This window comes from Ranitomeya variabilis, chromosome 5 (genome assembly GCF_051348905.1).
Source record: "Ranitomeya variabilis isolate aRanVar5 chromosome 5, aRanVar5.hap1, whole genome shotgun sequence".
In the NCBI taxonomy this organism is placed as follows: domain Eukaryota; kingdom Metazoa; phylum Chordata; class Amphibia; order Anura; family Dendrobatidae; genus Ranitomeya; species Ranitomeya variabilis.
The window spans coordinates 313,149,708-313,438,065 of NC_135236.1; the positions used below are offsets into that span (position 1 = coordinate 313,149,708).

General features: G+C 43.5%; 1 protein-coding gene across 1 annotated transcript; it reads right to left on the reverse strand.

Moving 5' to 3' along the window:
- Positions 1 to 24,721: 24,721 nt before the first annotated feature.
- CCDC3 (coiled-coil domain containing 3) lies at positions 24,722 to 181,945 on the reverse strand. Its single transcript, XM_077264593.1, has 3 exons — positions 181,441 to 181,945; positions 173,519 to 173,684; positions 24,722 to 27,326 (listed from the first exon to the last, which is right to left on the reverse strand). The coding sequence occupies exons 1-3, from the start codon at positions 181,818 to 181,820 to the stop codon at positions 27,051 to 27,053; spliced, it is 822 nt and encodes a 273-aa protein (XP_077120708.1). The 5' UTR covers positions 181,821 to 181,945; the 3' UTR covers positions 24,722 to 27,050.
- Between the last annotated feature and the right edge of the window lie 106,413 nt (positions 181,946 to 288,358).

The following is a 288,358-nucleotide window of genomic DNA, read 5'->3' on the forward strand; positions in this document are numbered from 1 at the left end:
CTGTTTTGGCCATTAGGGTGCCCCTTCCCAACTTCTTGAGCCACCTGATTGCCTCGTCAAAGGAGGTACAGTACATAGTACTGTACTTGGTTCCGCGTCGATGTTGTCGTTTACTGACCTGCCCCTTGGATATGACAAATGGTGGATTAGTCTGAATGTATTGGGTTCATTTTTTGGCACAACTCCCAACGGGGGTACCACTACGTCTTCTAAGGAAAGTGTTCTGAATGGACCCGCCGCCATTCTACCTAAAGATATTTCTTTTTTTTGTCAAGACGTCTGGGTGTTGGTAGAGTGAGTTTAGATTTTTACTCCAGCCTTTCTTAACTTTAGAAGGGCATGACATGCCTATATCTGTGTCTCCTCCTCCTTTTACTCCTCCACCTCTTTTCTTTTCACCTATGTGTGGTTGTGACTTTTCCATGTGTTTGTTGTGTCTTCTGAGCAGTTTGTCAGCTTTTGGACACCTTTTAAGGTGTTTTCTATGTGTTTTCCATGTGTTTGTATGTGTTTGTGTTTGCCTGCCATTGGTTTCAATGGGGTTCGACGGTGTTCGAACCAAACCCGTACACTAGGGAGGTGGCTCATCTCTATTAGGCACATCAGGGGCTCTCCAAATGAGACATGACATTCACTATTGATTCCAGAAAATTTTCAGAACAAATTGCATGGTCCATTTTCTTCTGTTACCCACGAAAATATGAAAAATTGAGAACAAAAGCAACATTTTTGTGGAAAAAAGTAAAACGTTCATTTAGTCCCTCCATGTTGCTTTAATTCCTGCAAAGCACTTAAAGGATTAGTAAACTTCTTACATATGTTTTTTAGGACTATCAGGGATGCAGTTTTTAAAATAGTATCACTTTTCGGTATTTTCTGTCACGTAGGCCCCTCAAAGTCACTTCAAATGTGATGTGGTTTCTAAAATAATAGGTTTTGCAATTTTTTTTGAAAAAATAAATTTTTTTAACCCTCTTAACTTCCTAATGAAAAAAATTATGTTTAAAAATGATGCTGATGTAAAATATACATGTAGTAAATGTTATTAATTACATATTTTGTGTGGTATTGTTCAAGGGAATAAAAATTCAAAGTTTGAAAATAGCTACATTTTCACATTTCTTGTGAAATTTACAACAAGAATTTTTTGAAATGTGGAGATTCCAAGTTGGGTCTCCATCTGGTGGGTTACCTGTGTAATTAGGGCTCCCAGACAGGCAGACCTGCACTTACTTTCAGTCAACTAACTGTGTTATTTTCCTTACATTTTTCTACAAATAGTACTGTATGAAACTGATGTTTGTGTCAACTGAGTGTGGCTGGAAAAGAAAAAAAATTGGAGGTGTATGAGGTATAAGGGCTCCCAGTTAAGAAGGCTTACATTGCTCCCTTAACCACCAGGTCCTAATTGAAACTTCAATTCAAAGCGGCAAATGTTGGCCCAGACACCTATGCATGGCCCATGTCTAACTACTGCTGTGCCATTTGCAAATTTCTACTGTGGGTCAATTGATGCCACGTTTCATGGTGTCTGCCCCTAATTTTAGCTGTTTGAGAAGCTTTTTGTCACGCCTTAAAGGTTTTGCTTATACGTTTGGTATGGCCTCCCTTTGAATCTAATGGCGTTCGAGTACGTTCGTCGAACCATTCGGTGATCATGTTCGGCGAACATCTAAACGTTCGGCGAATTGAATCGAATCAAACCTTGAAAGGTTTGCTTATCTCTATTTATCATCTGAGTTAGATAATCACTTGCAACAAAGTCAAGGCACCCTGCTTGTGCTTCCTCTAAAGAGACAATGGGTCTTGGATGCGCTGTGTACTATCCAGCTAGCATATGTATTTCTGCCCATGAACGAACGGTCTTCCTAAAGAAGAACCTTTGAGAACCTGACTCAATAATTGTGATCTGCCAATACTGGTCCAAGAGAGTCTGGTGGACTTCTCTGAAGATTATGAGCAAAGGGATATTGGAAGCTTCTACGATTTCCTCACTTAGTAGACAGCCGATGTTGTATGCACTCGTACTGACTTCAAATAACTGCATGGAGACTGATGGCATTCTTCTAACTAGTTTGTATGATAAGACTCTTATATAATCAGAGACGTTGCTGTACTGGACGCATCTAAGGATTAGGTGTCCTCTCTATCTCCTACTGCCCAAGATATTCTGGACTTCTTGAAGGATGAGCTTTATATGGGCTTTTAAAACTTGATATCATAGGGGAATCACTCACACAGAAATTTAGGGCAGTATAGAGAATGTAATTTATGGGTGTGGACCCAATTCTCAGATGGGATCTTTATCCTCTCCAAGATCAGTAAAATTCCCTTTGAGCCACTAAAACCTGTTGACATAAAACATCTCTCTCTCAAGGTCTGTTTCCAGATAGCCATCGGCTAAAGTGGGTTACTGTAATACAGATCTCAGCTTTTGCTGACACCTATCTGACTTCCTACAGTATGTTCTATGGTGAACAAGAGCAGTACTTAATCCTGTGGTGCTTGTTTTCTTCAATATAAATTACCAGTATTTTACTCACATCCTTCTTCTGATAACAAGAAGAGATTTCACAGCAGTGCCTTAAAGATCAATATAAATCTATGGAAAGCTTGCTCTGTCTGCAACAAACTTTCCTACATCCATGATATTTTCATTACTAACAAACTTTTCTGTCTCGCCATCACTGAAACCTGGCTCACCCCCCTCTGACAGCCTCTCCTGCTGCACTTTTGTATGGTGGATTCCACCTTTCCCACACTCCCCACCCCAGCAGCAAGCATGGTGGAGGAGTTGGTTTTCTCCTGTCAGAAAACTGCTCCTTCACCCACATCCCAATGCCACCCTTTGTTACCATCCCTTCCTTTGAGGTGTACTCTGTGCACATCTACTCCCCCTCCAAGCTCCAACTGGCTGTCATTTACCGCCTTCAGGGACAGCCACCACCTTCTTCAACCATTACACCACCTGGCTACTTCATTTCCTTTCTGATGACATTCCCACTATCATCTTGGGTGACTTCAACATCCCCATTGACACTTCCCTCTCAGCTATCACTAAACTTCTATCTCTCACTTCCTCCTTCAGCCTCAATCCATGGTATTCTGCAGCCACTCACAAAGATAGCCACGCACTGGACCTCATCTTCACCCACCTCTGCTCCCTATCTAACCTCTCTAACTCACTTCTCCCTTTCTGACCACAACCTGCTTACATTCTCTTCCCTCTCCACTCCTTGTCCATAATCCCCACTCCACAAACCTGCACACCCTCACAGAAATCTTAAACACCTCGATCTACACTCACTGTCTGAATCCCTTCTCCCTTTTACAGACATAAGTTCCTTACACAATGCGGATGCCGCTGACGCTTTATATAACACCACAATAGCTGCAGCTCCTGAATCACTCGCCCCTCTCACACATATCAAAGCGCGCAAAATCAACAAATAGCCCTGGCACACCAGCCTGACCAAAGAACTGAGATGGGCTACCAGGGTTGCTGAGTGGAGATGGAAAACATCACGCTCCAGCGAGGACTTCATCTCATTCAAACAGTCCCTCACTACTTTCAAGGCAACACTCGCTGCAGCAAAACATACTTCTCATCTCTAATATCCTCCATGTCTCATAACCCTAAACAGTTATTCAACACTTTCAATTCTCTCCTCCATCCCCCAGCACCCCCTCCCTCTCCAATCATCTCGGCCAAAGACTTTGCCTCATTTTTCAAGCAGAAGATTGATAACATCAGAGACAGTTTTGGTCGACAACCCCCAGAGCCCTTCCTCCTAAGTGCTCAGCCCTCCTCCAAAACCAACTTCTCCACCATTACAGAAGATCTACTCTCAAGAACACATCTCACCACATGTGCACTTGACCCGATCCCAACCCACTTCATCCCAAACCTCACCAGTCTTCATCCCAACTGTCACCCATCTTTTCAACCTATCACTAAGAACTGGTGTTTTCCCCTCAAGCTTTAAACATGCCTCAATCACATCTATCCTCCAAAAGCCCTCTCTTGACCCATCCTCTGTATCTAGCTATCGCCCCATATCACTCCTACCTTATCCCTCAAACCTAATGGAACAACATGTCCATCTTGAACTGTCCTCCCACCTCTCTTCCTGCTCCCTCTTCAACCACTTACAATCTGGCGGCTGGCTGCATCACTCCACTGAAAGTGCCGTAACTAAAGTCACCAATGACCTATTAACCGCCAAAGCCAAGAGACACTACTCTGTCCTCCTCCTCCTCCTGGACCTGTCCTCTGCCTTTGACACAGTGGACCATTCCCTATTATTACAGACCCTCTCTTCTCTTGGAATCACTGACTTGGCCCTATCTTGCATCTCGTCATACCTAACAGACCGGACATTCAATATCTCCCACTCACACACCACCTCCTCACCTCACCCCCTATCTGCCGGAGTCCCACAAGGTTCAGTCCTAGGGCCCCTGCTCTTCTCAATTTACACCTTCTGCCTGGGACAGCTCATAGAATCTCACAACTTTCAGTATTACCTCTATGCTGATGACACACAGATCTAGATCTCTGGACCAGATATCACCTCCCTACTAACCAGAGTCCCACAGTGTCTGTCTTCTATTTCATCCTTCTTCTCTGCTAGATTTCTAAAACTTAAAATGGACAAAACAGAATTCATCATCATTCCCCCATCTCACTCGACCCCCCCCAACGGACCTATCCATTAAAGTAAATGGCTGCTCACTCTCCCCAGTCCCACAAACTTGCCGCCTCGGGGTAATCTTTAACACTGATCTCTCCTTCAAACCACATATCCTGCTGACTTCAACTCAAAACTACAGTTAGGTCCATATATATTTGGACAGAGACAACATTATTCTAATTTTGGTTCTAGACATTACCACAATAAATTTTAAACAAAACGATTCAGATGCAGTTGAAGTTCAGACTTTCAGCTTTCATTTGAGGGTATCCACATTAAAATTGGATGAAGGGTTTAGGAGTTTCAGCTCCTTAATATGTGCCACCCTGTTTTTAAAGGGACCAAAAGTAATTGGACAGATTAAATAATTGTAAATAAAATGTTCATTTCTAGTACTTGGTTGAAAATCCTTTGTTGGCAATGACTGCCTGAAGTCTTGAACTCATGGACATCACCAGACGCTGTGTTTCCTCCTTTTTGATGCTCTGCCAGGCCTTCACTGCAGTGGTTTTCAGTTGCTGTTTGTTTATGGGCCTTTCTGTCTGAAGTTTAGTCTATAACAAGTGAAATGCATGCTCAATGGGGTTCAGATCAGGTGACTGACTTGGCCATTCAAGAATATTCCACTTCTTTGCTTTAATAAACTCCTGAGTTGCTTTGGCTTTATGTTTTGGGTCATTGTCCATCTGTAGTATGAAACGACAACCAACCAGTTTGGCTGCATTTGGCTGGATCTGAGCACACAGTATGGCTCTGAATACCTCAGAATTCATTCGGCTGCTTCTGTCCTGTGTCACATCATCAATAAGCACTAGTGACCCAGTGCCACTGGCAGCCATGCATGCCCAAGCCATCACATTGCCTCTGCAGTGTTTTACAGATGATGTGGTATGCTTTGGATCATGAGCTGTACCACGCCTTCGCCATACTTTTCTCTTTCCATCATTCTGGTAGAGGTTGATCTTGGTTTCATCTGTCCAAAGAATGTTCTTCCAGAACTGTGCTGGCTTTTTTAGATGTTTTTTAGCAAAGTCCAGTATAGCCTTTTTATTCTTGATGCTTATGAGTGGCTTGCACCGTGCAGTGAACCCTCTGTATTTACTTTCATGCAGTCTTCTCTTTATGGTAGATTTGGATATTGATACGCCGACCTCCTGGAGAGTGCTGTTCACTTGGTTGGCTGTTGTGAAGAGGTTTCTCTTCACCATGGAGATTATTCTGCGATCATCCACCGCTGTTGTCTTCCGTGGGCACCCAGGTCTTTTTGCATTCATGAGTTCACCAGTGTTTTCTTTCTTTCTCAGTATGTACCAAACTGTAGATTTTGCCACTTCTAATATTGTAGCAATTTTTCAGATGTTTTTTTTTCTGTTTTCGCAGCTTAAGGATGGCTTGTTTCACCTGCATGGAGAGCTCCTTTGACCGCATGTTTACTTCACAGCAAAACCTTCCAAATGCAAGCACCACACCTCAAATCAACTCCAGGCCTTTTATCTGCTTAATTCAGAATGACATAATGAAGGGATTGCCCACAACTGTCCATGAAATAGCCTTGGAGTCAATTGTCCAATTACTTTTGGTCCCTTTAAAAACAGGGTGGCACATGTTAAGGAGCGGAAGCTCCTAAACCCTTCATCCAATTTTAATGTGGATACCCTCAAATGAAAGCTGAAAGTCTGAACTTTAACTGCATCTGAATTGTTTTGTTTAAAATTCATTGTGGTAATGTCTATAACCAAAATTAGAAAAAGGTTGTCTCTGTCCAAATATATATGGACCTAACTGTATTTCCCGGATCCGTACATTCCTCAACCAAGAATCTGCAAAAACCCTAGCCCATGCCCTAATCATCTCCCTCCATGACTATTGCAACCTCCTGCTCTGTGGCCTCCCCTCTAACACTCTCGCACCACTCCAATCTATTCTAAACTCTGCTGCCCGACTAATCCATCTGTCCTTCCGCTATTCCCCAGCCTCTCCCCTCTGTCAATCCCTGCACTGGCTCCCTATTACCCAAAGACTCCAGTTCAAAACCCTAACCATGGCATTCAAAGCCATCCACAACCTGTGTCCTCCATACATCTGTGACCTTGTCTCCTGGTACCTACCTGCACGCAACCTCCTATCCTCACAAGATCTCCTTCTCTACTCCCCTCTTAGCTCCTCTTCCTACAATCACATACAAACAAAAAAACTATAGGAGAGAAGAAGCGCACATAGGGTCTTATCCGACAATTTCAGAATCTGTTATTCAGAAAACTGCTCACCTGGTGCCCCTTTGATAGGGCATATAAACGTCAACTGCCGCAGATCCACGGGTCAAGGATTGACCATATCAGGATAATAAGAATAATTTTATTTATATAGCGCCAACATATTCCGCAGCGCTTTACAAATTATAGAGGGGACTTGTACAGACAATAGACATTACAGCATAACAGAAATCACAGTTCAAAATAGATACCAAGAGGAATGAGGGCCCTGCTCGCAAGCTTACAACTATGAGGAAAAGGGGAGACACGAGAGGTGGATGGTAACAATTGCTTTAGTTATTCGGACCAGCCATAGTGTAAGGCTCGGGTGTTCATGTAAAGCGGCTTGAACCAGTTAACTGCCTAAGTATGTTGCAGTACAGACACAGAGGGCTATTAACTGTATAAAGTGTATGAGAACATGATGCGAGGAACCTGATTATGGTTTAAGTTTTTTTTGTTTTTGAATGGGCCACACAGGGATAGTTAGGTTAATGCGTTGAGGTGGTAGGCCAATCTGAACAAATGAGTTTTTAGGGCACGCTTAAAACAGTGGGGATTGGGGATTAATCGTATTAACCTGGGTAGTGCATTCTAAAGAATCAGCGCAGCACGTGTAAAGTCTTGGAGATGGGAGTGGGAGGTTCTGATTATTGAGGATGCTAACCTGAGGTCATTAGCGGAGCGGAGGGCTGAGACTGAGACCAGAGAGGAGATGTAGGGTGGTGCTGAGCCATGGAGTGCTTTGTGGATGAGGGTAGTAGTTTTGTACTGGATTCTGGAGTGGATGGGTAGCCAGTGTAATGACTGGCACAAGGTAGAGGCATCGGTGTAACGGTTGGTGAGGAATATGATCCTGGCAGCAGCATTCAGGACAGATTGGAGCGGGGAGAGTTTGTTAAGAGGGAGGCCGATTAGCAGAGAGTTACAATAGTCCAGACGAGAATGAATAAGTGAAACCGTAAGAGTTTTTGCAGAGTCGAAAGTAAGAAAAGGGCGAATTCTAGAAATGTTTTTGAGATGCAGATAAGAAGAGTGAGCCAGTGATGGGATGTGGGGGGTGAATGAAAGCTCAGAATCAAGTATGACCCCAAGGCAGCGGGCATGTTGCTTTGGAGTAATGGTTGAACCGCACACGGAGATGGCATTGTCAGGCAAAGGTAGGTTAGTAGAGGGAGAAAACACGAGGAGTTCAGTTTTTGACAGGTTCAGTTTCAGATAGAGGGAGGACATGATGTTATAGACAGTGGTAAGACAATCACAGTTTTTTTTCTAGAAAGGCAGGTGTGATATCAGGAGAAGAAGTGTATAATTGGGTGTTGTCAGCATAGAGATGGTACTGGAAACCAAATCTACTGATTGTTTGTCCAATAGGGGCAGTATACAAAGAGAAGAGGAGGGGGCCTAAGACTGATCCTTGAGGAACCCCAACAGTAAGGGGAAGGTGAGAGGAGGAGGAACCAGCAAAAGATACAGTGAAGGATCGGTCAGAGAGATAGGAGGAGAACCAGGAGAGAACGGTGTCCTTGAGGCCGATGGAGCAGAGCATAGTGAGGAGGAGCTGATGATCCACAGTGTCGAATGCTGCAGAGAGATCCAAGAGAATTAGCATGGAGTAGTGACCATTAGATTTAGCTGTTAGTAGGTCATTAAAGACTTTAGTGAGGGCAGTTTCAGTAGAGTGTAAAGAGCGGAAACCAGATTGAAGAGGGTCGAGAAGAGAGTTATCTGAGAGATAGCGGGTAAGACGGGAGTGGACCAGGCACTCGAGGAGTTTAGAGATGAAGGGAAGATTAGAGACAGGTCTATAATTAGCGGCACAGTTTTGATCGAGGGATGTTTTTTTAAGTAATGGATGTATGATGGCATGCTTAAATGAGGATGGAAAAATACCGGAAGTGAGAGAAAGGTTGAATATTTTTGTTAGGTGAGAGGTGACAGCTGGGGAAAGGGACTGGAGGAGATGTGACGGAATGGGGTCACTGGTGCAAGTGGTTGGGCTAGAAGATGCAAGGAGCCTGACTACTTCTTCTGTAACTGGTTCAAAGTCAGAGAGTGTACTAGATGCAGTGGGGGAGGGAGGACAGTGCATGGTATGAAGGGATTGGGAGATAATTTCCTATCGAGTGTGGTCAATTTTTTCTTTGAAGTAATTGGCCAGATCATCAGCGTGGAGATCCGTGGTTGGGGCCTGCACTCTTGGGTTGAGTAGGGACTAGAAAGTGTCAAAGAGACATTTAGGGTTATTGGACAGCAAGGCGATGAGGATGTTGAAATAGGTTTGTTTGGAGAGGTGAAGGGCAGCGTTGTATGTTTTTAGCATGAACTTATAATGGATGAAATCTTCGGGTAGATTAGATTTTCTCCACAGATGTTCGGCGCACCTGGAGCACCGCTGCAGGAAACGTGTTTGCAGCGTGTGCCACGGTTGTCGCCATCTGTTCCGAGTTGTTCTATGTATAGGAGGTGCAGCTTCATCCAGGGCACTTTGCAGGGTTTAATTGTAATGCTTCAGAGCAGAATAAGGACATGAGATGGAGGAGATTGGGGCCAATGAGGACTGCAAGTATCAGGATCAATATAAAGGATTTTTGTGGATATTGTCTTCAATGCTGAACAATTGGAAATCCGGATGTATTGATTAAAAGGAATGGTGGTTTTATTCAACGCATTTCGAAGCCTGTATATGACTTCTTCCTCATGAAATACCACACACATCATATACAGGCTTCAAAACGCGTTGAATAAAACCACCATTCCCTTTCATCAATACGTCCGGATTTCCATTTGTACAGTAGGGTGGACAATATCCACAAAAATCCTTCATATGGTTCACAATCACATACAAGAATTCTCCCGCACATCACCCCTACTCTCTACTTCAACATATCAGACTCTCGCCTACTGTGGAAACCTTCAAAAAGTACTTGAAGAATTACCTCTTCCAACAAGCCTACAACCTGCAGTAACCACCGATCCACCAAACCACTGCACAACCAGCTCTGCCCTCGCCTATTGTATCCTCACCCATCCCTTGTAGATTGTGAGCCCTCGCGGGCAGGGTTCTCTCTCCTTCTGTACCAGTTGTGACTTGCATTGTTTAAGATTACTGTACTTGTTTTTATTATGTATACCCCGTTCATACATGCAAAGCACCATGGAATAAATGGCGCTATAATAATAAATAGTAATAATAATAATATATCACACCATTGAAGTCGGAATAACTTTTTCATCTTTTGAAAAAATAAGGGTCAAAATTCAAGCTTCTTTATCCAGAGTGATAACTTAAAACTATGCCCAATTGCTTTGAGCAAGCGGGTCTACAGGTACTACAGGCTATTAGAGCTCATTCAACCAGAGTCATGTCTGTTTCATGGGCAGAGCAGAACTGCATACCAGATGAGAAAATCTGTAAAACAGCCTCTAGAAGCTCCTCTCACATTTTGTGAAGCATATCAGAGGTTCTGGAAATTAGCTTTTAGAACAATGACCCATTGTAAATGGTTACTTACTGAATCCCATTTGTGGTACAGCTGCTGGACAACAAGGAAAGTGTAACTTCTTACTGAACTTCTCTTTCCTTTAGTCCAAAGCAGCAGCACCATTATTACTAACGATAACTGCATTTGGTCAGGAAGTCACTATCCACAGGGCCGGACTTAGCCCAAAAGGCGCCCTGTGCGAGACTGCAGGACGGCGCCCCCCCCCCCTCCAAACTTTGAAAGAAAACAATAACTCTTTAATATTCACAACAACATGTTTACTTAGAAAACTTGTGTTTCCCTGCAAAACACTTGAAGAAACACTAATATTGCAATAACGGGAATTATAAAGTGCTTTAAAGCGGACCAAAAGGAAAAAATGACGCTTGGTCCAAAGCCATATGGGCTGACAGCCAATCAGAGTGCAGAGCGGCGGCCTGCAAGGCCAAACACCGCCACACCATGACCAGATGACATATTACCACCACAGTGATCGAATAATATCAAATACAAGGAACGAATACCACAACATCATGACCAGACCACATATTACCACCACATAGTGACTGAATACTACAATACTGATCAATAATAAAAAAACCCACAATACTATCACCATAAGTGCCATTATACACAGGAGATCTGTACTTAGTATGCAGCGTCTGTGTATAGGTAATACAGTGATCACCGGTGACATACACAGGACCTCAGTATATAGTATACAGTGTATAGTGTCAGTGTATAGGTAACACACTGACTCACCAGTGACATCTCTAGGTGAAGTCCTTCATCTTTCATCCCGCACAGACCGCCATCACTTCATCCAGCCAGGACTCGTCTCTGCAGGAAATAACACAGTTATCTCGAGTTCCACTTGCAGAACACATTACTTAATTTTCCCAACTTCTACATTACACCACATGAAGAAGGCGACATAGTGTCACTCTACACAGTAATAGGACCGCCCCTCCATTTAAAACAGTATACTCAAAAAATAAAATAAATACATCACTGCAGTAATAATATCCCTTAATTAACCCCTATGGTAATAATATTCGCCATCCTGGCCCCCGTGTGTCTCATTCCTGGCGTCAGCCATATATTCTCCCATCCTGCCCTAATGAGTATCTATCCTGCCCCATATGATCTTCCCATCCTGCCCCATCTGTCTCCATCGTATCCATCCTGCCCCATCTGTCTCCAATCCTGCCTCCAGTGTCTCCAGTCATGACGCCATGTCTGTCATCCTGCCCCGTGTCTCCATTCTGCCCCTGTGTCAAGCATTCTGCCCGTGTCCAGCATTCTGCACCAGTGTCCAGCATTCTGCACCAGTGTCCAGCATTCTGCACCAGTGTCCAGCTTTCTGCCCCTGTGTCCAGCTTTCTGCCCCCTGTGTCCAGCTTTCTGCCCCAGTGTCCAGCTTTCTGCCCCAGTGTCCAGCTTTCTGCCCCAGTGTCCAGCTTTCTGCCCCAGTGTCCAGCGTTCTGCCCCCGTGTCCAGCGTTCTGCCCCCGTGTCCAGCGTTCTGCCCGTGTCCAGCGTTCTGCCCCAGTGTCCAGCGTTCTGCCCCAGTGTCCAGCGTTCTGCCCCCGTGTCCAGCGTTCTGCCCCCGTGTCCAGCGTTCTGCCCCAGTGTCCAGCGTTCTGCCCCAGTGTCCAGCGTTCTGCCCCTGTGTCCAGCGTTCAGCGTTCTGCCCCTGTGTCCAGCGTTCTGCCCCCGTGTCCAGCGTTCTGCCCCAGTGTCCAGCGTTCTGCATCAGTGTCCAGCGTTCTGCTCCAATGTCCAGCGTTCTGCCCCCGTGTCCAGCTTTCTGCCCCAGTGTCCAGCTTTCTTCCCCAGTGTCCAGCTTTCTGCCCCAGTGTCCAGCTTTCTGCCCCAGTGTCCAGCTTTCTGCCCCAGTGTCCAGCTTTCTGCCCCAGTGTCCAGCGTTCTGCCCCCGTGTCCAGCGTTCTGCCCCCGTGTCCAGCGTTCTGCCCCAGTGTCCAGCGTTCTGCCCCAGTGTCCAGCGTTCTGCCCCAGTGTCCAGCGTTCTGCCCCAGTGTCCAGCGTTCTGCCCCAGTGTCCAGCGTTCTGCCCCAGTGTCCAGCGCTCTGCCCCAGTGTCCAGCGTTCTGCCCCAGTGTCCAGCGTTCTGCCCCAGTGTCCAGCGCTCTGCCCCCCCTGTGTCCAGCTTTCTGCCCCGTCTCCAGCTTTCTGCCCCAGTGTCCAGCTTTCTGCCCCAGTGTCCAGCTTTCTGCCCCAGTGTCCAGCGTTCTGCCTCCCTGTGTCCAGCTTTCTGCCCTGCCCCCCCCTCCCGATCGCCGCTCTCAATAATAATTAAAAAAAAAAAACAAGTTCTTCTTACCTGACCGCGATCCTGCTCTATCTGCTTATCGGTGGGGGCGGCCATCTTCCTGAGGCCGCGCGTGCGCAGGTGGAGTGCTCTGCTGCCCGGGGCTTCAGGAAAATGGCCGCGGGATGCCGCGCATGCGCAGATGGAGATCGCGGCGGCCATTTTTCTGAAGCCGAGAAGCGAACAGCCAGGTAAATTCTGCGCCGCCGGCGACCCGCCCCCCCGCATTGTGCCGCCCCCCGCATTGTGCTGCCCCCTTCCTACGCCACTGCCAGGGGGGGCCCGATGACCGGGGGCGTGGTAACCGGAACGCTGGCAGATGGAAATTTTAGAAAACGGCTGCCCCGTACCGGGTCGTACCGGCTGAATCCCACCCCTGATTTTGATGTAATGTGACATTAATCTGCTGAGCTCAATAAATGCGCCCCTTGTATGCTAACGAGCCTTGGCGCCCTGTGCGGCCGCACAGGTCGCACAGGGCAAAGGCCGGCCCTGACTATCCATATAACTTTTAACATTTCAAGCAAGGAGGCATTTGGTCCACAGTCCTTCTAATAGACGTGGCATCATCAGCAGACCTTATGTCATGTTTTTCTGCTTAGTACACATGAGGATGTTCAGTAGTATGTGTTGAGTCCTTCTCAGTCCCTGGCTTACTAGAGGTAGGGATCCGAGTGAAATGACACGCAGCACAAAAGGTTGTGTGATCATATACAGGGGAAGCCCAGGAGCACGTCTGACTCACTGGGCTCTACCCCCTCCTTTTTATAGCAAAAAGTTAAACATTTTACAGACATGCGCACAAGCGCTCATATTTCACATCCTTTTACAAAAACAGTCTATACTAGAGATAAGGTACAGCTTCTAGTATGTAGGTAAAAGGTTACACTATCAAGAAGGAATGCGTCCATAAAAGGAAATGTCAACTTTGCTTAAGTTTCCTGAAATAAGCCAGATGTCTCAGGAGAAAGACACAATGGATTCTTTCAGTCTGATCTCCACAATTCCCCCCTTTGACATATTCTTTTTTATTACCACAGGGCCAAAGACAAAGCCTTTATTTTTGGTATTACACATGCACACACTTATATTATTAATAAGAGAATCAAATCTAGTATTAATTCTTCCGTTTAACTCTCGCAACCTTTTCTTTGTTTTGCAATAAGTTTGTTCATTCTTTTTTTCTTTATACGGCAGTATACTTCAAGCTTGACTGATGTAGGTGTTGTCAACAGGACTTGGAAGAGTCCGTCAAACCTTGGTTCTAGAGCCTTTCTGGTGTGTCTTTTTACATAGACTTGATCACCTGGTTCCAACTTGTGACTTCCTTCAATGTTGTCAGGATCTGGAAGGGAAGCAAAAACTTGTGCATGCACCTTAGTTAATTGTTTCTGAAGATTTTGCACATAAGAAGTCAATGACTCAATATTTAACACAAGTTGCTGTGGAAAATAACATCCTAAATTGGCAGTCCTACCAAACAAAATTTCATATGGAGACAGTTTAGTCTTACCCCTTGGGGTATTGCATATTGAGTAAAGGGCCAGTGGAAGGCATTCTGTCCAAGGCTTTCCTGTTTCAGCCATGGCTTTCTGTATTTTTAATTTTAAAGTTCCATTCATGCGTTCCACCTTACCAGAACTTTGAGGATGGTACGGAGTGTGTAACTGACTTTCAACACCCAACATTTTCAGTACATTTTGAAATATTTCTCCAGTGAAATGAGTACCCCTATCTGACTCGATCACTTCAGGGAGACCGTAACGGGGTATCAGTTCGGCAACTAGCTTTACAGCAGTGTTTTTAGCTGAAGCCTTCCGAACTGGATAGGCCTCTGGCCACCCCGAGAACATGTCCACACATACCAACACATACTCATACCCATTACTTTTTGGCAGCTGGATAAAGTCTATTTGTAATCGCTGAAACGGATAGAGAGGTCGGACGTGGTGCTTCATAGGGGTCTTTGTTGTCTGTCCGGGATTATGTGCCAGGCATATAGCGCATGCAGCACAATAGTCTCTTGCATAGTTGCCAAAACCTGGAGCCAACCAGACTTGCTTTGCCAGTAGTGTCATTGCATTTGCAGACACATGAGTAGGGTGGTGCAGTCCACCAACTACAATCGGGTACCAGGCTCTAGGTAGACATATTAGTCCATCTTTCTTCCAAATTCCTGCTTGTTCTTCTGCCCCTTCCTTTTTCCATCTATCCCTCTCCTCTTCTCCTGCATCTTCCTGTGCTTGTCTCAGTCTATCTTCAGTATTTTCTGTGAGGTTTACAGTATGAACCTGTCGTAAGGGTTTGACTGCCGCTGCTTTGGCTGCTTTATCAGCCCTATCATTTCCCCTAGATTCCCTAGTGTCGAGTCTCACATGTGCAGCTACCTTAATTACTGCTACTTCTTTTGTTTCTTGTGCAGCCTCTAAGATCTGTTTGATCAAAGAAGCATGTTTTACAGGTTGTCCTGATGCTGTCATGTAACCTCTAGCTCTCCAGATTACTCCAAAATCAAACACAATACCATGTGCATACCTAGAATCAGTGTATATATTAGCTGTCTGATTCTCAGCTATTTTTAGCGCTTCAATCAATGCTGTTAGTTCTGCTTCTTGTGCAGACTGTTTCGGTGGAAGTGGTTCTGCTTTGAGAGTTTCAGATTCTGACACAACTGCATACCCTGTATGAAAGTTACCTGTGTCATCTGCAAACCTACTACCGTCTATAAACAGCTCTAAATCTGGATTTTGAAGTGGTGTTTCGGATACATTGGGTAAGCCTGCTGTTTCTTGTAAAATGAGCTCTGTACAATCATGTGTGTCTGTAGGGAAAAAATTTGCGTGTGGATCAGTGTCCTTATTCCCCCCTTCAGACTCGAGAGGTAGCAGTGTTGCTAAATTAAGAGTCTGAAGCCTTGCAAATGTGATAGTAGAGGGGAGCAGCAAAGAACACTGTAGCCGCAAATGTCTGGCCATGGAAATGTGTTTTGGTTGGACCTGGTTTAATATCCCATAAACATCATGCGTAGTTTGAACTGTGAGTGGATACTCTAGGACAATTTCTGATGCTTTGTCCAACAATAGTGAGACAGCAACAACCACACGTACACAGGTTGGCGCTGCCCTGGCTACGGGATCTAACCTTGCTGAAAGATATGCAATTGGTCTTTGTTTCCCTGCATGCTTCTGGGTAAGAACTCCTGTAGCATGGGAATCAACTTCTGCAGCCATAAGCTGAAATGGTTTTGTGTAGTCTGGTAGCCCTAACGCTGGAGCTGAAACAAGGGCATCTTTTAATTGTTGGAACGAAATCTGACCTTCTTTTGTCAACAAATAAGGTTCACTTTTTACACAGTCATACAGTGGTTGCATTAGTTGACTGGCATGTATAATCCATTGTCTACAATGAGACACTATTCCTAAAAATGCTCGTAGCTGTTTATGATTTCTAGGCTCATTCATCTGTCTTATTGCTTCAGTTCTTTGAGGTGTAAGATGCTTTTTACCTTGAGAAATGCAATGACCTAGAAAGACCACTTTGATCTGACACACTTGTAGCTTTTGTCTATTCACTTTACACCCTTCTTTTTCTAGAAAACATAGTAAACTCACAGTGGACCTTTCTGCAGTTTCTAGATCTGGGCAGCAAAGTAGTATGTCATCCACATACTGCAAAATTACTACCTGTGGTTCGGGTTCAAACCTCTGGAGGACTGTTTGTAGGGCATTTGAATAAAGAGTAGGGGAGTGTATCATTCCCTGTGGAAGGCGTGTCCACGCCAACTGTTTGCCCTTAAATGTAAATGCAAACAAATGCCAACTATCTTGGTGTAAAGGAACCGAGAAAAATGCATTTGAAAGATCTATTACAGTAAACACTTGAGAACTGGCTGGTATCTGTGATAGTAACGTATGAGGATTGGGTACAACTGGGGTGATTGGATCTAGAACTTTGTTTATTTCTCTTAGATCATGTACCATACGATATTTGGGCATAGAACCCTTATCAAGAGTTCTCTTCTTGACTGGATACAGAGGAGTGTTAGCAGGTGATTGTATCTCTACCAAAACTCCTTTCTCTCTATATCCCTCTATCTGTTTTGTAATTGCTAATTCCTGCTGGGCACTCACAGGGTATTGTCTGAGCTGTGGGAGAACAGTTCCTGGTTGCACAGATAATTTTACAGGAGAGATATGCAATAATCCCACATCAGTGTCACCCTGTGCCCACAGTGTTTCTGGGATCATTGAGAGATCTAGATCTGTGGTGTACTCTTTTTCTTCAGTATAATCCTCAAAAGCCTGAATTCTAACATATTGTTCTAATGTTTCTGCATCATCAGGGATAGTCAGCATAACTGTGCCATCTTCCCTAAAATTGATGTTAGCTTCTAATTTCTTTAGGACATCAGTTCCTAACAGACATGTTGGGGCACCTCTGGCATACAAAAATCTGCATGCAAAACATTTAGGTCCTAATGAGACCTCTAGGGGCACAGTATATGGCAGTGTTCGAATTACCCCATCATAACCCTCAGCAAAAGTTGTTTGTTCTGAAATATCTTCCGGATTCGGAAGAAAATCTTGATTCAAAATTGAGGAAGTTGCACCTGTATCTATCAAAAATGGAATCTCTCTCCCCCCCACATTCACCTGTATCATAGGTCTTCTAGCTGGTAGGGAAGTTTGTAACACATCGAGTCAATCTGAATCTGGTATGGGACCATCTACGATGGTAGATTTCTGCTGGTTGTCCATTTGGGGAGGGTTATTTCTGGGAACAAATTTGCCTGACTTTATATCTGCCAACTTCTTCCTGCACTCTCTTTGGAAATGACCTGGCTTTTTACAGTAGTGGCAAGGAAAATTGTGTCTCACTCTTCCTCCTGTATTAGCTTGTGCTATTCTAACAGGCTTACGATTCTCTCTCATATCCATGGCTATTCCTAAACATCGTTGTTTCACAATATTTGGTTGTTCAATTGTTCTCCAATCTGGAGTAGAGGATTTAAATTTTTCTCTGATTTTCGGATCTAGCCCCTCTATTAATTGTTTTGTAAAAAGTCTCCTTACTGAAGCATCAGTCAAATCCAATCCTTCATCCCTAAAGCTATTTTCTAGTTCTTGACTATATTCTTCAATACTTTGCCCAAATTTCTGCATAATCACACCTGTAGACCCCCTTTCCCTCTGTTTTCCTCTCATGAAAATTATTAATGCCTCTGTGAACTGGGTACCTGATGCTTCTGTCTGTAAGGCACCCCCTTCTGCCACTGGTCTATTGGGCTGTAGGTGTGTCAATAATTCCTGAAAAAGTCCGGGGGACATTTTCATTCTACATAATTCTTCCCCGTCCGCCCAGACCCCAGCATGAGTCTGCATGATTTGTTGTATATACTGCGCAAACCTTATGGGGTATTGAGTGGGATCCGGTGCATTATGCAAGAGTGACATACCCTCAGCAGGGGACCAAGGAAAGTATTGTCTGGTCTGATGATATCTGGTGTTCATTACTCCTCCTTCACCAGCTTCTCTAAAAGGTCTTGGTACTACCCTAACAGGGGCAAGTACAGCGCCATATCTAGGTGTACCACAGGCTAGGCAATCATTTCTCCAATCTGGATTTTGTTGTCCACAGTGTGAACATTCCCATCCTCCTACCCCACCAAGATTGGGATACAAGGCTGGAAATTGTTTTCCTCCTTCTGCTCTTCCAGATGGTACAAATGATTGGGCTTTTGGATCTAGGTAAGGTGGCGGGATTATGTCACAACTTTTTCCCTTCCCCATGATCCATTTGGAAGTGTCTGGATCGTACTTCCAATTCTCCTCTTTAGCTGTTTTTGAGACCTCTATCATACAGTGTATGATTTCTTCCCACCCATTGTCTTTGATAATTCCACCTCGTTCTTTACTCAGTTTTTCCCATTCTGTACTGAACATAAGTGCTTCTGAAATTCCCAATTTTTCTCTTACCCTTCTAATCTGCCTTCTGACTGTCTTTCCACATCTTTCCTGTATGATATCTGCTGCTTCCACTTGTCCTAAGACGGTTTTTGTCTGTTTATTTCCCATTTTTCTTTTTCAATATTAGCTATTTCTACCCCAGGTGACGTTTGGACAATCACTTACTCTATGGTGATGTCTCGTTGCCTTCTCTCCTAGGGAGCTAAAATATTGAAAGGCTTGTCTGCTCCATTTCTTCTAATATGCAGGACGTACTTAAGTGCTATTATGCATGCAAACAGACCCAGCAACACCATACAGATCACAAAACTTTCTGTGTCAGTTAGCATACTTGTCCCAGGCTCATGAAACCGCGTCCTGGGCTCATTCTATCAAACCTTATCCAGAAATGAAGGAGGTTAAGCACTTAATAAGAATCAAGCATGGGCGGAGGTCTCCCAGAAGGACGCAACCACATGACCCAGTTAGGCTGACTTCCGTGTATAAGGCTTATACCCCAACTATTTCGGCTTATTTTTCTACGCACTTTTGCTCTTCTTTCACAACATACCACAACCTTCACACTGTTCACACACTGCCAGGGACAGGACTCATAAATCTATACAATATGGTAACCCGAGTTTTATAGGTATCTACTCACTATTAGACTAACCCAGCGTGACACGGCTCATAGAGATCTTTCGGATAATACAGGGCAGATAAAAGAGAACTAATAATGTCTCTTACCTGGCCAGGTTTTTCAGTTCATTTGCCGTCCATTATCCCAGATCTCCGTTGTCCGTATCCACAGGTAAATCTCGAGCAAATACTCTCACCTCAGGTCCCTGTTCGGGCGCCAAAGTAATGTTGAGTCCTTCTCAGTCCCTGGCTTACTAGAGGTAGGGATCCGAGTGAAATGACACGCAGCACAAAAGGTTGTGTGATCATATACAGGGGAAGCCCAGGAGCACGTCTGACTCACTGGGCTCTACCCCCTCCTTTTTATAGCAAAAAGTTAAACATTTTACAGACATGCGCACAAGCGCTCATATTTCACATCCTTTTACAAAAACAGTCTATACTAGAGATAAGGTACAGCTTCTAGTATGTAGGTAAAAGGTTACACTATCAAGAAGGAATGCGTCCATAAAAGGAAATGTCAACTTTGCTTAAGTTTCCTGAAATAAGCCAGATGTCTCAGGAGAAAGACACAATGGATTCTTTCAGTCTGATCTCCACATATGGCTATATAGGCTGATAATTCATGTGACTAATTGTTATCACCTGTTATCACCTGCTTCTGAATGATCAACAGTTCAGTCCAGCGGTATGGTTATTCTGATGGACCAAGTAGTGCTTTACCTCTACAGTGCAGACATAGAAGCTGGCCAGATCAAGTGATCCAGCCAGCTTCAGCGCAGTGCTTGCAAGTTCTATACCAAGGAGCTTGTTTACTGTATCCTGTGCACTTTGTCTAGGAGACTAGCCACTGCTGATACACTGCGGAAATGGCTGGTATCCTAAGCAACCACCAGTAAACAATAATGGTTTTAAGAATTGAGAGAATTTTTAATAAGTATATTGCTAATGTGCTTCTTTTTGCAAGAACTTTGCAAAGTTACCAATTTATGAAGCTGACTTTTCATTTCATCTGATATTTTGCACTGGAAATTCATTAAATGATTACACTGTCATGTAGTAGCTGTAAAACAAATTGCAATCCTGTAGTGTAACTTTGTAATGAAGAACAGTGCAGTTTAGCTGTGCTCTGGAACATGCCTAGAGTAGAGCTTCTACTGTGATAGATAATATCACAGAGCCTCATTCATTGCAGTGTAAAGTTCATACCAGTAAGCGTCAGTGTGCGGGTGTGCGGCAAGATGGGGTTGTGTGTCAATGAGGAGAAATATACTGCAGGAGTGAACTGAAAGGAACAATGAACTGCAAGATGGGGTCCTGTAAAGATGAAGGTATACTGCAGGATGGAAAACCAGAAAAACGTACTATCCTTAAAACGATATTTTATTATTAAATTGTCTAAAATCCCTATATATAAGACTCAAATGTATGCAATCAACATCAGCCAACTGGGTTGGGTAAGCTAGAAAAATAGGGAGAAAATAGCAGATAAGCCTGACACAGTCCCTGTAGGTGGCCCTAAAGTGTCTTAAACCTACCAGCGGAGGTTGGCACCCTAGATTTCGATATGGCGCCCCCGCTCACCGTCGACTGTCCCTTCTCACCCTAATAGGGTCCTACTTGCTACCCACACCCAGGTACCCACAGACATACACACACAAATTGACCAATAGGTCACACTAACCAAAAAACGTGAAAAAGTGAAAAAAGAAAAAAGTGAACGAAAAATTCTAAAAACACTGCAGACATAGCTGCATAAATGCACTAAATAGCATGTACCCCACAGTTACCTCAAAAAAAATTTTTTTTTTTTTTTTGAAAAAATAAATAGTGCAGAGCTATGGGGTACAGCAGGGCACAGTTGGAGTGTGCTCAGTTAAATATTCGGAGGTCATGAGTAGTGAAGCCTCTAATAGATGTGACAATAGGTCACTGTCTTTGTTAGTGATTGATGACCCAAAAATCATAGACAGACCAATAAAGCTAATGTACAGAGTGGATCCCTAGGCAAGATAGCACCCCTCCGAAAAGGTTAGCAGATATATGAGTACACTCAATGGATGTAAGTATGTTGTTGGGTGATATAGATATTACACCCTAAGTTGTCCAAAAATAAACAGAACAAGATATTCAACAAAAACCAAAAAACAAAATAAACCCAAATGAAAAAATTATCTGCCTTATAGGGTATCACATATAGTATTTCTTATTTAGTTTGAGGGCTAATGCACATCAGTATACAGAAAGGACTGAGAACCATCCCTCATTACTCTCTCTATATTAGATAATCTGGTAAACTTTTATTGCTATGAGCAGCATATTAGTCTGCACTCTAGATGCCATCCGAGTTCCGCATCTTATACCATAGAAAAAATCAGCAAAAATATTAAACAAAATCAGAAAAAAGGAAGAAACACAAAACAAATTGGTATCACATATAGTGTCTCTCAATTGCGTTAAACTAGTGCATCTACAAGCCCAAAATATCTGAGGCCAATCCCTTATAGGGTATCACATATAGTATTTCTCATTTGGTTTAAGGGCTAATGCACATCAGAGTACAGAAACAGCTGAGAGCCATCCCTCATTACCCTCTCTATAATGGATAATCTGATACACTTTTATTGCTGTCAGTAGCACATTAGTCTGCACTCTAGATGCCATACGAGTTCCGCATCTCATACCAAAGAAAAAATTAGCAAAATATTAAACAAAAATCAGAAGAAAGAAAGAAACACAAAATAAATTGGTATCACATAAAGTGTCTCTCAATAGCGTTAGATTAGTGCATCTATAAGCCCAAAATGTCTGAGGCCAATCCCTCATTGCTGTCCTATAAGCAAGTACTATACTTGGTCTGTCTTGACAGAGAAACATAAAGAAAAAAACTTATCTGAGTAGGTGACATATTCAGTCCCATCTCGCCATCCCTACGCGTTTCACCCCTTCCCAGTTTAGGGGCTCATCAGGGGATAAATTCGGGTATAGCAGCAATGGCTTCAGAAGTCTAGCAGCAATGGCTAATCCACGTGTCTAGCCATTGCTGCTAGACTTCTGAAGCCATTGCTGCTATACCCGAATTTATAATGCTAATTTTTTCTTTGGTATGAGATGCGGAACTCGTATGGCATCTAGAGTGCAGACTAATGTGCTACTGACAGCAATAAAAGTGTATCAGATTATCCATTATAGAGAGGGTAATGAGGGATGGCTCTCAGCTGTTTCTGTACTCTGATGTGCATTAGCCCTTAAACCAAATGAGAAATACTATATGTGATACCCTATAAGGGATTGGCCTCAGATATTTTGGGCTTGTAGATGCACTAGTTTAACGCAATTGAGAGACACTATATGTGATACCAATTTGTTTTGTGTTTCTTCCTTTTTTCTGATTTTGTTTAATATTTTTGCTGATTTTTTCTATGGTATAAGATGCGGAACTCGGATGGCATCTAGAGTGCAGACTAATATGCTGCTCATAGCAATAAAAGTTTACCAGATTATCTAATATAGAGAGAGTAATGAGGGATGGTTCTCAGTCCTTTCTGTATACTGATGTGCATTAGCCCTCAAACTAAATAAGAAATACTATATGTGATACCCTATAAGGCAGATAATTTTTTCATTTGGGTTTATTTTGTTTTTTGGTTTTTGTTGAATATCTTGTTCTGTTTATTTTTGGACAACTTAGGGTGTAATATCTATATCACCCAACAACATACTTACATCCATTGAGTGTACTCATATATCTGCTAACCTTTTCGGAGGGGTGCTATCTTGCCTAGGGATCCACTCTGTACATTAGCTTTATTGGTCTGTCTATGATTTTTGGGTCATCAATCACTAACAAAGACAGTGACCTATTGTCACATCTATTAGAGGCTTCACTACTCATGACCTCCGAATATTTAACTGAGCACACTCCAACTGTGCCCTGCTGTACCCCATAGCTCTGCACTATTTATTTAAAAAAAAAAAAAAAAAAATTTTGAGGTAACTGTGGGGTACATGCTATTTAGTGCATTTATGCAGCTATGTCTGCAGTGTTTTTAGAATTTTTCGTTCACTTTTTTCTTTTTTCACTTTTTCACGTTTTTTGGTTAGTGTGACCTACTGGTCAATTTGTGTGTGTATGTCTGTGGGTACCTGGGTGTGGGTAGCAAGTAGGACCCTACTAGGGTAAGAAGGGACAGTCGACGGTGAGCGGGGGCGCCATATCGAAATCTAGGGTGCCAACCTCCGCTGGTAGGTTTAAGACACTTTAGGGCCACCTACAGGGACTGTGTCAGGCTTATCTGCTATTTTCTCCCTATTTTTCTAGCTTACTCAACCCAGTTGGCTGATGTTGATTGCATACATTTGAGTCTTATATATAGGGATTTTAGACAATTTAATAATAAAATATCGTTTTAAGGATAGTACGTTTTTCTGGTTTTTCAATTTAATATATCCTTTCAATATTCTAGTCGGTTTTCTATATACTGCAGGATGGGCCTGTATACAGGGGCTGAAAGAAGAGATATACTGCAGGAGGAGCTGAAAAGAATTATGTGCTGCAGCCTGGGGCTCAGTATAGATGGACTGAGAGGATATACTGCAGGATGGGGCTCTGTATAGGAGGTTTGTGATTAGATGAGTTGTGTTTCCTGCCTGTTACTGAGAGACCAGTGATGTGAACTGCAAATGCCACTCTATTGATGCATATGCAAGAGATTTGTCTTATGCCATATGCATCAATAGAACATTTGCAATATCACAGCACTGATCAGTCAGCAATAGGCAACAAATACAGCTCTACACTACTAATGAGGAGTATGGCAGGGGAGTTAAACTCTGCTAGAACCAACTGAGGATGCAAAATCACACAGGTTGCTATACTAGCATATATGGCAGGAGATAAAATCGACCAGGAAGGGTACTGCATAGTAGCAGAGGGTGCACAGAAGCATGAAACCAATTCTGCACTTAAATTTGAATGATGATCTCTCGGAGAGAGGCTAGCCAGGTGCACACAAGAGAAGAGTCTGCAACACCGAGAAGCAAGTGCTGCTGGGAAATGTAGTTTTAGCAGGTAAGAATAGGACCTCCCAATCTGCTATGTGTGCACAGACAGATAGAAATGGAAAAAGAAGTAAAGTTGCGAGAAAGAATAATTGTCTTAAACTTAGTTTGAATATTAACAATAAGTTTGCTTTACTGGGCTTTTTGCAAAAAAATAATGTTATTCTGGGCATAACCCCTTAAAAAAATAAGATAATTTATTATTTCCCCTCTAAATATGATTCCAGCTGTTGCAAATGTCACTAAAATAATGAAACAACTTTCTGATAGGTGCAAGGCAGTAACTGTACTAAGGAAATGAAATTTAGTAATATATTTTCTACAATGTCATAAAATATGTTTATTGGTACAAAATACACAAATTACCATTTTTTTTAACATGTAATGATTTTAAATGAATATGAAGCACTAGAAACATGTTCTCCAGGTTAAGTATCTAAAATTAAAAAGTAACTGTTTAAGCATGATAAACTGGAGCTGCCCAGCAACTCACACAAAGGTTGATGTTTATTATAAAATCAGGGCATTCTTTAGAATCTAGAAGCTACATTATATTAATGTACTTTATATAAAATGGCAGGGGGCATAGGACGGGTGATCAATTCTCTCATTTGGCTGTTTCTATATCTCTATATATTGAACAAAAGACTCAAGGACTCCATAGCAGTGATTGGTGGGAGTCCCAAGCAAAGGGATCCACAACGACCTAACGCATCATCTCTCATGTGGAAAGTTAAAATAGGTTTTTAGCAAGAAAGCCCATTCAAGTACTGACATCAGTGAACAATTACTGACATCAAGTATCCATATTCTACTTTATTCTCATGAGGCATTTCAGAAGCTTGTACTATTATTGTTCTCTAAGGCTGGTTTCACATTAGCGTTTGGCTGGGCTGCGGATGGCTGCGTACTTCCTCCCTTCAGCTCCGCCTACTCCGCATGCATCCTGCATACCTATCTTTAACATTGGTTATGCAGGGACATGTGTTGTATGCAAAATGTTGTGTTTCCGTGCGGTCACCGGACACGTCAAAACGCTGCATGTGGACGCATCCCCATACAACGCATGTCCCTGCGTACCCAATGTTAGATAGGTAAGCAGGATGCATGTGGAGCGCCCCCCACGTTAAGGGCAATGAGGTACTCGGTACCGGGTCCTTCGCGGTTCTGGGGATGTCACGGTGGCCTGACCCGGTCCGTGGCCCTTCTGAGGGGCGTCCAATTAAAGGTGTAGTTTGTCTAGTGTTTGTGACGCCACCTGTGGTACTCGGTCAGGGTGACCGACGCTGCTTAGGGGTCCGCTGGGGTGATGGAATGGCAGCTAGATGGTATACCTTCCCACAGGTGAAGTATGTCCCCAGAGCTTCCCAGATGTGTAGGTGGTGATGGTGGGTGATGTAAGGCGCAGTGAATAACGAGGACACAAAGGTTGCAGTCTCTTTACCTTTTACTGAAGACTTCAGCATCCACAGTCCAGAGTACAAATCACAGGGCAGGCAGAGTCCGGCCAGTCTGAAGGCAAATCCAGAGTTCTCTTATCCAGGTGGAAATCAGTAGCCTTCCTACTAGCGCCTGTGTGCTGAGCACCATGGGATAGTCCTCACAACCTTTGTAGATGTTCTAGATGTTATTTCTTCCTCTCTGTCCCCCAGATGGTATGGATAGGACAAACCCGTATGACTGATGGCCTGAGGCTTGTTTATAGGGACCCTAGAGATGCCCCGACCCCCACAATTTGCCACTGTGTCTTCTTAGGTTTTAAGGTCGGGCAGCCAACTTGGAATTGACTGTCCTGCTGGTCTTTGAAGTAATGCGTAGAGTCAATTACTCCCTCGGTATTCCGGCCACCAGCTACGCGCCTCAGAAGGAGGCTGCCTGTCTCGGGGCAGAACTCCTCCCGGTGTTTTCTCCTTGTGCTGTGACTTCGTTTCTCACTCCCTGCAACACAATTCCTTTCTTGTCCGTTCTTAGGATGCTGCCGCACGTGGGACAGGCACAGCTCCGTGTCTTTCTGTCTCGTGCTAGGCCTCGGTCAGGATCCCACCCCTGACAGGGACCCTCTGTCTGCAGCTCAGATGTTCCTCCTCTCCCCCTGTCTGCCTGACAGGTCTTGCCTGGGCCGAGCCCAGTCAGCTTCTCCCTAACTTTCTATCCAGCCCACCAGTTTTACCCTTATGTGAGGAGTGTCCTAATAGATAGAGACAAGGCTCCCCCTGGTGGACCGGAGTGTGAAGTGTGGTGTCTGTTTTGTGATACCGGGAAAGATGAACTCCTTTAGTACCATCAGATGTAATATCACTCCCCCTGGTGGAAGAGCGACATTACTGCAACAACCTGGACTCTGGGGTGCTGCACATGCGGAGTAGGCGGAGCTTAAGGGAGGAAGGGAGGAAGTACGCAGACATCCACAGCCCCGCCAAATGCTAATGTAAAACCAGCCTAAGCCATTAGAACACTATTCATACATAATCCCCTAGGTGCCCAGTAATCAGGGTTATTGGAATGCAGCCAAATGCCTGGAAATAATCTAATGTAAATTATGCCCAAAAAGGTTACAGAATGTTCCAGGCACAAATTCTATTTACAAGATAAATCTGGCCTAAAGCTCAAGTCCTACAAATATTTTGTAGCCTCCATATGGGGTTCATACTTTCAGATACATTGAGTGGGAATTCTTTTGCTTCAACGAATTTACATGCGTATTTTGTCCTGTAATTGTTGACAGTTGTGCGTTCAGTTTTCGATTCATCATTTCCATATTCTTGCTATTCTTTTTTGCCTGCCGTAAAGACTTCTTGATTTTTTTCATGCGATCTTTTAACTGTTTGTTGCGAGCCTCAAGTGATGCTACTTTCTGCTGAAGTTTCTTCACCCTGTCCTCTTCTTCAAACAATGCACTCTGAATAGATGAGCACATAAGCTATGGACAAAAAAGATGGACAAATGTTATACAACTAGTCAATGCATTGAAGGCATCATGCCCATTGGGCCACTTTCACATGTTCAGTATTTGGTCAGTATATTACATCAGTATTCGTAAGACAAAAGCAAGAGTGGAACAATCAGAGGGAAAGTATCAGGGGCGTAACTACCGCGGTCGCAGCGGTCGCAGTTGCGACGGGGCCCAGACTACTTAGGGGCCCCATGGACAGTAGTGAAGCCGGAGAATGAAATAACCCATGATTGCACCATTTGTGAGTGACCCGCAGCAGGGAGCCGTCACCGCTCTCTAATTATACTTACCTACTCCCGGTGCGGTCCCTGGAAGTCCCTGCTTCTTCCAGCGCTGCAGATTCTTCCTGCACTGAGCGGTCACATGGTCCCGCTCATTACAGAAATGAATATGCGGCTCCACCTCCCATAGAGGTGGAGCCTCATATTCATTTCTGTAATGAACGGGTCATGTGACCGCTCAATACAGGAAGAAGATGCAGAGGTGGAAAAAGCAGGGACGCAGCGCCAGGAGCAGCCTGCAGGACAGGTGACTGGTGGTGACTGGTGAGTATACAGTGCTGCGCAGCGCTGAGCGATATTTACCTCTCCTCGTTCCGGTGCGGCTCTGTCATCAGCGTCCTCTGGCAGTGACGTTCAAGGTCAGAGGGCGCGGTGACGTAGTCAGTGCGCGCCCTCTGCTGAACGTCAGTGCCGAAGACGGAGCCGCACGAGGAGCAGCCAGGTAAATATTGATAGTGCCCGGGGTCCTGAGCGAAGAGAGAGGTGAGGTGAGTATGTGATTTTTTTTTTTTTTTATGGCAGCAAAAGCATAAGGGGCAAGTGGCTATACGGAGCATCTTATGGGGCCATAACACTTGTGCAGCACTATAAAGGGGCAGTGACTGTACAGAGCATCTTATGGGGCCATAACTCTTGTGCAGCACTATAAGGGGCAGTGACTGTGCGGAGCATCTTGTGGGGCCATAACTCTTGTGCAGCACTATAAGGGGCAGTGGCTGTGCGGAGCATCTTATGGGGCCATAACTCTTGTGCAGCACTATAAGGGGCAGTGACTGTGCGGAGCATCTTATGGGGCCATAACTCTTGTGCAGCACTATAAGGGGCAGTGGCTGTGCGGAGCATCTTATGGGGCCATAACTCTTGTGCAGCACTATAAGGGGCAGTGGCTGTGCGGAGCATCTTATGGGGCCATAACTCTTGTGCAGCACTATAAGGGGCAGTGGCTGTGCGGAGCATCTTATGGGGCCATAACTCTTGTGCAGCACTATAAGGGGCAGTGGCTGTGCGGAGCATCTTATGGGGCCATAACTCTTGTGCAGCACTATAAGGGGCAGTCGGCAGTGGCTGTGCGGAGCATCTTATGGGGCCATAACTCTTGTGCAGCACTATAAGGGGCAGTCGGCAGTGGCTGTGCGGAGCATCTTATGGGGCCATAACTCTTGTGCAGCACTATAAGGGGCAGTCGGCAGTGGCTGTGCGGAGCATCTTATGGGGCCATAACTCTTGTGCAGCACTATAAGGGGCAGTCGGCAGTGGCTGTGCGGAGCATCTTATGGGGCCATAACTCTTGTGCAGCACTATAAGGGGCAGTCGGCAGTGGCTGTGCGGAGCATCTTATGGGGCCATAACTCTTGTGCAGCACTATAAGGGGCAGTGGCTGTGCGGAGCATCTTATGGGGCCATAACTCTTGTGCAGCACTTAAGGGGCAGTCGGCAGTGGCTGTGCGGAGCATCTTATGGGGCCATAACTCTTGTGCAGCACTATAAGGGGCAGTGGCTGTGCGGAGCATCTTATGGGGCCATAACTCTTGTGCAGCACTATAAGGGGCAGTGGCTGTGCGGAGCATCTTATGGGGCCATAACTCTTGTGCAGCACTATAAGGGGCAGTCGGCAGTGGCTGTGCGGAGCATCTTATGGGGCCATAACTCTTGTGCAGCACTATAAGGGGCAGTGGCTGTGCGGAGCATCTTATGGGGCCATAACTCTTGTGCAGCACTATAAGGGGCAGTCGGCAGTGGCTGTGCGGAGCATCTTATGGGGCCATAACTCTTGTGCAGCACTATAAGGGGCAGTGGCTGTGCGGAGCATCTTATGGGGCCATAATGCTTGTGCAGCACTATATAGGGCAAATATCTCTATGGAGCATCTTATGGGGCCATTATTAACCTTTATGCAGGATTATATGGGGCTCCTGATTCAATATGGATATTCAAAAACACTTAACCTACTGATGTCTCAATTAAATGTATGCAGGACTCTGCTGTACTGATTGTCATGGTGCTGAATGAGGGGAAGTTTGTGTGGGGTCAGGAGGGGTTTATAGTGTGGATGTAGCAGAGCCGTGTGTGTACAAGGTGTACAGAGCGGAGCCGTGTATGTGTGTAGTGGAGCAATGTGTACGAGGTGTACGGAGCAGAGTCTGGTGTGTACGAGGTGTACAAAGCTGAGCCGAGTGTGAAAGAGGTGAGCGGAGTCGTGTATGTATGGGGTGTATGGAGTGGTGCTGCGTGTTTACGAGGTGTATGGAGCGGAGACGCTTGTGTACGAGGTGTGCAGAGCCGCATGTGTACGGGGTGGACGGAGTGGAGCCGTGTGTGTATGGAGTGTACGAAGCGGAGCCGCGTGTGTATGGAGCGGAGCTGTGTGTGTGAGGTGTACGGAGTGGATCCGTGTGTGTATGAGGTGTACGGAGCAGATCCGCGGGTGTAAGGAGCGAAGCCGCGTGTGTACGGAGCGGAGCTGTGAGTGAGGTGTACGGAGTGGATCCGCGTGTGTATGGGGTGTACGGAGCAGATCCGCGGGTGTAAGGAGCAGAGCCGCGTGTGTACAAGGTGTACGGGGTTCACGGAGCGAAGCCGCGTGTGTACGGGCTGTAAATTTCCGAGTCGGGAAGAATGGAACACGGCTGTGGGCAGAGCCCAGCATGTGCACTGTGGGGGAGTATTGGGTGCACTCGCCAGTGTCAGAATGTGCAGTGCGTATGCTCCGGAGCCGACCAGTACACCCAATACACCCCCACACTGCACAGGTCCGGAAATGACGCACTGCAGCGTCACACCAGGAAGAAACAGCACACAGATTTCTAACGCCGGGAGTGCGCTTGGAATTAGAGCGAGGGAGGACATGAACGCCCAGAGTCTGCACTTCCGAAGACATCACCATAATTAGTACAGGGACTTGTAAGTTATAAAATCATTTTTCTCAGCGATTACAGGGCAGTATTAGGTCAGACTATACAACAAAGCAACAAAACTATAGTGTGCGAAATGGATAGGGAAAATGTGAATTTCGGTGGGAAATATTTTGGCACGGGGGGGCCCCATTTGAAAGTTCGCACCGGGGCCCCTCACTTTGTAGTTACGCCACTGGAAAGTATTATAGCAACACGTCACAACTTCTGTATTTATCACCCACTCCTGCCTTTGGCTTACAAATACTGATATAAAATACTGACCAAATACTGAACGTGAGAATGTGGCTTTATGGAAACACTCAGTGTTTCGCTATATAGCTCTACAATACAAGAATGTATCAACAATATACAGGTGCATCTCACAAAATTAGAATATCATCAAAAAGTTAATTTATTTCAGTTCTTCGATACAAAAAGTGAAACTCATATTAGTGTCATTACAAAAGTAGAGTGATATATTTCAAGTGTTTATTTCTGTTAATGTTGATGATTATTGAGTTTTCATTGGCTGTAAGCAAAAGTCATTATCTCAGTAAATTAGAATACTTTAAAACATCAGCTTGAAAAAATTATTTTAACATCCGAAATGTTGGCCTACTAAAATGTATGTTCAGTAAATGCACTCAATACTTGGTCGGGGCTCCTTTTGCATCAATTACTGCCTCAAGGCGTCATGGCATGGAGGTGATCAGTCTGTAGCACTGCTGAGGTGTTATGGACGCCCAGGTTGCTTTGATAGCAGCCTTCAACTTGCCTGCATTGTTGGGTCTGGTATCTCTCATCTTCCTTTTGACAATACCCCATAGATTCTCTAGGGGTTAAGGTCAAAATGGCCAATCAAGCACAGTGATACTGTTGTTTTTAAACAAGATATTGATACTTTTGGCAGTGTGGAGAGGTGCCAAGTCCTGCTGGAGAATGACATGTCCATCTCCAAAAAGCTTGTTAGCAGAGGGAAGAATGAAGTGCTCTAAAATTTCCTGGTAGACAGCTGCCCTGACTTCGGTCTTGATAAAACATAGTGGACCTACACCAGTAGATGACTGTAATAATTATAGGGGATAATTCAGGAGACTCTTTGCATGGAACAAGACAACAGGACACAGTTTTATAAGTGGTAAAGTCTATATTCTCACACGGTGATTCAAACAGGTGCAGAGAGAAACTCAAGTCCACAACACTTGGTGCAAATAATAAACGCAGCTTTGCAGTCAATAGGAAACTTCAGAGGTAGATGCAAACAAACAGAAAGTCTATGAAGCACAGTTATTCTTGAGGAAACTTGACACGAATAGATCCTTGACTTAGTCCAGACACAGATAGATAAGCTTATAAGGCAGTTCAAATCATATCTTAGCTCAACCAGGGAGGCCTGGTTGATAGTCTCAGGTTTTGCAGAGCAGCACAGCTTACATGTCCAGCAAATGCAGATGGAAGTAACACGAGCAGCAGATGAAGGAGGATTACTGAACACTGGTGTATGCAGCAGGAACTCAGAGCAGAGTGGCAGGATCTCCAACATAGGTTCACAGGAGCAGGTACAGGTGCAAGGCCAGGGAGTAATCAGGAGCTGGATGCAAAGCAGAATAATCTAGCACAGACTGAAGGCTGGGGTGGAGTTTTATAGCAGGAAGACAAGTGCACATGAGACCAAAGACGCCATGTTGGAAAAGGGCAGTAATGCACAAAAGGTAAAAAATGTTCAGAGTCCTGACAATGACATGGCTCCCCAAACCATCACTGATTGTGGATACTTCATACTAGACCTTGGAAATTAAGAGTCCGATGGAAGAGTGGAGAGACAGACAATCCAAGCTGCTTGAGGTCTTGTGTAACGTTTCCACAGTCAGTGATGGTTTGGGGAGCTATATCATCTGCTGGTGTAGGTCCACTGTGTTTTATCAAAACCAAAGTCAGCGCGGCCATCTACCAGGAAATTTTAGAGCACTTCAGGCTTCCCTTCGCTGACAAGCTTTTTGGAGATGGAAATTTCATTCTTCAGCAGGACCTGGCACCTGCTCACACTGCCAAAAGTACCAATGCCTGGTTTAAAAATAACAGTATCACTGTGCTTGATTGGCCAGGAAACTCATCAGACCTTAACCCCATAGAGAATCTATGGAGTATTGTCAAGAGGAAGATGAGAGACACCAGACTCAACAATGCAGACGAGCTGAAGGCTGCTACAGACTGATCGCCTCCATGCCACGGCGCATTAATGCAATAATTGATGCAAAAGGAGCCCAGACCAAGTATTGAGTGCATTTACTGAACATACATTTCAGTAGGCCAACATTTCGGATGTGAAAATCATTTTTTCAAGCTGGTGTTATAAAGTGAAAATGACTTTGGGGTTTTCATTAGCTGTAAGCTATATTCATAAACATTAACAGAAATAAACACTTGAAATACATCACTCTGTTTGCAATGACTATCTAATATATGAGTTCCACTTTTTGTAATGAAGAATTGAAATAAATTAACTTTTTGATGATATTCTTATTTTGTGAGATGCACTTGTATATCCACTTCTATAACAAATTCTTTAATGGGAAACATTTGCATGAATTTATAAAGACAGAAAATATAACTATAACCTATGTATAAATTACAAAAATATGAACGTCCAGTAGGGCCCCATATACTCCCATTAATGCCATATAACTCAAAGCTGTAATACGTGCATTAGCTCTAAGCATCAAAACAAAATGATCAAAAGATCTACAAGCCAACAGAGAAAATGTAAAATGCTAATTTGTGCTTGTGCAAGAGAAGCTAAATATTCCACAGTTGCACTAAATACCTGAACAATTATCGAAAACTATGTTTGCTATTTCAGGAAGAATTCGCTGTCTGCCATTTATGGTGGCTTTTTCTAGCAGCAGCACGCAACAATGTAAACTTAATGGTTACCCAGGAGGGGGTATAATGACTTAAAGATTTTAAGAGCAAGATATTTTAAATTACACACAAATTTCTTAAGGAAGACTAAATTAAGCCTCTTTATTAAGGGTTCAATGAACTCCCCATCTAAGGAATGACAGTAAAATGTATGTCTTTTCCACTGATTTTTGACCAAATATGGGTCTCCGTTCATCCTGTTGGCAGAGAATAGCAGCCACAAAAATTAGAAGGCAAAAATGTAAAAAAAAAAAGTCTAACACTAGTAAATGTTATCAATAAGCATATTCTGCAATGAGAAAAATAATTATACCCTTTGAATAGATTATTTTTATTCTTTTGGATATTAGCATATATGTGCTGTTATTGATATAGTGATGGAATCCATTAAGATTACCCAGATATTTCTAAGAAATCTCAAGAGCAGCTTTTATCACAATGTAGTTTTAGTATGGTTGTGTACAAATCATTTCACAGGGTTATAAGGCACATATTTAAGGATATTTGTAGGGTATTTTAAACAATGTACTGAAATAAACTAAGATTTTACTGAAAAGTATGTTTAATTGCCAAAATGGCTTCTGAATATTGTGTTCTTCCTGTTTTAGGATAAATGCAAGATGACTTCACCCTTTACCCTTCCAAGAAACTGTATAAAGCATACAAACATTTTTTTTTATTTTTTAAAAAGGGGAAACCTTTAAGACTCATTTCCATCATTTTATGTTTAATCTCTTTTATTAAAGTATTAAAATAGTACAACATATCACAAATACAAACATACATATAGACTAAAGTAGTTACAAAACTTCTCCAAAATAGTACGTGTTTTTTACTTCACGCAAATATGGTATCATCACAGAATCATATTTATTAGTTATTGCTGTATATGTTCCTTGCTCAACTCTTCTATTCTTTCTTAGCATCTCGTATTGTGCACCACCTGTTGCCCCATTTCGATAATTATTTCGCTAAGCGGAAGTCTATTTCCAATTGCTATATTTATCCATAGAATCCGCCCAATATATCATTTATCCCTGACAGCAGCTATGGTTGCTTATGGTATAACGTCAGACTTAAAGGAAAGATAAGAAGAAAAGAGGAAAAAGAAAGGAAAAATGAGAAGGGGAAAGGAAGGATCATGCCTCCGCAGCCCTCTGAAACCAGCCCAGGAAAGCCAAGGAGAAACCTCACTGCCGGGAAAGTACCTCCCATTTCTCCATGAGAGCCCCGAAACTCCCAGAGTCCCTAAATAAAATCCAGGGTTGCCATGTCCGCAAGTACCTAGAGTTATCACCCAAAGCCTGTGCAAACAATTCCTCCATATGGTGGATATGTGAGAATTCTGTTAACCATTCAATCATGGACGGAATTTTCGTTGTACGCCAATGTCTAGGTATAACCATGCGGGCTGCCGTCAAGCAAAACCTCAGGAGACTACTTTTTTGTTTGGCTATTGGTCCCGGTAGCATGGACAAGATGGCCATGTGCGGAGTAAGATTTATATCCTCTCCTGATATTTTATTGTAAGTCGAGAATACTTCTCCCCAGAAACTCTTTATCCCTGGACACTGCCACCAAATATGGAACAAAGTTCCTCTTGCGTTCCCACAGCGCCAGCACCCATCCGCCACCGAGGGGAATATGGCATGCAACCTCACAGGATATTGGTACCATCTAGTAAGAATTTTGAAATTCTTCTCTTGGGCATGGCTGGCCGGAGACATCCCATGAGCGCAGCGGTATGCCGATGTGATTTCCCTCTCAGTAAATGTGCATCCCATTTCCGCCTCCCACGCTCTAATATATCCCGGGATAACTGTTGAAGTCTCCTCGTTTAGTAATTTGTACACAAGAGAAATCTGATGCGATGGGGGTGTCTGCTGGGCGAATATCCTCTCAAACTGTGTCAGAGAAGGTGGTGGTACTTCTCCACCAGAAATTCGTCTGACAAATGATTTTAATTGTTCATACTCTAACCAAGATAGTGTACGAGTAGGACATTCGTCTTGTAGCTCGTTGAGAGAGGAAAGACCCTTCTGCGATATTATTTGATATATTCTTTGATTGGATTCCACCCTCCATCCCAAAAACCTCTCGCAGTGAAGGCCTGGTGGAAAATCAGGATTAGCGAATATAGGAGACAATGGGACAGTTGTGCTCATTAATTTTTTCTTATATTTTAGCATGTCCCAACTCTTAAGGATCTCGCCAGCCATCATATCCCGACAACCCTCCCCTATTTTCTCTTTATTTCTGGTCACTATCCACGGTAAATTCCGCAATGGAACTAGGTACCCCTCCTGTTCCAGTCCAACCCATTGTTTGGTCTCCCGTCTATAATGCCAATCAAAAAGATGGATCAATTGTGAGGCCTGGTGGTATGTCTTTAAGTCTGGAAGTCCCGCCCCCCCTTGTGATTTAGGTCTCGTCAATGTTCTGTAACTCAGCCTAGATCTGTTCTGACGCCATATAAAATGTATTAGAGCTGATTTAATAGTCTTAAAAAAACTTCGAGGTGGTGTGATCGGTACCGTCTGGAACACATAAAGGAACCGGGGAAGCACATCCATCTTGAATGTGTTTATGCGGCCAAACCACGAAATCATTTTTTGATCATACTTTTTTAGATCCCTTATAGTTTTATTCAGTAGGGTTTCGTAGTTTAGTGTGTATAGTTTATTTAGATCTGAGGGGACCTGTATGCCCAAGTATTTAATGGCACCAGCCTGCCATGTAAATGGGAAATTCTCCTTTGCCCTATCCACATCTTCCGATGGCAAAGTAATATTAAGTGCCTCAGTTTTGGTGTAGTTTATCTTAAAATTACTGACCTCTCCGTACTTTTTGAATTCAGACATTAATGCAGGTATAGTGATATGAGGTTGGGAGATGTATAGAAGAAGGTCATCTGCATACAATGAAGTTTTATAATGCTTCTGGCCTATCTTGATACCCCATACACTAGGGTTATTTCTTACTGCTACCGCTAAATGTTCCATTGCCACCGTGTACAACAAGGGCGAAAGAGGACACCCCTGTCTTGTTCCATTATGAATCCTAAAGGGGTCCGAGAGCCATCCATTAATTTTAATTGTAGCTGACGGGTTCGTGTATAGGGCCGCAATTTTGTATAAGAATCTGTCCCCCAGCCCTATCTGTCGGAGAGCTGATTGAAGGAAGCTCCACCTCACTCGGTCAAACGCCTTTTCGGCGTCCACCGATATCAGTCCCAGGTGCTTCCGGTAGGTCCTGGCATGAGCGATCAAAGATATAGTCTTCAACACTCCATCACGTGCCTCTCTTCCCTGAACGAAACCCACTTGGTCTGAATGTATGATATATGGTAATAGGGGTGCAAGTCTGTTGGCCAGGATCTTCGTGAATAATTTCATGTCTATATTGATCAGAGAAATTGGTCTATAGTTAGAGACCACTGTTGGATCTTTTCCCGATTTTGGCAATACTGTGATATAGGCCGCCAGAGATTGATGCGTAAACCCTGAGGACTCAGAAATGGAGTTATAAGTCCTTGTCATGTGTGGTGTTAACTGTTCTCTGAAGAGTTTATAAAAGTGGGGGGAAAACCCATCAGGGCCAGGGCTCTTCCCGTTTGGAGTATTTTTTATGGCCTCATCCACCTCTTGTGTCGATATGTCTGCCTCTAGCTCATCTGTTATCTCTGTGGAAAGTCTAGGAAGTGGCGTGTCTGCTACATATTTATCTATTTTAGCCTGTATGTCCCCGGCGTGATTAGCCGAGTGCATACCCTCCAAGTTATATAGCTTCTGATAGTATTCTCGTATTGTTTCTAGAATCTCCCCTGGGTCGTGAGTCTCCGTTCCCGTACGTTTCTGAATTTTTGGAATGTAAGTCGTCTGAGTCCTAGGATGTAATAATCGAGCTAGGGGGCGGTCGCATTTATTGGCCTTATGATAAAGGAGACTTTTAAAATTATTTCTGAATTTCAGCGATTGCTCATTTAATAAATTTCTAAGGGTCTCCCTATGTTTAATTAATTCCCCTAGTATTACCGGTGACATAGTATTTTTATGTTTTTGCTCCAATACATATATAGTATCCATTAATTCTTTTGTTTTTTCCAATCTCTGTTTTTTAAGACGGGATCCGTGTTTTACCAGGATTCCACGAAGCATGCATTTTAGGGTCTCCCATTTCACCGGGGTCGAGGTGTCATCGTTTGCGTGATCTGACCAAAACTGTTCTATTGTCTTTTTTATGTCTGTCGTGCAATTCAAGTCTTTCAACAAATTGTCATTCAATCTCCAAGTCCAGGGACGGTCCACTACATCTGGTGGGGAAATGTCTAAGAACACCGGGGCATGATCCGACCATAAGAAGCTACCAATGGACGGTCGGGGGCGCCAGGATAGGGCATGATGGCTGACAAGAAAAAAGTCAATTCGGCTATAGGAATCATGAGAACTGGAATAGTACGTATAATCTCTACCTCCAGGATTATGTGCTCTCCAAATGTCCACCAGCTGCATCCCATGGATAGATTGTTTCAAAAGGGACAATTGCCTATTGATTCCTCTCACATTTCGTGTTGAGGTATCCATTCGTGGGTCAAGGGTGAGATTGAAGTCCCCACCTATCACCATCACCCCCTCAGCAAATTCCGCTACTCTCCTTAGGAAACCCCGGCCAGCCCTGGCCTGATTTTTGTTTGGGGCATACCACCCCGCAATAGTGTAGAGGGTTGTATGAATCCTAACTTTTAATAGTAGGTACCTGCCTTCTGGATCCGCATATGTGTCCTCAACTGTGTGCTGGAGGGACTTGTGGATTGCAATAGACACCCCCCTCGAACGACTTTCGGGGCAAGCGCTATGGAACCAAGTCGTGAAGTATCGGTCCTTGATAGTAGGGATATTGTTTTTTTTAAAATGAATCTCCTGAAGTATAAGTATTTGTACCTTAAGCTTATGCATTCCATATAGGATTTGTGACCTTTTCTGGGGCGTGTTAAATCCCCTGGTATTCAGGGATCCCATAGTGATCTTTGGGTGCATTGTTGTCTGAGTCGTGCCTTCTCCCTCCCTACTGAGAGGGCCGCGGGGGCTAAAGTAGATCTAATTTATCAAAGAAATAGAGATAGTGAATAGAAAAGGTAGATAATTAGACACGTATTCAGTTAATTGCGAAATCAGGGTCAATATCTATCGAAACGTAGTACGTCTTTGAAGCCTGAAGTGGTGTGCTCTACGTAAGATGCCTTCTTATACCCTAAAATATGTGGTGGAGAAATGTGTTAACCGCCAATGCCGTTCAACGGGTTATGGCTTCTCCGTAGGGTCGTAAGCTATGTGCGATATGGAGTGAGACTCCCTCCTCCGACACAACCATCAGTAACCTCTCCTCAACTGAGGGGAATAAATGTTAACTTTAAATTGACTTAACCGGAACCTGTCATATAGCGAGGTAGGGCCAGAGTATGGTTTACAGTCTTTGTTCTAATGCCATTCACATCTCCCAATTCTCCCTCATGCCCCAAATGAAAGCTACGCCAGACTTAAAAATAATGCAGGGGTGCAGGATATCAACGACGATTCAATGAGTTGTTATAAAATACTATCTACATACTATAATATAAACCAAAAACCAACCATCTTCCACGACAGTCGTGAACTTATCATCCGCTTGGACTACCACAGTGGGGCAGAACAATGGCACAATATGTAGCACCCCTAGTGGGGGAGGAAAAGAAAAAAAAAAAAAAACTCCAAGAGAGGGGGGGAGAAGGGAAAAGGGGGAAGGGTGGAGAAAGAAAGGGGGGGAGGGAAGAAGGGAAAAGGGGGAAAGAGGAGGGGGGAAGGGGAGGAGGAAGGGGAAAAGGGAGGGAAGGGGAAAAAGGGAAGGGGGCATCGTTCTCTTGATTCCCATTAAATTCCTGTGGAAAGCGTCTGCCTTCTTTTTCTATGCGCTGTCTATCTTGAAGTCCTTGCGGAATCAATAACGGTCGTTGCTATGCAAGATATTCCACTCCATGGCACCAATCAAATGTTAGTGAACTGGAGTGTGGACATCCATCTGTGCTCCTGATCCTCATGAAAATGAAACCATATATATCCCACAAACCCTTTCCCCCACCCAAACAGGCAGTCATGGAACCCATTCTGTCATGATCCTAACTTCATGGTTCTCTCCCTTCTTCGTTACCTCTGGGATCACGCCCTTCTCTATCCATTCTTCTGCCTGCTCTCCTCTGCCTTTGAGGGAAAAATTGCCTGGGAGGGTCTGCTCCTCTGTACTGTAATGGCAGAGAAGGCCATTCTGTGATTTCCACCCTTGGGATGTTAAGCGCCGCCGAAAAAGCAGGGATGCCGTTCGGATGACTCAGCAGGTGAACCCTGCCTTCTTTTTGGACACGTAGGCGGAACGGAAACCCCCAAGTGTATGATATATCATGCTGGCGTAAAACGTCTAGTAACGGGCGGAGAGCTTTCCTCCTCTGCAGAGTCCACTGAGATAGATCAGGCAATAGCTGGATTCTGGTATCTTTGTATTTTATGGTGTTCTCTATTCTTGCCTTGGACATCACTTCATCCTTTATTTGGTATCTATGCACCCGGCATATCACATCACGTGGAGGAGCCTGGTTTTGAGGTCTTGGACCCAACGCCCTATGAGCCCGGTCTAGTTCAAGGGGTGACTCCTGTGGACGCTGCAGAACAGAGTTAAATACTTGCTGCAGTGCGCCTCTTATGTCTTTGGGTGCCACTGTTTCTGGTAATCCTCGAACCCTAATATTGTTCCGCCTTCCCCTATTTTCGGCATCATCAAGCATATCTGCCAGCATTTGAGTATGATAGGATTGTTCTGCAAGCGTCTCATCCTGAGCATCTAATCTGGCCGTCAGAGCCGCGATAGCTTGGTCATGTACATTAACCCTTTCATTGCACTGTTGTATCTCATCCCTCAGGGTTGATAATTCTGCCTTATACGATGTCTCTAGGCGGATCACATATTGTTCCATGTCCTGTCTGGTGGGCATATCACGTAGTCTAGCATTCAACAAACCCATATCGAGTCCTGGGATCAATTGTGTGTTATATCCAAAGCCCTGTGAGTTATATGCAGGATAGCAGAGAGAGGGCATTATCTGTGGGGCCTGAGTTTGTGTGAGGCAACCCTCCTGAACTGGTTGGCCTCCCCCTACAACCACAACATCAGGGGCTATAACGTGCCTGGAGGATTCAGAGCTGCTTCTGGGGTAGGGGGACGCAGGGCTCTGAGATGGACCTTCATTGTAATCCATTTCACAATCTTCTTCTTCTGTCCTATGCACTTCCCCATCGTCCTGTGTCTCTCCTGTCATTGCCAGCGCTGACCCCTGCTCTCCTCCCTCTCCTCCCTCCTGTGGCCCCCTCCCCTCCCCAGCTCCATCTTGAAGCACTGCTGGTAATGATTTATGTCCTCCCTCACATTTCCCAGTGCCAGAAGCAGCATCTCCACTGTGTCTCACCTCCTGTGTCACTGACCCGTCGGAGCTGCTTCCCGCCCCTGCTTCTGCTGTGTCAGCGTCTGTTACAGCGTCTGCTGTCTCCTTCTCATCCACTGTCACCATGTTTCTTAGGCCTTCTCCTCTGTCTGGACCGACCAGGAATTTTGTTATCTGTTGAGCTGCGGGCTCCTCTGCCACCGAGGGGGTTCCCCCGTATCCCTTCTTCTTTTTGGGACCCATGGTAGTGCTGTTGGGATCCGGAATCGTGCTCTGATATGGTATTTAGTCGGTTTTATGGAGGGAGCTCCTCTGCCTGCTTCCTCACTCCACCGCTGTCATGCCACGCCCCCCATTTCCATCATTTTAATGATAACTCCATAGAATATAATAAGTAAATGTGGACCAACAACATGGGGCTCAGTAATTACTCTATTGAATGACAAAACTGGTGTTCTGAGATTGAAATCATGGGGAATATCTGCATGGAGTTTGTATGTTCTGAACACATGTGCATGTATTGAAAGTCCTGTAAGACTTTTTTAAGACTAAAAGACCTTTTACAAAATTCCAAAACCAAAGAAATGAGCCAAAGCATAAGTTGGTATACACCTAATATGTAAGAGCATATTCAACCATGGACATTTAACAGACAAAACCCAACAAAAAAACAACTAAATGAGCATATAACCCTTACCTTGTGTCAGCTAACCTCAATATGAATAGGGGCAGAGCAGGACAGGGTCTGACTGTTCAACCACCTGTCCATGTTGCAGTGGGATGGCTTTTAAGCTTTTTCATCTATATAGCTTCCCATGGACAGGTGGCTGAACAGTTGGGTCCCTGTCCTGCTCTACCTGATGCAGGAATATGAAATGAGCTTAAATTGGGAAACCTTGGATGAAACTATATTGTCTACAGGCTAGGGAGAACAAGATCTCCGTTTCCTTTCTGTGGGGTAGCTTTGGCTATCATCACACTGGACATGGTGGATTCTGAGTGTCACTACTGTGGTGGTGAGGAGGCACTGAATGTGGCTCGTGGCCATCTCTCAGAGTTGAGTGTGGCTCTCAAAGTAAAAACGGTTGGGGACTGCTGCTATAGGGTCTTTACTCATTTGGTTTTTTTCTTTGTCTTTATCTTTTATAAAATTGGTTCCAGGATATGTTTGAGAAGGGGACAAGATCTGATATGAGCAATGGCATTTTTTGTACAACATTACAGGTTATGTGCTTGCTACATAAGCAACAGGAAGCAAATGTATTATAAAAATGCTATCACTAACAAACATTCCCAGACTACCCTTAGTTTATGAATGGGAAAAAAATTATTGGTTTCGGTAGATAGGAAGTGTGATGAACCCGCACCTCGCCACCTCGCATGACGTCACTATTATGTCAGACGGATCACGTAATGCGATCTCCCCACTTTTACCAACGTGACATTTTTCACCACCTGGGGCCATGAAAGGTCAGACTGGTACAATTTTACACAGACACCCCTTGTCCACATGGGCTCAGGGAGGTATGGGGAGTGTAAGAATGTGGCCTACGCAGTCACTAATGTGGCACCACACTCACTCACAACCCTGACAGGCTGAGAGGCCCCTTTCCCTTGCACCAGTGAAACAGAGAGCTGCCAGCCCAGTAGGGCTGCCACCAATTCCTTAATAGATATAAGCCTAGTCCATTAACGGGATTATTTCAGGAAAGAAACCAGCCCCTGCAGCATGGAAAGTTAAACTGAGAAATGGATGTGTGGATTTGTGGATCGAGATAAAACAGCAGCCCAAGGTTAAATTATATATTTAATTGCCTTAAGGGCACACTAGACAATACACTACATACATAATGGGTGTACATATACATTGGTCAGATATGCAAATTCAATAGTGGTAGGACAAAATAAATAAACAGATGGATCATGTTCAATCATGTGTGTGCTGGATCTAGGGGGAATGGGCTACTAGCTGGCTCCTAGGTCCTTTAAAGCACGTTACTCAATGTGACCCCCATTTCAAAGTGGACCGCAAGCATAACAGAGAGAGAGACCACATGACCTTACACTAGCCTTTATCCCCTTTGGGGCACTCCCCTCCGGCCCTCTGGGCTAAACCCAAATTCCCTCCCCTTGCCTCTAGCAGCTAAATACTTCAACACCTAAGATGAGTCATAACTCTTTAAGGAATGGTCTTAGGGAGGCAGTTTTGGCACCATGGGATCCAGCTGGGCCCCTGCTACACATTCAGACTAAACACATCTTTGCTATCTACACTGTGTGCAGAATTATTAGGCAGTTGTATTTTGATCACATGATACTTTTTATACATGTTGTCCTACTCCAAGCTGTTCAGACTTGAGAGCCAACTACCAATTAAGTAAATCAGGTGATGTGCATCTCTGTAATGAGGAGGGGTGTTGTCTAATGACATCAAAACTCTGAAAAGTCCAAAATTGAAAGATGTCTTGCAGAGGGATGCAGCAGTCCTGAAATTGCCAAACTTTTGAAGCGTGATAACGGAAAACAATCAAGCGTTTCATGGCAAATAGCCAACAGGGTCTCAAGAAGCGTGTTGGGCAAAAAAAGTGCAAAATAACTGCCCATGAATTGAGGAAAATCAAGCGTGAAGCTGCCAAGATGCCATTTGCCACCAGTTTTGCCATATTTCAGAGCTGCAACGTTACTGGAGTAACAAAAAGCACAAGGTGTGCGATACTCAGGGACATGGCCAAGGTAAGGAAGGCTGAAAAACGACCACCTTTGAACAAGAAATATAAGATAAAACGTCAAGACTGGGCCAAGAAATATCTTAAGACTGACTTTTCAAAGGTTTTATGGACTGATGAAATGAGAGTGACTCTTGATGGGCCAGATGGATGGGCCAGAGGCTGGATCAGTAAAGGGCAGAGAGCTTCACTCCGACTCAGAAGCCAGCAAGGTGGAGGTGGGGTACTGGTATGGGCTGGTATCATCAAAGATGAACTTGTGGGACCTTTTCGGGTTGAGGATGGAGTGAAGCTCAACTCCCAGACCTACTGTCAGTTTCTGGAAGACAACTTCTTCAAGCAGTGGTACAGGAAAAAGTTGGTATCATTCAAGAAAAACATGAATTTCATTCAGGACAATGCCTCCAACTACTCCACAGCGTGGCTGGCCAGTAAAGGTCTCAAAAAAGAAAAAATAATGACATGGCCCCCTTGTTCACCTGATCTGAACCCCATAGAGAACCTGTGGTCCCTCATAAAATGTGAGATCTACAGGGAGGGAAAACAGTACACCTCTTGGAACAGTGTCTGGGAAGCTGTGGTGGCTGCTGCATGCAATGTTGATCGTAAACAGATCGAGCAACTGACAGAATCTATGGATGGAAGGCTGCTGAGTGTCACCATAAAGAATGGTGGCTATATTGGTCACTAATTTTTGGGGTTATGTTTTTGCATGTCAGAAATGTTTATTTCTAAATTTTGTGCAGTGATATTGGTTTACCTTGTGAAAATAAACAAGTGAGATGGGAATATATTTGGTTTTTAAGTTGCCTAATAATTCTGCACAGTAATAGTTACCTGCACAAACAGATATCCTCCTAAGATAGCCAAATCTAAAAAAAAAACCACTCCAACTTCCAAAAATATTAAGCTTTGATATTTGAGTCTTTTGGGTTGATTGAGAACATAGTTGTTGATCAATATTAAAAATAATCCTCTAAAATACAACTTGCCTAATAATTCTGCACACAGTGTAGTTCCTACTGGCCATTCTACGCACCTCCCCTTGCTGGGATGTTAGAATGGATAGAGACCTTGGGAGGTGTTCGGTCCGTTCCAGAGATCTCGAAAATGTACACGATGTATGACTAGGACGTATAGAATGTCCATATCTCCTTATTGAATTATGCTTTGAGAATGTTCTTTGACAGCTTCAGCAAGACTCTATATTGCAAGCAAGCTTTTGTCCTGCTCTGAGCTAGCTGACTTAAGGGGTGAGATCTGTCACTGCCTTTGAAGGCTTGACCTCTCTACCCCGCTGAGCTAGGTGCCAGCTTTCTCCTTGAGGCTTTGAGAATTTTGGACTTCCTGCTGAGTCCCTGCTAGACAAAGGAAAGAGGGTTTTATAATCCCAGGCAAAATATGATACAAATGATGGACATGCTGCCCAGACTATGAGTAGCATGAATCAGAGTTGGGATTGCGTTATTGAAGTCATAATTGTATTACTCTGAAAATGGGTAGAAAGTATTAAAAGGGATGATGTCATGTGATTCATTTTGCTTGAACCATGGTGTTACGATATGGATGTAGCACTGCTGGAATCCAGTGTCTGGAGGTGCATGAGAAAAGAACAGCAATTATAAGTCCTTGGAGATAGCAAAGGAGTTGTAGGAAACAATCCAGGGATAAGTGTGAACAGCCTGGGTAAGATAGTTCAGGAGCTGGAGACTGGATCTAGACTCTCAGCTAGATACAATACTCAAGCAATGAGTGAGAGATCCAATAAAAAGGCCCAAATATGAAACAAGATGGATTCCACAGGTTCAGCATCTATCATATTAGTAAAGTTTAATTGCAGAACATAACAGCAGCCTCCAGTGGTAAGGAGTGGAATTGCAGCACAATTATCAAGGTGAACAATAGCAGGCACTAATGGTTCAAACTGCATTAGAACAACAGGAATCCTTACACAAGGGTAGCATGAGTTTGATTATGTTATTGCAGCCATGTACAGTGGGGGAAATAAGTATTTGATCCCTTGTTGATTTTGTAAGTTTGCCCATTGACAAAGACATGAACAGTCTATAATTTTAAGGGTAGGTTAATTTTAATGCTGAGAGATAGATTATCAAAAATAGAATCCAGAAAATTACATTATATAAATTATATAAATTTATTTGCATTTTGCAGTGAGAAATAAGTATTCAGTCCCTCTGACAAACAAGACTTAATACTTGGTGGCAAAACCCTTGTTGGTAAGCACAGCAGTCAGTCTTTTTTTTGCAGTTGATGATGAGATGAGATTTGTGTACATGTCAAGAGGAATTTTGGTCCACTCATCCTTGCAGATCATCTGTAAATCATTAAGATTTTGAGGCTGTCGCTTGGCAACTCGGAGCTTCAACTCCCTCCATAAGTTTTCTAGCCAGATCTAGAGACTGGCTAGGCCACTCCATGACCTTAATGTTCTTCTTTTTGAGCCACTCCATTGTTGCCTTGGTTGAATGTTTTGGGTCATTGTCTTGCTGGAAGACCCAGCCACAACCCATTTCTAATGTTCTGGCAGAGGGAAGGAGGTTGTCACTCAGGATTTTACAGTACATGGCTTCATCCATTCTCCCATTGATGTGGTGAAGTAGTCTGTGCCCTTAGCAAAGAAACACCAGCAAAACATAATGTTTCCACCTCCATGCTTGACAGTGGGGACGGTGTTCTTTTGGTCATAGGCAGCATTTCTCTTCCTCCAAACACGGCGAGTTGAGTTAATTCCAAAGACCTCAATTTTTGTCTCATTTGACCACAGCTCCTTTTCACAGAATTATTCAGGTGTTCATTGGCAAACTTCAGATGGGCCTGCACATGTGCCTTCTTGAGCAGGGGGACCTTGCGGGCACTGCAGGATTTAAAACCTTTACGACGTAATGTGTTACCAATGGTTTTCTTGGTGACTGTGATCCCAGCTGCCTTGAGATCATTAACAAGTTCCCCCTGTGTAGTTTTAGGCTGATCTCTCACCTGCCTCATAATCTAGGATACCCCCACGAGGTGAGATTTTGCATGGTGCCCCAGACCGATATCGATTGACAGTCATTTTGTACTTCTTCCATTTTTTTACTATTGCAACAGTTGACTCCTTCTCACCCAGCGTCTTACTTATGGTTTTGTAGCCCATTCCAGCTCTGTGAAGGTCTATGCTATTGTCCCTGACATCCTTATAAAGCTCTTTGGGCTTGCCCATGTTGTAGAGGTTAGAGTCTGACTGATTAATTGAGTCCGTGGACAGGAGCCTTTTATAAAGGTGACTATGTAAGACAGCTGTTTTTAATGCAGGTAACAAGTTGATTAGGAGCGTCTAACTGATCTGTATGAGCCAGAACTCTTAATGGTTGGTAGGGGATCAAATACTTCTTTCTCATTGCAAAATGCAAATAAATTTATATAATTTATACAATGTGATTTTCTGGATTTTATTTTTGATATTCTATTTCTCAATGTTAAAATTAACCTATCCTTAAAATTATAGACTGTTCATATCTTTGTCAGTGGGCAAACTTACAAAATTAGCAAGGGATCAAATACTTATTTCCCCCACTGCATGTATTACTCTGAAATGCTGTGGTGTTTTAGAGAAAATATCTTTTTATATCAGCCAGGGATTATGTAACTTGGATTACTAGTTTGAGGCAAATTACCAGCGGATTCTCCTCGCCCGGATCCCCTTGACTGACAGGTCTCTCCCTCTGCATGTGCTCTATAATACATCATCTTTCAAAAAGGCTGTGATAATCCAGACTGGAATGTCAAAGGTCTGGGTGTCAATAACATGGCTAGATAACAGAGGGGAATTTACCATCCTGGCATTTCATTCACCATTTTATTCTAAGCATAAGCTTGAAGTATGCAAACGCCAAATTTATTAGGAGGTAAATGCTGCTTAAAGGGGTTGTCCAGCCTTAGAGTACAAGTCTGCAGTCACTCCAGTTTGTATACTGTGAGGATTCTCTGGTGTCGGGAGCAGTTGGTCATGCGAGCTCAAGTGTGCTATATGCGCAATTCTGGCCACATATAGACTAGATGTATCTGGCCTTGCTCAGTACACTTGCATTGAGAAAGGCTGTGCACATCTAATCAGAGTGTGACCACATGACACTGTGCATTGCGCACACTGTAAGAATTCACAAAACTGCAATTACATACAGTGGGGAAAAGAAGTATTTGGTCAGCCACCAATTGTGCAAGTTCTCTCACTTAAAAAAGATGAGAGAGGCCTGTAACTGACATCATAGGTAGACCACAACTATGAGAGTCAAACTGGGAAAACAAATCCAGAAAATCACCTTGTCTGATTTGGCAAGATTTATTTAGCAAATTATGGTGGAAAATAAGTATTTGGTCATTACCAAAAGTTCATCTTAATATTTTGTTATATATCCTTTGTTGGCAACGACAGAGGTCAAACGTTTTCTGCAAGTCTTCACAAGGTTGGCACACACTGTTGGTGGTATGTTGGCCATTCCTTCATGCAGATCTCCTCTAGAGCAGTGATCTTTTGGGCCTGTCGCTGGGCAACACGGACTTTCAATTGCCTCCAAAATTTTTCTATGGGGTTGAGATACGGAGACTGGCTAAGCCACTCCAGGACCTTCATATGCTTCTTATGATTACACTCCTTCGTTGCCCTGGCGGTGTGCTTGGGATTATTATCTTGCTGAAAGACCCATCCATGTTTCATCTTCAATGCCCTTGCTGATGAAAGGAGGTTTGCACTCAAAATCTCACAATACATGGCACCATTCATTCTTTTTCTTTCATGTACACGGATCAGTCGCCATGGTCCCTTTGCAGAGAAACAGCCCCAAAGCATGATGTTGCCACCCCCATGCTTCACAGTAGGTATGGTGTTCTTTGGATGCAACTCAGCATTCTGTCTCCTCCAAACACGACAAATTTTGTTTCTACCAAACAGTTCTACTTTGGTTTCATCAGACCATATGACATTCTCCCAATACTCTTCTGGATAATCCAAATGCTCTCTAGCAAACTTCAGATGGGCCCGGACATGTACTGGCTTAAGTAGGGGGTCACGCCTGGTACTGCAGGATCTGAGTCCCTGGCGGTGTAATGTGTTACTGATGGTAGCCTTTGTTACGAAGGTCCCAGCTCTATGCAGGTCATTCACTAGGTCCCCAGTGTGGTTCTGGGCTTTTTGCTCACCGTTCTTGTGATCATTTTGACCCCACGGGGTGAGATCTTGCGTGAAGCCCCAGATCAATTGAGATTATCAGTGGTCTTGTACGTCTTCCATTTTCTTATTATTGCTCCCACAGTTGATTTCATCACACCAAGCTGCTTGCCTATTGCAGATTCAGTCTTCCCAGTCTGGTGCAGGGCTACAATTTTGTTTCTGGTGTCCTTCGACAGCTCTTTGGTCTTCACCATAGTGGAGTTTGCAGTGTGACTATTTGAGGTTGTGGACAGGTGTCTTTTACACTGATAAAAAGTACAAAGTGGTGCCATTACTACAGGTAATGAGTGGAGGACAGAGGTACCTCTTAAAGAAGAAGTTACAGGTCTGTGAGACCCAGAAATCTTGCAAGTTTTTAGTTGACCAAATACTTATTTTCCACCATAATTTGCAAAATAAATCTTGCCAAATCAGACAAGGTGATTTTAGGGATTTGTTTTCTCATTTTGACTCTCATAGTTGTGGTCTACCTATGATGTCAGTTACAGGCCTCTCTCATCTGTTTAAGTGGGAGAACTTGCACAATTGGTGGCTGACTAAATACTTTTTTTCCCCCACTGTAGAGTAACTGCAGATTTGTATCCTAAGGCCAGACAACTCATTTAATAAATCTGGCTTATCATACAAACGTACACACACAAAATTACATTAAAGTCACATAGTTGTGTTTTGCAAAACACCTTAGTTACCATCTCCTATTTAACATATTAAAGGTACCGTATTTGTCAGCGTATAAGACGACTGGGCGTATAAGACGAACCCCAACTTTTCGGGGGTCATCCTATACACCGGGTGTCGTCTTATACAGGGTGTGCAGGGAGCGGTCCCGGATGGTTCCCAGGGACTGGAGGAGAGGAGACTCTCCTTCAGGCCCTGGGATCCATATTCATGTAAAAAAAGAATAAAAATAAAAAATATGGATATACTTACCTTCCGACGGCCCCCGGAGTTCTCCTGGCTCTCCGCGATGCATGCGGCGGCTTCCGTTCCCAAGGATACATTGCGCGCTGCGAAGGACCTTTCTGATGTCAGACAAGCATTGATAGCTGAACTGGCTTACAGCCACATCCAAGTGTTATAGTAGAGTAGCAACTCACTCAGGATAATAGATAAAGCCCTAGCCACAAACTAGAAGATGGCATCTCAGACATATGATGCCTTAAAGGCTGTCGAGCACTTCACGTTCCTCCTAAAGAATCGTAGGGCAGAGCAAAGTGTGAAGTACCTACAAAAGGGAAAGTGTGCTGAAAAAGGAAAGAGATCCCAGAATGAGTAAAATAAACAACGAAATACAAAATAAAGTATAAAGTATGTACTGTTAGATAATATTCAGTCTACTTCCTGATAAGAAACAGAAGATAGGTGCAGAGTACAGAACATAAACAGTAAAGAGATAAACCCTAGCCCGGAATTTCACAGACTACCTTTAAACTACAATAGAATTACTGAACATCCAAAGAGACTAATACCAACAGGAGAATGCGAGCAGGGGACAGGATATAAATATAAAGCTGCACCCAAAAGGTGATAGGGCAGACAAATGAAAACACATGTGTAATGCTAAACAGACTGCAGCCAGAATAGCAGAACCTAAACACCCTAAAGTACCTGGGCTGCACTCTAGGAGATTGAGGCAGTCTGAACGACATGCTGGTGAAGTGACTCGTCAGTCAGCTTAATGGAGAGATAGAGCAGACTGCTGCTGAGACCTGTTAGACTATGTGCACACGTTGCGGATTGTATGTTTTTGCCGTGTTTTTTTTTGCGGCAAAAACGCTGCGAAAACGCATACACAACACAACCCATTGAATTCAGTGGGATTCCACAATGCTGTGCTAATGCTGCTTATTTCTCCGTGGCAGAATTGCATCATGCTAATTCTTTGTGCGGAATCGCGGCGATTCCACACACATAGGAATGCATTGATCCACTTACTTCCCGCATGGGGCTATGCCCACCATGTGCAAAGTAAGCGGATCATGTGCGGATGGCACCCAGGGTGGAGGAAATGAGACTCTCCTCCAAACGCTAAAAAAAGAATTAAAATAAAAAATAGTTATATACTCACCTTCTGGCGGCCCCCGAATCCAGCCAAGGTGTTAGCCATGCTCCTGGCAGCTCCCGTTACCAGTGATGCCTTGGGACAATGACCTGTGATGATGTAGCGGTCTCGCATGATGCTACATCATCTGCGGTCATTGTCGCAAGTCATCGCTGGGAACGGGAGTTGCCGGGAGCATCACGAGGATCGGGAAGGCTGTGGGGCCTGCCGGAAGGTAAGAATATCATGATTTTTTATTTTATTATTTTTAACATTATATCTTTTTACTATTGATGCTGCATAGGCAGCATCAATAACAAAAAGTTGGTCACACTTGTCAAACACTATGTTTGACAAGTGTGACCAACCTGTCAATCATTTTTCCAAGCGATGCTGCAGATCGCTTGGGAAACGCTAGCATTCTGCAAGCTAACTACGCTTGCAAAATGCTAGTGTTTAGCGGGAATATGCATGCCAATTCCGCATGCGTATTTCCAGCGGCAGGGAGTTGCGGAATTACCGCGGTAATTTCTGTGGCAATTCTGCAACGTTTGCACATAGGCTTACAGCGAATACCACAATAGACTTAGTGTTTAAGGAACGCAGGGAACAACTATCACATGTACTTTGACATACTGCGTACCATTAAAAATGGTATATTAGTTAGATAACTTTGTGATTCAAAACTGTTGTGAAACAAAAATACTGTTTATATGCCTAGAATAATTACCCCCAGTATTGTGAATAGTGATGAGCGAGTGTGCCCGTTACTCGAGTTTTCTGAGCATGCTCGGGTGTTTTCCTAGTATCTTGGGCATGCTTGTAGATTATGTTTGTGTCCCCGCAGCTGCATGATTTGAGACACAAACATAATCTACGAGCATCGGGATCTGTGGAAGCGCATGTAGCGCGAAACAGCTGTCATCCCTGCACACCATGATCTCCCTGTCCGTGTCCATGTCCTAATAAAGACTTTTTATAGCATCGGGAATGGTGAGTGCTGATCACTTTTTTTCTCTTGCTTTTACATAATCTACGAGCACGCCCAAGATACTCGGAGAACACCCGAGCATGCTCGGAAATCTCGAGTAACGAGCACACTCGCTCATCACTAATTGTGAACTAGTTTAACACTTCTTGTAAAATCACTAAACCTTTAGTAATGTTAATTCTGTTTACCTAAATTGTTTGTAATAAATGAAGAAATAATCCATTGGTTCAAGTTACCACCAAGTCTTCATCTTTTGTACCGTTGCATCCGCGTACCTGTTTACAGTTGCTACATAAACTGAGAAAATTGTATTGGTGAAACTTCTGTTATTTTCCTAAAATTTTTATACTGTAAATAGATGGCTAATGCCTGGATACTAACATGTATTTTTAATTGCCTAGAAAGGGAGAATGCCTCCACTCTATTTTACTGCTGAAGTCTTCAAGTGGTTTAGTGGCTTCTGCCAGAAGCTGCTTGTAGAGGAAGGTCAAGAAGAAGCTTCTGGTGAGGTTTAGTTAGTTATTCTATCAAGGGGCAGCGAAGGCTCGCCTAGATGTCATACTGTTAACCCCTTCACCCCCAAGGGTGGTTTGCACGTTAATGACCGGGCCAATTTTTACAATTCTGACCACTGTCCCTTTATGAGGTTATAACTCTGGAACGCTTCAACGGATCCTGGCGATTCTGACACAGTTTTCTCGTGACATGTTGTACTTCATGATAGTAGTAAATTTCTTCGATATAACGTTTATTTGTGAAAAAAATGGAAATTTTGCGAAAATTTTGAAAATTTCGCACTTTTCCAACTTTGAATTTTTATGCCCTTAAATCACAGAGATATGTCACACAAAATACTTAATAGGTAACATTTCCCACATGTCTACTTTACATCAGCACAATTTAGGAACCAAAATTTTTTTTGTTAGGGAGTTATAAGGGTTAAAAGTTGACCAGCAATTTCTCATTTTTACAACACCATTTTTTTTTAGGGACCACATCTCATTTGAAGTCATTTTGAGGGGTCTATATGACAGAAAATACCCAAGTGTGACACCATTCTAAAAACTGCACCCCTCACAGTGCTCAAAACCACATTCAAGAAGTTTATTAACCCTTCAGGTGTTTCACAGGAATTTTTGGAATGTTTAAATAAAAATGAACATTTAACTTTTTTTTACACAAAATTTATTTCAGCTCCAATTTGTTTTATTTTACCAAGGGTAACAGGAGAAAATGGACCCCAAAAGTTGTTGTACAATTTGTGCTGAGTACGCTGATACCCCATATGTGGGGGTAAACCACTGTTTGGGCGCACCGCAGAGCTCGGAAGGGAAGGAGCGCCATTTGACTTTTCAATGCAAAATTGACTGGAATTGAGATGGAACGCCATGTTGCGTTTGGAGAGCCCCCGATGTGCCTAAACATTGAAACCCCCCACAAATGACACCATTTTGGAAAGTAGACCCCCTAAGGAACTCATCTAGATGTGTGGTGAGCACTTTGACCCAACAAGTGCTTCACAGAAGTTTATAATGCAGAGCCGTAAAAATAAAAAATCATATTTTTTCACAAAAATTATCTTTTCGCCCCTAATTTTTTATTTTCCCAAGGGTAAGAGAAGAAATTGGACCACAAAAGTTGTTGTGCAATTTGTCCTGAGTACGCCGATACCCCATATGTGGGGGTAAACCACTGTTTGGGTGCATAGCAGAGCTCGGAAGGGAAGGAGCGCCATTTGACTTTTCAATGCAAAATTGACTGGAATTAAGATGGGACGCCATGTTGCGTTTGGAGAGCCCCTGATGTGCCTAAACATTGAAACCCCCCACAAGTGACACCATTTTGGAAAGTAGCCCCCTTAAGGAACTTATCTAGATGTGTGGTGAGCACTTTGACCCAACAAGTGCTTCACAGAAGTTTATAATGCAGAGCCGTAAAAATAAAAAATCATATTTTTTCACAAAAATTATCTTTTTGCCCCCAATTTTTTATTTTCCCAAGGGTAAGAGAAGAAATTAGACCACAAAAGTTGTTGTGCAATTTGTCCTGAGTACGCCGATACCGCATATGTGGGGGTAAATGACTGTTTGGGCGCATGGCAGAGCTCGGAAGGGAAGGAGCGCCATTTGACTTTTCAATGCAAAATTGACTGGAATTAAGATGGGATGCCATGTTGCGTTTGGAGAGCCCCTGATGTGCCTAAACATTGAAACCCCCCACAAGTGACAACATTTTGGAAAGTAGACCCCTTAAGGAACTTATCTAGATGTGTGGTGAGCACTTTGACCCAACAAGTGCTTCATAGAAGTTTATAATGCAGAGCCGTAAAAATAAAAAATCATATTTTTTCACAAAAATTATCTTTTTGCCCCCAATTTTTTATTTTCCCAAGGGTAAGAGAAGAAATTAGACCACAAAAGTTGTTGTGCAATTTGTCCTGAGTACGCCGATACCCCATATGTGGGGGTAAACGACTGTTTGGGCGCATGGCAGAGCTCGCAAGGGAAGGAGCGCCATTTGACTTTTCAATGCAAAATTGACTGGAATTAAGATGGGACGCCATGTCGCGTTTGGAGAGCCCCTGATGTGCCTAAACATTAAACCCCCCCACAAGTGACACCATTTTGGAAAGTAGACCCCCTAAGGAACTTATCTAGATGTGTTTTGAGAGCTTTGATCCCCCAAGTGTTTCACTACAGTTTATAACGCAGGGCCGTGAAAATAAAAATTCTTTTTTTTTTCACAAAAATGATTTTTAGCCCCCAGTTTTGTATTTTCACAAGGGTATCAGGATAAATTGGACCCCAAACATTGTTGTCCAATTTGTCCTGAGTACGCTGATACCCCATATGTGGGGGGGAACCACTGTTTGGGCGCATGGCAGAGCTCGGGAGGGAAGGAGTGCCATTTGGAATGCAGACTTAGATGGATTGGTTTGCAGGCGTCATGTTGCATTTGCAGAGCCCCTGATGTACCCAAACAGTAGAAACCCCCCAAGTGACCCCATATTGGAAACTAGACCTCCCAAGGAACTTATCTAGATGTGTTGTGAGAACTTTGAACCCCCAAGTGTTTCACTACAGTTTATAACGCAGAGCCGTGAAAATAAAAAACATTTTTTTCCACAAAAATGATTTTTTTAGCCCCCAGTTTTGTATTTTCCCAAGGGTAACAGGAGAAATTGGACCCCAAACGTTGTTGTCCAATGTGTCCTGAGTATGCTGATACCCCATATGTGGGAGGGAACCACTGTTTGGGCGCATGGCAGAGTTCGGAAGGGAAGGAGCGCCATTTGGAATGCAGACTTAGATGGATTGGTCTGCAGGCATCACGTTGCATTTGCAGAGCCCCTGATGTACGCAAACAGCAGAAACCCCCAAAAGTGACCCATATTGGAAACTAGACCTCCCAAGGAACTTATCTAGATGTGTTGTGAGAACTTTTAACCCCCAAGTGTTTCACTACAGTTTACAACGCAGAGCCGTGAAAACAAAAAATCTTTTTTTTTCCCCACAAAAATGATTTTTAGCCCCCCAAATTTATATTTTCCCAAGGGTAACAAGAGAACTTGGACCCCAAAAGCTGTTGTGCAATTTGTCCCGAGTACGCTGATGCCCCATATGTTGGGGTAAACCCCTGTTTGGGCGCACAGGAAAGCTCGGAAGGGAAGGAGCACTGTTTTACTTTTTCAATGCAGAATTGGCTGGAATTGAGATCGAACGCCATATCGCGTTTGGAGCGCCCCTGATGTGCCTAAACAGTGGAAACTCCCCAATTCTAACTGAAACCCTAATCCAAACACACCCCTAGCCCTAATCCCAATGGTAACCCTAACCACACCCCTAACCCTGACACACCCCTAACTCTAATCCCAACCCTAATCCCAACTGTAAATGTAATCCAAACTCTAACCCCAACTTTAGCCCCAACCCTAACCCTATCTTTAGCCCCAACCCTAACCCTAACTTTAGCTCCAACCCTAGCCCCAACCCTAACCCTAGCCCTAACCCTAGCCCTAACCCTAACCCTAACCCTAGCCCTAAGCCTAGCCCTAACCCTAACAGGAAAATGGAAATACATTTTTTTAATTTTATTATTTTTCCCTAACTAAGGGGGTCATGAAGGGGGGTTTGATTTACTTTTATAGCATTTTTTATATCGGATTTTTATGATTGGCAGCCGTCACACACTAAAAGACGCTTTTTATAGCAAAAAAGTTTTTGCGTCTCCACATTTTGAGACCTATAATTTTTCCATATTTTGGTCCACAGAGTCATGTGCGGTCTTGTTTTTTGCGGGACGAGTTGATGTTTTTAATGGTAACATTTTCAGACACGTGACAGTTTTTGATCGCTTTTTATTCCGATTTTTGTGAGGCAGAATGACAAAAAAACAGCTATTCATTAATTTCTTTTGGGGGAGGCGTTTATACCATTCCACATTTGGTAAAATTGATAAAGCATTTTATGTTTTGGCGCTTTTATACGATAAAAACTATTTTATAGAATAAATAATTATTTTGGCATCGCTTTATTCTGAGGACTATAACTTTTTTACTTTTTCTTTGATGATGCTGTATGGCGGCTTGTTTTTTGCGGGACAAGATGACGTTTTCAGTGGTACCATGGTTATTTATATCCATCTTTTTGATCGCGTGTTATTCTACTTTTTGTTTGGTGGTATGATAATAAAGCGTTGTTTTTTGCCTCGTTTTTTTTTTCCCCCCTACGGTGTTCACTGAAGGGGTTAGTGATATAGTTTTATAGGTGGGGTCGTTACGGACGCGGCGATACTAAATATGTGTATTTTTATTGTTTGTTTTTTTTATTTAGATAAAGAAATGTATTTATGGGAATAATATACACTCACCGGCCACTTTATTAGGTACACCTGTCCAACTTCTTGTTAACACTTAATTTCTAATCAGCCAATCACATGGCGGCAACTCAGTGCATTTAGGCATGTAGACATGGTCAAGACAATCTCCTGCAGTTCAAACCGAGCATCAGTATGGGGAAGAAAGGTGATTTGAGTGCCTTTGAACGTGGCATGGTTGTTGGTGCCAGAAGGGCTGGTCTGAGTATTTCAGAAACTGCTGATCTACTGGGATTTTCACGCACAACCATCTCTAGGGTTTACAGAGAATGGTCTGAAAAAGAAAAAAAATCCAGTGAGCGGCAGTTCTGTGGGCGGAAATGCCTTGTTGATGCCAGAGGTCAGAGGAGAATGGGCAGACTGGTTCAAGCTGATAGAAAGGCAACAGTGACTCAAATCGCCACCCGTTACAACCAAGGTAGGCCTAAGAGCATCTCTGAACGCACAGTGCGTCGAACTTTGAGGCAGATGGGCTACAGCAGCAGAAGACCACACCGGGCACCACTCCTTTCAGCTAAGAACAGGAAACTGAGGCTACAATTTGTACAAGCTCATCGAAATTGGACAGTAGAAGATTGGAAAAACGTTGCTTGGTCTGATGAGTCTCGATTTCTGCTGTGACATTCGGATGGTAGGGTCAGAATTTGGCGTAAACAACATGAAAGCATGGATCCATCCTGCCTTGTATGGAGCATCTTTGGGATGTGCAGCCGACAAATCTGCGGCAACTGTGTGATGCCATCATGTCAATATGGACCAAAATCTCTGAGGAATGCTTCCAGCACCTTGTTGAATCTATGCCACGAAGAATTGAGGCAGTTCTGAAGGCAAAAGGGGGTCCAACCCGTTACTAGCATGGTGTACCTAATAAAGTGGCCGGTGAGTGTATATATATTTTTTTTTTTCTTTATTTAGGAATTTGTTTTTTAATTTTTTTTTACACATGTGGAAATTTTTTTTTTTTAACTTTTTTATTTTGTCCCGGGGGGGACATCACAGATCGGTGATCTGACAGTTTGCATAGCACTCTGTCAGATCACCGATCTGACTTAGAGCACTGCAGGCTTACCAGTGCCTGCTCTGAGCAGGCACTCGGTAAGCCACCTCCCTCCCTGCAGGACCCGGATGCTGCGGCCATCTTGGATCCGGGCACCTGCAGCGAGAAAGGAGGTAGGAGACCCTCGGAGCAACGCGATCACATCGCATTGCTCCGGGGGTCTCAGGGAAGCCCGCAGGGAGCCCCCTCCCTGCGCGATGCTTCCCTGTACCGCCGGTACACCGCGATCATGTTTGATCGCGGTGTGCTGGGGGTTAATGTGCCGGGGGCGGTCCGTGACTGCTCCTGGCACATAGTGCCGGATGTCAGCTGCGATAGTCAGCTGACACCCGGCCGCGATCGGCCTCGCTCCCCCCGTGAGCGCCGCCGATCGCGCTGGACGTACTATCCCGTCGGTGGTCATACGGGCCCGCCCCACCTCGACGGGATAGTACGTCCAATGTCAGAAAGGGGTTAAGAAACGCTCATGTGCGCAGTTCCAAAAACAACAAAAGCACAAGGCAATACTTAAAATTGCATACACCACTAAGCACATTAAAAATTTAATGGAAAAGTAGCTATAAACACGTGATTTATCCAATTATTTCTGCTGTGTAAGGCTACTTATGCCAACACAAACAAAAATATTAATTCTTTGTGCAAGCTAAAAAAAATAAAATATAATGGCTGTATGACTATATGCAGTTTATTGAGGTCCAATTATACTATACAGGGTGGGCCAGGTATATGGATACACCTAAATAAAATGGGAATGGTTGGTGATATCAACTTCCTGTTTGTGGCACATGGGAGGGGAAAACTTTTCAAGATGGGTGGTGACCACGGTGACCATTTTGAAGTCAGCCATTTTGGATCCAACTTTATTTTTTCCAATGGGAAGAGGGTCATGTGACACATCAAACATTGAAAATTTTACAAAAAAACAATGGTGTGCTTGGTTTTAACGTAACTTTATCCTTTCATGAGTTATTTACAAGTTTCTCTTTGTTTACAGCCATTGACATGTCACAGAGGTTAACACGTGAGGAGCAGATAGAAATTGTGTTGATGTCTGGTGAACGCAGTACCTGGTTCATTCCAGCAGATTTCAATGCAAGACACCCTACGCAAGAAAACTGTCACCATTTCCATTTTATTTAGGTGTATCCATATAAATGGCCCACTCAAATAAGTTTGCCTCGAGTCATCACTGAACATAATGTTCTGTGTAAACTGAGGGTACTGTTCCAATTTTTGTTTTGCCCATTCTGCAAATTCAGCACGCTGGTCTGGGTCATCCTAGTTGAGATGCCTCAGCAGCTGGATTTTGTAAGGGTGCCATTTGTGAGTAGCTAATATCCACTGACGGGATGTTCGACTGATGCCAGATCGGCGAGTTATCAATATAAAAAATAATTAATCCAATTGGTAAATAAAAAAAAAAAATCAAAACGCCAGAATTACGTTTTTTTGGTCGCTGCAACATTGCAATAAAATGCAATAACGGGTAATCAAAAGATTGTATCTACACCAAAATGGTATCAATAAATACGTCAGCTCAGCACACAAAAAATTAGCCCTCACCTGGCTCCAGATCCTGAAAAATGGAGACCCTACGGGTCTCGGAAAATGGCAACTTTTTTTTTTTTTTTTACAAACTTTAGATTTTTTTTCACTACTTCGATAAAAAAAACCTAGACATGTTTAGTGTCTATGAACTCATAGTGACCTGGAGAATCATAATGGCGGGTCAGTTTTGGCATTAAGTGAACCTAGTAAAAACGCCAAACAAAAAACGTGTGGGATTGCACTTTTTTGCAATTTCACTACACTACTACCGTTTTCTATTACACGACATGGTAAAACCAATGGTGTTGTGCAAAAGTACAACTCGTCCTGCAAAAAAACAAGCCCTCAAATGGCCATTTTGACCAAAAAATTAAAAGTTATGGCTCTGAGAAGAAGGGGAGCAAAAAATGAAAATGCAAACCCAAAATTCCCCTGGTTGTTAAGGAGTTAAAGAAACTTAAAAAAAAAAATCATAAAGGTACATATTTTCTATGTCATACAGTTAAGTCTTATGCATGAAGAACCCAAAATTGTTTCCCCAAGCTGAAATGGTGGTCACAATTGTTATAACAAACTGCATACATCAACAGAACAAGTGAATACACATAAGAAAATCAATAACATATATGACAACAGCAAAGGAGGCAGCGCTTCTTGGGAACATCCTGATCTTCCTGAGTTACTGTAAGTCAGTGATAAAACTAAGGGTATGTGCACATCAAGTTTAATAGATGCCAGTGTACCTTTTGCTATAGGAAGACGCTTTAGAAAAACGTTGGCAGTATTTCTTCTGAAGCAATGAGAAGTGACTTTTTATTTGTTAACTGTATGCAAAGTAGTGAGCAGCTTCCAAACAGAAGCATCTAGAAGAATGGACCGGTCACTTCTTTTAGCTTCTTCACAACTTCAAATCCTGGAGTGGCTAAAGATGCTGAAAAAGACTGAACATATGCACAGCAAGTTGTTCTTTTTAACGTTTATCGAGCACTTTTTCAGGTGGGCCCAGGTGGAAACCGCCTGAAAAAGATGTTGTTTGCAAATACCATAAACTGATCATGTATTTAAATGTATGTATGTACAGAGAATTGCGAAAGTATTCGGCTCACTGGAACTTTGCAACCTGTTCCCACACACTGGAACACAATTGTGAAGTTGAACGAAGTTTATTGGTTATTTTAAATTTTTGTGGAAATTCAAAAACTGAAAAGTGGGGCATACAATATTATACAGCCCCTTTAACTTAATACTTTGTTGCGCCACCTTTTGCTGCGATTACAGCTGCAAGTCGCTTGGGGTATGTCTCTATCAGTTTTGAACATCGAGAGCCTGAAATTCTTGCCCATTCTTCCTTGGCAAACAGCTCGAGCTCAGTGAGGTTTGATGGAGATCGTTTGTGAACAGCAGTTTTCAGCTCTTTCCACAGATTCTCGATTGGATTGAGCTCTGGACTTTGACTTGGCCATTCTAACACCTGGAAACGTTTATTTGTGAACCATTCCATTGTAGATTTTGCTTTATGTTTGGGATCATTGTCTTGTTGGAAGACAAATCTCCGTCCCAGTCTCAGGTCTTTTGAGGAGTCAAACAGGTTTTCTTCAAGAATGGTCCTGTATTTGGCTCCATCTTCCCATCAATTTTAACCATTTTCCCTGTCCCTGGTGAAGAAAAGCAGGCCCAAACCATGATGCTGCCACCACCATGTTTGACAGTGGGGATGGTGTGTTCAGGGTGATGAGCTGTGTTGCCTTTACGACAAACATATCGTTTGGCATTGTTGCCAAAAAGTTCGATTTTGGTTTCATCTGACCAGAGCACCTTCTTCCACGTTTGGTGTCTCTCCCAGGTGGCTTGTTACAAACTTTAAACGACACTTTTTATGGATATCTTTGAGAAATGGCTTTCTTCTTGACACTCTTCCATAAAGGCAAGGCACTGTATGCACGTCATATGCATCTGACACTGGCAAAAGGAAGGAGAAGCAATAGGGGAGGTATAAGATTGTCTCAAAGAGCACAGAATAGCCTAGAGAGAAAACATGCCTTTAGATAAACTATTAGGGAGGAAAATGTCAAAATATTTGCTGCACTTCATCGAATACACTAGAATATACAGCGACCAAGGAGGAGTTACAATTTTTTGTTTTTAATTTGTAACCAAATTCTGTAACCTAATTGTAGCCATGTTGGACTTCAAAGTTTAATGAACGATTAAAATAGCATAGCCTACACGTGGTGAAAGTGATTCTAAACACCATGCTTGTCTTAGCTACCTCCTGCTTGACTTCATCAGATGTTTGCAGCATCCAGTCACCTCACCACAACTGAGGAATGAGAATGGAGCATTTCTACAAGAAATCAGTGCAGAGTTTCTGACACGTTGTACAAGCTGAAACACCAATAAGAATGTGCGCTCTACCAGTCCCCACATTCCTATCTGCCCACAAAATGCCACTGAGATGCACTTTAACCCTAAGATAGACTGCATAAGACAAAAAACATCTATGGATTCAGGGTACTGTAATAGGAATATAAATATATGTAGATGTGTACAAAATAGTAAATGGTGCATTATATTCATTGAAACTTACTACATTGTGCTGGGACTTTGCTCTGAAGACTATGATGGTGTTAGAAAAAAATATAGTATTAATGACAAAATCATATGGGCAAGTACATGAAATATTTGCCTATAAATATTGGTACTTAAATGTACTTAACTATTGTGGGTCAAAACCTAAAAAAAACAGGGTGGCAGCGACCCCCACAACAGTGAAATATGCAGACAGACAGCTGAGAGGAGTGTGCCTCATTGACAAGCAGGCATTTTTACAGGCCAGCTGCAGGTCTCTTCTAGCCTGGCTGCTCCTTGCTGTCATGTATCCATCAATTTCACAGAGATTTTTCAAACTGAAGAACAAAGTGTTTCTGGAGGAAGATAGTCTACTAACAAACTGGGATATAATTTTTAAAGGACCCCCTATCTTGGTTCCAACTGCAACATGGGTTGGTTTAAATGGACTGCCAGCATATAAAAAAAATGTGCTAAAAGCAAGGACTGTCCTAAAATAAAAATAACTTAAACCCACTAGCAAATTTCTCACCACTCAAGCACCACCATCACAGGGGTTCCCATGGGCATTTCATTAGTCTCGAATGATTATGTGGAGGACAGAATTAACATGTGCGTTTAGCATTTTTTTTTTATTTTAGGATATTCTCAGCTTTTTGTATATTTTCGCTGTATCCCAGACATGCCTTTTAAGAGATTGGACTAAATTAACAAGATTTCTCTAACTTTTCTCAGTGACAATGTATTATACTTTTTTACCACTGTAAGTTTTATGCACATCTTCATAATATCTCAAGATATTGATTTAGCTTTAGCAATCACTTCCGATGGACTATTGGTAGCTTTACTAACAAACTTAAAGGGAATTTGTCACTAGGTTTTTGCCACCTAATCTGTAACCAAGTCATGGCCCTCATAGTTTTATTAACAGCTCCTCAGAGTGTCCATCCTGCTGCTGAGCTCTCACACTGATCAGTAGAATCTGCAGCTGTCAGGCTGGGTGGGCAGAGACTGAATACACTTGCCCAGTAAGTGATACATAGCTGGAATCAGGGTCTCTGAACCTATATCATACTGCTCTAAGATGTTGTAATAAAAACCTGGTAAGAGATTCCCTTTAAACCAAATCTGTTATCAGATTTCAGAATACAAACTGCATACATAATTTTATCGATCTCTTAGATTATTATAGTGAATATATCACATCTATGTCACAACGGCTGGATAATACGGACAATACGATGATAATTTTCAAGCTATAGAATGAAATAGCTCACAAGTCCAAGCGTATTGAGTCTCTGCTCATTCAGCCTGACTGAGAGCTGCAGCTTGTACTGATCAGTGTGAGTTCTCAGTAGCTGGAGGGAAAACGAGGAGCTGTTAATAAAGCTAGGTGGGCGGAAATTGAGTTATCTTCATAAGAGTAATAGTCCAATAATGTGGTACAGGGCCGCCATCAGGGCATTACAGCCGTGACTGGCGTATGGGGCCCGGTGGGCAGAGGGGCCCGCATCGGGCCCCGTCTCATCTGCCCATCGGGCCCCTACCGGCAGCCGCAGGCTGAACCGGGCCCTTAGCTGCGGCCGGCGCTGCAGCGCTATTGAAGTGCGGGCCCGAGCCCGCACGTCAATAGTTAACAGCCGCCAGCCAATCTGAGGCTGGCAGCTGACGTCAGCCGCAGCGTGCATGTCGCCGGCGTCTGACTTCATTGTCAGTCGCCGGCGAGTGCACGCTGCAGCTGCGTGCAGAGAGCAGGAGCGCGGGACGGGAGGTAAGTAGAACTTTTTTTTTTTTTTTAATTGAGAGCGGCGATCCGGGGGGGGGCCCAGGGCAGAGCGCTGGACACAGGAGGGGGCAGAGCGCTGGACACAGGAGGGGGCAGAGCGCTGGACACAGGAGGGGGCAGAGCGCTGGACACAGGAGGGGGCAGAACGCTGGACACAGGGGGGGCAGAGCGCTGGACACAGGAGGGGGCAGAACGCTGGACACAGGGGGGGCAGAGCGCTGGACACAGGAGGGGGCAGAACGCTGGACACAGGGGGGGCAGAGCGCTGGACACAGGAGGGGGCAGAACGCTGGACACAGGGGGGGCAGAGCGCTGGACACAGGGGGGGGCAGAACGCTGGGCACGGGGGGGCAGAAAGCTGGGCACGGGGGGGCAGAAAGCTGGGCACGGGGGGGCAGAAAGCTGGGCACGGGGGGGCAGAGAGCTGGGCACAGGGGGGGCAGAGCGCTGGACACAGGGGGGGGCAGAACGCTGGGCACGGGGGGGCAGAAAGCTGGGCACGGGGGGCAGAAAGCTGGGCACAGGGGCAGAAAGCTGGACACGGGCAGAAAGCTGGACACGGGCAGAAAGCTGGACACGGGCAGAAAGCTGGGCACAGGGGGGGCAGAAAGCTGGGCAGAAAGCTGGGCACAGGGGGGCAGAAAGCTGGACACAGGGGCAGAAAGCTGGACACAGGGGCAGAAAGCTGGGCACAGGGGGGCAGAAAGCTGGACACAGGGGCAGAAAGCTGGACACGGGCAGAAAGCTGGACACAGGGGCAGAAAGCTGGACACAGGGGCAGAAAGCTGGACACAGGGGGGCAGAAAGCTGGACACAGGGGGGCAGAAAGGAGAAACGGGGCATGATTGGAGACACGGGGCAGGATGACAGACACTGGGGCATGACTGGAGACACTGGGGCAGGAATGGAAACAGATGGGGCAGAATTGAGAAATGGGGGCCTGATTGGAGACGGGGCAGAATGGTGATACGGGCATGATTGGAGACACTGGAGGCAGGATTGGAGACAGATGGGGCAGGATCATGGGGCAGGATGGATACGATGGAGACAGATGGGGCAGGATGGATACTCATTAGGGCAGGATGGGAGAACATATGGCTGACCCCAGTAATGAGACACACGGGGCCAGGATGGCGAATATTATTACCATAGGGGCTAATTAAGGGATATTATTACTGCAGTGATGTATTTATTTTATTTTTTGAGTACACTGTTTTAAATGGAGGGGCGGTCCTATTACTGTGTAGATTGACACTATGTTGCCTTCTTCATGTGGTGTAATGTAGAAGTTGGGAAAATTAAGTAATGTGTTCTGCAAGTGGAACTCGAGATAACTGTTATTTCCTGCAGAAACGAGTCCTGGCTGCATGAAGTGATGGTGGTCTGTGCGGGATGAAAGATGAAGGACTTCACCTAGAGACGTCACTGGTGAGTCAGTGTTACCTATACACTGACACTATACACTGTACACTATATACAGAGGTCCTGTGTATAATATCACCAGTGATCACTGGATTACCTATAGACTATATACAGAGCTCCTGTGTATAATGTCACTGGTGATCACTGTATTACCTGTACACAGACACTGCATACTAAGTACAGATCTCCTGTGTATAATGGCACTGATGGTGATAGTATTGTGTTTTTTTTTATTATTGATCAGTATTGTAGTATTCAGTCACTATGTGGTGGTAATATGTGGTCTGGTCATGATGTTGTGGTATTTGTTCCTTGTATTTGATATTATTCGATCACTGTGGTGGTAATATGTCATCTGGTCATGGTGTGGCGGTATTTGTGCCTTGTAGATAGTATTATAGGTCACTGTGGTGATAATATGGTGTCTGGTCATGGTGCTGTGGTATTTGTTCCTTGTATGTGGTATTATAGGTCATTTTAAAAATTGAAAAATAAAAATATACCTAAGGGTACCGTCACACAGTACCATTTACATCGCTACGACGGCACGATTCGTGACGTCGCAGCGATCGTATGATTATCGCTCCAGCGTCGTAGACTGCGGTCACACGTTGCAATCACGGCGCTGGAGCGATGCCGAAGTCCCCGGGTAACCAGGGTAAACATCGGGTAACTAAGCGCAGGGCCGCGCTTAGTAACCCGATGTTTACCGTGGTTACCAGCGTAAAAGTAAAAAAAAACAAACCGTACATGCTCACCATCTGATGCCCGTCAGGTCCCTTGCCGTCTGCTTTCTGCTCTGACTGTCTGCCGGCCGGAAAGTGAGAGCAGATCACAGCGGTGACGTCGCCGCTGCACTCTGCTCTCACTGTACGGCCGGATTCAGTCAGAGCGGGAAGCAGACGCCAAGGCACCTGACGGACATCAGATGGTGAGTATGTACGGTTTTTTTTTTTTTACTTTTACGCTGGTAACCACGGTAAACATCGGGTTACTAAGCGCGGCCCTGCGCTTAGTTACCCGATGTTTACCCTGGTTACCAGCGTACGCATCGCTGGATCGCTGTCACACACAACGATCCAGCGATGTCAGCGGGTGATCAAGCGACGAAAGAAAGTTTGAAACGATGTGCTACGACGTACGATTCTCAGCAGGGTGCCTGATCGCAGTAGCGTGTCAGACACTGCGAGATCGTAACGATATCGCTACAACGTCACGAATCGTGCCGTCGTAGCGATAAAAATGCCACTGTGTGACGGTACCCTAAATTGTACTGCATATTTTAACAAATATTTAATAGGTTACAGTAGAGTAGGGCCCGGCCAAAAGTGTCTACCTTGTCATTTTGGTGGCTTAAAAAAATCTATTGGCCAAAACAAAAGCTGCCGGCTACATGTGTGATCTGGTGATGGGAACTGTCAATGTGTGATAGGTGGGAAGTGGAGATTTTCCAAGAGAGAGCGGTGGGACTGTGGACAGTTTGAGGGGTGGAGCGTGGAGGCGGGGCTGGGGTGGAGCCTGGGCGGAGTCTCAAGGGGGCCCCGGAAATTTTGCCAGTATGGGGCCCCGAAATTTCAAGTGGCAGCCCTGATGTGGTATCAACAAAATGTATAAAATCATGAAGAATCATGTAGAAAAATAGAGAGATGTTCTAGCAGGATTCAGAACTAAATCTAGAACGGAAGTGAATTGTTAGTGTCACACAAGATTAACTGTCAATCTCATGTGATACTCACACCTAAGGGTCTCATCAGGGTATAGATAATGCTCCAGTAAACTAAAAATATATAGTGAGCAACAGTTCTATTGGTGAGGTCAGCTGAGAATGGCCAGGAAGGAGACAACTTGATGACCTGCATTCAAATATTGGTATGTAGAAGACCATCCCTAAAACAACCAGGCAATGCCTCGAGCAGCAGTAAACCAACCAAACCATTGCAGAGCCTGCCTGGTCTTATAAATATGGATTTCCACTGCACAACTGCAGAGAATTCAAGTTGCTCAAAGGGCAAAGGGTGTAGGATGGTCTTGGTGCAAGAAAAGTGATCAAGCTATGGAATGTGGTTAAAAACTATAAATCTTCCAGACTGCTCACAATTCATAAAAAATAACCCTGAGCAAATATGACAGGAAATAATTGTGTGCACAAATGACTGTAAGGATAGATAGCTACAGTTCAGAAGAGTCACACCATATAAGTCTCAAACATTTTTCAAAGAATATTTTACTATGCATTCAATAAACAATGTACACTACTATTCATATGGATAACGGACTAAAAAAAGATGATTACATAAAAATACAGAGCTAAAAGGCCATGACTCAGTTGCATGCTAGACTATTGGAAAATGACTGTATTTACAAAATTACTCGAAAAATTTCCCTAACAACAATCGTCAAGGAATAGTTTGAAGATCTCCATGTACAGAAAGGTCCAGAAATATTTGGCCAGTGACTGAGTCTTCGTGATTTGGGCTCTGCATGCCGCTATTTGGGGTTTAAAACAAAACAACTGAGATGCAATTGAAGTGTAGACTTTCATGTTTAATTAAAGGGGTTAAACAAAAATGTCTTGTGAAAAGTTTAGGAATTGCAATCATTTTTCTACAAAGCCTCCTCATTTCAGGGGTTCAAAAGTGACTGGACAAATTCACTTTACTATAAATAAAATGTTCATTTTTAATACTTTGTAGGGAATCCTTTGCAGGCAATGACTGATTGAAGTCTGGAAGCCATAGATGTCGCCAAACTCTGGGTTTCCTCCTTTGTCATGCTTTTCCAATCCTTTACTCTAGATTACTTCAGTTGTTGCTTGTTTGTGGGTCTTTCTGCCAATGTTTTGTCTTAAGCATGTGAAATGCATGCTCGATGGGGGTGAGATTGGATGATTGCCATTGCAGAATATTCCACTTCATTGCCTCAAAGAAAACTCCTGGCTTGCTTTTGCAGTATGTTTTGGGTCATTGTCCATCCTTACTATGAAGCATTGTCCAATCAACCTTGCTGCATGTAGTTGAATTTAATTATATAGTATAGCTCTGTACTCTTCAGAATCCATCCGGCTGCTTTTGTCTTTAGTTGTCAATAAACACTAGTAACACAGTGCCATTGGAAGCCATGCTTGTCCATGCTATCACACTGCCTCCACCATGTTTTACAGATGATGTGGTATGCTTACGATCATGAGCTGTTCCAAGCCTTCTCCATACATTCTTTTTCCAATTATTCAGGTACAGGTTGAACTTCGTTTTATCTGTCCAAAGAATGCTTTTACAGAAGTAGGCTTGCTTCTTTAGATTTTTTTTGGCAAAGTCTAATCTGGCCTTTCTATTTTTAAAACTGATTCATACAGTAGTTTACAACTTGTGATGAACCCTCTGTATTTGCTCTCTTGATGTCTTCTCTTTATGGTAGACTTGAATACTGAAACATCTACTTTCTGGAGAATGTCATTCAATTGGGTGGATGTTGTGAAAGGGTTTTTCTTCACCATGGAAAGGATTCTGTGATCATATAACAGTATTCACCGCGCTGAGTAAAAAAGACTATATAATGTGATGTAAATATCCAAAAGTAAGGTATACTCACTATTGTAGTAGAGATAGTTGGAAAATATTCATAGAGCCATAAGAGGATGAAATATCCGATGGTAGAAGCTAGTGAGATGATATGATAATTAGTACCTGGTATCAGTACAATTATAGTGACATGCAGACTGGTTCTGAATAGTAGATAATTACTTACTCCAATAAACAGATGAAAAAGTACCAAAACTAGACCAAAAAAGGATAAGTGCTGGTATGCGTGAGTATTTTGTAAGACGACTGGGGTTTTAGAGGCACTTGCCTATGGGCCCAAAGGTAAAAAAAATACTGGAAATAAAAATTATGATAAAGAGATCACAGTGTATTGAAATGATGGATAGGAGTACCAATTGTATAATGGCACTTATTGGGTTAAACCGCTGTTTGTGGGTGGGACCTAGGGACCTAGGTCCTGCAAGTCATCTAGAGATGGCCTTTAACTGTAGTCTGCCCAGTACTGCTTGTATAAGTGGTGATACAGCGTTTTGCTGATAGGAAGAGCAACTGGAAGCAGTTAATAAATGTAAATTGTTACCGTCAGGGGACTTGCATTGGCGTCTGTAGTAGTCGTGTGCCTGAGGTATACTTAATGGAGTGTAAATGTTGGTGGCAAAGCGGCTGTCTGGTGAGAGCAGATGCCTGACGTTGCTAGCAGGTGCTGATCTCTGCTGTAGATCGGTTCCCAGCGGGGAAAGCAGAAAGCGTGCCCCGGCCGGAAGCAGACGCTGAGGATGCGGTGGAATAGGGAGGCAGGACTACTGTGACGTCACTGGGAAGGGACGGGTGCGCAAATGGACAGTTTTCCTACGGGTTTCAAGGGGTAACTCCCCTCTTCATCAGGGTTATGTCCATTGCAACTAGTGCCTCCCTTATATGTGGGTCTATCTGCAGAGAATAGCACCTGAATTAAATTCCAAAGAAAAAAACAATAACCTTTTTGTTGGGTGTACATTCAATGATTGTCTGCTTGATTGAGCCAAAATGTCTTACTCCAGTCATGTGTGTGAAGAAGAAAAAAAAATCCAGGCCCCTAAAATAGATCATATGAGTATGATTGATAATAAAATTAAAAAATAACCTTTATTAAGATAGATAAAATTAAAAACTATAAAAAACTGGAAGTGTAGTGCAAATAGGGTTAGATTCATCGTGAGGGTGCATGTAATAGTACCCTCACGATATTGGGGATGACCCCAATAGTTTAATAGAGTGCATAAAGGGAAATAAAAACATTATTTAAAATATCAGATAAATAGATGTATGAATAATTGCACCATTAGTAGAGGAATTCCTGATACATGGAATAAAGATTAAAATATGAAGTGGATTATCAATTAAAATGTATTCTGTGATCATGCTCCACTGTTGTCTTCCATGGATGTCCAGGCCTTTTTGAGTTCCCTAGCTCTCAAGTGCGGTATGTTTTGCAGAATGTATCAAACTGTTGATTTGGCCCCTCCTAACATTTCTGCTATCTCTGTGATAAAGTTTTTCTTTTATTTCATCCTAATGATGCTCTATTTCTCTTCCATTGAGAGATCTTTTGACCACATGTTGTGGGTTCACAGCAACAGTTTCCAAATGCCACCCCTGCAATCAGCTTCAGACCTTTTACCGGCTTAATTGATGATAGATTAATGAGAGAATAGCCCATGCTTCCCATTAACCCATTTCTGACATTAGACGTACTATCCCGTCGAGGTGGTATGGGCCCGTATGACCACCGACGGGATAGTACGTCTAACGCGATCAGCCGCGCTCATGTGGGGAGAGCGGCTGATCGTGGCTGGGTGTCAGCTGACTATCACAGCTGACATCCGGCACTATGTGCCAGGAGCAATCACAGACCGCTCCTGGCACATTAACCCCCGGAACACTGCAATTATACATGATCACAGCGTTCCGGCAGCATAGGGAAGCATCGCGCAGGGAGGGGGCTCCCTGCATGCTTCCCTGAGAAAGCAATGCAATGTGATCGCGTTGCTCCGAGCATCTCCTCCGTCCTCCTCCCTGCAGGATCCAAGATGGCCACGGGGCTCCTTCCGGGTCCTGCAGGGAGGTGGCTTGCAAGCGCCTGCTCAGAGCAGGCGCCAGCAAGCCTCCTGCAGGGCCTGTCTGATCGCTGATCTGATACAATGCATTGCAAAATGTCAGATCAGCGATCTGACACTATACTGTGATGTTCCACACTGGCACGAAGCAAAAAGTAAAAAAAAAAATATTTACATGTGTTAAAAAAAATAAAAATCCTAAATAAATTTAAAAAAATATTTTCCAATAAATACATTTCTTTATTTCTTTATGTAAATAATAAAAAAAACAATAAAAGTACACATATTGAGTATCGCCGCATCCGTAACGACCCGACCTATAAAACTATCCCACTAGTTAACCCCTTCAGTGAACATCATAAAAAAAGGCAAAAAACAATGCTTTATTATACCGCCGAACAAAAAGTGGAATAACACGTGATCAAAAAGACGGATATAAATAAACATTGTACTGTCGAAAACATCATCTTGTCCCCCAAAAACGAGCCACCATACAGCGTCATCAGCGAAAAAATAAAAAAGTTATAGTCCTCAGAATAAAGCGATGCAAAAATAATAATTTTTTCTATAAAATAGTTTTTAACTAATATATATACACGCACAAGGCGTGTATAGGTTCGTGCTGGAAAAATAAGAGGGGAAGAGATGTAAAGACTTATATGGGCTCAGGTAGAGGACAAAAATGTTCAGTTACTCCAGACACAGAACTGTTGAATAATATAATAAAAGCTCACCCGCCTTATGAAGATAGCATAGGACGCCTGGTAGTCCTGAAAGGTGGTGGTAGATGTCCGTCCGGAAGATTCTTTCGTAGAGATGAATCCAGTGAGAAGAAGTCCAATAGTAAAAAGAAACTGATGGCTGCCCCGGCCGGTAGCAGCCAATATTCACCTGATGGCAGAAAGAGAGCGGGGTCCAGCTGTGCCGGCGCCGCGTGTGATCCGAGTGGTGCGTGCGGCTAAGCTGCAGGACCTGTGTGATGTGACGCTCACGTGACCGCCGCTACTGCCCGGTGATAAGTGTACGGAGTGCGGTAAGGACCTCTATCCTACGCGTTTCGGAGACGCCTGTCTCCTTCTTCAGGATCCCTGAAGAAGGAGACAGGCGTCTCCGAAACGCATAGGATAGAGGTCCTTACCGCACTCCGTACACTTATCACCGGGCAGTAGCGGCGGTCACGTGAGCGTCACGTCACACAGGTCCTGCAGCTTAGCCGCACACACCGCTCGGATCACACGCGGCGCCGGCACAGCTGGACCCCGCTCTCTTTCTGCCATCAGGTGAATATTGGCTGCTACCGGCCGGGGCAGCCATCAGTTTCTTTTTACTATTGGACTTCTTCTCACTGGATTCATCTCTACGAAAGAATCTTCCGGACGGACATCTACCACCACCTTTCAGGACTACCAGGCGTCCTATGCTATCTTCATAAGGCGGGCGAGCTTTTATTATATTATTCAACAGTTCTGTGTCTGGAGTAACTGAACATTTTTGTCCTCTACCTGAGCCCATATAAGTCTTTACATCTCTTCCCCTCTTATTTTTCCAGCGCGAACCTATACACGCCTTGTGCGTGTATACACTCACCGGCCACTTTATTAGGTACACCTGTCCAACTTCTTGTTAACACTTAATTTCTAATCAGCCAATCACATGGCGGCAACTCAGTGCATTTAGGCATGTAGACATGGTCAAGACAATCTCCTGCAGTTCAAACCGAGCATCAGTATGGGGAAGAAAGGTGATTTGAGTGCCTTTGAATGTGGCATGGTTGTTGGTGCCAGAAGGGCTGGTCTGAGTATTTCAGAAACTGCTGATCTACTGGGATTTTCACGCACAACCATCTCTAGGGTTTACAGAGAATGGTCCGAAAAAGAAAAAAAATCCAGTGAGCGGCAGTTCTGTGGGCGGAAATGCCTTGTTGATGCCAGAGGTCAGAGGAGAATGGGCAGACTGGTTCGAGCTGATAGAAAGGCAACAGTGACTCAAATCGCCACCCGTTACAACCAAGGTAGGCCTAAGAGCATCTCTGAACGCACAGTGCGTCGAACTTTGAGGCAGATGGGCTACAGCAGCAGAAGACCACACCGGGTACCACTCCTTTCAGCTAAGAACAGGAAACTGAGGCTACAATTTGTACAAGCTCATCGAAATTGGACAGTAGAAGATTGGAAAAACGTTGCTTGGTCTGATGAGTCTCGATTTCTGCTGCGACATTCGGATGGTAGGGTCAGAATTTGGCGTAAACAACATGAAAGCATGGATCCATCCTGCCTTGTATGGAGCATCTTTGGGATGTGCAGCCAACAAATCTGCGGCAACTGTGTGATGCCATCATGTCAATATGGACCAAAATCTCTGAGGAATGCTTCCAGCACCTTGTTGAATCTATGCCACGAAGAATTGAGGCAGTTCTGAAGGCAAAAGGGGGTCCAACCCGTTACTAGCATGGTGTACCTAATAAAGTGGCCGGTGAGTGTATATATTAGTTATAAACCTATTTTTACAATTTCATTTTGTGGGGAATTGTTGGTTTCGCTGCAGGATACCTTATACTGTTATACTTGGCGTCACTTTTTCTATATATATAAAATAGTTTTTATTTTATAAAAGCGCCAAAACATAAAAAAAGATATAAATGAGGTATCGCTGTAATCGTACTGACCCGAAGAATAAAACTGCTTTATCAATTTTACCAAACATGGAACGGTATAAACGCCCCCCCAAAAGAAATTCACAAATTGCTGGCTTTTGTTCATTCTGGCTAACAAAAATCAGAATAAAAAGCAATCAAAAAATGTCATGTGCCCGAAAGTGATATCAATAAAAACGTCAACTCGTCCCACAAAAAACAAGACCTCACATGACTCTGTGGACCAAAATATGGAAAAATTATAGCTCTCGGAAGGTAGTAACGCAAAAAATATTTTTTGCAATAAAAAGCGTCTTTTAGTGTGTGACAGCTGCCAATCATAAAAACCTGACATAAAAATCCGCTATAAATAGTAAATCAAACCCCCCATTATCACCGCCTTAGTTAGGGAAAAATAATAAAATAAAAAAAATGTATTCATTTCCATTTTTCCATTAGGGTTAGGGTTGGGGCTAAAGTTAGGGTTGGGGCTAAAGTTAGGGTTAGGATTGGGACTAAAGTTAGGTTTGGGGTTAGGGTTTGGATTAAATTTACGGTTGGGTTAGGGGTGTGTCAGGGTTAGGGTTATGGTTAGGGTTGGGATTAGGGTTAGGGGTGTGTTCGGGTTAGGGGTGTGGTTATGGTTGGGATTAGGCTTAGGGGTGTGTTGGAGTTAGGGTTGGAGTTAGAATTGGGAGGTTTCCACTGTTCAGGCACACCAGGGGCTCTGCAAACGCAACATGACATCCGATCTCAATCCATACAATTCTGCGTTGAAAAAGTAAAACGGTGCTCCTTCCCTTCCAAGCTCTGCCGTGCGCCCAAACAGTAGTTTACCCCCACATATGGGGTATCAGCGTACTCGGGACAAATTGGACAATAACTTTTGGGGTCCAATTTCTCCTGTTACCCATGGGAAAATACAAAACTGGGGGCTAAAAAATCATTTTTGGGGAAAAAAATGATTTTTTATTTTCACGGCTCTGCGTTATAAACTTTAGTGAAACACTTGGGGGTTCAAAGTGATCACCACAATCTAGTTAAGTTTCTTGGGGGGTCTAGTTTCCAATATGGGGTCATTTGTGGGGGGTTTCTACTGTTTAGGTATATCAGGGGCTCTGCAAACGCAACGTGTTGCCCACAGACCATTCCATCAAAGACTGCATTCCAATATGCAACTTCTTCCCTTCCGAGCTCTGCCATGCGCCCAAACAGTAGTTTTCTCCCACATATGGGGTATCAGCGTACTCAGGATAAATTGGACCCCAAAAGTTGTTGTCCAATTTGTCCTGTTACCCTTGGGAAAATAAAAAATGGGGGTGAAAAATTATTTTTGTGATAAAAATAAGATTTTTTATTTTTACTGCTCTATATCATAAACTTCTTTGAAGCACTTGGGGTTCAAAGTACTCACCACACATCTAGATAAGTTCCTTAGGGGGTCTACTTTCCAAAATGGTGTCACTTTTGGGGGGATTCCACTGTTTAGGCACATCAGGGGCTCTCCAAACGTGGCATGGTGTCCTATCTCAATTCCAGCTAATTTTGCATTGAAAAGTCAAAAGGTGCTCATTCCCTTCCGAGCTCTGCCATGCGCCCATACAGTGGTTTACCCCCACATATGGGGTATCAGCGTACTCAGGACAAATTGTACAACAACTTTTGGGGTCCAATTTCTCCTGTTACCCTTGGTAAAATAAAACAAATTGGATCAGTATTAAATTGTTTGTGAAAAAAAGTTAGATGTTCATTTTTTTTTTAAACATTCCAAAAATTCCTGTGAAACACCTGAAGGGTTAATAAACTTCTTAAATGTGGTTTTGAGTGCCTTGAGGGGTGCAGTTTTTAGAATGGTGTCACACTTGGGTATTTTCTATCATATAGACCCCTGAAAGTGACTTCAAATGTGATGTGGTCCCTGAAAAAAATGGTGTTGGAAAAATGAGAAACTGCTGGTCAACTTTTAACCCTTATAACTCCCTAACAAAAAAAAACTTTGGTTCCAAAATTATGCTGATGTAAAGTAGACATGTGGGAAATGTTACTTATTAAGTTTTTTTGTGTGACATATCTCTGTGATTTAAGGGCATGAAAATTCAAAGTTGGAAAATTGCGAAATTTTCAACATTTTCACCAAATTTCTGTTTTTTTTCACAAATAAACTCAAGTAATGTCAAGGAAATTTTACCACTAACATGAAGTACAATATGTCACGAGAAAACAATGTCAGAAGCACCAAGATCCGTTGAAGCGTTCCAGAGTTATAATCTCATAAAGGGACAGTGGTCAGAAATGTAAAAATTGGCCCGGTCATTAACATGCAAACCACCTTTGGGGGTAAAGGGGTAAAATAGCTTTTGAGAAAACTGTCCAATTACTTTTGGTGCCTGTAAATAGAGGCAGCTACATATTAAATAGTTAGCGTTTCTCCTTATGGAGAGTGACATACCAGCTGGCTTGTCAAGGTAAGGAGGCTTATTCGCTGTGCAATGCTCCTCTGGGAAATTAAATATGCAAATTGCCTCTTCCGAGAAAAAGAGGACTTAACTCTATAGCGCCACCTGTTGGAAGTAGCGATCCTACAAGTCATATTGCACAACTCGTTAAAGGGTTGATTGTGACTTGTAGGATCGCTACTTCCAACAGGTGGCGCTATAGAGTTAAGTCCTCTTTTTCTCGGAAGAGGCAATTTGCATATTAAATAGTTGTAATTCCTAAGTCACTATTCCACTTAGGATGTGAATATGCTTAAATCAAAGCTGAAAGTCTGCATATTGATTACACTGGTCTACAAAAAAAAAAAAAACATTTCTGGCATGGACTTTAACCCCTTCCCGACATGTGACGGTATAGTACGTCACATGTCGGGACCCCCGCTTTGATGTGCGCTCCGGCGGTGAGCGCACATCAAAGTCGCGACATGTCAGCTGTTTTTTACAGCTGACATGTGCGCGCAATAGCGGCGGGTGAAATCGCGATCACCCGCCGCTATTAACTAGTTAAATGCCGCTGTCAAGCGCAGACAGCGGCATTTAACTACCGCATCCGGCCGTGCGGCCGGATATGAGCGCATCGCCGACCCCCGTCACATGATCGGGGGTCGGCGATGTGTCAGGAAGGTAACCATAGAGGTCCTTGAGACCTCTATGGTTACTGATTGCCGGTGGCTGTGAGCGCCACCCTGTGGTCGGCGCTCACAGCACACCTGCAAATCTGCTGTGTAGCAGCGATCTTATGATCACTGCTGCATAGCAGAGCCGATCGCGTTGTGCCTGCTTCTAGCCTCCCATGGAGGCTATTGAAGCATGGCAAAAGTAAAAAAAAAAAGTTTTTAAAAATGTGAAAAAAATAAAAAAAATATAAAAGTTTAAATCACCCCCCTTTCGCCCCAATCAAAATAAATCAATAAAAAAAAAACCCAACCTACACATATTTGGTATCGCCGCGTTCAGAATCGCCCGATCTATCAATAAAAAAAAAGCATTAACCTGATCGCTAAATGGCGTAATGAGAAAAAAATTCGAAACGCCAGATTTACGTTTTTTTGGTCGCCACGACATTGCATTAAAATGCAATAACGGGCGATCAAAAGAACGTATCTACACCAAAATGCTATCATTAAAAACGCCAGCTCGGCACGCAAAAAATAAGCCCTCACCTGACCCCAGATCACGAAAAATGGAGACGCTACGAGTATCGGAAAATGGCGCAATTTTGTTTTGTTTTGTTTTTTGCAAAGTTTGGAATTTTTTTTCACCACTTAGGTGAAAAATAACCTAGTCATGTTAGGTGTCTATAAACTCGTAGTGACCTGGAGAATCATAATGGCAGGTCAGTTTTAGCATTTAGTGAACCTAGCAAAATAGGCAAGCAAAAAACAAGTGTGGGATTGCACTTTTTTTGCAATTTCACTGCACTTGGAATTTTTTTCCCGTTTTCTAGTACACGACATGCTAAAACCAATGATGTCGTTCAAAAGTACAACTCGTCCCGCAAAAAATAAGCCCTCACATGGCCAAATTGACGGAAAAATAAAAAAGTTATGGCTCTGGGAAGGAGGGTAGCGAAAAACGAAAATGGAAAAACGGAAAAAGCTCCGGGGGTGAAGGGGTTAAGAACAGTTTTAGACTAATTTGATCTTATAATTTCTCTATCACATCATGTTTTTGCGCTATAGGTATATAGCCCATTTTCATGAATTCCATGATAAATATAAGTAGTGTATGAAAAGTGCCGGTTTATACGGTTCACTAAGGTAAATTTAGTTTTCATTTAGTCTCCCAATAAATGTGAGAATATCTTTGTTTTCTTTGAACATGCATAATTCCAATTTGTTATGATAAGAAAATAAACAAACAGTTTTCAACGTACACAACAGTCGTGTGCAGGTACTGTTTTATTTATTGAAATTTTCAATGAATTTTGATATTTATTGTTTTTATCCCGGTGTTTTTCTGTTTTATCTTTGTGAATCAATACCTAAGGGGTGCGTGTGTGTGTGTGTGTGTGTGGGGGGGGGGGGGGGGAACAGAAATTCAATGAACAACTCAGGTAGCTAACAACATTTATCTTGTATTTCTCTGCAGGATGTTTTGCTGATCTAACAATGGCCTCTACATCTCGCAGAAGACAGTGCTTAAATGATCCAAATATTTTTGTTACATCTGTGGAATCTTTACTGTGAAGACTCAGAGGCGCAACATTACTGACTTTGTTAAGAGGGTGTATTTTGTGTACTTCAAAGTAAAACTTGGAGACCAAGACAGGCATTGGGCTCCTCACAAATTGTGCAAAACCTGTGTTGAGAGCTTGAGATCATGGTCTCTAGGAAAGAATGCTAAACTTCAGTTTGGAGTTCCTATGGTTTGGAGAGAACCAAGCAATCATTTAGAAGACTGCTATTTCTGCCTTGTCGATGTAAAAGGTTTCAATAAGAAAAACAAGCAATATTTGCAATACCCGAGTATCCCTTCAGCTATTCAACCAGTTGCCCATAGTGAAGACATACCTGTTCTAAAATTTACTGTGCTTCCAGAACACGTTGACACAGAACTCTCCTCACATTGTTATACTGATAAAGAAGACAGTCCAGATATTTTTCAGCCATGTGATGAAGATTGTGACAAACCAATTCTGTTTACTCAGTCTGCTTTGAATGATCTGGTTAGAGATCTTTATCTACCAAAAGAGTCTGCTGAACTATTGGCTTCAAGACAACAAGAGAATCGAATGTTGAAACCTGGTACAAGTGTCTCATTCTATCGTAACAGGGAAGCAGAACTGCATAAGTACTTCCATTCAGATGGCCAGCTTGTCTATTGTACTGATGTTGAAGGGCTACTTCTCTTTATGGGACTTCCAGCATATGATTCAAGGGATTGGAGGCTTTTTATTGATAGTTCCAAAACAAGTTTAAAATGTGTTCTGTTACACAATGGAAATAAGTATGGCTCTGTACCAATAGGTCATTCTGTAAAACTTAAAGAAAAATATGAAAACATCAAGATTGTTCTAGAGAGGTTACAATATAATGTTCATGGGTGGTTAATTTGTGTTGATTTGAAAATGGTTAACTTTCTTTTGGGTCTGCAAGGAGGGTACACAAAACACCCTTGTTTTCTGTGCTACTGGGACAGTAGAGCTACAGCAGAGCATTGGGTGAAAACTGAATGGCCTCAGCGACAGAGTTTGGCATCTGGCGATAAGAATGTCATCCATGATCCTCTAGTGGATAGGAAGAACATTGTCTTTCCTCCCTTACACATAAAACTTGGATTGATGAAGCAGTTTGTCAAAACTCTCAATCACAGTGGAGAATGCTTTAACTATATGGGTATGTGCACATGCTACGGATTTTGCTGCGGAACCGCAGCGTTTCCGCAGCTGCGGGTCCGCAGCAGTTTCCCATGAGTTTACAGTACAATGTAAACCTATGGGAAACTAAATCCGCAGTGCACATGCTGAGGAAAAAAACGTGCGGAAACGCGGCGGTTTATATTCCGCAACATGTCAATTCTTTGTGCTGATTCCGCTGCGGGTTTACACCTGCTCCAATAGAAATCTGCAGGTGAAAACCCGCAGAGGAAACCGCAATAGAAATCGCGATAAATCCGCAGTAAAAACCGCAGCGGTTTTGCACTGCGGATTGATCAAATCCGCTGCGGAAAATTCTGCAATGGAATCCGCAGCGTTTGCACAAGCCCTAAATGTTCAACTTTTCCTGGTCTTAGTGAAGAGAAGAAAAAGGCTGGAATATTTGATGGACCTCAAATAAGAACACTTCTGAGAGGCGCAAATTTTATCACATCAATGAATGAGACAGAAGAAAGAGCTTGGAATGTATTTTGTAATGTGGTGCAGAATTTTCTAGGGAATAAGAAAGCAGACAACTATGAATAGATTGTGGAAGAGCTACTAATGAGTCTGCAAAATCTTGGATGTAGAATGAGTATCAAGATTCACTATTTACAAAGCCATTTGGACTTTTTTCCAGAGAACCTCGAGGATGTGAGCGAGGAACAAGGGGAGCGTTTTCATCAGGACATTAAAACAATGGAAGAACGGTATCAAGGCCGGTGGGACTCACATATGATGGCTGACTATTGCTGGAGCTTGATGAGAGACAACCCAGAAGCTGTACATCACAGATCAGCCAAGAAAAGAAAGTTCAAATAACTGCCATTTGCCATTCATCTGTGTGCCATATATATGTGTTTTTATATTTTGTAGTTTAATTCTGTAAGTATATTTGATTTGTTGTACATAGACTTTGTAATCTTTGTTATTCCTTGATTAAAGATATACAAAATGTAGTACCGAAAATCATGTGTTTTTATCATAAAACATTAGATAGGAGTAACTTTCATCAAAAATTGAAAATATCTCGAAATCCTGATGTGATAGCCAAAAATGGAGTTCATATTCGTAATCAGCAGCCAAAATTGACTTCAAATATGTTTTAAAACCTTTTGCCAGAAAAATTGCGTTGACCAGTGTTATATAATTGTATTTTGAATATGTTTTGGTAAACAGCTGTCTTTAACCTATATGCGACTTTGGGTTTTTCCATTTTTGAATTTCTGTTTTTTTGCTCTCCCTCTTCCTGGAGCCATAACTTTTTCATTTATTTTTATTTTTTATTCTGTCAAGATGGCCATGTAAGGGCTTTTTTGTTGCGGGACGAGTTGTGGTTTTTGCAAAATAATGTACTGGAAAACGGGAGTTTTTTGTTTTGCTTTTTCACTATGTTCACTAAATGCTAAAACTGACCTACCATTATGATTCTCCGGATCATTACGAGTTTGTAGCTACCAAACGTATCTAGGTTCTTTTTTATTTAGGTGCCGAAAAAAAATCCAAAGTTTCTACAAAAAAGTCACCATTTTCCAAGACCCGTAGTGTCTCCATTTTTGGTAATCTGAGGTTGGGTGAGGGCTTATTTTTTTGTGTGCCAAGCTGAAGTTTTTACTGCTACCATATTGATACAGATATGATCTTTTGGGCTCAGGTATTAAATTTTAACATAATGTTTTGGCGACCAAAAAAATGCAATTCTGGCATTTTTACTTTTTTTCTCTTTGCGCCGTTTACAGAATGGATAAATTCTTTTTATGTAATGATAGATCGGGACATTTATGAGCTCTTTATAAGACTGGCCTCACCACTGATTGGCAACTTCCTGTGTACCCTGTGAATGGGCAGATAGCTGCCAATCAGTGGTGTGGGCGGGGTTATACAGAGCTCAGGATTTAGATATCTGCAGCAGGTAAAACAGTGATTTTAACAAAACTACAGAAAACAGCCCAGTAAATGACACATCGCAGGAAACAGGGTCTCTGCTCGTACATCATGTCATCTTAGATGGGATAGCAAAAATCTCATGACGGATTCCCTATTGCCAGTCACAAATGCATTTTGTAACATCTATTAAATGCCTCCTTGTCTCAGTTATTCATTTCTAAACTTTCCAGAGGAAGGGACCTCTGTGCTTCGAAAGCATACAAATATAATATTTTTAGTTAGGCAATAAATATATCACACTGAGAATACTTTTGTCTTCTTTCACATAAAGGTATTTACATAGATTTGTGGGCTAACACCATACCAGAACATAAAACACAGAGCAAAAAGAAAAAAAACTGCTCCTAAAAGTACAGTGACAAAAAAAAAGTAGTTTTTTTTTTTTTTTAAGTGTAATTACTGGTTCTTGTGGTGCCATTTTCCTATTGATGAATTGAAAGACCATGACGTTGTCATCGTGTAAGACCTTAATTTTAACCAAAATGCTTTGGAATATAGGTATGGTCATTTAATGAAAGAAAACCGACTGCCAAAAGTTTTGCATTTATGTATTTACTGATCACAACATAGAGAGCAATTCATAGCTTTCAATGCCATAACTTAGTATTTTGTAGCGTAAACTCTTGCTTTAATTACTGCACCACACCAACGGGGCATTGAAGCCACTAGGATATCCCAGACATCCTGGGGGATCTTGTTCCATTCCATTTGCAAATCTGCAAACAATTCATCTTTATTGCTGTGGGTACGGGCCCCAACTCATCACCCTAACTCATCCCAAAGGTTCTATATAGGGTTTAAATCAGGTGATTGGCTTGGCCATTGCAACAGGCAAACATTTTCCTTTGCTAATTTTTTACAAAATTGGACGTGCTTAGGATCATTGTCTTGCTGGAATTTTCAGACGCTGCCTACTTTGGTTTTAACATATGGCAGCATTACATTCTCCAGTATATCCTTGTACATGGTAGCAGTCATATCTCCATCAATAACTATGCAGAGGGCCAATTGCAAATGCAGAAAAGCAGCCCCAGACCATGACATTGCCACCACTATGTTTCACTGTAGGTGTTTGGTACCTTACATAATTATGTTTTCCGATTTGGCGGTATATAGTGCTTGCCATCACTACCAAACAGATTGAACTTTGATTCATCCGACCACAACACTTTAGACTAATCTGATTTTTTCCATTGGCTGGGTTCTTTGGCAAACTCAAGTCAGACCTTCAGGTTCTTTGCAGAGATGAAAGGCTTCTTGGCTGAAACTCGTGTATTCAACCCTACTGCTCTTAGCCGTCACCCCACAGTTTGGTGACTCACTTTGATCCCATAGTCTTTGTTCATTTCATGCAAAATCTCTACAGCAATTTTATGGACATCAGATACTGACTTTTTCTGAATAATGTGATCAAATTTGGAGGAAGTTTTCCGAGATAGTCCACTTCTAGATTTGTCAGCTGCTCCATAACCTTCTTTTTCTTTCTTTATTATACGTGACACTTGACTCTGAGAAAAGTTGAATTCCATAGTTACCCCTTTTTTGCTTTTGCCTTACTTCACTCTCAGAATAATAAGCTTCATGACAAACTAAATGAATGCAAAACATTTAGTCCAGCAAATGTTGAAAAACTAACAAATAAAGGGATAAAGCAATGTCAAACACAATTTTCATCCTTATAGTTGACAACCATTTGCTTCCTGTTTACTAAAATCACCAGGAAAATGGCATCACAACAACCAGATGGAAGTAATCACACTTTTTAAAAAAGTGCAAAACTTTTGGTTGCCACTATATTTTTATGTACTGTTTCTTTACTATACACTGTTTGGTCAGATCCAAAACTAGACACTTACTCTGGTTCTTGCACCCATCCTTTCAAGTGCGTTCATATAACCGTATTTTCAGGTCTCCTGACCTGAACTAACAGTCTCATAGGCAAATATGGGTCTATTAGCATCTGTCAGCACAGTGGTTAGCACTGTAACATTGCAGCACTGAGGTCTTGGGTTCAAGACCACCAAGGACAACATCTGCAAGGAGTTTGTATTTTCTCTCTGTGTTTGCATGGGTTTCTGCCAGGTACTCCAATATCATCTCGCACGCCAACACTTAGAGAATTTAGAATGTGAAGACCAATGGAGATAGCGATGATAATGTATATAAAGCGCTGTGGAATATGATAGAGCGATATAAGCAAAGAATAATAAACAGATCAGGAGACCAGCAGCCAGGCCAAGCATTGCAACCCTAACACAGAACGAAAAACACAATTCTGTGAATGCACCCTTACTGAAGCATAGGGACAGCATCTATCTAGAAATTAGAATGTAATTAATTCTGTAAGAGTGGGGTAAGATAACTGGTATACAAAATATCACCTATTAGCGGCAAGAAAGGGAAAACATTACAATTAAAAGAACCTCATTTTATTATTGGAGATGACCGGACCAATACTAGAAATTCCTGAAACTTGCAGTTTTATGTAAATTAGAACTTTGAGTCTCAATTTGAAGTATTCAAAAAAAGAAAGTTGTCTGGCACCATTTCCCACACTGCTGAAGCATCAGCGTGTAGACTAATGTCTTTCTACATGGCCGCACAAGCCTCCATGTAATGCCTTGCAGCATTGACATCTAACCAAATATCATACTGGTTGCAGTTGTGGTCAGTACTTTGGTAATCACTGATTAGCGGTTCCCAGCCAAGTTTGTACGGCAGAGTTATTTTCCATCTCCAGAGTCACTAGGTAAGTCCCTCTCTCCTGTAGAGTGCAGGGTTTTATGGTCGGCAGGGTCCTCTCTTTTCTGTAGATAGTAATCTCTTATAAGGTTAGCAGCGTCCTCTCTTTCTCTGTCTCCTATAGAGTGTAAGGCTACTTTCACATTTGCGTTTTAATCTGCAGCGTTTAATCCGCAAACGAAAGTATCTGAAAAACGCAGGAAAACGCGTATAAACGTAGCGGTTTTTAAGCGCATGCGGTTAACGCATGCGGCTATAAAACGCTGCGTTTACATGCTTTTTTATGCGTTTTTCATGCGTTTGCGTTTTTGGTGCGCATGGCGAAAACTTTTACAGGAGAAAAATCTAAATTACCAGAAACAGCCAATGGGACTACAGAGGGCGTGTATTATGGGATATCTATATATAGACCCTAGGACTTCTGAAATCTTCAGATTTTGCTCCTGTATCCAGTGTCATGATGGATCTTCACATGGATAGCTTTTACTTCAACCTGGATCTAAGCATCAAGCTTTTTCTTGCGTGTGCGTTTGCTTGGGAGCAACACCGAAACCGTGAAAGACGGAGAAGGCGTAGGCGTTTTTGGCAACACCCCATTATAGAACTGTGGGAGAGCCGTGGTGCATATCACACCCTGTATGTCGAGCTCAATTACAACCCGGACAAATTCCCGGAATATACCAGGATGTCGCAAGACTCTTTCCGGGATTTGCTTGCTCGTGTCCAAGGAGCCATCCGGAGACAGGACACCCAGCTCCGTAGATCGATTCAGAGGAACGTCTCCTGGTTACCTTAAGGTACGTAATAATTCTAAACAAATGCTAGTCATAATTATTGCTGGTCTGACATGTATTCTTTGCATTTTTGTCAATTATTTTTTCTTTATTACAGATTTCTTGCACCTGGAGAGAGCTTGTCATCCCTACACTTCCAGTACCGCCTTGGAATTTCCACCCTGTCCGGAATAGTTTTTGACACCTGCCGGGCTTTGTGGAATGTTCTCCGTGAAGAATTTATACCCATACCCAACGAGCAAATATGGATGGAAATAGCAGATAAATTCTGGACTGTGTGTGATTTTCCCAATTGTTTGGGTGCGGTGGATGGGAAGCACATCCGGATTATCAAACCAGCCAGAACGGGATCACAGTTCTTCAACTACAAAAAATATTTTTCAGTAGTTCTCAAGGCAATAGCCGATGCGGATTGTCGCTTCATAGCCGTGGACATTGGTGCTTTTGGCCATGGCAACGATTCACAGACTTTCAAAAACTCTGATATGGGCAGACGTGTTTATGGCAAAAATTTTAATTTTCCACAGCCACGACCTCTCCCCAACACTCAAGGCCCACCGATGCCATTTGTAATTGTTGGGGATGAGGCATTTCAGATGAGTGAAAATGTACTGAAGACCTATTCAAGTCGGGACTTGAACCGCACAAAACGGATCTATAACTACAGACTAACCAGGGCCCGCAGAACAGTAGAGTGTGCCTTTGGGATTATGGTGTCAAAATGGCGCATTCTTGCAACAGCCATAAATTTAAAAATGGAGACAGTGGATGAGGTGGTAAAAGCATGTGTGGTTCTCCACAATTACATTCTGGCTAAGGAGCAACCCACCAATGAACTTGATGAACAAGTTGCAAACCCTTTGCCTGATTACCGGCATCACCCGCTGCAGTCAACTGTTGAAGTTGGTCACATGCGGGACCAATTTGCTGCCTTTTTTGATTCAGACCTTGGATGTGTGGAATGGCAGGACAATATGGTGTAAAATGTCCTGTTGGCTTTGGGTGTGTAACAGTTATTTTCAAATTGTTGATAATGTTTGTTGTAATAAAATAATTGTGTTTTATTATCTCCACCATGTCTCCCATGTATTTGCTTTACACACCACTAAGGGTTTTTGGGCTTAGGCTGTTGACGTCATTGCGTCCTTACTCGGTTCACCAGTAGCTATTTGACTCAGACTGTAGAGACGATGGCTTTTTGGTGCCGTCAAATTCTCAGAATTTGTTCATTACTTAACATCAGTATTTGTAAGCCAAAACCAGGAATGGTTGTTAAATACAGAGGTGGTGTTTATATTTTTATTTCACTTTTCCTCACATTGATCCACTCCAGGTTTTGGCTTACCAATAGTGATGTAAAATAATGAGCAAATACTGTCAGTGTGACGGAAGCCTACACAACAGATCAATAGTCATCAAGTCATGAATTCATGATGCACAAATAAATAGAGCATGAATTTATTATTTCTGACTAGTGTTGAGCGATACCGTCCGATACTTGAAAGTATCGGTATCGGAAAGTATCGGCCGATACCGGCAAAGTATCGGATCTGATCCGATACCGATACCCGATACCAATACAAGTGAATGGGACTCAAGTATTGGAAGGTATCCCTGATGGTTCCCAGGGTCTGAAGGAGAGGAAACTCTCCTTCAGGCCCTGAGATCCATATTAATGTGTAAAATAAAGAATTAAAATAAAAAATATTGATATACTCACCTCTCCGACGCAGCCTGGACCTTACCGCTGTGAACCGGCAGCCTTCTTTGCTTAAAATGAGCGCGTTTATGGCCTTCCATGACGTCACGGTTTCTGATTGGTCGCGTGCCGCTTATGTGACCGCCACGCGACCAATCACAAGCCGTGACGTAATTCTCAGGTCATAAATTCCTAGAATTAGGAATTTAGGACCTGAGAATTACGTCACGGCTTGTGATTGGTCGCGTGGCGGTCACATGAGCGGCACGCGACCAATCAGAAGCCGTGACGTCATGGAAGGCCATAAACGCGCTCATTTTAAGCAAAGAAGGCTGCCGGTTACCAGCGGTGATGTCCAGGGGCCTCCGGACAGGTGAGTATATCAATATTTTTTATTTTAATTCTTTATTTTACACATTAATGTTGTTTCGATGCCGATTCCCGATACCACAAAAGTATCGGATCTTGGTATCGGAATTCCGATACTTGCGGTATCGGAATGCTCAACACTATTTCTGACACATGTCCTGTTGGGTATAGATATGCCTTGTATCACCTCCATCGTACCTTCATAGATTTAATGTACAAATAAGATAAAATGGAGGTAATACAAGGCATTTATCTACTCTGCAGGTCAGGTGTCATAACTAACGATTGTGTGAAGACACGACCAGTTGAGTATAGTTAAAGCTGTGTATTCAGCTGTGAATTGCCACCATTTTGTCTTCAGTCTGCGACAAAAAGTCACAGAGTGAAAATACAAGTGTTATTTTTATGGCCAACCTCTTATCTCTATATTAAACACACAAAAACCTTCTGTATTGTACTAACTACTGGAGCTAGGAGGTGGCCAAAAAAATGTGTTTGGCGCATTTTTGGATTTGGCGCATGATGTGTGTAGCCGGCGGCGAAATACACAATTATCCAAACCTTATTGGGGGCAAAAAACATGAGTATTTATTTTAACAAAATTAAAAAAAAATAAAAAATTAACTGCGCCTGCTTGGGGTTGATTGACGAAATTGGGGGGTGTGGAGCAGTGAGGGCTGGCTAACTATCGATGACGCAGGGGTGGCTGGAGAAGGTGCAATAAAACTACTGGGGTCGGGAAATTCGGGGATTGTACTAGACACATGAGAGGGCAGAGACACACTAGAAGGATGAGACAAACCAGACATTACAGACACATTGGGAGGTGAGGGGGGAGGGATAGCTATTGTCTTTTGTTTTTTGCCTTTCCCTTTTTTGGATCGGCCCTGCCGTCCGGGGAGCCTCGTTGGGCTACTTGGTATTGGCGTGGGGAATGCCAGGGCAGGGTCTGGCAGCGGCATTCTAGAAGTGGTGGTGGCGGGGAACGCCAGGGCAGGGTCCGGCAGCGGCATTCTAGAAGTGGTGATGGCGGGGAACGCCAGGGCAGGGTCTGGCAGCGGCATTCTTGAACTGGTGGTGGCGGGGAATGCCAGGGCAGGGTCCGGCAGCGGCATTCTTGAACTGGTTGGCGAGGAACGCCAGGGCAGGGTCGGGAAATTCGGGGATTGTGCTAGACACATGAGAGGGCAGAGACACACTAGAAGGATGAGACAAACCAGACATTACAGACACATTGGGAGGTGAGGGGGGAGGGATAGCTATTGTCTTTTGTTTTTTGCCTTTCCATTTTTTGGATCGGCCCTGCCGTCCGGGGAGCCTTGTTGGGCTACTTGGTATTGGCGTGGGGAACGCCAGGGCAGGGTCCGGCAGCGGCATTCTAGAAGTGGTGGTGGCGGGGAACGCCAGGGCAGGGTCCGGCAGCGGCATTCTAGAAGTGGTGGTGGCGGGGAACGCCAGGGCAGGGTTCGGCAGCGGCATTCTTGAACTGGTGGTGGCGGGGAATGCAAGGGCAGGGTCCGGCAGCGGCATTCTTGAACTGGTTGGCAAGGAACGCCAGGGCAGGGTCCGGCAGCGGCATTCTTGAACTGGTGGTGGCGGGGAACGCCAGGGCAGGGTCCGGCAGCAGCATGCCTGTGGTGGTGGCGGGTAACAGGCCTGGGTCCGGCAGCTGCATTCTTGTGGTGGCGGTGAACGACAGGCCAGGGTCTTGTGGCTGCCGCATGGTGGTGGCAGTGGAGGAGCTCCAAGCAGGATCGGCATTTGTCATGGTGGTGGCAGTGGGCTGTCCTACTGCACTCGGCATGGTGGTGGTGCTATAATAAGGTCCGGCAGTGTTTGGAATGGAGGTGGCCGTGCAGTGGTATGCAGCAGATGTCGGCATAGAGGTAAAGCATGACAGTGTGGGCACTGGTGGAAATGCCCCCACTGTCTGCTGAAAATACCGACTCTGCTGCATAGCCTGCACGTAAGCAGCATTGCAGGCCTGCATAACACTAATCTGGAGATCGGGACTAAGGTGTTCCAACATGCCCTGTTCTATTTGATTAAAAAAATGATGTGCTGGCCTCTGGAGGTCGGCTTTCACTTGGGCAAGGGCTGTGGTAACCTCCTGGATACGTGTGCTCATATGACTAATGGCAGTATCCAGTCGGTCACCCATCGCCTTGAGTCCATCATGGAAGACCGAGCTCAAGTGCAAAAACTCGGGCATGAGTGACCTGTCCGCGGCCCTCTGCCGCTGCTGGGAGGAGCCCATAAAAAATTGGCTAGAGGCAGAGGACTGGGGAAGGGGAACACCTTCCTGGTCTCCAGGTTGTGTGGCAGGCCCACTTGCTGCAGCGCTGGAGGATGGCTTGGACGGGTCCGTGGCTGACTGATGAAGGACCGCTCCAGAACCTGGGCCAACAGTGGTGCTCCATGTGCTGTGAAAAAAGAATGATAAAAATGTAAGACCAAACATTTACAAAACGCAAATTCCTGTGGAATAAAAACATAGATTAGGCTGAGGTCACACTAGCAGTATTTGGACAGAGTTTTACTTTGCAAGCCAAAATCAGGAGTACTATATTACGACCAAAAGTATAATAAAAACATATGTTCCACTTCTGCATTTATCAACCACTCCTGGTTTTGGCTTCCAAATACTGAGGTTGAATATGAATGGACGATGGAGGTGATACAAGGCATATCTACACTCACCAGGACATGTGTCAGAAATAATTAATTCATGAGCCTTTTCTTTGTGCATCATGAATTCATTATTTCTGACACCTGACTTGATGACTATAGATCTGTTGTGTAGGCTGCCGTCACACTGTCAGTATTTGATCAGTATTTTACATCACCATTGGTAAGCCAAAACCAGGAGTGGAGGTATATCAGGACAAGTATAATAAACACATATGCTCCACTTCTGCATTTATCAACCACTCCTGGTTTTGGCTTCCAAATACTGACGTTGAATATGAATGGACAATGGAGGTGATGCAAGGCATATCTACACTCACCAGGACATGTGTCAGAAATAATGAATTCATGAGCCTTTTCTTTGTGCATCATGAATTCATTATTTCTGACACCTGACTTGATGACTATAGATCTGTTGTGTAGGCTGCCATCACACTGTCAGTATTTGATCCGTATTTTACATCACTATTGGTAAGCCAAAACCAGGAGTGGAGGTATATCAGGACAAGTATAATAAAAACATAAGCTCCACTACTGCATTTATCTACCACTCCTGGGTTTCATTTACAAACAATGATGCAAATTATGGACCCAAAAATGGTAGTGTGACGGCAGCCTAATGCATTAAAAAACATTTATTTTTTTTTCACCAAAAATATACTTACGTTCTCTGGGCAAGGACCGGTCTCAAAAATGCAAGGATGCAGTGGTACTTGTATTTACGGATCCTTGCTCCTGAACCACTAGGAAGCCGGCTCTCTTGACGCAGGTCCTTGTTGAGGCGGTCCTTCATCGATCGCCAACGTGTTTTGACTTTTGACACTGTTGACAAAACAAACCATGATAGTTACGACAATGGTCTTTTGACCGTGGTCACACAACTGTGTGTGCTGAGAAAAATTAATGACTTTCTATCATCATACACAGGGGTGTGAGCACGGCCAAGGTCTTGGCTGCATCACACTGCATTGCGATACTTACCAAATGCATTTCGGTCCCGATTTGGGGCGTTGTCCCAGCCATCCCACAATGCTGTGGCCACCTCATTCCAAAGCCGCCGGATCGTCACGATGTTGGAGTGCAGTGGATCCCGGGTGTCCCACAACGGGACTCGCTCATGGACCAGGGAGATTAGGTGCTCATTCTCTATGAGGTCCTCATCCCGTTCTGGAACCTAAAAAAAAAAAGGAACATTAATGTTGGAGACATTAAGGAAGAAAGAAAACAAAAGCAGAGAAATGGCCTGAATATTAAAAGTTTAACAAAAATTAGTACAGAAGCAACAGGGAAAGAAAGAGCAAAGTACAGAAATGAAGATTCAAGAATTGTAAAGTGAGGATACAATAAACAGTCAGCCAGGTATACTTACACGCTGCCGCCGTGCCACCCGACCGTGACTCCGCTGCTACTGCCCAGTCTCTGCCGCAGTAGAAGAAGATCTCTGAAAAAAGGAAAAATAATTTGTCATATGTGTAGATGTGACATTGAATAAACCAATCTGAGGAGGTGACTACTCACTTCGCTGACATTTTCCGCTTGTGCAGGCCCAGGCGTTTGATCCTCATAAGAAGAAGACGACATTCTGATGCATGTAGAAAGAAAGAAATGGCAGAAATTAGGACATGTAGAGGCAGAAAATAGAAAATACAGGCATTGGCTTTGATATACTCACATTGTTGAAAGTCTTGTTTCCTCCAAGGTGCTTTCCTCTGTGTGGTCTGCTTCCCAGTCTGCTGTGTAGTGACCTGGCAATGCCCACTTTCTCCCTTTATCACCTTGTATGTGGGGGGTGGCTAATTAGTGTCTAGACATGTTTTTCTCTGGTTCAACGCATGCGTTTACAAACGCAAGCAAACGCGTGTGCTTGTAAACGCATGCGTTTACATAGACAGCAATGCGTTTTTTTGTCGCAAACCTTACGCAATCGACCGCATACGTTCCCAGACGGCAATTTGACGCCTCTAAAAATTACTACATGTTGCATTTCCGTGCCAAGCCGCAGACGACGCATGAGTCGTCAAACGCGGCAAAACGCGAACAAACAAAAACGCATGCGTCCCTAATGTTAAATATAGGAATTCACAATGCATGCGGATATTTGCGGAAGAAACGCTGCGGACACAACCGCAAATGTGAAACCAGCCTAAGTTCTAATGGTCATCTGGGATCTCTCTTTCTCCTGTAAAGTGTAAGTTCTTATGATCAGCGGGGTCCTATCTCCCTTAGTCTCTTTCTTCTATAGGGTGTAAACTCTTATGGTAGGCATGTTTCTCTTTAGTTCTCTCCTACAGAGGGTAAACTCTAATGGTCGACGAAGTTCTCGCTCTTTTCCTTACATGTATTTCCCAAGCAATTACAAGCTTTCCAGTATTGAGATTTGTGCAAATTTATTCGGTGTGAATTGAATCTTTGGGGAAAATTTGGAAAGTCTGTGAAGTCAAACTTCAAAAGACCCGCTAATCTCTAGTTATAATAGACATTTGCACAAGTTTTCCTAATAACAAAGTTTCTAAAAGAGCTTTAGCATCTACATATTATACAAGAATATTCATAATAAGGTTTGCTAAAATATGACTTTTTGTCAAATATTGAATAGCTGGCATAACTCTTGTAGTTTAGGTTAGCATTCTTGGGCCGCAATCTCACATGCTGTTTTTAATGCATACTTTCAGAGGAAATTTAGATCAAAAACAGCATATGTGAATACAGCCTTAAAATCAGCTAAAGCCAACCATGACTATATATCATTGCTTGAGCCACTGACTTTCAAGTAATTATTCCTTCTTGTGAAGAGCGAGGATGCATCAGTTCTTAATGTGAGTAATTATTTAAACATTCTAGACAACGGGGCTTGCCATCTGTAGAGCATCTTTTTTTAGCCTTTCTTTTAATCTCTTTGGAAAGATTCCAGCGTGTGACAGAATACTATGATCATTAAAGCTTTAGTAGATTTATGCTGTCAGCAATCCATTTCCTCCTATATGCTTTCAAAGGAAAATGCAGATGCTACTAATCAACACAATTAATTAGCAATGGATATATTGTATTTATTATTATTCCATAAATCTGCGCTTGTTGGCTGGCTTATCTTGGACATGGACCATAACAATTTCCAAATGTTACAATGCATTATTGTATTATACATATTTCAAATGTCAAAGAAAAGTCTTTCTAATTGTACTACAGGAAGGTTTTATATTAAATAAAAAAGTGGAAAAAAAGGCTTTTCATCTTGCTTTGCTCAAATGGCAATTTAGACACAAATCTGTGTACAATAGACCACTTGACTATACCTATAGTATTGTCCTAGATCATCCAACAAATCACTGAAATTACAGCATACTTATAATAAAGTACATACGAACACTCTGTAGTCATCGTTCATGGTGTTCTCTTTCACCACTTCACATATTATACAAGATTCCAGTGGCACAACTCTATTTTTGGGGGGTTATCAGCCCACTAGTCGGGGCTACTGTAGGCCTACGACAGTCAGCAACTGTACTCTCAACCTCTCTATGTCCTTCTCTGCTTTTGATTCTTTTGATATTCTTGATTTTTATTTCGACACTCAAATTTGTGACTTTACATCTCTACCACTGCATGTTTGTAGTGCTTGGTTATTTTTAATTTATTTGTTAAAATAAACTCAATAAAACAGATATTTTATATGGAAAATCTCAGTATTGTATTGATTCATCTTTCAGTATTACTTTACAACCATCATATGTGACATACATGTCAATACAATTTTTTTAGTGACCAGAAGAGAGAATCGTCTGACCATACATAATACAGATCAAAAATTAATTTCCGGTAAGCCTGAATACAAAAATTAATATGCTAGTAATTTACTATTACATTTTTTTGTTATAGCAAAAGAATTTTTTTTTGCCTAAAGCTATTCTAAAACTATGTACTGTAATTAAGTGGCTGCCTAGAACTGTGATATTGGTAACCTATTGTTACAAATTTCAGATCGGTGGAGGTTCCTACACGCCTGGGACCCCTTTTGAACAGCTTTTATCAGTTTCACCAGTGGCCAGATATAATATATATATAATATATAGTGTACAAAGTGGAACAATACAACTAGAAAAGTGCAAATGAGCTCCTATTAAAGTGAATAAGATCTGAGATGAGGTACTCAGAAACAACCAATAAATGGTATAATGAGTCATGCTTTTATGTTCCAGTCACTGTTAATCTATCTATCTAAATAGAAAATTGGTGATGTGTTCAATACCTTACCTAAGTAAATACAGCTCTGGCAAAAATTAAGAGACCACTGCAATATGTTCAGTTTGTCTGATTTTTCTCTTTATAGGTATATTTTTGAGTAAAATGTAAATTGTTCATTTATTCTATACAAATTGCCTCTTCTGAGAAAAAGAGGACTTAACTCTATAGCGCCACCTGTTGGAAGTAGCGATCCTACAAGTCACAATCAACCCTTTAACGAGTCGTGCAATATGACTTAGGATAAAAGCCAAATCAGTATCTCAATTCGTAGACACGGTGTTTCGGGTTATTGGCCCTCGTTAGTGTGAAGCATGAGAACTGATTTGGCTAGGTGAGAGTCTCTGGACTGGGGTCTAAGGGGTAACGTTTCTCCTTATGGAGAGTGACATACCATCTCTGGCTTGTCAAGGTAAGGAGGCTTATTCGCCGTGCAATGCTCCTCTGGGAAATTAAATATGCAAATTGCCTCTTCTGAGAAAAAGAGGACTTAAAGGGAACCTGTCACTGGAATTTGGCGGGACCGGTTTTCGGTCATATGGGTGGGGTTTTCGGGTGTTTGATTCACCCTTTCCTTACCCGCTGGCTGCATGCTGGACGCAATATTGGATTGAAGTTCATTCTCTGTCTTCCGTAGTACACGCCGGCGCACTATGTCCCGGAAGTATTTCGCTGTTTTCCGGGACATAGTGCGTCGGCGCATGCGCACTAATGCTTTTCGGCTTTGCCCGCAGTTGGGCAAAGCATACTGCGCGTGCACAAGGCAAGATTGCCTTGCGCAGGTGTGTAATACGGAGGACAGAGAATGAACTTCAATCCAATATTGCGGCCAGCATGCAGCCAGCGGGTAAGGAAAGGGTGACTCAAACACCTGAAAACCCCGCCCATATGCCGAAAACCAGTCCCGCCAAATTCCGGTGACAGGTTCCCTTTAAACTCTATAGTGCCACCTGTTGGAAGTAGCGATCCTACAAGTCACAATCAACCCGTTAATGAGTCGTGCAATATGACTTAGGATAATAGCCAAATCGATATCTCAATTTGCAGACACGGTGTTTCGGGCTGTTGGCCCTCGTCAGTGCGAAGCATGAGAACTGATTTTGCTAGGTGAGAGGCTCTGGACTGGGGACTTGTAGGATTGCTACTTCCAACAGGTGGCGCTATAGAGTTTAAGTCCTCTTTTTCTCAGAAGAGGCAATTTGCATATTTAATTTCCCAGAAGAGCATTGCACGGCGAATAAGCCTCCTTACCTTGACAAGCCAGCTGGTATGTCGCTCTCCATAAGGAGAAACGTTACCCCTTAGACCCCAGTCCAGAGCCTCTCACCTAGCCAAATCAGTTCTCATGCTTCGCACTGACGAGGGCCAACAGTCCGAAACACCGTGTCTGCGAATTGAGATTGAGATTGTCATAAAAAAACTCAGCAAAAACGCAAATTGTGAGCATAGCCTAAGGATTGTGAATGTAATACAGTCTACAAGCACATACAAGTTGTATATCTTTACAGTGTCTGAATTAACGCAAAGACATACAATTCTATGATAGACTTTTTATGGTAATGTTTTCCCCTCCACAGTCATCATTTATCAACTATCCACAACTTAGTGTTAAACGCAATTTGTAACCACTCACCAGACTTTTGCCACCTCATCTGAGAGCTGTATAATGTAGGAAAAGAGACCCTGATTTCAACAATGTAGCACTTAGTTTACTTGAAGCAACAGTTGTGATGCAGAGCTCAGAAAGCTAACATTGTTCACACCAGGCTCTGTATGTACATTGTCTATAAATAGTGATGGGCGAACCCGAATAGTAAAGTTCAGGTCCATACCAAACACCTAGTGTTTGTGCACGGATCCCAAACATGAATTTCTCCAGGAAGTCCGTGTTACTGTTTGGGATCGGCAGCCTGAACATCTTGTGTTTTCCACGCTTTCATCTGTGTGACAGTGTGAGAAACACCGGCGGCTCTGATCGGTGGTAAGTTTGTTACTTGCTGACAGATTCCCTTTAAAGGGCTGGATACCATCTATCTAGTGCCTCATAATTTTTCTTAAGTTTGACTGCATTTGGAAAAGGTTTATTTGAAGCAACATCTGAGAGTGAGGTCTGCCACTACATGAAACTCTTATGGAAATGTAGAGGAAAACTGAGCATACGTCAATTTATATATTTTTTCTAAAGTTAAACTGGTTTTCCATTACTTAGATATTGGTATCCTTAAGGCCCCAATACACATTAGCTCACAATCAGTCAAATGGTGGTCTTTCGACTATTCTATATGCAGGAACGCTTGGCTCGGCCTAGCCCTCCTTTGTTTACTATGAGACAGGAACTTCCAGAGTAGTCTAGCAGAGGCTTATCTTCCCACCGAACACAAGGATTAGCACTTGAAATTCAACAAGTCAGAACCTTCTCTCCTCCAGAGATTCGGAATGACCCAATACAGATTGTATGGTTGGCCGATCCCAAGTTTGGACAACTTTTATTTAATGTCCATGTAACACTGTAAGATTAATTATCAATATCAGAAAAGTGGAGGTCAAATACCCAGCACCCATTTGATTAGCAGTTATCAGCTAAGGCAGTAGATATATATATATATTTATACAGTACAGACCAAAAGTTTGGACACACATTCTCATTTACAGATTTTTCAGTTTTTTCATGACTATGAAAATTGTACATTCACACTGAAGGCATCAAAACTATGGAATTATATACTTAACAAAAAAGTGTGAAACAACTGAAAATATGTCTTATATTCTAGGTTTTTCAAAGAAGCCACCTTTTGCTTTGATGACTGCTTTGCACACTCTTGGCATTCTCTTGATGAGCTTCAAGAGGTAGTCACCGGGAATGGTCTTCCAACAATCTCGAAGGAGTTCCCAGAGATACTTAGCACTTGTTGGCCCTTTTGCCTTCACTCTGCGGTCCAGCTCACCCAAAACCATCTTGATTGGGTTCAGGTCTGGAGGCTGTGGAGGCCAGGTCATCTGGCGTAGCACCCCATCACTCTCCTTCTTGGTCAAATAGCCCTTACACAGCCTGGAGGTGTGTTTGGGGTCATTGTCCTGTTGAAAAATAAATGATGGTCCAACTAAACGCAAACCGGATGGAATAGCATGCCGCTGCAAGATGCTGTGGTAGCCATGCTGGTTCAGTATGCCTTCAATTTTGAATAAATCCCCAACAATGTCACCAGCAAAGCACCCCCACACCATCACACCTCCTCCTCCATGTTTCACGTCCTCATTTAAGCTGCTTACAAAAGGCAGGTTTTGCTTAGTTTTTACTGCATTTCTTGTTTGGTTTTTGCTGTGTTTTTTACTGCACTTTTGTCAGGGTACATTGGGCATGCTGATAAAGTCTAGTGCATAAAAAAAAATCTGATTAAACTTCATCAGCTTTTGGCACCAAAAATGCAGTAAATCCCGATACCTGCGTTTTTTGTTTAGTTTTTGCAGCATTTTTGCACTACCAATTGCTTTCAATGGGTGTAAAACACTGAAAAAACACTGAAATAAGTGACATGATGCATTTTGCGAAAACCAAGTTCTTATGACAAAACAGTCAGGAAAAAAAACAAGGTGTGTGCATGAGATTTCTGAAAGCTCATCAACTTTGCTGGTACTGTGAAACACAGCTGAAAATTTTCATTAAAAAAATGACATGTGTGAATATAGCCTTAGCCTGACCACAGGTCTAAAAAATGTTGGAAGCAAAAAAAGGCAACCGCAAGACAAATAAAGACAAGTGACTTAACACCCCCCTCAAATGATGAATCTGGCCCATGGTGTCATTATACTTACATACTTGGTATTTTTTATCATCATGTTAGCTGAATACATCAGCCAGTATGAAAAGTCAAACAAAAAGAAAGGTCATGACATCTGATTAGAAATGGAAAGCTACTAAAGGTATATGAACACAGACAACCTTACTTATCTGTGCTATGGAAGTGTCGGGTCTGTCATCATTAAACAACTTGTCTCAAAACCAGACCTGAGAGCTCACAGATACCATTAGTGCAGGCAGCAGCCAAACAAGTAGAGCCAACAATAACCTCCCTTCACTCCTAACTAACTAGATAGTCATGCTTAGTCATATCCCGATTGTGCCATCACTTTTGGACAGATTTGAACTTACAGCCAAACATCAATTTGTAATAGTGTAGGATTTCTGGAAACTATATAAATAAGTTTCTATGAAGCAGAAAAAAAACTTCAGCACTATTGTAAGAACTGTTGAAACCCCCCCCTCCCCCCCAACATCAATATAACACCAATAGAGAAGAAACGAAGGATCAGTCAACCAATATATAAAAATATAACAAATTTTATTAAGACAATATACAAATAAATCACAAAAAAAACAAATAAAAAGAAAAGGAACAGGACTATGAGGGTATGTTTGGAACAAGTCACCAAAGACCAATTACAGTAGCAATTCCATGCCATATAACATCAAAAAAATTACAGCATAGGTAAGTTATAATGTAACCATGAAATGACCCAATACGATGGACATAAAGGTATCAATATATGAGACTGGCTGTGAAATACATAGGGCCAACAATACAGCAATTTGTAGCATAATCAAAATAACAACCTATAGCCCTATATCACTAGTAAGCTATGATGCTTCTCTAAGAATAAACAAAGTAAGAGTACCATACATCAAATAATTTAGGAAGCAGGCTAATATATCGCCACAATCATAGCCTACATGTGAATTACATAATAGTTACCTGTGTCAATGGTAAGAGGGTCAATTGCTGCTGTACCCGCACCTCGACGCATGTTTCACCGCAGCTTGCAGTTTCGTCAGAAGGTGGGTTAGCATACTATGTGTGTCCTTAAATAGTAGTATCAATTGACTGCACCCATGTTCCAGCGCATCACCGCCATGTTGCAGCGTCACGGAGGGGACGGCGCCCAGAGACCGCGTCACCCGGTCACATGATCTGGTCATGTGGCCGGAAATGTAACCAGGGCGATGTGTCCCGCATGAGAGCACCTCCACACCAAGACACCACAGCACACGCGCAGCCATGCGCTCCATGGGTGCTTTGTAATGGTAATCTACCTTTAATATACGCCGAACAATCTCATTTTCTATTTGAATAACCTCAATTGTTATGTAGTTATAGAAAAGAATATAGAGCTCAGTCATGAACAATACAATAACTAATGCTCAACCATGATATTATAAAAAATGACTCAATATGTGTATTAACGGGTCATGTATAATGAAACGGAATATACATACCGTATATACCGTACTCGAGTATAAGCCGAGATTTTCAGCTCATTTTTTGGGGCTGAAAGTCCTCCTCTCGGCTTATACTCGAGTCATACTCAGGGGTCGGGAGGGGAGGGGGAGCGGGGGCTGTCTAATTATACTCACCTGCTCCTGGCGCGGTCTCTGCAGGTCCCTGCTTCCCTGGCGCTACAGCTTCTCCCTGTACTGAGCGGTCACATGGTACCGCTCATTACAGTAATGAATATGCGGCTCCACCTCCTATAGGGGTGGAGCTGCATATTCATTACTGTAATGAGCGGTAACGGTGACTGCTCAGTACAGGAAGAAGTTGCAGCGCCGGGAAAGCAGGGACCTGCACCGCGCCAGGAGCAGGTGAGTATAACAGGGAGGGGAGCGCTGCACGATATTCAACTCTCCTCGTTCCGGGTGCCGCTCCGTCTTCACCGTCTTCTGCAGTGACGCTCAGGTCAGAGGGCGCAGTGACGTGGTTAGTGCGAGCCCTCTGCCTGAATGTCAGTACAGAAGACGCTTAAGATGGAGCGGCGCCGGAACGAAGTCAGGTGAATATTGAAAGTGCCGGGGTCCTGAGCAACGGAGAGGTGAGTATGTGATTTCTTTTTTTTTTTATCGCACAAACAGCAAATGGGGCAGGTGTCTGTATGGAGTATCTTATGGGGCCATAACATTTGTGCATCACTGTATGGGGCAAGTGTCTATATGGAGCATCTTATGGGGCCATAATTAACGTTTGTGGAGCATTATATTGGGCAAATGTGTCTATGGAGCATCTTATGGGGCCATTATTAACCTTTATGCAGGATTATATAGGGCATATTTTAATATGGAACATCTTATGGGGCCATCATAAACTGCATGGAGCATTATATGGGGCTCCTGATTCAATATGGATATTCAAAAACACTTAACCTACTGATGTCTCAATTAATTTTACTTTTATTGGTATCTATTTTTACTTTTGACATTTACTGGTAGCTGCTGCATTTCCCACCCTAGGTTTATACTCGAGTCATTAAGTTTTCCCAGTTTTTTGTGTCAAAATTAGGGGGGTCGGCTTATACTGGGGTATATACGGTATATCCTGAACAAAGTGCCTAGTGCTTCATGTGAAAAAATGTATCATCTCTAAATTCATAAATAGATAACACTGGTCAACAGCATTTTTGGTGCCAAAGATATTTCATCGAATTTAGGGTATTTTTGGGGTGCTGATTCTGAATATGTCATCAGTTTTGCCAGATTGGCTCAAGTTTTTGAGATTTTTGGTATCTTATTTATAGCACTTGTTGGTAAATGCGACACATCATCTCATTAATTTCTTTGGATTAGTACTTGAACTGAGCAGTTCTCAATATAGTTTTGTGTTAATTAGTGTTCTAAAAGTTTGTTCATAGCTTGATTTTTGCACTAACTTTATGTTGTTGTCTGTTTTCCAGTGAAAAGCATGAACTCATCAAGAAGAAGTTGTCTTAACGATCCAGACTCATTCTGTTACATTTGTGGTGAATACACACTGCCAAAACATAGAAGAAACATAACAGACTTCATAAAAAAAGTGTATTTTGCCTATTTTGGGGTTATGCTTGGGGACCAAGACAAGTTTTGGGCACCACACATAGTGTGCAAAGCATGTATCGAATTATTACGAAAATGGAGCAAAGGACAAAGAAAAAGCTTCAAATTTGGTGTTCCAATGGTGTGGAGAGAGCCAAAAAATCATCATGATGACTGTTATTTATGGTAAACACAGGTACAGGCACATCTTCACAATGAGGGACAGGCCTTCTTGCAGATTCCATGTTACTCCCATTTTCGTTTCTTATGCTTATTGAATCCTTGCACTTGCACTGCACAGAAATAACAGTCATCATGATGATTTTTTGGCTCTCTCCACACCATTGGAACACCAAATTTGAAGCTTTTTCTTTGTCCTTTGCTCCATTTTCGTAATAATTTGATACATGCTTTGCACACTATGTGTGGTGCCCAAAACTTGTCTTGGTCCCCAAGCATAACCCCAAAATAGGCAAAATACACTTTTTTTACGAAGTCTGTTATGTTTCTTCTATGTTTTGGCAGTGTGTATTCACCACAAATGTAACAGAATGAGTCTGGATTGTTAAGACAACTTCTTCTTGATGAGTTCATGCTTTTCACTGGAAAACAGACAACAACATAAAGTTAGTGCAAAAATCAAGCTATGAACAAACTTTTAGAACACTAATTAACACAAAACTATATTGAGAACTGCTCAGTTCAAGTACTAATCCAAAGAAATTAATGAGATGATGCGTCGCATTTACCAACAAGTGCTATAAATAAGATACCAAAAATGTCAAAAACTTGAGCCAATCTGGCAAAACTGATAGCATATTCAGAATCAGCACCCCAAAAATACCCCAAATTCATTAAAATATTTTGGACACCAGAAAAAAAAATTTTTTTTGTTGACCTGTGTAATTATATGACACTATAACATCATTAATATTACAATATCAATAAATATACATACAAAAACATATACAATAATATATGATAAATAATACATCTTAATCATATATTATCAAAAATAACAACTATATAGAAAATAGTGAAAATCATCAATCATTACTTAAATATCATAAGGATTAAGGTATATGTGATATACTCAATGGTGCTAAATATTAATTTAATACTACCAAAATAACAGCTGAAAGAAGAATAATAATACTAAGTGCTGACATAATAAAAAGACAGGAAAATACATGATATTCAGAATAACTAGATTTTAACATATGATCCGATGAGTGAAGTGGTCCATATTCTAAAAATTCCGATCCTTATAAAGTAGTGACCTTCAAGGATCCAAAAAGGTGGTCCCAACGATATATCATATACTCAAACGCTCAGCTTGTAGTTAACTACTATAAGGCAACAAACAGATAAATAAATGCCAAATAATTAACATAAATTATTTATTTAAAAATACCCATTATTGCAGATTGAAATTTGCGCTACTCAAGAAAGGATTTGAAACTCAAGAATTCGTTTAAACCCTTGGGGGCAACAGAATCCAGAACTACCATCCACTTAGTTTCTCTCTTCAACAATTTCTTCTTATAGTCACCTGGTGACTGGTTCCAAACATACCCTCATAGTCCTGTTCCTTTTCTTTTTATTTGTTTTTTTTTGTGATTTATTTGTATATTGTGTTAATAAAATTTGTTATATTTTTATATATTGGTTGACTGAACCTTCGGTTGTTCTCTATTGGTGTTATAAATAAGTTTCTATGTTCAAGTGAAAGTCTGGATCACATTAACCCTTTCACGACATGCGCCGTACTATTACTGCGCATGTCGTGTCTCCCCCTTTGATGTGGGCTCCGGCGGTGAGCCCACATCAAAGTCGCGACATGTCAGCTGTTTTGTACAGCTGACATGTGCGCGCAATAGCGGCGGGTGAAATCGCTATTCACCCGCCGCTATTAACTTGTTAAATGCCTCTGTCAAACGCAGACAATGGCAGTTAACCGGCGCTTCCGGCCGGGCGGCCGGAAATGACGTCATCGCCGACCCCTGTCACATGATCGGGGGTCGGCGATGCATCAGGATGGTAACCATAGAGGTCCTTGAGACCTCTATGGATACTAATGCCGGCCTGCTGTGAGCGCCCCCCTGTGGTCGGCGCTCACAGCACACCTGCATTTCTGCTACATAGCAGCGAACATCAGATCGCTGCTATGTAGCAGAGCCGATCGAGTGGTGCCAGCTTCTAGCCTCCCATGCAGGCTATTGAAGCATGGCAAAAGTAAAAAAAAAATGTTTTTAAAAATATGAAAAAAATAAAAAAATATGAAAGTTTAAATCACCCCCCTTTCGCCCCATCCAAAATAAAACAATAAAAAAAAAATCAAATCTACACATATTTGGTATTGCCACGTTCAGAATCGCCCGATATATCAATAAAAAAAAAGCATTAACCTGATCGCTAAACAGCGTAGCGAGAAAAAATTCAAAACACCAGAATTACGTTTTTTTGGTCGCCGCGACATTGCATTAAAATGCAATAACGGGCGATCAAAAGAACTTATCTGCATAACTGTGGTATCATTAAAAATGTCAGTTCGGCACGCAAAAAATAAGCCCTCACCCGACCCCAGATCATGAAAAATGGAGACGCTATGGGTATCAGAAAATGGTGCATTTTTTTTTTTTTAGCAAAGTTTTGAATTTTTTTGGGTGTCTATTAACTCGTAATGACCTGGAGAATCATAATATCAGGTCAGTTTTAGCATTTAGTGAACCTAGCAAAAAAGCCAAACAAAAAACAAGTGTGGGATTGCACTTTTTTTGCAATTTCACCACACTTGGAATTGTTTTCCCATTTTCTAGTACAAGACATGGTATAACCAATGATGACTTTCAAAAGTACAACTCGTCCCACAAAAAACAAGCCCTCACATGGCCAAAAAAATAAAAAAGTTATGGCTCTGGGAAGGAGGGGAGCGAAAAACGAAAACACACACAAAAAAAGGGCCGCGGCATGAAGGGGTTAATACATGTTTTTTATTCTAAATAAAAAGGATTATTTGAGATAAGTTAAAAGAGATTCTTCTTTTTTTCAGAAACTGCACTGCTCCTTTCCATGGGCTATGCTTGCTAAATCTCAACACCTTTTCTGTGAGTCAAACTACATTAACCCCTTAGTGACGAAGCCAATTTTCACCTTAATAAATAGGCCAAATTTTTCAAATCTGACCAGTGTCACTTTATGTGCTAATAAATGGAATGATTCTGTGACTGTTTTTCCGTGACAAATTGTACTATATGTTAGTGGTAAAAATATCAGAATTGTGGCGAAAACTTGTTAAAAATTGCATTTTTCAAACTTCATATCTTTATATCTTAAAACCAGTTAGTCATACTGAACAAAATAATTAATAAATAACATTGCCTACTTCTGAATCATTTTTCAAACGTCATTTTATTTTGTTAGGATGTTGGAAGGGTAAAAAGTTTAGCAATTTCTCATTTTTTAATTTTACAAAACCTGTTTCTTTAGGGACCTATTCAGATTTAAATTGACATTCTAGGGCCTATATATTGGAAACAACCCAAAGTGTTACCTGTTGTGAATTTGGATTCTGGGCTCCCCCGGTGGCTACTGGTGGAATTGAACTGGTGTTGTCTTCTTCTTTGTTCACCTGTTCCCATCAAGATGTGGGAGTCGCTATATAACCTTGCTGCTCTGTTAGTTGCTTGCCGGTCAACAATGTTATCAGAAGCCTCTCTGTGCTTGTTCCTGCTCCTAGACAACTACTAGATAAGTTGGACTCTTGTCCATGTTTGTTTTTGCATTTTTGTTCCAGTTCACAGCTGAAGTTTCGTTACTGTGTCTGGAAAGCTCTTGTGAACAGGAATTGCCACTCTGGTGTTATGAGTTAATGCCAGAGTTTTAAAGTAATTTCTGGATGGTGTTTTGTTAGGGTTTTCAGCTGACCATGAAAGTGTCCTTTCTGTCTTCTGCTATGTAGTAAGTGGACCTCAAATTTGCCTAACCTATTTTCATACTACGTTTGTTATTTCATCTTAATTCACCGCCAATACATGTGGGGGGCCTCTGTCTCCTTTCGGGGTATTTCTCTAGAGGTGAGCTAGGACTAATATTTCCCTCTGCTAGCATTATTTAGTCCTCCGGCTGGTGCTGGGCATCTAGAATCAACGTAGGCATGCTACCCGGCCACTGCTAGTTGTGCGTTAGGTTTAGTTCATGGTCAGCTCAGTTCCCATCTTCCAAGAGCTAGTTCTTATATATGCTGATGCTATGTTCTCTTGCCATTGAGAACATGACAGTTTGACCGGCCCACTAAAGGGTTAAAATCCTTGGCTGAGAAAGGAGAGAAATAAGAAGTCTGCTGAGAATTTTTTTTTTTTTTTTTTTTTTTTTCTCCTTCTAATCTTTGAATGGCTCTGTGTCCACCTGTTTGTAATGGATCTTCAGAGTGTAACTGCAGGTTTGAATAATCTCGCCACGAAGGTACAAAATTTGCAAGACTTTGTTTGTCATGCACCTGTATCTGAGCCGAGAATTCCTTTGCCGGAATTTTTCTCGGGGAATAGATCTGGGTTTCAGAATTTTCGAAATAATTGCAAATTATTTTTGTCCCTGAAATTTCGCTCTGCCGGAGACCCTGCACAGCAGGTCAGGATTGTGATTTCCTTGCTCCGGGGCGACCCTCAAGACTGGGCTTTTTCATTGACACCAGGGGATCCTGCGTTGCTCCATGTGGATGCGTTTTTTCTGGCCTTGGGGTTGCTTTATGACGAACCTCATTTGGAGCTTCAGGCAGAAAAAACTTTGATGTCCCTATCTCAGGGGCAAGATGAAGCGGAAATTTACTGTCAAAGATTCCGTAAATGGTCTGTGCTTACTCAGTGGAATGAGTGCGCCCTGGCGGCGACTTTCAGAGAGGGTCTCTCTGATGCCATTAAGGATGTTATGGTGGGGTTCCCTGTGCCTGCGGGTCTGAATGAGTCCATGACAATGGCTATTCAGATCGATAGGCGTTTGCGGGAGCGCAAACCAGTGCACCATCTGGCGGTGTCCACTGAGAAGTCGCCAGAGAGTATGCAGTGTGATAGAATTCTGTCCCGAAGCGAGCGGCAGAATTTTAGACGGAAAAATGGGTTGTGTTTCTATTGTGGTGATTCTACTCATGTTATATCAGCATGCTCTAAGCGCACTAAAAAGCTTGATAAATCTGTTTCCATTTGCACCTTACCGTCTAAGTTTATTCTATCTGTGACCCTGATTTGCTCTTTGTCATCTATTACCACGGACGCCTATGTCGACTCTGGCGCCGCTTTGAGTCTTATGGATTGGTCCTTTGCCAAACGCTGTGGGTATGATTTAGAGCCTTTGGAGACTCTTATTCCTCTGAAGGGGATTGACTCCACCCCATTGGCTAATAATAAACCACAATACTGGACACAAGTAACTATGCGTATTAATCCGGATCACCAGGAGATTATTCGCTTTCTGGTGCTGCATAATCTACATGATGATTTGGTGCTAGGATTGCCTTGGCTGCAATCTCACAACCCAGTCCTCGACTGGAAAGCTATGTCTGTGTTGAGCTGGGGATGTAAGGGGGCTCATGGGGATGTACCTGTGGTTTCCATTTCATCATCTATTCCCTCTGAAATTCCTGAGTTCCTGTCTGACTATCGTGACGTCTTTGAAGAATCCAAGCTTGGTTCATTACCTCCGCACCGAGAGTGCGATTGTGCCATAGATTTAATCCCGGGTAGTAAATACCCAAAGGGTCGTTTATTTAATCTGTCTGTGCCTGAACATGCTGCTATGCGAGAATATATAAAGGAGTCCTTGGAAAAGGGACATATTCGTCCATCGTCATCTCCCTTAGGAGCCGGTTTTTTCTTTGTGTCAAAAAAAGACGGCTCTTTGAGACCATGTATCGATTATCGGCTTTTGAATAAAATCACTGTAAAATATCAATACCCATTGCCGTTGCTGACTGATTTGTTTGCTCGCATAAAGGGGGCCAAGTGGTTCTCTAAGATTGACCTTCGTGGGGCGTATAATTTGGTGCGAATCAGGCAGGGGGATGAGTGGAAAACCGCATTTAATACGCCCGAGGGCCACTTTGAGTATTTAGTGATGCCTTTTGGTCTTTCAAATGCTCCGTCAGTTTTCCAGTCCTTTATGCATGATATTTTTCGCGATTATTTGGATAAATTTATGATTGTGTATCTGGATGATATTCTGATTTTTTCGGATGACTGGGACTCTCATGTCCAGCAAGTCAGGAGGGTTTTCCAGGTTTTGCGGTCTAATTCTTTGTGTGTGAAGGGTTCTAAGTGTGTTTTTGGGGTACAGAGGATTTCCTTTTTGGGATATATTTTTTCTCCCTCTTCCATTGAAATGGATCCTGTCAAGGTTCAAGCTATTTGTGATTGGACGCAGCCCTCTTCTCTTAAGAGTCTTCAGAAATTTTTGGGCTTTGCTAACTTTTATCGTCGATTTATTGCTGGTTTTTCGGATATTGCTAAGCCATTGACCGATTTGACTAAGAAGGGTGCTGATGTTGCTGATTGGTCCCCTGACGCTGTGGAGGCCTTTCGGGAGCTTAAGCGCCGTTTTTCCTCTGCCCCTGTGTTGCGTCAGCCTGATGTTGCTCTACCTTTTCAGGTTGAGGTCGACGCTTCTGAGATCGGAGCTGGAGCAGTGTTGTCGCAGAAAAGTTCTGACTGCTCCGTGATGAGGCCTTGTGCCTTCTTTTCCCGTAAATTTTCGCCCGCTGAGCGGAATTATGATGTTGGGAATCGGGAGCTTTTGGCCATGAAGTGGGCTTTTGAGGAGTGGCGCCATTGGCTTGAGGGGGCCAGACATCAGGTGGTGGTATTGACTGACCACAAAAACTTGATTTATCTTGAGACCGCCAGGCGCCTGAATCCTAGACAGGCGCGCTGGTCATTATTTTTCTCTCGGTTTAATTTTGTGGTGTCATACCTACCGGGTTCTAAGAATGTTAAGGCGGATGCCCTTTCTAGGAGTTTTGAGCCTGACTCGCCTGGTAACTCTGAGCCCACAGGTATCCTTAAGGATGGAGTGGTAGTGTCAGCCGTTTCTCCAGACCTGCGGCGGGCCTTGCAGGAGTTTCAGGCGGATAGACCGGATCGTTGTCCACCTGATAAACTGTTTGTTCCTGATGATTGGACCAGTAGAGTCATCTCTGAGGTTCATTCTTCTGCGTTGGCAGGTCATCCTGGCATTTTTGGTACCAGGGATTTGGTGGCAAGGTCCTTCTGGTGGCCTTCCCTGTCACGAGATGTGCGAGGCTTTGTGCAGTCTTGTGACGTTTGTGCTCGGGCCAAGCCTTGTTGCTCTCGGGCTAGTGGATTGTTGTTGCCCTTGCCTATTCCTAAGAGGCCTTGGACGCACATCTCGATGGATTTTATTTCAGATCTGCCTGTTTCTCAGAAGATGTCTGTCATCTGGGTGGTGTGCGACCGTTTCTCTAAGATGGTCCATTTGGTTCCTCTGCCCAAGTTGCCTTCTTCTTCCGAGTTGGTTCCTCTGTTTTTTCAAAATGTTGTTCGTTTGCATGGTATTCCTGAGAATATCATTTCTGACAGAGGGACCCAATTCGTGTCTAGATTTTGGCGGGCATTCTGTGCTAGGATGGGCATAGATTTATCTTTTTCGTCCGCTTTCCATCCTCAGACGAATGGCCAGACCGAGCGGACTAATCAGACCCTGGAGACATATCTGAGGTGTTTTGTGTCTGCTGACCAGGATGATTGGGTTGCTTTTTTGCCATTGGCGGAGTTCGCTCTCAATAATCGGGCCAGCTCTGCCACTTTGGTGTCCCCGTTTTTCTGTAATTCGGGGTTTCATCCTCGATTTTCCTCTGGTCAGGTGGAAACTTCGGATTGTCCTGGAGTGGATGCTGTGGTGGAGAGATTGCATCGGATCTGGGGGCAGGTGGTGGACAATTTGAGGTTGTCCCAGGAGAAGACTCAGCTTTTTGCCAACCGCCACCGTCGTGTTGGTCCTCGGCTTTGTGTTGGGGATTTGGTGTGGTTGTCTTCTCGTTTTGTCCCTATGAGGGTCTCTTCTCCTAAGTTTAAGCCTCGGTTCATCGGCCCGTATAAGATATTGGAGATTCTTAACCCTGTTTCCTTCCGTTTGGACCTCCCTGCATCCTTTTCTATTCATAACGTTTTTCATCGGTCGTTATTGCGCAGGTATGAGGTACCGGTTGTGCCTTCCATTGAGCCTCCTGCTCCGGTGTTGGTTGAGGGTGAGTTGGAGTACGTTGTGGAGAAAATCTTGGACTCTCGTGTTTCCAGACGGAGACTCCAGTATCTGGTCAAGTGGAAGGGATACGGCCAGGAGGATAATTCTTGGGTGAATGCATCTGATGTTCATGCCTCTGATCTGGTTCGTGCCTTTCATAGGGCCCATCCTGATCGCCCTGGTGGTTCTGGTGAGGGTTCGGTGCCCCCTCCTTGAGGGGGGGGTACTGTTGTGAATTTGGATTCTGGGCTCCCCCGGTGGCTACTGGTGGAATTGAACTGGTGTTGTCTTCTTCTTTGTTCACCTGTTCCCATCAAGATGTGGGAGTCGCTATATAACCTTGCTGCTCTGTTAGTTGCTTGCCGGTCAACAATGTTATCAGAAGCCTCTCTGTGCTTGTTCCTGCTCCTAGACAACTACTAGATAAGTTGGACTCTTGTCCATGTTTGTTTTTGCATTTTTGTTCCAGTTCACAGCTGAAGTTTCGTTACTGTGTCTGGAAAGCTCTTGTGAACAGGAATTGCCACTCTGGTGTTATGAGTTAATGCCAGAGTTTTAAAGTAATTTCTGGATGGTGTTTTGTTAGGGTTTTCAGCTGACCATGAAAGTGTCCTTTCTGTCTTCTGCTATGTAGTAAGTGGACCTCAAATTTGCCTAACCTATTTTCATACTACGTTTGTTATTTCATCTTAATTCACCGCCAATACATGTGGGGGGCCTCTGTCTCCTTTCGGGGTATTTCTCTAGAGGTGAGCTAGGACTAATATTTCCCTCTGCTAGCATTATTTAGTCCTCCGGCTGGTGCTGGGCATCTAGAATCAACGTAGGCATGCTACCCGGCCACTGCTAGTTGTGCGTTAGGTTTAGTTCATGGTCAGCTCAGTTCCCATCTTCCAAGAGCTAGTTCTTATATATGCTGATGCTATGTTCTCTTGCCATTGAGAACATGACAGTTACCATTTTAAAAACCACATCCCTTAAATACTTCAAAACTGCTGTCAGGAAATTTTTAACCCTTCAGGTGATACACGGGAATTAATACAAAGTCAAATGAAAAACAAAATTGAAAATTTTACTCTAAATGTTGTGTTGCCCCAATTTTTCACTTTCACAAGAAATAGCACAACAAAATGGACCTCTAAATTTGTTTCCTGGTTTCTTCTGTGTGCGGATACCCCATACCCCACATGTGGTCAGAAAGCTTTGCTCAGACAAACGGCAGTGCTCGGAAGGGAAGGAGCACCATTTAAATTTTGGAATACAATTTTGGCTGAAATAGATTGTGCACATTATGTCGGATTTGCAGAGCCACAAAGGTGCCTAAATATGAAGTGACCTCATTTTGGAGATAGCACCACTCAAGGATTCTATCTAGAGTTATAGTGAGCATTTTGAACCCACAAGAAACACAGAATTTTATAACATTAGGTCGTCGTATTGAAAATTTCAATTTTTTTTCACAAAACTGTTGCTTTAGCCCCATATTTCTCACTTTTACAAGTAGTAACACCAGAAATTGGATCCTACAGTTTGACTACACCACTCAAGGATTTTATCTAGAGTTATAGTGAGCATTTTAATCTCGCAGGAACTACACAGAATATGATAACATTAGGTCATCATATTGAAAATGTTCATTTTTTTCATGAAAATGTTGCTTTAGCCCTAAATTTTTCATGTTTGCAAGCGGTAACTTACAAAAGTATACTGCAAAGTTTGCTACCCACTTGAGAATGGTGATACCCCACATGTAGTCAAAAAGTTCTGTTTGGACACATGGAAGGGCTCAGAAAGGAAGAAGTGACATTTGGTACTTGGAATGTAAATTTGTCTGGAATGGATTGCAGACACCATGTCTCAATTACAGAGCCCCTGAGGTAACAAAACATCAGAAACCCCCACAAGGGCCCCCATCCCCCATTTTGGAAATTAGACCCATCAAGGAATTCATCTAGGGGTGTGTTGAACTTGTTAGGGTATGTTTCCACGTTCAGTATTAGGCAGCGCTTTGGATGCAGCACATGTCCGCTGCGTCCAAAGCTCTGCTTTTGAACACAGGTGATTCCTCATGTGTTCATTGAACCGTGCGGAATCACCGCGTCCTATACACTGGACTGTGATATTTATCTTGCGTCTCCGCAAGATAAATTGACATGCTGCGGTCTGGAAAGACATGCCACATGTCCGTATACGCAGGGAAGCATCCCTGCATGCATAGTGGAGATGGGAATTCTTCAAATCCCATCCACTATACTGTAACATCTGGCCGCTGCGGGTTTGATGCTGCAGATGCAAACAGAGTTAAACCCGCAGCGTTTACTGAACATGGAAACATACCCTGAAACATTTAGGTGCTTCATAGAACTTTTTATAATGTGGATGTGAAAACAAAAATTTGTGGGTTTTTTTTTTTCAGCCAAAATGTTGTTTCAGCCCCCATATTTGTAATTTTCATAATGGATAATAGGAAAAAACTGCCCTCATAATTTGTTAGACAATTTCTTCCGAACATGCTGACACCCCACATGTGGTCAAAAACTGCTGTTTGAGCACATGGCAGGGCTCTGAAGGGAAAAAGCGCTATTTGATTTTTGGATTGTAAATTTGTCTGGAACAGATTGTGAATTCCATGTTACATTTGCAGAGCCCCTGACAGCAAAAAAAAAACCACACAAATGACCCCATTTTGGAAACATTTGGAATTCCTAAAGGAATTCATGTAGGATTGTTATGAGCATTTTTAACCTACAGATGATTCACAAAACTTTACAAAATTTAGATGTGAAAACACATTTTTTTCCCCACTAAAATACTTTAATTTAGCACCAAATTTCTACAAGGGATAATTGTCAAAACTGGACTCCATAGTTTATTATGCAATTTTTACTGACTTTGGCAGCACCCCATATGTGGTTGTACATTACTGTATCAGCATGTGGCAGGGATCGGATAGGAAGGAGCGCTACTTTGCTTTTAGAATGCAGATTCCAATTGAATAGATTGTGGGCTCCGTTATCCGAGCCCCTGAGATGCCAAAACAGCAACAATCCTCACATGTGACACTATATTGAAAACTTCACTGGTTAAGGAATTTATATACACTGTGTGTAGAATTATTAGGCAAGTTGTATTTTAGAGGATTATTTTTTATTATTGATCAACAACTATGTTCTCAATCAACCCAAAAGACTCAAATATCAAAGCTTAATATTTTTGGAAGTTGGAGTGGTTTTTTTTTTTAGATTTGGCTATCTTAGGAGGATATCTGTTTGTGCAGGTAACTATTACTGTGCAGAATTATTAGGCAACATAATAAAAACCAAATATATTACCATCTCACTTGTTTATTTTCACCAGGTAAACCAATATAACTGCACAAAATTTAGAAATAAACAAATGACATGCAAATTTGAGATGCAAAAACAAAACCTCAAAAAATTAGTGACCAATATAGCCACTTTTCTTTATGATGACACTCAACAGCCTTCCATCCATAGATTCTGTCAGTTGCTTGATCTGTTTACGATCAACATTGCGTGCAGCAGCCACCACAGCCTCCCAGACACTGTTCCGAGAGGTGGACTGTTTTCCCTCCCTGTAGATCTCACATTTTATGAGGGACCACAGGTTCTCTATGGGGTTCAGATCAGGTGAACAAGGGGGCCATGTCATTATTTTTTTTTCTTTGAGACCTTTACTGGCCAGCCACGCTGTGGAGTAGTTGGAGGCATGTGATGGAGCATTGTCCTGCATGAAAATCATGTTTTTCTTGAACGATACCGACTTCTTCCTGTACCACTGCTTGAAGAAGTTGTCCTCCAGAAACTGGCAGTATGTCTGGGAGTTGAGCTTCACTCCATCCTCAATCCGAAAAGGTCCCACAAGTTCATCTTTGATGATACCAGCCCATACCAGTACCCCACCTCCACCTTGCTGGCATCTGAGTCGGAGTGGAGCTCTCTGCCCTTTACTGATCCAGCCTCTGGACCATCAAGAGTCACTCTCATTTCATCAGTCCATAAAACCTTTGAAAAGTCAGTCTTAACCCCTTCCTGACGTCGGACGGGATAGTACGTCCGACGTCAGGTCCCCTGCTTTGATGCAGGGCTCCGCGGTGAGCCCGCATCAAAGCCGGGACATGTCAGCTGTTTTGACAGCTGACATGTGCCCGCAATAGCGGCGGGTGAAATCGCGATTCACCCGCCCCTATTAACTAGTTAAATGCCGCTGTCAAACGCAGACAGCGGCATTTAACTACCGCATCCGGCCGGGGGGACGGAAATGACATCATCGCTGACCCCCGTCACATGATCGGGGGTCGGCGATGCTTCAGTATTGTAACCATAGAGGTCCTTGAGACCTCTATGGTTACTTATCGCCGGTGGCTGTGAGCGCCATCCTGTGGTCGGCGCTCACAGCACACCTGATTTTCTGCTGCATAGCTGCGATCTGATGATCGCTGTTATGTAGCAGAGGCGATCGAGTTGTGCCTGCTTCTAGCCTCCCATGGAGGCTATTGAAGCATGGCAAAAGTAAAAAAAAAAAGTTAAAAAAAATGTGAAAAAAATAAAAAAAACATAAAAGTTTAAATCACCCCCCTTTCGCCCCAATCAAAATAAATCAATAAAAAAAATCAAACCTACACATATTTGGTATCGCCGCGTTCAGAATCGCCCGATCTATCAATAAAAAAAAAGCATTAACCTGATCGCTAAACGGCGTAATGAGAAAAAAATCCGAAACGCCAGAATTACGTTTTTTTGGTCGCCGTGACATTGCATTAAAATACAATAACGGGCGATCAAAAGAACGTATCTGCACCAAAATGGTATCATTAAAAACGCCAGCTCGGCACGCAAAAAATAAGCCCTCAACTGACCCCAGATCATGAAAAATGGAGACGCTACGAGTATCGGAATATGGCGCAATTTTTTTTTTTTTAGCAAAGTTTGGAATTTTTTTTCACCACTTAGGTAAAAAGTAACCTAGTCATGTTAGGTGTCTAATGACCTGTAGAATCATAATGGCAGGTCAGATTTAGCATTTAGTGAAGCTAGCAAGAAAGCCAAGCAAAAAACAAGTGTGGGATTGCACTTTTTTTGCAATTTCACCGCACTTGGAATTTTTTTCCCGTTTTCTAGTACACGACATGCTAAAACCAATGAGGTTGTTCAAAAGTACAACTCGTCCCGCAAAAAATAAGCCCTCACATGGCCAAATTGACGGAAAAATAAAAAAGTTATGGCTCTGGGAAGGAGGGGAGTGAAAAACGAATACGGAAAAACGGAAAATCCCACGGTCATGAAGGGGTTAAGATATTTCGTGGCCTAGTCTTGACGTTTTATCTTATGTTTCTTGTTCAAAGGTGGTCTTTTTCAGCCTTCCTTACCTTGGCCATGTCCCTGAGTATCGCACACCTTGTGCTTTTTGTTACTCTAGTAATGTTGCAGCTCTGAAATATGGCAAAACTGGTGGCAAATGGCATCTTCACGCTTTATTTTCCTCAATTCATGGGCAGTTATTTTGCGCCTTTTTTGCCCAACACGCTTCTTGTGACCCTGTTGGCTATTTGCCATGAAACGCTTGATTGTTCGGTGATCACGCTTCAAAAGTTTGGTAATTTCAAGACTGCTGCATCCCTCTGCAAGACATCTCACAATTTTGGACTTTTCAGAGCCCGTCAAATCTCTCTTCTGACCCATTTTGCCAAAGGAAAGGAAGTTGCCTAATAATTAAGCACACCTTATATAGGGTTTTGATGTCATTAGCCAACACCCCTCCTCATTACAGAGATGCACATCACCTGATTTACTTAATTGGTAGTTGGCTCTCAAGCCTGAACAGCTGGGAGTAGGACAACATGACAACATGTATAAAAAGTATCATGTGATCAAAATACAACTGCCTAATAATTCTGCACACAGTGTAGGGGTGTAGAAGTATTTTGAACCCACAGGTGACTCACAGAATTTTATAACATTGGGAGGTGGATATATAACATTTTAGTGGTAAAAATGTAAATTTTTAAATGTATCACTTACACAAGAATTAATAGCTGAAACTGGACCCCACAATTTATTACACAAGTTTTGCCAAATGCAGTAATGCCCTACAGTATATGCAGTCAGAAACTACTGTTTGGCCACATGTCAGGGCTGAGAAGGAGCAGTACTTGGCTTTTATAGTGCTAGAATCAGTAGCTTAGCTACAGGGGTGTTAGAGGGGGTAGCCACCCCATGTCCGCGATCTGAGGGGTCCACCCGAAGCTACACTACTGTACCAGTATCAGCTCTGTGGCAGAGCAGGGAAACTATTTCCTTGCACTGCTTCTCAGCTGCTTTGGCACTCTTGAGCAGAAGGGGGAGCTACTGCTAGAACCGGGCCCCTGCCCATCATTGCAAGTTCAACTGTATTGGCTGGATGCCATTACAGTTGAAAGCGATGATGAGACAGGAAGTAACACGCTCCCTCTCCCATTATTTCCCTCTGCATCCGACGTCAATGATGCAGACACTTACATGGGGCGTGATGATGTCACTACATGGTGTCCAAAGTGCTGAGATGAGCACTCGATTGGAGCATAGGGGTAACGCGGAGGAGAGGTGAGCATTGTAATTATTTTTATGGTCCAATATACTGTATGGAGGCCTAAGGGGAGTGCATGATACAATATAGAGGCTTATGGGGAAAGCCTTATACTATATAGAGGCCTATGTGGAGTGTATTATACTATATGGAGACCTATGGAGAGTGCATTATAGTATATGGAGGCCTATGGGAAGTGCATTATACTGCGTGGAGGCCTATGGGGAGTGCATTATACAATTTGGAGGCCTATTGAGAGTTCATTATACTATATGGAAGCCCAGTATTGTGCTCTGTGATGTCCCCAGCGCTGTTCTGCTCCCAGCTCACTGCTTCTGGGTTCTGCCTCAGCCACCGCTTCGCCCCGGTACTGGGGACATCTGCCCAAGCTATGATCTGACACATTCTAGGGCTACCTGTCGTCTTCCCTTCTTTCCTACTGCTGTGCTGGCTTCTGCTTTTCTGGCCTTGCTGTGGATGGCTGGGCTCTCTTCTCTTAGTCAAACAACCCTGCGTGGTAGCTGCTTATGTCCTGGGCACTTAAGCCCGTGTGGACTGTTTGGGTGCTCAGGCCCTTCTGACTGAATCAGGAAATGTTCCCTCTCTAACTGGAGCTGACCCCTCCTACATTAACTAGTAATATGTACACTGAGCCACAACCATGCTAACCTAGGTGAACCAAAATGCCCCCATCTAGTGGCCAAACTTTAGTACTACATTGTCCCTATATAACAGGCACACCAAATAGCAATATATAAATTTAGCAGAACAAGACATGGTAATTCACCTGTTCGTGTAGCAGTGCCATTATATAAGGGGTGATAATACACTAAACCGTGTAGCAATACCATCATGTGTTAACTTATACACATACACTGAAAACATATGGCACCGGGACGAGAGGGAAAGGCAAAGGCAATAACATATTTTACCATACCACTTACATATGTTTGCAGACCAAGTGGTCCATACAAAATCACAGACACATGTCTGATTTTGATCCAATGCAATCCAACGCAAGTCAATTAGTCGGTCAGAAAAAATATATATATATCGGACTGCTCTCAGATGCCATCTGTGTGTTTTTCATGGATTATTTGACCTGAGAAGCTTGGCAAACCTCTATCAGTTTTTTTTCATTTGAGAAAAAAAGTGATTAAAGGGAACCTATCACCCCGTTTTTTTCGGTATGAGATAAAAATACTGTTAAATAGGGCCTGAGCTGTGCATTACAATAGTGTAGTTTGTGGACCCCGATTCCCCACCTATGCTGCCGAAATACGTTACCAAAGTAGTCATTTTCGCCTGTCAATCAGGCTGGTCAGGTCGGATGGGCGTGGCTTCTTCCCCCAGATATTGCGTAGTTTTCCGTTGGTGGCGTAGTGGTGTGCGCATGTCCAACGTCCCCAATCCTGCACGGGGGGGTGAAAATAGCAGCGATGTCCGTTATTCCATTGGTGGTCGATGGGCGCGGCCATCTTCCTTTGGCCGCGCGTGCGCAGAAGCGGCGCTCTGCTGGCCGCGGCTTCAGGAAAATGGCCGCCGCGATCTCCATCTGCGCACGCGCGGCATCCCGCGGCCATTTTCCTGAAGCCGCGGCCAGCAGAGCGCCGCTTCTGCGCACGCGCGGCCAAAGGAAGATGGCCGCGCCCACCGACCACCAATGGAATAACGGACATCGCTGCTATTTTCACCCCCCCGTGCAGGATTGGGGACCTTGGACATGCGCACACCACTACGCCACCAACGGAAAACTACGCAATATCTGGGGGAAGAAGCCACGCCCATCCGACCTGACCAGCCTGATTGACAGGCGAAAATGACTACTTTGGTAACGTATTTCGGCAGCATAGGTGGGGAATCGGGGTCCACAAACTACACTATTGTAATGCACAGCTCAGGCCCTATTTAACAGTATTTTTATCTCATACCGAAAAAAACGGGGTGATAGGTTCCCTTTAAACTCTGACCAAACTCTGATAATAAAAACTGACAGTCTGAAACACAACGAAAATTGGAATGATTTTTGTGCACGAAAAAAATTAGTGAAGTCTGAATATTTTTTCACATAATTTGTTCCCCAAAAGATCATTTAAGATCTAGGAAGAACATATTTTTTTCATTTATTGATCTTTTTTTTTTCCTCACTGAAACTAGATCTTCATAGAAGCACACAAATGCTATTGCGGAGAGGAAAAATATACTTTAGAATGTTGGAAAATCCCTTTAAAAACAATTTTTGTGTCTGCTCAATAAAGAAAGGAATAGAACAGGCATAGTATGTACCACTCAGAAATAGAGTGATACATAGAAATCATGGAACCCAATATCAAAATTTCTGATTGTGCCTCCACTCCCCCCCTGCATTACCACCCCCCCCCAAAAAAAAATAAAATGAGGAAGTATATTCTCCCACACACAGCAGTAAGCCAGCACAGTATATTCCCTCACACACAGCAATAAGCCTGCACAGTACATTCTCTCCCTCACAGCAGTAGGCCAGCACAGTATATTCCCCCACACACAATAGTAAGCCTGCACAGTATAGTCCCCCACACACAGCAGTAAGCCTGCACAGTACATTCCCCCACACACAGCAGTAAGCCCACACAGTATATTCCCCCACACACAGCAGTAAGCCCGCACAGTATATTCCCCCACACACAGCAGTAAGCCTGCACAGTACATTCCCCCACACACAGCAGTGAGCCCGCACAGTATATTCCCCCACACACAGCAGTAAGCCCGCACAGTATATTCCCCCACACACAGCAGTAAGCCCGCACAGTATATTCCCCCACACACAGCAGTAAGCCCGCACAGTATATTCCCCCACACACAGCAGTAAGCCTGCACAGTATATACCCCCACACACATCAGTAAGAGAGCACAGAATATTCCCCCACACACAGCAGTAAGCCCGCACAGTATATTCCCCCACACACAGCAGTAAGCCTGCACAGTATATTCCCCCACACACAGCAGTAAGCCAGCACAGTATATTCCCCCACACACATCAGTAAGAGAGCACAGAATATTCCCACACACACAGCAGTAAGCCCGCACAGTATATTCCCCCACACACAGCAGTAAGCCATCATAGTATATTCCCCCACACACAGCAGTAAACCTGCACAGTATATTCCCCCACACACAGCAGTAAGCCCGCACAGTATATTCCCCCACACACAGCAGTAAGCCTGCACAGTATATTCCCCCACACACAGCAGTAAGCCAGCACAGTATATTCCCCCACACACATCAGTAAGAGAGCACAGAATATTCCCACACACACAGCAGTAAGCCCGCACAGTATATTCCCCCACACACAGCAGTAAGCCATCATAGTATATTCCCCCACACACAGCAGTAAACCTGCACAGTATATTCCCCCACACACAGCAGTAAGCCAGCACAGTATATTCCCCCACACACATCAGTAAGACAGCACAGTATATTCCCCCACACACAGCAGTAAGCCAGCACAGTATATTCCCCCACACACAGCAGTAAGCCGCACAGTATATTCTCCCACAAACAGCAGTGTAAGCCTGCACAGTATATTCCCCCACACACAGCAGTAGGCCTGCACAGTACATTCCCCCACACACAGCAGTAAGCCAGCACAGTATATTCCCCCACACACAGCAGTAAGCCTGCACAGTATATTCCCCCACACAGCAGTAAGCCACACAGTATATTCCCCCACAGACAGCAGTAAGCCCGCACAGTATATTCCCCCACACACAGCAGTAAGCCCGCACAGTATATTCCCCCACACACAGCAGTAAGCCAGCACAGTATATTCCCCCACACAGCAGTAAGCCTGCACAGTATATTCCCATACCTCCCAACTTTCGAGGAAGGGAAAGAGGGACCCGCGGCAAATTTTAGGCCACACCTCTGACCACACCCATTTCACAACTAGTCACGCCCCAACCACACCAATTTGGCACTTCTGATCACAATGTTTCGTAAACAATAATTATAAACAAAAAAAATATGGCCACACAGTGCTCCATACTGTATAATGGCCACACATGATGCTCCATACTGTATAATGGCCCCACGTGATGCTCCATACTGCATAATGGCCACACATGATGCTCCATACTGTATAATGGCCACACATGATGCTCCATACTGTATAATGGCCACACATGATGCTCCATACTGTATAATGGCCCCAAATGATGCTGCAAACAGTTTACTGGCCCCACGTGATGCTCCATACAGTATAATGGGCCCACATGATGCTGCATACTGTATAATGGCCACACATGATGCTCCATACTGTATAATGGCTCCACATGATGCTCCATACTGTATATTGGCCACACAGTGCTCCATACTGTATAATGGCCACACAGTGCTCCATACTGTTTAATGGCCACACATGATGCTCCATACTGTATAATGTCCACATGATGCTCCATACTGTATATTGGCCACACAGCGCTCCATACTGTATAATGGCCACATGATGCTCCATACTGTATAATGGCCACACATGATGCTCCATACTGTATAATGGCCACATAATGCTCCATACTGTATAATAGCCCCACATGATACTTCGTATTGTATAATGGCCACACATGATGCTGCGTACTGTATAATGGCCACATATGATGCTGCGTACTGTATAATGGCCACACATGATGCTCCATACTGTATAATGGCCACACATGATGCTCCATACTGTATAATGGCTCCACATGATGCTCCATACTGTATAATGGCCCACAGTGCCACATACTGTATAATGGCCACACATAATGCTCCATACTGCATAATGGACATGATGCTGCGTACAGTATACTTGCCCCACGTGATGGTCCATACAGTATAATGGCCCCACACGATGCTTTGTACAGTATAATGGCCCCACACGATGCTGGGTACAGTATAATGGCCACACAATGCTGGGTACAGTATAATGGCCCCACACGATGCTCCATACAGTATAATGGCCCCACACAATGCTGGGTACAGTATAATGGCCACACATGGTTACCCCACCCCCATCATTGCCTTCTCCATCACTACACACACCTTTCACCGCGCAACCTCGCAGCAGCCGACAGCTTCCACTCCCATGGCGCTGAATGGTGTCATCCAGCTGCGCCGCTGACTGCTCACGTCGCTGCAGCTGTGATACGCCACTGATAAAGACCTCTCTGTGTCTCCTGTGCCAGTGTCAGAGCGAGGAGCAATATCTGCTCCGATCTGAGACAGCCAGCGTCCGCTCCGTACACCTCGTACACATGCGACTCCGCTCCATGCACCTCGTACACACACGACTCCACTCCATACACCTTGCACATGCGGCTCCGCTCTCTACACATCGTACACACACGGCTCCGCTCTGTACACCTCATACACACACGGCTCCTCCCCATACACCTCGTACACACACGGCTCCACTCCGTACACCTCGTACACACACGGCTCCACTCCGTACACCTCGTACACACACGGCTCCACTCCATACACCTCGTACACACACGGCTCCACTCTGTACACCTCGTACACACACGGCTCCGCTCCATACACATTGCACACGCTGTTCTGCTCCGTATACCTTGCACACACACGGCTCCGCTCCGTACACCTCATACACACATGGCTCCTCTCCATACATCTCGTACACACATGACTCCGCTCCATATACCTCGTACACACACAACTGCGCTCCATACACCTTGCACATGCGGCTCAGCTCCGTACACCTCGTACACACATGGCTCCGCTCCATACACATTGCACACGCTGCTACGCTCCGTATACCTTGCACACAGACGGCTCCACTCCGTACACCTCATACACACACGGCTCCACTCCGTACACCTCGTACACACACGGCTCCACTCCGTACACCTCGTACACACACGGCTCCACTCCATACACCTCGTACACACACGGCTCCACTCTGTACACCTCGTACACACACGGCTCCGTTCCATACACATTGCACACGCTGTTCTGCTCCGTATACCTTGCACACACACGGCTCCGCTCCGTACACCTCATACACACATGGCTCCTCTCCATACATCTCGTACACACATGACTCCGCTCCATATACCTCGTACACACACAACTGCGCTCCATACACCTTGCACATGCGGCTCCGCTCCGTACACCTCGTACACACATGGCTCCGCTCCATACACATTGCACACGCTGCTACGCTCCGTATACCTTGCACACAGACGGCTCCACTCCGTACACCTCGTACACACACGGCTCCGCTCCATACACATTGCACACACTGCTCCGCTCCGTATACCTTGCACACACACGGCTCCGCTCCGTACACCTCATACACACACAGCTCCTCTCCATACATCTTGTACACACATGGCTCCACTCCGTACACCTCATACACACACATGTTGTGGATTCTGTTTTTGGGCTCCCTCTGGTGGTTACAACTGGTACTGGGTGACTTTGGTGGGTTGTGGTTTCTGGTTTCCACCTGTCCATCAGAGGTTGGGTGTTTCCTATTTAACCTGGCTTCCCTGTCATTCCCTTGCCGGCTATCAATGTTCTCAGATGTTCTCAGTTTTGTTCTGACTACCTGCTTCCAGATCTCTCAGGATAAGCTAAGTTATGCTTTTCAGTTGTTTTGTTTTTTGTCCAGCTTGCTAAATATTATTCTATGCTAGTTGGAAGCTCTAGTGGGCTGAGGTGCTCCCCATGTGCCATGAGTTGGCACATGGGTGCTTGTAATCTCAGGATGGTTTTTGATTAGGGTTTTTTGCTGACCGCTCAGACCCCTTTTGTATCCTTCTGCTTTCTAGTTATAGCGGGCCTCGTTTTGCTAACTCTATTTTCATATCTATGTGCGTGCCTTCCTCTCATTTTCACCGTCAATACATGTGGGGGGCAACTATACCTTTGGGGTTTATTTCTCTGGAGGCAAGTTAGGTCTTTATTTTCTCTGCAGTGCTAGTTAGCTCTTAGGCTGGCGCGTGGCGTCTAGAATCAACGTAGGCACGCTCCCTGGCTATTTCTAGTTGTGTTTGTCAGGAGTAGGGCAGCGGTCAGCCCAGGTTCCATCACCCTAGAGCTCGTCCGTTATTTTAGTTATTTTTGCTTGTCCAGTGCGATCCCCTAGCCATTGGGATCCATAACAGTATAGCCGGCCTACAAAGTGTTAATTGTTTGGGCTGAAGCAGGAGAAAAAGAAGTGTTGAAGGGAAATTTTTTTTTTTTTTTTTTTTTTTTTTCCCTCAGAGTTTTGCTGCCTAGCCTTTAATTGCTGTCTAGCTGCTTCTTACCTCCTCTTAACCCTTGAATGGCTCTGACCTTAGCTGTGTAACATGGATGTCCAGAGTTTGGCTTCCAGCCTGAATAATCTCGCTGCAAAAGTTCAAAATATACAGGATTTTGTTGTTCACACTCCTATGTCTGAACCTAGAATTCCTATTCCAGAGTTTTTTTCTGGAGATAGATCTACCTTCCTGAATTTCAGGAACAATTGCAAATTGTTTCTTTCTTTGAGGTCTCGCTCCTCTGGAGACCCTGCTCAGCAGGTCAAGATTGTGATATCTTTCCTGCGGGGCGACCCTCAGAGTTGGGCATTTGCATTGGCACCAGGGGATCCTGCATTGCTCAGTGTGGATGCGTTTTTTCTGGCACTGGGATTGCTCTATGAGGAACCTAGCCTGGAGATTCAGGCTGAAAAGGCTTTATTAGCCCTCTCTCAGGGGCATGATGAAGCGGAAGTATATTGTCAAAAATTTCGGAAATGGTCGGTACTTACTCAGTGGAATGAGTGCGCACTGGCTGCAAACTTCAGAGATGGTCTTTCTGAGGCCATTAAGGATATTATGGTGGGGTTCCCTGCGCCTACAGGTCTGAATGAGTCTATGACTATGGCCATTCAGATTGATCGGCGTTTGCGGGAGCGCAAACCTGTGCACCAGTTGGCGGTGTCTTCTGAACAGGCACCTGAGACTATGCAATGTGATAGAATTCAGTCCAGAAGTGAACGGCAAAATTATAGGCGGAAAAATGGATTGTGTTTTTATTGTGGTGATTCAGCTCATGTTATATCAGCATGCTCTAAACGCACAAAAAAGGTTGATAAATCTTTTGCCATTAGTACTCTGCAGTCTAAGTTCATTTTGTCTGTAACTCTGATTTGTTCACTGTCATCCATTTCCGTCGATGCCTATGTGGATTCGGGCGCTGCCCTGAGTCTTATGGATTGGTCATTTGCCAAACGCTGCGGTTTTAGTCTGGAGCCTCTGGAAGTTCCTATTCCTTTGAAGGGAATTGACTCTACACCATTGGCTATGAATAAACCGCAGTACTGGACACAAGTGACCATGCGCATGACTCCCGTTCATCAGGAGGTGATTCGCTTCCTTGTACTGTATAATTTACATGATGTACTAGTGCTTGGTCTGCCATGGTTACAAACTCATAATCCAGTCCTGGATTGGAAAACAATGTCTGTGTTAAGCTGGGGATGTCAGGGGGTTCATGATGATGCACCTCTGATTTCAATCGCTTCATCTACTCCTTCTGAGGTCCCTGCGTTTTTGTCTGACTATCGGGATGTTTTTGAGGAGCCTAAGCTCAATTCGCTCCCTCCTCATAGGGATTGTGACTGTGCTATAGAATTAATTCCTGGCAGTAAGTTCCCTAAGGGTCGTTTATTTAATCTGTCAGTGCCAGAGCATACTGCTATGCGGAATTATATTAAGGAGTCCTTGGAAAAGGGACATATTCGTCCATCTTTGTCCCCTCTGGGAGCAGGTTTTTTTTTCGTGGCTAAAAAAGATGGTTCCCTGAGGCCTTGTATAGATTATCGCCTTCTGAATAAGATTACAGTCAAATATCAGTATCCATTGCCATTATTGACTGATTTGTTTGCTCGCATTAAGGGGGCTAGGTGGTTCACTAAGATAGATCTTCGCGGTGCGTATAATCTTGTGCGGATAAAGCAGGGTGATGAGTGGAAAACCGCATTTAATACGCCTGAGGGCCATTTTGAGTATTTGGTAATGCCTTTTGGACTTTCTAATGCTCCTTCAGTCTTTCAGTCCTTTATGCACAATATTTTCCGTGAATATCTGGATAAGTTTATGATTGTGTATTTGGATGATATTTTGGTGTTTTCTGATGACTGGGAGTCTCATGTTCTACAGGTCAGGAAGGTGTTTCAAGTCCTGCGGGCCAATTCTCTGTTTGTGAAGGGCTCGAAATGTCTCTTCGGAGTCCAGAAGATTTTTTTTTGGGGGTACATTTTTTCTCCTTCTACTATTGAGATGGATCCCATCAAGGTTCAGGCAATTTGTGACTGGACACAACCTACATCTGTTAAGAGTCTTCAGAGGTTCTTGGGTTTTGCTAATTTTTATCGTCGGTTCATTGCTAATTTTCCCAGTGTTGTTAAACCTTTGACTGATTTGACTAAAAAGGGTGCTGATGTTGCTAATTGGTCTCCTACGGCTGTAGAGGCCTTTCAGGAACTTAAGCGCCGGTTTTCTTCTGCTCCTGTGTTATGTCAACCAGATGTTTCACTTCCTTTTCAGGTTGAGGTTGATGCTTCCGAGATTGGAGCGGGGGCGGTTTTGTCACAGAGAAGTTCCGATGGCTCGGTGATGAAGCCATGTGCGTTCTTTTCTAGAAAATTCTCGCCCGCCGAGCGCAATTATGATGTGGGTAATCGGGAGCTTTTGGCCATGAAGTGGGCATTTGAGGAGTGGCGTCATTGGCTTGAGGGTGCTGGACATCGTGTGGTGGTCTTGACTGATCACAAAAATCTGATTTACCTTGAGTCTGCCAGGCGTCTGAATCCTAGACAGGCTCGTTGGTCGTTGTTTTTTTCTCGTTTCAATTTTGTGGTTTCATACCTGCCAGGTTCAAAGAATGTGAAGGCAGATGCTCTTTCCAGGAGTTTTGTGCCTGACTCTCCTGGAGACTCTGGGCCTACTGGTATCCTTAGGGATGGGGTAATATTGTCCGCCGTCTCCCCAGACTTGCGACGTGCATTGCAGGAGTTTCAGGCGGATAAACCTGATCGTTGTCCACCAGAAAGACTGTTTGTTCCGGATGATTGGACCAGTAGAGTCATCTCCGAGGTCCATTCTTCTGTGTTGGCTGGTCATCCGGGAATATTTGGTACTAGAGACTTGGTGGCCAGGTCTTTTTGGTGGCCTTCCTTGTCAAGGGATGTGCGTACCTTTGTGCAGTCTTGTGAAGTGTGTGCTCGGGCTAAGCCTTGCTGTTCTCGGGCCAGTGGGTTGTTGTTATCCTTGCCTATCCCGAAGAGGCCTTGGACGCACATTTCCATGGATTTTATTTCAGATCTCCCTGTCTCACAGAAAATGTCCGTTATCTGGGTTGTGTGTGACCGCTTTTCTAAGATGGTTCATTTGGTACCCTTGCCTAAGTTGCCTTCCTCCTCTGAGTTAGTCCCTTTATTTTTTCAGAACGTGGTTCGTTTGCATGGGATTCCGGAGAATATCGTTTCTGACAGGGGATCCCAGTTTGTGTCTAGATTTTGGCGGACGTTTTGTGCTAAGATGGGCATTAATTTGTCTTTCTCGTCTGCATTCCATCCTCAGACGAATGGCCAGACAGAGCGAACTAATCAGACCTTGGAAACTTATTTAAGGTGTTTTGTTTCTGCTGATCAAGATGACTGGGTTGCCTTTTTGCCACTGGCCGAATTTGCCCTTAATAATCGGGCTAGTTCTGCTACTTTGGTTTCTCCTTTCTTTTGTAATTCGGGGTTTCATCCTCGTTTTTCCTCTGGTCAGGTGGAGCCTTCGGAGTGTCCTGGAGTGGACGTGGTGGTGGACAGGCTGCATCGGATTTGGAATCAGGTGGTGGACAATTTGAAGTTGTCTCAGGAGAAGGCTCAGCAGTTTGCTAATCGCCGTCGCCGCGTGGGTCCCCGACTTCGTGTTGGGGACTTGGTGTGGTTGTCTTCTCGTTTTGTCCCTATGAAGGTCTCTTCTCCCAAGTTCAAGCCTCGGTTCATCGGTCCTTATAAGATCTTGGAGATTCTTAACCCTGTATCTTTTCGTTTGGATCTCCCGGCATCGTTTGCTATTCATAACGTGTTCCATCGGTCGTTATTGCGGAGGTATGAGGTGCCCGTTGTTCCTTCGGTTGAGCCTCCTGCTCCGGTGCTGGTGGAGGGAGAATTGGAGTATGTTGTTGAGAAGATCTTGGATTCTCGTGTTTCCAGACGTAAACTCCAGTATTTGGTTAAGTGGAAGGGTTATGGTCAGGAGGATAATTCCTGGGTGGTCGCCTCTGATGTTCATGCGACTGATTTGGTCCGCGCCTTCCATAGAGCTCATCCTGATCACCCTGGGGGTTCTCGTGAGGGTTCGGTGACCCCTCCTCAAGGGGGGGGTACTGTTGTGGATTCTGTTTTTGGGCTCCCTCTGGTGGTTACAACTGGTACTGGGTGACTTTGGTGGGTTGCGGTTTCTGGTTTCCACCTGTCCATCAGAGGCTGGGTGTTTCCTATTTAACCTGGCTTCCCTGTCATTCCCTTGCCGGCTATCAATGTTCTCAGATGTTCTCAGTTTTGTTCTGACTACCTGCTTCCAGATCTCTCAGGATAAGCTAAGTTATGCTTTTCAGTTGTTTTGTTTTTTGTCCAGCTTGCTAAATATTATTCTATGCTAGTTGGAAGCTCTAGTGGGCTGAGGTGCTCCCCATGTGCCATGAGTTGGCACATGGGTGCTTGTAATCTCAGGATGGTTTTTGATTAGGGTTTTTTGCTGACCGCTCAGACCCCTTTTGTATCCTTCTGCTTTCTAGTTATAGCGGGCCTCGTTTTGCTAACTCTATTTTCATATCTATGTGCGTGCCTTCCTCTCATTTTCACCGTCAATACATGTGGGGGGCAACTATACCTTTGGGGTTTATTTCTCTGGAGGCAAGCTAGGTCTTTATTTTCTCTGCAGTGCTAGTTAGCTCTTAGGCTGGCGCGTGGCGTCTAGAATCAACGTAGGCACGCTCCCTGGCTATTTCTAGTTGTGTTTGTCAGGAGTAGGGCAGCGGTCAGCCCAGGTTCCATCACCCTAGAGCTCGTCCGTTATTTTAGTTATTTTTGCTTGTCCAGTGCGATCCCCTAGCCATTGGGATCCATAACACACACAGCTCCGCTCCATACACATTGCACACGCTGCTCCGCTCTGTATACCTTGCACACACACGGCTCTGCTCCGTACACCTCATACACACACAGCTCCTCTCCATACATCTCGTACACACACGGCACCACACCTTACACCTCGTACACACACGGCTCCGCTCCATACACATTGCACACGCTGCTCCGCTCCGTATACCTTGTACACACATGGCTCTGCTCCGCACACCTCGTACACACGTGGCTCTGCTCTGTACACCTTGTACACACGTGGCTCCACTCCGTACACCTCATACACACACGACTCTGCTTCATACACCTTTCGCACTCTGCTCCGATCCGCACACCTCTTACACACATGGCTCTGCTCAGTACACGTCTTACACACACGACTGTGCTCCATACACCTCGTACACACGTGGCTGTGCTCTGCTCACCTCGTACACACGGCTCCGTACACCTCTTACACACACGACTCCGCTCCATACACCTTTCACACGCTGCTCCAATCCATACACCTCGTACACACACGGCTATGCTACATCCACACTGTGAACACCTCCTGACCTCACACATACGCTTACCCTCGTGCAGCGTCATGACAACCAGCAGAGTCCTGTACACAGAGGTCCTCCCGATCATGTGACCCCCTGACTCCTCCCATCCTGTGACTTCATCACAGGTCCTGTGCACACAGAGCAGCCAATATGTGGTGTGCTGCTCTGCGGGTACAGGGACTCAGGGAGCTGACCGCGTGATATTACACACCTCCCAACCAATGAGGGACAACTAATGTCCCACCCGTGATCGCGGGACTGACTGTCAAAATCGGGACAGTCCCGCTGGATCCGGGACGGTTGGGAGGTATGTGAATTCCCCTACACACAGCAGTAAGCCAGCACAGTATATTCCCCCACACACAGCAGTAAGCCTGCACAGTATATTCCCCCAAACACAGCAGTAAGCCTGCACAGTATATTCCCCCACACACAGCAGTAAGCCTGCACAGTACATTCCCCCACACACAGCATTAAGCCCGCACAGTATATTCCCCCACATACTATGATGTCAACCAGAGTATATTCCCCTGCATACAGTAGGATACTCAAACAGCCCCCACACAGTATGATGTCACCATGGAGTCCACAGAACCTGATGATCCTACAATAGGATGGTACCCACAGCTCCCCAAAACAGTGGACTTAAGCTCAAGACAGCAGGCGCGATGTAGTGATGTCACTGCACCTTCTGCGCTAAGATGCACAGGCAGAATTGTGGTACAGGTCTATCATTGTATTCATTGGTATCTGCATCCGAAGGGGAAAAGGGGAAACGGTTCAGCTAGTTCATGGTCCCAATAGTGGCCATGTGGTCTGCTCAATAATTCACATCCTAATTACAGGTCACAACATTTTTCTCTCCCTGACAGCAGTATCCGAAGTATTAGCTAAGCATCACATTGCCATGCACCACAAGGCAACCTAAAGAAGAGGAGGTGCCAGATGTGGATTACTACTTTATTTCCATGGAAGCATTTATGGAATTAGAGAAAAGTGGAGCCTTATTGGAGAGTGGTACTTATGAGGGTGAGTTTGGAAAGCTACGAACATTTTAATAAAGAAGCTAAATATTATATAATGGTCCTCTTTCATGAATGTTAGTGCAAATATGTATCAACCAAGGAGACACCATCTCTTTCCATTACAAACTTATGCAGTCAGCTGATTATACCATTTCTTTTGTGCTATTTTCCAGAAAACGGTCTACTCTGAATAGCACCTGGAAGCTAGAGAGGTGACCTTCCAAAGACCATTCTAGCTCTGAGAAACCACTGATGTAGATCACCTAGACGTCTATTCCAATAAACCTCATGTTATGCGTTTTGTTTAGCTTTTCTCTACAGGATCAGCTCAGTGAGAACGGCTTTCTTACATAACATAACTCCTTTACATAGAAGCATTTTGATGTATCATAAGAATATTTGAAATCTTTTGTAAACTACCTTTTCTTTGAATGGTTTTTAGGCTATGTGCACACGTTGCGGATTTAGCTGCAGATCCACAGCGGATCCGCAGCAGCTTTCCATGCGTTTACAGTACAGCGTAAACCTATGGAAAACGCAATCCACAGTGCCCATGCTGCAGAAAAAAACGTGCGGAAATGCTGCGGGTTACATTCCGCAACATGTCAATTCTTTGTGCGGATTCCGCTGCGGTTTACACCTGCTCCATAATAGGAATCCGCAGGTGTAAAACCGCAGGTGGAATCCGCACAAAATCCGCATAAAATCCAAGGTAAATCCGCAGGTAAAACGCAGTCCCTTTACCTGCGGATTTCTCAAATCCGCTGCGGAAAAATCCGCAGAGCTCAAAACTACGTGTGCACATTTCCTTATAGCCTGTGCTGTGATCCCTCTCGGGCAGGGTCCTCTCTCCCTCTGTACCTGTTAGTGCCTTGTTTTTGCTCATGTTTATTGTATTTTTCTATATTTGCCCCCTTTTCACATATAAAGTGCCATGGAATAAATGGTGCTATAAAAATGTATAATAATAATAAAGCATAGAAATATGAGCCATAAAGCCTAATTTGACAACATCAGAGAGAAAATACTCTCTAATAAACTTGAAATTATTTGTTTTACAAGTAACAATGCCTTATTTTTTGGAGAATTAACAGGTGGTTAGTTCTAAGGTAACAGCTATAAAATTGTAAATAATTGTGGTTTCTAATCCACAACTGCAGTATTACGAGGCAGCAATAACCACAGTGAATAAGCTTAAAAGTAGTGTTTGCTCTATAATCCAACACACTTCTTGCTATTCAGAGACATCTAAATAGTTTACCTTTTAAGCAACGAAAATGAATGGTGTGGGAAATACCCCAGTTGTCAAGTCCCTGTGTGTTTAGTCTCCCTCCGCAGCCATCAGTAGACATCTAATTACCATGGCATTAATGATGGCAACTGTACAGGATCCTAGAGGCAGTAAAAGCACAGCTGTGAATAGCTAGGAATGCCGTCAAGCAGACCGTGCAATAGGGAACCACAATGTGTTCATTGCAGGTTAAAAGATTACAAGGAAGGAATTATACAGTAAACATAAGTCATAAAAGTGCTACATTTCCAGTAGCATTGTGTAAATGGTGTTCAGCAAGAATCAACATTCATCCATTATACCCTACAAGACACTGTATTGATTTATGACATCCTAGCTAGCACAAAGCATAAAAATTGAATTCTCTTAATTCTCTTGTTGTATTGTCTCAGAAAAGTCTGCACTTAGTAAGGGAATAAATTACAGCTTCTAGAGTTGAGCGAACTTTTCAAAATTTGGTTCCGATTATGATCGGTGTTGAATATTTTTTTTTGCCGAACATCAGTCTAGTCAATGGGAGTGGAAATAAATGAATATGTTTGGAACCGATCTTCAAACAAACTCTGCACGAGTAGGGTACCAATATGGCAAATTCAGATTCGGCGACTGATTCTGAACATATTCGCTCAGCTCTACAGCTTAGATGGGTTCACAGTCACGGTCACAGCATCCTTACTGCATCCTACTATAATGCTGTAGAATCTTTCAGTTACATAAATGAACCTGTATAAATGTATTTTTAAACTCTAAATACTTTTTTTTGCTTTATTTGAAAATTCCCTATTGTAATCCCTAAATAGCTCCTTCCTATATCAGTTTTCTTACTTTACTTTCTGTGTTTTTCTATTCGAGTCCCAGAATTTATTGGGGATTCTCAAATGGGACGTCAGATGGATGGCCCCGTAGCCCCTCCCTCACAGATTAGATCACCCCCTCTGAAACAGTATGTCATCAGGGGGCGCCAGTGATAAAAGTCGTGGGAATGACTGCAACGCGCCCCCGGGGCTCCATGACAATCTGTTTCAGGGTAGTGATAGAAGCTTGTAGGTCGATTTATGCTGTGACTTCCATGATTACATGATTTTTCCTTTTGAACATGGCAGACCCAGATGCCTCCAGTTTCCATAGCAACCGCTTCCTCTGTGAAAAATCTCATATGCCCTGGTTGGCTTTGTCTGTGGCAGCTGAAGGGTTAAACTACTGGGATTTGAGCTAACTGAAGTCCTAGCAGCTGCAGAAGGAGCACAACATTTCAATGCCTGGGGCGAATATGTACGTCTTGATGCAGAGACTTGCTCGCTACCAAGATGTACATATATGTATCTTGACAGGAAGGAGTTAGACCCCTTCTTCAGTAGTAAAATAAGGGTATATCCTCCAAGCCCCATTTATGTTCCTCAGCCTGGGATTCCGTGCACATATTGTACATTGGTGCTTGAAAGTTTACAAACCCTTCACAATTTTCCATATTTCTGCATCAGTTTGACCTAAAATTAAGCCCCCGTCTCACTAAGCGAGATCGCTAGCGAGATCGCTGCTGAGTCACAAGTTTTGTGACGCAACAGCGACCTCAGTAGCGATCTCGCTATGTTTGACACGTAGCAGCGACCCGGCCCCTGCTGTGAGATCGCTGGTCGTGTCGGAATGGCCTGGACCTTTTTTTTGATTGTTGAGGTCCCGCTGGGTAGCACACATCGCTGTGTTTGACACCTTACCAACGACCTCGTTGATGACTCAGACACTGAATCGTCATAATAGCTCCCATGTGACATCGTTGTACAGGTCGTTACAGGTCGCTGGTGAGATGTCAAACAGTGAGATCGCAGCAGCGATCGTTGGGAAGATCTCACTGTTTGACATCTCACCAGCGACCACATAGCGACGCAGCAACGATCCCTGACAGGTCGTATCGTTGTCGGGATCGCTTTTGCGTCGCTAAGTGAGACGGGGCCTTTACTCTGAAATGTAGATAAAGAGGACCAAACAAAACAAAGGAGTGAAAAATATTAAATTACATAGTTACATAGTTATTAAGGTTGAAGGAAGACTTTAAGTCCATCTAGTTCAACCCATAGCCTAACCTAACATGCCCTAACAATAATCCAAGATCACATGTCTGTGAACAGCAAAAGTATGTGATGCTTTAGGATTATCAGATAATTTGAAGGTGAATTCAGAGTCTGGTATTTTCAGTCAATGGGATGACAATCAGGTATGAGTGGGCAAGCTATTCTTCACACCATACATGTCTTGCAACTGACTCAGCAAGGCTGGGCTTGGCTCTCTTGAGTGTCGCCATTTGTTGTGCTCCATGTTGGATATTACAAGTTACCCACCATATTTCAGGGAAATCATCTCCCTAGGCCTCTTAATGGGACTATGTCAGCACAGAATGACTGTTCAAACCAAGTACAGACGCTCTCTGCTTCATGGCGGGGCCAATCATTTATAGACAAGCGCTGCTCACTAAAGTAGAATATCATCAAAAAAGTTAATTTATTTCAGTTCTTCAATGGAAAAAGTGAAACTTGTTTATTATATAGAGTCATTACAAACAGAGTGATCTATTTCAAGTGTTTATTTTTGTTAATGTTGATGATTATGGCTTACAGCCAATGAAAACCCAAATGTCATTATCTCAGTAATGCTTGGTTTTCACCTATCTCCACCCTTCTCTGGCTCTATGGAGCGAGAGCTGTCAATTAAAGAAGAAGGGGGGTGGATAGTGAGGAAAAACAAGCAGGTGGGAAGGTGTATTTAAATGATTGGCCCCACTGTGAAGCAATGAGCAATGGAGTCCCTTTAAGGCCCAGTTAAAGACACACATCTTGATATTGAGACTTTAGAGTTCAGCTGTTGCTTGGAACACTCGTCTACCTGTTCACTTGCAAAATTCCTGTATTCCTTCAGTCCTGCTGGTAAACCCTCTAGTAGCCACCTTTTGGGTTAACCCATTGGTTGCAGAAAGCATAACGAATTGTTATTGCACTCTGTTTATATTGTGCATTCATCTTTGCTTCAGAAAAGTAATTACCCTCTTCATCCATCCTCCTGATTCTGTGGTTTCCAGTGTGTACAATTACTCACTATCCATCCATGTGACCTCCAGTCTGCTGCGTCTGAGCCCTGGCTTCTTGTGTCCACCCTTATTTTTGGCTTCGTGGATTCAGCTCACCAGGTAAGCTTAAACAGACTCTGTCAGCACAGGATGACTATTCAAATGAAGTCCCACCACAAGGTGCTTCATGGCAGAGCCTAGCAAATACACCTTCCTACCTGCTTATTTTCCATCGATCTCCACACTTTCCTGTCTCTATGAAGCCGGAGCTGTCAATCAAAGAAGAGGCGGAGACTGAGGAAAATCAAACCGGCGGGAAAGTTTATTTAAATGACTGGCCCCGCTGTAAAGCCCGGGGAAGCAGGACTTTGTCAGCGCAGGATGACTTTTCAAGCTGAGCCCCTTTAACAACATGAGCCAGGCTCAGAAAAAGCGTGACTCTCATGCAAAATGGCTGTTAGCCATAATAGTCTCCACATTCTTTATTTTTTTTTTGAAAATACAATAAAGTGAAATTTTAAGAGTGGTGAGTGCCTCAACGTTTTTATACTGTATTTACATCTATGAGTCTCAACAGAACGTGGGTCATGCAGGAAGACAATGACCCAAAGCATACAAGAGAACGTGGGTCATGCAGGAAGACAATGACCCAAAGCATGCAAGAGAACATGGGTCACGCAGGGAGACAATGACCCAAAGCATGCAAGATAACATGGGTCATGCAGCAAGACAATGACCCAAATCATACAAGAAAACGTGGGTCATGCAGGAAGACAATGACCCAAAGCATGCAAGAGAACATCGGTCATGCAGGAAGACAATGACCCAAAGCATACAAGAGAACATCGGTCATGCAGGAAGACAATGACCCAAAGCATACAAGGGAACATGGGTCATGCAGGAAGACAATGACCCAAAGCATACAAGGGAACATGGGTCATGCAGGAAGACAATGACCCAAAGCATACAAGAGAACGTGGGTCATGCAGGAAGACAATGACCCAAAGCATACAAGGGAACATGGGTCATGCAGGAAGACAATGACCCAAAGCATACAAGAGAACATGGGTCATGCAGGAAGACAATGACCCAAAGCATGAAAGAGAACATGGGTCATGCAGGAAGACAATGACCCAAAGCATGAAAGAGAACATGGGTCATGCAGGAAGACAATGACCCAAAGCATGAAAGAGAACGTGGGTCATGCAGGAAGACAATGACCCAAAGCATACAAGAGAACATGGGTCATGCAGGAAGACAAAGACCCAAAGCATACAAGAGAATGGTTAATGAAGAATAAAGTTAATTGCAACTTTTTAAAAGTCCCAACATTGGGTGCCATTTCAGTGTTGCATGTGAACATACCCTTACAAAGAAGTCATTTCAATTGCTCAGAGGTTTCTCCTCCGCCTTGGTGGCATGTGGAGGGGCTGGCATCTCTCTTTGCTCAATACATAAATAATTTTATTTATCTCAATTTAACATTTAACTCTTTCTTCTTTTTTCTTGAAGGCTGGTTTTCCTTGGGATTTGAGCTCCCAACCTGTAGCACTGGAAAGAGCAGCAATAGCAATGAGCCATAGGCCGCACTGTCCAGTATAGGAGAATTTTCTATACTTGAATGTGCAATGTATTCTACTTCTACAGGGACACTGTACTGGTACATAGAAATACATCTCAGTGTACCAGTGCATTTCTAAATAACTGTACCAAGCAAATTAAATGTGATTGCATGAAAACTCTTACCCACTATGCTTTTAAAGATGCTGTTTAAATGTGGTGTTTATTGCTTTTTTTTTCTTTATACTCTTCTCTGGGAAAGCCTGAAAAAGATGCGTGTTAAAAAAGCATGGAAAAAACTGTAGTCGCTTTTTTAAGTGAAAATTGATATTAGGTATAACTGAAAGAAAACATGCAGATAAAAATGCTGCAGAAAAAAATACAGCATTTATTGTATATGTGTGACCTTGTTTGGCTTTTGACACAAAAACACTTAAAAAGTCTACAGCTCATCTTTGAAAAAGTAAAACCATGTATACTGAAAGTAACATAAAAATGAAAAAGTTGTAGCTGTTACAACTATTAATGAACAAAACAAACAAACAAAAAAAGTTTATAGGTACCAACTGTCCCGCAAAACAGAATTCGGCCTCAATCACTGACAGGACCACTGTACGTAGGCAAGAACGCAGTGTGAAAGGAGTCTTAAGAAGGGGAACTCTCATCAAAAATTATACAGGCACTCTGGCAAGGAGTTTCATAACAAGCACACAAGCCTCATTAGGTATAAAAGATCTGCTTAATAATGTGAGCATTTTGTATTGTGAATCATGGTGACAGATCCAATTTATTAATCTCAATAAAGACTTACGGTAACTTTTATTATTTTATAAAGTGGCAAGTATTAGGGAATGAGAGAACTTGTCACCATCTTGACACGTCTATTTTACTATGTAAAAGAACAAATACAAAATCTTAATTTTCTTTATTACTGGACTCTGTGTGACTTCTCTTTTATTCATCTAAGAAACTGATAAATAGATTAACATTAGGATGTTATAATTTTCCATGTCAAAGAGGTGTATCCCTGCACACTCTAATACTATCCGCACAGATTGGACAAAACAGCAGTTTTCATGGACACACCCCAAAGTGGTAACACCTAGTTGTCAATTTCTAAAAGTAATAAGAGGGGAAATTGATTTATAAGAAAAGATGATCAAGGATTGTTACATTATGGGAAATACATTTTTTCTTAAAGCAACCATGTCATGAGAGGTGACAGGTTTTCTTTAAATCCATAGCTTGTGTATCCTGCAAAATAAAATTTCTGCAACCCAAAAGCACTGATACTGTGCAGAATTAAAATACAGCATGTTGGCTAAGATAAGCATTGTTGCTTTGAAGCGCTGGGGTCCTGGGTTCAAATCTCACCAAAGACAAAGTTTTCCCAAATATTTGCGTGGGTTTCCTTCAGGTACTCCGGTTTCCTCCCACACTCCAAAGACATACTGATAAGGTATTTAGATTGTAAGCTCCAATGGGGACAGTGATGATAATGTCTCCTTTGGAGCTAACTATTTGGATTGTATTGGTGCTACATAAGCAAGCACAATAAATACACGACATTGCTCCACTGCAACAGAGTCACAGCTATCCTGTAATTGCAGATGGCTTCTTCCATGTCCTTGTTACTCTAGTGGAAGATACTTTAGCAGATTAAACAATATATTATTTTCTATTATAGATCACATGTCCACAAATGTCCTCAACAGATGTGCACTTTCCTAGACTAAGAATAAGAAACTAATTTGTCTGGCAATCAAGGGTCATCAGAAACGGTTCCCACAGAAGTCAACTAGAAGGTCAAGCTTTTCAAACACTGCTATCCAACTAGATGACTCCCTAAGGTCATGTTTACACAGAGGTTTTTTTTGGATATGGATTTTGAAGTGGATCTGTTTCAAAATCCATATATGAGAAACTGCTTCAAGTATTATTTGACTCTTCTTATTGGTTTCAATGGGAATACCACATTGCTGTTCAAACGGTAACATTTTTTGTAAGGTTTTTTTTCCCATGTGACTTTGAAAACCTTACTATGGAAAAAAAGTTACTTCTTTGATGTGGATTCCTTATGAAATCTACTTGATGCTGAAAACCTCACTCCTAACATGAAAACCTTTTCTTGAAAACCATGTTTTATTTGCCTCAAAAATCTTGGTGTGAACATACCCTAAACATTAGACATCAAGACGCACTACTTACCCTATACCATCTATTATACAAGATATTTAAAATCCACTACTTAGCCTTCACTCATATGACCGTGAATCATGTATGTGTAACCATTAAAGACTATAGGACTGTTCACATGTCTGTTTTTTGTGGCACAAGTGGTCCCCCAAAAATAATGACATGTCCATTTTTGATCCGAGTCATAAGTCAAAACTAGCCCTGGCTTTGTGAAAATCCATGTGTTATCCGTGATTAATGTTGTAGTGCATAGAAGCTTTGTAGTTTATTATTTCATCAGTTAAAATCACAGATAAAATACTGATGGTAAAAACTGACCAAACATTAATGAAAATCAAAACCAAAATACTCGCACAATAAAAATAATGGCTGTCTGAAGGAGGCGTAATACAGTGCCGTCTTATTTAAAGACACGATCAGAGCATGCTGTGGATTTTTAAATCTGCCGCATCCTCATCCTTGTGCAGATCCTCACTGCAGATTTCAATGCTACAGAAGGAAATCTGCAGACAAATGTGCAACAAAATTAGCATGTAGTACGTAAAACGGTGAGGAACACAAACAGCAATAAAATGGGAGGACTGGTAGATTAGTAAAGGGAGGAATATTTACTTTTATTATATTATTATATTAATGATTGAATAACCCCTTTCCGACAATATTCCGACAATAGTACGCCATTGTGGGCTCCAGCACTGAGCCCACATCTTTCCCGCCACATGTCAGCTGTTTTGAACAGCTGACATGTGCCTCTAAGAGCCGCGGGTGGAATCATGATCCACCTAAGCCTATTAACCTGTTAAATGCCATTGTCAATTTTTGACAGTGGCATTTAAGTCGCGCTTCTAGAAAGCACGCCAGTAATCCCGACCATTGGTGACCCCGTCAAGTGATCGTGGGTCACGGATGGGTTGGCATCACAACCAGAGGTCTCCATTGGTTGTCATAGCCAGATTGCTATTAGTGCCACCTGGTGGTCGGCGCTCATAGCAAGTGAGCATTTCTGCTACATACAGGCAATCTGATCATCGCCTGTATGTAGCAGAGCCCATCGGACAAGTGCAGCCCAAGGAGACTATTGAAAAATTGCAAAAAGTAAAAATAAAATGTTTTTAAAAATATTTTAAAAAATATATATATATATAAAAGTTCAAATCACCCCCCTTTTGCCCCATTCAAAATAAAACAATAAAAAAAATCAAACATACACATATTTGGAATCGTCGCATTCAGAATTGCCAGATTTAGCAATATAATAAAAGAATTAACCTGATTGCTAAACAGCATAAGGAGAAAAAAAGTCAAAACGTCAGAATTACATTTTTTGGGTCGCCGCAATATTGCATTAAAATGCAATAAGGGATGATCAAAAGATCATATCTGCACCAAAATTGTATAATTAAAAACATCAGCTCGGCACGTAAAAAATAAACTCTCTCACAACCCAAGATCACAAAAAATGGAAACGCTATGGGTATCGGAAATGGTGCAATTTTTTTTTCTGAACAAACTTTGGAATTTTTTTCACCACTTAAATAAAAAAAACCTACACGTTTGGTGTCTATGAACTCATAATGACCTGGAGAATCATAATGTTTTATCTTTTAGTGAACATAGTAAACCCCTCCCCCCCAAAAAAAAAACTGCGGGATTGCACTTTTTTCAAAGCACTTGGAATTTTTTTCCCGTTTTCCAGTACACGATATTTTAAAACGAATGGTGTCGTTCAAAAGGACAACTTATCCCACAAAAAACAATGGCCTCACATGGCCATTTTGACCAAAAAATAAAAATATTATGGCTCTGGGAAGAAGGAGAGCAAAAAATGAAAATGCAAAATCAAAAAAAGTATTTAGTCAGTCACCAATTGTGCAAGTTCTCCCACTTAAAAAGATGAGAGATGCCTGTAATTTACATCATAGGTAGACCACAACTATGAGAGTCAAAATTTACTGATTTGGCAATGTTTATTTTGCATATTATGGTGGAAAATAAGTATTTGGTCACCTAAAAACATGCAAGATTTCTGGGTCTCACAGACCTGTAACATCTTTTTTAAGAGGCTCACTACCTGTAGTAATGGCACCTGTTTGAACTTGTTATCATCAGTATTAGACACCTGTCCACAACCTCAAACAGTCACACTCCAATCTCCACTATGGTGAAGACCAAAGACCTGTTGAAGGACACCAGAAACAAAATTGTAGCCCTGCACCAGGCTGGGAAGACCAAATCTTCAATAGGCAAGCAGTTTGGTGTGATGAAATCACCTGTGGGAGCAATAGTAAGAAAATGTAAGACATACAAGACCACTGATAATCTCAATTGATCTGGAGCTCCATGCAAGATCTCACCCCGTGGGGTCAAAATGATCACAAGAAAGGTGAGCAAAAGTCCCAGAACCACACAGGGGGACCTAGTGAATAACCTGCATAGAGCTGGGACCACCGTAACAAAGGCTACAATCAGTAACACACTGATGTTTCCCCCTGCTTAAGCCAGTACATGTCCAGGCCCATCTGAAGTTTGCGAGAGAGCATTTGGATTATCCAGAAGAGTATTGGGAAAATGTCATATGGCCTTGTGAAACCAAAGTAGAACTGTCTGGTAGAAACAAAACTCATTGTGTTTGGAGGAGACAGAATGCTGAGTTGCATCCAAAGAACACCATACCTACTATGAAGCATGAGGGTGGCAACATCATGCATTGGGGCTGTTTCTCTGCAAAGGGACCAGGACAACTGATCCGTGTACATGAAAGAATGAATGGGGCCATGTATTGTGAGATTTTGAGTGCAAACCTCCTTCCATCAGCAAGGACATTGAAGATGAAACCTGGATGGGTCTTTCAGCATGATATTAATCCCAAGCACACTGAAGGATTTGCTTCGTAAGAAGCATATGAAGGTCCTGGAGTGGCCTAGCCAGTCTCCAGATCTCAACCCCATAGAAAACCTTTGGAGGGAGTTGAAAGTCCGTGTTGCCCAGCGACAGGCCCAAAACATCACTACTCTAGAGTAGATCTGCATGGAGGAATGGGCCAACATACCACCAACAGTGTGTGCCAACCTTGTGAAGACTTACAGAAAACGTTGGACCTCTGTCATTGCCAACAAAGGATATATAACAAAATAATGAGATGAACTTTTGTTAATGACCAAATACTTATTTTCCACCATAATTAGAAAAATAAATCTTGCCAAATCAGACAAGGTGATTCTCTGGATTTGTTTTCTCAGTTTTGACTTTCATAGTTGTGGTCTACCTATGATGTCAATTACAGGCCTTTCTTATCTTTTTAAGTGGGAGAACTTGCAAAAATGGTGACTGACTAAATACTTTTTTTCCCCATTGTAAGTCTGGTCAATAATGGGTTAAAGCAAACCTGTCAGCAGGATTGTGCTGAGTAACCTACAGAGAGTGTCAGGTTGGTGCCGTAATACTGATTAAAATGATACCTTGGTTGATTAAATCCATCTTGTGGTTGTTGTTTAGTCTTTTTTTGTAGTTTTCAGGTAATGAGATTCTCGTCCTCTAGGGTGGGCCTGTGGGGAGGTCTTTATGTGGTCCTCTGCTTACATACGCATCCTTATGGGCTTATGACTGGTCATTGATCCCTCAATGACCTACCCCCTATTTTACATACTGCATAGAATATTGTGTGGGAAAAAAAAATTAACATTCATCAGGCAGGCTCTGGCGCTTGCATTGTGGCATGATACGATGGCTAATATGCATGTATTACTGTAATTTCATTTTCTCATATAATTTTGTTGAGAAAAAAATTAAGGACCCCTAATCCTTAAGGGGTTGAAAGTTGAAAAAATAAAAGTCGGCATTTTCCAAAACCAGTAGCGTCTCCATTTTTTGTGATCTGGGGCTGGGTGACGGCTTATTTTTTGCGCGCCAAGCTGACGTTTTTATTGATACCATTTTGGTGTAGATAAGATCTTTTGAACGCCCATTATTGCATTAAAATGCAATGTTGCGATGAAAAAAAAAAACATAAAAAAAAGGTTTACTGATCAGATTAATTATTTTTATATATTGATAGACCAGCGACTCTGAACGCGACGATACCAAATATACCAAATATGTGTATTTGTGACACGGGCGCCGATGGGCGGGATTAGTGATGCGCTTTCGGCGCGAATATGTTAAATGCCGCTGTCAGAGATTGACAACGGGATTTAACATGATAACAGCCACGGGTGGATCGCTATTCCACCCACGGCTGTTAGGTGCACTTGTCAGCTGTTCATATCAGCTGACATGCCAGAAAAGTTGTGGGCTCATCGCCAAAGCCTGCAGCAAACAGGGGGAGTCCACCTTAGACGTACCTATACGGGGTTAATGTTTGAAGAATATTAACATCTTTTTTTACTGTGCTATTATCTATTCAAATTTTGATGTTACATGACGCACCTTTACAATATGAATCAAGTGCTGGTGTATGGAGCTCAGGAACTGAGCCTGCTCTACACAAGATAGATACCAGTTGTGTTATTCAGCTAATTCTAACACCAGTGACTGGAGCTAGGACCAACCACTGCTGTAACACGCTAAATGGATTCTCTCAGGGCAGAATAAATGTGCAAACCAAGTAGGGTAGGTGCACACATTTAGTAATTGGCAGCGCTTTGGACTCAGCACACGTCCGCTGTGTCCAAAGTGCTGCCAGCTACTGTACCCAGGTGAATCCGCATGTGTTCACTGAACCATGCGGATTCACCTAGTCCAATACATTGTATGGGTGAAATTTATCTAGTGGAGGCTCGCATCGCCGCAAGATAAATTGACATGCTGCAGTCTGGAAAGGCATGCTGCATGTCCGTCTCTGTAGGTAAGCCAAGTACGTCTGTGCACACATAGTGGGCATGGGATATCTTGAAATCCCATCCACTATGTTGTAACATCTGGAAGCTGCAGGTTGCTGACTGTGTGCACCTACCCGTACAGGTACTCAGTGCTTCACGGCGTGGCCATTCATTTATATACACCTTCCCACTTGCTTGGTTTCCATCTATCTTCACCCTTCTCTGGCTCTGTGATGCCAGAGCTGTCAAAGAATAGAGGGGGTGGAGATTGAAAGCAGGTGAGATGGTGTATATAAATATTTTTTTCCCATCGTGAAGCACTGAATGACGGGACTTAGTTTGAACAGTCATTCTGTGCTGACAGAGTCCCTTTAAACACTTCAGTGAATTATTGACAGCAGCATTTAAGCAGTGCAACCCTGCCCAGGTGTCAGCGCTCCTGTAACCAATTGGCCTCCTAATGACGTGATTAGGGGGCGTCTATAAGCTGCAGAAAGCCCCCTTGACTGCCTCATTGGTACTCCTGTCAAGCTCCGTCTGCAGCTTTGTTTCATACTGTCATAAACTGCAGGTTCAATTCCCCTATGAGGACTTAAAAATTGAAAACTAAACAAGAAAATAAAAGGTTTTACAGATATTTAAAAAATAAATTATATATACCTATTCTACCTACCTACTCTACCTGTCCATAAATTGTACGCTTAGCCCGAGAGTGACATGTTTTGTCCATAGTTGTAGGCTGGTGGCCCAAAAGTGGCATGTACAGTAGAGCAGGACCCATCAGAGGGAGGTCGCCTTGCCATGGTTGATGGGCATACATGAATTGGCCAATTAATGCGCTAAGAACCGTCATTTTTATTTATCACTGTAAGTTTTGTTTAAAAAAAGTTAAAAAAATATATTTTTTAAATGTTTTTGACAAGTATAATCTATTTTGAATGTTTTTAATGTTTTTCTGTGTTTTCACATGGCCTAGATTCATGCACATGTGCTGCTGTGTTCTTTTTTGTCTATATAATACAGTTTTGCAGCATGCATGTGTTCACATAGAAGTGCTGATTGTTTTTTTTTGTCTTCTCTCTCTCTCTCTCTCTCTCTCTATATGTATAAAAACATAAACATCTCTTACCCTCCACCTCACCCCCCAAACTTTTCCCAGGTGAAATATAAGGAAATACTTTTTGTTTCATAAGTTAACCATTTTATGTTTTTAATCACTTATGTATATACACCGATAATTTCACAGCACTTTACAGACATTATATGTTTCGATCGGAATCAGTTGCTCGTGTCAGCAGTGTATCCCCCTCTGCATTGCAGTAAACATGCATGTTCATTCTGAGCATGCATGTGTATGGAGGAGCAAGTTTTTATGTAACAGCAGTATTCTGTGCTTCATTGCTGACTTCAGTAAAAAAGCTCATCATGTATGAATTTGACAATTTAGGCTACTTTCACACTAGCATCGTACGACGCACGTACCAACGCATACTGTGAAAAAAAAACACAACGGGGGCAGCGGATGCAGTTTTACAACACATCCGCTGCCCCATTGTGATGTCCGGGGAGGCGGGGCGGAGTTTCGGCTTCGCATGCGCAGTCGGAAATGGCGGACACGACGCACAAAAAAAGTTACATGTAACTTTTTTGTGCCGATGGTCCGCCACAACACGACGCATCCGTCGCACAACGGATGCAACGTGTGGCAATCCGTCGCAATGCGTCGCTAATGCAAGTGTATGGAGAAAAAACACATCCTGCAGGCAATTTTGCAGGATGCGTTTTTTCTCCAAAACAACGCATTGCGACGTGCGTCGTACGACGCTAGTGTGAAAGCACCCTTAGTGACTATGAAAACATCTACAAACATGCTCCTGCTGCCTCCTTACCGCTCTCTGTCAATGTGGGATAATTACCTACCATTGTGTCACTACTGTGCTGTCTGTAGGGGCCTGAATTAGGGCACGGTTGGGAGGCATTCCTGCAATGAGGTAGGAATGCAAGTATCCCAATTTACATGTGCCCAATGTAATCTCCCCCTCTTTGGGTTTCTATTCATTTACTAAGAGGGAACTTCCTGGGAGCATCCTGTTTCATTTGAAAGCTCTGGAAAACATAACTTTATTTGCACAATGAATTTAAAAAGAGTTGCTATTAACTCAGTTGTAAGACAGTATATTACAAGAAGCTATACCATCTACAAAATGTTTGTTTGGAATGAGATATTACACATGCTGTTCTATGGAGTACATTTGGAAAAATACAATATAATTGTACTTTTATAATTCTATAATTTTCAAGCAACATAATAACAATTTAATATGCTGTTTTTACTACTACGACCACACTGTAGCACAAATCTATATATTTGTATTCCATTTCTCAATTTGGAAAATACACAAGTAGTGTTTAGAATGAATGGGTAACAGCATAGCTTTTAAGGAAACAATATTTCAAAGCTTCATGTATAAAGCTGGATTATAGACCCATACGAGTTTTAAGTTGCATAAAGCCATAATTTTGCACTCACGGTATTTTATGGGTAAATACTGCACCCATAAATAGTACTGTTCAAAAGCTTCAGGTAGGTATGGAAAAAGCTGCAAAGTAAGAATGCGTCAAATAATAAAAGTGTTAATAGGTAATTTTTTTATCAATCAACAAGATTCAAAGAGAACGAACAAAAGAGAAATCTAAATTAGTTTCAAAACAGCATTAATTCTTCTAGGTACACTTGCGCACTAGTTTTGAGGGAGCTACTAATGGAGGTTGTTACAAACATCTTGGATAACTAACCACAGATCTTCTGTGGATGTAGGCTTGTGCACATTCTTCTGACACTCTATGTAATCCAAGACAGACTTGATAATGAGATCAGGGCTCTGTTTTGCCATATCATCTCTTCCACAATTCCTTGTTCTTATTTACATTGAATATACATCTTAATGACATTGAATTTTTTGTCCTGCTGTACAATAAATTTGGAGCCAAGTTGATGTTGATGTCTCCCTGATGGTGCTGTTTAATGGATAAGTATAGAGGTGCTTCTCACAAAATTAGAATATCATCAAAAAGTTAATTTACAGTATTTCAGGTCTTCAATACAAAAAGTGAAAGGGGGAAGCATGAAGTACTCTAAAATTTCCTGGAAAACGGCTGCGCTGACTTTGGTCTTGATGAAACACAGTGAACCAGCAGATAACTTGGCTCCCCAAACCATCACTGTTTGTGGAAACTTCACACTAGACCTCAGGCAGCTTGGATTGTCGCCTCTCCACTCTTCCTCCAGACTCTGAGACCTTCATTTTCAAATGAAATGCAAAATGTATTTTCTTCTGAAAACAACACCTTCGACAACTGAGGAACAGTCCAGTTCTTTTTCTCCTTGGCCCAGGTAAGACGCTTCTGGCGTTGTCTATTGATCATGAGTGGCTTGACACAAGGAATGTGACACTTGTAGCCCATGTCCTCGATACGTCTGTGTGTGGTGGCTCTTGAAGCAATCACTTCAGCAGCATTCACTCCTTGTTAATCTCCCCAACATTTTTGAATGGCCTTTTCTTAACAATTTTTTCAAGGCTGCGGTTATCCTGATTGCTTGCGCACCTTTTCTACCACACTTTTTCCTTCCACTCAACTTTCCATTAATATGCTTCGATACTGCACTCTGTGAACAGCCGGCTTCTTTAGCAATGACCTTTTGTGGCTTACCCTCCCTGTGGAGTGTGGCAATGACTGCCTTCTGGACATCTGTCAAGTCAGCAGTCTTCCCCATGATTGTGGAGCCTACTGAATCAGACTAAAGGTACCTTCACATTAAGCGACGCTGCAGCGATAGCGACAACGATGCCGATCGCTGCAGCGTCGCTGTTTGATCGCTGGAGAGCTGTCACACAGACCGCTCTCCAGCGACCAACGATGCCGAGGTCCCCGGGTAACCAGGGTAAACATCGGGTTACTAAGCGCAGGGCCGCGCTTAGTAACCCGATGTTTACCCTGGTTACCAGCGTAAAATGTAAAAAAAACAAACAGTACATACTCACATTCGCGTCCCCCGGCGTCCGCTTCCTGCAGTGACTGAGCGCCGGCCCTAACAGCAGAGCGGTGACGTCACCGCTGTGCTGTACTTTCACTTTCACTTTACGGCGCTCAGTCAGTGTGGGAAGCAGACGCCGGGGGACGCGATGGTGAGTATGTAGTTTGTTTTTTTTACATTTTACACTGGTAACCAGGGTAAACATCGGGTTACTAAGCACGGCCATGCGCTTAGTAACCCGATGTTTACCCTGGTTACCAGTGTAAAACATCGCTGGTATCGTTGCTTTTGGTGTCAAACACGACGATACACGCCGGTCTGATGACCAAATAAAGTTCTGAACTTTGTTCAACGACCAGCGATATCACAGCAGGATCCTGATCGCTGCTGCGTGTCAAACTAAACGATATCGCTAGCCAGGATGCTGCAACGTCACGGATCGCTAGCGATATCGTTTAGTGTGAAGGTACCTTAAGGGACCTTTTTAAATGCTTAGGAAGCCTTTGCAGGTGTTTTCTGTTAATTATTCTAATTTACTGAGATAATGACTTTTGTGTTTTCATTGGCTGTAAGCCATAATCATCAACATTAACAGAAATAAACACTTGAAATAGATCACTGCAGGAAACTGCTTGCTCACAGCAGGGAGCTGCACATTGCTGTGTGACATGTTGTCCCACAGGGAAGGGGAGCAGTGAAGAGCATCTGCTGTCACATGGAATTACAAGGTTTATAAAGATAATTGAAATGCACATGGCATCTCATCTTTATAGTTTATGAAGACAGGAAATGCACAAAAAATGTTATCTCCCTGGAGTACCCTTTTAAGGTTTATATTATTTGAAGGTATTTGTACATAGCATAGTGTTCTAAGTTTTGGTCTGTAGTTACATTTTATTTTTAAAATTTACTACCATTTCAGAAAACTGGTAATGTGTCAAAGAGACATGGTAGATGTTTAGATCTTTATGGAGAACCTCAACCATTACTAGAATGAACAAGAGGAAGTGCTCAGCCAAGTGCAGCTCCCTTTTAGCACTAAAGACCAGCTTAGAGGAAAGCAGTTCTTCGCTAAACGCATCTGTTTCTGCAGCTGATGCAGGTCTCAGCACCTGACCCCACACAGATCAAAGCTTTTGACATGTCTCTATGACATATCAAATGTTTTTTTAAAATGGAAATTATATTTTAACAAGTGATCGGAAAGTGACACAATCTATACATAATAGTCAGAAGATTACTAATAATTGGAAGAAAACAGTAATTTTATTTTTCCTATTCTATAGACCCGAAAGAACAGTTGATTGATATGTGGACAACTGATGTGCTTTTGTCATGCAGCCAATCAATATTTCACACTTTATATAATACCATGCCATGGACTATAGCCCCCACCCTGGATCTGCCCCCATCCACCTCTCCTATGCCATGGACTATAGCCCCTACCCTGGATCTGCCCCCATCCACCTCCCCTACAGCTCCTACCCAACATCCCCACAGTCCCTATCCCTATTGCCTTTATACACTTGCTTTGGCAAAACTGATGTGTATTTGGTCCTGCCAATAAAGCTTCTTTGAATCTTGAATCTTAATACACTAAAAGGAGAACCACACACTGAAGTCAATGGGATAAGGACTGACAATTTATGGAGAGAACACTATCAATCTATAGCTCAGCTTCCCGAACTTATGTCAATGTGACAAGGCTCATATTGTCTGAAATATGAAAGAACAATGAAGAGATTAGGATCACTGCTCCACATTATGCTCACATAGTCAAACTTCTTCATCAAGTATGTTGTTCATTTACAGATCTAGAATACCTTTGCTTGCTTTGGTGTTTTTTATCAAAACATGAGTAAAGTCTGAGAAAGGAGGCATATGCCGATCACTGGTCATCTAGTAGAACATCTAAATTTGGATTTAGAAAAAGCAGATTTTGCATACAAAAAGTTTGGACACTTCTGAAATAGAAGTCACAAATCAGGGCAAATATACAAGTTCAGTCAAAACATTCCCTTTAAAGAGAAAGCTTTACAGTCAATGTAACATCTGGAAAATGAAGAAACAGTACTAAACTGTCTTTTGCTGCCACGCCATGATTATATTTAATGCATGTGATAGACATGGGAGAGTCATAAAATGGCAATACTTTTCATGATGACAGTGATTAAAATGCAAAGTTTGAAATCATTGGGGAATTGTATTTGAAACTATTTCATAATAAAAATGCAAATATTGGAATCACTCCATTTGTAATCAAAAGCTTCAGTAACTAAACTATCACCTTGTAATTAGTTTCCTTGCACTTGTGACTGAAAACATGTGGAGATAAACATTATGGATTTTACAGAACTAAAGGTTTGCTTCGCACATTTAAATTTCTTAAATGGTCTGATTATAATAAATGACAGCTAATGGCAATCATTGTCCCATGTATTTTTTTTTACATGTTATCCACTTGGCTTTAATGGAAGAATCAGTATGCATGTCAACTGATGCCAAATGTAGCAATCAACACTATTTTTCAATGGCAACTGATTAAAATGTAACTGCACTTTTAGAAAAATGTTGACATGTCATAACGACATATCAGAAATGTTAATCACTGGGGTTCTTTATGCTGTGACCCCAACTGTCTGCTAAAACAGAGGACCAGAAGAACCTGAATTTCAGAGATGAAAAACACTTGGAGTAGTACTTTTGTAGCTTAGTTGTAGGGATTAGAGAGGAGCAGATCTGACAAAATTTGAATTTGCCAACTTGTGGAGATTTTACTGAGAAATTCAATTAAATGAGTTATTCTCTACAAATTCAATGTTCCCTATTATGCTCTAGTGTCTCTTCAGTCCCCAGATCATAATAAATGTAACATTCATGTAAAAAAAAAACCAATTAACTAATACTCACCACTTACCTGTCCCGATGCCTGCTGCCTATCATCTGATCCTTAGGCCCTGTTCTTTCTGCAGTCATACATGGTGTCTTCAATCTAGAACAGAACTTCTGGCCATGACCAAGTCTTGGAGGTCAAGGCACACTGTAACCTCATGGTGCATGTGGTGACATCACAATGTTACAAAATACCATGTCCTCTGAGGCTTGGCTGTGGCCAGAAGCCTTTAGGCCTTGAAAGTTGAGGCCCTGAGGAGAGCAAGGGTGCTGGGACAGGTGAGTGGAGAGGAGAGTATTAGGTTTTGTTTTTTAACCTTTTGCCAACCCTCTACAGTTCAGCAAAATGGCAGTCATTTTGCTTAATTAATGCAGAGCGAAATATCATAACTCTGTGTTCTGGAGAATACACATTTTTGTAAGATTTGAGTAGCATTCAGTTCCACTTGAATAAATGTGCCCATTTCAAGTAGAGATAGATGGGTCTCATCATCTCCACCAATCAAAACTTCATGTATGTTTCCACAACATGTCAAACATTTTCTAGAAGTGCAGTTACTCCAATGAAGACTAAAGACAAGCAATCCAAACACTTTTTTAATACTGTAGAGCTGATTGACATCTAGAAAGCCTCCGTGTGGCTCACCTGAATTACCCACTAAGGCCGGCGTCACACTCGGCGTAAGACAATACGGTCCGTTTTTTACGTCCGTACTACGGCCGTAATACGGAGAAATGTTCCCAAAATAGTGATCCGTAGTCAGGGTGTGTCAGCGTATTTTGCGCATGGCATCCTCCGTATGTAATCCGTATGGCATCCGTACTGCGAGATTTTCTCGCAGGCTTGCAAAACCGACATCTAATGGATTTATGTGCTCAAATGTTAGGGAAAACATTTATACAGTATATATATATATATATATGTCATTGAGACACATATATATATTCTGTATTTAGATTTCATTCAGCGCGATCTATGTGAACAGCCGGTAATTCAATTGCCGGCTTTCCTGCACAAACCCGACAGGATATGAAACATGATTACATACAGTAAACCATCTCATATCCCCTTTTTTTTTGCATATTCCACACTACTAATGTTAGTAGTGTGTATGTGCAAAATTTCAGCGCTGTAGCTGCTAAAATAAAGGGTTAAATGGCGGAAAAAATTGGCGTGGGCTCCCGCGCAATTTTCTCCGCCAGAATGTTAAAGCCAGTGACTGAGGGCAGATATTAATAGCCAGGAGAGGGTCCATGGTTATTGGCCCCCCCGTGGCTAAAAACATCTGCCCCCAGCCACCCCAGAAAAGGCACATCTGGAAGATGCGCCTAATCTGGCGCTTGGCCACTCTCTTCCCACTCCCTGTAGCGGTGGGATATGGGGTAATGAAGGATTAATGCCACCTTGCTATTGGAAGGTGACATTAAGCCAGATTAATAATGGAGAGGCGTCAATTATGACACCTATCCATTATTAATCCAATTCTAGGAAAGGGTTAAAAAACACACACACACATGATTAAAAAGTATTTTAATGAAAGAAACAAACAGGTTGTTTTAATAATTTATTGCTCGCTCAATCCATCAGCAACACCCTCGCTTGGCAAAATAATAAACGCACAAGATACATACCCTCTGTTGAACCGTCACGTCCCACGAGGTAATCCATAGGAAGGGGTTAAAATAATTTACAAGCAGGAGCCCTGCAAAGGCAGCTGTGCTCGTGCCTGTAATTCCCCGGAGAATGAATGAAATGTAGGTCATTGACCTACATTTCCTTCAGTCGCGGTGATGCGCCCCCTGGTGGATGTCCTCATATGACCTGGAGCGTGGGAAAAAGTTCCCAGGCTGCAGTTCATGAGAACATCCACCAGAGGGCGCATCACCGCGACTGAATGTAAGTATAGATCACTGCTTTCCTTTCAGCACCCGGGGATTACAGACACGAGCGAGTGGTTTATTGCAGCTCGTGCCTGTAATATTAGTTAACCCCTTCAGATGGATTACCTCGTTGGACGTGATCTGACATCAGAAGGTATGTATCTTGTGCATTTATTATTTTGCCAAGCGAGGGCCTGGAAATGGATTGAGCGAGCAATAAATTATTAAAACAACCTGTTTGTTTCTTTCATTAAAATACTTTGTAATCATGTGTGTGTGTGTTTTTTAACCCTTTCCTACAATTGGATTAATAATGGATAGGTGTCATAATTGACGCCTCTCCATTATTAATCTGGCTTAATGTCACCTTCCAATAGCAAGGTGGCATTAACCCTTCATTACCCCATATCCCACCGCTACAGGGAGTGGGAAGAGAGTGGCCAAGTGCCAGAATAGGCGCATCTTCCAGATGTGCCTTTTCTGGGGTGGCTGGGGGCAGATGTTTTTAGCCACGGGGGGGCCAATAACCATGTACCCTCTCCTGGCTATTAATAGCTGCCCTCAGTCACTGGCTTTACCACTCTGGCGGAGAAAATTGCGCGGGAGCCCACGCCAATTTTTTCCGCCATTTAACCCTTTATTTTAGCAGCTACAGCGCTGAAATTTTGCACATACACACTACTAACATTAGTAGTGTGGAATATGCAAAAAAAAGGGGATATGACATGGTTTACTGTATGAGAACCATGCCTCATATCCTGTCGGGTTTGTGCAGGAGAAATGAAAAGCCGGCAATTGAATTACCGACTTTTCACTAACACTGCTGCGTATTTCTCGCAAGTCACACTGCTGGTCAGTGTGGAATCCGTATTTTTCTCGCCCCCATAGACTTTCATTGGCGATTTTTTTGCGCAATACGGTGACAAACGCAGCATGCTGCGATTTTGTACGGCCGTAGAAAGCCGTATAATACTGAACCGTAATATACGGCTAATAGGAGCAGCCCCATTGACAATAATTGTGCCGTTTATTTTGCGAGTTTTACGGACGTAGTTTATGCGCTCATACGTCCGTAAAACTCGCCAGTGTGACGCCGGCCTAAAGATACTTGTAATTAAACATTAAAGCAGTAGCAACACTTGAAGTGGTTGTCCGGTCTTAAACTACAAGTCTGCAGTCATTTTATGTGGCTGCAGACTTTTGAAACCTCATATCACGCACAGTGCGCAAGGTGAAGATTTTCCTATGCAGGGAGCAGGCTGTCATTTGACCGCAAGTTTGTGATATGTATTCTCCCAGTCACATTCCATCTAGATGGGCACGCACTCGCTGAATGCAAATGTATTGAGTGTGGCCAGAAACAGTGTAGAGTATTCATATTGCATACTTGCGTTCGCGTGACCTGGAGACGTAAAATCCTCACAGTGCACATGATGCGAGGATTCACAAGTCTACAGTAACACAGACTGACTGCAAACTTGTAGTTTAACCCTTTCATGACCAGAGGTACTTTCTTTTTGTTTATTGCTCCCCTTCTTCTCAGAGCCACAACTTTTTTATTTTTCAGTCAATATGGCCATGTGAGGGCTTATTTTTTGTGGGACAAGTTGTGCTTTTGAACGACACCATTGGTTTTAACATCTCATGTACTGGAAAACAGGAAAAAAATTCCAAAAAAAGTGCAATTTCACAGTTGTGTTTTTTTTTTTTACCACGTTCACTAAATGCTAAAACTGACCCGCCATTATGATTCTCCATGTCATTATGAGTTCATAGACACCAAACATGTCTAGGTATTTTTTATTTAAGTGGTGAAAAAAAATCCAAACTTTTGTTAAAAAAAAAAAAAAAAAGATAAAATGGCACCATTTTCCGAGACCTGTAGCATCTCCATTTTTTTGTGATCTGGGGCTGGGTGAGGGCTTATTTTTGCGCACTGAGCTGACTTTTTGATTGATACCATTTTGGTGTAAATATGATCTTTTGATCGCCTGTTATTTCCTGGGGGTGCACGCGTGTTGGGTCACGCACGCGCATTCCTGCAGCAAAGCATTACACAGCTAAGCATAAAGACGCCGCAGTTATTTCAACGGTCAGGAATTAACATCCATCTCCTCTCTTCATACAGGTACAAACATCTCTGCTCGCTGTTATCTGCTGCCTATCATCCTGCAACATTCCCCTTTAATGGTACAAACATCTCTGCTCACTGTTATCTGCTGCCTATCATCCTGCAACATTCCCCTTTAATGGTACAAACATCTCTGCTCGCTGTTATCTGCTGCCTAACATCCTGCAACATTCCCCTTTAATGGTACAAACATCTCTGCTTGCTGTTATCTGCTGCCTATCATCCTGCAACATTCCCCTTTAATGGTACAAACATCTCTGCTCACTGCTATCTGCTGCCTATCATCCTGCAACACTGCCTTTATTGTGCCTGCTGAATGTTTGCTAAATTCATTTGTTGCATTGTATTACTTACTGCTGTACATCCATGCTGGGATCACAGGAGATATTATTGTGTTCAAGGTGTTAGAGCATATGGTTGCAGCCAGGCTCAATGCCTTTGATCATGTGACCTCCCCTGGGGTGTTGGCCAATTGCTAATTTATCCCAAATAATGACCCACAATCCCTCTCACCTGATCCTTTACTCAGTCCTATAAATTTAGTAGCATCTAAGGCTTCTTTCACATTTCCGACGGTCCGCCAAATACCGACTCATCCAGTGCACGACGTATGGAACGTGTGTCCATATGTCAGGATGCGTCGGTAATACAAGTCTATGTGCAAAAAACGCATCCTGCAGGCTACTTTGCAGGATGCGTTTTTTTCACAGAACGATACATTGAGACGGCCCCTTAACGACGGAAGTGTGAAAGAGGCCTTAACCCCTTCACCCCCAAGGGTGGTTTGCACGTTAATGACCGGGCCAATTTTTACAATTCTGACCACTGTCCCTTTATGAGGCTATAACTCTGGAACGCTTTGACGGATCTTGGCGATTCTGACATTGTTTTCTCGTGACATATTGTACTTCATGTTAAAGGTAAAATTTATTCGATATAACTTGCGTTTATTTGTGAAAAAAATGGAAATTTGGCGAAAATTTTGAAAATTTTGCAATTTTCCAACTTTGAATTTTTGTGCCCTTAAATCACAGACATATGTCACGCAAAATACTTAATAAGTAACATTTCCCACATGTCTACTTTACATCAGTACAATTTTGGAACCAAAATTTTTTTTTGTGACGGAGTTATAAGGGTTAAAAGTTGACCAGCAATTTCTCATTTTTACAACACCATTTTTTTTTAGGGACCACATCTCATTTGAAGTCATTTTGAGGGGTCTATATGATAGAAAATACTCAAGTGTGACACCATTCTAAAAACTGCACCCCTCAAGGTGCTCAAAACCACATTCAAGAAGTTTATTAACCCTTCAGGTGTTTCACAGGAATTTTTGGAATGTTTAAATAAAAATGAACATTTAACTTTTTTTCACACAAAATTTATTTCAGCTCCAATTTGTTTTATTTTACCAAGGGTAACAGGAGAAAATGGACCCCCAAAGTTGTTGTACAATTTGTCCTGAGTACGATGATACCCCATATGTGGGTGTAAACCATTGTTTAGGCGCATGGCAGAGCTTGGAAGGGAAGGAGCGCCATTTGACTTTTCAATGCAAAATTGACTGGAATTGAGATGGGACGCCATGTTGCGTTTGGAGAGCCCCTGATGTGCCTAAACATTGAAACTCCCTACAAGTGACACCATTTTGGAAAGTAGACCCCCTAAGGAACTTATCTAGATGTGTGGTGAGCACTTTGACCCACCAAGTGCTTCACAGAAGTTTATAATGCAGAGCCGTAAAAATAAAAAATCATATTTTTTCACAAAAATGATCTTTTTGCCCCCAATTTTTTATTTTTCCAAGGGTAAGAGAAGAAATTGGACCCCAAAAAATGTTGTGCAATTTGTCCTGAGTACGCTGATACCCCATATGTGGGTGTAAACCATTGTTTGGGCGCATGGCAGAGCTTGGAAGGGAAGGAGCGCCATTTGACTTTTCAATGCAAAATTGACTGGAATTGAGATGGGACGCCATGTTGCGTTTGGAGAGCCCCTGATGTGCCTAAACATTGAAACTCCCTACAAGTGACACCATTTTGGAAAGTAGACCCCCTAAGGAACTTATCTAGATGTGTGGTGAGCACTTTGACCCACCAAGTGCTTCACAGAAGTTTATAATGCAGAGCCGTAAAAATAAAAAATCATATTTTTTCACAAAAATGATCTTTTCGCCCCCAATTTTTTATTTTCCCAAGGGTAAGAGAAGAAATTGGACCCCAAAAAATGTTGTGCAATTTGTCCTGAGTACGCTGATACCCCATATGTGGGTGTAAACCATTGTTTGGGCGCATGGCAGAGCTTGGAAGGGAAGGAGCACCATTTGACTTTTCAATGCAAAATTGACTGGAATTGAGATGGGACGCCATGTTGCGTTTGGAGAGCCCCTGATGTGCCTAAACATTGAAACTCCCTACAAGTGACACCATTTTGGAAAGTAGACCCCCTAAGGAACTTATCTAGATGTGTGGTGAGCACTTTGACCCACCAAGTGCTTCACAGAAGTTTATAATGCAGAGCCGTAAAAATAAAAAATCATATTTTTTCACAAAAATGATCTTTTTGCCCCCAATTTTTTATTTTCCCAAGGGTAAGAGAAGAAATTGGACCCCAAAAAATGTTGTGCAATTTGTCCTGAGTACGCTGATACCCCATATGTGGGTGTAAACCATTGTTTGGGCGCATGGCAGAGCTTGGAAGGGAAGGAGCGCCATTTGACTTTTCAATGCAAAATTGACTGGAATTGAGATGGGACGCCATGTTGCGTTTGGAGAGCCCCTGATGTGCCTAAACATTGAAACTCCCTACAAGTGACACCATTTTGGAAAGTAGACCCCCTAAGGAACTTATCTAGATGTGTTTTGAGAGCTTTGAACCCCCAAGTGTTTCACTACAGATTATAACGCAGAGCCGTGAAAATAATTTTTTTTTTTTTTCTCAAAAATGATTTTTTAGCCCCCAGCTTTGTATTTTTACAAGGGTAACAGAATAAATTGGACCCCAAAATTTGTTTTCCAATTTGTCCTGAGTATGCTGATACCCCATATGTGGGGGGGAACCACTGTTTGGGCGCATGACAGAGCTCGGAAGGGAAGGAGCGCCATTTGGAATGCAGACTTAAATGGATTGGTCAGCAGCCGTCACGTTGCATTTGCAGAGCCCCTGATGTACCCAAACAGCACAAACCCCCCACAAGTGACCCCATATTGGAAACTAGACCTCCCAAGGAACTTATCTAGATGTGTTTTGAGAACTTTGAACCCCCAAGTGTTTCACTAAAGTTTATAGCGCAAAGCCGTGAAAATAAAAATTCTTTTTTTTTTTTCACAAAAATGATTTTTTAGCCCCCAGTTTTGTATTTTCACAAGGGTAACAGGATAAATTAGACCCCAAAAGTTGTTGTCCAATTTGTCCTGAGTACGCTGATACCCCATATGTCGGGGGGAACCACTGTTTGGGCGCATGACAGAGCTCGGAAGGGAAGGAGCGCCATTTGGAATGCAGCCTTAAATGGATTGGTCTGCAGGCGTCACGTTGCATTTGCAGAGCCCCTGATGTACCCAAACAGTACAAACCCCCCACAAGTGACCCCATATTGGAAACTAGACCTCCCAAGGAACTTATCTAGATGTGTTGTGAGAACTTTGAACCCCCAAGTGTTTCACTACAGTTTATAATGCAGAGCCGTGAAAATAAAACATCTTTTTTTTCCCACAAAAATGATTTTTAGCCCCCCAAATTTTTATTTTCCTAAGGATAACAAGAGAACTTGGACCCCAGAAGTTGTTGTTCAATTTGTCCCGAGTACGCTGATAACACATATGTTGGGGTAAACCCCTTTTTGGGCGCACGGGAGAGCTCGGAAGGGAAGGAGCACTGTTTTACTTTTTCAACGCAGAATTGGCTGGAATTGAGATTGGACGCCATGTCGCGCTTGGAGAGCCCCTGATGTGCCTGGACAGTGGAAACCCCCCAATTCTACCTGAAACCCTAACCCAAACACACCCCTAACCCTAATCCCAACGGTAACCCTAACCACACCCCTAGCCCTGACACACCCATAATTCTAATCCCAACCCTAATCCAAACGTAAATGTAATCCAAACCCTAACCCTAACTTTAGCCCCAACCCTAACTTTAGCCCCAACCCTAACTTTACCTCCAACCCTAGCCCTAACCCTAACCCTACCCCTAACCCTAACCCTAAACGTGACTGAAATACGTGGCACTGAAATACGTGGCACTGAAATACGTAGCACTGAAATACGTGGCACTGAAATACGTGATACGTGGCACTTAAATACGTGGCACTGAAACACGTGGCACTGAAATACGTGGCACTGAAATACGTGGCACTGAAATACGTGGCACTGAAATACGTGGCACTTAAATAAGTGGCACTGAAATATGTGATATGTGGCACTTAAATACGTGGCACTGAAATACGTGGCACTGAAATACGTGGCACTGAAATACGTGGCACTGAAACACGTGGCACTGAAATACGTGGCACTGAAATACGTGGCACTTAAATAAGTGGCACTGAAATATGTGATATGTGGCACTTAAATACGTGGCACTGAAATACGTGGCACTGAAATACGTGGCACTGAAATACGTGGCACTGAAATACGTGGCACTGAAACACGTGATACGTGGCACTGAAACACGTGGCACTGAAATACGTGGCACTGAAATACGTGGCACTGAAATACGTGGCACTGAAATACGTGGCACTTAAATAAGTGGCACTGAAATATGTGATATGTGGCACTGAAATACGTGGCACTGAAATACGTGGCACTGAAATACGTGGCACTGAAATACGTGGCACTGAAATACGTGGCACTGAAATATGTGATACGTGGCACTTAAATACGTGGCACTGAAACACGTGGCACTGAAATACGTGATACGTGGCACTGAAATACGTGGCACTGAAATACGTGGCACTGAAATACGTGCAACTGAAATACGTGGTACTAAAATATGTGGCACTGAAATACGTGATACGTGGCACTGAAATACGTGGCACTGAAACACGTGGCACTGAAATACGTGATACGTGGCACTGAAATACATGGCACTGAAATACGTGGCACTGAAATACGTGGCACTGAAATACGTGTCACTATGACTGTCAGAAAATGTTCATTAAACGGTTAGGGGTGAGGTTAGGGGTAGAGTTAGGGTTAGGGTTTGGATCCCTTTATCACCTTGATGGTGGTGGGTGGCTTTTCAGTGTGTTTTCTGTTTTTTTCGATAAAAATGCATGCGTTTTTAACGCAAACAAACGCATGTGCTTAAAAACGCAAGAAAATACTGCAGGTTGTATTTCAGAAAATGAACGCATGCAGAAAAAACCCGCATGCGTTTGAAAACGCGACCAAACGCGTACAAAAAAACCGCATGCGTTTTCAATGTTAAATATAGGGAAAAAACGCATGCGTTTTTTTGTGCAAAAAACGCTGCAGACAAAAACGCAAGTGTGAAACCAGCGACGCTTTTTATAGCAAAAAAGTTTTTGCGTCTCCACATTTTGAGACCTATAATTTTTCCACATTTGCTCCACAGAGTCATGTGAGGTCTTGTTTTTTGCGGGACGAGTTGACGTTTTTATTGGTAACATTTTCGGACACGTGACCGTTTTTGATCGCTTTTTATTCCGATTTTTGTGAGGCAGAATGACCAAAAACCTGCTATTCATGAATTTCTTTTGGGAGAGGCGTTTATACCGTTCCGGGTTTGGTAAAATTGATAAAGCAGTTTTATTCGTCGGGTCAGTACGATTACAGCGATACCTCATTTATATCATTTTTTTTATGTTTTGGCGCTTTTATACGATAAAAACTATTTTATAGAAAAAATAATTATTTTGGTATCGCTTTATTCTCAGGACTATAACTTTTTTATTTTTTTGCTGATGATGCTGTATGGCGGCTTGTTTTTTGCGGGACAAGATGACGTTTTCAGCGGTACCATGGATATTTATATCAGTCTTTTTGATCGCGTGTTATTCCACTTTTTGTTCGGCGGTATGGTAATAAAGCGTTGTTTTTTGCCTCGTTTTTTTTTTTTTTTTCTTACGGTGTTTACTGAAGGGGTTAACTAGTGTGGCAGTTTTATAGGTTGGGTCGTTACGGACGTGGCGATACTAAATATGTGTACTTTTATTGTTTTTTTTTTTTAATTTAGATAAAGAAATGTATTTATGGGAATAATATATATATTTTTTTTTCATTATTTTGGAATATTTTTTTTTATTTTTTTTTACACATTTGGAAATTTATTTTTTTTACTTTTTTACTTTGCCCCAGGGGGGGACAATACAGATCGGTGATCTGCCAGTTTGCATAGCACTCTGACAGATCACCGATCTGCGAGAAGTACAGGCTGCTTCACAGTGCCTGCTCTGAGCAGGCGTCTGTGAAGCCACCTCCCTCCCTGCAGGACCCGGATCCGCGGCCATCTTGGATCCGGGTCTGGAGCAGGCAGGGAGGGAGGTAAGACCCTCGCAGCAACGCGATCACATCGCGTTGCTGCGGGGGGCTCAGGGAAGCCCGCAGGGAGCCCTCTCCCTGCGCGATGCTTCCCTGCATCGCCGGCACATCGCGATCATGTTTGATCGCGGTGTGCCGGGGGTTAATGTGCCGGGGGCGGTCCGTGACCGCTCCTGGCACATAGTGCCGGATGTCAGCTGCGATATGCAGCCGACACCCGGCCGCGATCGGCCGCGCTCCCCCCGTGAGCGCGGCCGATCGGCTATGACGTACTATCCCGTCGGCGGTCATACGGGCCCACCCCACCTCGACGGGATAGTACGTCAAATGTCGGGAAGGGGTTAAGGGGTGCACGCGTGTGGGGTCACGCACGCGCATTCCTGCAGCTAAGCATTACGCAGCTAAGCATAAAGATGCCGCAGTTATTTCAATGGCAGTTAGTCACGGCAGGAGTTAGGACTCCACTCTATGTATCTGTCTCTTTTGGGTATGTCTGCTATGTAAGCACTTCTTATTACTTGGACCTAGCTTTTCTATTAACCCATCTTACTCCTTCACCATGTTTACCTATGCCCTTACAGTGTTTGCTCCACTAATCCTCTCTCCTTCGCTATCACAAACCCCAGCACTCTCTAACATAATAATCATCTCCCCTTCCCTCCTACCTCCCCACCTGTCCTCCTCTGCTGACCTGCTCCTCAACCTCAAATCTGTCCTAATAAAACATAAAACAAGCCGGCCACTCTCTTTCTCCCACCTGCTCTCCCTTTCTCTGCTTCTCCTCACTGCTGGAGAAGCAGACCAACCCTGGACCCCCACAGCTCATACCTCCCATTACTACTCCCTCCTACTACTCCCTTTCAAATATGAACTACCGCAATCTTTCCAACATAAAACCCGTGCCCCTGACGCCCACCCCCCTGCTCCCTCTCTCTGGAGCACTCTGGAACGCCCGTTCAATCTGCAATAAGCTTCATGTGATTCATGACCTTTTTCTCTCTCGCAATCTTGCCTTCCTCGGCCTCACAGAAACATGGCTAACACCCTCCCCTGCTGCGCTGTGTTACGGAGGCCTCCACTTCACCCACACCCCTCGCCCCGGCAACATACATGGTGGAGGAGTGGGTCTTCTTTCTTCAAACTGCACCTTTAACACAATCCCACCTCTTCCCTCCCTTATCCTCCTCTCTTTTGAAGTCCACTCTGTCCGCATCTACTCTCCCTCCAACCTCCAAGTGGCCATCATATACTGACCTCCAGGCCAGGCCACTGCCTTTATTGACCAATTCTCCACCTGGCTTCTTCACTTTCTCTCTGCTGACATTCCCGCCATCATCATGGGTGACTTCAACATCCCCATTGATACCCTTCAGTCAACAGCCTCCAAACTTCTGTCCCTTACTTCATCCTTTGGACTTACTCAGTGGTCCTCCGCAGCCACCCACACAGACGGACATACACTAGACCTCGTCTTCACCCGTCTCTGCTCTCTATCTAACTTCACCACCTCCCCTCTCCCTCTATCCAACCACCATCTGCTCACCTTCTCATCCCTGTTCTCCTCACCGGTCACCCATGTCCAGCAACATGTGCACCCCTGCACAAACCTTGCACACCTAGACACACACACTCTCTGACTCTATCCTACCACTTTCATCCATATCCTCACTCCACGACACAGACAGTGCCGCTGCTTTCTACAATGCCACTCTCGCATCAGCTATTGAAACGGTTGCCCCTCTCGTCCATGGCAGAGTGCGATGAATCAATAGACAACCTTGGCACAATAACACCACTAAAAAGCTCTGGCAAGTGTCCAGGGTTGCAGAGCGGCGTTGGAAGAAAACACACTCGCAAGATGACTTCACTGCATTCAAACAGGCAACACTCACTTTAAAATCTGCTCTTACCTCTGCTAAACAGGCCTACTTCACAACCCTCATATCTTCCCTATCCTACAACCCCAAACAATTATTCAAAACCTTTAACTCCCTCCTCTGCCCCCTTACTGCCCCCTCCAACCTCCCTTATCTCTGCTGAGGACTTTGCCACACCTTAAAAATAAGATCGACCAGACAAGGCAAGTCTTCATTGTTCAACCACCACAACCCCTTTGTATACCAGACCAATGCCCAAACCCCATAACCTCCCTATCCAACATCACTGAAGGGGGGCTTAATTGTCTCCTCTCCAAATCGCACATCACCACCTGTGCGCTTGACCCCATCCCACCTCCTCCCCATCCTCACCACCACACTTATCCCATCCCTAACCCACCTCTTCAACCTATCACTAACTTCTGGCACCTTCCCTTCTGCTTTCAAACATGCCACAATCACGCCTATCCTTAAAAAGCCAACCCTCGATCCAACTGCTATGTCCAGCTACCGCCCAATATCGCTGCTCCCATTCGCTTCCAAACTCCTGGAGCAGCACGTCCACTCTGAACTTTCCTCCCACCTCTCATCTAACTTGCTCTTTGACAATCTACTGGAAAAAAATCTGGTTTCTGCCCCCATCACTCAACTGAGACAGCCCTGACCAAAATCACTAACGACCTACTTACCGCCAAAGCTAACGGACAATACTCTGTATTTCTCCTTCTAGACCTGTCCTCTGCTTTCGACACAGTTGACCACTGCCTCCTACTACAGATCCTCTCCTCCTTTGGCATCAAAGACCTCACCCTATCCTGGATCTCCTCATACCTTTCCAACCACACATTCAGTGTCTCCCACTCCCAGACTACCTCCTCAACCCACCCTCTCTCTGTTGGAGTCCCCCAAGGCTTTGTTCTAGGATCCCTACTCTTCTCAATCTATACACTTGGCCAAGGACAACTCATAAAGTCCCATGGATTCCAGTACCACCTCTATGCTCATGACACTCAGATCTACCTCTCTGGCCCAGACGTCACCTCTCTGCTGTCCAGAATCCCAGAGTGTCTATCAGCCATATCCTCCTTCTTCTCTTCTCGCTTCCTCAAACTCAATGTGGACAGTTCTGAACTCATCATCTTTCCTCCATCCCATAGATCTTCCTTACCTGACCTATCTATCGCAATCAACGACATCATGCTTTCCCCCGTACCGGAAGTCCACTGCCTCGGAGTAACCTTTGACTCTGCCCTGTCCTTCAAACCACACATCCAAGCTCTGTCCACCTCCTGTTGCCTCCAGGTCAAAAACATCTCCAATATCCGTCCGTTCCTCAACCGTCAATCTACTAAAATGCTTGTGCATGCCCTCATCATCTCCCGCCTTGACTACTGCAACATCCTTTTCTGCGGCCTCCCTGCTAACACCCTTGCATCTCTCCAGTCCATATTTAACTCTGCTGCCTGACCAATTCATCTCTCTCCTCGCTACTTCTCCGCTTCCCCCCTCTGCAAATCTCTTCACTGGCTCCCATTCCCTCAGTGTATCCAGTTCAGATTACTAATACTGACCTACAAAGCCATCCATAACCTGTCTCCTCCATATATCTCTGAACTAATCTCCCGATATCTTCCCTCACGTAATCTCCGGTCCTCCCAAGACCTCCTTCTCCCCTCCACACTTATTCACTCCTCATCCAACCTCCTCCAAGACTTCTCCAGAATATCCCCCATCCTCTGGAATTCTCTGCCCCAACACGTCCGACTATCAACCACATTCGGATCCTTCAGACAGAACCTGAAAACCCATCTCTTCAGGAAAGCCTACAGCCTGCCCTGACTCTGCTGTCTCCTCATCACTACCGGAGATACTGCCTCACCAACACAGGAGCTCCTGCAAGCCTCAACCTATTGTCTCCTTCCCCATAATCCTGTGGAATGTAGGCCCGCAAGGGCAGGGTCCTCGCCCCTCTGTATCAGTCTGTCATTGTTAGTTTGTTTACTGTAGTGATATCTGTGATATCATTCTCATGTACAGCACCATGGAATCAATGGTGCTATATAAATAAATAATAATAATAATTTCATTTCATTGCAATGTAACGGCGACCAAAAAACGTAATTCTAACGTTTTTAATTTTTTTCTCATTACGCCTTTAGCGATCATGTTCATTCTTTTTTTATATTGAAAGATCAGGTGATCCTGAATGTTGCAATACCAAATATGTGTATATTTGATTTTCTTTTTATTGTTATATTTTGAATGGAGCCAAAGGGGGGTGATATTTTTAAAAACTTTTTTTTACTTCATGCGTGCTTCAATTGTCTTCATGGGAGACTAGAAGCTGAAGTATTTCGATTGCCTCAACTACACTCAGGTGATGATCAGAACACCAGTGTGTAGCAGTAATGCTCACCTGCTATGAGCGCCAACCACAGGACGGCGCTCATAGCAATCCGGCAATGACAACCATAGAGGTCTGCTTCAGACCTCTGGCTGTCATACCAACCCATCGGTGAGCCATCCTCATGTGACGAGGTCACCGATGGGTGTGATTTACAATGTGCTTTCGGTAAACACGAGTTAAGTGCTGCTGTCAGAAATTGACAGCGGCATTGAACTCGTTAGCATCTGCGGGTGGATCTGGATTCCACCAGCGGCTGTTGCAGGCATGCTTGTGGAGTCCAACTTCGGCATACTATTACGCCTGATGTCGGAAAGGGGTTAAAGGGAATCTGTCAGTAAAATCCACCCCTCCTAAGCCGTCTAAATGGGAATGAAGGTCATAGGAAGCGGAATAAAATGATACCTTGATATCTGTGATCTGATGTTTTATTCCAGAGAATTCCACATTTTTCTTATACATAAATGACCTCTTCCAGGCTATGGGAAGGATGTTGCCTAGAAGATAACTCTGGCTCCAGAAATTGTTTTTAAATAAAAGGATGAGTTACCAGATTGAGACATGTAACTAACATAGAACAGGAGAACTGAAATTTGTCTTCTTGCAAACACATATTATCAGCTCTCTGAGCTCTGCTCTAGCACAACAATATTGCAGCCCTGTCTGTCAGTGAGCTGGAAGCTGAAGCTGAGAGGAACCTGCTGATGTTTCACATATAATCACTGTGACAGTGTCACTGGCACAGTGTATGAAGGGAGATATAAGTCACTGCGCATATTGGCATCAGTGATGTAAAACCAGGATATTTTTCCTCCAGCATGCTACAGGCTGCGAGGATTAATTTAAAGTTCAACATGGGCTGGTTTTATGTGAGCAGTGCACCCATAGAGTGGGAAGGAAGGTGCTCACCATATCTCCTCCTGCAGAGCCGACACCGGCATGTGGATTAACAGGAACTGATGTCATGGTTATATGATCATCACATGGTTTTGTTAAATACCTGGACATGAGAGTCAATCTGGAAGAGGTCTTTTTTCACCAATCTATAACTTGTATGCCCATATTAAAAGTTTAGATAGGTCAAATGTGGTGACAGATTCCCTGTAATTGTGGACAACCCCTATATTATGGTGATTCCATCTGTCAAACTCCTGTCCATATGCCATAGCAACAATATAGAGAGACATTGCCTGGAAACAATGGGGTAGAGAGCAGCTGCAGAGTGGCTTTCACTCTGGTGGACTCGGGTGACCATGTATGACATTGTCATATGAACATATGAATGGTTGTTATAGAATACTACATTTCACCTGCATCAGACAAGGCAACTGATGTTTGGCTGCCTGAGGCTCTCTCAGCAATAAAAGCTATTTGCCGGGCTTTAGTTGGTGAGCCCCTTGGCAATCCATGGAAGCTTATTTACATGAAGGGGTTACCCAATGTAACTAATACAAATATAATCTTATCCTTAGCATTTCAGGTTTAATTACAACTATATTTACATAAGTCAATATTTAAAATGTTTTCTTCTTCTGTTATTCATCCATATTATGTTCTGAAATTGCAAGCAAAACCTTATTCCTAATTAGTAAATGACTTTAAATGAAGTGTTTAGATCCTTGCACACCGCATATATTACGATTCTATAGGAACAGACAAAGCAAGAAATGTGTGGTCACAAGGAAGGAGGATGTTGACAGGGAAATGAAAAATAAGCTAAATGATTAATATAAACACACAGTAACCAGCACTCCCACAGGCCAACCCCAAACAAATGCATTTTACTGCATAATATTTCACATTTAATGACAGATCAGACTAGAGGGCAAAGAAAAAAAATATTCAGCAAATGATTCAGGAAGTTGCCTGACAATCGAGGTTAGCAAGGTTCAAGAATGGGCTTCATCTGATAGAATTCCTTACATGAAAACCAATAAAACTGAAGAGTTTCTAACTTTAGCTAATATTTGGTGAAGTAATGTTACTTTTCCTAAAACATATAACTGTCGACAGTAACAGAGGTTGAGCATTTAGTTCCAGACATGGAAGAGCCCATATTTGTCAATGGGAAGTTTTTTAAGCTAAGTTCTCACCTGAGTGTTTGATAACACAAATCTGATGCGATTTTTAAACCTGCAAGATGTACATTTGTAGCAGAAAATGCACAAAAAAACTCATGGTATTCACATTTACATCACTTGACATATGGTTTTAATACTAGAGTTTAGGACTGTCCCGAATAGGGTCACCTTGACATGGTGAGATGTCTGTTATGTTTTTTTAATCAAAATTAAGTTAACTAAGAACCCTATGTTATTTTCATGCACCATTGCTTTTATTTATTTATTTATTTATTTACTGCAGGGTATTTGCTCATTTTGTTTTTATCTTAGAATTTGTCAGAAAAGCAATATTAGCACATGAAACCCGCACATGAGTTTTTCAATAAAGTTTTATCACAGCTAAGTAACAAAGTATTCAAAACAAAGTGGTTTTATTTCTAACATGCTAAAAAAACAAAGCACAATGAAAACCATGCACAGAACACACTGACAAACACAGTGAAAAAAATGTAAGTAACTTATTTTAGCTAGTTGGTGCAGAACTGCTACAGAAAGTCTAAAGCACCAAAAGCGCACCAACTACTCATCATGGGAACTTATCCTTAGAGTTCTAGTTCAACATCACATTACTTGATACTGATTGTCTGTGTCTCAGGAGCTCTATTTAAGTTCCAGACCATAAATTTCCTCAGGGAAACTAGCTACATTCCTTTGTACATCACATACCAAGCAGTTAATTATTGGTTATTAAGTTACTGACACACAGAATTTTCTGCTCAGAAATGTCTGTATTTTGCTTTTTCCTAAGTTTGATTTGGATAAAGTGGTTGTCCGGTCCAGATCAATAAGTCTACGGTTACTCTGTGTGACTGCAGACTAATGAATCTCCCCAGTGCATGCACTGTGTGCTGCAGGGATTCACCGGGATCGGAGGGAATGTATGAGTTATACATTCTACTGACCAATGGGCGTGACCTTGCACCAAACACTTGCATTGAGCAAGGCCGCAGCCTGTCCAGTGACGCGGCCGGCCAGTGGGAATGTCCGACTAGAGGGTGCGGCCTCGCTCCATCCAAGTGGCCATGAGTATGTATAACACATACATACCCTCAGGCCTCGGGTTGGAAACTGGTGAATTCCTGCAGCACACAGTGCATGCGCTGGGGGGATTCATAAGTTTCCAGTCACAAAGAGTGACTGCAGACTTGTTTTGACCGGACAACCCCTTATAGTCTGCAAAATCTTAATTTTCCACTTAATGTCTTAAAATGATGGTATTCTGCATAATAAAAGGTAAAAAGTAGTGGGGCCTTTTCAGAGTGTCAATTTTTATCAATATGTTAATTTCTGGAGCCTGAAGATGACTGAAGAATGCGACATTATTGCTTCTAGTCCCGGTGGAAATCGCCTGTGCGGCCTCTACTGAAGTTACAAGAGTTAGGGACAGGGAGTATATCATCTTTTATTATTATTTTTTTTACCATCACTGCCTCTAAAAAAATGTTTTTAGCCTTAGAACTTGCTGTCAGTCAGTGCCAGGATGTGGTTACAGCCGCCGCGCACTATGCGCTGAGTGGTAACCGGAGCGGAGGTGGCCGTACCCCTATGTCTAACAATTCAAGGCTGCTGGGAGGAATGAACTTCATTTTCTCCTTGCAGCATCCGCACGGCTCCACAATGCTATTAACCTGCAGAATAACTATATTTTTGTATATGACAGGTTCCCTTTAAGTAAAACCTATCTTTATCAGTGACCACTGTGCTAAGAGCTTTTGTTCAAAAATAATGTCGGTAATGCTTGCAAATAGTCATATTACATCTTGGTTGTACAGATAAGTAACATGGCATTAATATTCTGTAGATATGAGTGAATCAATTCAATTAATTATAAAAAATGTGCAGGGCCTGCCAATTTCATACAATCGGTGATTTAATTCACACGAATTGCCAAAAAATGTCCACCATAATTTTACACACTGCAAAAGATTGCATCAGTTACTGAAAGCTTACATGACATCAAGCTTCCCTATAAAGCCTTGCACAGCCAGCCAGTTGGCACAATCTGTATACAAGCTGAGGCAGGGAATGAAGCAGACATTTTTAGGGTGATTCAGGATAGAGAGAAGACATCAGAGCTCACAGCTTAAGAATAGAGACAGGAAAAGAAAGCCCTAAAACACTGGACACACAGTGGCATGTAAAAGTTTGGGCGCCCCTGGTCAAAATTACTGTTATTGTGAACAGTTAAGCAAGTTGAAGATGAAATGATCTTTAAAAGGCCTAAAGTTAAAGATGACACATTTTCTTTGTATTTTAGGCAAAAAATATATATTGTCATTTTCTACATTTTAACCCCTTAACCCCCGGAGGTATTTTCGTTTTTACGGTTTAGTTTTTTGCTCCCCTTCTTCCAAGAGCCATAACTTTTTTATTTCTCGGCCAATATGGTCATGTGAGGGCTTATATTATTGCGGGACAAGTTGTACTTTTGAAAGAGACCATTGATTTTAACACATTGTGTACTGGAAAATGGGAAAACAATTCCAAGTGCGATGAAATTGCAAAAAAAGTGCAATTCCACAATTGTATTTAGTTTTGCTTTTTTACTATGTTCACTAAATGCTAAAACTGACCTGCCATTATGATTCTCCAGATCAATATGAGTTCATAGACACCAAACATGTCTAGAGTTTTCTTTATCTAAATTGTGAAAAAAAAAATTCAAAGTTTGTTAAAAAAATAATGATTGTGCCATTTTTTGATACCCATAGCGTCTCCATTTTTTGTGATCTCGGGTTGGGTGGGGGCTTTTAAAGATAACATTTTGGTGCACATATGATCTTTTGATCACCTATTATTGCAATGTTTCAGAAACCAAAAAAAAGGAATCCTGGCGTTTTTACTTTTTTTCTCGTTACGCCGTTTAGCAATTGGGTTAATTCTTTTTTTATATTGATAGATCGGGCGATTCTGAATGCGGTGATACCAAATATATGTGTATGTTTGATTTTTTTTTAAATTAAATTTTAAAAACATTTTCTTTTTACTTTTGGCCTGCTTCAATAGTCTCCATGGGAGACTAGAAGCTGCCATAACCCGTTCGCCTCTGCTACATACAGGCGATGATCAGATCGTCTGTATGTAGCAGAATTGCTGACTTGATATGAGCGCCGATAGCAATCCGGCAGTGACAACCATAGAGGTCCGCTGAAGACCTCTGGTTAGCAATAAATAACAAAAAAGCTTGGGCACTCACATGAAAATTTATTGTCCAATGTAGGCCAATGAGGCAAATGCCACCACCATACAACAAAGAAAAATGCAGGATGACCCGATTGAAAAACAGGTTAACTTTCGCAACATTTCAGCACGAACATGCCTTTCTCAAGCTGAATCTGCTGTAGAAGGGGGTCAAAGGTAATGGGACCTAGTCTCCTTTCATAAATTGGCATCAATGCAGAAATATTGATCAGTTAATGGACACAGAATGGTCAGATTTTGGCAAGACAAAAGTTTTGTCGCCCACAGAAAGTAATGTGATATTCAAACAAATAATTAACTTAAAATACAAATATATGTTGCATAACATTGGTGAATGAAGGATTGGTGCTATTAGAGTCATATTTAATATTTTGTGTGACTTCCATGAGCTTGAAGGACTGAATCAATGCAGATCAACAATGATTCCTACAATCTATTAATGAAGTAATTAGGAATAGCAAAGATTGCAGTCTTACATGCCTCCCAGAGTTCATCTAGATTCTTTGGCTTTGTCTTCCAAGCTTTCTCTTTCATCCTACCCCAAACATGCTCAATGATGTTCATGTCTGGTGACTGGGCTGACCAGTCCTTGAGCACCTTGATCTTTTTTGCCTGGAGAAACTTTGTTGTAGAGATGGATGTATGAGATGGAGCAACATCCTGCTGCAGAATTTGACCCCTTTTATGATTAGGAATATAAGAGGTAGCTAATACTTCTTGATATTTTAGGCTATTGATATTGCCTTCCACCTTGCAAATGTTTCGCACACCGCCATACTGAATGTAACCCCAGACCATGATCTTTCCACCACCAAATGTAAGTTTTCTGGGTGTATTTTGGATCCATACGAGCTCCAGTAGGTCTCCTGCAGTATTTGCTGCGGTTGTGGTGTAATTCTACTGAAGATTCATCAGAGAAATCCACCTTCTGCCACTTTTCCAGCGTCCATCTGTTTAGCGGGCTGTGGGACTTTGCAAATGCCACACAGTTTTTTATTTGCCTTTTGTTTAGTGCTGGCTTCTGGGCACTGATTCGACCATGGAGGCCATTTCGAGACAGAATCCTACAAACTGTTCTAGTTGACACAGGGACTTGAGGTGACCAGGCCTGTTGGAGCTCTGCTGCAGTGGAAGAGGGGCCTGCTTTGGATTTTCTAATCAACAAACATTCCTCCTGAGCAGTTATCTTGAGGGGTCTGCCGGACCTGGGCTTGTCAAACACATCTCCATCTTTTCAAATCTTTTTTTAATTCTTTGTACTTGACACTGAGACACATTAAAGGTGCCAGCCACCTCTGCAGTGGATCTGGTCTTCAGCCTCTTGATAATCCAGGCTTTGGTCGCAGGGTGGATTTTTGTCATGTTGTCAGAGCTCAAGTTGCAGTTCAAGTGAAGGTCTGGGGTGCTGGGTTTCTTTTTATACACACAAACTAATTAACCGATCATTTACTGAGCACAGGTGAGGATGTGAACTAGGATTGGGTGCATTATATGACCAGGCAACAAAACTTTTGTCTTGCCAAAATCTGACCATTCTGTGTCTATTAACTGATCAATATTTCTGCATTGAGGCCAATTTATTTTCTTAACCTACACCACCGGAGGGTTTCAGCTTTCAAAAAAATAATTTATACAACCAATGGATGAATTTAACTTCAGGTTATAAGCTTATATTTACATAACATGGATAAGTGACATAACTTCTGTCAGGGAGTGTATGTGTATATATATATATATATATATATATATATATATATATATATATATATATATAATTTTCTTTCCCTCAATTACAAAGGAAACGTCTCATCTGTAACTTTAGGCCTTTTGGAGATCATTTAATCTTTAACTTGCTTAACTGTTTAAAATAACAGTGATTTTGACCAGAGGTGTCCAAACTCTTACATACCACTGTAGACTTCAGACAGTTATATGTTGAATAGCTGCAGCACAGAAGAAGATAATTGTAGTATTTATTAATAATACAGAGATTCAATTGATAGAGGGACAGAAAGAGGTAGGGGAGGTGCAAGCAGTAGAAGTGACAAACTCAGTATGTGTGATTAGTGATATTGTGTAGTTGGGTTTTGTCCTGCTGCATTGTTTCCAACATTCAGCCAAAAGATCTTCCTCAGTCGTCTCGGATGCAGGTCATGTATGCTGCTGATGGAGAAGACTCAAAAGTGTCTGAAAGATCTGGTTGTGTTCCTGGAGATGGCAATTCCAGCATGTAGGCATTTGGGGTGTGGGAGTTCTTTCCATTGCTGACAACCAAAGAATCTTTTGCAAACAGCAAACCTGGCATTTTTTATATGACCTGTTAAAGAGCCATAGCTTCTTTTTCTAAACAGCAAAACTTTTGCTGCTGCCAAAAAAGGGATACTTTTTGGGAGGCTTGGTAAACAGCTATCACTTCATTAAGAAGCATCAAACTTCTTGCTACTCGCCAAGCAATGATAATTTTGGGCCACCTCTTGTCAAAGAGACACAGCTTCTTATATGTGCACCAATTGAGTATAAACACCAGGAAGGTATATCATTTTTGGACCATTTTCACATTTTAAAAAGTATAAATCTCTGTGTGTGTTGTTAAAAAAAACTTTTAGTACCAATTATTTTCATCGGTTTATCCATGACCAGATATGTTGAGGTCACTAAGACATTAATATGGCGGTGTTTGTGTTAAGGATCTCAAAAGGGTTACAATACACTCCTAGGAGACCTCAAAGTGTTGCAAATGCCTTTAAAGAGAAATTGGAGGCTTTGTAGTATTGTGATTCACAGAGAATTACCGTATATACTCGAGTATAAGCCGAGATTTTCAGCCCAAATTTTTGGGCTGAAAGTGCCCCTCTCGGCTTATACTCGAGTCACGGTCGGCGGGTGAGGGGGAGAGGGCGCTGAGGCATACTTACCTGCTTCCGGGGCTCCTGGTGCTCCCCCTGCCCGTCCCACGGTCTCCGGGTGCCGCAGCTCTTCCCCTGTTCAGCGGTCACGTGGGACCGCTCATTAGAGAAATGAATATGGACTCCACTCCCATAGGGGCGGAGCCGCCTATTAATTTCTCTAATCAGCGGTAACGGTGACCGCTGACAGAGGAAGAGGCTGCGGCACCGAAGACCAGCTGTCCGGAGGAAGGAGCGGGACGCCGGGAGCAGGTAAGTATGTCATATTCACCTGTCCGCGTTCCACACGCCGGGCGCCGCTCAGTCTTCCCGGCGTCTCTCTGCACTGACTGTTCAGGTCAGAGGGCGCGATGACGCATATAGTGTGCGCGCCGCCCTCTGCCTGATCAGTCAGTGCAGAGAGACGCCGGGACGGGACGCTGAGGAGCTGCACGCAAGAGAGGTGAATATGTCTTTTATTATTTTTATTGCAGCAGCAGCACAGCTTTCTATGGCACATCTATGGGGCAATAATGAACGGTGCAGAGCACTATATGGCAGAGCTATGGGGCAATAATGAACGGTGCAGAGCACTATATGGCACAGCTATGGGGCAATTATGAACGGTGCAGAGCACTATATGGCACAGCTATGGGGCCATAATGAACGGTGCAGAGCACTATATGGCACAGCTATGGGGCAATTATGAACGGTGCAGAGCACTATATGGCACAGCTATGGGGCAATAATGAACGGTGCAGAGCACTATATGGCACAGCTATGGGGCAATAATGAATGGTGCAGAGCACTATATGGCACAGCTATGGGGCAATAATGAACGGTGCAGAGCACTATATGGCACAGCTTTCTATGGCACAGCTATGGGGCCATAATGAACGGTATGGAGCATCTATTTTTATTTTTGAAATTCACCGGTAGCTGCTGCATTTTCCACCCTAGGCTTATACTCGAGTCAATAAGTTTTCCCAGTTTTTTGTGGCAAAATTACGGGGGTCGGCTTATACTCGGGTCGGCTTATACTCGAGTATATACGGTAATTCACAGCTAATTTATTTTTTTGGGAACAAATTTGCCAAAGATACCAAATTCACATTTGTAGAGATTAGCTCATCCCTAATAGTTTGTTCATTTTGTATCTCCATGTATTTCTATCTTTTGGAGTCATGCTTTTCATGTCAATCTTTAAGAAAATTGCTGAATGGTTTGGGGCAACTGTGTTTTATATCATATGATTAGGTTTCTAGAGAAGAAAAATGAAAGCACAATGTGACAACAGTTAGATTCTCTCCTGATTCTCAGGTCCCCATGAACTAGTTTTACCAAAACCAGAGAGAAGACCAGAATAGATCATATAATCACAAGAATATTCGAAAAGACAATAAAAAAAGCAATTAGTAAGGTGCAAGGCTGTGTAATTAGATTCTGAAGGACTAATCACAGATCATGAAACATGAGGCTATAACTAATGGAAATATCATTTCAAATAAACCTTACCCTACTGTCTTCTTGGCTTTCCAGTTCATATACTACTTGTTGTCCTTGAGAACAGTTGGAGTACTGGAAGAGGCTAGAGAAGAGTCTCCAGTTGTCTTGAGTATCTGCAAATATTGCATCCTGAAAATTTACTCCATGTGGGAGCAAATTGTAATTTTCATCCATTCTATAAGACAAAAAATTGATGTTTTTATTTCTGAGTTTTTATCATCCTACAAATAAATTACAAAATTGTAATCAAACACACAAAATAGAGGAGTGCAGTGGAATCAGCCATATTGTCTCTAGGAAAGCTTTTGAGGTAAGGAACTAGAGAAATCCTGACTCTCACAAAATTAGTACTTTAATATGTCAAAGCGATTCCTACACACCACATTAAGGTTGTCAAAAAAAGGCAAAAAATTGTTTTGAATCTAATGTTGTAAAGAACAATTTTTCATTAAACTCCCACGACCCTGACTATAACAACCACTGACAGAAAATATGCAAAAAATGCAATTAACTATAGGAATTCATAGCAATACATGGACACGTCATAAATAGAACACAATTGTGTGGGGAACATTTTATGCTTACATGTTACACCATATTGTGCAAGTAATGCGGCTTGAGCGCCAAAATGTTGCTGTGTACAAAAAAAAAAATAGAAAAAAAAGGAAAAAGGCAGCTCACCCGTTTTCCCAATCACAGACTATGCAAGGTCCAATGCACGGCGTACTAGGAGTACAAGAAGGAAAATACAGACATGAGAAAATCCAACATTCAGATCTTTGTTAGAATAAAAAAAACCTTCTTCATTGTATCATAGTAATAAAAAAAACCTTGATATACATGACATCAAATAATTAAAAACTGCAAATGCGTTTCAGAACATTCTTAGTCACTGAAATGATTAAGTTGTTCTGAAACGCGTTTACAGTTTTTAACTTTCGAGGGTTATTCTTTTTACTATGCTGCAAAAAAGAAGGATTTTTTTACTACGGCGAGGATCTGGAGAATTATCTCATGGTTACAAAGAAACAATTCAAAAGGCACCATAAATATAGATCTAGAACTCATCAATTACTTGCATTGACTCAACTATTTCTGGGTATGGAGGCAACTGTAGAGGTCTGATGATGCTTTTCTATAACATTTCACTTTTTTGCCCTATATTTCTTTTGTTTCTATAGTGAACAGTTTTCAATTATCTTTGATGATATCACATGCATAATGCAGAGTGTTCCTGTCATTGGTATAACTTGAAGCTTATAGGCCCCAATGCAAAATCTCCAATAGGGACCTCAAAAAATAATTATTGGTCATCTCATATGGACTAAAGGGTCCTTTTGGGCCACCATAGGATCTAGGGCCGAGGTACAAACAAAATCCTGCAACCACTATAGTTAACCCACTGGTTCCTGGCATGTCAATAAACAAGAGCTGATACAATTAGACACAAATTGAAAGTAGATTACAACCTACCACACTTTAGGGGCCTGAGATGGATGAACACAAGACAATATAGTGCATGTACACAGCTATATTTATTTATTTTACTCACCTATATAGAGCCATTAATTTCACAGCATTTTACAGACATTATCATTTCTGTCCCCATTGGGACTCACAATCTATATTCCCTGTAGATTCCCTATCAGTATGTCTTTGGAGTGTGGGATGAAACTGCAGTACCCAGAGGAAACCCCTACAAACACTGGGACAACATACAAACTGGTGGGATTTGAACCTAGGACCCCAGAGCTGCAAGTCAGCAGTGTTAAAGGGAATCTGTCACCCTATTTTAGGCCTATAAGCTAAGGCCACCGCCATCATTTGCTTATTATTATAGAATGCTGTAGATAAGCTCCCGATGTAACCTGAAAGATAAGAAAAACAAGTTAGATTATACTCACCCAGGGGAGGTCTCGGTGCGGTCCGGTCCGATGGGCGTCACGGTCTGGGTCCAGTGCCTCGCATCTTCATACGATGATGTCCTCTTCTTTGCTTCCTGCCGCGGCTCCTGCGCAGGCGTACTGATTTGCCCTGTTGAGGGCAGAGCAAAGTACTGCAGTGCGCAGGCGCTGAGCCTCTCTGACCTTTCCCGGCGCCTGCACACTGCAGTACTTTGCTCTGCCTCAACAGGGCAAATCAGTACGCCTGCGCCAGAGCCGCAGCAGGAAGCAAAGAAGAGGACGTCATCATATGAAGATGGGAGGTGCCGGACCCGGACCACGATGCCCATCGGACCGGACTGAGCCGGGGCCGCCCGTGGGTGAGTATAATCTAACTTGTTTTTCTTATCTTTCAGGTTACATCGGGGGCTTATCTTCAGCATTATAGAATGCTGTAGATAAGCCCCTGATGGCGGTGGCCTTATCTTATAGGCCTAAAATGGGGTGACAGATTTCCTTTAACCACTAAGCCACCGTGCTACCCTTATACAGTATATGCTGTGCAAGAGGAATACAGTACTGTGCTAGGGAGGAACATCGTAGCTGATTTTTAATCAGAATTCAGTTATGAAATCAGCTGGCACTGTAGATTTCCTGGCATTAAAATTTTGTGGAGGAGGGAGAAGCAGACAAATTCTACGGTAAGTTCTCTTGAAATGACAGCTACAGTTCTCCAAAGAACTATCTTAATAATGGAAAAATCTGTTTTCACTGAAGACATATTATTTACTTGTAGACTGAGAATTTTGAGAGTGAATGATCAGTCCAAGAGGAGAGAGAAGCAAATTTTTCTAATGAGATGTATTACGAAGATTCTTATTTTCATATGTACTATTTCTTTATGGAATATAAATTAAAATGATGGATACTCTAAGTTATCTCCCTTCACAGTTAGGCTATGTGCACACGATGCGGATTTGCTGCAGATCCGCAGCGGATTTTTCTGCGCAGAAACGGTTCAAATCCGCACTGTGATGTACAGTACAATGTAAATCAATGTGATAAAAAAAATAGCTGTGCAGATGGTGTGGAAAAATCAGTGTGGAATTGCTGGGGATTTCAAAGAAGTGCATGTCACTTCTTTTGTGCGGATCTGCAGCGTTTCTGCACCCCTCCATGTTACAAATCCGCAGTGGCAAAAAACGCAGAAAATCGGCACAAAATCCGCATCAATTCCACATAAAAAACACACAAAATCCGCATAAAAACCGCGGCTAATCCGCAGCTGCAGATTCTGCCAGGAGATGCGGATTTTGTGCAGAAAATTCTGCACCACTTTTCCTACTTGTGCACATAGCCTTAAACTTCCGAAACAGATTTGCATGAATGAAATAAAACAGTTCACAATGTAGAACAGAACACACACATACAGTTTTGATGCAGATTGTAACTCCCTCCTTTGTATTTCCTGCAAGTTTGGAATCCACTTCTGGCTTTAGATCTAGAATACTCCATCAAAAACAAGTACAGTATATAAGGTATGTGCACATGCAGCGCTGCTGTTTGGGGCAGGCAAACTAGGCATTTGCGTAGGGCCCCCACTCCACCAGGTGACCTCAGCCAGTGGCATGCTGGTAATAGCGGCACACCACATGGCAGCTATGGGGCCCGCGAGTCAGTGGGGTTCAATGCTAGCGCTGGCTCCGCCCCCAAAATTGAACTGTATTGGCATCATAGAGTTACAGTGATACAATTGAAATCAATGATGGAGGAGAGAGCATCAGGTGACTCTCCCTCTCACATAATTTCCCCTCTGCTTCTGACGCTGGGGGCACGATGTTGTTGCTTCATTGCGCGTCACGCTGTGAAGAGCAATGGAGCTGCTGAGAAGATGCGCTGCAGTCTGTAGCAGCAGGGTAATGGGGAGAGGTATTTTATTTATTTAGTTTTAAATCAGTGAGTACATGGTGGCCATAATACTGGAGGAATATGGGCTGTACATTATACTCTGAGGCTGCATTACACTCTATCAAAGACTATGGAGTTTGCATTATACTATGTGTACTATATGGGAGTGCATTATACTGTATGGGGCTGCATTATATGTATATATATGTATATGTACTGTATGGAGTACTATGGGGAATGCACTATACTATATGAAGGACTATGGGATGCATTATACTATGGGGAGTGCATTGCACTATATGGAGGACTATGGGGGTGCATTATACTATATAAAGGGCTATGGAATGCATTATACTATATGGAGGACTATGGGGAATGCATTATACTATATGGAGGACTATGAGGAGTGCATTATATTATATGGAGGACTATGAAGTGTGCATTATACAATATGGAGGTCTATGGGGAGTGTATTAGGGAACACTATACTATGTGGAGAACTATTGGGCACATTATACTGCATGGAGGACTATGGGGTGTGCATTATACTATTTGGAGGACTATGGGGTGCATTATACTATGTGGAGGACTATTGGGTGCATTATACTAAACAAGCTAAATTATGACTATTCATTAAGTGATTGTTAAGTTATTGGATTGTTTACGCTGGAACAGAAAACATTGTTCTAAGCAACACATCAACGGGTGAAAACTGCAGATATTCTGATGATAACATAATACTGTATGGGGACAGATTGATCCACTAGTGATTGTTTTGTGTCCATCATTCTTCCTAACAGGTGTTAAGAGGCCGGGGAACAATAATCGAACAATATTAAATATTGTTGATCACGCTCGTTTAACGGTCTGAACTGGGGGCATATAAATGCAACGGAAATGTTTCTGTGTGATGGTGCAATATGTTAGGATTTGAGGCCCCACTTTAAACTATTGACCAGGGCCCCACTTTGTCAAAAACCAGCACTGTGCACTTGACCCAAGCGAAAGCCCCTGCAAAAAATAAACATAATGTACAGCAATGTAAAAACTACATTTCTGTGCACACGTTCAGTCTTTTGCTACTTCTTTTAACCATTTCAGAGTCAGGAACAGTGAATCAGTTATAAGAAGTAGCATGATCATACTTTGGATGACTTCTGCTAGCTATAATCTATATATATAATCTATATATATAATCGTCTAAGGTCCACTTCCGTCTGAATGTCTGTTTCTGTCACGGAAATCCCGCGTCGCTGATTGGTCGCGGCCGGGTGGCACGACCAATCATCAACAGGCCCAGTCCAGCCGCGAATTGGCCCCTCCCTCAGCACCCACATAGCGGTTTAGCAGTCCGTTAAACGGACTGCGTTACACAACGGCATAACGCGGTGTAACGCAGTCCGTTAACGCTGCCATTATCCCTGTAAGTGTAACCAACTTTTTAGTATTGATGCTGCCTATGCAATATACTACGTGGCTGTGCTATATACTACGTGGCTGTGTTATATACTACGTAGCTATGCTATATACTACGTGGCTGTGCAATTTACTATATGGCTGTGCAATATATTACGTGGGCTGTGTTACATAATTCGTGGGATGTTATATACTGCGTGGCCTGTGTTATATACTACGTCACTGTGCTCTACACTGCGTGGGCTGTGCTATATACTATGTGGCTTTGCAATATACTACGTGGCTGTGCTATATACTACGTGGCTGTGTTATATACTACATGGGCTGTGTTATATACTGCGTGGGCTGTGTTATATACTACGTGGGCTGTGCTCTATACTATGTGGGCTGTGTCATATACTGCATGAGCTGTGTTATATACTGTGTGGGCTGTGCTATATACTATGTGGGCTGTGCTATATACTACGTGGCTGTGCTATATACTACATGTTGTGCAATATGCTATGTGGCTGTGCTATATACTATGTGGCTGTGCTATATACTACGTGGGCTGTGTTATATACTATGTGGGCTGTGTTATATACTATGTGGCTGTGTTATATACTGTGTGGGCTGTGCTATATACTACATGGGCTGTTATATACTGCGTGGGCTGTGCTATATACTACGTGGCTGTGCAATATACTATGTGGCTGTGCAATATACTATGTGGCTGTGCAATATACTACGTAGCTGTGCTGTATAATACATGGCTGTGCTATATACTATGTGGCTGTGTTATATACTACGTAGCTGTGCTATATACTAAGTGGCTCTGCAATATACTACGTGGCTGTGCTATATACTACGTGGCTGTGTTATATACTACATAGCTATGCTATATACTACGTGGCTGTGCAATTTACTATATGGCTGTGCAATATACTATGTGGCTGTGCAATATACTATGTGGCTGTGCAATATACTATGTGGCTGTGTTATATACTACGCAGCTGTGCTATATACTACGTGAATGTGCTATATACTATGTGGCTGTGCTATATACTATGTGGCTGTGCTATATACTATGTGGCTGTGCTACATACTACATGGCTGTGCTATATACTACGTGGCTGTGCTATATACTACGTGGGCTGTGCTATATACTGCATGGGATGTGCTATATACGTGGGCTGTGTTATATACTGCGTGTGCTGTGCTATATACTACGTGGCTGTGCAATATACTACGTAGCTGTGCAATATATTACTTGGCTGTGCAATATACTACGTGGCTGTGTTATATACTATGTAGCTGTGCTATATACTACATGGCTGTGCTATATACTACGTGGGCTGTGTTATATCCTACCTGGGCTGTGAGACTCTTTCGCCCGGGGCCCTCAAAAACCTGGAGCTGGCCCTGGCTTCACTGATTGGTCGGGATTTGAACCACGCTTCGCTAATTGGTCGCGCCCGGCCGGACGAATCCTGTGTATTCATTGCATTATTCTGAAATCTTCATAAATAAACTACATACATATTCTAGAATACCTGATGCATTAGAATCGGGCCACCATCTAGTGTAAATTATAAATGGAAAGACACTTGTGGCAGAGCTACCGCAAAAGCAACAGCAAACAGCTTCAGGAAAAAGACTATTTTTTACGTGCGTTTCTGCCAGTTGAAAAATGCAGTGTTTTATGGTACCAGCAAAGCAAATAACATTTCTGAAATGTATTTTTTGCTTGCAGATTTGAACCTTCAAAGCTTTTCTACAACTTTGCATCATGTGAATTCTTTCTGCATTTTTCCAGGTTTTTCATCCAACCAAACGAAAGGGAATAAAAGCATGAAAAAACGCATCAATAAATATAAGCAAAAATGCGTCAAAAAACACGACAATGACACACATATTTTAGGCAGTGTTTTTCCTGCCAATACTCTGTTTTTTGCGGCTGAACAATACAATACAGGAGCAAAAAAACCCAATGATATGCCCAACAGAAAGTAGTACTATAACGATAAAAAAAGGTACATGAAGTGCAGACATCCCATGAAGCCGGTATAATAGGCAAAGGTTTTACAGCCAACAAAATAACTGCTAGTAGCTGATAGTTTTCCATAAGCCCAAATCTCACTACTTTTAGCCTTCACGGTATAATCTGACAATTGTACCTATCAGCTACAAGCAGAGGAGACATTCAACTTTCTGAAACCAGAACAGTGACCAGAAGCAGCCAACAAAATGTGTACTGTACTGGTTCTATACATCACATTAAAATCATTGTATCTTTTATACTTCTATCAATGGCTTTATTCCACTGCTGATTTATTCCACTGCTAATAAAATCCTTTGGGTTGACATAAAACTTTTTTTTTTCACATATCATCTGACATTCAGCAAATGTAACTTTTGCAACAATTTGTATTGTGATTTTCTTACAATCGACTCAAAGCAATTACTGTATGTGTATATGAAGAATAATGAGATACTATAACCGAAAAATGTTATGATCTGCTAATCTGACTCATTAACCATTATTAACACTTTTAAGTGCAGTAAATGTTGGTATGATGTTAATATTTTCCCTATCAGAATATTTCTTTGTGTCATTCTGTAACATGTTCCAGTAATGAACTAGTGGGATGACCCTGACATTGGTTTGCCACCACTTAGTCATCCACCACAACTCTTATAGACAATCACAGTTACTATGTGATCCCTCCATGTCAGTGCACTCACCTGAGGAAGAAGAAGAAGGAGTGCCCTTCCACCACAGTATATGAGTGACAGTCAAAGTATCCCAGACCAGTGATGTTCAGCCTGGATCCTGCAGGAACCTCCAGCATGCTGCCCCAAGCCTGGTCACACAGAAGCTCTATCTCTGCTGAGTAGAAGAAGGTGCTGTCTCCTGCCTCATGCTGCCAGGGCAAGTAGTTGTATATGGTGCTGAATATGCTGCTGTGGGTCTCCTGGTGGACTGCCAGCACCTTGGCATAGAGGATGATTTGGGCCAGCTCCGCTCTGCACCCCTCACTCAGGTGTCTCCACTCAGAGGACAGCTGACAGCCCAGAGCACTGCTCCAGATAGCCAGGGCAGTGACCACCAAGCGAAGCATCATGAGTGATCCAAGTAGACTGCAGTCTGAGAATGGCTGCAAGTTTACAGACAGCTGTCATCTCCCATTGTGCTGGGCTCTGCTCATCCCTCCTGTGAGTATAGCACTGTGCAGACCCCTAAAGCAGTGCCAGCCTCCTGCTCAGACACAGGCAGTACTAGGACTGGCTCCCACGCCCCCTGTCTTGTAATACAGGCAGGACACACTCCAGGAGGAGGAACTCTGCTTTAGGATTTCCAATATTTCCCTTTTACACATGTGGCCGAGTCCTGACCATTATTTGTCATGTTCCTAAAAATATGCTCGGGTCTTTGAAACATCTCTGCTAGTTAACCATTTTTTGTTCTATCTATATGGCAGAAAAAGCACTAGCAAAGTGATGAAAAGAAAGGTCCTATTAATTTGTATGGGAAACATCTTGCTGTAAAAAATGCTTCAGGCTTTCAAATAGTTTAAAAGAATTAATGTATATTTTTCTGGAGTTTTCCACTAGGAATACATTACAATCTAAGTACATGAAATACATAGGAAAGGCTAAAGAGACACCCAGAAGACACTCAGGTGTCCTTTTTTTTAGCGTTTTGTCAGCGCTTTTCTTCATTGTTTAAATAGTTTTTAAAAATCTGGAAAACTACATTAAAAAGACACCTAAAGGATACTGAAAAATCCGCATCAATTCCGCATAAAAACCGCACAAAATCCGCGGCAAATCTGCACCTGCGGATTCTGCCAGGAAATACGGATTTTGTGCAGAAAATTCTGCACCCCAATCCGCAATGTGTGCACAAAGCCTAAAAAAAGCAGCTACTGTGTTACAAAACTACAGAAAAAGGCAATGATACTAGGATTGTCTTCTGCTGCAAAAAAAACACACTCTAGACCGCCAGAAAATGATTGCAATGTGAACATACCATTAGGGTCATGTTCCCACATATAAATGCAGCAGTTTTCTAAAGAAAATTTTGCAATGTTTTACAGTACCAGCATTGTTTATGAGTCTGACATTGGAACAATCTCATCCAAATGCTGCATAAAATATCTCCTGTGTAACTTTACCAGCACTGCAGACTTGAAATAAGAATCAGGGATGCCAGTGTGAATTTTACCCTTGTTAAAAGCCAAGCTCACTGTCAGCATTTTTGTAACATTCTGTTGTGGTGAGGCCTGTAGCGGAAATGCCCATCTGAACATACACTAAAGGCTTATTCTGACACCCATGGATTTCAGTCCGATATTGGACCGTAATGAAGAACTGTCCATCGGTCTTCCAACTTGAGCGTGGCAGCCTCATAGAGATATATGACGTTGTCACTCTCGGGTTGGGAGAGCCACGCCAGTCCGTGCATGCTTGGACCACGGCCAGTCCGTGCATTAACTGTGCTTGGACCACGGCCAGTCCGTGCATTAACAGTCTGTGCTTGGCCCAATTGTCACAGATGTATGAATGAGCCCTTACGTGTCTTCTCTCAAAATAAACTTATGTTTTACTTGGTGATATATAGGGATGAGTTACTGTAGCGCCCCCACCGCCGCAGGGCCGAGGGGTACCCGGTACCGGGCCTCTGGGTCTCTGCTCTGGGGTTGTCACGGTGGCTAGACCCGGTCCGTGACCCTGCTGAGGGGCGTACAATGTAGGTAGAGGTATAGAAGGGTGTTATCGTGCAGGACGCAATCAATCACAAGGACACAGGGGTGCAGTCTCTTTACCTCTTTACTGAAAGTCTCAAAGTCCTCAATCCGGAATACGGTTAACCAGGCTGCGCAAGTCCGGCCGGTCCGATGGCACCTCCAGAATTCCCTTTGCAGGTGGAAATCAGTGTCTACCTGCTAGCGCTTGTGTGTTGCGGTCCTCCCCTGCTGTGCTTACGGGATAGTCCCCACAACTGTTGTGTCTGTTTCTCGTGTTCCCTCACAACTCGATCGGATGATGTTCTTCTCCTCCGTCCCTTCCTGATGTTCTGGTTAGGACGCACCCGTATGACGGGTAGGCTCGGAGCTCTTCCGGGACCCTAGAGTCGCCCCTCTCCTAGTGTGCCCCCTATGTCTTCGTAGGTGATATAGTTGAGACAGCCTGTAACTGACTGTCCTGCCGTAGGTTTGAAGTATGGCCTGGAGTTCTATACTTCCTCGGCGTTCCGGCCACCGGTAAATTGTGCCTCAGTAGGATGTTGCCTCGGTCTAACAGCACGACTCCTACTGGTATTTCTCCTTCTTGGTTTGATCTCGTTTCTCACTCAGCACAATAAATCTCGCTTCTTATCCTTTCTTGGGGCACCGCCGCAATGTCGTGCAGGCACGGTCCCGTAACGTTCTCTCTGGTTGCCAGGCCTCTGTCAGGATCCCACCCCTGACAGGGACCCTACCGAATCTTCCCCTGCAACACCCTCTGCCACAAGGTGTTGCTTGGTTCCAACCCAGTCAGCGTTCTCTCTAACTTCCTGCCTGACCCCCAGTTTTACCAAAGTGTGAGGAGTGGCCTAATAAATAGCACCCTTAGCTCCCCCTGGAGGCCCGACTGTGAAATGTATTGGTGTATGTGATACCTGGTCAGATGAATCCCTTCAGTGCCATCAGACGTACCATAGCCCCCCATAGTGGCGGAGCAACAGTACTGCAACGACCAGGACTCTGGGGCGCTGCATTACATTTTTGCCCAATTTGCATTTCATTAATTTGCCTGATTTATCACCCATAAGGCCACATTAACAAATGATTTCTTTGCCAATGCATCCTAATTATTTAACACTAGAACTACCGCAGGTTTCATAATACCTATAACTACCATTAGGGGTCATTTTGACCCCCATTCAAAAGTACTGACTCTGGAGTAAAAATAACTTTTTTGTTGTCAACAAATTAACGAATATTTATTTTAATTTAGTAGAAACAGTGTTAAGATCAAGTACAGCACGCATTTTCTTTTTACATGGTCATAGCATGAAGCTGAAGAATGAACTCCCGTCTGCTAATTTTACTCCCAGTTGCTGTTTTATAGAGTATAGTTGCGTTTATAGCTGCTAAATCAAGTACATTACAAAACACCTGAACTGGCCATCGGCGGCTTCCAGATTTTGTGGTGTACTTTCGAGCCATCTGGTCTACTGTGTCCACTCCAACCTTTGTTTTATTGTAAAATTGTACCATTTCCGGTTTTTTTTCTTGTCGTTTCCAACTGCTACATCTGGGTGAAGACTACTGAGCAAAATTACATTCTTATTTGGCTTACGTTGGTAAACTGTAAGAATGATGTCACCATTCTTCATCAGAGTAGTCTCATATGTATTTGTTATTAGGAGACTTGCCTACTACTACTTTTATGTATGGGGTCAAATTGACCCCTTCAGTACTTATAGGTATGAATTGTAAAATCCGGGACCCTGAAAAAGTTTAAATTCATTTTTGTGTCCTAAAATATACACTACCATGAATAAATAAAAGTCACAAAAACTCAGAACTCATTTGTTAAAATTTTAGAAATTATAGGAAAAAGAAATAGCAAAAGGGTCAAAATGACCCCTCCGGTAGTTCTAGTGTTAAAAGCATCTGTCAACAGTTAGTGAGTAGAGTTGAACGAGTTTTTGAAAATTCAGTTCAGATTACGATAGACAGAGAATATTGAATTTGCAATATTCGCTGAACACAGCCAAACGTCATTGGAGTCAATGGGAGTTGAAATGATCGAATATGTTCGGACCTGATCTTCAAACATAAATTCGGCAGGAATAGTGTACCAATACGGCACGAATATGGCAAATTCAGATTTGGCGATCATTTCCGAACATATTCGCTCATCTCTACTAGTGAGCACCAACACTGACCCTCTAAAACAGGGGTGGGGAACCTCAGGTCCCCAAGCCGTTTATAGCTCTCGATTACCTTTTATCCAGCTTCTGGGCAGATTCCAGGGGACAGCAGTGCTTGAGCTGGCAGCTGTATTTGGATGGCTGCCAGCCCTTTAATTTCTTCTTGCTATGAGCACGCAGTGTTCACTAATGAATGTTGAGGCGTGTGCAATGAATGATAGGTCCTAACACCAGTCCCAGCATCAGGAAGCACTTTGAGGGTGGTGATAGCTTGCAATTTGTGCGTCCCCAGAAGGATGGTATAAATATCCAAATAGCCCCTGGCAGAAATAACGTTCCCCACCCCTGCTCTAAAACCTATGTCAGCACTTTAGTCTGTAATGTCATGTGGGGCAGTAGCCGTGGGCGAGGTAACATCTATTATGCCTAGTGATGAGCTGGATTCTGGCCACCAGGGTACCCACGTCATCAGCTGGTATTGCCAGGTGGAAAAACTAGACTACACTTTAATCAGTTGGCACATACAAGTGAATGGGCTGTCCAGTTTATGAACTTATGCATTGGTCCTTCCAGGGAAAATAACTATTTTAGTGACTTTGGTTAATAGTGGGAAATTTAAGCAAAAAAATAGGGACTGCTTGAAGGACACAATGACAAAAACTACTATTCTTGAAAAGACTCAAACACTATGTCTTGTTTACTGCAACAGAGAGGACCTAGAAGACCGCATTGTTTGATTTCTCCTACACTGATTAGAAGCACTTCACTCTCATATTAAACGGTGCAAGCTTTCCTGCATTAAGGCTCAGCTGTTCACCGTTAGCCACTACCATCTCTTATATAATCTGGACCCTGGCTAGCACTCATTGTCAGAGCTAGCTTTTGCTGCATGTCTAGAGGTAGATGGTGGTTGTTATTGGAGAAGGTGTTAGGTGGATTTATCTGTGGCTGTTGCTAGGTTTTGAGTGTGTGATAATTCCCTTTCTTCTCCTACTTTGTGTCATGCCAAGGTAGGCAGAGCAAGGTTAGTGACACCACTAGACCACAGAGGACTCTGTAGAAGCTGAACCCTAGGAACCAGCCGGACAAGGATGTCAGAAGAATCAGCAAAGCATTATTCAGGTTATAAAGCAGGTAAACCCACAAGAAGAGAGAACCCCCTGGGCTGAAACATAGAATTCCCCCGAGGGAGCTCTGGTGAGAGAACCCCTATACAGGGATAGACCCGGCGCAGCCAAGGAAGCTCATATGCAACAGCTCCAGAGACCAGAGGGTCTGACCCAAGCAGGACAGTGGTATTGGGAGAGGAGGAGCAAGAGGTACAGGGAACCAGAGAATGAGAACCAGCAGGGCCCAAGGATACCGCCAGTGTCCGAAGGTGGATGGTAGGTATTCAGGACAATGGCACTAAGAAAAAAAAACACTGGATATTAGTTCAGGCAAGACAAAATGAGCAAGCGCTGATCTGGGACCTGAGAACGGCAACTAAGAACAAAACAACACAAAGTTGCCCAGGCACCTCCCAAAGGAAGTGAGGACTTTAAGTATGCACAGACCATCACAGCACAGGCAGCCCTAATTGAGAACAGGTGCGCTGCTGCTTTAAGTATGAGCAAGAAGTGGGGAGCGCCTCCTAAGAGCATTTCCAGGAGACCTGCCAGGAGACTTGCTGACCATTTGGAGCCACGGACAGGGTGAGTGAGGTGCATAGCGCTGCGTGAGGAGCGCTGATCTCCCTGTCTATGAGAGACCGGGCCCGTGGCTGAGGGCATGACACTTTGGTTTAACTCCATCCTCCACTCCCCAATGCATTCCTCTGTGTGAATATATTTGTATGTTTGGTATTTTTTGTTATCCTTCTTTGTATTACCTTGTTAGTCTGGTTGGTGTACACTACTACTCCCCTCTTCCTTGGGTGGGGGAAGGGTACAGACTGAGGGCAGATTCAGGAGCTAAGGCAAAGTACGTGGCCCCTGCGTCTTCATCATCAGAAGTAATTCGGAAAACAGGGTGAGCTAAGGAGCCCCTACCATTAGGGACAAGGAAGGAGCACCTGGTCCTTGGACACTTGACAACAGAGTTGAGACACACTACTGACCAATCGTTCACCAATCAGGCAAGAGCTTATTAAAATAAAGCAAGCATATTAGCCCCTTACGGATGGAGCGACTTTAAGTTTTCATTGTTTTACTCCTTTATTCCAAGTGCCATCACTTTTTTATTTTTACCTCGAAATAGCAGTGTGATTGCTGGTCTTTTTGCGAGTCGAGATGTGTTTTTGAATTACATCATCCATTTTGTCATTTAAAGTACCGGTGCTGGAAAGTGGGAAAAAAATCCAAGCATGGTGAAATAGTAAAAAAAAGCACAATTCATTTTATGGTACTCCAGGTCAGTACAATTACAAAGATACCAAATTTGTCATGACTCAAGGGGCTACTACTCTGTCCTTAATGCTGGGGGGACCCCTAGCTTGCCCTGTTCCACCAGTTAATTCTAAAGGTGAAGATGCCGGGGACACGTACATTGCCTTTTCTCCTGAATCCTTCCTCCGTCTGTACCTTTCCCCCACCAAAATAAGAGGGGAGTAGAAGTGCACCAAGTACACCAACCAGATGAACAAGGTAACACAATTAGGGGAAACAGAAAATACCAGGCATACAAATATACACTCATATATAACAGAGGAATGCACCAGGGAGTGGAAGATGGGGTAAAACCAAAGTAGGAGAAGAAAGAGAATGGTCACACTTACTAAACCAAGCAAACCAAACAGTCACAGATAAATCCATGAAACGCTTACCGTATATACTCGAGTATAAGCCGAGATTTTTAGCCCATTTTTTGGGTTGAAAGTCACCCTCTCGGCTTATACTCAAGTCATACCCAGGGGCCGGCAGGGGAGGGGGAGCAAGGGCTGTCTAATTATACTCACCTACTCCTGGCACGGTCCCTGCAGGTCCCTGGTTCCCCAGCACCGCAGCTTCTTCAAGTACTGAGTGGTCACATGGTACCGCTCATTATAGTAATAAATATGTGGTTCCACCTCCCATAGGAGTGGAGCCGTATATTCATTACTGTAATGAGCGGTAACGGTGACCACTCAATACAGGAAGAAGCTGCGGCGCCGGGGAAACAGGGACTGCACCGCACCAGGAGCAGGTGAGTATAGTATAACGGGGAGGGAAGCACTGCGTGATATTCACCTGCTCCTCGTTACGGCGCCGCTCCATCTTCAGCGTCTTCTGCAGTAACGCTCAGGTCAGAGGGCGCGGTGACGTGGTTAGCGCGTGCCCTCTGCCTGAACGTCAGTGCAGAAGATGCTGAAGATGGAGTGGCACCGGAACGAAGTCAGGTGAGTATTGAAAGTGCCGGAGGCCTGAGTGTCAGGACTCTGAACATTTTTTATTACCTTTTGTGCATTACTGCCCTTTTGCAATATGGCGTCTTTGGTCTCATGTGCACTGTGTCTTCCTGCTATAAAACTCCACCCCAGCCTTCAGTCTGTGCTAGAGTATTCTGCCTTGCATTCAGCTCCTGACCTCTGGTGACTCCCTGGCTATACACTGTGTTCCAAATTATTATGCAAATTGGATTTAAGTGTCATAAAGATTTAATTGTTTTGTTTTTCTAATAAGCTTGTGGATGGTATTGTGTCTCAGGGCTCAATGGATCACTGAAATCAATCTTAAACACTTGTGATAATTAGTTTTCCAGGTGATTCTAATTAAAGGGCCACTGTCACCCCCCTCCAGCCGTTATAAACTAAAAGAGCCACCTTGTGCAGCAGTAATGCTGCATTCTAACAAGGTGGCTCTTTTAGTTTTAGGTTCAAGTATACCCCAAATAAAGCATTTTTATACTTAGCCACAATTCCTGTCTCTAGCCAGGGAGGCGGGTCCTCACTCCCCAGCTTGACCAGCTCCTCTGCCGTCACTCACATCTTCCTGCGCTTTCGGCGCCGCCCCCTCAGCGCTGTTATCGTTTCAAAACCGGCGCCTGCGCTGTGTACTGGTGTCCTGCGCAGACGCAGTAAGCTCTGGCCGTCTGATGTCCCAGCCAGGCTTGCACACTGCGCCTGCGCGGGCATTGCGGCCAGCCACCTTTGGAATCCCCGGAAAACATCTTCTTATCAGTATATATTTATGTTTCACCTATACAGAATATTCCGTGTAATGGCTGATACCAGAGAACAAAAGACATCCACAGAACACCAGGATGTATCTGCTGTACAGCAAATAGCTGTAGGACCTGCAATGACATCACTGCCATGTGATTGCCCCAATCACATGGCAGTGACGTCATCGCAGGTCCTACAGCTATTTGCTGTGCAGCAGATCCATCCTGGTGTTCTGTGGATGTCTTTTGTTCTCTGGTATCAGCCATTACACGGAATATTCTGTATAGGTGGAACCTTTGGAATCCCCGCCCCGTGCTGTGCATAATGCATAACATAGTGCGGGGCGGGGATTCCAAAGGTGGCTGGCCACAATGCCTGCGCAGGCGCAGTGTGCAAGCCTGGCTGGGACATCAGATGACCAGAGCTTACTGCGTCTGCGCAGGACATCAGTACACAGTGCAGGCGCCGGTTTTGAAACGATAACAGCGCTGAGGGGGCGGCGCCGAAAGCGCAGGAAGATGTGAGTGACGGCAGAGGAGCTGGCCAAGCTGGGGAGTGAGGACCCGCCTCCCTGGCTAGAGACAGGAATTGTGGCTAAGTATAAAAACGCTTTATTTGGGGTATACTTGAACCTAAAACTAAAAGAGCCACCTTGTTAGAATGCAGCATTACTGCTGCACAAGGTGGCTCTTTTAGTTTATAACGGCTGGAGGGGGTGACAGTGGCCCTTTAACCCCTTCCCGACCTTTGACGCCACGTAGGCGTCATGAAAGTCGGTGCCAATCTGACCCATGACGCCTATGTGGCGTCATGGAATGATCGCGTCCCTGCAGATCGGGTGAAAGGGTTAACTCCTCTTTCACCCGATCTGCAGGGAGAGGGGGAGTTGTACTTCAGCCCAGGGGGGGTGGCTTTGCCCCCACGTGGCTACGATCGCTCTGATTGGCTGTTGAAAGTGCAACAGCCAATCAGAGCAATTTGTAATATTTCACCTATGAAAATGGTGAAATATTGCAATCCAGCCATGGCCGATGCTGCAATAGCATCTGCTGTCATGATTCCCCAATGGCATGGGAACATCAGAAACACAAAATAACAGACTAGCCCTCGGGTGATGGAAACTCAAGCTGACCGTGACCTAAATCTACCACACAACTAACAGTAGCCAGGAAGCATTCCTACGGCTGCCTAGATGCCATGCGCCAGCCGGAGAACTAACTACGCCTGGAAGAGGAAGGAACAGACCTGGCTTACCTCTAGTGAAATTCCCCAAAGATGATAGTAGCCCCCACATATATTAACGGTGAGTTCAGAGGAAAAGACATACACAGTATGAAGGTAGATTTAGCAAAGCGAGGTCCACTTACTAGATAGAGGAAGGATACAAAAGAGGACTTCACGGTCAGCTGAAAAACCCTTTCAAAAACCCATCCTGAAATTACTTTAAGACTCCTGTGTCAACTCATGACACAGGAGTGGCAATTTCAGTCCACAAGAGCTTCCAGTAACAGGAAATGACAAACTGTCAACTGGACAAAAAATACAAAACAAAAAGGACAAGAGTCCACTTAGTTGATCAGCAGACTGGTAGCAGGAACATGCAACTGAAAGACTCAGGTTACAATGATGACCGGCAAGGAAGTGACTGGAGAGCAAGGCTAAATAGGGAACTCCCAAAACTGATGGAAGCAGGTGAGCTGAGGCAGAAAAGAACACACAAGTCTCCAGTACCACCAGCCACCACTAGGGAAGCCCAAAAAGCGGATCACAACAATCTGCCATGGCTGGAAATCATGTTCTGCCCCCCCCCTCACCGCCCCCGATCTCCTCCCCAGTCCTCTGTTCTGTCCGGTACCCCCCTCCGTCCCCCTGTCCGCTCCCCCGTGCTCCTGTCCGCTCCCCCCATCCTCCGATCCCCCCCTGTGCTCCGATCCACCCCCCCCACCCCCTCATACTTACCGAGCCTCCTGAAGTCGGTCCGTCTTCTCCCTGGGCGCCGCCATCTTCCAAAATGACGGGCGCATGCGCAGTGCGCCCGCCGAATCTGCCGGCCGGCAGATTCATTACAAAGTACATTTTGATCGCTGTGGTAGGTTCTATCACAGCGATCAAAATAAAAAAATAATAAATAACCCCCCCCTTTATCACCCCCATAGGTAGGGACAATAATAAAATAAAGAAAATATTTTTTTTTTCTTTTTCCACTAGGGTTAGGGTTAGAACTAGGGTTAGAACTAGGGGTAGGGTTAGGGTTAGGGGTAGGGGTAGGGTTAGGGGTAGGGTTAGGGGTAGGGTTAGTGCATGCGCATACAGTGCGGCTTTGGCCGCGGATCCGCAGTGGATTGGCCGCGGATCCGCAGCGGATTGGCCGCTGCGAATTCGTAGCAGTTTTCCATCAGGTTTACAGTACCATGTACACCTATGGAAAACCAAATCCGCTGTGCCCATGGTGCGGAAAATTCCGTGCAGAAACGCTGCGTTGTATTTTCCACAGCATGTCAATTCTTTGTGAGGATTCCGCAGCGTTTTACACCTGTTCCTCAATAGGAATCCGCAGGTGAAATCCGCACAAAAAAACACTGGAAATCTGCTGTAAATCCGCAGGTAAAACGCAGTGCCTTTTACCTGCAGATTTTTCAAAAATCGTGCGGAAAAATCTCACACGAATCCGCAACGTGGGCACATAGCCTTAGGGTTAGGGTTGGAATTAGAGTTAGGGTTGGAATTAGGGCTAGGGTTGGAAATAGGGTTAAGATTAGGCTTGTGGTTAGGGTTATGGATAGAGTTAGGGGTGTGTTGGGGTTACAGTTGTGGTTATGGTTGGGATTAGGGTTAGGGTTAGGATTAGGGTTAGGGTTGGATTTAGGGTTACGGGTGTGTTGGGGTTAGGGTTGTGGTTAGGGGTGTGTTGGGGTTAGGGTTGTGATTAGGGTTATGGCTACAGTTGGGATTAGGATTAGGGGTGTGTTGGGGTTAGTGTTGAAGTTAGAATTGAGGAGTTTCCACTGTTTAGGCACATCAGGGGTCTCCAAACGCAACATGGCGCCACCATTGATTCCAGCCAATCTTGCGTTCAAAAAGTCAAATGGTGCTCCCTCCCTTCCAAGCCCCGACGTGCGCCCAAACAGTGGTGTACCCCCACATTTGGGGTACCAGCGTACTCAGGACAAACTGGGCAACAACTGTTGGGGTCCAATTTCTCCTGTTACCCTTGCAAAAATAAAAAATTACTTGCTAAAACATAATTTTTGAGGAAAGAACAATTATTTTTTATTTTCACGGCTCTGCGTTATTAACTTCTGTGAAGCACTTGGGGGTTGAAAGTGCTCACCACACATCTAGATAAGTTCCGTGGGGGGTATAGTTTCCAAAATGGGGTCACTTGTGGGGTGTTTCTACTATTTAGGCACATCAGGGGCTCTGCAAATGCAACGTGATGCCCGCAGACCATTCCATCAAAGTCTGCATTTCAAATGTCACTACTTCCCTTCTGAGCCCTGACGTGCGCCCAAACAGTGGTTTACCCCCACATATGGGGTACCAGCACACTCACAACAAACTGGGCAACAAATATTGGGGCCCAATTTCTCCTGTTACCCTTGTGAAAATAAAAAATTGCTTGCTAAAACATCTTTTTTGAGGAAAGAAAAATGATTTTTTATTTTCACGGCTCTGCGTTGTAAACTTCTGTGAAGCACTTGGGGGTTGAACGTGCTCATCACACATCTAGATAAGTTCCTTGGGGGGTCTAGTTTTCAAAATGGGGTTACTTGTGGGGTGTTTCTACTGTTTAGGCACATCAGGGGCTCTGCAAATGCAATGTGATGCCCGCAGAGCATTCCATCAAAGTCTGCATTTCAAATGTCACTACTTCCCTTCCGAGCCCTGACGTGTGCCCAAACAGTGGTTTACCCCCACATATGGGGTATCAGCGTACTCAGGAGAAACTGGACAACAACTTTTGGGGTCAAATTTCTCCTGTTACCCTTGCAAAAATAAAAAATTCTGGGCTAAAAAAATATTTTTGAGGAAAGGAAACATTTATTATTTTCACGGCTCTGCGTTATAAACTTCTGTGAAGCACTTGGGGGTTCAAAGTGCTCACCACACATCTAGATTAGTTCCTTGGGAGGTCTAGTTTCCAAAATGGGGTCACTTGTGCGGGAGCTCCAATGTTTAGGCACACAGGGGCTCTCCAAACGCAACATGGTGTCCGCTAATGATTGGAGCTAATTTTCCATTCAAAAAGCCAAATGGCGTGCCTTCCCTTCCGAGCCCTGCGGTGTGCCCAAAAAGTGGTTTACCCCCACATATGGGGTATCATCGTACTCAGGACAAACTGGACAACAACATTTGGGGTCCAATTTCTCCTATTACCCTTGGGAAAATAAAAAATTCTAGGCTAAAAATCATTTTTGAGGAAAGAAAAATTATTTTTTATTTTGACGGCTCTGCGTTATAAACTTCTGTGAAGCACCTGGGGGTTATAAGTGCTCACTATGCATCTAGATAAGTTCCTTGGGGGGTCTAGTTTCCAAAATGGGGTCATTTGTAGGGGAGCTCCAAGGTTTAGGCACACAGGGGCTCTCCAAACGCGACATGGTGTCCGCTAACGTTTGGAGCTAATTTTCCATTCAAAAAGTCAAATGGCACGCCTCCCCTTCCGAGCCTTGCCGTGCACCCAAACAGTGGTTTACCCCCACATATGAGGTATCGGCGTACTGAGGAGAAATTGCCCAACAAATTTTAGGATCCATTTTATCCTGTTGCCCATGTGAAAATGAAAAAATTGAGGCTAAAAGAAATTTTGTGTGAAAAAAAGTACTTTTTCATTTTTACGGATCAATTTGTGAAGCACCTGAGGGTTTAAAGTGCTCACTATGCTTCTAGATAAGTTCCTTGGCGGGTCTAGTTTCCAAAATGGGGTCACTTGTGGGGGAGCTCCAATGTTTAGGCACACAGGGGCTCTCCAAACGTGACATGGTGTCTGCTAGCGATGGAGATAATTTTTCATTCAAAAAGTCAAATGGCGCTCCTTCCCTTCCGAGCCTTACCATGTGCCCAAACAGTGGTTTACCCCCACATGTGAGGTATTGGTGTACTCAGGAGAAATTGTCCAACAAATTTTAGGATCCATTTATCCTGTTGCCCATGTGAAAATGAAAAAACTGAGGCTAAAATAATTTTTTTGTGAAAAAAAAGTACTGTTTCATTTTTAGGGATCAATTTGTGAAGCACCTGGGGGTTTAAAGTGCTCACTATGCTTCTAGATAAGTTCCTTGGGGGGTCTAGTTTCCAAAATGGGGTCACTTGTGGGGGAGCTCCAATGTTTAGGCACACGGGGGCTCTCCAAACGCGACATGGTGTCCGCTAAAGATTGGAGCCAATTTTTCATTGAAAAAGTCAAATGGCGCTCCTTCCCTTCCGAGCCCTGCCGTGCGCCCAAACAGTGGTTTACCCCCACATATGAGGTATCAGCGTACTCAGGAAAAATTGGACAACAACGTTCGTGGTCCAGTTTCTCCTTTTACCCTTGGGAAAATAAAAAAAATTTCGCTAAAAGATCATTTTTGTGACTAAAAAGTTAAATGTTCATTTTTTACTTCCATGTTGCTTCTGCTGCTGTGAAACACCAGAAGGGTTAATAAACTTCTTGAATGTGGTTTTGAGCACCTTGAGGGGTGCAGTTTTTAGAATGGTGTCACTTTTGGGTATTTTCAGCCATATAGAACCCTCAAACTGACTTCAAATGTGAGGTGGTCCCTAAACAAAATGGTTTTGTAAATTTTGTTGTAAAAATGAGAAATCACTGGTCAAATTTTAACCCTTATAACTTCCTAGCAAAAAAAAAAATTTGTTTCCAAAATTGTGCTGATGTAAAGTAGACATGTGGGAAATGTTATTTATTAACTATTTTGTGTCACATAACTCTCTGGTTTAGCAGAATGAAAATTCAAAATGTGAAAATTGCGAAATTTTCAAAATTTTTGCCAAATTTCCGTTTTTTTCACAAATAAACTCAGAAATTATCGACCTAAATTTACCACTAACATGAAGCCCAATATGTCACGAAAAAACAGTCTCAGAATCGCTAGGATCCGTTGAAGCGTTCCTGAGTTATTACCTCATAAAGGGACACTGGTCAGAATTGCAAAAAACGGCAAGGTCATTAAGGCCAAAATAAGCTGGGTCATGAAGGGGTTAAGGGAAAACTACTTAAAAATTATGTTCCACATTATTAAGCAGGCCACAGGTTTCAAGCAATATGGGAAATAAAAAGGATCTCTTTGCTGCTGAAAAGCGTTAAATAGTGCAATGCCTTGGACAAAGTATGAAAGAATTAGATATTTCACGAAAACTTAAGAGTGATCATCGTACTGTGAAGAGATTTGTGACTGAAACACAGCACAGACAGAGTTCATGCAGATAAAGGCAAAATGAAGAAGGTTTCTGCCAGCCAAATTCAGTGGATTAAGAGAGCAGCTGGCAAAATACCATTACAAAGCAGTAAATGGTTATTTGAAGCTGCTGGTGCCTCTGGAGTCCCTCGAACATCAAGGCGCAGGATCCTTCAAAGGCTTGCTGTGGTGCATAAACCTACTATTTGGCCAAACCTAACCAGTGTTCACAAGCAGAAACGGTTGCAGTGGGCCCAGACATACATGAAGACTAATTTTCAAACAGTCTTGTTTACTGATGAGTGTCGAGCAACCCTAGATGATCCAGATGGATGGAGTAGTGGATGGTTGGTGGATGGCCACCATGTGCCAACAAGGCTGCGACGTCAGCAAGGAGGTGGAGGAGTCATGTTTTTGGCCGTAATCATGGGGAAACAGCTGGTAGGGCCCTTTAAGGTTCCTGAAGGTGTGAAAATGACCTCTGCAAAGTAAATAGAGTTTCTGACTGACAACTTTTTTGTATGGTCTAAAAAGCAGAGACATGCCTTCAGGAGCAAAATCATCTTCATGCTGACAATGCACCATCTCATGCTGCAAAGAATACCTCTGAGTCACTGGCTGCTATGGGCATAAAAGGATATAAACTCATGGTGTGGCCACCATCTTCCCCTGACCTCAACCCTATAGAGAACCTTTGGAGAATCATCAAGCAAAAGATCTATGAGGGTGGGAGGCAGTTCACATCAAAACAGCAGCTCTGGGAGGGTGTTCTGACTTCATGCAAAGAAATACAAGCAGAAACTCTCCAAAAACTCACAAGTTCAATGGATGAAAGAATTGTGAAGGTGATATCAAAGAAGGGTTCCTATGTTAACATGTACCTTGGCCTGTTAGGATGTTTTGGAGTAAAATAGCTTTTTTGTTCAGTGAATGTGACCTCCTAATGCTGCAAATTCCACAAATGAGCAATCTCAGTTCTTTAAAACATATCAAATGTTTAGAAATTCTACTGTGCCTAATAATTTGAAACAGTGCATTTTGAGGTTTTTTTTATTCATTTTGGAGATTATACTGTTATCATTGGGAGGTTTCTTCAATAAAATTCGATGTATACTCTAACAGGTGATGACTTTTATTAGACTGACTGTCATTTGCACTGAGTATTCAGGAAAATCCGAGAAAAATGTCATTTGCATAATATAATTTGGAACATGGTGTATACCTGCTCCTGTGAACCTGTGGGGTTATCCTGCTACTCTGCTCTGAGTTCCTGCTTCATACACCAGTTCCAGTAATCCTCCCTCATCTGCTGCTCGTGTTTACTTCCATCTGCATTTGCTGGACATGTAAGCTCTTTCTGCTCTGCAAGAACCTGAGACTATTACCCAGGCCTCCCTGGTTGAGCTAAGATATTATTTGAACTGCCTTACAAGCATAAGCATATCTATCTGTGTTTTGGACTAAGCAAGGACTTATTCGTGTCAAGTATCCTCAAGAATAATTGTGCTTCATAGACTTTCTGCGTGATTGCATTTTCCTCTGAAGTTTCCTATAGACTGCTAAGCTGCATTTAATATTTACTCCAAGTGTTGTGGACTTGAGTTTCTCTCTGCACCTGTTTGAATCGCCGTGTGATAATATAGACTTTACCACTTATAAAACTGTGTCCTGTAGTTGTCTTGTTCCATGCAAAGAGTCTCCTGAGTTATCCCCTATAATTATTACACTGAGCGACGAGAGGTGAGTATGGGATTTTTTATTTTTTTATCGCAGCAACAGCAAATGGGGCAAGTGTCTGTATGGAGCCATAATCAACGTTTGTGCAGCACTATATGGCGCAAATATCTTTATGGAGCATCTTTTGGGGCCATAATTAACGTTTGTGGAGCATTATATGGGGCAAGTGTCTGTATGGAGCATCTTATGGGGCCATAATCAACGTTTGTGCAGCACTATATGGGGCAAATATCTTTATGGAGCATCTTATGGGGCCATAATTAACGTTTGTGGAGCATTATATGGGGCAAATGTCTGTATGGAGCATCCTATGGGGCCATAATCAAAGTTTGTGCAGCACCATATGGGGCAAATATCTTTATGGAGCAACTTATGGGGCCATAATCAACATTCGTGCAGCATTATATTGGGCAAATGTGTCTATGGAGCATCTTATGGGGCCATTATTAACCTTTATGCAGGATTATATGGGGCATATTTTAATATGGAGCGTCTTATGGGGCCATCATAAACTTTATGGAGCATTATATGGGACTCCCGATTCAATATGGATATTCAAAAACACTTAACCTAGTGACGTCTCAATTAATTTTGCTTATATTGGTATCTATTTTTACTTTTGACATTTACCAGTAGCTGCTGCATTTTCCAACCTAGGCTTATACTCGAGTCATTAAGTTTTCCCAGTTTTTTTGTGGCAAGATTAGGGGGGTCAGCTTATACTCGGGTCGGCTTATAATCGAGTATATACGGTACTTAAATAAGCATCAACAACTATCCTCCCAGCCATGCAGCATAAGCTAGCTCCCAGATTGCAAAAGGAATAGGAGTGGCTAGCAGTGCTCATCTGAGAGCTCTGGCTCCCACAGCTCTCAACAGAGCAAATCAAATTAACCCCTGTACTGCCAAAAGAAATTTACATTTACAAATTTTAAAAAGAAGGTGAAATGCTTCTATTCGGCACAGGAGTAGGATCAATCAGACGCTGCGATCTTCTGGCTTCCCTCTGGCACGGTAACCCCATGACAACATGCATAATTTTTGTTTTATTTAAGTGGTGTAAAAAATATAAATTTGCAAAAACAAAATTTCATTGTGAAACCATTTTCCAAAAGCTGTAATGTTTTCAATTTTCAGAATATGGAGCTGTGTTAGGATATTTTTTTGCGCACAGAGCTGATGTTTTTATTGATATCATTTTGGGGTAGATACAATGTTTTGATAAACTCTTATTAAATTTTTTTAGTGCTGTTTTATAGTTATTAAGTTACATAGTTATTAAGGTTGAAGGAAGACTGTAAGTCCATCTAGTTCAACCCATAGCCTAACCTAACATGCCCTAACATGTTGATCCAGGGGAAGGCAAAAAAATCCCATGTGGCAAAGGGTAACTCCACCATGGGGAAAAAAATTCCTTCCCGACTCCACATACGGCAATCAGACTAGTTCCCTGGATCAACGCCTTATCAAGGAATCTAGTGTATATACCCTGTAACATTATACTTTTCCAGAAAGGTATCCAGTCCCCTCTTTTGATTTTTTTTAACTTGTTACGCTGTTAAGGCCGGGTTCACACTGCGTTTTAGCAGTCTGTTAGACGGACTACGTTAGACCGCAGCATAACGCTGTGCAACAGTCCGTTAACGCCACCATTAAGCCCTATGGCGGACGCATCGCTAGCGCACGCCCATAATGGGCGTGCGCTACCGATGTGCCATCATTGAGTGACAGACCCGGGGACGTGGGCTGCAGCATTTCCGGGTCCGTCACTGCTAGCACAGATAGAGCATCTGCTAGCTCTATCTGCGCTAGCGGTATGACAAGTCGGCACTTGCATTAATAGCAGCCCGTTAACGCATGTGTTGAATGGGCTGCTGTTAACGCAATGTGAACCTAGCCTTACAGATAGGATTAATTTTATATTTTAATAGATCAGACTTTAACAAATACAGCAATATCGTACACTATGTTACAAATTATTATGCAAATTGGATTTAAGTGTCATAAAGATTTAATTGTTTTGTTTTTCAAATAAACTCATGGATGGTATTGTGTCTCAGGGCTCAATGGATCACTGAAATCAATCTTAAACACATGTGATAATTAGTTTTCCAGGTGATTCCAATTAAAGGAAAACTACTTAAAAATGATGATCCACATTATTAACCCCTTCATGACCTTGGGATTTTCCGTTTTCCCGTGTTCGTTTTTCACTCCCCTCCTTCCCAGAGCCATAACTTTTTTATTTTTCCGTCAATTTGACCATGTGAGGGCTTATTTTTTGCAGGACGAGTTGTACTTTTGAACAACATCATTGGTTTTACCATGTCGTGTACTAGAAAACGGGAAAAAAATTCCAAGTGCAGTGAAATTGCAAAAAAAAGTGCAGTCCCACACTTGTTTTTTGTTTGGCTTTTTTGCTAGGTTCACTAAATGCTAAAACTAACCTGCCATTATGATTCTCCAGGTCACTACGAGTTCTTAGACACCTAACATGACTAGGTTATTTTTCAGTGGTGAAAAAGAATTCCAAACTTTGCAAAAAAAAAAAAAAAAGCGCCATTTTCCGATACTCGTAGCGTCTCCATTTTTCGTGATCTTGGGTCAGGTGAAGGCTTTTTTTTTCGTGCCGAGCTGGCATTTTTAATGATAGCATTTTGGTGCAGATACAGTCATATGAAAAAGTTTGGGCACCCCTATTAATCTTAAGCTTAAAGTTTTATAAAAATGTTTTTTTTTTGCAACAGCTATTTCAGTTTCATATATCTAATAACTGTTGGACACAGTAATGTTTCTGCCTTGAAATGAGGTTTATTGTACTAACAGAAAATGTGCAATCTGCATTCAAACAAAATTTGACAGGTGCATAAGTATGGGCACCCTTATCATTTTCTTGTTTTAACTACTCCTACCTACTTTTTCCTGACTTACTAAAGCACTTTTTTTGGTTTTGTAACCTCATTGAGCTTTGAACGTCACAGCCAGGTGTATGCAATCATGAGAAAAGCTACGTAAAGTGGTCACTTGCAAGTTGTTCTCCTGTTTGAATCTCCTCCGAAGAGTGGCATCATGGGCTCCTCAAAACAACTGTCAAATGATCTGAAAACAAAGATTATTCAACATAGTTGTTCAGGGGAAGGATACAAAAAGCTGTCTCAGAGGTTTAACCTGTCAATTTCCACTGTGAGGAACATAGTAAGGAAATGGAAGAACACAGGTACAGTTCTTGTTAAGGCCAGAAGTGGCAGGCCAAGAAAAACATCAGAAAGGCAGAGAAGAAGAATGGTGAGATCTGTCAAGGACAATCCTCAGGCCACCTCCAGAGATCTGCAGCATCAACTTGCTGCAAATGGTGTCACTGTGCATCGGTCAACTATACAACGCACTTTGCACAAGGAGAAGCTGTATGGGAGAGTGATGCGAAAGAAGCCGTTTCTGCAAGCACGCCACAAACAGAGTCGGCTGAGGTATGCAAAAGCACATTTGGAGAAGCCAATTTCTTTTTGGAAGAAGGTCCTGTGGACTCATGAAACCAAGATTGAGATGATTGGTAATACAAAAAGGCGTTATGCATGGCAGCAAAAAAACACAGTGCGTTGTATAGTTGACCGATGCACAGTGACACCATCTGCAGCAAGTTGATGCTGCAGCTCTCTGGAGATGGTCTGAGGATTGTCCTTGACTGATCTCACCATTCTTCTTCTCTGCCTTTCTGATGTTTTTCTTGGCCTGCCACTTCTGGCCTTAACAAGAACTGTACCTGTGTTCTTCCATTTCCTTACTATGTTCCTCACAGTGGAAATTGACAGGTTAAATCTCTTAGACAGCTTTTTGTATCCTTCCCCTGAACAACTATGTTGAATAATCTTTGTTTTCAGATCATTTGACAGTTGTTTTGAGGAGCCCATGATGCCACTCTTCAGAGGAGATTCAAACAGGAGAACAACTTGCAAGTGGCCACTTTAAGTAGCTTTTCTCATGATTGCATACACCTGGCTATGAAGTTCAAAACTCAATGAGGTTACAAAACCAACAAAAAGTGCTTTAGTAAGTCAGTAAAAAGTAGGTAGGAGTATTTAAAACAAGAAAATGATAAGGGTGCCCATACTTATGCACCTGTCAAATTTAGTTTGAATGCAGATTGCACATTTTCTGTTAGTACAATAAGCCTCATTTCAAGGCAGAAACATTACTGTGTCCAACAGTTATTAGATATATGAAACTGAAATAGCTGTTGCAAAAAAAACAATTTTTATAAAACATTAAGCTTAAGATTAATAGGGGTGCCCAAAATTTTTCATATGACTGTATGTTCTTTTGATCGCCCGTTATTGCATTTTAATGCAATGTCGCGGCGAGCAAAAAAACATAATTCTGGCGTTTCAAATTTTTTTCTCGTTATGCCGTTTAGCGATCAGGTTAATGCTTTTTTTTTTATTGATAGATCTGGCGATTCTGAACGCGGCGATACCAAATATGTGTAGGTTTGATTTTTTTTTATTGACTTATTTTAATTGGGGCGAAAGGGGGGTGATTTAAACTTTTATATTTTTTTTATTTTTTTCACATTTTTTTAACTTTTTTTTTTTACTTTTGCCATGCTTCAATAGCCTCCATGGGAGGCTAGAAGCAGGCACAGCACAATCGCCTCTGCTACATAGCAGCGATCTGCTGTTCGCTTCTATGTAGCAGAAAATCAGGTGTGCTGTGAGCCCCGACCACAGGGTGGCACTCACAGCTGCCGGGGATCAGTAAACATAGAGGTCACAAGGACCTCTATGGTTACAATGAAGAAGCATCGCCGACCTCCGATCATGTGACGGGGGTCGGCAATGCGCTCATATCCAGCCGCCCGGCCAGATACGGTAGTTAAATGCCGCTGTCTGCGTTTGACAGCGGCATTTAACTAGTTAATAGCGGCGGGTGAATCGCGATTTCACCCGCCGCTATTGCGGGCACATGTCAGCTGTTCAAAACAGCTGACATGTCCCGGCTTTGATGCGGGCTCACCGCGGAGCCCTGCATCAAAGCAGGGGAGCTGACCTCGAACGTACTATCCCGTCCGAGGTCAGTAAGGGGTTAAGCAGGCCACCGGTTTCAAGCAATATGGGAAATAAAAAGGATCTCTCTGCTGCTGAAAAGCGTTAAATAGTGCAATGCCTTGGACAAGGTATGAAAAAATTAGTATTTCATGAAAACTTAAGGGTGATCATAATACTGTGAAGAGATTTGTGACTGAAACAGACCACAGAGTTCATGCAGAATGAGGAAGGTTTCTGCCAGACAAATTAATTGGATTAAGAAAGCAACTGTCAGAATCTATATATAGGGGCATTGTGATTACCCGCTAATCCCGCCCCATGTACAGTCGCTCCGCCCTCACCCCATCACCACACAGAATCCCGCCCCAACCACATTACCACACACAATCCCGCCCCCCACCACATCACCACACATAATCCTGCCCCCCACCACATCACCACTGTTAGGGCTAGCGGAACGCACCAAATGAATATAGAGATTTTATTATAATAGATGCGTTCGCAGCCCGGGGTCCACCGTGCAGGCGAACCTGCTGCTAGCAAATGGCGGAACAATATGGCGGTATGAGCTAACTCTGTTATTTCACAGAGTAGCCGTGAACTCAAAGCTCTGCGCCCTGTTAGACTTCACAGTGGCACAGGCTAACTACCCAAACGAGAGCAGTCAGTGGTCATGCACGCACAAAAAACTCCTATCTGGAGGTGCCAGCGTTCTAGGGGCTTTTCTCAGCCAGATCCCTGAATACACAAGCACACAAACTCCTCGCCGGAGGTGCCAGCATTCTAGGGGCTTATTTCAGCCGGGTCCCTGAACACAATCATACATGACCACACTGGCGCAAAGTACATAACTTAGAACAATACTAGAACATGGCGTGCGGCCAGGCGAGCCTTAAATAGCTGCAGCACGTACAGGACCTTAAGTTAGAAGGACCAATGAGAGGCTGCCACAGAGCGTGAGCACCTACAGGGCCTTCCTGAAGGACCAATGGCCTTAGCTGCAGTGTCTGATCATGTGACCCTCGATCTCCACTGAGAGATCTTACTCTGGGCATGCTCAAAACGAGAAAAGCAGGACTTAGTCCCAGAAGCATCTGCTCGCCGCTGCCCAGCACTGACTCCAATGGCAGAAGCAGGAAAAGCAGCAGTAACTCTCTGTACAGAGTCAGACTGAGCGAGACGCTGGGTCCGATGTCTCTGCTGAGCAGGCTCCACTGCGGCAGGAGAAGAATGGGAGACCGCAGCGGAGATGGCCCGAGATTCCCCCTGTGCAGAGGCGGGAACTCGACCCCTAACATTACCCCCCTAGGCCCCCCCCCCTCCTTGGGCCTCGCTACGTTCGAAGGCAGCAATGAGCTGTGGAGCCCAAATGTGCTCAGCAGGCTCCCACGGCCTATCCTCAGGACCGTAACCCTTCCAGTCCACCAAATAAAATTTTTTGCCACGAACCACCTTGCACCCCAAAATAGCGTTCACCTCGTAATCATCCGTAGACGAACCCGATGTCCCAGCAGATGACTCAGAAAACCCGGACATGTATACGGGCTTAAGGAGGGACACATGAAAGGTGTCGGTGATACCAAGGTGTGGAGGAAGGGCTAGACGGTAGACCACAGGGATAACCTGTTCGAGGACCTTGAAGGGACCTAAGTAGCGAGGTGCAAACTTAGTGGACTCAACACGCAGCCTGATGTTACGGGCAGAGAGCCACACTAAGTCGCCAGGAGCAAAGGTCGGGGCAGGGTGCCGATGGCATCGGCGGAGGACCTCATTCTCTCCTTGGAGGCCTGGATAGCATCCTGAGTGCGGTCCCAAATGTCTCGCGCCTCCACTGCCCAGTCTGCCACCCTAGAATCAGCAGAGGACACGGGCATAGGCACAGGAACCCGCGGATGTTGGCCGTAATTAAGGAGGAAAGGAGTCTGACCGGTGGAGTCGGCTACAGCGTTGTTAAGGGCAAACTCAGCCCACGGTAACAAGGATGCCCAGTCATCCTGCCTGGCAGAAACAAAATGTCATAAATAAGTGACCAGAGTCTGATTGGCCCCCTCAACCAACCCATTCGTCTCGGGATGATAAGCCGAGGAGAGATTTACCTCAATACAGAGTAGACAACAAAGCTCCCTCCAGAATCGAGACACAAACTAGGGACCCCGGTCACTGACAATCTTGTCTGGCATACCGTGTAAATGAAAGATATGCTTGATGAACAAGGCTGCCAGAGCCCGTGCAGACGGTAGCCGTGGAATAGGCACCAAGTGAACCATTTTGGAAAAATGATCGGTGATCACCCAGATAATGGTGCAGTTACGAGACTTGGGTAAGCCCACCACGAAGTCCATCCTGACCATCTCCCAGGGCCTGTCCGCCACCGGCAGAGGATAAAGCAACCCAGCTGGCCGTTGCCGAGGGGACTTGTTCTTGGCTCAAGAGACACACGCCCGAACATAGTCTGCGACATCACGAGCCATATGCGGCCACCAGTATGTCCTCGCCAGTAACTCAGATGTCCTTTTGGAACCAAAATGTCCACCCACCCTGGACGCGTGTGCCCAAGAGAGAACCTCCGGTAGCAAACTGGATGGTACAAAAGTCTTGCCCGGAGGCACAGACTCTAGCGAAACCGGGGCCACGGTTCTCAGGCTCTCAGTGGGGACAATAAGCCGAGGCTCCTCTTTCTCCACCACAGATGACACAACGGAGCGAGAGAGAGCGTCGGCACGAATGTTCTTCTCCCCAGAAAGAAAATGAAGAGTGAAATGAAACCGGGAGAAGAACAAGGACCATCTGGCCTGGCGAGAATTTAACTGCTGGGCTGTCTGCAGGTACATCAAATTTTTATGGTCTGTGAAGACTTGGAATGGAAAACGAGCTCCCTCCAAGAGATGTCTCCACTCCGAGAAGGCCAACTTCATGGCTAGCAACTCCCTGTCCCCGATGGAATAGTTCCTCTCTGCTGGTGAGGTCTTTGAAAAGAAGAAGCAAGGATGCTTCCGACCTTGAGCATCCTTTTGGAAGAGGACTGCTCCAGCACCAACAGATGAGGCATCCACCTCCATGATAAATGGCTTATCCACATCGGGGCGATGTAGGATGGGAGCGCTAGCGAAGTGTGTCTTTATGGAGTTAAAGGCCTTGGAGACCTCCTCAGACCACAATTTGGGATTTGTCTTCTTCTTGGTGAGGGCAACCAAGGGAGCTACCAAAGTTGAGAAGTGCGGATTGAATTGACGATAATAATTAATGAACCCCATAAAGCGCTGCACCGCTATAAGAGAATGAGGTTACTGCCAGTCCATCACAGCCTGTAGTTTGGCAGGATCCACAGCCAATCCCTGGGTGGAGATGATATAGCCCAGGAAAGGTAAGGACTCCTGCTCGAACATACACTTCTCCAACTTGGCATAGAGGGAGTTTGCCCGTAGGAGGTCGAAGACTTTGCAAACATCTCTCCGGTGGGAGTCAATATCTGGAGAGTAGATGAGAATATCATCCAGATAGACTATGACCGAGGTGGTGAGCATATCCCGGAAGATGTCATTCACAAAGTCTTGGAAAACGGCTGGGGCATTACAGAGCCCAAAGGGCATCACTAGATATTCATAGTGCCCATCCCTGGTGTTAAAAGCCGTCTTCCATTTGTCCCCCTCACGGATGCGAATCAGATTGTAAGCACCCCGCAGATCTAATTTAGTAAACACCCTTGCTCCCCGAGGCCTATCGAAGAGCTCAGATATCAAGGGCAAAGGATTCTTATTTTTAACGGTGATGGTGTTAAGACCCCTATAGTCTATGCATGGACGCAGTTCCCCACTCTTTTTCTGCACGAAGAAGAACCCAGCCCCAGCAGGTGACACTGACTTGGCATAAGACCAATATTGCTTAGGGAGAGAGGATAGATCTGCGGGTATCTCTGTTGTAGCAACCTGAATGCACTCCCTCTGAAACCTACCCCCACAAGATTCACCCCAACCCAAAATTCTGCCTGAGGACCACTTGATATGAGGAGAGTGGTACCGTAGCCATGGTATCCCCAGGACCTCATCAATTCCTTCAGGAATGACGAGCAGAGATATAATCTCCTGATGGGATGGCGACATGGACAGAGTAAGAGGGATGGTTTGGTGTGTTATCTGTGAGGGCAGTGTCGACCCATTCACCACTCTTACCGTTACTGGTTGAGCTAGCATAACCAGGGGTATTGCGTGACGTTGGGCGAAGGCTGAAGACATAAAATTGCCCTCCGCCCCAGAATCCACGCAGAGCTCTACCGAGTGGGTGGATGAGCCAATAACTATTGTCCCCTTAAAGGACAATTTGGAGGCAAACGTCGCCGTGTCTAGTGTACCTCCACCTACTACCACTAGACGCTGACGTTTCCTCGGCCGCTGGGGACATCTGGTGGCAAGATGTCCTGACTGCTGGCAAACATGACAGAACTTGTGTGCACAAGCGGTCCGGGACTTAGATCCCTCATGTGACACTTCCATGGCCACATGTGACTCAGGAACCAGGACCGGAGATTCCAGAGGTTTGGCAAAGGTGGTAGCCAGCCGAAACCTCTGCCTACACTGAGCTCGCTCTAACCTCCGCTCATTAAAACGGAGGTCAATACGAGTGGAGACAGATATTAACTCCTCCAGTGTGGAATCTCCCTAGTGGCCAGAGCGTCCTTAATGTGACCAGCCAGCCCCCTCCAAAATATGGGGATAAGGGCTTTATCCGACCACTCCAGCTCAGAAGCTAAAGTACGGAAGTGGACGGCAAATTTGCTAACCAAGGACTCGCCCTGAGTTAATGCCAGCAGTTGGAGCGCCGTGTCATGGGTGACTCGAGGTCCTAAAAAGACCTGTTTCAAAGTGCTCAGGAACAGTGGAGCACTCTGCACCACATGATCACCACGCTCCCACAGTGGTGTAGCCCACTCCAACGCCCTGTCCGACAAGAGGGAAACAATAAATCCCACCTTTGCTCGCTCTGTGGGAAAACGTGCAGCCAGGAGCTCGAGGTGAATAGAGCACTGACTCACGAATCCCCTACAGGACTTGCTGTCTCCAGAAAATTTCTCTGGCAGCGGAAGGCGAGATAATGTCGGAACAGGGGTGGCAGTGGACAGGGTTGCTGCAGCCACGCTAGCAGCCTGTACAGCAACTGCGGTAACATCCACAGCTGAGGTTGAGCTCTCGAGAGCCGCCAAACTACCCTCCAGCTGCTGGAAATACTGCAAAGATTGCTGAATGTCCGCCATTTACTAGCCAGACGCTGGTGCTAGTATTATGTTAGGGCTAGCGGAACGCACCAAATGAATATAGAGATTTTATTATAATAGATGCGTTCGCAGCCCGGGGTCCACCGTGCAGGTGAACCTGCTGCTAGTAAACGGCGGAACAATATGGCGGTATGAGCTAACTCTGTTACTTCACAGCGTAGCCGTGAACTCAAAGCTCTGCGCCCTGTTAGACTTCACAGTGGCACAGGCTAACTACCCAAACGAGAGCAGTCAGTGGTCAAGCACGCACACAAACTCCTCGCCGGAGGTGCCAGCATTCTAGGGGCTTATTTCCGCCGGGTCCCTGAACACAATCATACATGACCACACTGGCGCAAAGTACATAACTTAGAACAATACTAGCGCATGGCCGTGCGTCCAGGCGAGCCTTAAATAGCTGCAGCACGTACAGGACCTTAAGTTAGAAGGACCAATGAGAGGCTGCCACAGAGCGTGAGCACCTACAGGGCCTTCCTGAAGGACCAATGGCCTTAGCTGCAGTGTCTGATCATGTGACCCTCGATCTCCACTGAGAGATCTTAAACTGGGCATGCTCAGAACGAGAAAAGCAGGACTTAGTCCCAGAAGCGTCTGCTCGCCGCTGCCCAGCACTGACTCCAATGGCAGAAGCAGGAAAAGCAGCAGTAACTCTCTGTACAGAGTCAGACTGAGCGAGACGCTGGGACCGACGTCTCCGCTGACCAGGCTCCACTGCGGCAGGAGAAAAATGGGAGACCGCAGCGGAGATGGCCCGAGATTCCCCCTGTGCAGAGGCGGGAACTCGACCCCTAACAACCACACATAAAACTGCCCCCCACCACATTACCACGCATAATCCCGCCGGCCCACCACATCACCACGCATAATTCCGCCACCAAACACATCACCACACATAATCCCACCCCACCAACACATCACCACAGATAATCCTGCCCCCCACCACATCACCACAGATAATCTCGCCCTCCTAACAGATCACCACACATAATCCCGCCCCCCACCACATCACCACAATAATCCCGCCCCCACCACATCACCACAGATAATCCCGCCCTCCTAACACATCACCACACATAATCCCGACCCCCCACCACATTACCACACATAATAAATTCACCACACATAATCTCGCCCCCCACATTATCACACGAGGCTCCGTCCCCGCACATTACCACACGAGGCTCTGTTACCACACGCAGCACTTCCTTTCTATGTAATTCAGACAAGGTAAATGTACATTTAATTGCATAATCACCAGCAGCGTTAATTAGATAGCAATGAGCATGCCGAGCGTTAGCTGGCTGGAAACAGCTAGTACCATTGCAAAGCAACAAACAGATATTTGAAGCTGCTGGTGCCTCTGGAGTCCCTCGAACCTCAAGGCGCAGGATCCTTCAAAGGCTTGCTGTGGTGCATAAACCTACTATTTGGCCACCCCTAAACAGTGTTCAAAAGCAGAAACAGTTGCAGTGGGCCAGATATACATGAAGACTAAATTTCAAACAGTCTTGTTTACTGATGAGTGTTGAGCATCCGTGGATGGCCATCATGTCCCAACAAGGCTGCGACATCAGCAAGGAAGTGGAGGAGTCATGGGGAAACAGCTGGTAGGGCCCTTTAAGGTTCCTGAAGGTGTGAAAATGACCTCTGCAAAGTACATAGAGTTTCTGACTGACAACTTTCTTCCATGGTCTAAAAAGCAGAAATGTGCCTTCAGGAGCAAAATCATCTTCATGCATGACAATGCACCATCTCATGCTGCAAAGAATACCTCTGAGTCATTGGCTGCTATGGGCATAAAAGGAGATAAACTCATGGTGTGGCCACCATCTTCCCCTGATAGAGAACCGTTGGAGTATCATCAAGCAAAAGATCTATGAGGGTGGAAGGCAGTTCACATCAAAACAGCAGATCTGGGAGGCTATTCCGACTTCATGCAAAGAAATACAAGCAGAAACTCTCCAAAAACTCACAAGTTCAATGGATGCAAGAATTGTGAAGGTGATATCAAAGAAGGGTTCCTATGTTAACATGTAATTTGGCCTGTTAGGATGTTTTGGCATTAAATAGCTTTTTTGCTTAGTGAATGTGACCTCCTAATGCTGCAAATTCCACAAATGAGCATTTTCAGTTCTTTAACCCCTTAATCCCGTATGACGTACTATCCCGTCAAGGTGACCTGGGACTTAATTCCCGGTGACGGGATAGTACGTCATACGCGATCGGCCGCGCTCACGGGGGGAGCGCGGCCGATCGCGGCCGGGTGTCAGCTGCCTATCGCAGCTGACATCCGGCACTATGTGCCAGGAGCGGTCACGGACCGCCCCCGGCACATTAACCCCCGGCACACCGCGATCAAACATGATTGCAGTGTACCGGCGGTATAGGGAAGCATCGCGCAGGGAGGGGGCTCCCTGCGGGCTTCCCTGAGACCCCCGGAGCAACGCGATGTGATCGCGTTGCTGCGAGGGTCTCCTACCTTCTTCCTCCCTGCAGGTCCCGGATCCAAGATGGCCGCGGCATCCGGGTCCTGCAGGGAGAAAGGTGGCTTACCGAGTGCCTGCTCAGAGCAGACGCTGGTAAGCCTGCACCGATGTAAGTGAGATCGGTGATCTGATAAAGTGCAGTGCACACTATCAGATCATCGATCTGTGATGTCCCCCCCTGGGACAAAGTAAAAAAGTAAAAAAACAATTTTTCCACATGTGTAAAAAAAATAAAAATAAAAAATCCTAAATAAATAATACAAAAGAATATATATATTATTCCCATAAATACATTTCTTTATCTAAATAAAAAAAACAAAACAATAAAAGTACACATATTTAGTATTGCCGCGTCCGTAACGACCCAACCTATAAAACTGCCCCACTAGTTAACCCCTTCAGTAAACACCATAAGAGAAAAAAAAAAAAAACGAGGCAAAAAACAACGCTTTATTACCATACCGCCGAACAAAAAGAGGAATAACACGCGATCAAAAAGACTGATATAAATAGTCATGGTACCGATGAAAACGTCATCTTGTCCCGCAAAAAACGAGCCGCCATATAGCATCATCAGCAAAAAAATAAAAAAGTTATAGTCCTGAGAATAAAGCGATACCAAAATAATTATTTTTTCTATAAAATAGTTTTTATCGTATAAAAGCGCCAAAACATAAAAAAATGATATAAATGAGGTATCGCTGTAATTGTACTGACCCGTCGAATAAAACTGCTTTATCAATTTTACCAAACGTGGAACGGTATAAACGCCTCTCCCAAAAGAAATTCATGAATAGCAGGTTTTTGGTCATTCTGCCTCACAAAAATCGGAATAAAAAGTGATCAAAAATGGTCACGTGTCCGAAAATGTTACCAATAAAAACGTCAACTCGTCCCGCAAAAAACAAGACCTCACATGACTCTGTGGAGCAAAATGTGGAAAAATTATAGGTCTCAAAATGTGGAGACGCAAAAACTTTTTTGCTATAAAAAGCGTCGCTGGTTTCACACTTGCGTTTTTGTCTGCAGCGTTTTTTGCACAAAAAAACACATGCGTTTTTTCCCTATATTTAACATTGAAAACGCATGCGTTTTTTTGTACCCGTTTGGTCGCGTTTTCAAACGCATGCGTTTTTTTTCTGCATGTGATCATTTTCAGAAATACAGCCTGCAGTATTTTCTTGCGTTTTTAAGCACATGCGTTTGCGTTAAAAACGCATGCGTTTTTATCGAAAAAAAACAGAAAACACACTGAAAAGCCACCCACCACCATCAAGGTGATAAAGGGATCCAAACCCTAACCCTAACTCTACCCCTAACCTCACCCCTAACCGTTTAATGAACATTTTCTGACAGTCATAGTGCCATGTATTTCAGTGCCACGTATTTCAGTGCCACGTATTTCAGTGCCACGTATTTCAGTGCCACGTATTTCAGTGCCACGTATCACGTATTTCAGTGCCACGTGTTTCAGTGCCACGTATTTAAGTGTCACGTATTTCAGTGCCACGTATCACATATTTCAGTGCCACATATTTTAGTGCCACGTATTTAAGTACCACGTATTTCAGTGCCACATATTTCAGTGCCACATATTTTAGTGCCACGTATTTCAGTGCCACGTATTTCAGTGCCACATATTTCAGTGCCACGTATCACGTAGTTCAGTGCCACGTGTTTCAGTGCCACGTATTTCAGTGCCACGTATTTCAGTGCCACGTATTTCAGTGCCACGTATCACATATTTCAGTGCCACGTATTTCAGTGCCACGTATTTCAGTGCCACGTATTTCAGTGCCACGTATCACGTATTTCAGTGCCACGTATTTCAGTGCCACGTATTTCAGTGCCACGTATTTCAGTGCCACGTATTTCAGTGCCACGTATTTCAGTGCCACGTATCACGTATTTCAGTGCCACGTATTTCAGTGCCGCGTATTTCAGTGCCACGTATTTCAGTGCCACGTATTTCAGTCACGTTTAGGGGTAGAGTTAGGGGTAGGGTTAGGGCTAGGGTTGGAGGTAAAGTTAGGGTTAGGGTTGGGGCTAAAGTTAGGGTTGGGGCTAAAGTTAGGGTTAGGGTTTGGATTACATTTACGGTTTGGATTAGGGTTGGGATTAGAATTATGGGTGTGTCAGGGCTAGGGGTGTGGTTAGGGTTACCGTTGGGATTAGGGCTAGGGGTCTGTTTGGATTAGGGTTTCAGGTAGAATTGGGAAGTTTCCACTGTCCAGGCACATCAGGGGCTCTCCAAACGGGACATGGCGTCCAATCTCAATTCCAGCCAATTCTGCGTTGAAAAAGTAAAACAGTGCTCCTTCCCTTCCGAGCTCTCCCGTGCGCCCAAAAAGGGGTTTACCCCAACATATGGGTTATCAGCGTACTCGGGACAAATTGAACAACAACTTCTGGGGTCCAAGTTCTCTTGTTATCCTTGGGAAAATAAAAATTTGGGGGGCTAAAAATCATTTTTGTGGAAAAAAAAAAAGATGTTTTATTTTCACGGCTCTGCGTTATAAACTGTAGTGAAACACTTGGGGGTTCAAAGTTCTCACAACACATCTAGATAAGTTCCTTGGGAGGTCTAGTTTCCAATATGGGGTCACTTGTGGTGGGTTTGTACTGTTTGGGTACATCAGGGGCTCTGCAAATGCAACGTGACGGCTGCTGACCAATCCATTTAAGTCTGCATTCCAAATGGCGCTCCTTCCCTTTCGAGCTCTGTCATGCGCCCAAACAGTGGTTCCCCCCCACATATGGGGTATCAGCGTACTCAGGACAAATTGGAAAACAAATTTTGGGGTCCAATTATTCTGTTACCCTTGTAAAAATACAAAGCTGGGGGCTAAAAAATCATTTTTGAGAAAAAAAAAAAAAATTATTTTCACGGCTCTGCGTTATAATCTGTAGTGAAACACTTGGGGGTTCAAAGCTCTCAAAACACATCTAGATAAGTTCCTTAGGGGGTCTACTTTCCAAAATGGTGTCACTTGTGGGGGGTTTCAATGTTTAGGCACATCAGGGGCTCTCCAAACACAACATGGCGTCCCATCTCAATTCCAGTCAATTTTGCATTGAAAAGTCAAATGGCGCTCCTTCCCTTCCAAGCTCTGCCATGCGCCCAAACAATGGTTTACACCCACATATGGGGTATCAGCGTACTCAGGACAAATTGCACAACATTTTTTGGGGTCCAATTTCTTCTCTTACCCTTGAGAAAATAAAAAATTGGGGGCGAAAAGATCATTTTTGTGAAAAAATATGATTTTTTATTTTTACGGCTCTGCATTATAAACTTCTGTGAAGCACTTGGTGGGTCAAAGTGCTCACCACACATCTAGATAAGTTCCTTAGGGGGTCTACTTTCCAAAATAGTGTCACTTGTAGGGGGTTTCAATGTTTAGGCACATCAGGGGCTCTCCAAACGCAACATGGCGTCCCATCTCAATTCCAGTCAATTTTGCATTGAAAAGTCAAATGGCGCTCCTTTCCTTCCGAGCTCTGCCATGCGCCCAAACAGTGGTTTATCCCCACATATGGGGTATCAGCGTACTCAGGACAAATTGTACAACAACTTTGGGGGTCCATTTTCTCCTGTTACCCTTGGTAAAATAAAACAAATTGGAGCTGAAATAAATTTTGTGTGAAAAAAAGTTAAATGTTCATTTTTATTTAAACATTCCAAAAATTCCTGTGAAACACCTGAAGGGTTAATAAACTTCTTGAATGTGGTTTTGAGCACCTTGAGGGGTGCAGTTTTTAGAATGGTGTCACACTTGGGTATTTTCTATCATATAGACCCCTCAAAATGACTTCAAATGAGATGTGGTCCCTAAAAAAAAATGGTGTTGTAAAAATGAGAAATTGCTGGTCAACTTTTAACCCTTATAACTCCGTCACAAAAAAAAATTTTGGTTCCAAAATTGGACTGATGTAAAGTAGACATGTGGGAAATGTTACTTATTAAGTATTTTGTGTGACATATGTCTGTGATTTAAGGGCATAAAAATTCAAAGTTGGAAAATTGTGAAATTTTTTTCACAAATAAACGCAAGTTATATCGAATAAATTTTACCACTAACATGAAGTACAATATGTCACGAGAAAACAATGTCAGAATCGCCAAGATCCGTCAAAGCGTTCCAGAGTTATAGCCTCATAAAGGGACAGTGGTCAGAACTGTAAAAATTGGCCCGGTCATTAACGTGCAAACCACCCTCGGGGCTTAAGGGGTTAAAACATATCAAATGTTTAGAAATTCTACTGTGCCTAATAATTTGGAACAGTGCATTTTGAGTTTTTATTCATTTTGGAGATTATACTGTTATCATTGGGAGGTTTCTTCAATAAAATTTGATGTATACTCTAACGGGTGATGACTTTTATTAGACCGACTGTCATTTGCACAGACCATTTAGGAAAATCTGAGAAAAATGTCATTTGCATAAAAATTTGGAACATCGTGTATACGGTCTATACCTTTTATATCACCAGCTTACCCACATCTTCTTTGACATCACATGTCCACACTACCAAAAGTACCAATACCTGGTTTAAAAACAACAGTATCACTGTGCTTGATTGGCCAGCAAACTCGCCTGACCTTAACCCCATAGAAAATCTATGGGGTATTGTCAAGACAAAGATGAAAGACACCAGACCCAAAAATGCAGACGAGCTGAAGGCTGCTATCAAAGCAACCTGGGCTTCCATAACACCTCAGCAGTGCCACGGGCTGATCACCTCTATGCCACGTCGCATTGATTGCAGCAATTGATGCAAAAGGAGCCGCAACCAAGTATCGAGTGCATTTACTGAACATACATTTCAGTAGGCCAACATTTCGGATTTTAAAATCATTTTTCAAGCTGGTGTTATAAAGTATTACAATTTACTGAGATAATGACTTTTGAGTTTTCATTGGCTGTAAGTCATAATCATCATTAACAAAAATCCAAGAAGTATCGTTTCTCCTTGCAGAGATTGACATGCTAAGCATGCCAAGATGAGGAGACAAAGCCACAATGCTCCTCTGGTAAGTATGCTAATTATGCAAATTGTCTCTTCAGAGAGGAAGAGAACTAGAACTTTAGTGCCACCTATTGGAAGATAGCAATCCTACAAGTCACGAGTTTAACGAGCCTTGCAACATGACTTAGGATAATAGCCAAACAAAATCTCAATTTACATTATCAGAAATAAACCCTTGAAATACATCTCTGTTTGTAATGACTAATATATGAGTTTCACTTTTTGTATTGAAATACTGAAATAAATTAACTTTTTGATGACATTCTAATTTTGTGAGAAGCACCTGTAGGTGCTTCTCATACTGATGAGACAACCACACACAACCTACAAATTTATGGAGAGGGTGATTGCTTAGTATTAAATTGTACAAAAGCGGCTTGTATTGGGTGCTGGTCACACACAGGTAAGGCTTCTTTTATTATTATTATTATAGATTTTTATAGTGCCATTTATTCCATGGCGCTTTACATGTGAAATACGGGGCAAATATAGACAAATACATTAAACATGAGCAAAAAACAAGGCACACGGGTACATAAGGAGGGAGGACCATGCCCGCGAGGGCTCACAGTCTGCAGGGGATGGGTGATGATACACTAAGAGAGGGTAGAGCTGGTTGTGCGGCGGTTCAGTAGGTTCAGGATCACTGCAGGCTGTAGGCTTGTCGAAAGAGGTCAGTCTTCAGGTTCTTTTTGAAGGTTTCTAAGGTAGGCGAGAGTCTGATGTGTTGGGGTAGAGAGTTCCAGAGTATGGGGGAAGCACGGGAGAAGTCTTGGATGCGGTTGTGGGAAGAAGAGATGAGAGGGGAGTAGAGAAGGAGGTCTTGAGAGGATCGGAGGTTGCGTGTTGGTAGGTACCGGGAGATCTTGTCACAGATGTATGGAGGAGATAGGTTGTAGATGGCTTTGTAGGTCATTGTGAGGGTTTTAAACTCGAGTCTCTGGGTAATAGGAAGCCAGTGAAGGGCTTGGCATAGGGGAGAGGCTGGAGAATAGCAGTGAGATAGGTAGACTAGTCGGGCAGCAGAGTGTAGGATGGATTGGAGTGGTACCAGAGTGCTAGAGGGGAGTCCAGAGAGTAGGAGGTTTGTTACGATCCGGTGACTTTGGAGCAGCATGAAACTTTCTCTGGAGTAGGTGGAAACTGTACTGACCTCAAACCCTAAACTAACAACGCAACTAGAAGTAGCCGTGGGGTGTGCCTATCAAACCCTAGACACCTCGACACAGCCGGAGGACTAAATACCCCTATAGATGGAAATTGGAATACTAACTTGCCTCAGAGCAGACCCCCAAAGGATAGGCAGCCCCCCACGAATATTGACTGTGAGTAGGAGAGGAAAGACACACACAGGCAGAAACAGAATTCAGCAAAAGAGGCCACTCTAGCTAAATAGGGAAAGATAGGACAGAATACTAAGCAGTCAGTATTAAAACCCTTCCAAAAATATCCACAGCAGATAATACAAAAAATTCCTCAATCTAACTAAAGACATGGAATGTATATCTGCAACTCCTGAGAATCCAACAAGACTGAGAAACTACTGACACAATCTAAGCTGGACAAAAAAACAATGAATAGCACTGAAACATTAAGCACACAGCATGTGTGCCACAAAAAAAACAGACACTTATCTTAGCAGATTTGGCAGCAAGGCAGAAGGATCCAAGTAAGGACAACACCTCCAAAAACCATGGACAACTGGCAAGGACTAATGAATCCTGCACGCCTAAATACCCCAGTCAGAACTGCAATCAGCAGATACACCTGACCAGGACTGCAATCCAGGGACAACTGCATTACCACCTTCAACCACCGGAGGGAGCCCAAAAGCAGAATTCACAACAGAGGTTGCAGTAGTCGAGGCGGGAGATGATAAGGGCATGCACTAGTGTTTTTGCGGTGTCGCGGTCAAGGAATGCGCGGATCCGGGAAATGTTTTTGAGTTTGAGGCGGCAGGAGGAGGCAAGGGCTTGGATATGTGGCTTGAAAGAGAGGGCAGAGTTGAGGATCACCCCGAGGCATCGGGCGTGTGGGACTGGGGAAAGTGAGCAGCCATTGACATTGATTGATAGGTCTGGTGGAAGGGTAGAGTGAGATGGGGGAAAGCTGATGAATTCTGTTTTGTCCATGTTCAGTTGTAGAAAGCGAGCCGAAAAGAAGGCTGAAATAGCAGACAGACAGTGCGGGATTTTGGTAAGTAAGGAGGTGAGGTCAGGTCCAGATAGGTAGATCTGCGTGTCGTCGGCATAGAGATGGTACTGCATACCGTGGGATTCTATGAGCTGTCCCAGACCGAAGGTGTAGATGGAGAAGAGTAGGGGTCCTAGAACAGAGCCTTGAGGAACACCGACTGACAAGGGGCGAGGTGAGGAGGTGGTGTGGGGGAGGGAGACACTGAATGTCCGATCTGTCAGATATGACGAGATCCAGGAAAGGGCCACAGAGTCTGTGATGCCAAGAGATGCTTCTTTCACACTAGCGTCGGCTATGCGTTGGCCCGACATGCCGACGCTCGTTGTGAAAGTGATGCCCGATGTGGGCAGAGGAAGCAGTCTTACGACGCTTCCGCTGCCCCATTGTAAGGTCCGGGGAGAAGGGGGCAGAGTTTCGGCCGCGCACGCGCAGTCCAAAATGGCGGACACGACGCGCAAAAAAAGTTACATGTAACTTTTTTGTGCCGACGGTCCGCCAAAACACGATGCAACCGTCGCACGACGGTTGCGACGTGTGGCCATACGTCGCAATGCATCGCTAATGTAAGTCTATGGGGAAAAACGCATCCTGCAGACAACTTTGCAGGATGCGTTTTTTCTCCTAAACGACGCATTGTGACGTATTCAAAACGACGCTAGTGTGAAAGTAGCCTAATGCATAGTTTATGACTTAAAGCCTATTAGTTTAGGAGGGCTGCCCAGCACACTAAGTGCATATCATGATAACAGACACCCTAGTTTAACCACTTCCTGACATGCGCGGTACTAGTACTGCTCTGCGGGAACTGAGTTCCCGCAAACCGCAGTACTAGTACGGCGGCACGATCGCGCGGCCTCACAGTGAGCGCCGCCGCGGTGATCGCGTGCGGGTGTCAGCAGTATATGACAGCTGACACCCCGCAGCAATGCCCACGATTGGTGCTAGTGCCGATCGTGGGCACTTAACCCCTCTGATGCCGCTGTCAGAAGTGACAGCGACATAGAGGGGAATCGCGCAGGGACGGGGGCTCCCTGCACTCTCCCACCAGAACAACGTGATGCGATCGCATTGTTCCGGTGTTACGGAAGGAGTCCCCGGATCCAAGATGGCCGCGGGGCTCCTTCCGGGTCCTGAAGTGAGGTAGCTAGCCGGCGCCTGCTCAGAGCAGGCGCCGGAAAGCCTCCTGCACTGCCTGTCAGATCGCTGATTTGACACAGTGCTATGCACAGTGTCAGATCAGCGATCTGATCTAATATAGTGATGTCCCACCCTGGGACAATGTTAGAAAAAAAAAATAGAATGTACAAAAAAAATATCCCCAAATAAAGAAAAAAATAATAAAAATATTTCCCAATAAATCCATTTATTTATGTAAAAAAAACAACAATAAAAGTACACATATTTGGTATTGCCGCATCCGTAACGACCCGCTCTATAAAACTATCCCACTAGTTAACCCCTTCAGTGAACACCGCAAAAAAAACCACGAGGTAAAAAACAACGCTTTATTATCATACCGGCGAACAAAAAGTGGAATAACACGCGATCAAAAATACGGATATAAATAAACATGGTACCGCTGAAAACGTCATCTTGTCCCGCGAAAAAAGCCACCATACAGCATCATCAGCAGAAAAATAAAAAAGTTATAGCTCTCAGAATAAAGCGATCAAATGTCATGTGCCCGAAAATTGTACCAATAAAAACGTCAACTCGTCCCGCAAAAAACAAGACCTCACATGACTCTGTGGGCCAAAATATGGATAAGTTATAGCTCTCAAAATGTGGTGATGCAAAAACTATTTTTTGCAATAAAAAGCGTCTTTTAGTGTGTGACGGCTGCCAATCATAAAAATCCACCAAAAAAAGCTATAAAAGTAAATCAAACCCCCCTTCATCACCCCCTTAGTTAGGGAAAAATAATAAAATTTAAAAAAATGTATTTATTTCCATTTTCCTATTAGGGTTAGGGTGTTGTGAACTCTGTTCTCGAACTCCCTCCTGTGGTCAGGAATGGTACTTCTGTGTGTTCTGTCCGTGGACTCCCTCTGGTGGCTGAAAATGGAGCTGCTGGTCTTGAAGTGGCTTCCTCAGCTGCATCGTTTAGGACTGGGCTGGTTCCTCTATTTAACTCCGCTCGGATCGTTACTTGATGCCAGCTGTCAATGTATCAGTACTGGTTCAGATCTCTCTTGGATCTCCTGATGACCTGTCTACTTCAGCAGAAGCTAAGTCCCTGCTAAGCTCATTTTGTTATTCATTTGTGTGCTGAATATATTTCTTAGTACCTGCTAAGTTTCTGTCCAGCTGGCTATCATGATATTGTCTCGCTAGCTGGAAGCTCTGGGTTGCAGAGGGGCACCACCGCACCGTGAGTCGGTGCGGGTTTTTTTTTGCTCACTCTGCGTGGCTTTTTGTAGTTTTTTGTGCTGACCACAAAGATCCCTTTATCTATCTTCTGTCTATGTAGTAAGACTGGCCTCCTTTGCTGAAACCTGTTTCATTCCTGTGTTTGTGCCTTCCTCTTAACTCACAGTCAATATATGTGGGGGGCTGCCCTTTTCCTTTGGGGAATTTCTCTGAGGCAAGGTGAGGCTATATTTCTCTTTAGGGGTAGTTACCTCTCAGGCTGTGAAGAGTTGTCTAGGCAGAGTCAGGCACGATCCACGGCTAATTCTAGTGTGTGTGACAATAGGATTAGGGTTGCGGTCAGCAGAGCTCCCACTTCCCAGAGCTCGTCCTATTTTTCAGTTTGAGTATCAGGTCATTCCAGGTGCTCCTAACCACCAGGTCCATAACAGTACAGCTGGCCAAAAAAGTGTTAATGCATCTCAATAGAGGGATAAGAGAAGTTCTGAGACCATTTTTTTTTTCTCTGCAGTGTGTTTTGTCTTTCTTTTCCCCTAAATCTCTGGGTGGTTCAGGACTCAGGTGTAGATATGGACATTCAAGGTCTGTCCTCTTGTGTGGATCATCTCACTACAAGGGTACAAAGCATTCAGGATTATGTAGTTCAGAATCCTATGTTAGAGCCTAGAATTCCTATTCCTGATTTGTTTTCTGGGGATAGATCTAAGTTTCTGAATTTCAAGAATAATTGTAAACTGTTTCTTGCTCTGAAACCTCGCTCCTCTGGTGACTCTAGTCAGCAAGTAAAAATCATTATTTCCTTGTTGCGTGGTGACCCTCAAGACTGGGCATTCTCCCACGCGCCAGGAGATCCTGCATTGCTTAATGTAGATGCGTTTTTTCTGGCGCTTGGATTGCTCTATGACGAACCAAATTATGTGGATCAGGCAGAGAAAATCTTGCTGGCTCTATGTCAGGGTCAGGATGATGCTGAAATGTATTGTCAGAAGTTTAGAAAGTGGTCTGTGCTTACTCAATGGAATGAGTGTGCCCTGGCAGCAATTTTCAGAAAGGGTCTTTCTGAGGGCCTTAAGGATATTATGGTGGGGTTCCCCACGCCTGCTGGTTTGAATAAATCAATGTCCTTGGCTATTCAGATCGATCGACGTTTGCGGGAGCGTAAAGTTGTGCACCATATGGCGGTGTCCTCTGAGCAGAGACCTGAGCCTATGCAATGTGATAGGACTTTGACCAGAGCTGAACGGCAAGAACACAGACGTCAGAATGGGCTGTGTTTTTACTGTGGTGACTCCACTCATGCTATCTCTGATTGTCCTAAGCGCACTAAGCGGTCCGCTAGGTCTGTCACCATTGGTACTATACAGCCTAAATTTCTTTTGTCCGTTACTTTGATTTGCTCTTTGTCATCCTACTCTGTTATGGCATTTGTGGATTCAGGCGCAGCCCTGAATTTGATGGACTTGGAGTATGCCAGGCGCTGTGGTTTTTTCTTGGAGCCCTTGCAGCATCCTATTCCATTGAGGGGAATTGATGCTACGCCTTTGGCCAAGAATAAGCCTCAGTACTGGACCCAGTTGACCATGTGCATGGCTCCTGCACATCGGGAAGATATTCACTTTTTGGTGTTGCATAATTTGCATGATGTGGTCGTGTTGGGTTTGCCATGGCTACAGGTCCATAATCCAGTATTGGACTGGAAATCAATGTCTGCTAAAGGCCGACTTTTCAATTTATCTGTGCCAGAACACGCCGCTATGCGGAGCTATATAAAGGAGTCCTTGGAGAAAGGGCATATTCGCCCGTCGTCATCACCGTTAGGAGCAGGGTTCTTTTTTGTGGCCAAGAGGGATGGTTCTCTGAGACCTTGTATAGATTACCGCCTTCTTAATAAAATCACGGTCAAATTTCAGTACCCTTTGCCTCTACTGTCTGATTTGTTTGCTCGGATTAAGGGGGCTAGTTGGTTTACCAAGATAGATCTTCGAGGAGCATATAATCTTGTGCGTATTAAGTGGGGCGATGAATGGAAAACCGCGTTTAATACGCCCGAAGGTCATTTTGAGTATCTGGTGATGCCATTCGGGCTTTCTAATGCGCCATCTGTATTCCAGTCCTTTATGCATGACATCTTCCGAAAGTATCTGGATAGATTCATGATAGTATATTTGGATGATATTCTGGTCTTTTCGGATGATTGGGAGTCTCATGTGAAGCAGGTCAGAATGGTGTTCCAAGTCCTTCGTGCTAATTCCTTGTTTGTGAAGGGGTCTAAGTGTCTCTTCGGAGTTCAGAAGGTTTCCTTTTTGGGCTTCATTTGTTCCCCTTCTACTATCGAGATGGATCCAGTTAAAGTCCAGGCCATTTATGATTGGACTCAGCCCACATCTGTAAAGAGCCTTCAGAAATTCCTGGGCTTTGCGAATTTTTACCGTCGCTTTATCGCTAATTTTTCTAGTGTTGTTAAACCACTGACTGATTTGACCAAGAAAGGTGTGGATGTGGTGAATTGGTCCTCTGCGGCCGTTGAGGCGTTTCAGGAGCTGAAACGTCGTTTTTCTTCGGCTCCTGTGTTGTGTCAGCCAGATGTTTCGCTCCCTTTTCAGTTCGAGGTTGATGCTTCTGAGATTGGAGCAGGGGCTGTTTTGTCTCAGAGAAGTTCTGATGGCTCTGTGATGAAGCCATGTGCTTTCTTTTCTAGAAAATTTTCGTCTGCTGAGCGTAATTATGATGTTGGCAATCGGGAGTTGTTGGCTATGAAGTGGGCATTCGAGGAGTGGCGACATTGGCTTGAGGGCGCCAAGCATCGCGTGGTGGTCTTGACTGATCACAAGAATCTGACTTATCTCGAGTCTGCCAAGCGGTTGAACCCTAGACAGGCTCGATGGTCACTGTTTTTCTCCCGTTTCGATTTCGTGGTTTCATACCTTCCGGGTTCTAAGAATGTGAAGGCTGATGCCCTTTCAAGGAGTTTTGTGCCTGATTCTCCGGGAGTTTCTGAGCCGGCTGGTATTCTCAAAGAGGGGGTAATTTTGTCTGCCATCTCCCCTGATTTGCGGCGGGTTCTACAGGAGTTTCAGGCGGATAGACCTGACGGCTGTCCTGCAGAGAGACTGTTTGTCCCTGATAGATGGACTAGTAGGGTTATCTCGGAGGTTCATTGTTCGGTGTTGGCTGGTCATCCTGGAATTTTTGGTACCAGAGATTTGGTGGCTAGGTCCTTTTGGTGGCCTTCCTTGTCACGGGATGTGCGTTCTTTTGTGCAGTCCTGTGGGACTTGTGCTCGGGCGAAGCCCTGCTGTTCTCGTGCCAGTGGGTTACTTTTGCCCTTGCCGGTCCCGAAGAGGCCCTGGACGCATGTTTCCATGGATTTTATTTCAGATCTCCCTGTCTCTCAAAGGATGTCGGTCATCTGGGTGGTTTGTGATCGCTTCTCTAAGATGGTCCATTTGGTACCCTTGCCTAAGTTGCCTTCATCCTTTGATTTGGTTCCGTTGTTTTTCCAGCATGTGGTTCGTTTGCATGGCATTCCGGAGAACATTGTGTCGGACAGAGGTTCCCAGTTTGTTTCGAGGTTTTGGCGGTCCTTTTGTGCTAAGATGGGCATTGATTTGTCTTTTTCTTCGGCTTTGGTTTCACCTTTTTATTGTAATTCTGGTTTCCATCCTCGTTTTTCTTCAGGGCAGGTTGAGCCTTCGGACTGTCCTGGTGTGGATTCTGTGGTGGACAGGTTGCAGCAAATTTGGACTCATGTAGTGGACAATTTGACATTGTCACAGGAGAAGGCTCAACGTTTCGCTAACCGCCGTCACCGTGTTGGTCCTCGACTTCGTGTTGGGGATCTGGTTTGGTTGTCATCTCGTTATGTTCCTATGACGGTTTCTTCTCCTAAGTTTAAGCCTCGTTTTATTGGGCCTTATAAGATTTCTGAAATCCTCAATCCAGTGTCATTTCGTTTGGACCTTCCAGCTTCTTTTGCCATCCATAATGTGTTCCATAGGTCGTTGTTGGAGAGATATGTGGCGCCTATGGTTCCTTCCGTTGACCCTCCTGCTCCGGTGTTGGTCGAGGGAGAATTGGAGTATGTGGTGGAAAAGATTTTGGATTCTCGTATCTCAAAACGGAAACTTCAGTATCTGGTCAAATGGAAGGGCTATGGTCAGGAGGATAATTCCTGGGTTCTTGCCTCCGATGTCCATGCTGCCGATTTAGTTCGTGCCTTTCATTTGGCTCGTCCTGATCGGCCGGGGGGTTCTGGTGAGGGTTCGGTGACCCCTCCTCAAGGGGGGGGTACTGTTGTGAACTCTGTTCTCGAACTCCCTCCTGTGGTCAGGAATGGTACTTCTGTGTGTTCTGTCCGTGGACTCCCTCTGGTGGCTGAAAATGGAGCTGCTGGTCTTGAAGTGGCTTCCTCAGCTGCATCGTTTAGGACTGGGCTGGTTCCTCTATTTAACTCCGCTCAGATCGTTACTTGATGCCAGCTGTCAATGTATCAGTACTGGTTCAGATCTCTTTTGGATCTCCTGATGACCTGTCTACTTCAGCAGAAGCTAAGTCCCTGCTAAGCTCATTTTGTTGTTCATTTGTGTGCTGAATATATTTCTTAGTACCTGCTAAGTTTCTGTCCAGCTGGCTATCATGATATTGTCTCGCTAGCTGGAAGCTCTGGGTTGCAGAGGGGCACCACCGCAACGTGAGTCGGTGCGGGGTTTTTTTTGCTCACTCTGCGTGGCTTTTTGTAGTTTTTTGTGCTGACCGCAAAGATCCCTTTATCTATCTTCTGTCTATGTAGTAAGACTGGCCTCCTTTGCTGAAACCTGTTTCATTCCTGTGTTTGTGCCTTCCTCTTAACTCACAGTCAATATATGTGGGGGGCTGCCCTTTTCCTTTGGGGAATTTCTCTGAGGCAAGGTGAGGCTATATTTCTCTTTAGGGGTAGTTACCTCTCAGGCTGTGAAGAGTCGTCTAGGCAGAGTCAGGCACGATCCACGGCTAATTCTAGTGTGTGTGATAATAGGATTAGGGTTGCGGTCAGCAGAGCTCCCACTTCCCAGAGCTCGTCCTATTTTTCAGTTTGACTATCAGGTCATTCCAGGTGCTCCTAACCCCCAGGTCCATAACATAGGGCTAGGGTTAGGGCTAGGGTTAGGGTTGGGGTTGGGGTTAGGGTTTGGGCTAAAGTTAGGGTTGGGGCTAAAGATAGGGTTTGGATTACATTTACGGTCGGGATTAGGGTTGGGATTAAGGTTAGGGGTGTGGTTAGGGTTATGGTTGGGATTAGGTTTAGGGGTGTGTTTTGGTTAGGGTTTCAGTTAGAATTGGGGGGTTTCCACTGTTGAGACACATCAGGGGCTTTCCAAATGCGACATAGCGTCCGATCTCAATTCTAGCCAATTCTGCGTTGAAAAACTAAAACAGTGCTCCTTCCCTTCCGTGCTCTCCCGTGCGCCCAAACAGGGGATTACCCCCACATATGCGTACTCAGGACAAATTGGACAACTTTTGGGGTCTAATTTCTCCTGTTACCCTTGGGAAAATACAAAACCGGGGCTAAAAGATAATTTTTGTGGAAAAAAAAGGATTTTTTATTTTCACGGCTCTGCATTATAAACTGTAGTAAAACACTTGGGGGTTCAAAGTTCTCACAACACATCTAGATAAGTTCCTTTGGGGTTCTCATTTCCAATATGGGGTCACTTGTGGGGGGTTTCTACTGTTTAGGTACATCAGGGGCTCTGCAAATGCAACGTGACACCTGCAGACCAATCCATCTAAGTCTGCATTCCAAACGGTGCTCCTTCTCTTCCGAGCTCTGCCATGGCCCAAACAGTGGTTCCCCCCACATATGGGGTATCAGCGCACTCAGGACAAATTGGACAACGACTTTTGGGTTCCAATTTGTCCTGTTACCCTTGGGAAAATAAAAATTTGGGGGCTAAAATATCATTTTCGTGGAAAAAAACATATTTTTTATTTTCACGGCTCTGCGTTATAAACTTTAGTGCTCCTTCCCTTTCGAGCTCTTCCGTGCACCCAAACAGTGGTTCCTCCCACATATTTATTAGTCCAATTTCTCCTGTTACCCTTGGGAAAAAAAATTGCGGACTAAAAGATCATTTTATGGAAAGAAAAAATGATTTTTTAATTTTCACCGCTCTACATTCTAAACTTTAGTGAAACAATTGGGGGTTAAAAGTGCTCACCACACATCTATATAAGTTCCTTAGGGGGTCTTCTTTCCAAAATTGGGTCATTTGTGGGGGATTTCCACTGATTAGGCACATCAGGGGCTCTACAAACGCAACATGGGTTCCGATCTCAATTCCAGCCAATTTTGCATTGAAAAGTCAAATGGCGCTCCATCCCTTCCGAGCTTTGCCATGCACCCAAACAGTAGTTTACCCCAGCACATGGGGTATCAGCGTACTCAGGGCAAATTGGACAACAACTTTTGGGGTCCAATTTGTCCTGTTACCCTTGGGAAAAATAAAACATTTGAGGTGAAAAGATCATTTTTGTAAAAAAAAAAATATTATTTTTTTTAAGGCTCTACATTATAAACTTCTGTGAAGTACTTGGGGGTTCAAAGTGCTCACTACACATCTAGATTAGTTCCCTAGGGGGTCTACTTTCCAAAATGGTGTCACTTGTGGGGGGTTTCCACTGTTTAGGCACATCAGGGGCTCTCCAAACGCGACATGGTGTCCGATCTCAATTCCAGCAAATTTTGCATCGAAAAGTCAAATGGCGCTCCTTCCCTTCCGAGCTCTGCCATGTGCCCAATCAATGGTTTACCCCAACATGTGGGGTATCGGTGTACTCAGGACAAATTGTACAATGACTTTTGTACAATGACTTTTGTGGTCCAATTTCTCCTGTTACCCTTGGTAAAATAAAACAAATTAGATCTGAAGTAAAAATTTTGTGAAAAAAAGTTAAATGTTCAATTTAACTGCAAGGCGGTGCCATCGGCCGTGGCTGCATGCTGGCACATCCAGCAACGTGCGCGCAGGGGTTTCAATATACCAGGAGGGCGCTCCCTTGCTCTTGTGGTCTGAAAAACGCCGCTCTCAACAGCATGGAGGGCACGGTCATTACAACAGCCCACTTCCTTGACAGGGACACACCAGTTACATTCACAAGGTAATATACCCTATTATTTACTAAGTGTATGTTTTTTATCAGCAGCATCCTCCTATAGCGCGGCATCCTAGTTTGGCGTTATTAACCCTTATAACTTCCTAACCAAAAAAATTATGTTTCCAAAATTGTGCTAATGTAAAGCAGCCATGTGGGTAATGTTATTTATTAACTATTTTGTATGATATGACTCTAAAATTTAAGGACATAAAAACTAAAAGTTTAAAAATTGAAAAATTTTCGCCAAATTTCCATTTTTTTCACAAATAAACGCAAGTCAAATTGAAGAAATTATACCACTATCATAAAGTACAATATAAGAAGAGAAGTAGCGGGCACCACAATAAATGAAAAAATCAAAAAATCCGGGATCAACCATATGCATATATAAGAACCATGAAACACTAAACAAGAAAAAGGATATGCATACTACTGGGATCAACCAGAAAATAATTTTATTAATGCAAAAAACACACAAAGCAAGGTAGAACATACACTTAAAAACATTTAAAATCCAAAAAACAAACACATGGTCCATACACTATGTGTAAAACCCCCAGCAGGTGGAACCCAAATGCCACCAGCACCCAATAAATTACAATATATCAAACAAATGGCATTTATATATACACATCCAATCAAAGACCACCCATCTGCTATCGGCTATACCCTACCTATATCCTGCAAATGGAACACTCAATAGTGTAAGGAATCGGACACAAATTTCATATCCTAGGCATAGTTACCAAAGTCGTGCCCCACCAAGGCATGTGCCATGAAGTAGTTAATAGGCGTGACCCCCAAACCTGGGAGCAAAACAAATACTAAGGTCCAGGATCCTAACAGTAAAACTCACAAAGATAGGCGCCAGGTAGAGATGCAGCAGTAAAGATGCTAATAAAGGTGCTCGTGCTGGGGGCGTGAAAACCCCACGCGTATCGACGCTATGTAAACGTCTTCATCAGGGGAGATATGAATATGCCATCATGGCACATGCCTTGGTGGGGCACGACTTTGGTAACTATGCCTAGGATATGAAATTTGTGTCCGATTCCTTACACTATTGAGTGTTCCATTTGCAGGATATAGGTAGGGTATAGCCGATAGCAGATGGGTGGTCTTTGATTGGATGTGTATATATAAATGCCATTTGTTTGATATATTGTAATTTATTGGGTGCTGGTGGCATTTGGGTTCCACCTGCTGGGGGTTTTACACATAGTGTATGGACCATGTGTTTGTTTTTTGGATTTTAAATGTTTTTAAGTGTATGTTCTACCTTGCTTTGTGTGTTTTTTGCATTAATAAAATTATTTTCTGGTTGATCCCAGTAGTATGCATATCCTTTTTCTTGTTTAGTGTTTCATAAAGTACAATATGTCATGAGAAAACAATCTCAGAATCACCAGGATCCGTTGAAGCGTTTCAGAGTTATGACCTCATAAAGCGACAGTGGTCAGAATTGAAAAAAATGGCCTGGTCAGGAAGTTGAAAACAGGCTTCGGGGTGAAGGGGTTAATAGGTCAAAAATGTTGGGCTTGGCTGCACCCTGAAAAATGACATGCAAAAATATTCATAATATAAGAGGTATTACCGTATATACTCGAGTATAAGCCGAGATTTTCAGCCCAAATTTTTGGGCTGAAAGTGCCCCCTCGGCTTATACTCGAGTCACGGTCGGCGGGTGAGGTGGAGAGGGCGCTGAGGCATACTTACCTGCTTCCGGGGCTCCTGGCGCTCCCCCTGCCCGTCCCACCGTCTTCGGTGCCGCAGCTCTTCCCCTGTTCAGCGGTCACATGGGACCGCTCATTAGAGAAATGAATAGGCTGCTCCACCTCCCATAGGGGCGGAGCCGCATAATTCATTTCTCTAATCAGCGGTGCCGGTGACCACTGACAGAGGAAGAGGCTGCGTCACCGAAGACCAGCTGTCCGGGGGAAGGAGCGGGACGCCGGGAGCAGGTAAGTATTACATATTTACCTTCCCTCGTTCCACACGCCGAGCGCCGCTCAGTCTTCGCGTCCTCTTGTTCTGACTGTGCAGGTCAGAGGGCGCGATGACGCATATAGTGTGCGCGCCGCCCTCTGCCTGATCAGTCAGTGCAGAGAGACGCCGGGACGGGACGCTGAGGAGCTGCAAGCAAGAGAGGTGAGTATGTGTTTTTTTTTAATTATTGCAGCAGCAGCAATGGCACAGATTTATGTGGAGTATCTATGGGGCAACGGTGCAGAGCACTATATATAAGGCACAGCTTTATGTGGAGCATCTATGGGGCAACGGTGCAGAGCACTATATATAAGGCACAGCTTTATGTGGAGCATCTATGGGGCAATGGTGCAGAGCACTATATATAAGGCACAGCTTTATGTGGAGCATCTATGGGGCAACGGTGCAGAGCACTATATATAAGGCACAGCTTTATGTGGAGCATCTATGGGGCCATAATCAAAGGTCAAAGGTGCAGAGTATTATATATGGCACAGCTATCTATGGGGCCATAATCAAAGGTGCAGAGCATTATATATGGCACAGCTATCTATGGGGCCATAATCAAAGGTGCAGAGGTAATATATAGCACAGCTATCTATGGGGCCATAATCAAAGGTGCAGAGCATTGTATATGGCACAGCTATCTATGGGGCCATAATCAAAGGTGCAGAGCATTGTATATGGCACAGCTTTCTATGGAGCATCTATGGGGCCATAATGAACGGTGCAGAGCATTATATGTGGCACAGCTTTATGTGGAGCATCTATGGGGCCATAATGAACGGTATGGAGCATCTATTTTTAATTTTGAAATTCACCGGTAGCTGCTGCATTTTCCACCCTAGGCTTATACTCGAGTCAATAAGTTTTCCCAGTTTTTTGTGGCAAAATTAGGGGGGTCGGCTTATACTCGGGTCGGCTTATACTCGAGTATATACGGTAATTGATATTTTGGTCAGAATACACAAGCTTGCAACCCACATCAAGGGACCTTGTGAGTCCTAACATTAAAATTAAAAGCAAAGCCACAAAAAGAGGAATAAAAAATCATACATAGATTCAAAAATTATCACAGCAAAAAAGAGTAGCAGTATTTATCTGCCCAGGTCTCAGAACTAATGCACTATCAGGATGCAGCAAATACATATAGTAAAGATGGCGGCAACACAGGTGAAAAATACTGATGAGGCAACCACTCACTACCTACCAATTCATGGATTGCTTACTTTTAGATTGTACATATATTATGAATTTTTGTTCACATCATTTTTCAGGGAGCAGCCAAGCCCAGCATTTTTGGCCTTGTAAACTAGGGTGTCTGTGCATGTTTCTTTGTTATGGACATTAAAAGTTTGTTTTTACACTAAAGGTATGTATAAAATCAGTCTGACAGTTCCATTCTGCCCATACATTTAGAATAAGCCCTAAAGGTACCGTTACACTAAACGACTTACCAATGATCACGACCAGCGATACGACCTGGCTGTGATCGTTGGTAAGTCGTTGTGTGGTCGCTGGGGAGCTGTCACACAGACAGTTCTCTCCAGCGACCAACGATCAGGGGAATGACTTCGGCATTGTTGAAACTGTCTTCAACGATGCCGAAGTCCCCCTGCAGCACCCGGGTAACCAGGGTAAACATCGGGTTACTAAGTGCAGGGCCGCGCTTAGTAACCCGATATTTGCCCTGGTTACCATTGTAAAAGTAAAAAAAAAAACACTACATACTCACCTTCTGATGTCTGTCACGTCCCCCGCCGGCGGCTTCTCTGCACTGACTGTGTCAGCGCCGGCAGTCACAGCGGTGACGTCACCGCTGTGCTCTGCTTTACGGCCGGCGCTCACAGTCAGTGGACGCCGGGGGACGTGACAGACATCGAAATGTGAGTATGTAGTGTATTTTTTTTAACTTTTACAATGGTAACCAGGGTAAATATTGGGTTACTAAGCGCGGCCCTGCGCTTAGTAACCCGATGTTTACCCTGGTTACAAGTGAACACATCGCTGGATCGGCGTCACACACGCCGATCCAGCGATGACAGCGGGTGATCAGCGACGAAATAAAGGTCCTGATTATTCCCTATGACCAACGATCTCCCAGCAGGGGCCTGATCGTTGGTCGCTGTCACACTATAACGAGATCGTTAGCAGGATCGTTGCTACGTCACCAAAAGCGTGACGTTGCAACGATATCGTTAACGATATCGTTATGTGTGAAGGTACCTTTAGTGACCAGGCCAAATGTTTGAATTCTGACCAGTGTTCCTTTATGTGGTAATTACTCTGGAATGCTTCAACAAATCCCTATGATTTTGAGATTGTTTTTTCATGGTACATTGTAATTTATGATAATGGTAAATTTAGGTTGACAAAAATTAAAAGAAATTGGCAATTTTCAAACTTTTATTGATTATCCCTTTAATCCAGATAGTGTGAGGCAGTGACCATTGTCAATGTGTGTGTTCCCCCCAGGATGCGCACAGAGGTGTATTGAGGCCATGGGAATGCATTGCAGTCACAGGCATAACTGTGATTGCAATTCAAAATAAAAGTGAGTATTGGTCTTGAGAATGATATGTGTCCAGGGCAGATTTAAGAAAACCTGCTAGGCTTTCATTTTTTAAATGAACTACAGGATGGTAGTAGGGCAGTCCGTTTCCTTCCCCCAGGCCCGGGCTTTCCATGTGGCCGGAGGCCACAGATTCCAGTTAAAACCTGTGTCAGGGTTAGAGTCAGTGTCAGTTTGGTGTTTGCAGGAGTGCAGAGCTGAGAGCTCTGCAGAGCTCCACCTGTGTGAGGCAACACAGGCAAGCAGAGCCAAACAGCCAAGGGAGCTGAAAGGCCTGACACCCACAGAGTACACAGCAGTGCAGTCACCCACAGCAACTGGTCTCGGAGGTGGACTGGCATGTTTATTGGCTGTGATCCGGAGGATATCGTGTACTGTGTATTGCTGTCAGTTGGACATTAAACCACGTTTTGCTTTGATCTTTGCTGGGTCACTGCCTCATCACTGCATAGGGTCCTACCGATGCACTACATAAGTCATACCACAGAAAAACATTAATAAATAACATTTCCCTCATGTCTGCTTTACATCAGCATCATTTGTAAAATATTATTTTATTTTGTTAGCATTTTAGGAGGTTTAAAATTGTAGCAGTAATTTTTCATTTTTTCATGGAAATTTACAAAATTTATATTTTTTTGAAGGACCTATTCAGGTTTGAAGTGACTTTGGAGTTCCTATATATTGGAAAACGTCCAAAAGTTGCCATGGCAAGCATCAGGACTATACAATCATGATCTAAGGGTGCTGATTGGGTTAAAGAAGAAGTCCCCACGCTCCGTTAACCATTTATATGATGTCACTATTGACAGCTGCATCTAAAGGGTTAAACAGAATTGGTCGGTGCCAACACTGATTGTGGCTGATACAGCAATTTGTCAGCTACAGTGTACAGCCGACAGCTGCTGGATTGTCATCTGTATGAGGATGCTACTCTCTTATATCTTAAGTAAGTAAAAAGATGTATTGGCGGTCATTAAGGTGTTGACATGGACATTCCTGCTGACAGGTTCCCTTTAAATCTAATCTTTTTTGATTGCTTACTTTTTAATGTTCCTTAGAACAGACAAACAGAATTAGACAGTTTAGCAAAGTCCCATTATTCAACCTCGCATCAGATGATTTCACAGATACTGTTTTTTTGCAAAGAATGCCAAGTTGGTATGGCAATTTGGCTTCCAGGACAATAGGTGTAAATGTACTTAGCCTTCCCACGGACTCGGTAGTCTTCTTTAAACAAATCAATAATTCTGAGAAAAAAACTTGGAATTGGGCCTGTATCTCATTTTTTATCTAATTTACATAATAGCTCTGAGAAGCCTACAATCAAAAAAGAATTTACTTCACTTTGCATAGAGTAATAACATTTTAGTTTGCAACATTAACCGTTTAACCCCCTGGAGCTTTTTTCGGTTTTGCATTTTCGATTTTCGATCCCCTCCTTTCCAGAGCCATAACTTTTTTTATTTTTCCAGCAAATAGGTCATGTGAGGGCTTATTTTTTGCAGGACTAGTTGCACTTTTGAACGACACCATTGGTTTTACCATGTCATGTACTAGAAAATGGGAGAAAAATTCCAAGTGCTATGAAATTGCAAAAAAAAGTGCAATCCCTCACTTGGTTTTTGTTTGGCTTTTTTTGCTAGGTTCACTAAATGCTAAAACTGACCTGCCATTATGATTCTCCACGTTCATAGACTCCAAACATTTTAATGCAATGTTGCGGCGACCAAAAAAACATAATTCTGTCGTTTTGAATTTTTTTTATCGCTACGCTTTTTAGCGATCAGGTTACTCCTTTATTTTACTGATAATTCAGGCGATTCTGAATGCGGCAATACTATGTGTAGTTTTTTTTTATTGTTTTATTTTGAATGAAGTTAAAGGGGGTGATTTGAACTTTTATATATATATTTTTTTTCCATGTTTTTATAAACTTTTTTTAACTTTTGGCATGCTTCAATAGCCTCCATGAGAGGCTAGAAGTTGCCACAACTTGATCGGCTATGCTACATAGAGGCGATGCTCAGATTTATTGGGTGCATCATACTGTACTGGCTGCCTATGGGGGTGCCATATACTATACAGGCTACCTATGGGGGAGATGAGTGGGCGCTCAGAGCACTGCGGGAACAAGGAGGAAGAAAGGTGAGTATTGCTTTTTATGGGGGGGCTGCATTATACTGTACTTGCTGCCTAATGGGGGTGCAATATACTATACAGACTGCCTAATGGGGGTGCATTATACTATACAGACTGTCTAATGGGGGTGCATTATACTATACAGACTGCCTAATGGGGTGCATTATACTGTACTGGCTGCCTAATGGGGTTGCATTGTCCTATACAGACTGCCTAATGGGGGTGCATTATACTATACAGACTGCCTAATGGGGGTGTATTATATTGTACTGGCTGCCTAATGGAATATATTATACTATACACACTGCCTAATGGGGGTGCATTATACTATACAGGTTGCCTAATAGGGGTGCATTATACTGTACTGGCTGCCTAATGGGGGTGCATTATACTATACAGACTGCCTAATGGGGGAGCATTAGACTGTACTGGCTGCCTATGGGGGTGCAATATACTAAACAGGCTACCTATGGGGGTGCATTATAATATGCTGGCTGCCTAATGGGGGTGCATTATACTATACAGACTGCCAGAGGGGTGCATTATTCTATACAGACTGCCTAATGGGGGTGCATTATATTGTACTGGCTGCCTAAAGGGGGTGTGTTATACTATGCAGACTGCCTAATGGGGGTGCATTATATTATACAGGCTGCCTAATGGGGGTGCATTATACTGTACTGGCTGCCTAAATGGGGTTGCATTATACTATACAGATTGCCTAATGGGGGTGTATTATATTGTACTGGCTGCCTAATGGAGTATATTATACTATACACACTGCCTAATGGGGGTGCATTATACTATACAGGCTGCCTAATAGGGGTGCATTAGACTGTACTGGCTGCCTATGGGGGTGCAATATACTAAACAGGCTACCTATGGGGGTGCATTATAATATGCTGGCTGCCTAATGGGGGTGCATTATACTATACAGACTGCCAGAGGGGTGCATTATTCTATACAGACTGCCTAATGGGGGTGCATTATATTGTACTGGCTGCCTAAAGGGGGTGTGTTATACTATGCAGACTGCCTAATGGGGGTGCATTATATTATACAGGCTGCCTAATGGGGGTGCATTATACTGTACTGGCTGCCTAAATGGGGTTGCATTATACTATACAGATTGCCTAATGGGGGTGTATTATATTGTACTGGCTGCCTAATGGAGTATATTATACTATACACACTGCCTAATAGGGGTGCATTATACTGTACTGGCTGCCTATGGGGGTGCAATATACTAAACAGGCTACCTATGGGGGTGCATTATATTGTACTAGCTGCCTAAGGGGGTGCATTATAATATGCTGGCTGCCTAAAGGGGTGCATTATAATATACAGACTGCCAGAGGGCTGCATTATTCTATACAGACTGCCTAATGGGGGTGCATTATATTGTACTGGCTGCCTAATTTGGGTGTGTTATACTATACAGACTGCCTAATGGGGGTGCATTATATTATACAGGCTGCCTAATGGGGGTGCATTATACTGTGCTGCCTGCCTAATGGGGGTGCATTATACTATACAGACTGCCTAATGGGGGTGCATTATACTATACAGACTGCCTAATGGGGGTGCATTATACTATACAGACTGCCTAATGGGGGTGTATTACATTGTACTGGCTGCCTAATGGAGTGTATTATACTATACACACTGCCTAATGGGGGTGCATTATACTATACAAGCTGCCTAATGAGGGTGCATTATACTGTACTGGCTGCCTAATGGGGGTGCATTATACTATACAGACTGCCTAATGGAGGTGCATTATACTGTACTGGCTGTCAAATGGGTGTGCATTATACTATACTGACTGCCTAATGGGGGTGCATTATACTGTACTGGCTGCCTATGGGGGTGCATTATACTGTACAGGCCTAGGGGGAGTGCATTATACTATACAGGAATATGGGGAGTGCATTATACTATACAGGCCTATGAGTAGTGCATTATACTATACAGGCCTATGGGGAGAGCATTATACTATACAGGCCTATGGGAAGTGCATTATACTATGCAGGCCTATGGGGAGTGCATTATGCTATACAGGCCTATAGGGAGTGCATTATACTATACAGGCCTGCGGGGAGTGCAATATACTATACAGGCCTATGGGGAATGTATTATACTATATTGAGGGCTATGGGGAATGCATTATACTATACAGACCTATGGGGAGTGCATTATACTATATGAAGGACTATGGGGAATGTATTATACTATATTGAGGACTATCTGGCACATTATACTATATGGAGGCTATCTAGGGAGCTATCATACAGTGTGGGGATTACAGTGAAAGGGCCATCACACAGTGTTGGGGCCATCAAGCAGTGTGGGGGCTACTAAGGGGTCAGTATACTGTGTGGGGATACATTACAGTGAGGAGGCATCATGTTATGTATAAGAGAGCATCATGCTGTGGTTAGGGGAGCTGTACATGGGGGAGACTTAGGACAAAACGTGGGCACTGTTATCTAGGGCACTTGCACTCAGCATTACTATATTCTAGAGGGTTACTTTAGAATTTAGAGGGCACAGTGAACCACACAGCAGGTGCAGTAATAGGGACACATACGACAGCAGCATTGGGGTACCAGTAGGATGAGGAGTTTGTGCAGGTTGTGAATATATTGTGACAGTGCTGAAAATAGGAGAAGTGAAATGTGCCTTTGTTGTATTCTCTGCAGACGAGTCCTGGGTGGAAGAAGTTGTGTCAGTCTGGGCCAGATGGAAAAGACCGGAAAAGTGAACAACTCTATCAGAAAGAGCGTCAGCGGTGAGTCACCATCTATAACTGTAGTTTGATCTGTTATATGTTCTGCAGGGCTGGTATTTACCACTGACCATATGGCGGTAATATCCATGTTGGTCTTTGAATAGAGATTATTTTCTGCAACAGCACGGTCATCTGCTGAGGTTCTCCACTATTAGGGTGTGTCACCGAGTTGTAATCAAGGTTACCTGGTTAGGGGCCCACTCAGAAGCTTCGTCCCCACTGAACCAAAACCCTAGCTATGCCTCTGGATCTATGGGAAAAGGTAGTTGAACTGTATAAATCAGGAAAGGGATACAAAAAGATATCCAAGGAATTGATAATGCCAGTCAGCAGCGTTCAAGCTGTTATTAACAAATGGAAAATCAGGGGCTCTGTAAAAACAAAATCATGGTCAGGTAGACCAACAAAAATGTCATCCACAACTGCCAGGAAAATTGTTTTGGATGCAAAGAAAACCCCACAAATAACATCAGCTGAAATACAGGACTCTATGAAAACTAGCGGTGTGGCTGTTTCAAGATGCACAAATAAGGAGGCACTTGAAGAAAAATGGGCTGCATGGTCGAGTTGACAGAAGAAAGCCATTACTGCGTAAATGCCACAAAATATCTTGCCTACAATACGCAAAACAGCACAGACAAAAGCCTCAAAACTTCTGGAACAAGGTAATTTGAAGTGATGAGACCAAAATTGAACTTTTTGGCACAAACCATAAATGTTACATTTGGAGAGAGGACAACAAGGCCTATGATGAAAGGAACACCATTCCTACTGTAAAGCACGGAGGTGGATAACTGATGTTTGGGGATGTGTGAGCTACAAAGGCACAGGAAACTTCAAAGTTGAAGGAAAGGTGAATGCAGCACGTTATCAGCAAATAGTGGAGGCAAATAATGATACAGAGAATACTGTGAAAATAAAGAACCTCATCCATAACTACCACAAAAGACTTCAAGCTGTCATTGATCCTAGAGACGGCAATACACCTTTTTAAGAAATGGGGTATGTAAACTTTTGATCAGGGTCATTTGGATGTTTTGTGTTGTCATTATGATTTAAAAGAGAAAACACAGTAGTTTGACAATAAATGGCTTCATCCAACCACTAACCATGAGTGGAGAAAAGTTTTGGTTTCATCATTCATATGCCCTGAAAAAAAGCCAAGAAAGCAAAAATTCTGTCGGGGTACGTAAACTTTTGAGCACGATTGTATGAATGTTATAGGCAACTGTTCAAGTTTTCCTGATATTACCATTTATTGTTGCCTTCTAAGTAATGGTTATTTAGTTATCCTTTAACCATGGTATTGGGGATATCTTACCTATTGCTGAGGGTTCAACCGCTGGGATCCCACATAATTCGGGATTCTGGAACCCAGGAGAGGAGAGAATACGTGCTCATGCTTGATCTCCACTACATTCCTTGTCTATGGGACTACCGAAAAAATCCATGGCTCTGCAAAGTCCGCTCCGATGGTTCTAGAGCCCTGATATCTGAGGAGTCACAGTGATCAATAAATTGTCCCCTACCTGAAAGATTTCGAATTACTTCATCATTTGTTAATAACCCTTTTATTATTCATTCATAATTCTTTATCTATGTGTTGAATTCTCTACAGCCACACCATAAAAGGTTACCGTAAATGTTCCATGCTTTTTGGAGAATGGTAAAATTAGTAAAATAGCTGCTTATAATAAAGAATTGAGTTACATACAAAAGCTGTAAATGTATATGTACATTTATGAAATGTATAATCTTTTCGAAATCTAACTAAATTTGCACTTAAATCAGCATTTTATATTTTAAACCTAAGGAATTTGAATAAGCTCAGAAACGTTGTTTAGTTTTCCATTGATGCCAAATAGACTTTATATGACTTGTGAACTTTCTTTGTCTCGAGCCAGCACCCCACTGTGACACTGTACATGTGACTGCTGCTTGCAATTTCCCAGAGAGCACAGATATGTAGCCCTCAACTGGATTCCAGACTACTAAATGCTCATTATTCGACAAATATTGCTACCTAGTCACAGTCTGTCTTGCATCTGGATAAACAAATCTAGGCAAATTTAATTTTCTCTGTGGGAAAAAATAAATATAGAAACAAATAAAAATCTGGAAAAATTGTTGACTTACTGGTAAATATGTATTTTCCAAAAACTCAGCTCTAATGTTGTTATATCATTTTAATACACACAAAAATTGAGTTGCAAGTATACAGTAGGTCCTCGAAGCAAACTTTTAGAATAGATCTCTCAGCTGTGGTATCATTATATACAGTACAGACCAAAAGTTTGGACACACCTCATTTAAAGATTTTTCTGTATTTTCATGACTATGACAATTGCAAATTCACACTGAAGGCATCAAAACTATGAATTAACACATGTGTAATTATATACTTAACAAAAAAGTGTGAAACAACTGAAAATATGTCTTATATTCTAGGTTCTTCAAAGTAGCCACCTTTTGCTTTGATGACTGCTTTGCACACTCTTGGCATTCTCTTGATGAGCTTCAAGAGGTAGTCACCGGAAATGGTCTTCCAACAATCTTGAAGGAGTTCCCAGAGATGCTTAGCACTTGTTGGCCCTTTTGCCTTCACTCTGCGGTCCAGCTCTCCCCAAACCATCTCGATTGGGTTCAGGTCTGGTGACTGTGGAGGTCAGGTCATCTGGCGTAGCACCCCATCACTCTAATTCTTGGCCAAATAGCCCTTACACAGCCTGGAGGTGTGTTTGGGGTCATTGTCCTATTGAAAAATAAATGATGGTCCAACTAAACGCAAACCGGATGGAATAGCATGCCGCTGCAAAATGCTGCGGTAGCCATGCTGGTTCAGTATGCCTTCAATTTTGAATAAATCCCCAATAGTGTCACCAGCAAAGCACCCCCACACCATCACACCTCCTCCTCCATGCTTCACGGTGGGAACCAGGCATGTAGAGTCCATCCGTTCACCTTTTCTGCGTCACACAAAGACACGGTGGTTGGAACCAAAGATCTCAAATTTGGACTCATCAGACCAAAGCGCAGATATCCACTGGTCTAATGTCCATTCCTTGCGTTCTTTAGCCCAAACAAGTCTTTTCTGCTTATACATAAATGAACATCAGTTATAAATTCCACCATCAAAAATGGCGACTCCAATAACGTTATTAATACACAGGAGAACCACGAGTCAAAAAATAGCCAAAGAGTTAATAAACTCATGTAATTTTATTGAAAATCCAAAAAATCTAATTTTCACATTATAAGTATAAAATATTACCTTGTAATAGACAATTTAAAAAAACTTGTGACTACATCCATAGGTACAAACAAAGACCCAGGATCACAGACCGGGACGGTAAAAAACCTAACAAATGCTAACAAATGTTGCCAAGTGGACAGCAAGCATGCTACCAACACATTAATATTAGTGTCATAGGCATATGGTGATTCAATTCAAAATTATAAGCTTATCAGTAATGCTAGAAAAATCGCCACATGCCTATGTACAGAAAAGTATACCAAGTGAGGTTAAATGAGGGGATTAATTTCCCATGTATCCGTAAGGTCCCGTCCGGATCCTAGTCATCTAACCCAACGGGTGCTTCGCGTCCAAATATAACCACTTCCTCAGGGGGCGCCCCCTGAGGAAGCGGTTATATTTGGACGCGAAACGCGCATTGGGGTAGCTGACTAGGATCCGGATGGGACCTTACGGATACATGGGCAATTAATCCCCTCATTTAACCTCACTTGGTATACTTTTCTGTACATAGGCATGTGGCGATTTTACTAGCATTACTGATAAGCTTATAATTTTGAATTGAATCACCATATGCCTATGACACTAATATTAATGTGTTGGTAGCATGCTTGCTGTCCACTTGGCAACATTTGTTAGCATTTGTTAGGTTTTTTACCGTCCCGGTCTGTGATCCTGGGTCATTGTTTGTACCTATGGATGTAGTCACAAGTTTTTTTAAATTGTCTATTACATGGTAATATTTTATACTTATAATGTGAAAATTAGATTTTTTGGATTTTCAAAAAAATTACATGAATTTATTAACCCTTTGGCTATTTTTTGACTCGTGGTTCTCCTGTGTATTATTAAGTCTTTTCTGCTTGTTGCCTGTCCTTAGCAGTGGTTTCCTAGCAGCTATTTTACCATGAAGGCCTGCTGCACAAAGTCTCCTCTTAACAGTTGTTGTAGAGATGTGTCTGCTGCTAGAACTCTGAGTGGCATTGACCTGGTCTCTAATCTGAGCTGCTGTTAACCTGCGATTTCTGAGGCTGGTGACTTGGATAAACTTATCTTCAGAAGCAGAGGTGATTCTTGGTCTTCCTTTCCTGGGGCGGTCCTCATGTGAGCCAGTTTCTTTGGAGCGCTTGATGGTTTTTGCAACTGCACTTGGGGACACTTTCAAAGTTTTCCCAATTTTTCGGACTGACTGACCTTCATTTCTTAAAGTAATGATGGCCACTTGTTTTTCTTTACTTAGCTGCTTTTTTCTTGCCATAATACAAATTCTAACAGTCTATTCAGTAGGACTATCAGCTGTGTATCCACAATACTTCTGCTCAACACAACTGATGGTCCCAACACCATTTATAAGGCAAGAAATCCCACTTATTAAACCTGACAGGGCACACCTGTGAAGTGAAAACCATTCCCGGTGACTACCTCTTGAAGCTCATCAAGAGAATGCCAAGAGTGTGCAAAGCAGTCATCAAAGCAAAAGGTGGCTACTTTGAAGAACCTAGAATATAATACATATTTTCAGTTGTTTCACACTTTTTTGATAAGTATATAATTCCACAGGTGTAAATTCATAGTTTTGATGCCTTCAGTGTGAATTTACAATTTTCAGTCATGAAAATACAGAAAAATCTTTAAATGAGAAGGTGTGTCCAAACTTTTGGTCTGTACTGTATAATACTCTTAAAAAGTATGTACACCCCTCCATGTTCCCTTTAATTGCATATTAAGAACACCTATAAATGTATACTGGGGCTTACTATTCTCTTTGTAAATATGGTGTTTCCCATCTATAAATGTATTCGTTTACAGGAGAAATCACTGAAAAAGAATATATAATGTAAAAAAAATAGATGATCCGGAAACTTCAACCAACATTTTGGTGTAGAACTTCATTATTTTTTCTTTATATTGCTCAATTTTGGTCTAGGAATGGCTTAGTTTACTCTTAAAAAAAAATGTTACAAAGCAGATGTTACAAACATATGATCTTCTTAGGCTATGTTCACACACAGCATATTTGCTTTTTTTTCTGCGTTTTGCAGTACCAACAAAAGCTATGAGATTTGAGAAATCTCATGCACACATTTATTTTTTTTCTAACTTAATTTGATAATTGTAGGTTTTTTAAATCTGCAACATGTCGATTCTTTCAGTGATTTTGCAGTTTTTTTTTTCACAATTTGCAAAACAATTTTTTTTTTACAAACTGCAAAAATGCTGTCAAAAATGGAGAAAAAACAGGTTTTGCTGCATTTTTATAGCTTTTTTCCCCTGCACTTTTGGTGAATAAAACCAACTTTATTAAGCATATACAGCAGACAGATCACGTACCCATGTAATCCGCACCCAAAAAACAACACAGCAAAATGCTACATGTTGTGAACACATTTATACTGCCAAGAGAGCAAGTTTTGTCTGCAGAAAAACCATGCTGCAAAAATGTTTTGTGTGAATGTAAACTTACTGTGTGTGGATGAGGAAAAAAAACTTTTTAAATAGCACAAATCCAATTATATTAGGTGAAATCCAAACACAATGTCAACCACATACCAAATAGTAGAATTAGTGGAAGGATGCAATTCAATTAATAAGGAGAATATCCAATCTTGTGTCTGTAAAAAGAAGGTCAGTTTGGTTACTAAAGTAAAAAAGATTAAAAAAAAAAAAAAAAAACACGCAAAAATTATTTGAACTGGCCTCGTCAGTCAAAGTCTCAGCTTGTATCTGGAACAGATGCTGTGGCAGGAACTGACATACATGTGCTTCTCACAAAATTAGACATCATCAAAAAGTTAATTTATTTCAGTTCTTCAATACAAAAAATGAAACTCATGTATCATATAGAGTCATTACAAACAGAGTGACCTATTTCAAGTGTTTATTTCTGTCATGATGATTATGGCTTACAGTCAATGAAAACCCAAAAGTCATTATCTCAGTAAATTAGAATTAACAAAAACGACCTGCAAAGGCTTCCTAAGCGTTTAAAAAGGTCCCTTAGTCTGTTTCAGTAGGCTACAGAATCATGGGGAACACTGCTGCCTTGACAGATATCCAGAAGGCAGTCATTGACACACTCCACAAGTGTGTTTTAATATACTGCAAATGTGTTGCGCATGTGAGTGAATGTTGTGACAGGATGGCCACAAGGTAGCAGCAGCAGAAAGCACTAGAAGGAGAGCAGTGGTAGACTACAAGCAGGCATGGGTAAACTTGGAGAAAGGAGCAAGTAGATAAGGAAACAGCAGCAGTAAGTGGCAGAGCCCGGGCAGCCATGCCCCGGACAAGAAGTGAATAGAGTGCAGTGGCATTGCCCGGGGCAAGGCATAAATAGAAGCTGTGTTGCACAGACGGGGCAAGAGTAGGAAGATTCCAGACCTCTGGGACCAGAACCAGTGGTTGGGAGTATCATCCGGAGAAAGCCCTGTAGAGGCAAACACTAAAGCAACACTACAGAAACTTTGTGGAACAGTGATGGTGTAAGCGTGCTCAGACAAGAAGCTAGTACACGTTGAGTCAAGCGTCCACGTGAGTACAAGAGTCTGGCAGCCTGAGATCAATACAGGGTCAAGACAGAGTGCGGGCTAGGGTACTAGAAGAGAGTCTGGCAGCCTGAGACCAAGACAAGAAGAGAGTCAGCAGCTGAGGCTGAGGACTGAATAGAGGCTGTGGAGAAGGGATAGGATTCATATTCGAGTAGAACAGCTTCCCAGGACAAGACTAGAGGTTCAGCAACTAGGACAGAGTGTGTGCTGTATGTGAAGGACTGCCTGCTGCTTATAACCTGTGCCTGAAAATATTGATACTGCTAAACCTTCTTGTAACCTGTGCCTGAAGACATCTATTCTGCAAGTAACCGTTTCTGTTATAAAAAGCATGGGACCTGTCATTATCTCTTCGCCTCCCTGGGAAGGAGAAGTGAACATGGAGTGGAGGTAACCAATCGTATAGCAATACCAGGACTTTATCTTTTCATGTACAAGGTGCCGGGGCGCTCACTGACTGTTGCTTAGTGAACTCGCCCACGACTGTCACCCCGCGCCACATTGTTACATGTGTACTGGGACGATTCTCAAGTCTGCAGTCACATAGAGTGACTGCAGACTTGTTATTTTAGACCGGACAACCCCTTTAACTAATTCATAGCTGCCGCATCTCCCTTTAAATTCCCCACCAGTTCAAGCTGATAGGAAATGGCACACTTTGGCTTAGTATTCCTAATAAATATTGAGCCCAACAGTGATTTTCCCTCCTTCACTTCCTTCTTTGTGCCCACCTCTTCCCTTCCATCTTTCAGCAGTAGAGTGTGCTTTCCAAACAGCTCTTCAAATTTTTGTGCCCCACCGTGTACTCTGGTGCCTCTTAACTTTTGTATAAGAGGGTTGATGACCCTTACTGCTCCTTGTGAACCAAGCTGGTCTTATTTTTCCATGTTGAACATCCTGTACAGTAAAGGTATGTGTGTTCCCTTTTGTGATTGGTCTCACCTTCACTCACCTCAATGCCCTTCATGGATTGCAATAAAAATGTCTCACCTCTTGCCTGTAATCTCCTTCCCACATTGTTTTCTCATTGATGAACTGAGATCTAAATATGTGCATGCACTGCCTCAGGCGGCCATTTTCCTGACGTCCAACATTAATGTACAGAGCAGAGACTCTGCTCCTTCCTTGCTGCTGACATTTTCTAGAAGCCTTGGGCTTGCAGCCTCGCACCACTGAGAAACCCCCTACTCCCACCCCACGGCCGGTGGCATCACTCCACTCCTGTCGCCACCAGCTTCCTGCAGCAATGACACTGCCTCCTGTTACCCTGCTCCGCCGCCCCCTCCACCGGTAAGCTACATTCAAACTATAAGATGCACCTCCATTTTTCTCCCAAATGTGAGGGAAAAATAGTGCTTCTTATAATCCAAAAAATACGATAAGTAAAAAAATCAATATTGAGCAGAATTAAGTTCAGTCTATTGGTTCAGCACTGCAACACAGTCCTAGTTTCTCACATGACACCGTGGGAAAATGAATTTCAGAGAAATATTATTATTATTATTATTATAAAAAAAATCAGGGATAGACAACCCCTTTAATGCACAATTTTATATTATGAAGAATAGTAACATAGTTGCACAGACTTAGTTGCTTCAAAACTGTATCAAGATAAATATCACCATCTAGAGGACAGATTGATTCTTAAGATAAAACATAACAATTAGGAAAATCTGATTCACTCTGTTTCATTGCAGCCATTTGGTAAATTCATTAAAGTTCATTTTTTATCATTAATGTACACTCTGCACCCCATCTTGATTGAAAAAAAAAACAGAAATGTAGAAATTTTTGCAAATTTAATAAAAAAGAAAAACTGAAATATCACATGGTCATAAATATTCAGACCCTTTGCTCAGACACTCATATTTAAGTCACAAGCTCCCATTTCCGTGTGATCCTCCTTGAGATGGTTCTTCTCCTTCATTAGAGGCCAGCTGTGTTTAATTAAACTGATAGGACTTGATTTGGAAAGGCACACACCTGTCTATATAAGATCTCACAGCTCACAGTGCATGTCAGGCCAAATGAGAATCATGAAGTCAAAGGAACTGGCCAAGGAGCTCAGAGACAAATGTGGCAAGGCACAGATCTGGCCAAGGTTACAACAAAATTTCTGCAGTTTGGGACTACCAGAAGTCTTCCTAGACCTGGCCGTCCAGCCAAACTGAGCAATTGTGGGAGAAGATCCTTGGTGAGAAAGGTAAAGAAGAACCCCCAAATCACTGTGGCTGAACTCCAGAGATGCAGTAGGCACATGGGACAAAGTTCCACAAAGTCAAGTATCACTGCAGACCTACACCAGTCGGGCCTTTATGGCAGAGTGGCCCGACGGAATCCTCTCCTCAGTGCAAGACATATGAAAGCCAGCAAAGAGTTTGCTAAAAAACACATGAAGGACTCCCAGACTATGAGAAATAAGATTCTCTGGTCTGATGAGACGAATATAGGCCTTTTTGGTGATAAGTCTAAGTGGTATATGTGGAGAAAGCCAGGCACTGCTCATCACCTGCCCAATACAATCGCAACAGTGAAATTTGGTGGTGGCAGCATCATCCTATTGGGATGTTTTTAGCTGCAGAGACAGGACGGCTGGTTGTCTGTTAAGTAAATATGAATGCGACCAAGTACAGAGATATCCTGGATGAAAACCTCTTCCAGAGTGCTCTGGAACTCAGACTTGGCCGAAGATTCACTTTCCAACAAGGCAATGATCCTAAGCACGCAGCTAAAATAACAAAGGAGTAGCTTCAGAACAACTCTGTGACCATTCTTGACTGGCGCAGCCAGAGCCCTGACCTAAACCTAATTGAGCATCTCTGGAGAGACATGAAAATGGCAGTCCATCAATGTTCACCATCCAACCTGACGGAACTGGAGAGGATCTGCAAGGAAGAATGGCAGGGGTTCCCCAAGTCCAGGTGTGAAAAACTTGTTGCATCATGATCATTCCCAAGAAGACTCATGGCTGTACTAGCTCAAAAGTGTGCTTCTACTCAATACTGAGCAAAGGGTCTGAATACTTATGACCATGTGATATTTCAGTTTTTCTTTTTTAATAAATTTGCAAAAATTACATTTCTGGGTTTTTTTTCAGTCAAGATGGGGTGCAGAATGTACAGTAATGAGAAAAAAATTTACTTTTTTGAATTTGTCAAATGGCTGCAATGAAACAAAGAGTGAAAAATTTAAAGAGGTATCAATACTTTCCGTACCCACTGTATGGCCGGGGTCACACCTGTGAGTGAAATGCGAGAAACTCGGGCAAGTCTCTCACATCAATTCCCGGCACTGCCACCAGCGGTTCAGAACAGAGCGTTCGGCTGCATAGAAATACATGCAGCCACACACTCCGGTCCCGAGTTCCAGCGGGAGTGCCGGGTATTGATGCACGAGTTTCCCGCATTGCACTAGCAAGTGTGACCCCGGCCTATGAGAAAATAATATCACTTAGTGGGTAGCACAATATTTTAGGTGGATCTGTCACCAGATTCCACAATACAAGCTGCATACAGCTCTGGCAAAAATTAAGAGACCACCACATCAAAACCCTGTCATGGGCAGCCCAATCTCCAGACCTGAACCCCATTGAAAATCTCTGGAATGTAATCAAGAGGATGATGGATAGTCACAAGCAATCAAACAAAGAACTGCTTACATTTTTTCGCCAGGAGAAGAGTGAAAGACTGGGGGAAAGCATGGCAAGACACATGAAAGCGGTGATTAAAAATCATGGTTATTCCACAAAATATTGATTTCTGAACTCTTCCTGAGTTAAAACATTAGTATTGTTGTTTCTAAATGATTATGAACTTGTTTTCTTTGCATTATTTGAGTTCTGAAATTACTGTTTTTTTTTGTAATTTTGACCATTTCTCCTTTTCAGAAAAAAAATTAAAAATGTATTGCTTGGAAATTCGGAGACATGTTGTCAGTAGTTTATAGAATGAAAAATTTACATTTTACTGAAAAATATACATATAAAGCTAAAAATCAGACATATTGAACATTTTGCAGTTGTCTCTTAATTTTTGCCAGAACTGTATATTAGTAAATAAATCTCACACCAGATGAAGCTAATGTATTTATATTGATTTGTGTCAAAATTACTGTATAATGTTTTTTAACCCCTTCAAAACGCAGCCCTTTTTCATTTTTGTGTTTTCATTTTCGCTCCCCTCCTTCCCAGAGCCATAACTTTTTATTTTTGTCATAATGGCTATGTGAGGGCTTATTTTTTGCGGGACGAGTTGTACTTTTGAATGACACCACTGGTTTTACCATGTCTTGTAGTAGAAAACGTGTGGTGAAATCGCAAAAAAAGTGCAATCCCACACTTGTTTTTTGTTTGGCTCTTTTGCTAGATTCCCTAATGCTAAAACTGACTGGCCAGTGTGATTCTCCACATCATTCCGAGTTCATAGACACCAAACATGTCTAGGTTATTTTTTATCTAAGTGGTGAAAAAAATTTCAAACTTTGCTAAAAAAAAAACAATTGCGTCATTTTCCGATACCCATAGTGTTTACATTTTTCGGGATCTTGGGTCGGGTGAGGGCTTATTTTTTTTTGCGTGCCAAGCTGACGTTTTTAATTATACCATGTTTGTACAGATATGTTCTTTTGTTTGCCCGTTATTGCATTTTAATGCAGTGTTGCGGCGACAAAAAAAATGTAATTCTGGCTCTTTGAATTTTTTTCTTGCTACGCCGTTTAGCGATCATGTTAATCCTTTTTTTTAATTGATAGATCGGGCGATTTTGAACGCGACGATACCAAATATGTGTAGGTTTTATTTTTTTTCTTTATTGTTTTATTTTGAATGGGGCGAAAGGGGGTGAGTTAAACTTTTATATTTTTTTTTATTTTTTCATATTTTTTAACTTTTGCCATGCTTCAAGAGCTTCCATGGGAGGCTAGAAGCTGGCACAACTGGATCGGCTCAGCTACGTAGGAGTGATCATCAGATCGCTCCTATGCAGCTGAATTACAGGCTTGCTATGAGCGCTGACCAAAGGGTGGCGCTCACAGCATGCCAGCATCAACAACCATAGAGGTCTCAAGGAGACCTCTGGTTGTTTTGACGACGCATCGCTGACCCCTGATCACATGACGGGGGTCATCGATGCACGCATTTCCGGCCCGATGGCCGGAAGCGGTAGTTAAATGCCGCTGTCAGTGTTTGACAGCGGCATTTAACTAGTTAATAGCGGCGGGTGGATCGCGATTCCACCTGCCGCTATTGGCGCACATGTCAGCTGTACAAAATACAAAATAGCTGACATGTCGCGACTTTGATGTGGGCTCAGTGCCGGAGGACACATCAAAGGGGGAGACACGACATGCGCTCTACTGGTACGGCGCATGTCGTGAAGGGATTAAATATTTTCATCCTGCTGTTAATATGAGATCTAGGACTTAATACTGTAAGGTTATTTGCACATGTTGTTATTTTTAGGCAAGTCCACTTCGTAACCCACATGAAAAGCATTCTCTAAAATAGTCTCAAGCCACCAAGCCACAGACATGTAGTACAAATTATTTCGTTTGCACAATTTATATAATAATTTCTATCACGCAACTAATGTTTCTGGGTTAAAGAGACTAAGGGGATGCGCACATGATGTATTTGAGCTGTGTGCAAATCTACAAGTTTTTCAGGCAGAAGACGCTTCTGCACAGCTGGTATCTTTTGCCCTGAAGTGTCTTTCTTGGTGTCTTTTCGATCATTTTTCCCAATGTCTTTGGCTTCTGTTTTTCATTAAAGCTTGAATGAAACAATGAGCAGCTTAAGTCTTAAAAATGTTCTCTTTTGTTTCTGCTCACTGGGCCCCAGGGCCAGGGGTGGGTTGGACCCATCATAGGAGGATTATAGGGTGGGTTGTATTCACATAGGCCGATTAAAATGAGGTCAATCTGGGCTACTGCCCGGGGCCCAGCACTCCAGGGGAGGACCCATGGCCATATTGAACTCATTATAATGTATTGTGTGCTGCCATTGGCTGCGCACATCTCAGCATAGGTAGCTTTCCTGGAGCTCCACAGTGGTCAAAACACAACAGCAGCGCAGCTCCATGGGAGCTCCCTTGCCTTTTTTGTGATGAGCTGGTGATGGTGCCTACTCGATGACATAATCGCGCAGGTGCCGGCATGTACGCGCTGACTACCAGAAGTGGAGGTGCAAGGGACCGTATTAGAGGTAAGCATGAAAAGTTTTTTTAAATAAAATTTATTAAATGGGTGTGGGGGGAGGCAATTATGCTATTTTGAGGGTGGGGGAGTGGGAAAGAGCAAATTATGAATTGAAGGTGGGGGTGGGGAGAGTAAATGATAATGAATTGAGGGTGGGGAAGAGCAAATAATGATGAACTGAGGGTGGGATAGAGTAAAAGATGATGTGTTGAAGGTGGGGGAGAGCAAATTATTATGAATTGAGAGTGGGAGGTGGGGAACAGGAAATGATGACTTGAGGGTGACATGTGGGGGAGAGCAAATGATGATGAAATTAGGGTGGGGAACAGTAAATGATAGTGAATTGAGGGTGGGGGTGTGAGTCAGTAAATTGATAAATTGAGGGTGGCGAAGAGTAAATGATGTATTGAGTGTGGGGGATAGCAAATGATGCTGTATTAAGGGTGGGGGAGATCAAGTGATGATGAATTGAGCGTGGGGAGAGCAGTTGATAATGGATAGAGGGTGGGGGTGGGAAAGAGAACATGACAAAATTAATTGGGACATGTAAATATAATGAATCGGGAGAGCAGCAGGTACAGAGTGATATTGAATTTGGGGAAATAGTTCAGGTGCTCATTAATTTATATACAGTTAGGTCCATATATATTTGGACAGAGACAACATGTTTCTAATTTTGGTTATAGACATTACCACAATGAATTCTAAACAAAACAATTTAGATGCAGTTGAAGTTCAGACTTTCAGCTTTCATTTGAGGGTATCCACATTAAAATTGGATGAAGGGTTTAGGAGTTTCAGCTCCTTAACATGTGCCACCCTGTTTTTAAAGGGACCAAAAGTAATTGGACAATTGACTCCAAGGCTATTTCATGGACAGGTGTGGGCAATCCCTTCGTTATGTCATTCTCAATTAAGCAGATAAAAGGCCTGGAGTTGATTTGAGGTGTGGTGCTTGCATTTGGAAGGTTTTGCTGTGAAGTAAACATGCGGTCCAAGGAGCTCTCCATTCAGGTGAAACAAGCCATCCTTAAGCTGTGAAAACAGAAAAAACCCATCCGAGAAATTGCTACAATATTAGGAGTGGCAAAATCTACAGTTTGGTACATCCTGAGAAAGAAAGAAAGCACTGGTGAACTCATCAATGCAAAAGACAACAGTGGTGGATGATCGCAGAATAATCTCCATGGTGAAGAGAAACCCCTTCACAACAGCCAACCAAGTGAACAACACTCTCCAGGAGGTCAGCGTATCAATATCCAAATCTACCATAAAGAGAAGACTGCATGAAAGTAACTACAGAGGGTTCACTGCACGGTGCAAGCCACTCATAAGCATCAAGAATAAAAAGGCTAGACTGGAATTTGCTAAAAAACGTCTAAAAAAGCCAGCACAGTTCTGGAAAAACATTCTTTGGACAGATGAAACCAAGATCAAGCTCTACCAGAATGATGGAAAGAGTAAAGTATGGCAAAGGCGTGGTACAGCTCATGATCCAAAGCATACCACATCATCTGTAAAACACGGCGGAGGCAGTGTGATGGCTTGGGCATGCATGGCTGCCAGTGGCACTGGGTCACTAGTGTTTATTGATGATGTGACACAGGACAGAAGCAGCCGAATTAATTCTGAGGTATTCAGAGCCATACTGTGTGCTCAGATCCAGCCAAATGCAGCAAAACTGATTGGCCGTCGTTTCATACTACAGATGGACAATGACCCAAAACATAAAGCCAAAGCAACCCAGGAGTTTATTAAAGCAAAGAAGTGGAATATTCTTGAATGGCCAAGTAAGTCACCTGATCTCAACCCAATTGAGCATGCATTTCACTTGTTAAAGACTAAACTTCAGACAGAAAGGCCCACAAACAAACAGCAACTGAAAACCACCGCAGTGAAGGCCTGGCAGAGCATCAAAAAGGGGGAAACACAGCGTCTGGTGATGTCAACGAGTTCAAGACTTCAGGCAGTCCTTGCCAACAAAGGGTTTTCAACCAAGTACTAGAAATGAACATTTTATTTAAAATTATTGAATCTGTCCAATTACTTTTCGTCCCTTTAAAAACAGGGTGGCACATGTTAAGGAGCTGAAACCCCTAAACCCTTCATCCAATTTTAATGTGGATACCCTCAAATGAAAGCTGAAAGTCTGAACTTCAACTGCATCTGAATTGTTTTGTTTAAAATTCATTGTGGTAATGTCTATAACCAAAATTAGAAAAATGTTGTCTCTGTCCAAATATATATGGACCTAACTGTATTTATTGAGTGGGGAAAACTGGCTATTTATAGCTAGTGGGGGCACAGTGGTGGATTATAATTTAGATTTTTAATGGTGTGTTGCATAATAGGTAATTATATATTAATGTTGGGTGCACGTCTGTATTCAGCTGCATAGTGCAAGGGGATTTCTCATTGAGGAAACGTGTACATATACAGTTAAATATAGATTCACCGCACTCTCCCAGGGAATATAATGCAGAATCTTTACAAATTTATTCAATATGTTTCTGGGAGCATATATTTTAACAAAGCGACAAGAGACGTTTCTGCTCCCCCGGAGCCTTTATCATACTCGCTGTAGATAACAAAACAAACAGAAAAAAGAAAAAGAAACAAAATAATTATAGATAAACAATAAATCATAAGTCAATGATAAATTCATATATCCGTAAGGGTCCCCAGAGATCCAGGTCATCCTATTGGAGATAGATCAATATCAATAAGCATACATACATATTTATATACAAATTTATACATATATATATACATAGTGGTCCATATGTAGCCTGTCAGAGACTGGTATCAAATGAAGAGAAAAGCATAAATTAACATGTTATTACCTTGTTCAGGTAGATAGAAGGTATAGGGAGAATAGGGATAAGGATCCCGGTGATGCTGTAGGAGATTTAACCCCTTAAGCCCCAAGGGTGGTTTGCACGTTAATGACCGGGCCAATTTTTACAATTCTGACCACTGTCCCTTTATGAGGTTATAACTCTGGAACGCTTCAACGGATCTTGGCGATTCTGACATTGTTTTCTCGTGACATATTGTACTTCATGTTAGTGGTAAAATTTATTCGATATAACTTGCGTTTATTTGTGAAAAAAACGAATATTTGGCGAAAATTTTGAAAATTTCGCAATTTTCCAACTTTGAATTATTATGCCCTTAAATCACAGACATATGTCATGCAAAATACTTAATAAGTAACATTTCCCACATGTCTACTTTACATCAGCACAATTTTGGAACCAAAATTTTTTTTTGTGACGGAGTTATAAGGGTTAAAAGTTGACCAGCAATTTCTCATTTTTACAACACCATTTTTTTTTAGGGACCACATCTCATTTGAAGTCACTTTGAGGTGTCTATATGATAGAAAATACCCAAGTGTGACACCATTCTAAAAACTGCACCCCTCAAGGTACTCAAAACCACTCTGAAGAAGTTTATTAACCCTTCAGGTGTTTCACAGGAATTTTTGGAATGTTTAAATAAAAATGAACATTTAACTTTTTTTCACACAAAATTTATTTCAGATCCAATTTGTTTTATTTTACCAAGGGTAACAGGAGAAAATAGACCCCAAAAGTTGTTGTACAATTTGTCCTGAGTACGCTGATACCCCATATGTGGGGGTAACCCACTGTTTGGGCACATGGCAGAGCTCGGAAGGAAAGGAGCGCCATTTGACTTTTCAATGCAAAATTGACTGGAATTGAGATGGGACGCATGTTGCATTTGGAGAGCCCCTAATGTGCCTAAACATTGAAACCCCCCACAAGTGACACCATTTTGGAAAGTAGACCCCCTAAGGAACTTATCTAGATGTGTGGTGAGCACTTTGACCCAACAAGTGCTTCACAGAAGTTTATAATGCGGAGCCGTAAAAATAAAAAATCATATTTTTTCACAAAAATGATCTTTTCGCCCCCAATTTTTTATTTTCCCAAGGGTAGGAGAAGAAATTGGACCCCAAAAATTGTTGTGCAATTTGTCCTGAGTACGCTGATACCCCATATGTGGGTGTAAACCATTGTTTGGGCGCAGGGCAGAGCTCGGAAGGGAAGGAGCGCCATTTGACTTTTCAATGCAAAATTGACTGGAATTGAGATGGGACGCCATGTTGCGTTTGGAGAGCCCCTGATGTGCCTAAACATTGAAACCCCCCACAAGTGACACCATTTTGGAAAGTAGACCCCCTAAGGAACTTATCTAGATGTGTGTTGAGCACTTTGACCCAACAAGGGCTTCACAGAAGTTTATAATGCAGAGCCGTAAAAATAAAAAAATCATATTTTTTCACAAAAATGATCTTTTCGCCCCCATTTTTTTATTTCCCCAAGGGTAAGATTAGAAATTAGACCACAAAAGTTGTTGTGCAATTTGTCCTGAGTACGACGATGCCCCATATGTGGGGGTAAACCACTGTTTGGGCGCATAGCAGAGCTCGGAAGGGAAGGAGCGCTATTTTACTTTTCAATGCAAAATTGACTGGAATTAAGATGGGATGCCATGTTGCGTTTGGAGAGCCCCTGATGTGCCTAAACATTAAAAACCCCCACAAGTGACACCATTTTGGAAAGTAGACGCCATAAGGAACTTATCTAGATGTGTTTTTAGAGCTTTGAACCCCCAAGTGTTTCACTACAGTTTATAATGCAGAGCCGTGAAAATAAAAATTCTTTTTTTTTTCACAAAAATGATTTTTTAGCCCCCAGTTTTGTATTTTCACAAGGGTATCAGGATAAATTGGACCCCAAAAGTTGTTGTCCAATTTATCCTGAGTACGCTGATACCCAATATGTGGGGGGGAACCACTGTTTGGGCGCATGACAGAGCTCGGAAGGGAAGGAGTGCCATTTGGAATGCAGACTTAAATGGATTGGTCTGCAGGCGTCACGTTGCATTTGCAGAGCCCCTGATGTACCCAAACAGTACAAACCCCCCACAAGTGACCCCATATTGGAAACTAGACCCCCCAAGGAACTTATCTAGATGTGTTGTGAGAACTTTGAACCCCCAAGTGTTTCACTACAGTTTATAACGCAGAGCCGTGAAAATAAAAATTCTTTTTTTTTTCACAAAAATGATTTTTTAGCCCCCAGTTTTGTATTTTCACAAGGGTAGCAGGAGAAATTGGACCCCAAAAGTTGTTGTCCAGTTTGTCCTGAGTACGCCGATACCCCATATGTTGGGGTAAACCCCTGTTTGGGCACACGGGAGAGCTCTGAAGGGAAGGAGCACTGTTTTCCTTTTTCAACGCAGAATTGGCTGGAATTGAGATCGGATGCCATGTCCCGTTTGGAGAGCCCCTGATGTGCCTAAACAGTGGAAACCCCCCAATTATAACTGATACCCTAATCCAAACACACCCCTTACTCTAATCCCAACAGTAACCCTAACCACACCCCTAACCCAGACACACCCAACCCTATTCCCAACCGTAAATGTAATCCAAACCCTAACCCTAACCCTAGCCCCAACCCTAACTGTAGCCCCAACCCTAGCCCTAACCCTAATGGGAAAATGGAAATAAATACATTTTTTTTAATTTTTTTATTTTTCCCTAACTAAGGGGGTGATAAAGGGGGGTTTGATTTACTTTTATAGCGGGTTTTTTAGCGGATTTTTATGATTGGCAGCCGTCACACACTGAAAGACGCTTTTTATTGCAAAAAATATTTTTTGCGTTACCACATTTTGAGAGCTATAATTTTTCCATATTTAAGTACACAGAGTCACATGAGGTCTTGTTTTTTGCGGGACGAGTTGACGTTTTTGTTGGTAACATTTTCAGACACGTGACATTTTTTGATCGCTTTTTATTCCGATTTTTGTGAGGCAGAGTGATCAAAAACCAGCTATTCATGAATTTCTTTTGGGGGAGGCGTTTATACCGTTCCACGTTTGGTAAAATTGATAAAGCAGTTTTATTCGTCGGGTCAGTACGATTACAGCGATATCTCATTTATATCATTTTTTTATGTTTTGGCGCTTTTATACGATAAAAACTATTTTATAGAAAAAATTATTATTTTGGTATCGCTTTATTCTGAGGACTATAACTTTTTTATTTTTTTGCTGATGATGCTGTATGGCGGCTTGTTTTTTGCGGGACAAGATGACGTTTGCAGCGGTACCATGGTTATTTATATCTGTCTTTTTGATCGCGTGTTGTTCCACTTTTTTGTTCGGCGGTATGGTAATAAAGCGTTGTTTTTTGCCTCGTTTTTTTTTTTTTCTTACGGTGTTTACTGAAGGGCTTAACTAGTGGGGCAGTTTTATAGGTCGGGTCGTTACGGACGCGGCAATACTAAATATGTGTACTTTTATTGTTTTTTTTATTTTATTTAGATAAAGAAATGTATTTATGGGAATAATATATATATTTTTTTTTCATTATTTTGGAATATTTTTTTTAAATTTTTTTTTACACATTTGGAAATTTTTTTTTTAACTTTTTTACTTTGCCCCAGGGGGGGACAATACAGATCGGTGATCTGTCAGTTTGCATAGCACTCTGACAGATCACCGATCTGAGGAAAGTGCAGGCTGCTTCACAGTGCCTGCTCTGAGCAGGCTTCTGTGAAGCCACCTCCCTCCCTGCAGGACCCGGATCCGCGGCCATCTTGGATCCGGGTCTGGGGCCTGCAGGGAGGGAGGTAAGACCCTCGCAGCAACGCGATCACATCGCGTTGCTGCGGGGGGCTCAGGGAAGCCCGCAGGGAGCCCCCTCCCTGCGCGATGCTTCCCTGCACCGCCGGCACATCGCGATCATGTTTGATCGCGGTGTGCCGGGGGTTAATGTGCCGGGGGCGGTCCGTGACCGCTCCTGGCACATAGTGCCGGATGTCAGCTGCGATATGCATCTGACACCCGGCCGCGATCGGCCGCGCTCCCCCCGTGAGTGCGGCCGATCGCGTATGACGTACTATCCCGTCACCAGGAATTAAGTCCCAGGTCACCTTGACGGGATAGTACGTCAAACGGGATTAAGGGGTTAAAAGTACATTAGTACTGAGAAGAAAAGAGCCAAGGAAGGGAGAGGGTTAAATGGGGGGATTGAATGAAATACCTATGGTTACGTGATGCCCAGGCGTTATAGCGCAAATTGAGGATCGTTGGGGATCTGTAGATACAGATATATCATAGTATAGGTATGTAATAACGAATAGGGCTGTAAAGAGAGTGCGCACATATGGTGGCAGGGTATATCTACCTGTGTAAGTAGCGTGGATAGCGGCGCTCCCGTGCTTAGCTGCGGTGGTGAATGACTACCTGCCTCCAGTGCAGCGTTATGTAGCGCGGGACCGGAAGTAGCCGGTCTAAACCGGAAGTGACATATCGCTATGTTCGGATGAGAACTGCGCCTGCGCAGCTGTTGTTAGAGGAACTAGAATGCCTGTATGAAGCCAATTATGGCCGTAGAGGGAGTAGTAGAGATGTGTCACCCTGGTCTCACAGAAATATGGCATAAGACATGCAATATGTAACTCCGTATGGATTGAGATAGAGCGCTATGAAATGGGCACCTAATACAGTCTAATGGCTAAAAGAAAAATGGTAAAATAACAGTAAAATAAGAAAATAAGGAAAATAATGAAATAATGAAAATAAGAAAAATAAACATTTCAGATCATCTTCTCTCCCCTGCAGAATTTTCAGTTCTGCAGAAAGGACTCGATTTTTACCTCACACCGACGTGGGATACGTTCCAGCTCAAGAAGGACCTGGAGCGATTCTACAGGACTATTAGACTTAAAACCCACTTTGGTATTGGTCCTACGAACGCTCGTGAACCATTGCCCTCTGAGGCAGATGGCCCTATACCAGAATTGACTATTTCTTCTCTTGGTCTCCGGAATCGGAGCAATTTCTGTCCTCCACGTACATATCATGCCTCTGAAACCTTCATCTCCTTAATTGATCGTGAGAGTAATTCTCTTTCACATCAACAACAATTGGGGTTCTTTCCCTCACACTCCAACCTTTCGTCCACCGAAAGACAAGCCCTCACATCCCTACAAGTTAACAAAACTATCATTGTAAAACCGGACGATAAGGGGGGAGCTATTGTGGCAATGAATCGAACACAATATGTGGATGAAATAATCCACCAATTATCCGACACCAATACCTACGGCATTTTACCAAGACATCCGGTCACTACCATTAGTACTAAGATCCATAAGTTGGTGGACACATACCTTGCGCAACATGTCATTGATTGGAAAACTGCAACTTACCTGATCAATCCTCATCCTATCACACCGGTCTTTTATGTGTTACCCAAAATCCACAAGTCACTCCACAATCCCCCAGGCAGACCCATTGTGGCTTCTACAGATTCTGTTTTGTCTCCTCTTTCCACCTTCCTTGAAAAAAATTTTTAACGCCACTCATCAAAAACACCCAATCTTTTCTCCTGGATGCCAGACATTTTCTCAACTTTATCAGACAAATAGAGGCATTACCTCCTCACAGTACCCTGGTTACACTAGATGTCAACAGTCTTTACACCTCGATCCAACACACTAAGGGTATAGAAGCCACGGAGTACCTATTACAATTATCTAATATGTCCAGTAACTCCATCCAATTTTGTCTAGATCTCCTACACATAGTACTTTATGAGAACTATTTTCTTTTGGGGGACACATTCTATGTCCAGAGGTGCGGCACAGCAATGGGCTCGAACGTCGCGCCAGCTCATTTTACTAGAAAACGGGAAAAAAATTCCAAGTGCGGTGAAATTGCAAAAAAAGTGCAATCCCACACTTGTTTTTTGTTTGGCTTTTTTGCTAGGTTCACTAAATGCTAAAACTAACCCACCATTGTGATTCTCTAGGTCATTACGAGTTCATAGACACCTAACATGTCTAGGTTATTTTTTATCCAAGTGGTGAAAAAAAATTCTAAACTTTGCTTAAAAAAAAAAAAAGTGCCATTTTCCGATACCCGAAGCGTCTCCATTTTTCGTGATCTGGGGTCGGGTGAGGGCTTATTTTTTGCGTGCCGAGCTGACATTTTTAATAATATCACTTTTGTGCAAATACGTTCTTTTGATCGCCCGTTATTGCATTTTAATGCAATGTCACGGCGACCAAAAAAACGTAATTCTGGCGTTTCGAAAATTTTTTACGCTACACTGTTTAGCGATCATGTTAATGCTTTTTTATATTGATAGATCGGGCGATTCTGAACACGGCGATACCAAATATGTGTAGGTTTGATTTTTTTTATTGTTTTATTTAGGATGGGGCGAAAGGGGGGTGTTTTAAACTTTTATATTTTTTTCATATTTTTAAAAACATTTTTTTTTACTTGTGCCATGCTTCAATAGCCTCCATGGGAGGCTAGAAGCTGGCACAACTCGATTGGCTCAGCTACATAGCAGCGATCATCAGATCGCAGCTATGTAGCTGAATTGCAGGTGTGCTGTGAGAGCCGACCACAGGGGGACGCTCATAGCAGGCCGGCATCAGTAACCATAGAGGTCTCAAGGACCTCCATGGTTACTGTCCTGACACATCGCCGACCCCCAATCATGTGACAGGGGTCGGCGATGAGGTCATTTCCGGCCGCACGGCCGGAAGCGGTAGTTAAATGCCGCTGTCAGCGTTTGACAGTGGCATTTAACAGGTTAATAGCGGCGGGTGAATAGCGATTTCACCCACCGCTATTGCGCGCACATGTCAGCTGTACAAAACAGCTGACATGTCGCGACTTTGATGTGGGCTCAGCGCCGGAGCCCACATCAAAGGGGGTGACACGGCATGCGCAGTAATAGTACGGCGCATGTCGTGAAAGGGTTAACACATGTGGAATTATATACTTAACAAAAAAGTGTGAAACAACTAAAAATACAGTACGTCTTATAGTCTAGGTTCTTCAAAGTAGCCACCTTTTGCTTTGATTATTGCTTTGCACACTCTTGGAATTCTCTTGATGAGACTTCAAGTGGTAGTCACCGGAAATGGTCTTCCAACAATCTTGAAGGAGATCCCAGAGATGCTTAGCACTTGTTGGCCCTTTTGCCTTCACTCTGCGGTCCAGCTCTCCCCAAACCATCTCGATTGGGTTCAGGTCTGGTGACTGTCTTCACCATCACCAAAGAGACACTTGGATTCCAAAATGGAGATACCATGGGGTTGTTCCTTCACCTGTATTGCTGAACGGCCCTATCTACCAGCGGAGATTGGCATCCTATATACCTGCGCAGTGACGCCCCTGCTCGTCGGCAGCTCACCCTGCTGACCCTACAAGGCCCTAAATGGAACGGGGAGCAAAAGATTCTTATTTGTAAAGGTATAAAAAATGGGTGTGCCAGCAGAAGGTAGGAGAAGGTATTATATGAAAATTGTGAAAGTTAAATCAAACAGCTTCATTGAGCTTTAAAAGTGGGGATGTATAATGATACACAGGTCATAGCATAAGATGACATTGGGCAGGGTCTGAATTTGTAGATGTCGCCCAGGCTGCCCCTGTATATATTTGCCTACCTATCAGCAGGGGATGGCACCCTATAATAACAAGATTGGCCCCTCAGATCGTCTGCGGCTGTACCTAACTGATGTGTTAGAGAATAAAGTGATGAAGAGAAGGAAAATATGGATAAAGTGCTCAGTGCAGATGAGAAAGTGATGATGACATCCCCATAGTTGTAAAGTTCAGTAAGGAAAATAAAGATGTAATAGTACATAAAAAGGACTCCATTGTGGAAATCCAAAGACATAAGAGTCAGGCAGTTACAGAGAGATGAGGAGGATTGATTACACTGGTCAACACAAAAAATCATCAGCAAAGGTAATATATCTGTTTTATGGTGTTTGATGTCCTGATTCCAAAAATATGTTTAGGTTTGCTCTATCACATAAAGTTTGTGAGATAGAAGTATTTTTGTTATTACATTATTTCTGCATTTTCAATATACCGTATTTTTCGAACTATAAGGTTTAAGAGATGGAAAATAGGGAAAAAATATTTGAAGCAAAAAATGTGGTAAAATATTTAATAACATAAATAACATACTATTATATGTGGTGTTATTAAAGTATATATAATAGTATGTTATTATGTTGGAAGCTACGGGTAGAAGATGGTGCTGCGGGACCAGTGTGGTGGCTGTAAAGTACTATATGAAGAAGCCGAAGGGTGAGTATAAGAATGGGGGCACAGGTATTATATATAAAGCACTCCAGCACTGAAAAATAACACTGGATTGCTGCTTTAACCCCTTCACCCCCAAGGGTGGTTTGCACGTTAATGACCGGGCCAATTTTTACAATTCTGACCACTGTCCCTTTATGAGGTTATAACTCTGGAACGCTTCCAACGGATCTTGGCGATTCTGACATTGTTTTCTCGTGACATATTGTACTTCATGATAGTGGTAAAATTTCTTCGATATAACTTGCGTTTATTTGTGAAAAAAAAACTAATATTTGGCGAAAATTTTGAAAATTTCGCAATTTTCCAACTTTGAATTTTTATGCCCTTAAATCACAGACATATGTCACGCAAAATACTTAATAAGTAACATTTCCCACATGTCTACTTTACATCAGCACAATTTTGGAACCAACATTTTTTTTTGTGATGGAGTTATAAGGGTTAAAAGTTGACCAGCAATTTCTCATTTTTACAACACCATTTTTTTTTAGGGACAACATCTCATTTGAAGTCATTTTGAGGGGTCTATATGATAGAAAATACCCAAGTGTGACACCATTCTAAAAACTGCACCCCTCAAGGTACTCAAAACCACTTTCAAGAAGTTTATTAACCTTTCAGGTGTTTCACAGGAATTTTTGGAATGTTTAAATAAAAATGAACATTTAACTTTTTTTCACACAAAATTTATTTCAGCTCCAATTTGTTTTATTTTCCCAAAGGTAAGAGAAGAAATTGGACCCCAAAAATTGTTGTGCAATTTGTCCTGAGTACGCTGATACCCCATATGTGGGTGTAAACCATTGTTTGGGCTCAGGGCAGAGCTCGGAAGGGAAGGAGCGCCATTTGACTTTTCAATGCAAAATTAACTGGAATTGAGATGGGATGCCATGTTGCGTTTGGAGAGCCCCTGATGTGCCTAAACATTGAAACCCCCCACAAGTGACACCATTTTGGAAACTAGACCCCCTAAGGAACTTATCTAGATGTGTGGTGAGCACTTTGACCCACCAATTGCTTCACAGAAGTTTATAATGCAGAGCCGTAAAAATAAAAAATCATATTTTTTCACTTAAATGATCTTTTCTCCCCCATTTTTTTATTTTCCCAAGGGTAAAAGAAGAAATTAGACCACAAAAGTTGTTGTGAAATTTGTCCTGAGTACGACAATACCCCATATGTGGGGGTAAACCACTGTTTGGGCGCATAGCAGAGCTCGGAAGGGAAGGAGTGCTATTTTACTTTTCAATCCAAAATTGACTGGAATTGAGATGGGATGACATGTTGCGTTTGGAGAGCCCCTGATGTGCCTAAACATTACAAACCCCCACAAGTGACACCATTTTGGAAAGTAGACCCCCTAAGGAACTTATCTAGATGTGTTTTGAGAGCTTTGAACCCCCAAGTGTTTCACTACAGTTTATAACGCAGAGCCGTGAAAATAAAAATTCTTTTTTTTTTTCACAAAAATGATTTTTTAGCCCCCAGTTTTGTATTTTCACAAGGGTATCAGGATAAATTGGACCCCAAAAGTTGTTGTCCAATTTGTCCTGAGTACGCTGATACCCCATATGTGGGGGGGAACCACTGTTTGGGCGCATGACAGAGCTCGGAAGGGAAGGAGCGCCATTTGGAATGCAGACTTAAATGGATTGGTCTGCAGGCGTCACGTTGCATTTGCAGATCCCCTGATGTACCCAAACAGTACAAACCCCCCACAAGTGACCCCATATTGGAAACTAGACCCCCCAAGGAACTTATCTAGATGTGTTGTGAGAACTTTGAACCCCAAGTGTTTCACTACAGTTTATAACGCAGAGCCGTGAAAATAAAAATTATTTTTTTTCACAAAAATGATATTTAGCCCCCAGTTTTGTATTTTCAAAAGGGTATCAGGATAAATTTGACCCCAAAAGTTGTTGTCCAATTTGTCCTGAGTACGCTGATACCCCATATGTGGGGGGGAACCACTGTTTGGGCACATGACAGAGCTCGGAAGGGAAGGAGCGCCATTTGGAATGCAGACTTAAATGTATTGGTCTGCAGGCGTCACGTTGCATTTGCAGAGCCCCTGATGTACCCAAACAGTACAAAACCCCCACAAGTGAACCCATATTGGAAACTAGACCCCCCCAAGGAACTTATCTAGATGTGTTGTGAGAACTTTGAACCCCCAAGTGTTTCACTACAGTTTACAACGCAGAGCCGTGAAAATAAAAAATCTTTTTTTTCCCACAAAACTTATTTTTTGGCCCCCAGTTTTGCATTTTCCCAAGGGTAGCAGGAGAAATTGGACCCCAAAAGATGATGTCCAATTTGTCCTGAGTACGCCGATACTCCATATGTTGGGGTAAACCCCTGTTTGGGCACACGAGAGAGCTCTGAAGGGAAGAAGCACTGTTTTCCTTTTTCAACGCAGAATTGGCTGGAATTGAGATCGGATGCCATGTCCCGTTTGGAGAGCCCCTGATGTGTCTAAACAGTGGAAACCCCCCAATTATAACTGATACCCTAATCCAAACACACCCCTTACCCTAATCCCAAAAGTAACCCTAACCACACCTCTAACCCAGACACACCCAACCCTATTCCCAACCGTAAATGTAATCCAAACCCTAACCCTATCTTTAGCACCAACCCTAACTGTAGCCCAACCCTAGCACCAACCCTAGCCCTAACCCTAGTCCTAACACTAGCCCTAACACTAGCCCCAACCCTAGCCCCAACCCTAGCCCCAACCCTAGCCCCAACCCTAGCCCTAACACTAGCCCTAACACTAGCCCTAACACTAGCCCTAACCCTAGACCTAACCCTAACCCTAGCCCCAACCCTAGCCCCAACCCTAGCCCCAACCCTAGCCCCAACCCTAACCCTAGCCCTAACCCTAGACCTAACCCTAGCCCTAACCCTAACCCTAGCCCTAACCCTAATGGGAAAATGGAAATAAATACATTTTTTTATTTTTTATTTTTTCCCTAACTAAGGGGGTGATGAAGGGGGGTTTGATTTACTTTTATAGCGGGTTTTTTAGTGGATTTTTATGATTGGCAGCCGTCACACACTGAAAGACGCTTTTTATTGCAAAAAATATTTTTTGCATTACCACATTTTGAGAGCTATAATTTTTCCATATTTGAGTCCACAGAGTCATGTGAGATCTTGTTTTTTGCGGGACGAGTTGACGTTTTTATTGGTAACATTTTCGGTTACGTGACATTTTTGATCGCTTTTTATTCCGATTTTTGTGAGGCAGAGTGATCAAAAACCAGCTATTCATGAATTTCTTTTGGGGGAGGCGTTTATACCGTTCCGCATTTAGTAAAATTGATAAAGCAGTTTTATTCTTCGGGTCAGTACGATTACAGCGATGTCTCATTTATATCATTTTTTTATGTTTTGGCGCTTTTATACGATAAAAACTATTTTATAGAAAAAATAATTATTTTGGTATCGCTTTATTCTCAGGACTATAACTTTTTTACTTTTTTGCTGATGATGCTGTATGGTGGCTCGTTTTTTTGCGGGACAAGATGACGTTTTCAGCGGTACCATGGTTATTTATATCAGTCTTTTTGATCGCGTGTTATTCCACTTTTTGTTCGGCGGTATGATAATAAAGCGTTGTTTTTTGCCTCGTTTTTTTTTTTTCTTACGGTGTTTACTGAAGGGGTTAACTAGTGGGGCAGTTTTATAGGTTGGGTCGTTACGGACGCGGCGATACTAAATATGTGTACTTTTATTGTTTTTTTTTATTATTTAGCTAAAGAAATGTATTTATGGGAATAATAAAAAATGTTTTCTTCTTTATTTAGGATTTTTTTTTTTTTTTTTGCACACGTGGAGAATTTTTTTTTTACTTTTTTACTTTGTCCCAGGGGGGGACATTACAGATCGGTGATCTGACAGTGTGCATAGCACTCTGTCAGATCTGCGATCTGCTGTGCAGGGCTGCAGGCTTACCAGCGCCTGCTCTGAGCAGGCACTCGGTAAGCCACCTCCCTCCCTGCAGGACCTGGATGCCGTGGCCATCTTGGATCCGGGACCTGCTGCGAGGAAGGAGCTAGGAGACCCTCGGAGCAACGCGATCACATCGCGTTGCTCCGGGGGTCTCAGGGAAGCCCGCAGGGAGCCCCCTCCCTGCGCGATGCTTCCCTATACCGCCGGCACACCGTGATCATGTTTGATCGCGGTGGGCCGGGGGTTAATGTGCCGGGGGCGGTCCGTGACCGCTCCTGGCACATAGTGCCGGATGTCAGCTGCGATATGCAGCTGACACCCGGCCGCGCTCCCCCCGTGAGCGCAGCCGATCGCGTATGACGTACTATCCCGTCGGTGGTCATACGGGCCCACCCCACCTTGACGGGATAGTACGTCTAATGTCAGAAAGGGGTTAAGATCCCATGGGAGAACTATAACTCCCAGCATGTCCTGCAGATCCTATGGCATGCTGGAAGTTATAGTTCACCACAGGTGTAGCAGAGAGCGCTTTATGTGTTGTAGTTACTGAACTTTTAATTCTTACTTGTACAGGCTGTGCTCACATCAGTGCAGGTCCTGTAGCCAGCCACGCTAGAAAATCGAAAGTATCTCTCTCTACAGCTTACAGGACCTGGGTGAGGTAATGAAGGGCTGGAGCATCACATGACCACACAGAACCCTTCCTCTTATTACCTCACCACAGGTCTTGTAAGAGGAAACTGCATTTATCTATTGCGGTGTCTGCAGAACCTGTGGTGACATAATGAAGAGAGCTCTGTGCTGTCATGTGATGCTCCAGCACGCCCTCTTCATTACCTCACCACAGGTCCTATAATGACAGGAGCACTCAGCATCAGCACAGCCCGCACTGTGCTGTCAGGTATGCGATTGCAGTGATCTCTCCTGTGGCACCCTGTTCCTGCTGCCTCCTCCATCGGACACACGATCTCCCCAGCCGCTGCAGGAATCCGCTGCTGGGGAAACCATGTGGGTCCGCTGTTTAAGTGAAGGAATATTCATATGCTGCTCCCGCCCACTGCTCGGCACTGACAGGTGCTTCACTTTAAGCATCAGAACCACATGGTTTCCCCAGCCGGGTTCCTGCAGTGGCGACATTTTCCTCCGAATACGATCCCACTCCGCTGCTGCCCCCTCCCCACGTCACATTCGGACTATAAGACGCACCACACACTTTTCTCCCAAATTCAGAGGAAAAAAGTGCATCTTATGGTCCGAAAAATACGGTATGTGGGTTTTCCTATGTTATTCCCATTCCTTTGCTTGTGAATATTCTTACATGGACAACATCAGTAAAGGTTTTAGTGAGTTTTATGGGAAGGAGTATTCACAGTGCAGTCAACCATTGACTGCTTCTCGGAAAGTCCTATGTTAAGGGGAGGAGCTAACTGTTATAAGGTGGAAAGATTTGAGTCAGTCAGAAAAGGATGGTGATGGCAGCAAGGATTGGTATATAAGACTCTTGACAGGAGACAAGCCTCTACAGTGATCTGAGCCCTGCCACAAGGAGATAGAACCTCCCGTTTGCTTCAAAACTTCTTGAGCAGCTTGTCCATGCTCAACTTTCCTCCCACCTATCACCTAACTCTCTCCTTGACAACCTCCAATCTGGCTTCCGCCCCCACCACTCCACCGAAACTGCCCTGACCAAAATTACTAATGACTTACAGCCAAAGCTAACTGTTGTGAACTCTGTTTTCAGGCTCCCTCTTGTGGTCACAGGTGGTATTGTGTGACTTTTGTTTTTGGGCTCCCCCTGGTGGCTTTGTTTATTATCCTGCGAGTCTGTGGCTGGATCAGCTGCCTCGTTATTCACCAGGGAGGCTCCTATTTAGCTCTGCTTCACTTCCACTTGTTGCCGGCTGTCAATGTATTCAATGCTATTCTGATTACTCCTGATTATCTTTGTTTTCAGTCTCTTCAGGAGAAGCTAAGTTCTGTTTGAATATTTTTTGCTCATCTGTCTGCAATATGATTTCTGTGTATGATGAGTTTAGTCCAGCTTGCTAATATGTGATTTCTTGCTGCTGGTAAGCTCTGGGGTACGGAGTTGCTTCCCCGGCACCGTTTGTTGGTGCGGGGGCTCGAGCAATCTCTGCGTGGATATTTTGAATAGGGTTTTTTATTGACCGCACAGTTCCCTTCCTATTTTCTGCTATCTAGTGTTAGCGGGCCTCATTTGCTAAATCTATTTCATCTCTGCGTTTGTGCTTTCCCCTTTACTCACCGTTAATATTTGTGGGGGGCTATTCTATATCTTTGGGGTCATTTCTCTGAGGCAAGTGAGGACTTTCTTTCCCTCCAGGAATAGTCAGTTTCTCAGGCCGTGAAGAGACGTCTAGGATTTTCATGTAACGTTCCACGGCTACCTATAGTTGTGTGCGGATAGGATCAGGTTGCGGTCAATCTAGAAATTTTTTTTTTTTTTTTGCTGCCGTGTGTCTAGCTGCTGTGTGTCTGGCTTCTCTCCTCCTCTTAATCTTGGTGTAGCTCTGAGTTCAGCTGCTGATATGGATATCCAGAGTTTAGCCTCCAGTGTAGATCATCTTGCTGCAAGGGTACAAAGTATTCAGGATTTTGTTGTTCACAGTCCTATGTCAGAGCCTAGAATACCTATTCCGGAGTTGTTTTCTGGAGATAGATCTAGGTTCCTGAATTTTAAGAACAATTGCAAATTGTTTCTTTCTTTGAAACCTCGTTCCTCTGGTGATTCCGTTCAGCAAGTTAGAATTGTTATTTCTTTCTTGCTTGGTGACCCTCAAGATTGGGCTTTCGCATTGGCTCCAGGGGATCCTGCATTGCTCAGTGTGGATGCGTTTTTTTGGCCCTTGGATTGCTCTATGAGGAACTTAATCTTGAGAACCAGGCTGAAAAAGCGTTGTTGGCCCTCTCTCAGGGGCAAGATGAAGCAGAGGTGTACTGCCAGAAATTTCGGAAATGGTCGGTGCTTACTCAATGGAATGAGTGTGCCCTGGCTGCAAATTTCAGAAAAGGTCTTTCTGAAGCCATTAAGAATGTCATGGTGGGGTTCCCTACGCCTGCAGGTCTGAATGAGTCAATGACTCTGGCCATTCAGATTGATCGGCGTTTGCGGGAGCGCAAACCTGCGCACCATTTGGCGGTGTCTTCTGAACAGACACCTGAGTCTATGCAATGTGATAGAATTCTGACCAGAAGTGAACGGCAAAATTATAGATGGCAAAATGGGTTGTGCTTTTACTGTGGTGACTCAGCTCGTTATCTCAGCATGCTCTAAGCGCACAAAAAAGGTTGATAAATCTGTCACCATCGGTACTTTACAGCCTAAGTGTTCATTTTGTCTGTTACCCTGATTCGTTCCCTGTCATCTTACCCGGTTATGGCTTTTGTAGATTCAGGTGCTGCCCTGAGTCTGATGGATTTGTCATTTGCCAGGCGCTGTGGTTTTGTTTTGGAGCCTTTAAAATTCCCTATTCCACTAAGGGGAATTGATGCTACACCATTGGCTACGAATAAACCTCAGTACTGGACACAGGTGACCATGTGCATGACTCCTGTTCATCAGGAGGTGATTCGCTTTCTTGTACTGCATAATTTGCATGATGTTGTCGTGTTGGGCCTGCCATGGTTGCAGACTCATAATCCAGTCCTGGATTGGAAAGCAATGTCTGTGTCAAGTTGGGGTTGTCAGGGAATTCATGGCGACGCTCCTGTGGTGTCAATTGCTTCATCCACTCCTTCTGAGGTCCCTGCGTTTTTGTCGGACTACCAAGATGTATTTGATGAGCCCAAACTCAGTTCTCTACCTCCTCATAGGGATTGTGATTGTGTTATAAATTTGATTCCTGGTAGTAAGTTTCCTAAGGGACGACTTTTCAATTTGTCAGTGCCGGAGCATGCTGCTATGCGGAGTTATATAAAGGAGTCTTTGGAGAAAGGACTTATTCGCCCCTCCTCCTACCCTCTTGGTGCGGGGTTCTTTTTTGTGGCTAAGAAGGATGGTTCCCTGAGACCTTGTATTGATTATCGCCTTCTAAATAAAATCACGGTCAAATTTCAGTATCCTTTGCCATTGTTGTCTGATCTGTTTGCTCGCATTAGGGGGTCTAGTTGGTTCACCAGGATAGATCTCCGTGGTGCGTATAACCTTGTGCGTATTAAGCAGGGTGATGAATGGAAAACTGCATTTAATACGCCCGAAGGCCATTTTGAGTACTTGGTGATGCCTTTTGGACTTTCTAACGCTCCTTCTGTCTTTCAGTCCTTTATGCACGACATCTTCCGCGAATATCTGGATAAATTTATGATTGTGTATCTGGATGATATTCTGGTTTTTTCGGATGATTGGGAGTCCCATGTTAAGCAGGTCAGGATGGTGTTTCAGGTCCTGCATGCCAATGCTTTATTTGTGAAGGGCTCAAAATGTCTTTTTGGAGTCCAGAAGGTTTCTTTTTTGGGTTTCATTTTTTCTCCTTCTACTATTGAAATGGACCCAGTCAAGGTTCAGGCTATTCATGACTGGACTCAGCCTACATCTGTTAAGAGTCTTCAGAAGTTCTTGGGTTTTGCTAATTTTTACCGTCGCTTCATCGCTAATTTTTCTGGTGTTGTTAAGCCGTTGACGGATTTGACCAAGAAGGGTTCTGATGTTACTAATTGGTCTCCTGCGGCTGTGGAGGCCTTTCGGGAGCTGAAGCGCCGGTTTTCTTCGGCCCCGGTCTTATGTTAGCCAGATGTCTCCCTTCCTTTCCAGGTCGAGGTTGATGCTTCTGAGATTGGAGCGGGGGCTGTTTTGTCGCAGAGAAGCTCTGATGGCTCTGTGATGAAGCCATGTGCTTTCTTTTCAAGAAAGTTTTCGCCTGCCGAGCGGAATTATGATGTTGGTAATCGGGAGTTGTTGGCTATGAAGTGGGCATTTGAGGAGTGGCGACATTAGCTCGAGGGAGCTAAGCATCGTGTGGTGGTCTTGACTGATCACAAGAATCTGATTTATCTCGAGTCGGCCAAGCGGCTGAATCCTAGACAGGCTCGTTGGTCGTTGTTTTTCTCTCGTTTTGATTTCGTGGTCTCGTACCTGCCTGGTTCGAAGAATGTGAAGGCTGATGCTCTTTCTAGGAGTTTTGTGCCTGACTCTCCTGGAGATTCAGAGCCGGCTGGTATCCTCAGAGAAGGGGTGATTTTGTCTGCCATCTCCCCAGATTTGCGACGGGTGCTGCAGGAGTTTCAGGCAGATAGACCTGACCGTTGTCCACCGGAGAGACTGTTTGTCCCGGATAGATGGACCACCAGAGTTATTTCCGAGGTTCATTCTTCGGTGTTGGTGGGCCATCCTGGAATATTTGGTACCAGAGATTTGGTGGCCAGGTCCTTTTGGTGGCCTTCGTTGTCGCGGGATGTGCGTTCCTTTGTGCAGTCTTGTGGAATTTGTGCTCGGGCTAAGCCTTGCTGTTCTCGTGCCAGTGGTTTGTTGTTACCTTTGCCTGTCCCGAAGAGGCCTTGGACGCACATTTCCATGGATTTTATTTCAGATCTCCCTGTCTCTCAGAGAATGTCTGTCATCTGGGTGGTGTGTGATCGTTTTTCTAAGATGGTCCATTTGGTGCCCTTGCCTAAGTTGCCTTCCTCCTCCGAGTTGGTTCCTCTGTTTTTTCAAAATGTGGTTCGTTTGCACGGGATCCCTGAAAATATTGTTTCCGACAGAGGATCCCAGTTTGTGTCTAGATTTTGGCGGACCTTTTGTGCTAAGATGGGCATTGATTTGTCTTTTTCGTCGGCCTTCCATCCTCAGATGAATGGCCAAACCGAGCGAACTAATCAGACTTTGGAAACCTATTTAAGGTGTTTTGTTTCTGCTGATCAGGACGACTGGGTGACTTTTTTGCCATTGGCCGAGTTTGCCCTTAATAATCGGGCTAGTTCTGCTACTTTGGTTTCGCCTTTTTTTTGTAATTCGGGGTTTCATCCTCGTTTTTCCTCGGGTCAGGTGGAGCCTTCTGACTGTCCTGGAGTGGATGTTGTGGTGGATAGGCTGCATCAGATTTGGAATCATGTGGTGGACAATTTGAAGCTGTCACAAGAGAAGGCTCAGCGCTTTGCCAACCGCCATCGCTGTGTGGGTCCCCGACTTCGCATTGGGGACTTGGTGTGGTTGTCTTCTCGCTTTGTTCCTATGAAGGTCTCCTCTCCTAAGTTTAAGCCTCGGTTTATCAGTCCTTATAAGATTTTGGAAGTCCTTAACCCTGTGTCATTTCGTTTGGACCTCCCGGCATCATTTGCTATTCATAATGTGTTCCATCGGCCGTTGTTGCGGAGGTATGTGGTGCCTGTGGTTCCTTCGGTTGAGCCTCCTGCCCCTGTACTGGTTGAGGGAGAAATGGAATACGTGGTGGAGAAGATCTTGGATTCTCGTATTTCTAGACGGAGGCTTCAGTATTTGGTTAAGTGGAAGGGCTATGGTCAGGAGGATAATTCCTGGGTTGTCGCCTCTGATGTTCATGAAGCCGATTTGGTTCGTGCCTTCCATGTGGCTCACCCTGATCGCCCTGGGGGTTTTGATGAGGGTTCGGTGACCCCTCCTCAAGGGGGGGGTACTGTTGTGAACTCTGTTTTCAGGCTCCCTCTTGTGGTCACAGGTGGTATTGTGTGACTTTTGTTTTTGGGCTCCCCCTGGTGGCTTTGTTTATTATCCTGCGGGTCTGTGGCTGGATCAGCTGCCTCGTTATTCACCAGGGAGGCTCCTATTTAGCTCTGCTTCACTTCCACTTGTTGCCGGCTGTCAATGTATTCAGTGCTATTCTGATTACTCCTGATTATCTTCGTTTTCAGTCTCTTCAGGAGAAGCTAAGTTCTGTTTGAATATTTTTTGCTCATCTGTCTGCAATATGATTTCTGTGTATGATGAGTTTAGTCCAGCTTGCTAATATGTGATTTCTTGCTGCTGGTAAGCTCTGGGGTACGGAGTTGCTTCCCCCGCACCGTTAGTTGGTGCGGGGGCTCGAGCAATCTCTGCGTGGATATTTTGAATAGGGTTTTTTATTGACCGCACAGTTCCCTTCCTATTTTCTGCTATCTAGTGTTAGCTGGCCTCATTTGCTAAATCTATTTAATCTCTGCGTTTGTGCTTTCCCCTTTACTCACCGTTAATATTTGTGGGGGGCTATTCTATATCTTTGGGGTCATTTCTCTGAGGCAAGTGAGGACTTTCTTTCCCTCCAGGAATAGTCAGTTTCTCAGGCCGTGAAGAGACGTCTAGGATTTTCAGGTAACGTTCCACGGCTACCTATAGTTGTGTGCGGATAGGATCAGGTTGCGGTCAATCTAGTTACCACTTCCCCAGAGCTAGTCGTCTATTTAGTTACTTAGCTAGTCAGACTTGCGATCCTTGCCACTAGGATCATAACAGCTAACAGACAGTTCTCCATCCTCCTTCTTCTCGACCTGTCCTCTGCAGTCGACCACTGCCTACTGCTACAGGTTCTTTCTTCCCTTGGCATCAAAGGCCTTGCCCTGTCCTGGATTGCCAGTGCAGCTCCCCAGAGTCCTGGTCATTGCAGTAATGTCGCTCTTCCACCAGGAGGAGGATTGTTACGTCTGATTGTACTAAAGGAGTTCACCTGACCAGGTATCACAGTCACACACTACACCTCACACTCTAGTCCACCAGGGGGAGCAAAGGTTCTATGTACTAGGCCACTCCTCACAGATGGGTAAAACAGGTGGGTTGGATAGGAAGTTAGACAGAAAGCTACCTGGGTTTGACCCAGAGAAGACCTGTCAGGCAGACAGGGGGAGAAGGAGGAACATCTGAGCTGCAGACAGAGGGTCTCTGTCAGGGGTGGGATCCTGACAGAGGCCAAGCACGAGATAGAAGGTTACGGAGCTGCGCCTGCACTTTATTGCGGCAGCATCCTAAGAAAGGACACGAAGCGAAGTATATTGTGGAGAGTGAGAAACGAGATCACAGCACAAGGCGATAACACCGGGAGGAGTCCTGCCTTAAGACCAGCAACATCCTTCTGAGGCGCGTAGCCGGTGGCCGGAACACCGAGGGAGTAATAGGCTCTACGCATTACTTCAGGGACCGGCAGGACAGTTAATTCCAAGTTGGCTGCCCGACCTAAATACCTATGAAGACAACGGAGGCAAATTGTGGGAGAGGGGCATCTCTAGGGTCCCTATAAAATAGCTCCAGGCCTACCCCGTCATACGGGTTGTCCTATCCATATCATCTGGGGGACAAAGAGAGAGAGAACATCAGAAACATCCACGAAAGTTGTGAGGACTATCCCGTGGTGCTTAGCAGCAAGGTACTACAACACACAGGCGCTAGTAGGAAGGCTACTGATTTCCACCTGCAAAGGGAACTCTGGATGTGCCTTCGGACCGGCCGGATTCAGCCAGCCCTGTGAACGGTACTCTGGACTGTGGACGCTGAAGTCTTCAGTAAAAGGTAAAGAGACTGCAACCTTTGTGTCCTCGTTATTCATTGCAACGTCCACCATCACCACCTACACATCTGGGAAGCCCTGGGGATATACTTCACCTGTGGGAAGGTACATCATCTAGCTGCCATTCCATCACCCCAGCGGACCCCTAGCAGTGCCGGACACCCTGACCGAATACCACAGGTGGCGTCACGAACACTGTACAAACTACACTTTTAATTGGGCGCCCCTTAGAAGGGCCACGGACCGGGTTGGGCTACTGTGACATCCCCAGAACTGAGAGAGACAGACCCGGTACCGAGTACTCCACTGCCCTTCGCCTGAGGGCGATCCAACTTAGCGTCATGAACAGGATCTACTTAAGCCTGAAAATCAGGTCATGTGTGCCTAAGAACTGTGTCAGAACTGAATTGGAACTGTGATTTGCTTAAAGACTGTGTATAGCCATTTGCCGCCAAAATTCCCGCCAAAACCGTCGCCATTACCACGCCACGAGGAGCGAAGAAGGGCGTGGAGTTGTGGGCGTGAATGAACTGAGAAGCGTGAAAAATAATGGCCGCCCAGTCTAAATATTTCTGTATCCTGAGGACGTGTCCGTCAGCAACCGAGGTCCGCCTCTTAATTCTCTATGGCGGGCGGAGACCGAAGAAACGAAACCATGACTCAGAAGGAATGGAGCTGGAGACCAGAGGGGACCTCCGAAAAAGAATGGCCCCGCACAGACCCCCATCACCGGAGGACTACTCCAACATGCCACCGCTGGAGAGCCTGGACCCTTGGGAGCTGCCTATGCGGAGTCCACTGCCTGCGCCGTCACCAGCCCTGGCACCTTCCTCAGAGGAGTGGAGTGACGCTGGAGGAGTCGTTTCAAGCGCAGGCACCTGGCACCACGGTTACCAGGAGGATCGCATTCCCTCTGCACCTGATCCGTTCATCGCCGCAAATGCTGGAGCCCCGGCGTTCCCGTCGCCTGACCCCAGACCACCGGGGGGGCATGATCTTGGACCCTTCCCATGGGGGGAGTACCGGAGGCATCTAATTGCTGAGTACACAAGAGAAGTGGAGCGGGAGGCTCGTGGCGAGTTGTTGGATGGCTCTTTGCCAAAGTGGGGTGTCGTGATCGTGTATCAACCGCAGAGAGGGAAGGGCTTTGTCCAGGAGATCGGGTCGTCGGTGAGGGTCCACGTCACCCGGGAGGAAGTGGAGTCCTGCTTGTGTGGAACTGGTAAAGACCCCGTTCTGAAACCGGGAGATGCGGTAACCTACCGCCGGTACCAAAAGGGGAACGGTTGGTGGGCCCGGGATATCCAGAGATGCACAGCTCTCTTGGCGGTCTCCAGAACCCTGGAAGAAGAGCTTGCCACTGAAGCTGCCACAGCTAATCCTACCATCCCCGGCATCATCCACCGGACCACACAGACCTTTATTGCCACGCACGACCTGGTCGTGCAGGAAGGACAGACTCATGGAGTGCACCTAGCGCTGGGAGCAGACTTGGATGCGAGTCTTCGTAAGTGGCAGAGGGCTACTTGTCCGGTAAGGCCCTGGTGGAGGCCGCCTCCTGAACTACAAGAATAAACCTCGAGACCCCGAGAACTGTAAATAGTTAACTGTTTGTTTTTCTGTTTTGCTGCTTTAATCCCGTTTAGGGTTATTTCTCTTAAAGGGATCCCATTGTTGACCCAGGATCCCTATTGTTTCTAAGTTTTGCACAAGTTTTCTACGTTTATCAAAGGACTGCTGAATCATGGACGGTGAATGGTTCACAAACTGTCGCTGTATATAGTTTGCACCTTCTTAAAGGTGCTCCCTACTGGTTTTACAAAGAAGAGCTTTTAGAAGAGAATGTTCCGGATTGCAGCGTGAAAGTTCTTGCTTGAAAGTTAATGACTGACTTGTTGATTGCTTGCACTACCTCAGAAGAGACTTGATTTCCTCTTAAAGGGAATGTTTAGTTGTTGCACTTCGCCTAAAAGTGATAATGTTGCCTTAACTAGTTAGATAGTAATAATGTTCTTACATAGTAATAGTATGTAGTTAGAAGTAGAAATGTTAATAATGTTCTTTGAATAAAAATTGAAGTTAAAGTAAATATTAGAATTTTATGAGAGGAAGCTAAGGAAAGATGCAGTAGGCCCGTAGGGGTAGACAGACAGTCCTGCATACGTAAAGTGGAAGATAAATAAAGAGAATGTTGATTTGCACTTTTGAATTTTATGGTATACCTTTAGTGGGTACACGCCCTTAACCCCTTCCCGACCTTTGACGCCACCTAGGCATCATGAAAGTCGGTGCCAATCCGACCCATGACGCCTATGTGGCGTCATGGAATGATCGCGTCCCTGCAGATCGGGTGAAAGGGTTAACTCCAATTTCACCTGATCTGCAGGGACAGGGGGAGTGGTACTTCAGCCCAGGGGGGGTGGCTTCACCCCCCCGTGGCTACGATCGCTCTGATTGGCTGTTGAAAGTGAAACAGCCAATCAGAGCGATTTGTAATATTTCACCTAAAAAACTGGTGAAATATTACAATCCAGCCATGGCCAATGCTGCAATATCATCGGCCATGGCTGGAAACACTTATGTGACCCCCCCACCCCACCGATCGCCCCCCCAAGCCACCGATCTGTGCTCCGCTCCCCTCCGTCTTGTGCTCCGCGCCCCCGTCCTCCTGTCCGCTCCCCCTGCTCCTATGCCACCCCCCCGTGCTCCGACGCCCCCTCCGTGCCCCGATCTCCCCCCCTTATACTTACCGAGGCTCCCGGTGTCGGTCCGTCTTCTCCATGGGCGCCGCCATCTTCCAAAATGCCGGCCGCCAGATTCGTTACAAGTACATTTTGATCGCTGTGGTAGGTTCTATCACAGCGATCAAAATAAAAAAAATTATAAATAAACCCCCCCCTTTATCACCCCCATAGGTAGGGACAATAATAAAATAAAGAAAATATTTTTTTTTCTTTTTCCACTAGGGTTAGGGTTTCAACTAGGGTTAGAACTAGGGGTAGGGTTAGGGTTAGGGTTACAGGTAGGGTTAGGGGTAGGGTTAGGGTTATGGCATGTGCACACAGTGCGGATTTGGCTGCGGATCCGCAGCGGATTGGCCGCGGACCTGCATCGGATTGGCCGCGGATCCGCATCGGATTGGCCGCGAATCAGCAGCGGATTGGCCGCGGATCTGCAGCGGATTGGCCGCTGCGAATTCGTAGCAGTTTTCCATCAGGTTTACAGTACCATGTACACCTATGGAAAACCAAATCCGCTGTGCCCATGGTGCGGAAAATTCAGTGCAGAAACGCTGCATTGTATTTTCCGCAGCATGTCAATTCTTTGTGCGGATTCCGCAGCGTTTTACACCTGTTCCTCAATAGGAATCCACAGGTGAAATCCGCACAAAAAAACACTGGAAATCTGTTGTAAATCCGCAGGTAAAACGCAGTGCCTTTTACCTGCAGATTTTTCAAAAATCGTGCGGAAAAATCTCACACGAATCCGCAACGTGGGCACATAACCTTAGGGTTAGGGTTGGAATTAGAGTTAGGGTTGGAATTAGGGCTAGGGTTGGAAATAGGGTTAAGATTAGGCTTGTGGTTAGGGTTACGGATAGGGTTAGGGGTGTGTTGGGGTTACAGTTGTGGTTAGGGTTGGGATTAGGGTTAGGGTTGGGATTAGGGTTAGGGTTGGAATTAGGGTTACGGGTGTGTTGTGGTTAGGGGTGTGTTGGGGTTAGTGTTGTGATTAGGGTTATGGCTACAGTTGGGATTAGGATTAGGGGTGTGTTGGGGTTAGTGTTGAAGTTAGAATTGAGGGGTTTCCACTGTTTAGGCACATCAGGGGTCTCCAAACGCAACATGGCGCCACCATTGATTCCAGCCAATCTTGCGTTCAAAAAGTCAAATGGTGCTCCCTCCCTTCCAAGCCCCGACGTGCGCCCAAACAGTGGTTTACCACCACATTTGGGGTACCAGCATACTCAGGACAAACTGGGCAACAACTGTTGAGGTCCAATTTCTCCTGTTACCCTTGCAAAAATAAAAAATTACTTGCTAAAACTTAATTTTTGAGGAAAGAACAATTATTTTTTATTTTCACGGCTCTGCGTTATAAACTTCTGTGAAGCACTTGGGGGTTGAAAGTGCTCACCACACATCTAGATAAGTTCCTTCGGGGGTCTAGTTTCCAAAATGGGGTCACTTGTGGGGTGTTTCTACTGTTTAGGCACATCAGGGGCTCTGCAAATGCAACGTGATGCCCGCAGACCATTCCATCAAAGTCTGCATTTCAAATGTCACTACTTCCCTTCCGAGCCCTGACGTGCACCCAAACCGTGGTTTACCCCCACATATAAGGTACCAGCACACTCACAACAAACTGGGCAACAAATATTGGGGCCCAATTTCTCCTGTTACCCTTGTGAAAATAAAAAATTGCTTGCTAAAACATCTTTTTTGAGGAAAGAAAAATGATTTTTTATTTTCACGGCTCTGCGTTGTAAACTTCTGTGAAGCACTTTGGGGTTGAACGTGCTCACCACACATCTAGATAAGTTCCTTGGGGGGTCTAGTTTCCAAAATGGGGTCACTTGTGGGGGGTTTCTACTGTTTAGGCATATCAGGGGCTCTGCAAATGTAACATGATGCCCGCAGACCATTCCATCAAAGTCTGCATTCCAAAACGTCACTACTTCCCTTCCGAGCCCCGACATGTGCCCAAACAGTGGTTTACCCCCACATATGGGGTATCAGCGTACTCAGGAGAAACTGGAAAACAACTTTTGCGGTCAAATTTCTCCTGTTACCCTTGCAAAAATAAAAAATTCTGGGCTAAAAAAATATTTTTGAGGAAAGGAAACACATTTATTATTTTCACAGCTCTGCGTTATAAACTTCTGTGAAGCACTTGGGGGTTCAAAATGCTCACCACACATCTAGATAAGTTCCCTTGGGGGTCTAGTTTCCAAAATGGAGTCACTTGTGGGGAGTTCCTACTGTTTAGGCACATCAGGGGCTCTGCAAACGCAACCTGACGCCCGCAGACCATTCCATCAAAGTCTGCATTTCAAAACGTCACTACTTCCCTTCCGAACCCCGACGTGTGCCAAAACAGTGGTTTACCCCCACATATGGGGTATCAGCGTACTCAGGAGAAACTGGACAACAACTTTTGGGGTACAATTTCTCCTGTTACCCTTGGGAAAATAAAAAATTGTGGGCTAAAAAATCATTTTTGAGAAAAGAAAAATTATTTTTTATTTTCATGGCTCTGCGTTATAAACTTCTGTGAAGCACTTGGGGGTTCAAAGTGCTCACCACACATCTAGATTAGTTCCTTGGGAGGTCTAGTTTCCAAAATGGGGTCACTTGTGCGGGAGCTCCAATGTTTAGGCACACAGGGGCTCTCCAAACACGACATGGTGTCCGCTAATGATTGGAGCTAATTTTCCATTCAAAAAGCCAAATGGCGTGCCTTCCCTTCCGAGCCCTGCCGTGCGCCCAAACAGTGGTTTACCCCCACATATGGGGTATCATCGTACTCAGGACAAACTGGACAACAACATTTGGGGTCCAATTTCTCCTATTACCCTTGGGAAAATAAAAAATTCTGGGCTAAAAATCATTTTTGAGGAAAGAAAAATTATTTTTTATTTTCACGGCTCTGCGTTATAAACTTCTGTGAAGCACCTTGGGGTTATAAGTGCTCACTATGCATCTAGATAAGTTCCTTGGGGGGTCTAGTTTCCAAAATGGGGTCACTTGTAGGGGAGCTCCAATGTTTAGGCACATAGGGGCTCTCCAAACGCGACATGGTGTCCGCTAACGATTGGAGCTAATTTTCCATTCAAAAAGTCAAATGGCACGCCTCCCCTTCCGAGCCTTGCCGTGCACCCTAACAGTGGTTTACCCCCACATATGAGGTATCGGCGTACTCAGGAGAAATTGCCCAACAAATTTTCGGATCCATTTTATCCTGTTGCCCATGTGAAAATGAAAAAATTGAGGCTAAAAGAAATTTTGTGTGAAAAAAAGTACTTTTTCATTTTTACGGATCAATTTGTGAAGCACCGGAGGGTTTAAAGTGCTCACTATACTTCTAGATAAGTTCCTTGGGGGGGTCTAGTTTCCAAAATGGGGTCACTTGTGGGGGAGCTCCAATGTTTAGGCACACGGGGGCTCTCCAAACGCGACATGGTGTCCGCTCAAGATTGGAGCCAATTTTTCATTGAAAAAGTCAAATGGCGCTCCTTCCTTTCCGAGCCCTGCCGTGCGCCCAAACAGTGGTTTACCCCCACGTATGAGGTATCAGCGTACTCAGGACAAATTGGACAACAACGTTCGTGGTCCAGTTTCTCCTTTTACCCTTGGGAAAATAAAAAAAATTTCGCTAAAAGATCATTTTTGTGACTAAAAAGTTAAATGTTCATTTTTTACTTCCATGTTGCTTCTGCTGCTGTGAAACACCTGAAGGGTTAATAAACTTCTTGAATGTGGTTTTGAGCACCTTGAGGGGTGCAGTTTTTAGAATGGTGTCACTTTTGGGTATTTTCAGCCATATAGAACCCTCAAACTGACTTCAAATGTGAGGTGGTCCCTAAAAAAAATTTTGTTGTAAAAATGAGAAATCACTGGTCAAATTTTAACCCTTATAACTTCCTAGCAAAAAAAAAATTTGTTTCCAAAATTGTGCTGATGTAAAGTAGACATGTGGGAAATGTTATTTATTAACTATTTTGTGTCACATAACTCTCTGGTTTAACAGAATAAAAATTCAAAATGTGAAAATTGCGAAATGTTCAAACTTTTTGCCAAATTTCCGTTTTTTTCACAAATAAACTCAGAAATTATCGACCTAAATTTACCACTAACATGAAGCCCAATATGTCACGAAAAAACAATCTCAGAATCGCTAGGATCCGTTGAAGCGTTCCTGAGTTATTACCTCATAAAGGGACACTGGTCAGAATTGCAAAAAACGGCAAGGTCATTAAGGCCAAAATAGGCTGGGTCATGAAGGGGTTAAAGGAAAAGTACTGTTTTCGTAGATAGTATACCCATATGGGTAATAATGATTATTCATAGTTAGTTAATAAGTGTTATTTAAATTTATACGCACCATGTAAATATGTTTTTATTTGCAACGTTCAAGTGTTCTCACCTCCCATAAAGGGAAGCATTGTTATACTTACTTGTTTACAGCATTCCAAAAATTTTGTATGTCTTTTGCTAACATGTATAGTTGTTCTTCTTTTCCCAGCCCGGGAGTGCTGGATTTAATGGGGGGGGGGGGCAGAGTCCTGGTCGTTGCAGTAATGTTGCTCTTCCACCAGGGGGAGTGATGTTACGTCTGATTGCACTAAAGGAGTTCACCTGACCAGGTATCACAGTCACACACTACACTTCACACTCTAGTCCACCAGGGGGAGCAAAGGTTCTATGTATTAGGCCACTCCTCACAGATGGGTAAAACTGGTGGGTTGGATAGGAAGTTAGACAGAAAGCTACCTGGGTTTGACCCAGAGAAGACCTGTCAGGCAGACAGGGGGAGAAGGAGGAACATCTGAGCTGCAGACAGAGGGTCTCTGTCAGGGGTGGGATCCTGACAGAGGCCAATCACGAGATAGAACGTTACGGAGCTGCGCCTGCACTTCACTGCTGCAGCATCCTAAGAAAGGACACGAAGCGAAGTATATTGTGGAGAGTGAGAAACGAGATCACAGCACAAGGAGATAACACCGGGAGGAGTCCTGCCTTAAGACCGGCAACATCCTTCCGAGGCGCGTAGCCGGTGGCCGGAACACCGAGGGAGTAATAGGCTCTACGCATTACTTCAGAGACCGTCAGGACAGTTAATTCCAAGTTGGCTGCCCGACCTGAATACCTATGAAGACAATGAAGGCAAATTGTGGGAGAGGGGCGTCTCTAGGGTCCCTATAAAATAGCTCCAGGCCTACCCCGTCATACGGGTTGTCCTATCCATATCATCTGGGGGACAGAGAGAGAGAGAATATCAGAAACATCCACGAAAGTTGTGAGGACTATCCCGTGGTGCTCAGCAGGGAGGTACTACAACACACAGGCGCTAGTAGGAAGGCTACTGATTTCCACCTTCAAAGGGAACTCTGGATGTGCCTTCGGACCGGCCGGATTCAGCCAGCCCTGTGAACCGTACTCTGGACTGTGGACGCTGAAGTCTTCAGTAAAAGGTAAAGAGACTGCAACCTTTGTGTCCTTGTTATTCATTGCGCCTTACGACGTCCACCATCACCACCTACACATCTGGGAAGCTCTGGGGATATACTTCACCTGTGGGAAGGTACACCATCTAGCTGCCATTCCATCACCCCAGCGGACCCCTAGCAGCGTCGGTCACCGTGACCGAATACCACAGGTGGCGTCACAAACACCGTATAAACAACTACACCTTTAATTGGGCGCTCCATAGAAGGGCCACGGACCGGGTCGGGCCACCGTGAGATCCCCAGAACTGAGAGAGACAGACCCAGTACCGAGTACCCCACTGCCCTTCGCCTGGGGGCGATCCACCTCATACCTTTCTGACTGCACATTTAGCGTTTCCCACTCCCACACTACCTCCTCATCCCGCCCTCTCTCTGTTGGAGTCCCTCAAGGCTCTGTCCTAGGGCCCCTACTTTTTTCCATCTATACCCTTGGCCTAGGACAACTCATAAAATCCCATGGCTTCAGTACCACCTTTATGCGGACGACACTCAGATCTACCTCTCAGATCCCACCTACCTGATATATCTATTATGGTAAATGGCATCACGCTCTCTCCTGCACCTGAAATCCGATGCCTCGGGGTAACTCTTGACTCTGCCCTGTCCTTCAAACCGCACGTCCAAACTCTTGCCATCTCCTGTTGCCTCCAGCTCAAAAATATTGCCAGAATCCGTTCCTTCCTCAGCCCACAATCTACTAAAACTCTTGTGCATGCCCTCATCATCTCCTGCCTTGATTACTGCAACACCCTCCTCTGTGGCCTCCCTGCTAACTCTCTTGCACCACTCCAGTCTGTCCTCAACTCTGCTGCCCAGCTAATCCACCTCTCTCCTCGCTGTTTCTCCCCTCTGGAAATCCCTCCACTGGCTAACAATCCCTCAACGAATCCAGTTCAAACTACTAACACTGATCTATAAAGCTATCCACAACCTGCCTCCTCCCTATACCTCTGAATTAATCTCCTAATATCATCCCTCATGTAATCTTGGATCCTCCCAAGACCTCCTACTCCCTGCACACTTATTCGTTCCTCACACAACCATCTCCAAGATTTCTCCTGAATATCCCCATTCTACTGGAATTCCACGCCTCAACAAGTCCGATTATCCACCACCCTTGGATCCTTCAGACTGAACCTGAAAACCCATATCTTCAGGAAAGCCTACAGCCCGCAATTAACCATTCTGCCGCATCACCACCACCCGAGCTGCCGCATCACCACCACCACCAGAGCTGTCGCGTCACCACCACCAGAGCTGCCGCCTCACCACCACCAGAGCTGCCGCCTCACCATCACCAGAGCTGCCGCCTCACCACCACCAGAGCTGCTGCACCCCCGACCTTCTGTCTCTTCCCAATTATCCCGTAGAATTTAAGTCCGCAAGGACAGGGTCCTCTCCCCTCTGTACCAGTCTGTCATTGTAAATTTGTTCACTGTAAACGATATCTATAACACTGTAGGTAACCCCTTTCTCATGTACAGTACCATGGAATTAATGGTGCTATATAAATAAATAATAATAATAGAAGGGAAGGCAGCGAACAGCTGCCATTGTGAGAGGATTTTCCCTGCATTTCTGGGAAGGCAAGTCACCTCAGACGGAATAAAACAGCTCAGCCACTGAGTTAATCAACCAAATAAACAACTATATATGTCTCCCTCATCAAAGCTGAAGCGAGTCTCCCTCGTCAAAGCTGAAGCGAAACGCGCGTTGGGCCGTGCGGGCTTATCTTCAGGGTATGTCTGACCATGGAAACATCTCACATGATTATGTTCTGATGCATTTTGTAACTATTTGACTTTATTTTTCTTGGTTTTCCTCCTTTATCTACTGTGCACGGCACTTTATTATATTTATTTTGGGGGTACATCATCTGTTTAATAATATAGTTTATCTTTGCACAGCGTTCACTTTAAATGGACACTTTCCTGATATACGCACTTTATATTAAATCTCCAATTTGTAGTGCAATACCATTTATTTAGTGCACTTTAGAGGTAATTTATTATCTGCATTTATTCATTTATTTAGATTTTTCGGGGTAAATTTGACTTTTTTATCACTATAATTACTTTTTGATTATTTATTTGTGATATCAACTCTGCTACATGCACAATATTCACTTCATCCCTTACGTTTCCATATGAAATATATTATGAAATGTGAACAGTGCAATATACCCAAAATTACCTCATTTTTTTTACTATTTATGGTGTGATTTCCATGCTCATTATATTATCTGATTCCTTTAGAAATCAATTATTTAAAATTTATTGACATGCCCTTGTATGATAACCTGCATTCTACTGCCACCTGGTGGTCCTTTCCTGAATTTTAAATTGTTATTCTGTTTATAATAAAATTTATATTTTAATCTTAAATCATTGGTTGTTGTTTCATACCTTTACGTGTTTTATAGCTCAGCCACTGAGGTGTAATTGAGTGAGGGTCTCCACAGAGAAAGGACCTGAAAGCAGTTAATATCACACTAAGAAATTGCCTGTCTGCAAATGTTCATCTGTAAGGAATAGGCTGACCCGTTTACTTCACAACTGTTTATAGTTATCTACCAGATTACCTCCAGTATAATCAGTTCTAAATAGAAGCTGCCTCTGTCATTAATGGGGAAATAACTACATATAGTTGGTCGGCTCATTGCATTTTTTTTTAGTTTGTCACCACCATTCAACTGAACTTAAGGTACCTTCACACGAAACGACTTTGTAACGATATCGCTAGCGATCCGTGACGTTGCAGCGTCCTCGCTAGCGATATCGTTTCGTTTGACACGCAGCAGCGATCAGGATCCTGCTGTGATGTCGCTGGTCGCTGAATAAAGTCCAGAACTTTATTTGGTCGTCCGATCGCCGTGTATCGTTGTGTTTGAAAGCAAAAGCAACGATACCAGCGATATTTTACACTGGTAACCAGGGTAAACATCGGGTTGCTAAGCGCAGGGCCGCGCTTAGTAACCCGATGTTTACCCTGGTTACCAGCGTAAAAGTAAAAAAAACAAACAGCACATACTTACCTGCGTGTCCCCCAGCGTCTGCTTCCTGACACTTACTGAGCACCGGCCCGAAAGTGAAAGCACAGCGGTGACGTCACCGCTGTGCTGTTAGGGCCGGAGCTCAGTCAGTGTCAGGAAGCAGACGCTGGGGGACGCGCAGGTGAGCATGTACTGTTTGTTTTTTTTACTTTTACGCTGGTAACCAGGGTAAACATCGGGTTACTAAGCGCGGCCCTGCGCTTAGCAACCCGATGTTTACCCTGGTTACCCGGGGACCTCGGCATCGTTGGTCGCTGGAGAGCTGTCTGTGTGACAGCTCTCCAGCGCTCAAACAGCGACGCTGCAGCGATCAGCATCGTTGTCGCTATCGCTGTAGCGTCGCTTCGTGTGAAGGTACCTTTACTCTGTTTGATCTGATTTAAAGGAGAAAAATGCCTTGACAGTGAATCAATCATCCGAACAGATTCTGCTATGTGTGGTTCTTTAACACCAAAAGGCCAAGTACATACAATCACTCATGATATTAAAGGGAACCTGTCACCCCCCCAGGCGTTTGAAACTAAAAGAGCCACCTTGTGCAGCAGTAATGCTGCATTCTGACAAGGTGGCTTTTAGTTATTGGTGCTGTAACTGCAGAAATAATCCGTTTTGTAATTTGTCCCAAATACCTTTCTTCAGTCAAGGAGGCAGCCCTCTCCCCCCCTGCTGCAGACGCCACACAGCCGTCACTCCAATCCTCTTGGCGCCAGGCGCCGCCTCCTCTTCGCTGTGCGTCCGCCCTGCCTGTGAATCCCAGCCCCGTAGTGAGAATAAATCAGAAGAGACTGCGGGGCGGGGATTCACAGGCATGGCGGCCGCACAGATGCAGTCAGCTAGACTGCATATGAGGACAGAGGACGGGCAGCGCTCACTGCACCTGCCCAAGGCAGGAGAGAAGAGCGCAGGCACCGGCTCATTTCAAAACAGCGGTGAGGAGGCGGCGCCCGGCGCCAAGAGGATTTGAGTGACGGCTGTGTGGCGACTGCAGCAGGGGGAAAAGGCCTGCCTCCAGGACTGAAGAAAAGGTATTTGGGACAAATTACAAAACAGATTATTTCTGCAGTTACAGCACCAATAACTAGAAGTTACTGGTGCACAAGGTGGCTCTTTTAGTTTCAAATGCCTGGGGGGGTGGGGGGGTGACAGGTTCCCTTTAAAAAGATGTACCAGATGTACTTTAAGTGTCCACTTGGTGATCAAGACAAAAGCTGCAATTGTTTCGAAGAAAACTATAAGTAATGCACTCCACCTCTGTGGCCTGTATGCATGCTCACCATGCCAGACTCCATTGCTACATAAAAAGAATGCTCAAGCACATTTACAGTTTGCACAACAACATTTAGAGAAGCCAGTGAAATACTGTGAGAATATAGTCTGGTCAGATAAAACTAAAATTGAACTCTTTGGATGCCATAATATACACAATGTTTGGAGGTCAAAAAGCACTGCATATCTCCCCCAAAACATCATACCAACAGTGAAATTTAGAGGTGGGAACATCATTGTGCGGTGCTGTCTTTCAGTCTACGGCACTGATAGACTTCATGTTTTGAACAAAGGATAAACGTTCTTGAAAAAAAATTGCTGCTATTTACCGGGATGGTGAAAATGAAACGAGGGTGGACATTTTCATGAAGACAATGATCACAAGCACACAACCAAAGAAACTCTCAATTGGTTTCAGAAAAATAAAATAAAGCTGCTAGAATGGCCCAGGCAATCACCTAATCTAAATCCAATTGAAAATGTATGGAAAGAATTAAAGGTCAGAGTTCATAAAATGAGCCCATTGAACCATCAGGATATGGAGAGTGTCTGTGTGGATGAATGGGCCCAAATCATATGTGAGCAATGCATGTAACTAGATTCTCCATACAGGAGGCAATTTGAACCTTTCTAAGCTCCTGTGATGTATTTTCTACAGCATCTCCTGTGATGTATGTGTCCCAACTCTAGTGTATCGTATGTGATGTATATGCTACAGCACCAGCATCTCTTATGTGATGGATATAAAGCAGTCTTGGTGTTTCTTATGTAATGTATATACTGCAAACCCAAACTGTTTGAGTTCTATTAATGTAATGTGAGCAGGGATGATTTTCCCACTGTGCTTAGATATGTATTGTAATCTACATCTGTGTTCACAACTTACTGCTGTGAGTTCTTTTCAAATTTTATCAAAAAGAGCTGACTGCGCTCAATACCACAAAGCCGTAGCAAGTAGCAACATCATCATTACCTAACATCCTATGTAGCACCAAAGAAAAGGAGTTCTAATGTCACGCTGTGATGGTCTTCGGTAAGGAAGAGGAGCCTCAAACTATTCCTGTCCCGTGGGTACTGTTGAAGGAAGAAAGGCCTGGGTCTCCAACCTTGCTATGCTTACCTTGCTGTTAAACCCTAATCTGTCCCCTCACCTGTTATGAACTGGTGGTTTAGGAGCAACATGGGACGTGCTCTGGAGGAGGTGGTACCTGTACTGACCGCAGTTCCTGAACTTAACACAACACTAGAAGTAGCCGTGGGATGTTCCTGTCACACCCTAGACATCTCGTCACAGCCGGAGGACTAAATACCCCAAAAGATAGAAACAGGAAAGCTATCTTGCCTCAGAGAAAATCCCCAAAGGATAGACAGCCCCCACAAATATTGACTGTGAGAGGAGAGGTGTTGTGAATTCCGTTCTCGAACTCCCTACTGTGGTCATGAATGGTACTTCGGCGAGTTCTGTCTGTGAACTCTGTCATGATCTCTGCAGGCAGAGATCATAGCAAGCCTATAGAGGGACAAGCTCTCGGAAGATGGAACTATACTGACCATGAACTAAGCCTGCCGCGCAACTAGAAATAGCCAGGTAGCATTTCCTATTTATCGCTAGATGCCCAGCTCTGGCCTAAGACCTAAATAGCTAGCAGAGGGAAATATAAGACCTGGCTCACCTCTAGAGAAATATTCCAAAGAAGACAGTAGCCCCCCACATATAATGACGGTGAGTTCAGATGAAACAACAAACGCAGCAGGAAAATAGTCTTAGCAAATTTGAGGTCCGCTTACTAGATAGCAGAAGACAGATAGTATACTTTCATGGTCAGCAGAAAAACACTAACAAAACACCATCCAGAGATTACCTTAAACTCTGGCATTAACTCATAACGCCAGAGTAGCAATCCCTGATCAACGAGAGCTTTCCAGACACAGTAACAAAACTTCAGCTGTGAACTGGAACAAATAGGCAAAACAAAACATGGACAAAAGTCCAACTTATCTAGTAGTTGTCTAGAAGCAGGAACAAGCACTGAGAGGCATCAGATAACATTGTTGACCGGCAAGAAACCACCAGAGAAATGAGCTTAAATAGCGACACCCACTACTGATGGAACCAGGTGAAACAGGAAAGAGGATGACAAGTCCAATTCCACAAGCGGCCACCGGGGGAGCCCAGAATCAAAATTCACAACAGTACCCCCCCCTCAAGGAGGGGGCACCGAACCCTCACCAGATCCACCAGGGCGACCAGGATGAGCCCTATGGAAGGCACGAACAAGATCAGAAGCATGAACATCAGATGCATTGACCCAAGAATTAT

What these genes read in the sequence shown, in the direction of transcription:
- CCDC3 (XM_077264593.1), bottom strand. Translation starts at nt 181,820, where the DNA reads ATGATGCTTCGCTTGGTGGTCACTGCCCTGGCTATCTGGAGCAGTGCT. An exon ending in TCCTTCTTCTTCTTCCTCAG is followed by an intron (nt 173,685 to 181,440) that starts GTGAGTGCACTG and finishes TTTGTCTTATAG; the next exon opens with AATGGATGAAAATTACAATT. An exon ending in AAAGCCAAGAAGACAGTAGG is followed by an intron (nt 27,327 to 173,518) that starts GTAAGGTTTATT and finishes TTTTGTCCATAG; the next exon opens with CTTATGTGCTCATCTATTCA.